This window comes from Pseudonaja textilis, chromosome 5 (genome assembly GCF_049901715.1).
Source record: "Pseudonaja textilis isolate UNSWEBS1 chromosome 5, rPseTex1.2, whole genome shotgun sequence".
Classification (NCBI taxonomy): domain Eukaryota; kingdom Metazoa; phylum Chordata; class Lepidosauria; order Squamata; family Elapidae; genus Pseudonaja; species Pseudonaja textilis.
In genome coordinates this window covers 11185273-11473630 of record NC_141994.1, presented here as the reverse complement: position 1 = coordinate 11473630, position 288358 = coordinate 11185273, and positions in this window count along the sequence as shown.

Genomic DNA, 288358 nt, shown 5'->3' with positions numbered 1-288358 from the left:
CCTTGGAATTAATAGCTCAGGCCTCAGTTTTTGAACGTATAGAAAGTTAAGGATTTCTCTTAAAATGAGGGTGAATCTCTTAAAACTACAGGTGCAGTTTTAAGAGGCAATTTCACTATCGTAGTAATACTCCAAGATGAAATCTGTTTTTAAAAATAGAGAGGTAAAACATTTTTAAACCAGATATACTTAGTAGTAGAATTAAAATAAGGATAACATTTACTTATCTTACTCAGACAATATCCGAGAATAATTTATATTTTATTCTGGAATTAGAACTTGTTAGACAAATGCATTTAAACGGGATAATACAAATTAAGATGAAACTTTGAATGATTAATGAAATGATATGAATAGATTGAACTGTAAATATGTTGAATATAAGCATATGATCAAGGAAGATAGAGATTGATTGACTGATTATAAAATAATTTATGAGAATATAAAGAAGAAAATTTGGTAATAGATAATGATGTGATGTTAGAAAGCTGTATCAGTTGTATTGTTCTCACAAAGATGTATATAAACAATTTAAAAATAAAAAACCCTTTTTTAAAAAAATAGACAAATGCACCTTGCTTTACCATATTTTCAGTTCATGATGAAGAGAGTCACTTTCCTCTAGTTAACTTTTCTGCCATTATAATGGTATGAGAAAGCTCCTCCTCCATCCTTCCCCATCCTTCTTTCTTTTTTTACTTACCATTGCAAGGTTATTGGTTTAATGGCATTATAAGGGCCAGACAGAGGCATAAGAATATACAATTTCTCTTAGGCGTCTGAAATTAAGATGATAACCAAGTGACTTTGCAAACCATGTCAAGATGCCTATTATATAGAATGCCACCAGATTGAATGAGAGAAACTGGGTAATTAGAAATTATCTGTATCAAGGTCATTTTGGAAGTTCTCTATTCAGTTTAGGTATTAATAACAGGAGTAAAAATCAACAATTGAAGGAAGGAGGAAATCACAATGTTTGACTCCATATTTGTTCATTATTTCAGGCTCCAAAACTAACTGCCTGGAGGAATTCACCCATCACTAAACTCAACTGTCAAAAACAATGTGATGTTTCTTCGCAAAGCACTTCAGAATAACCAGGCAGCATGTTTATTCAGAAGTAAGCCTTAGCGACTCAATTTGGACTCATTCCCAGGTAAAGCTGCACTAGGCTGCAACTGAAATTGTGTTTACATTAGTTGTTTTGAATTTAAAATCCACTGCTTTTCTGTTCACTGCAAGAATTATCAGCCTTAGGAAATACCAAACATGAATAGCAACTGAAAGCACGCTAAATACAAAACAAAAGTAATTCGGTAGAATCAGACAAACTACTTTACATATCTTGGCCCTTCATCACTGACTTTAAGAGGCAATTTCACTATCGTAGTAATACTCCAAGATGAAATCTGTTTTTAAAAATAGAGAGGTAAAACATTTTTAAACTAGATATACTTAGTAGTAGAATTAAAATAAGGATAACATTTACTTATCTTACTCAGACAATATCCGAGAATAATTTATATTTTATTCTGGAATTAGAACTTGTTAGACAAATGCATTTAAAGGGGATAATACAAATTAAGATGAAACTTTGAATGATTAATGAAATGATATGAATAGATTGAACTGTAAATATGTTGAATATAAGCATATGATCAAGGAAGATAGAGATTGATTGACTGATTATAAAATAATTTATGAGAATATAAAGAAGAAAATTTGGTAATAGATAATGATGTGATGTTAGAAAGCTGTATCAGTTGCATTGTTCTCACAAAGATGTATATAAACAATTTAAAAATAAAAAAACCCTTTTTTAAAAAAATAGACAAATGCACCTTGAATGTGTTTCTTTGCCATATTTTCAGTTTATGATGAAGAGAGTCACTTTCCTCTAGTTAACTTATCTGCCATTATAATGGTATGAGAAAGCTCCTCTTCCATCCGTCCCCATCCTTCTTTCTTTTTTTACTTACCATTTCAAGGTTATTGGTTTAATGGCATTATAAGGGCCAGACAGAGGCATAAGAATATACAATTTCTCTTAGGCGTCTGAAATTAAGATGATAACCAAGTGACTTTGCAAACCATGTCAAGATGCCTATTATATAGAATGCCACCAGATTGGATGAGAGAAACTGAGTAATTAGAAATTATCTGTATCAAGGTCATTTTGGAAGTTCTCTATTCAGTTTAGGTATTAATAACAGGAGTAAAAATCAACAATTGAAGGAAGGAGGAAATCATAATGTTTGACTCCATATTTGTTCATTATTTCAGGCTCCAAAACTAACTGCCTGGAGGAATTCACCCATCACTAAACTCAACTGTCAAAAACAATGTGATGTTTCTTCGCAAAGCACTTCAGAATAACCAGGCAGCATGTTTATTCAGAAGTAAGCCTTAGCGACTCAATTTGGACTCATTCCCAGGTAAAGCTGCACTAGGCTGCAACTGAAATTGTGTTTACATTAGTTGTTTTGAATTTAAAATCCACTGCTTTTCTGTTCACTGCAAGAATTATCAGCCTTAGGAAATACCAAACATGAATAGCAACTGAAAGCACGCTAAATACAAAACAAAAGTAATTCGGTAGAATCAGACAAACTACTTTACATATCTTGGCCCTTCATCACTGACTAGACAGGGAACTGAATTTCAGGCACATCTGAGGGGGCAGAAAAATGTATAATTTGCAAAAAGAATGGGAGGAAAAAAGCCTGAATATGGAAAGAGATGGGAAATGAAAAAGAATTCAGGGTAAAGGTGGCTAAATGATGGCAAAAGTATACATTCCTATTAGAGTTCATAAGCAAGTTGAATAAAACTCTTTTACTAAATCTTCTACTAAATCTTTTACTAAATCTTATTTAATTTTCACTATCTTTGCTTATACATCAGGAAGAATAATATAAAAATTAACAGCGTTTTGTATCCATTCCCAAATGCAGCTGTTCCATTACAAAAAATATTAAACTTGGCTTATTTAACTGAAAGAGCAAGGGTATGAAAGAAACTGCCTGAAGTATAGATTAAATTAAAGGCTACAACAAGGAGAGAAATCTTGAAGTCTGATACATATTTAGAAGCCCTTGGTATTCTCTGAGCTTGCTTGTTTTTTGCAGACGTTTCATTACCCTAACTAGGTAACATCATCAGTTCTAGTAAGGAGTGCTATCAGTTTATATTCTGGTGTCTTGCCTGTCTGTGTGGATGGGGACAGTCTTTGAGATGTTTTGGTTGGGCTGCTTACTGCTGGCTCTTTGGCAGTTTCTTGACTGGGGTATTGCTTACTTGATTGTTGGTCTGAAGTTGACCTTAGAGTTAAACTATACTGACCTGAATGCTGATTACTGGTGGAGAAGTGTTGGAGTCTTTGCCTTCTCTTTTGGGCCGCTTAATTATCTCCTTTGCATATAGGATGTTATTGATGGCTATGTGTCTAATGATGGCTGATTTGTCAAAGTGCCAGGCTTCTGGGAATTCCCTGGCATTTTTGGATTTGGCCTGGTCTAGGATTGTCACATTTTCCCAGTTGAAACTATGGTTAAATCTGTTTACATGTTGTAAAATTAAAGAATTTTCATCAGGTCTTCTGACTGCCATTGAGTGTTCATGAATGCATTCTGCCAGTCTTCTGCCTGTTTGTCACCCTAGATGACCAAATATAAACTGACAGCAAACAGGACTCCTTACTAGCACTGATAAGTTAGGGCAATGAAACATCAGCAAGAAAATCAGCGAGCTCTGAGAGCACCAAGGACCCCTCATTACAGCTATAAGTATTCTCCTTTATTGAGACTTAGAAGTAGCAAAGGAAGAAAATCTCCACAGTGGCACTCAAAGAAAGAAAGTCAGATGAGTAACCAAATTTGATGACATAGTCCAATCATGAAATAACTCTGCATTATTCTGTGAAATCCAATAATGATCCACAAAAGCTCACATACTTGAAGGTTTGCACTTCCTGTGCAATATTGCCTCCAGCAAAACGAGACAGGATCTGAATATGTTAAAATAAAACACACTAGCATTAGTTACAACTTCCTCTACCATCACCAAAGAGTTAGCTTTATAAAATGCACATTTGGAATGTGAAATCACTGTTCTCCACCAGCTATCCAAAGAGTATGCTGGTATAGCAATGATAGACAAAAATAAATTATTTTACACATTTAATACATATTAAGCACAATTAAGAATAAAACTTGTCTTTGGCTTTTTTCTTTCCCTATTGTCTGTTACTGCTACTTCTTGTGCCTTTAGTTCCTTAGCAGTGAAAGCTGGCATTTTCTTCTTTAGTCCATTGGGTAGAATAGAAGAAATTATAGTGCGGGGGTAATATTCGAATTTCTACTATAATCATGAGCAAGAGAGTTAATGTACCATAGGGATGACCTGCCAGGCATGTTCTTTGCTATCTGTTGAACCATGACATAACTAAATCTAGGAACATGTTTTGCTGTTCCAGCCCAGGAACTGCAACTGGAGAGCTGGGAAGAAGAATTACTATTGTGCTATATAGAACAAGAAGGCCAACCCTCTGGAATTTTATCACATTAATCAACCTACAGATTCATACTGCCTACCAGTTGTACATGAAGATATTACAGTTTCCATTTCCTTCTGCATGTAAAGAAGATTGTGTACCTCAGCTGTGAAATAACATTTGAGTAGACCTCATAATTAAATATGGGTCTCCTAAATACAATGAACAATCTAAATTCAACCTAAAAACAATGAATAAGCTGGCTGTGTATGAACCAAAATCCCCTCTTTATAATCCTGAAGTCTTTGATGACTACTGTTGATGATTATCATCCTCCTACTTAAAATGATCTATGCTCTGTCCTTCCTAGTGCACACATAAGCACAAGCACTTACAGTCATAGCACAAGGGAGAGCAGAAACACACATTATGCAGAAGCTTGTTATAGTCAAGATTGCTAATGGGGGGTGGGAGGGTTGTTGGAAAGAATACTATGCTTTGTTGTTCCTGTCTAGTTTAGATTTGCTTTCGGGGGGAGGGGAGTTGTCACCAAAGAAAATGAATGGATACAATCTTCTATGGAAGGGTGTGTGGTTTGTAGCATGTTAGGTAATATTGTGGATCAAGAAACTGTAGTTCTTGAGACAGTCCATCTGCCAAAGAGAAAACCACGTTGAACCGCGTTGGTTATTTTCTTTGGAATTACAAATTGGACTAAAAAAAAAGAAAAAAAACCCCTGAAAGATAAATAAAAAGCAGAACTGAAGGACATTGTTGAAATGAGCCGCTGAACTGTGCAGTCAATAAACTGTTGAGACCAACTTTTGAACCACAAACTTAGTATTTTTTAATGCAGCCGCATTTCACCAAGTGCGGCATCAAGAGACCATAGCTGCACTTAGTAGATAATCTCAACAAACCATCTTAATAAATAAATGGGGCTCTGTTTAATGGTGGGATTCAAAAATTTTTACTACCAGTTCTGTAGGTGTAGCTTGGTGGGCATTGTGTGACTTGGTGGACATGGCTTGGTGGGTGTGGCAGGGGAAGGTTACTGCAAAATCCCCATTCCCTCCCCATCCCACTAACCTGTTTTCCAGCTCCATTCTCCTGCGCAGGGCAACAAAGTAGACCTAGCCAATCAGCTGGGGCTCAGGAGGCAGAGAAGAGATGGGGGTGGGGCCAATCAGAGGTGGTATTTGCCGGTTCTCCGAACTATTCAAAATTTCTGCTACTGGTTCTCCAGAACTGGTCAGAACCTGATGAATACCACCTCTGAAAAGGGCTCTGTTTAACAAGACAGCAAGGCATATTTGTGTTTATACATCAATCCGTTGGTTATAGAATTATCCTACACCAGCAGGATTAGACTGAAAGAGTAAAGGAAAAATGCATATATGAACTAACACTATGTACAGTGCATTCAGGAAGCATCCAGAGTCCCTTCACTTTTGTCAATTTTATCCTTCACCCTGATTCTACAGTTGTTACAATTAATTTTTTTCTCATTAATCTACACTCAGTGTAGATGACAAAATGGAAACAGAAATTTAGAAATGTCTTTAAATTTATTTAAAAAAAAAACACCCCAAAATATCGTATTATTATAAGTCACATTGACAAAAGTGAAGGGGGTACGGATACTTTTTGAATCCACTCTATGTATGAAGCTCTGGAAATTAATAAACTATTAAATTAACTAATAGAGATATTAATATTTCAGAAAGCCAATTACATGGTATAACAAGTCACTTTATTTAACATGAGGGTCCTCCATAAAATGGCATTCCCACATTAGAACATATAATAATAGAGTTGGAAGGGACCTTGGAGGTCTAGTCCAGCCTCCTGCTCAAGCAGGAGAACCTATACCATTTCAGACAATTCCAGGTTGCTTCTCTCTTTGATCAGTTTCCATCCATTGTTTCTTGTCCTGCCCTCCAGTGCTTTGGAGAATAATTTGAACCCCTCTTCTTTGTGGCAGCCCTTCAAATAATTGGAATACTGCTATCTTGTCACCTAATTCTTCTTTTTTCAAAACGTCTTATCTTTTCCTACAAATAAAAGATGATTAATCCCAAATTGGCTGTGTGCTTCCCAGCAGAAATAAAGCAGGTGCTCCGTAAAAGTCTCCTTCTAACATTATCCAACTCCTCCACAGGCAATGTGACCTCTCTTGAGAGAATATTTTCCCTTTTCCATCCATCACTAGCACAACAGGTTTTTCAAACGGCAGAAGGTAGCAAGAGATTACTTCTGTTTTTTTGTTTGTTTGTTTTTGCTTTGTGCCCTTTCCAACTCTTTCCCCAGGACAAGTGCCAAGTTGTAAATGACACATGGCATTTGGGGGCAGGCTGGCTGCAAGGGGAGGCCAGCAAAATTACAGTATAAGGCAATAGGTTTAGGTGGCAAAGTTGCATTGCGTAGCAGGTCTGCTAGTTTTGGAACTTGAAATTCTGCTCAGCTAGGCCTCCCTGTAAAATCCAGTCAAAACAAACATTTCTGCCCCACCCACCCCCTCACCCACCCCCAAAAAATCCAGCCAGTTGAGCTTTTACAGATATGATGAGCACATGTCTGGATGAAAGCAAATGTCTGCTCACTGTAATAAGGAAGAGTAAATGCTTTTTAGCACTCAAATTAATGGGCATGTTGAGCATTGCCTCTGCTTGTCTTTTTGCCAAAGCTGGCAGGAATTTTTACTGCCCCATTTACAATATACAGTAAGGGAAATGGAGAAGATTTTATAGGCACCTAACTTAAGAATCTTGGAGCTCTGTTTCCGGTCCTTATCTTTGTTTTGATCACTTAGCAGACTATTACAGTAATGCTGGACAAAGTAGGGCAGGAAGCCGTGTTTTGCAGGGTGCTTTCATTCTCTGAGAATGTCATGTGGCGTAAAACTGAACCCAAACTTTTTTATTAAAAGTTCTCTTTAATAGTAAAATATAATGTAAATTTCAAGTGTTTCAATCACATTCGTTCTATTTGCATATTACAACCAAACTTTTTAGCCCATTCTATGATACATGCTTTTGCTTGTCCTATTTCTGTCTCAAATTTCAACAAAAGTTTGTGAATTGTAGCAATTACATGCTTGTCACTTGTAGCCAATTCTATTTCAAACTTAATCTTTACATTGTTCAAAACCATAAAATCTTCCATCTGCTTTGAACCTTTCTGATCACTGTACATAAGCAAACCACTGGCAAGAATGCCCTTCTGTTATCAGATCTTCTCTTGATTGTACTTTACTTTCCCCTTGAAAGAATTCTAGTGTGTCATGGTAAGTTAACCATTTATGTTTACTTATAATTTCTCTTCTATAAATTGATTCTTGTGCTGAAAGGCACAAAAGTGTTTTCGGTCAAAACCTAGATTCCATGTCCTTCACAGGCAGCTCAGTGCCAGCCATGTTCCCCTTCATGTTGGCTCAAGCGAGAGAGAGAAATGAGAAAATGATGGAGGGAGAGAAAGAGAGAGACGAAAGAGAGAAATGAGAGAGAGAAAGAGCGAGAAGGGGGAGAGGGACATAGAAATGAGAGAGAGCTGGAGGGAGAGAATGAGAGGGAGGGAAATAAATGAGAGAGAAGGGGGAAAGAAAGGAAGAAAGAGAGAAAAGAGAGCAAAAAGAGAGAAAAATATAAATGAGAGGGAGGGAGGGAGGAGTAGGGGGAGAGAGGGGGAGAGAGGGAGAGAGAGAGATTTCCCACAGAAAACACCAGGAGCAACAAAACCCTGGGTAGGCATGGCTGGGAGGGGTCATGTGGGTAGGAGAGGCATTGAGTTGGCCACGCCTACCCAGTCACACCCACCCAGGCAGTCATTAGGGCAGAGAGCCCCTTGATAAAAAATTTGAAACCCACACCTGGCACTTTTGGAAAGCCAAGAGCATGGAGGCAGATCTCACCTGTATCAAGTGCAAAGTATCAAGGCCACACGTCAAGTTGCAGTCACGAAGGTTTATTTCTCAAGGTTGTGCACAAAAATCTGGACAACTAAGGTACAATGCTAAATTGGTGGGAAATAAGGGCAAACAGAATTCAAGAGGGACTGGACTTATAACATTTGTGGGAATGTAATGACTCTGGTTTGATAAGTTGCTTAATTCTGCCCCCTGGCTCTGCCTGGTCTTCTCTTATGCCTCAAAGAGTGGCATACATATTCCTCCTCGTGTGGAACAGGTGGCATGAATGTAAGTATCTCGGGACCATCATTACAAATGACCTGACCTGGAGTTGCTTTAATTAAGAAGGCACAACAATCTGCTTGTATTTACTAAGGATTCTAGGAAACAACAACTGGCTGAGAGTCTACTGACTACCTTCTATCGGAGTTCAATTGAGAGTATATTATCCTACTGTCTCTGTGTATGGTTCCTCGAGCTGCACAGTGGCAGAGAAAAAGGCAATTCAGAGGGTGATTGAAGATGGGCCCAAAACATCATTGGCTGCCTCACTCCCCTCTTGGAAGAACTAGTATAGGGAATAGATGTAAGAGGAAGATATTTAATATATTGAATGACTCTCTCATCCGGGACACTTCTTTGAACTATTACCATCGAGAAGGAGATTCAGGGCTTAAGAACAAGGACGAACTAGATTTAAGAACAGTTTTTATCCAAGTGCAGTTTTGAGTTTGAATGTAGGGTCATAAGATTTTTGTGGAATTTAATGGCTGAGAGTAATGGGGTATTTACATTTTTAAATTGTATAGAGATTATTGTATGGTCTGTTGTGTTTAATTTTATTTTTCTTTCAATGGTGTTGTCCAGTTTTACTTGTGGAAGAGCACCTCATTTCGTTGCACCCGCTTGCAAGTGTAATGACAAATAAATTCTTATGTCTTATGTCTATGTCAAAGGGTATGATATTCCAAAGGGTGGGAATTCTTTCTTCTTTTCTTTCCTTCTTCTTTTCTTTCTTTACTTTATATCAGTTCTTGTTAGTTTATATCTTTTTTAAAAAAAAACTTTAATAAAATACAAATAAATATATATATAAAATAAAACTGAATACAAGCGATTAAGAATGGCTTTATTGACTTTTCCATTTATTTGGGAGTCCTCCTTAATCCCTGGGGCAAATGCTGATTTTTCTGAGCTGTGCCCAAAGGATCCAATTCAGGGGTGGGTTGCTGGGGGTTCACAGGGTCTCAGGAGAGCTCCTAGCTAAGATTCTGTGCAGTTCGGAGAACCTACAAATCCCATTCCTGGCTGGCTCTGCCCTGCCTTGTCCTCCCAGGAGTCTGTTTTGGATGCAGGTAAGTGCAGGGGGTGCATGGAGGCTCATGGAGGGTGAAAAATGGGCCTCCTGGAAGTTTGGGAAGATTAGAAATGGACCAGTTTCCGGCTTCCAGAGAGCCTCCAGAGCCCGGGGAGGTTGTTTTCACCTTCCCGTGGCTCAAGGAAAGCCTCTGGAGTTCGGGGAGGGCAAAAATGCCCCCCCCCCAACATGGCGCAGGAGGCTGACTAGGCCATGCCCACCATGGCCACACCCACTCAGCAACCGGGCAGACAACCCGTTGATAAAAATTTTGAAGCCCACCTCTGATCCAATTCCCACTTTTCCCATACCCTGATGTGTTGTAATGATGAGGCAGTCAAGTTGTTTGATCATGATCAACTGAATCATGATGATCTTTATTGGAATCTAGTCTTGCATTTATACACATTTTTAGTTATACATTGGAGGCAACATTGGTTAACTTTGGTTACTGCTTAACTTTCGTTACTGTTTAGCATAGTAATTAACACAATTAATTATCTCTAGTTAAAGTCTAACATATGTTTACTTCTTCTCTCTAATCCTCCTTTAGATTAGTGACTTTGTTTGCCTGAGTTGTATTTGCTTGGAAACATTGTTTATCTGAGGTTTGCCATCCGAGATTGGAACATTCCTGCAATTACAACTCTACACTGATGCAAGAGATGGTTAGATTGGTACAATATATAAAGAACTCTTCCAGGATATGTGACAGCAACTTGTACATCATCTTAAGGTATGTGGCTAGTTTAGGAGCAGGGCATGGAGTATAATCTTTGCTTCCACTTCCTATGTCAGCCTCTAACTAATAGGAGTTCTGATCTTATACCATATAATTTTTTAGCATCAGGAAAAAATAAAGGATATTCCCATCTTGAGGGTTATCACTCTGTCCCATAGACCTCCGTAAATTATAGCTACCTAAGAGCTGCAGCATGCAATTTGACTATATCTGATCTGCCTTTCTTACCGAGACTTTTGTCCTACACCATACAAATCTATGACAATTCCCTTGCCCACCCTACTTTAAATTCTGTCTTGTAATATTTAGCATGTTTCAAATCCAGTGTTTCTCAAAGGTGGAACAGCATATTATATAGCACTGATTCCTGCTGTCATGTCCTTTCATGTGTGAAGATGCAATGGCAAATGTTTTTCAGCTGGTGTTTTTCTCCCAGCTAATCCTTAAATCTGCTTGGCTGTTCTTCCTTCTAATGTAACTTTCCCCCAACACACAGAGAAAACCATAAACGAAAATCAATTTTGACTCATTTTAACCTGTGGAATGCACAGTTAATTGTCTCAGGGATCCTCTTTCAATCCACCTATGATCAGTGAAGAGTTCAAAGATGCCAGACGCCCAGCTAAGGACCCGAGGATCCTGAATCAATCTCAAGATGCTGCTTTGTAATGGTTTGTTTTGACGGAGAGGCTGGTCACATGGCAGTCTGTGGAACTAGGTCAGTGAAAGCTTCTCAAGGGGAAGGAAATCTGCTGGCTTAAATCTCTCTTTTCTTTGCCGGCCTTCCTTCTGTCTATCTTGTAATTACCTTCAAAATGTAAAGCACGCAAAAGCGAATGGGCAAAGAAAGAGGAGGAGATCTAAATCCCACCCCAGATAGTTTTACAGCTCAAGAATAAAAAGAGAGAGTCAGCACAATGCTGGGCATGGCAAGTCACAGAATAGAGATGCTGCCAATGAGCAGATTGGAAGGGATAAAAATAAATGATTTTGCTTCCAGCCTCTCTTCCTAGCTGACTATTAGCTGAGCCAATTGCCCTTCAAATGCTGGCAGATTTTGCAAAAAGTGATCTGAGCTGCTTTCAGCTCCTTGGCTTGATTTGAGAATTCTTTTGAGGGCTGCCCTCCTAAAGATAATAGAAAGGCGACATCACAATAACTATGTCTGATTTATTTCTCATTCAAAAATTAATACATTTTTTTTACACAATTAAGATTATGATTTGCTAATTGTGTCTAGAATAATCTTCCCAGTTGCAACCTGGGGACATCTCAAAAGGTAGCATCCAAAGTTTGGAAATTAAGACTATACATCTCTATCCTAGGGGAAAGTAACCTATAATGGAGATGTCAATTTCCCAAAGATCACACACTTGACTCTTGGCTGTACAAAAACCAACTAACCCAGGTGGTTCTATTCTGAGAACATCCAAGCTTATCTTACACTCGTTTAAACAGCAACTCACTGAATCATTCCTGGTTGTGGGACATTATTTGGGAAGATTAAGGTTTTATCCCTCCCTTCTCCCATTATGTAGAATAGGAAGAACTGAATAACCTAATGGATTGGGGTTTTTTAAAATCAAAACACACCACAATTTTCAGCTATCTTAAACACTTACGAGGGATGAAGCCCTGCAAATTCATAGATGTCGATCCACGAATTATTATATTGTCCTTCACTGCAGCCATAACATTTTTGATAATTCTCCAAGTTGAGAGGAAGCTTTGCAACAAGCAAAGTCATTACACATTATGACATCTGGTACATTTCAAAGAAATCAGTACAGAGATTTTCAGTTTCTGGTCTTGCTGACAGCTATCACTTAGTCCAGTCTTCTTTATTGTGATTTGTGGAGAGATAAAGGAAGGAAGATTATATATATAGGATATATATAGAAGATGAGGATGACCAAAAAAACAAATCAGATGTCTCTTCTGAAAAGAAAGTGCCATAATGCTCAAAATGCAACCAAATAAAGAAGTTTGGCAACAATGCCATGTGACTGCAGAAACACACAAACCTGCACACAAACTTTTCTCACTGTTGCACACAAACCAAATGACCTTGCCTTTCATTCAAAATGGTTGCTCTTGGACCGCCCCCCCTTTTGGGGGGAGTGGGAGCGGTGTTCTTTTCTGCATGTTGCTAAGATCCAAAGTGAAGCTCCCTAGAGAATTAAGGCTCACAAGCAGGGCCATTCAGACTTTTTCATTCTTCTTGAGTATGTTAAAAAGATCTATAGTGTAGAAACTGTTAGCACCCACCCTTCTCCTAGAAGAATGAAATATTATAGAAAATATTTAAAAAGGAAGGTTATTACACCTCCCCGGATGAGAAAAGGAGGCACATGGTCTTGGAAAGCAGCTCCCACCTTTGTTAATAGCCCCAGAAAGACTGGGACATCCTATCTACAAAACAAAAGGCTGGGCCAGTGTATCTACAACCCAAAAGACCTTCACCTTCAGGACATAATAGGATTAGCTCTCTACCCATCTCACCACATGGCACCTGGGAAGATTACATCACCCAGCAAGACTCAACCAAGCCTGGGACTCAAGGCAACCTACAAAGTTATCTTGGCACGGCCCCATGGGAATCTGACAACCAATCAGAATACATTCCTTTCACAGGAACAGGAAGCAAGTTCAAAGCCCAAGAGAGGGTATAAATATATCTCACTCTCCACTCCATGTGGTCAGTTACCCAGGACTTCAAACCATGTGGTCCTGTCCAATATTAAATCATCTTTCCAAACAGCTTCCATTTTTCCAGTGTCTTTATCCCCACTTGGAACTGAACCCAGATGGACATTTCTTCCAGCAATACTAAGCAGCTCCATAATGCAAGAGGTTGAGGATTTTTGCACAGCCCTACTTATCACCATGGCTTTACCAAGGTCTTGGATAGTTTCAGAAGATGTTAATGGAAGAAAGGAAGAAAATGTGAGTATGATATGGGGTAGAAACGGTCTTATTTTAAATTTTGTTTAAAATTAGTTTAGTTTATTGATTAGACCAAAGGCACACAAAGGTCCAAACACACATTATTAATAAAATCCCATAAAAACCATTTAAAATGAAATTGGAGTAAAATAAATAATTTAATATATAGATAAGTAAAATAAGATAAAATTATATTTCAGCATCACCCCTACAATCTACCCCAATCAATCCCATATATGCCGATCTCAGCCAAACCATTTAACTCAAGTACTGAGCCATATTAAATGTTGTTTCCAAATTCTGGTTGTACATAAGGTTTCGATACGGGGTTCCCAATGGGTTATTTGTTTAATATATGAACCAAGGTACCTGTCTCTCAGCCTCTTATACAAACAACATCAAATAGTGTGTGAGCCAAGTTTTTTACCTCTGCTGCTCCGCAAATGCAGTTATGCCCATTATATGGTATAGAGTGGAATCAACTGTTCGACTCTCTCTCCCTTAAATATCTCCCTAAGATGTTTTGGCAATTGTAACTTTAAATAACTGTCTCTGCGTGCCCCATTTTCAGCCTCCATGTGTCTCGTTTTTGGTCCATTTCAGGCGGCAGGGATTGCTGCCACCACCTATTGCCACCAATCCACTAGTGGCGGTGATCCCCACCCCCTGGAACAGGCTGAAAATGGGACACACAGAGGCCAAAAATGTGGCAGTGGGTGGTGGCAATGGGTGGGCATGGCAGCGATGGACGATTGGCAGCGGCAATCTCCACAGCCTAGAAGAACTGATCAGTGGTATTTCAGGAGGCCGATCCAACCACCAATCAGCTGCTTGTGCTAAATTAGGGAATTCTCTTTGCATCCTTCAGGATGCAAATTGCCAGCTGTATGCAAGGAATATAAATCCTTCCATTCTCCACTATCCTGTCAGAGCTGAAGAAGCTTCTTGGATGAGAAGTGAAACATCTTCAAAAGAAAAAACAAGAAAGTCCAGTTACTTCCTGAAAAAAAAAAAAAAGCACCTTTGGGACAACCATGACCTGGATGACTGATAATCTCTACAGACTTTTACCCAAACAGGAGTTTTAATTCCTGCTTTCCACTGAATTTCCAAATCTGAGACACAATCTGTAACGTGGAAAGTACTTCTCAGAATTTTAGTTTGAACTCTGCTTACAGGAGCCATGTTGCTTTAGGGTCTAGTTGAGCCTCGTATAACATATAACAATTGGTTGGAGCTGTGATGTGCAAACAATTAATTGCAGTTTCAAGTAAAATAATAAGCTAAGGCTTATCTTTGTGTATTTTGGTACGTGTAAATTAGTGAGTATTTCAGTTTCCATAAAAAACTATCTCTAAATATTTAAAGTGCTTGATTACTCAATGGTGTGTCCACATAATTTCCAGATTTACTATTTCAGATGTCTGGTTGAAATAAAGATCTTGGTCTTGGCAGAGTTTATTATTAGTACTTTTTAATTGCATTACAAAGTGAATGATCCCAATATTCTTTTGCAACCAAGAGATCAAGGGCACATTTAAAGCATCTTCAGCATATAGAAACATACTAACAGGTCTATGGGCTTGTGTGAGAAGACAGAAGGCAGAAATATTTAAAGACAACACAAGTCAATTTAGAAAATACTTCAATACACCTGGAGCCAATACACATACCTGTCTAACTCCCCTCCTTATTGGTATTTCTTTTCTGATGTCTCCTTGGTTACTACGCCTGACCTTCAATCTTGAATCCTCATGACTTTTAATAAGCAAAAGCAGCAGACATTTAGCGTTTAAGTTTATACCACAGTTTAGATCTAGGCACTGTGTCAAAAAGAAATCTAAAATCAATAAAAGCTGCATAAAGGGTGAACCAGCTGAGTGGGTATAATTTTCTACTAAATGCTGTAACATCGTAGCGTGGTCTAGCATTGATCATCCTATCTTAACCCTGGCCTATTCATCAAAATGTCTTCAGATTCAATCCAGTAAAGAAATTTGGCTTCTAAGGATTTAGAGGACATTTTGCTATTTTGACTTAATAAGGATGAGGTTAGCAGGATCCTCTATCTATCTATCTATCTATCTATCTATCTATCTATCTATCTATCTATCTATCTATCTATCCGGTGGTGGGATTCAAATTTTTTTACTACTGGTCCAGTGGGTGTGGCTTGGTGGGTGTGGCTTGGTGGGCGTGGCAGGGGTAAAATCTCCAGTCATAGGTGGTGTTTTCTGGTTCTCCGAACTACTCAAAATTTCTGCTACTGGTTCTCCAACCTGGTCAGAACCTGCTGAATACCACCTCTGCATCTATCTATCATCTATCTATCTATCTATCTATCTATCTATCTATCTATCTATCTATCTATCTATCTATCTATCTATCTATCTATCTATCTATCTTAGAACTGCCTATCCCCTCACAAATGGACCCTGAGAGTTGTACAGATAAAATATTAAAAGAAGTAAAACTGAATGTAAAAAAATAAAATAGAGGCAAGAGCAATGAAATTCAACATTATTAAATGTAACTAAAAGGTGGAGGAAGGGCCTTCAGGGTGAAATCTCAAGGCTGCATGCTCCTTTGTGAGCACCAAGAAAGATGGCAGAGACAAGTATTTTAAATATATTATTGTTTCCTTCTTTGTATATTGGCATTACTGTATAACAGTTAAGCTTCAGCTAAAAATCTTGGCAGTTCAATCTATTGCTGTAAAAAGTGAAGACAAACACTGAGCATGGCCTCTTCCAGCTCTTATTTATTATTCCATAAATTATAAACTATGGACCAGAAGCTTTCTGATATCTTTAATTTCTAAGCTGCCCATCCCACAAGTGACTCTGGGTGTCATGTTATAAAACAAAAGCATTTCTATATGAAAGTGGTACCAATAACAAACATTAAAACATTAAAAACCATAAAAGCAGTTCAAGCAAATTAATAGGCAAAGGGATGTTAATAATAATGGAGCTAAATTAGTTTAGCATATTCTTGCCTTTTAATATGAAAAGATGTATTGGAGAAGTAAAATCTCTTCTTCAAGGTAGAATCTCAGCTTTAGGTCAGGAAATGTTTTGGTAATGATATCATGGAATAGTATATATATATATATATATATATATATATATATATATATACACACACACATATAGATATACATATACATATATGTATATATGTGTGTGTGTGTGTGTATATGTATATATATATATATATATATATATATATATATATATATATATATATATATATTTGTTTTCTGAGGTTCTCAGGGTATTTGTATGTGGATCTTTGGTTGTTGGTTTTCTCCCGCGTAAGATTCAAGTATCTAGGCAACGCTTTCGATGAAGTCTCACTCATCATCTTCAGGCTTCTGTCTCCGGCTCTGTGCTTCTCTGAGTAATGGAGATTGCAGCTGCTTCCTCCTTACTCTGAGAAGCACAGAGCCAGAGACAGAAGCCTGAAGATGATGAATGAGATTCATCGAAACGTTGCTCTCTAGATACTGAATCTTACGCTGGAGAAAACTCCGAACAACCAAAGATCCATATATATATATATATATATATATATATATATATATATATATATATATATATATATATATATATATGTGTTTTCTGAGGTTCTCATGGGTATTTATATGTGGATCTTTGGTTGTTCGGGTTTCTCCCGCGTAAGATTCAAGTATCTAGGCAACGTTTCGATGAAGTCTCATTCATCATCTTCAGGCTTCTGTCTCCGGCTCTGTGCTTTTCAGAGTAATGTGAGATTGCAGCTGCTTCCTCCTTTAACTGCCAGTGGGGGTGGGACTTGATTGGGTGGGGGCTTGGCTGTGTTCTGATTGGGTGGGGGTGTGTTCTCATTGGTAGGGGTTTGGTTGTGTTCTGATTGGTTGGGGGTTAGCCGTGTTCTGATTGGTTGGAGGCGTGTTCTGTTCAGGTGGGGCTTGGCTGTGCTCCGGTTAGTCTTAGTTGCTGGGGATTTGAGCTGGTGAGTTGTGATCTTGCTGTTTGGCTTCTAGTTCGTGGTCCTGTTGCATCTTCATAGTGGGTGTCGGTTTGCTTCATGTATGGCTCGGAGGGGTTTGAAGTGGGTAGTGATGCAGCTGTAGTGCAGCTTCTGGTCCATGGTCGTGTCTCATCTTCTGAGTGGGTGAGAGTCTGTTTTCTACATGGAAGTGTGGTGGTGGCATCTTGTGTGGCTCTCATGGGTGTGGGTCTGGTGTCCTTCTTCATGTTAGGTACTGTCTGTTCATGAGGGCGGGTTTCCAAATGGCTGGAAGGCGGAAGTGTCATCTCGTTTGTTCATGCTGTGTGGCGTTTTCTATCTCTATGGCTTCTCTGATTATTCTGCTGTTGAAGTGTTCGGTTTTGGCGATAGTTCTGGTGTTTTTAAAATCAATTTCATGTCCTGTGGCTTTGAGGTGTTGGACCAGGGAAGAGGTCGTTTCTTCTTTTTTGATTGAGTTCTTATGTTCTTCAATGCGTGCATTTATTCTTCTGTTAGTTTGTCCAATGTATGTGGTAGGGCAGGCAGTGCAGGGAATTTCGTATACTCCTTGGTTTTCTAATTCGATTTTGTCTTTGGGGTTTCTTAGGATGGTGGATATTTTTCTGTTTGTGCAGAATGCTGTTTTGATGTTGTGTTTTTGGAGGATCTTGCTGATTTTGTCTGTAGTGCCTTTTATATATGGGAGGAGGGCTTTGCCGTTTTCTTGTTCTCTGTCTTGGATTTTGGTTGGGGTTTCTTTTTGGATTAGGTGGGTAATCTTCTTTCTTTGGAATCCATTGGCTGTAAGTACGTTGGTGAGAGTGTGTAGTTCGGTTTTTTGGTGTTGTTCATCGGCTAAGCATTTTGTTCTGGAGATGAGTGTCTTGGCTACGGAATTGATCTGTGCTGGGTGGTGGTGTGAGAGTGCATGTAGATAGCGGTTAGTGTGTGTTTTCTTCTGGTAGATGGTGTGTCCTAGGGAGCCATTGGATCTTTTGTATACCAAGACATCTAGGAAGGAAGTTGGTTGTTGGCTTCTGTTTCCATGGTGAATTGTATTTTGGGGTGTAGGCTGTTGAGGTGTGTGAGGAAGTTGTTCAGTTTTTCTTTCCCATGTGGCCAGATTATGAAGGTGTCATCTACGTATCTGAGCCAGAGTTTGGGTTTGTGGTCGTATTTTCTAGAGCTTGTGTTTCAAAGTGTTCCATGTAGAGGTTAGCGATGACAGGTGAGAGGGTGATCCCATGGGTGCTCCTTCTATTTGTTTGTATTTTTGTCCATTGTAGGTGAAGTATGTATTGATAGGCAGTGGTTGGTTAGATCTAGGATGTGCTTGGGGGTTGTATTTGTTTTGGATGGCTGTCAAGGCTTCTTTTATTGGCACTTGGGTGAAGAGGGATATGACATCGAAGCTTACTAGTAGGTCGCTAGGTTGTAAGTTTTGTTTCTTTATGATCTCGATGAACTGGAATGAGTTTCTTACGTGTGAGTTGATGGATTCTGCATAAGGTTGTAGTTGTTTGGCGAGAAATTTGGCTAGGTTTTGTAGAGGTGAGCCTATGGAGCTGACTATTGGTCTGAGTGGGGTTCCTTCTTTGTGTATTTTGGGAGACCATAAAGCTTGGGGCATCTGGATGATTTTTCTCTGGGTATGATTCGTTGCTGGATTTCTTCACTGATGGGGAGGCTTTTATTTTGGATTTGGTAGTTTTTTCTAGGTAGGTGGTGGGGTCTGTCTTTAGGGGTTTGTATGTGGGGTCTTGGAGTAGGTTGGTTAGCTTGGTTTGGTAGTCAGATGTGTTCATAACCACTGTCGCATTGCCCTTGTCTGCTGGTAGGATTATTATGCTGGTGTCTTCTTTCAGGTTAAGTAGTGCAGTTTGTTCTTCTTTGGATAAGTTGCTTTTGGGTGGTTTGCTAGTGCAGAGGATGTTGGTGATTTCGAGTCTGATTTTGTTAGCATCATCAGGGTTGGTTTTGGTCAGGCTGGTTTCAACTCCACATATGATGGTTTCTGTGGGGATGTGTTTGGGAGCGACAGCAAAGTTGAATCCTTTTGAAAGGACCTTGGTTTCAGCTTCAGTGAGGATCTTGTCTGAGATGTTGTGCAATGTTTGTTTCATGTGTGGCTGTGGGGGGGGGGAGTTGGTTTCTGGCATTGTTGTAGTTTCCTGAGTTTGTTGGTGTGAGTATCTGTCTTGAGGGTGGTCTGTGTTTCGGCTCTCCAGACAGCAAGTTGTTTGGATTTGTCCCAAAGTAGAGGGTGAATCTTGTTGCTGAGTCTGAGGTGGAGTGTGAGGAGATCTTTGTTGATTTGGTCTAGGAGAAACCTTTTCGTGTGAAGTTCATTTCTAATTAGGGCCAGTTCTGTTCTTTTAAGGATGCGTTTGGTGGCTGCTGTGTTGGTGTGGAATTTCAATTGGAAGCTTGTGGGAATTAAATTTTGATCTCGGCAGTTGCATAGGAATGCAAGGTCACATAAAATGGAGGCTCTTTGGACTCAAGTTTTTCATAAGTCCTGGTCAGATGGTGGGTTTCCTCCCGTAGAGGTGCAATATTTGTTTTCTGAGGTTCTCGCGGGTATTTATATGTGGATCTTTGGTTGTTCGGGTTTTCTCCCGCGTAAGATTCAAGTATCTAGGCAACGTTTCGATGAAGTCTCATTCATCATCTTCAGGCTTCTGTCTCCGGCTCTGTGCTTTTCAGAGTAATGTGAGATTGCAGCTGCTTCCTCCTTTAACTGCCAGTGGGGGTGGGACTTGATTGGGTGGGGGCTTGGCTGTGTTCTGATTGGGTGGGGTGTGTTCTCATTGGTAGGGGTTTGGTTGTGTTCTGATTGGTTGGGGGTTAGCCGTGTTCTGATTGGTTGGAGGCGTGTTCTGTTCAGGTGGGGCTTGGCTGTGCTCCGGTTAGTCTTAGTTGCTGGGGATTTGAGCTGGTGAGTTGTGATCTTGCTGTTTGGCTTCTAGTTCGTGGTCCTGTTGCATCTTCATAGTGGGTGTCGGTTTGCTTCATGTATGGCTCGGAGGGGTTTGAACAACCAAAGATCCACATATAAATACCCGCGAGAACCTCAGAAAACAAATATTGCACCTCTACGGGGAGGAAACCCACCATCTGACCAGGACTTATGAAAAACTTGAAGTCCAAAGAGCCTCCATTTTATGTGACCTTGCATTCCTATGCAACTGCCGAGATCAAAATTTAATTCCCACAAGCTTCCAATTGAAATTCCACACCAACACAGCAGCCACCAAACGCATCCTTAAAAGAACAGAACTGGCCCTAATTAGAAATGAACTTCACACGAAAAGGTTTCTCCTAGACCAAATCAACAAAGATCTCCTCACACTCCACCTCAGACTCAGCAACAAGATTCACCCTCTACTTTGGGACAAATCCAAACAACTTGCTGTCTGGAGAGCCAAACACAGACCACCCTCAAGACAGATACTCACACCAACAAACTCAGGAAACTACAACAATGCCAGAAACCAACTCCCCTCCCCACAGCCACACATGAAACAAACATTGCACAACATCTCAGACAAGATCCTCACTGAAGCTGAAACCAAGGTCCTTTCAAAAGGATTCAACTTTGCTGTCGCTCCCAAACACATCCCCACAGAAACCATCATATGTGGAGTTGAAACCAGCCTGACCAAAACCAACCCTGATGATGCTAACAAAATCAGACTCAAAATCACCAACATCCTCTGCACTAGCAAACCACCCAAAAGCAACTTATCCAAAGAAGAACAAACTGCACTACTTAACCTGAAAGAAGACACCAGCATAATAATCCTACCAGCAGACAAGGGCAATGCGACAGTGGTTATGAACACATCTGACTACCAAACCAAGCTAACCAACCTACTCCAAGACCCCACATACAAACCCTAAAGACAGACCCCACCACCTACCTAGAAAAACTACCAAATCCAAAATAAAAGCCTCCCCATCAGTGAAGAAATCCAGCAACGAATCATACCCAGAGAAAAATCATCCAGATGCCCCAAGCTTTATGGTCTCCCCAAAATACACAAAGAAGGAACCCCACTCAGACCAATAGTCAGCTCCATAGGCTCACCTCTACAAAACCTAGCCAAATTTCTCGCCAAACAACTACAACCTTATGCAGAATCCATCAACTCACACGTAAGAAACTCATTCCAGTTCATCGAGATCATAAAGAAACAAAACTTACAACCTAGCGACCTACTAGTAAGCTTCATGTCATATCCCTCTTCACCCAAGTGCCAATAAAAGAAGCCTTGACAGCCATCCAAAACAAATACAACCCCCCAAGCACATCCTAGATCTAACCAACCACTGCCTATCCAATACATACTTCACCTACAATGGACAAAAATACAAACAAATAGAAGGAGCACCCATGGGATCACCCTCTCACCTGTCATCGCTAACCTCTACATGGAACACTTTGAAACACAAGCTCTAGAAAAATACGACCACAAACCCAAACTCTGGCTCAGATACGTAGATGACACCTTCATAATCTGGCCACATGGGAAAGAAAAACTGAACAACTTCCTCACACACCTCAACAGCCTACACCCCAAAATACAATTCACCATGGAAACAGAAGCCAACAACCAACTTCCCTTCCTAGATGTCTTGGTATACAAAAGATCCAATGGCTCCTAGGACACACCATCTACCAGAAGAAAACACACACTAACCGCTATCTACATGCACTCTCACACCACCACCCAGCACAGATCAATTCCGTAGCCAAGACACTCATCTCCAGAACAAAATGCTTAGCCGATGAACAACACCAAAAAACCGAACTACACACTCTCACCAACGTACTTACAGCCAATGGATTCCAAAGAAAGAAGATTACCCACCTAATCCAAAAAGAAACCCCAACCAAAATCCAAGACAGAGAACAAGAAAACGGCAAAGCCCTCCTCCCATATATAAAAGGCACTACAGACAAAATCAGCAAGATCCTCCAAAAACACAACATCAAAACAGCATTCTGCACAAACAGAAAAATATCCACCATCCTAAGAAACCCCAAAGACAAAATCGAATTAGAAAACCAAGGAGTATACGAAATTCCCTGCACTGCCTGCCCTACCACATACATTGGACAAACTAACAGAAGAATAAATGCACGCATTGAAGAACATAAGAACTCAATCAAAAAGAAGAAACGACCTCTTCCTGGTCCAACACCTCAAAGCCACAGGACATGAAATTGATTTTAAAAACACCAGAACTATCGCCAAAACCGAACACTTCAACAGCAGAATAATCAGAGAAGCCATAGAGATAGAAAAACGCCCACACAGCATGAACAAACGAGATGACACTTCCCGCCTTCCAGCCATTTGGAAACCCGCCCTCATGAACAGACGAGTACCTAACATGAAGAAGGACACCAGACCCACACCCATGAGAGCCACACAAGATGCCACCACCACACTTCCATGTAGAAAACAGACTCTCACCCACTCAGAAGATGAGACACGACCATGGACCAGAAGCTGCACTACAGCTGCATCACTACCCACTTCAAACCCCTCCGAGCCATACATGAAGCAAACCGACACCCACTATGAAGATGCAACAGGACCACGAACTAGAAGCCAAACAGCAAGATCACAACTCACCAGCTCAAATCCCCAGCAACTAAGACTAACCGGAGCACAGCCAAGCCCCCACCTGAACAGAACACGCCTCCAACCAATCAGAACACGGCTAACCCCCAACCAATCAGAACACAACCAAACCCCTACCAATGAGAACACACCCCACCCAATCAGAACACAGCCAAGCCCCCACCCAATCAAGTCCCACCCCACTGGCAGTTAAAAGGAGGAAGCAGCTGCAATCTCACATTACTCTGAAAAGCACAGAGCCGGAGACAGAAGCCTGAAGATGATGAATGAGACTTCATCGAAACGTTGCCTAGATACTTCGAATCTTACGCGGGAGAAAACCGAACAACCAAAGATCCACATATATATATATATATATATATATATATATATATATATATATATATATACACATATACATATATATATATATATATATATATATATATACACACATACATATACATACATACATACATACATACATACATACATACATACATATATATAAAATGCACTTTAGAATACTCTGCGTGATATGATCTATTTAAATGTGGAGGGTATAGAGTCCGAAAACATTTCTTTTCACTGCCATTACACTCACCTCCACTGAAGACTGGCACCATGAGGAAGATCAGAACAAATGCAAATTGCTGGAATCAAATATATTTCATGCCCCCACTGACTGACCTTCACCTCAGAATAACAATGCAGACTATATCATTGATAGGTGTTCTTATTCCTTCAGTCCCATTAATGTTTTGGGAATGACCCACTATATATTTTGTATGATGTGATTGCCACTCTTGAAAACGAATTTACTGCGCTCTACCTTGGCTAAGAATCAAATCATGCCAAGGTGATTCAGATGCACGAGATTCAAAACAACAGTTTAACCTGACTTTCCTGAAAAGCTCAGAAGTAATTTAGGGCAGACTTGACTCTTGAGAGGACAAGACTGGCTCTTAGCTAGCTACTTATAATATCAGGTGTAAGAAATAAGGAAACTAATTGTATATACCGTACTATCTGTAGTTGCTGGAGTAACTTTTATATGTGAGCTACTAAGTGAAGGTAATAAAATGAATAATGAAATACATACTTCCTTAAATGAAGGGCTAGTAACATGGGTACTCTGTGACCATGAAAGAGTGCAGGTATTCCTTCACACGTGTTAATGTTTTGACCAGGGATTCAAGAACCATTTGTATCTTCATACCATTGGAGTTAAGAACAAATTGTTCTTAGCTTCATGAACATTCTATATCAATATGAAGGTTCTGTTCCTACCCAATTGGCCAGGAGGGAAAAGAATTCCAGAATTTAGCATTGTATGGCCTAATGACATTTATGTGTTAGAAGTTGGCAGTGTCGTTTGTTTTCCTCCAGGCTTTTTAAAAATTACGTAAAACAGCTAGAAGAGATCATCTAGGGATTAGAAGTACAATTAGTCTCCACTATTGCACCTGAATATGATGTTAGGGACAGCTGTCATAGCTACTTCCTCCTACCTCTCTCTTTTAGTCTCTTGTTACACTTAGGTGAATTAATGGTGATATTGAAGTGATAATAGCTAAAGAAGTGGAAAATAAGTTGCAAGTCCTCCCTAACAAATTAGAGGTTAAATGCAGCCCTTTGGCGTAGACCAGGCAAGGAAATCAAAATTAAAAATACTAATACAAGTTTTATGATAGAATTACAGTAACAGAATCTTACAAATTTGAAAGTGCCTCCTCCCTATCTCTTTTACATTCAAGAGAGTTAGGGAGGATCTACTTTGATATGTTTTTTTCAAATTACTTTTCTGCTTTGGATTCAGATTTCTCTTATCTGTTATCTTGACTACTGGCTCTTCCTCTGGTTTCTCAAGGTTACACCACATCAGGAGTGTCAAACTTGCGTCATCACATGATGTATTGTGACTTTTTTTCTCCTTTGCTAAACCGGCCATGGGCGTGGCCAGTGCATGACACATCCATCCCGTGAGCCATGAGTTTGACACCCCTGCATCACATGAACAGGTGGGCATACTTATTATACCTACTTAGAGAAGTGACATTGGAGAGTGAAGCTAACAGCCAGAGTAGCCCCACACAGAGATAGGTGGCAAATAAATTTAACATAAATAAATAAACTCTTTCTAAAGAATTATACTGCTTGTGAGCTCTATGTACTTAGAGCTCAAAGCATTGTTAGAGACCCCACATATCCACTTCACAGTCTCTTTCTGTTTCTCCCCTCTGGGGGGAGGTTTCCAAGTATTTCTACCAGGATTACCAGATTCTGTAACAACTTTGTTCCCCATGCCCTCCATTTGGTAAACTCACAAGATTCATTTTTCTCACCATGTACGTGTATACATCCAAACTAGACTGTTGTTTCTCTGTGTCATATAATATATGTGGGTATATGCATAATTTGTATTATTTGTTTGTTTGTTTGTTTATTTATTTATGTATTTAGTTAGTTAGTCATGTTTATGTAATGTACATTGGAGGTGGAGATCCTTTGAGAGCAGCGTGCAATGAAATTTCATTTTAATGTATGGCACTTAGTGTACATTCAAAGTGACAATAAAGTTATTCTAAGGTCTAAACCAGCCTACTTCATCAACATTTATAGATTTTCTAGTAACCAAAAGTTACTTTTTTAAAAAAATTCAAAAGTGTTGCCCTCCTCTCTATCACATATTGGGTAGAAAGGTATAAAAATAAAAAGCTGAACGTTAAGGCCACTGAAGTTATGCCTGAATACAATTAGAAACAGAACAAAGACCCAAACATCAGAAATCTAAATTTGCTTCCCTTCAGTGAAATGTTGAACATAAGCCTCATTCATGGCAGAAGTTTTATTCCTGAGTTTGGCACATCCAAGTTTGCTGAGTGGGACTACCTTTCCAAATGAACAACACTTATAGAAACCATGTGTTCCTGCATCCCAGTTGTTTGGTGGTGAACTTAATAATGCTGTGGCTTGTTTATATCCGAGAGCAGGGTTTGCTGTTCTTTGTCAAATGCAAAGACTTATTTAACAATAAAAGTACACAAAATGTTCAACTAAGAGTATAATGCTTTTCAAATGCCCATTTTAAGTTATATTTAGATACATTTATGAAAAAATGTATTGTGCTTATTCAATCATAATTTAAAAACTTTTGGAGAACGATATAGAAATTGGATGAAATGGAATTACACTCGAGTATGTTTCCCGCTAACATAGGATGGAAGTAGGCTAATTCAGGCAACTCCAACTGGAACATCTTGGATATGAATCATACAACCATTCAGAATTCTTTAACCGCATGCACTAAATGCTGGAGAACCAATGTGGTAGGTTAGACGGAGCCCATTTATACTTTTATCATACCGAATAAGCATTTGCACTGAGTTATGTGACTGCGTATGTCATCGAACAATTCCCCCGTCCCCCCATTCTTCTTCCCCATGTGGCTCTTTGATCATGAGGGTTGATCTTTATTATTTTGATGCACAGCTCAACTCGATAACGACCACCACTATTTCAGAATTTACTGCAATAAGGAGCTATTCATCAAAATTGTGGAGAACCGGCCAAGGACAGCCTGTGGAAAAAATCATTGCAACTGTGAGGTATTCAGACAGTTTGGGTGGTGAAGAGAACTACATCGTATTTTTCTCACTATAGTTGCCAAAAGAACAGGAAGGATGGCTTTTTATCCATCTGTCTGAAGCTCTCTTTCTAAAGGTTTATGAGTTGATAGATATCCTTTTTGAGGACTTGATTGTAATTCATTGCATTTTAACATACGTTGTATTTTAACAATGATGTATCTTCGTTGATATAGTTTAAGTTCTTATTATGTGATTTGCTAATTTAACATTGATAATAAATCTAATATTTATTTTAAACTACTTTTAAACTACCAGAGAAACATAGCATATAGACAGACTAAATAAAATAAATGCTAATAGAGATGTGGCCTTGTGGCTCCATTACCTTTCCTGAAATGAATTCTGAACCAGTAAGAATTTAATAATTAGATATAACATTATATATAATATATAATCGTATATTATTGTTAATACAATGTAATTAATATAACATATAATATAACATAAAAACAATATAACATAATATATATTTGAGCTAATTGATGAGATAAAATGTGGTCCTGCAGAATAGTGACAAATTATTTTGCAGGTATTTGTGACACAATGATGTCATATGCAATAATGTCATGATATTATTGCCAGAACTTGCATATTTGTTTGGGACAAGTACATTTGTATGATGTCATTGTACACATATTGTCATTTGAACCTCTGGTTATTTTCCAAGGTCTAGATAGCTTCCACTCTGAAGAAGAATGGTGAAGGTTTGACTTTTCACTCAAGCCTTTGGTGAGAGTGAGACCCCATCTGGCGTGCCACACTTGCCATCTTTTTAGTCTATTTATTTATTTTATTATAATTTCTTCATTTGATTACTACCCAGAATCATTGGGATTTCCCCTGCATGTAAGTTTAATAAATTATGGTTCATTACACAGTCAGTCAGATATTCACAATGAATTTGGCATTTATATCCAGATGTTAGTGTTAAAGCTGCTGCTGCTGCTGCTGCTGCTATTATTATTATTATTATTATTATTATTATTATTATTATTATTAATCGCACACTCAGCCAGATGTTCAAACTGGGTTTGGCATTTTTGTCTACCGATTGAGTCTTTACCAAGGACCTGGGATAGGAAAATCTGGATGTCTGACCGTGTTATAGATATTGTCGCAGGGTGGAAACTGTTCCAAGTAAAGCTGCCTTCTGCAATTGACTGAAAGCAAATTTGTCAATGCCAATGGTGTTCAAGTGATGATGATGATGATGATGATTATAGCATGTTTTAGATACTTCTGACTAAATAATACCATTAGGAAGAAGAATCTAATAGGAAACTAATTTTATTTTTATTTCCTAAAAAAATAGTTTATATTGCTATAAACAACGTTGCATTATTCCATTCATTTTTTGACATTTATTTTTGAAAGAAATAATTCACAACTCTAGGTATATCTATAGATAATGTAGATATAATATCTATATTATATAAACCAGTATTTAGATATATAATCCCATAATTAGCAACTTTTTAAGAATGTTTCATCACTTTAAATAAAAATATTATTTCCATCTTTGTTTTCTAAACAAAATCCAGTCAATAATTTCCTGGATCTCCTAAACTGTTTCCAAAACTACTTGATAAAGACTAGGTAACTTTTCTCTGGGATTACTTTTGGATTGAACTGAAATACAGAAAAATATTTTTAGTGTTTATTAATCTTCAATATATTGCTAAGAAATGTTCTTTTGAAGGTACTGTAATATACAATTTAAACATTACACACAATGAGCACTTCAATTCACCCTTTAACAGTTGATTCATTAACTGTTTTTTTTATTACAGCTAATAATTTCTCTGGTACTGTTAGAAAGAAACACAATGTTAATTATTAATGCTAGAGGCTGCATTATTGTTTATAATTTGTTCATATTTATATAATGTTAATGCCAAATAAAAACAGGTCACTGAATGTTGCCACAGACATTTGGATCTGTCTTCATTTATTTGCTTTAGAAAGAAATCTGGAAATGAATAAACAAAACAAAACAAAAAGACAATGATGATTACAGACTTTATCATGAGAATATTCATATTGTCCAGTTTAGCGCCCTGGATAAAGAAATGATATTCAATTATAGTTCTCCATTCCCACATGATTTGTAGCACAATCCATGAATTACAGTACAGTTACAAAATAAGCAAAACCAAAACAAAGAACAAAACTGAACATGTCTAGAATTACTGGACAGTCCAATCAGATTGGGGCAAAAAGGAAAACTGGAAGGTAGGACCACAAATATATTAGTTTCGTATATTAGTTTCTGGCTGGATTTAATGTACCCAAAAGAGGAGCATAGAAATTTTCCACTAAAAAACACAGGTTGTTATGGAACATAAGTAAAGGTACTGTAATTCACTTGGAAAAACACTTTTAACTTTCTTCTACATTGGCATCTTTCAAAGGAAAATAAGGTGAAGCATTGGACTCCAAGTACTTTCCAGGGCAGAGTGAAAGTGAACAAGTATTCTTGAGCAGGTGCCATTCCATAAATCCTTTGACTCAAGAAAGGTCAGCACCATGGAGAAAGATGTTGGGAACAAATTATCTTTGACAGCTTCTTTTGGATGAGTCACATGCTATTGGATCCAGTAGTATGGGTTGGAATGTGATCTTCACAGTTCTTTAAGGTCAGTAGATATAGAACGAAAGCAACTTCTGATAGGCTGTATCATGGCTTGTTGTCCCTTCTATTTTTTGGAATTTAAACAGTTGGGGTTTTTTTGCTATTTAAATTAATTCCTTTTCCCAACATGAGTTCTTCCACATAACCTCCAGCATGCTCTACAGCATGGCCAATACATCTGGATGACAAAGGCCATTTGACTGAATCCAGATCTCAATCATTTTTGTTTTGTACAAATGGGCCATTTGATTTATTTTAAAGAAAATGAGGTATTCACATATTCATCTTGCAGTCTATTTCCAAATTCTATTATTCCAAAATCTTATAACCTAATTAGAAATGATATTTATATATCTTGAATTCATAAACAGAGAATGTTCTTAGCTTCTGTTTTTGAAAATGCCACTGTTTTCTTTGAAAGTGGCTTTTGAAAAGAAGCTTATGTCCATTTTTTAACATTTGGGGTAAAGTGTCACCACATTGATGTACCAGTTTTTGAATATGCATTGATAAATGTGAGAGGATAAAGCCATCTTCTTGACCAAAAATACATACACTAGCAAGTATTTCTAATCATGATCTGATACTACAGGATTTCAATTAAATGAAAATTTAATAAACTTACTGCTATCTGTAAACAAAATAGTTCTTGAAAAACAAGTATCAGGAGAACCTCAGAATATTTAATTAGGCAAATTGGTTGGAATCAATGCAAGGAGAGAATATCAAGAAATGAAGAGTCATGGCAGAATGAGAAATATAAGTCTTCAAGCTGTTTCATTCACACATTATTCAACTCCTGAGCAATGCAACACAGTACAAATAAGTAGAAAACTTATTTGTGTTATTGTATTATGCTCAAAGGTACTCACAAGGTTTTATATTTATATTAGGAAAAGTTAACCTTATGCAAGTGAGCAGTCCATATAATATGGTATGGTGGAACCTGGAAGATTAGTTTCCACTTGACTTTCAACCATCCAATTGACTTTCATCTTATCAAAGAATCACTATTATTATTCATTCTTCAGTCAACAAATGGCCCAGGCACTTTTCTGTATTCTTTTGTCCTGTTTTACCCAACTGTTAATTTCAACTAATTTTCCCTCCATATCTCATTCTGATTTAATGCACGTTCTTCCTCAAATTCATTTCTGGATCTTCCATCACCAAGTTAATTCATTATCTTCATCTTTCATACTATTTATAATATTTCTCTATCTACTGCCTATCATGGCTTTGGTCAGTCAAGGAGTGCATGTAATATATTCAAGAGTACTCACAATGTTTTTAGTAAAGTAGAGAATAGATTAGTTTCAGTTATGCCCAGTCACAAGAAGCATTTCCTGATAATGGGAAAGACAGCTTGAGAGATTATGCCAAAAGACAAGTTGAGTTCAGTTTTACTGCTAAACACAGTCTTGCTTTTTTAAGCCAGCATGCATGCTGCTGTCCACCAGCCACTAAATAGGACGAACGTCCTGTATGCTGGTAAAAACCCAGGAGGCACATTTGAATAACATTTAGAAATAACATTCATATTACAATTATCATAAACAAGGCAAATACACAAATACATTAGTATGTTCACTGATATTATGTTCACCATTTTTTCATTGTCAGATGTGATTAGCAGAAGAGTAGCTTCTCAGAAGAGTCTAGAAAGGTGAGATAATCTGAAATTAATTAACTAGACATTTCTAGCTGTGCCATCTGTTTATGCTGTGTGAGATGCTGACCTGAGAGTTGACATTATCCTCTGGCATTATCCATGACGCAAAACCCACCATCACATATTGAAGGTCTTTGTTGTATACCCATTTATCATTGGAATCTAGTTGATTTTCAGGGCAGTGGGTTATGACCTGGATATGTCACTGAGGAGAAAAGTGGGAGAAGGAAATTGCTGAAAGACAATTAATTAGGGAAAGGAGTTTCCAATACATGCTCTAGGAAGTTGCTCAAAATACTACTGTAGAAACGTAACAAGTTTAGATGAATGTAACCTTCTGGAAATGCTGTCCAAGTTATTTGAGGGTAGAACTGCTACCTATATGGCAGTGTCCAGTAATACTGAGGAATTTCTGCTTGATCTGATAGCTACAGCTTCATAGTTTGGGATCTTTATATCTTAAGGAATGCCTCCTCCTCCATTTGTTACTCCAGAGGTGGTATTCAGCATTTAGGTTCTGATCAGTTCTGGAGAGACAGTAGCGGAAATTATGAGTAGTTCAGAGAACCAGCAAATACCACCTCTGACTGGAGATTTTAGAGTATCATTCCCTTGCCACACCCACCAAGCCACACCCACAGAACCATTAGTAAAAAAAATTAAATCCCACCACTGTGTTACTTGTATCATAAGGTGACCACCTTTGAAGGAGTTGCTTTAGGTTCACACTCATGATGAGTTCTAGTGAGTCTCTATTTAGGAGTTTGTTGGTTTGAAGTAACTCTTTCCTTTCAGTATTCTCTGGTATGCTTGGCCTCACCTCCCAACAGAGTCAGGCAAAGTCATTGTATTCCCCCAGGCCTTTGAATTATACATTAATGCTTATTGACATTTTCAATGTTTTCTTTTTATTTTCTAGTCCTGCTTTAATGTTTTTGATTTTGTTCTGTGGTCTGCCTTACATTTTTATAAAGTGCCCTTGTGTATGTTTGAATTAATTATTTGATCCATTTGTTTTTAATTATAATAAAGCTCTTTGAAGTTTCTTTGAATGAGGTGTGATATAAAAATGCAAGGAAGAAGCAAGCAAGTAAGCTACTTACCTGACACGTCCTAATATTATTGTCCTCAGCAATAATACCTTAGCATTTCATTATATTAAAACTCCTAAAGTTCTTTGGGGAAAGATACAAAGATGAAACTGGTGCCATACCATTTTAAAATGGCTAAAGCAATGTTGTGTCATTGCTCACTGTGATAGTCAACATTCACGTCACTCATTAGTAACAATGCCCCTTACATTTTATTGTACATTTTTGTGGGCAAGTCCAACACCTTTGAATTGCTGGTGGAAAACATCACATCTAATGTTAATGTTTAATGGGCAGTGTGGATTTTCCAGATTCCACCTCTCTCCCTGTCTCACACACAAACAGCCCAAAATTTCCCATAGCGTCTTTAATATTTTGTTGCTTGGTGGCATTGTGGGAAATTTAACTCGAGTTGCTGATCAGTATCATTGCTTGAAATGCCAGAAGGTTCATTGAGAAAGTCTGTTTCCTATCTGAATATCGAACGAGAAATACTAATGCTTTGCCAAAATCCATTTACAATTTCTCAGAAGCTTTATCTACCCTGCAAAAAACATTTCTGTTTTTTTCTACCTTATTTTCAGGGAGCTTAAGAATTTCTTTCAGATTTGCTTGTGGTGCTTTTGTTGGATGCATCATCCGTGTTCACCGAATTGTTCTTTATGGAGACGGGATCACTTTTGCACCACTAGCCATCTCTATTCTGCCATCTTATGTACATAAATGGGTTAAGGGTAGAATAAGCAAACAGCACTCTTTTTAGGATTGCCCACAGTAATTATTCAGATAATTGTTTCCAATGGCTCTAGAAAGTTCTGTCTTTTTGATACATAGCCAGATAATTATATATCTGAAAGTAAATTATTGCCTTTTGTTCATGGTTTCTTCTGTCCATTTTTTGCCTGCATTTTTCCCTGTTTTGCCAATTAATGTTTGCTGATTTTTAAATAAAAAAACATCAAGCTATATTTGTTACTAGCCAAACTGTAGTGGAGACCATGATTGTCTAATCTGTATACAGGGTTTGTACAGATATATGGCTGGTTCAAATTTAACTGGAAATTACCCACAACTAACTTCCCACCAGCAGAAAGGGAATGTTTATTTGTCTGTTCAAGATGGTGGAGAGTGTGAATGATGACTTTCGGTCACTCCAAAGCCTTCCTGTTGGCCATACTTCCCAACTGAAAAGCTCCACAGAAGAAGTTCACAATTTAATGGAAAATGTTTTTTGACTGCAAAATGTTTTCTGTTGCAGAAAACGACAGGATAAATCATGACCAGGGAGTGAGAGAAAGCCAAAAGATAACACTGAATTTGCCAGATCACTCTGGAGAGTAGGAAATAATGTTAAGACAACTTCTGCTGAACTTTCACCCTCCCAAATCATACTGTATAATCATATGATTATATAACCATATAGCAGATCTTAGATGGCCCAATTTACCAGCTAATATGGATTTGGCTCATGGACAGGACTACCATGATACGCTATGAAACAAACATTTATAAAATTCTCTCTCTCTTTTTTTTTCCTTTCACAATGGGGTATACCTAGAAATGAAATTTGGACATCTGGGTGATGTTAGTTGTATTCTATGGGCATAAAGCAGCTACACACAAAATTGCAATTGAATTACAATACTGACTGATGCTTTTACTCTTTCCCATAAAGCAGAAGTAATGAGTAGATTTGCACCCTTCTTGAGCTCTTTGTTTACAACCTCTTTTAAGAAATATAAATTATATGGTATATCACTAAGACCTTTGCCGAGCTTAGATTGGGTGCCCTAAGATGGCACCCCATTGATTTTTGGGGGGAAGAGCTTATCTGGATTATCTTTATTTTTCCAGATCTGTCAAAGGAAAGCATTTAGGAAACTTAATGTAGAATATTTAAGCAAAATTTTAAGGTGCTTCAATTCAGGTTTTATTAAAGTGGATTTATAAAGCCATGTTGAAGCTACTCAAATTATTAATTCATCAGGAAACAGCAGGGGAAAGTATGCCATGAATTCTATGTCACAAAAGTCTACTATGGGGAGATTTTGGGACTTTTCCAATATAATCTATGGTAAAACATAGGAGAATTGGCCTTGTAAATCACCCAGGGAAGCAGATACCGCCTTTGATCCATGAAAGGTGATGAATATGGTAATAAAGATTGAAGGAATTAATCCAATCTGGTTCACTTAGTTTTGCTCCATGATGCAGAAACAGTGCCTGCATATAGAACCTACAGAACTGATGGTTGAATGTGACTTCAAAACTGTCCTCTACCACCTGAAGATAGCAAGCTAGTTTAGGACATATGGGACTGTCAGCCCTACCAAATATACAAGAAATACAACCAGATGAGATCATTCTATTTTATTGTAAACCTTGCAAGTCTGAAAGTACAGTTCCCCCACAGTCACTTTTATAGCCCTAGGGATGGTCTCGTTTGAGTCTTTTGTCGACCCACTATACAGCCGTGGACTCTGCTGCCTTTTATCTGGCCCTTCCTGGGCAGCATCTTTTGACCCAGTATCTCAAGAGTTTGCATTCATATAGTTTCTTCCTGGGCAAGAAAAAAACACGGTTGGAGGTCTGGAGATTAATGATTTTTACCTGAGGCAATTGATCCCTACATTTTAAATGGCCATAGAGCTGTTCTCATTCATATGATTCATTTGAGCCTCTGATATAATTAGTGTTAAGCAAGATCCTTTCTTATATGGAAATCCTACATGCCAATAGTCTACCTTTTATGTCTACTGAAATAAAAAAGGAGAGTAATAGCAACAATGGACAGACTGAGGACTAAGGGCCTAGTCACCTTGCTGAAGCTAAATTGATTCCAGTTTGAAAATCACTGCTGAAGCTAAGCTGATTCCAGTTTGAAAATCACTGAGAATTTCACATTCTCATATGAGACACAACTCCATTCCACTGAATGAAACAAGGCTATAAAATAATATATACACCAAGCAAATAATGTTTTTTGTTGCTTATAGTCTGTTAGCATAATTTTCTCATTAGGGTCTCAAGGCAAAATTTAGTTCAAAGCTTGTAAAAAATATATATTTAGTTCTTGAGGAAATGAACAAAAAAAAAAGGTAAATTCTGTCAGTGGATAAGAAAAAGAGCTAAAGTAGAATAAATTTGTGTATGTGCATGTGTCAGTGTGGGTATAGGTGTGGGTGAGAGAGAGAGGGAGAAAGAGAGAAAAGTGAACACAATCCTTTGTGTTTCCTTGGGATAAAGTGGTGAGAGGACATTCTCTTGTTTTGCTTCCTAACCATTTGGTGAGATCACACAGTGTGTCAAAGTTTTATTACAGTTCCCTGATTTTCATTGTTTGGACACAGTTATTTGAATGATGAATCTCCAGCTTAAACAGAACAAATGTCAACACAACCTTTTATAACCGGATCTCTTACACATTGACAAGCCAATGCAGAGTTCATTTTTTGGCTGCCATTGGAAACGAAGGCCCAGTATCCCCACCGGAAAGCCTGGGAAGCAAAATGATGTTGACTTTTCTCAAGAGATTTTACTGAAGTTGTGACCTAGTGAGCACACATTTTATGTGCCATTCACTGAGATAAAGCAAGCTCTCTTTTCTGTTATGTCTGGAGGTAAACTGCAATGTGCTATCTTCTCTAGTAGACTGTTATCAAAGGTCCCAGTATTCAACAGCCATCCCAACATTGCCTTAGGCAATTGGAGAATAAACAATTGAAATCTGTGGGATGGGACGGCCTATCAGAGGGAGGGTATTTTCTTTTAAAGCATAGCATATTTCTCAAACTTAATAGACAATGAACGAATGGTTCAGTTTTCCCAGTGTGAAAATGCTTTTCAGGCAAATCTCACATTCTGGACACCTCTTAGTGGCTCCTTGTTCTTAGCTGCACTTTATATTGTGCTGAGATTTCCAGTTTTCCAGTCTAGAGACAAGAGTGTCATCATCCAGCACTAAATAACATATTTTTGCATGAGGAAGAGGAGTGAGAGGGAAGTGGTTGCGCTATTGTGGTTCACCTTCTGTTTAAAAATAATAAAACCACATTTTAAGGAACTAATCATGGATGAGTTATCTCTTATTTCCCAAAGTCCAATCAATCAAAAGGTCCTTGTGTAATGATGTCATTATACAAATGATGTAAATTAACACCGAGGATGTACTCGCAGGATGAGGCTATGATGGTACGATACCAATCACAATACAGTTTGTTCATTTGATCTATGTACTCTGTCAGATGTCACAAATAAGAAGAGACCAAGGCTCAAGACTACAGCATAGGCCCTGAAAATCTTGGAAATAACTCCAGAACTTCCCAACAAATCTTGAAAGCATTTCCAGAGCCACAATATCCAAATGATAATTTTAATGAAACAAACAAGAAAATTAATAAGAATGAAACTGTTGCATTAATGGCACTGAATTTGATTTTAATTACATGTAAGAGTTAAATAGATTAAAACAAATGTAGCTTTGTCCTGAGCTTGCTTGCTTTTTGTCATGTCTTCCCCAGCATACATTGTCTTAAAGTTACATACTTCTACATGTAGTCCTTGACTTACGACCACAATTGAGCCCAAAATTTTTGTTGCTAAGTGAAACATTTGTTAAATTTCCCCCAGTGGTAGTATTCTATCAGTTCAGCTGAACCAGTAGCTCCAAGGATCATCTGTGAGCAAATCAGTTCGCTCCGACAATCAGCTGTTGGGTCCTCCCACCTGCCCCGGCTCTATACTGACCTTTATTTCCTGGTTTTGAAGCTCAGCTGCTTCTCATGGCGCAATGGATTGCTGTGCGTCAGTTGTTAAAGACACGGGGAGAGTGCAGGATTGCAGGAGAAGATCAGTATCAAACGCTCTGAGCCCACCAAGCCACGCCCACAGAACCAGTGGTAAAAAAAAGTTGAATCCCACCACTGGCTTTGCCAGTTCTCAATTTTTGATACATCTAAATATGAAATAAAATGTTAAGATAATGTGAAAAAAATCAGCCTTAACTCATCTTGAGATAGATGGAGATATAATTTCCATCTAGTTCCATTCATATAATTTCAGCCTTAACTCACCTTGAGATAGATGGGGATATGTGATGACCCAGGGTGAGATACAAAATAAACACAGTCACAAAAACAGGTGAAGCCCCTTTTATTCCTTCACTTTGCTTCAAAGCTCCAAATATCCTTGACCGGAGACAAAAAAACTCCCCCACAAGCAGTTATGAAAAGGAGGCAATGCCATTTAAACTAAAAATGCCTATAAATTATAAAGAGTAAAAACGAAACAAACCACACATGTCCGAAACAAATCACTTCTCCAAAGCACTGCAACAACAATGGAAGCCCATTCAGAGATTGGCTCAAGGTGGCTTCAATAAGAAGGCTGTGCATTGCATAGGTGGGGCACACCTGTTAGTACCTGGAGAAAAAGGCAAAGATTCTTTTGTGGGGAGGGTGGGAAAAGGAGCTGAGATCTCCTGGAGTGCACCATATTGCAACACCTCCAACTCACAGACTTCTACTGTCTCCCCCACCCCCGGGCATCCCCCACTCTCTTTACCTGTGACTCTATCCACTTCATGACTTGTAAAATCACTCAGCAACCACAGCCATGAGTGGTGGGATTAGGGTAGTTAAGCAAATCAGTCATAGGATCTTTCACTTAAGTCCACTTCCCCCAACAACCATGTTCCCAGCCCTAACTGTGATCATAAGTCGAGAACTACCTGTATAATGTTTCATTGTTTTATTACATCGTCTTAGCTTCTGTTAATGTATAATTGAGATTTACTTTGCTACATTTATGACTATGCATTTATGACTTTATTGCTTAAATATTTCTCAAGCATATTATGATCTATATTTTCTGCAGCTTTATTGCTCCAAACCTGCTGCATTTATATCAACCTATTCTGCTTTTTTTTCCCTCCTTCATATTATTCTCCTAGCATTTAAGGCTGTTCTATTCCCCACTGAAAAAAATTAGTCAGTCCCATTTGGCATTTTTCCTGCCTGAAGCAACAAGGTGAGAGTTTTCACTGACCTTCGCAGTTCCTAGAAGTTCTCTCCCTTTCTTTCATCAAGGCACTGTGGAGCCTTGACATATTCTCCTGTCCTACTTGGCTTTGCCACCCTACTATAAGAGTGGCCAAACTGTAGGTTTTTCCTAATTTTCTTCTTTGCCAGGAGTTACAAGGACAGAAGTTGGTGTGGAGCAGAGGTGTCAAACTCAAGGCCCGGGGACCAAATCCATGGGGCTGCCCTGGAAACAGGAAAGGATTGTCCTGCGGTGCTTCTGCCAGTGAAAACAGAGTTCAGGAAGTCCGCATGCAGCTCCCCTGAGCTCTGTTTTCACTGGCAGAGGGTTGCAGAGGCTGTCGCAGCTGAAAATAGAGCTCGGGAGCTCGTTTTTGTTGGCAGAGTGCTTGGGCCATCATAGGTGCCCCTGACATGAGTGCTGTTGAGCTGGCCATGCCCACCCTGGCCACACCCACCCTGGCCCCTCGAGTTCAAATACAACCCTGATGCAGCCCTCAGTGTAATTGAGTTTGACATCCTGGTGTGAAGAAAGCAGCATGCTGGTTGCCAACCATCTTCTGTTGGGCTCATAGGAGGAGGAGGAAGCACAATACAGAATTGCTGAAAAGGGTGAGGCTCACAGTTAAGTCGCAGGGCCTTCAAAAATCTGCTGGGACAATTTGGTTAGCAATTTCATTTTCTGCCTAATTAGAACACCAGAATGGGTGAAGGTTCAGAGGAAGTATTTTGAAGTATTTAAACCACAGTATGGTTTAAATGAAAAAAATAATCAACCCACCATTTGCTTTCTTGACCCTTGCTTATCTTGATTTCTAATCAAGGGAACTAAGCAAGTGAACCTAAATGGTTCCTAACACTTCGTTAAGATTGGACCAGGAGCCCATAAAATAAAGAATGCTGACAATTAAAGAAGTTTCATCAGATTCAAAATTCTACATCAGTTTTCAAATGCCATTTTTAGAGAACAGTTGCTGAAGAGAATGATGACAAGTCCAAATGTAAGTGCCATTGGCTGAAACAAATTTTTCAATCTAGTCTGAAAGTCAAGCTTGGCACTTGTAGCCTCAGTTACCCTGGATGATATAACCACTGAGTCCGCTGTATGAGCTTTGAAACAATGCATGGTTAAATATTTGCATTTGCCCACCTTTGAAGAAAACACTGTACTCCGTAAAAAAAGGAAAATGTATTTCCAATTAAAGTAAATACTGAAAGAACAATGTTTATTTCCTGGCACCCTTTATTCATAAATGCATTACTAATGCAGCCACCCGTTCATCTCGAATTGAATCTTCTCTAATGCTACAGAATCGGGGCATCAGCATCTCCTACTTTCTAAGAACCCTAATCGATTTCCTGCTCTTTGTGTATATGGGGTGGAGATTGGAGGCACATTCTTTCCATTTAGAATAAGTCATAATACCTAGAAAAATGTGTGTTTTCCTAACCAAGTTAATTCACAGATCAGGACTTGAAAGAATACTTGATGTAGTTAGATCTAGCAACCAGCCTGAAACATTTCGAAATCTGTTGTGGGGAGAAACTTTGGTTTATTTGAAACCAATAGTAGAGCCCAATGGCATGTACAGGAAAATCAAAATTTCCAATATGAAGGGCTTGTCTTGGCAACTGAAGTCCCACCTCTTTTGTAAATGTATTGGAAATACATAAACATACAAAGGGACTTCCATTACAAAGACACATCTACCATCTTGAAGGTTCTGACTGTGGACAAATGCGGTAGATATTTGTAATATCTGCCTCTTGTGAATAAAAAAGAAGACAAATGGAAAGGTTGGCTCTCAACCACTTGCGGCTTACTACTGTTTTGATAAAACATCTTAGTAAGATGAATGTGTACTGTGTATGTGCTTGAAGTTGCAATCAGTTTTTTAACAGAATTCAGTTTAGATGGAGAGACTCCGTTGAAAAAGAGATACATATGAATATAGTACACAAGAAACCACATTCTTCCTCTAGGTCAGGGGTCAGCAACCCATGGCTCTGGAGCCACATGTGGCTCTTTCATCCCTCTGCTGTGGCTCCCTGTTGTCAATCAGCTCCACAATTGATAGGGCTTTCAGTTAGGACAGGTAGAGGAAAAAGGATGCCATGGTAGGAAGAGATTCTAATGGTGGGGAAATTGGACTTCCAGTTGGCTCCAGAATTGAATGGGGGGCTTCCAGTTAGGACGTTTGTGGCTCTTTGAGTGATTAAAGTTGCTGACTCCTGTTCTAGGTGACCACTCTGAAGACATGCAATTGGAAGGTTAGGTGTCAAAGAGAAACTGTACTTACATGAGTTTAGGCTATCTGTCCAGCTGGCTCAATATTATCTGCTCTGGTTAGAATCATAGGACTCAAAGGGACCTTGAAAGTCTTCTAGTCTAATTCCTGGCCAAGGCAGGAGACCTTGTTGCATCCTATAGACAAATGGTTGTCCAATTTTTTCTTGAAGAATTCCAGCAATGGTGCACCTAAAATTCCTGGAGTCAAGGTGTTCCATTTATTAATTGTTGCCACTATCAGGAAATTTCTTAGTTCCCGATTAGACCTCCCTTTAATAAGCTTCCATCCATTATTTCCTGTCCTAAACTCAAGCGCTTTGCAAAATAATCCTGTCCTCCCTGTGATAGCCCTACAAGTACCAAAAGGCAGCTATCATGTCACCTGACTCCTTGTGTTCAATAGGCATAACCATTCATCATACAGTGTAGCCTCTACACACTTTATCATCTTTGTGGTTTTTTTTTCTCTGCGTTCTTTCTATGGACTCAGTGTCTTTTTTATCCTACCAATCAGAACTGGATGCAGTATTCCAAGTGTGGACTTTCTAGTACTTTACAGAGCGGTACTATCACTTCTCATGATCTTGATGGTTTCTCGCTGTGTGTTGATGCAGTCTAGGACTGCATTGGCCTTTTTCGGCACTCTTAATTCATAGTTAAGAGATGGTCTGCTAAGACACCACGATCCATCTCACAGTTACTGATGCTGAATCAGGTATCGTGTTTCTCCAACAATATGCCCCCCCCATAGGAAGACCCAGCATGTTTTCAAGGCATAAAATGAAATTAAGCCCCTCTCCCCAAATTTAGGCCTAATTTAAAACATGCGAAATTGGGGGGGAAGGTGGGGAAAAACTTGCCATTAGGAGTGCCCTGCGGGCAGCTGTGCCTCACCATCAGCTGCTCCTAACAGCCAATCATGGTGGAGCACAGAGGGCTCCCTTACCCCTTCCTTACCTGGGTCAACAGGCGGGCGGTGTCGGCGTGGATGTCCGGCAGCGTTTCAAACACTTCTCAGGCCTCCATAGCTTCCACAGTTCCTACCGGTGCTGGTGTCTCTCTCGCCAGTGCCGTCTCCAACAACAGCATCTGAGTCACTCCCACTTTTCCCCCATCCTCGTAACAACAGGAAACAAAACATTTTGAGGTACCTGGGAGCACCGTGTGCTGCATTTTGGTTTAATCCCAAGCGGCTGGGTGGGCGTGAGAAGAGCTGAGCGAGCGTCTCTGCTGTTGCTACCCTTGGTGCTCCAGCCTCGGGCTCTGCAAGTTTGCAAAAGTCCTGGTGCACAGCCCGTTCCTGCATTCCAAGCGCCCAGGCTGAGCCGCAGCTGTCCCTCTCTCGCCAGCGCCATCTCCAACAATAGCAGCAGCAGCGGCGGGAACCGTGGAAGTATTTCAGCTGCTTCTCAGGTGGGGGAGCTGCCTTTGTAACTTCCATGGTTCCCGCCGCTGCTGCCGCTGTTATTGGAGACAGAGCTGGCGAGAGAGGGACAGCTGCAGCTCAACCTGGGCACTTGGAATGCAGGAATGGGCTGCGCACCGGGACTTTTGCAAACTTGCAGAGCCCGAGGCTGGAGCACCGAGGGTAGCAGCAGCAGAGACGCTCGCTCGGCTCTTCTCATGCCCACCCAGCTGCTCGGGATTAAACCAAAATGCAGCATGTGGTGCACTCAGGTACCTCAAAATCTTTTTTTTTTCCTGTTGTTACGGGGACAGGGGAAAAGCAGGAGCGACTCAGATGCTGTTGTTGGAGACAGTGCTGGTGCGCGCGGGGGAGGGGGAGAAATTAATTCACCCCAGAAAAGACGTCCTAGCCATTTTTTCGGGACTCAAAAAAAAAATAAGACCCGGCTTTATTATATGAGAAACACGGTATCACCTATTCTGTACCTATGCATATTTTTCCTAAGTGCAGGACTTTGCTTTCCTCATCACTGAACTTCATTTTGTTGGACAGGGATCAATGCTCAAATGTGAGTCCTGAGCCCATTTTCTAAAGGGTTGGCAATTCTTCCCATTTTTGTTTCATCCAAAAATTTGATGAGTTCCCCTTCTATCGCTTCATCTATATCATTTATGAAGATGTTTACATAAATCTCCCCTTGATGAAAATATTATGCTACAATGTGTTTTACTTACTTATGCACTATTATGGGTAAACTTGGTCAATACGTCCGGTTGTAGGACATCGGAAATTCAAGATGCAACTTGTCATCAGTTATATTTGCTGAGATGCCTTCAAAGGTTAACTTTGTCTCTTTCTTGGGGACCTCTCCCTTCAGTGTCACTGAAGTATCTAAAGGGACAATTTTAAGAAAAAGAAGAAAACTTTTTCAGACTAGCCAAGAAAAGCAAAATGGAAACGCTAGGTAACAGTTAAAACAACAGTGTCTTTTTTCCTGATGCTTGAAAATGCTTGAAGCTCTGAAAAACTGTACACCATCTAGCTATGTTTTATATCAAATGCTCAGATGCAATGTATGAATCCTCAGATTGTTTTTTGTTTAAAATATGGCAGCCTATGAGTAAATTATCAGAAGTTGCCTTAAAGTGACTCAGGCTTTTGTTCTATTGATCTCAGGTCTTCTTCATATTTACTCGGAGCAGATAATTATCATCTGTGTCATGGATTTAGAGAGAATCTGCAGATTTTATATTTGAGATGCATTCCCTTGGACTTCAAATGCTGCATACAACCTCTCTCAGTCAGATTGCAGTGCTAATAAAGATTCATGAAACTTCACTAACGGCTTCCTAATGAACTCCTTTAAAAGAAAGCTTTAGGGAGCTTTTAGTTTACAGCTGCAATGAATACAAGTGGATATTGAACTGGGATGGGGGAGAATTGCAGCTACATTTATATAGAAGAATTAAAAGGCAATATATTTCCTCTCTTTCACAAGTTCCACAATTGCTTACTTTACTTCCCATTTTCCTCCTCCTCCCCCTTCCTGCCCCTCCTCCCCCTTCCTCCTCCTCCTCCAAGAAAATTTTTATTAGAAGATTGTGACTTATGAACACTTAAGAAACATCACATCAGCAGATCAACACTGCTGATAACTTTCTCTTTCAAACACGTTACAGAAGACATGCTTAACTGAATGCATTCTGCCAGTTTGTTCCAAGACCACTTATATTATGGCACTGATTGCTTTCCATCCTGCTTTTCCATAAAGAAGGAAGGAAGGAAGGAAGGAAGGAAGGAAGGAAGGAAGGAAGGAAGGAAGGAAGGAAGGAAGGAAGGAAAAAAACTGGACATGCTCTTATTTGTTAATGGTCACTGTTCAGTGGTCTTGATCACATGAGGACCAGGTGACAGGAAATCATGACTAGAAGCAGAGTCTCTTTGAGCTGCTTGTAAGCATGACAGATAGTTTATCCTAAGGGTTTAATGTAGACAGCATACTTATTTATTAATGTTTTATTGCAATAGTGTATATGCAGCTGCATTCCAAAGACTCCAGGCATTGGAACAACACTTCATTATTTTATGCTTCAACACCAACTTGGTGGCACATTAAAAAATAAATAAACATTGTTTTAACCCACTTCTTTATTTTGAAAAGAAGCACCTCAAAATAACTCTAAATGACTTCTGAAAGAGGCTTAAAAGGCCATTTAAATACAAGGTTTAAACTTTGCAGGAAAAAAAAATGTCCAAGACATCAAATCAAATCCCCAAAGAGAACCACTTAGAAAACCTGCTGAATAAACCCTATAGAATCCATTAGAATGGAGCCATGTAGTAAAGAGGTTCACAGTGGGGAGACTTCAATGGGGATAAGCATGGGAAGGAGAAATCTGCCAATGCAGACTGATGAGATTAACTTTAAAATATTAATAACAGTACTTAGCAACAGTTCATTACTATCTGAAAGAAGTAAATTGCAGTTAGTCTTTTCTCAGGCTTCTTATGTTGAAATTAGGTATCTGTTTCTCCCACTCCTGCAACAACTTAATGGAAACTCCATTTGTGTTCTTTACGTTTAATGTTTGTTGTCAGTTGTCAGTTGAAATGTTCAGCATTCCTGTCCTGAGAAACTTGAGTTCCCAAAGTTTGTTTCTCTCTACCTGAAATCAGATGAAATGTGGGATGCCATCATAATCAGTGGTGAGATTTAATTTTTTTTTACTACCGGTTCTGTGGGCAGGGCTTGATGGGTGTGGCAAGGGAAGGATAGATACTGTAAAATCTCCAGTCAGAGGTGGGATTTGTTGGTTCTCTGAACTAAATTTCCACTACCGGTTCTCTAGAACTGGTCAGAACCTGCTGAATACCACCTCTGGTCATAATGTAGAATTGTGAAATGTTTACTTCTAAAATACAGCAATTCTATAAAATGCAATCAAAAATAGGAATAAATATTTCATCATTATTTACACTAAAGCATGATCAGCCTGTAATATTTAGGGTAAACTTTGTCCATAACGTTGGTTTCCATTGGTCTGTTACCAAACACTTCCATGGTTCATTCATTTTTACTTCTCAATCTTTAAATATTCTTTTAAGAGGAAAAATGCATTCATTTAGATTTATACCTCGCCTTTCACTAGAAGATCGAGACATCATATAAAATAGTCCCTCCTCCTACTTTTCCCACAATAACAATCCAATGGGGTACATTGGACTGAGAGAGAAATTGATTGACCCAAAATCATCAATGAGATTCTGTGAATGTGGGTCTTCCCAGTCTTAGTTCAACACTTTAATCACTATACCTCACTGAAGTTTTTCATTTATTTCAGTGTATTTAAAATTGTTTAATTGTTCCCCAAATCATAGCATTTAAAGAAAAAAAATGACATCTGTAAAAATATGAATATGTAAAATGTAACAGTATTGACAAATAGTTCCTCTTTTCCTTCACCTCTAAGTTTTCAACATACAGAGAAATAAATAGAATCAGATGGAATTAAAAAGCTGGGCTGCCTATCCACTCTTTGTCAGACATGAAAATGGTGGTAAATGGAATTTCCGTGACTCTGGAAGGAAAACAGATGGGCAGAATCTGCAACAATTGCTGGTTGTGGTTTAAGCTTTCAATGTAAAGTGACTGTTGGTTGCGTGACTTCCTTACTGTCTGCAACCTGTGTTCCTAATGCACCTGAGCAGGTCCATTTGCAGCTTGTGACTTCAACTCTCCAGAGCTTCTGAGATCTTGACTCTAAAATTTGGCAGCAAACTAGCAGTTGAGAGTTGCCTTAAGGTTTTGGTTTTGTAAGAACTCAAGGCCTTTACAATCACTTAAATAAGAGTTTGTTAGCTTTATTATTTTGCTCTCTTCCCAATCTTGCTGAAAGATATAGAATCATCTATCTATTTATACATATAAATGTGTGTGTGTGTGTGTGTGTGTTCCAGCATAACTCTGGAATGCTTCACTCAGTTTCAACCAAACTTGGTACACAGATGACTTACCCTCTGGAAACAAATACTGTGGGGGTTAAGACACTCCTAATACCCTTCAGGGTGTATGCGTTTGAGCCTAAAAAAATGGCTTCTACTGTACAGTAAAGTGGATTTGCCATGGTAATGGCTTCATAGTACTTCACAAGGGTGCTCCCTCTCAGCCCTCCAAGGAAACATTAGGTGATTGATCAAGTGCAATCAAAAAAATGAAGCACCAGCATAGACAAGAAACTCCTGATGAGAGGAATAGAAGACTTGTGACACTGCAAGAGAGACAAATTACAGATAGATATGTGTTTTATAACTTTGTATTAGGAATAGTTCCTTTAAAAGCATTGTTTTATGAAGGACAGGCCACAAACTGCAATTCGGTCAGCTACTGTGGCGAATAGGCAGGCCCAGGGACATTCTTAACAAGAGGCAGGAATGCCATTATGGCACAGAAAGATACCTTAGTTCTTTCTTCATGGAGGCAGCAAATTTGAGTCCTTTTTAAAACAAAGAGAGAACTTAGAGGCTGGGGAAGAACCACCAGAGTTCTGTTGTTCTGCTTAACATTCTCAAAATTTACTAGGGAAATGGGGAGTCCATAAATAACTGAGACAGGGAGAGAATAACTGTATTGGAAAACTGCTACTTCTGGAAAGATAGGTATAAAGATTGAGATAGCAAAGGTGCATTAAATGTAATTGCAGGGTTATTAAGATAAGATAAAGTCTTTATCTGCTTTAATTTCTCTGTACAAGCCACAGAGGAAAGTATGTAGTCACAAGGCTATACTGCTGTAGGATCTTGCATTCTGAAATAATACATTGAATTCCACACCAGTCAGCATAAGAACAAAAGATTTTGCCTCAATTTGTACCTTTTCACCCCCACCTTAGAAGAATTATTTTCTTCTTTTGATTTGAGTTGTCATTGGATTTCCTGTCCAGCTGCTGAGACTTATCAAGGCAATTTTGCATGATTTTGTTTAAAAGGAAGGTTTCTGTCTTACTATCTAAAGTTTTAAAAAGGTTATTACAGCTTATGCAAAGACCTGCAAATAGAAACAGAACACTTGGGGCAAAAAAAAAGGCAAAGGAATTACCAATAGTAATAGGTAATCTCAAAACAACAGGAGCACCACTTGACTAGCATTGGCATTGACAAAATCGCCACTAGTCAATTGCAAAATGTCGATTAATTGTAACTGCTTCCATCCTGGAACAATACTTTTAACACCATCAAACATCAACATCTGCCTATCCGAGCTCCTTGAGAAGGACCTGATAGGTAGATTAAAATGCCAAATTCAATCAAAACATTTGGCTGGCTGTGCTAGCAAGTATAATAATACAGATATAAAGCCTAATTTCTAATGGGTTCCATATTCCCATTTCTCATAGTATTGAGTCTTCACTGAAAAAAGAAAGAAAAGGAAAGGAAAGGAAAGGAAAGGAAAGGAACTAAAGCAGCTGGTGTTTCACAAAGGAAAACCTGGGGAAAATTACTGACTTGCTGACAAAGAGAGGCTAATTCCATTTACTTAACCATATAAAACTGTGTCACGGTGAAATTAGCCTTATCAAGACTGTATCAAGGGGGCAGGGAAGGCCTCATTTAGTGTCCCAATGAAGTGGTGGCTTTCTATTTTTCTAATCAGAACGTTCTGGAACTGATACTATCAAAAGCCTGAAAACCAAATATGGCTATTTGTACAAACACATTTTTCCAAGACCCCAGAGAACTATGGTTTACCTTGGAACATGCTTCTTGTGATGAAGAGACCAGATGTGCATGCATTTTAAAAGAATAGTACAGCCATGCACATCTCTGACATTATAATACTACTGGTGTTTCTATTATTGCACTGCTATTTGTAAATCTCTTAAACCTTTCTTCTGGAACACATAGATCAACCTTTACTTATTCTTCTATGCAATACCCTGCAGAATAGAAGACTATTATTTGTATTGGTAGAATCACTAGATCTGGATTACAAAAATCCAGCTAATTACCCAATGGCAGCAAAAAGTCAGGATTTTCTCTTCTCAGGATAATCTTGTAGTCATCTTGAATTTTGTAGCACATATCTGTAGAGTCCTTGGTGCTCTCGGAGCTTGCTTGTTTTCCTGAAGATGTTCCATTATCCAAACTAGGTAACATTGTCATTGCTAATGATGACAATGATGTTAGCACACTAGCACTGACGATATTACCTAGTTTGGGTAATGAAATGTCTGCAAGAAAGCAAGCAAGGTCAGAGAGCACCAAGGACCCCTCCTTTCAACCCTACAAATATTCTCCTGTATTCGTACATATCTGGTAGATATGCATACAGTGTTACCATGATAGCACATATCTTCCTGTGGATACCAATGGCTGTTATGTCTATTAAATAAATAGAAATAAAATAAAATAAGCCAAAGCTATTTCTAATTGCTTTATTATCATTGGAGAAAATAGTCAAGAGTCAGCAGATGATTGAATCTAGTATGTTGGATAGTACCCAGAAAATTCTCCAGAAACTCATCATCGGAAAAGATGAGCTGAAGGGTTTTTTTTCTCCCTATGCAGGATATTAAATGCAGTTTAATTTAATTCTGAGTCAGGGTTTTGTTTTGTTTTTTTCCTATCATCACCTTTGGCAAACAAGTTAAGTACAGGTGATGGCCATAAAAATACCTTCAGTAGAATCATCGTGGCATCGTGCATCCTGTGGGCTTCCCTACTCAACTTGTCACTATGCACAAAAAAGGTTCTATCACATTTGATGGCCTTGATGGTGTCATCAAGACCCACTGGGTATACAGGTAGAATCAAAAGTCTTTGAATTTCCATTATTCATTTGGTCATCTCTACAGCTTGCATTTTGCAAGAACAAAGACACTCTAATGTGTCTTTAGGTACCAAATATGGTACCAAACTTTTGCCTACTTACATCAACCCTGAAACATGGGTGATCTTTTGGGGACACCGGACACTGAGCATACTCCAAACTTATTTTATGAAAACTTATAGAGATTTGCAGTTTGATGTCTGGATTGGCTCACTGAAGATAAAATTCAGGCTTCTGTTCCAAGGGTTCAAATATATATTTAGGATTCAATGACACAATACGATTGATTGATGCAAGTCTATTAAAAGCAATGAAGGAGAAGCTGATATGCAGAAGATGCAAAAGGACAGAAGGAAAATACTGGGGTCACGGGGTGGAAGAGTTTAATTTACAAATAAAAGAATAGCAGAATTGGAAGGGACCTTGGAGGCCTTCTAGACCAACCCCCCTGCTCAAAGAGACTCTACACCATTTTAAACACGTGGCTGTCCAGCATAGCAGCACACAACTAATATCAGATTAAAAACAGGAATTAAAATTGTGAGCAATCAAAAAATCTAAATGTTTATACTCCTGGAACAGCTAAAGTCTATTCTTTCCAGTTCTTAAATAAAGATTAACAGCCTTCACTTTGTGTGGCCATGAGCTTGTTATTGTAATTGTGCTCATCCAATCAAAAATTCCCTCTCAAAAAGTTATGTGTTTTATCAACTTATTGTGATTCCAGATACTACTTGTTTCAAAATCCATTTAAGGTATTTAAAAAAGAACACATCACTTTCATTTTGAAATAATGTATCAGAGGTGGTATTCAGCAGGTTCTGACCAGTTCTGGAGAACTGGTCGTGGAAATTTTGAGTAGTTCAAAGAACCAGCAAATACCACCTCTGACTGGCCCTGCCCCAAATATTCTCTGCCTCCCGAGTCCCAGCTGATCGGATGGGTCTTCTTTTGTTGCCCTGCACAGGAGAATGGAGCTGGAAAGCAGGTTAGTGGGGTAGGGAGAGAATGGGGATTTTGCAGTATCCTTCCCCTGCCATGCCCATCAAGCCACGCCCACCAAGCTACGTGATGCCCACTAAGCCACACCCACAGAACCGGTAGTAAAAAAATTTGAATCCCACCACTGGAATGTATGGTATTAGTGTCAGTTCCTATCTATGATTATAATCAAATTATGAAATATCAAGCACACATACAAAAGGGGTAGAGTTATGTCTCAATGGCACAATACATGATTTCTCATCTGCCATCTATGATGCTCCCAACTTCCAGTAGAAAGGTTATGTGTTATAAAGATATCTCTGCACATAAATATTCATACTAGAAATTGGTGCTTTGTGTTACAAAATGCTGACTTTGTACTTTATGATATTTGATCTGTCCCCATTGTAGTTTGGATCTAATTAATTAGTTCTGATCTAGTACATATAAAATCAAGCGTATCCACAAGGAGCCAAAAGATGGCAGCCATAACTTATAATCAATGCCATGCCTCCCTTTTCTTATGTGGGTTACAGAGCCATGGCAGCTATATTGACTTTTTTGACCTGCATGGACCCCTCTTACTGCAATAATTTATTGGTGGGGGGAAACACCCTCAGCACAATGGGGTTTATTTCAGTACAGAAAAGTTTAGAGCTGTCCTCTAAAATAATGTATTGTTATCCTCTGCTCTTAGGGAAAAGCTTTGCTAAAAATAATACATGTATTTCTGACTAGATAGTTATAAGATCCTTTCAAATCAGGAGGAAAAATCCAAACATCTCTAATCATAGATTCTTAAAATGGGGGTGAGAAAAATTCAAGGCAGCAACTAGGACCACACAATTTTAAGGCATGCCCCTTTTTTCTGTGTGTCACACATCCAACTCACAAATAAAAAGGAATGGAGCTGTTAATGTGGTTGTGGCTGCCACTGCTTTTCTTGACAACCCCTCCCCCATGGTCCCATCTTTCATTTTGGGGTGGAGAAATGGATTTAAGAAAAATATAGGAATAACACTGAAATTCATACAGTAGAACGAAGCAGGAATGTTTGCAGAGTAGGTCCAAAAAGATGATTGTGATGGTCCAGTTGAAGTTCTGCCTATTTTGTATGCATTGGTGGTGCTTAAATTGTACCACAGTGGTTGCCATCTTGACTTTTTGTGCCACATCCTGCAGACATCTCTGGAAATGAAGCAGAAAACTCAAAAGGGAGGTGGGAGGTAAAAATGGGTGTAATGGAAAATAAATGAATGTTTAAACCAGGCTTGTCCAACCCGCGGCCCACGGGCTGCATACGGCCCAGGTCGCCTCATAATGCGGCCCAGTGCCCACCCCAACCTTCGTGCCAGAGCCAGCGAGGAGGAGGAGGAGAGGCAGGCGCGAGGCGAGCGCCAGGCCAAGCAGCAAGAGAAAAGGCGGGCGCCGTCAGAGCGCCACCTCCTGCTATTGCCACCGCCGCCACCGCCTCCGCTTCTGCCGCTGCTGCTGCTGCCCCCGCTGCTGCCGCTTCTGCCCCTGCCGCCGCCGCTTCTGCCCCCGCTGCTGCCGCTGCTTCTGCCCCCGCCGCCACTTCTGCCCCCACTGCCACCACTTCTGCCCCCGCCTCCCCCGCCACTTCTGCCCCCGCCGCTGCTTCTGCCCCCGCCGCTGCTTCTGCCCCCGCCGCCGCTTCTTCCTCCGCCACCGCTGACGCTTCTGCCGCCGCTTCTGCCCCCGCCGCTTCTGCCCCCGCCGCCGCCGCTTCTTCCCCACCACCGCTGCTGCTTCTGCCCCCGCCGTCGCTGCCCCGCGGCAGGGGCAGAAGCGGCGTGGCGAGGAAGAAGCGGCAGCGGCGGGGTGGCAGTGGGGGCAGAAGCAGCAGTGGTGGTGGGGGAAGCGGTGGCGGGGCAGAAGCGGCGGCGCGGGAAGAAGCAGCAGCAGTGGCGGGGAAGAAGCGGCGGCAGCGGGGCAGAAGCGGCGTGGGGGAAGAAGCGGTGGCGGGGGCAGAAGCAGCAGCGGTGGCGGGGAAGAAGCGGCGGTGGGGCCAGCAGCGGCAGGGGCAGAAGCAGCAGTGGTGGCGGGGGAAGGCTTCTGCCCCCGCTGCTGCTGCTGCTTCTGCCTTCCAGTCCTGCCTCATCCAGCCGGGCCATTTGCAGGAGGAGAGGTAGACGTGAGGCGGGCGAGCTTTCTCCCCGCCCCCCGGAAAATTTGGCCGGAAAATAAACTGATAAAAAAACTGTGATAAAAAAAACGTGATAAAAAATAAATAATTTTTAATAAATAATTAATAATAAATAATAAAAACATCTCACTAACTTCATTTCCAAATAAATTTAATATGTTAACTATGTTTTCTATGGTTTTTGAGGATGATCAGGTATCGTTACTGTTATTTTATTTTATGTGTTGCCCAAACCAAATTTTCATCTTCTAATGTGGCCCAGGGAAGGTGAAAGGTTGGACACCCCTGGTTTAAACCATTTGTAGAATCTGTTTTATGCAAACTTGATCAGAATGAAAACCAAGCCCAACTTAATTGTAAAGAGGCTGTATTCAAACCAGCATGAAAGGGTTGGAGCTTCATAATTATTCTGACTTTAGGCTCAGTGGCAAATGAGACCAAGGACTATTGAGATAGATGTTATTTTCTTTCCCTTAAAAAAAAAAAAAACTCAGCTCATTTCCTGTACTGCTTGCTTGAGTTTAGGAAAATGACAGACGGCTCTGTCTCAAACTCCTTTCATTAGATCTTCATGTGAAAATAATGGAGTGTTGTAAAGAATGGGCATGTTTACATTCTGCCCAGCAATTCTTCTGTGTGATACAAAAAAGATGAACAAAATACTGCTCCTACCAGGCTAGAGAAGAGCTTTGCTCTATGTGTGTATGGATGTATACACACACACACACACACACACACACACACACAGAGAACATGTTCCATAACAAGCAGGTGTGAAGGGGACAATGACATCACATATAGCACATAGCATCAATGGTATGATGTCAACGTAGCTTCCATCAGATGCCACACATCTTAAGTCGTGCTATAGTAGTTAAGGCACCAGACAAGACACCTGGAGGAGATAACGTTTTCTAGTCTCTCCTGGGTACAAAGCCAGCTGTGTGATTTTGGGCTAGTCCCTCTCTCTCAATCCTGAGAAGAAAGAAGAGAAGGACTGTTATGTCCTTAAGACTGACCAAAGTTCCCAACCAGGTCCGTTCCTATTGCGGGGGCGTTTGCAGCTCCCATTGGCTGGCTCCCTTCGACAGCCGGCTATAAAAGCCAGCTGCAAGGTTGAGCCAGCTGCTGTTCGCTGAGCATGTCTGCTTGTTAGCCTGCAGACGCGACAGCCCTTTATTCCGTTGAATAAAGCCATTCCTTGTTAATGCTCTGGTCTAGCCTCTCATTTCTCGATCTATAACACTGGCGACGAAGGTGGGATCGGCTAACCAGAAGCATTCAATCGAGCTGAAAGTCACAATCAGCAACTGAACCGCAGCCGCGAAGCAGAGTGCTCGGTCAGTTCGCTAGTTAGCCAAGTGAAAGTGAAGCGTCTGTAGTCGCTCGCACAGGAAGCTACAGAGAGAGTGAAGTCAGGCGCTGAAGCTACAGCCGCCCTGCTCAGAAAAGAGCGCGAAATTCAAACTGCTGTCGTTTGAATTCGAAAACTTAAGCAAAGCTCGGCGCTGTGTCCACAGCCGCCAACGCGCCCAGAGAGCGCGAAATTTGAATCTCTGTCAGTTGCATCTGCCAACGCTCTCCGGGAGCACGAGATTCAAAAAAATTGCTGATAGTCACGGCGTTACAGCAATAGCCTCTAACACTCACAAGCACAGAGCTGAAGTCATTGAGCCAGGTGAGTCGCTGCAGCCACAGCCGCCTGCGCTCACGTTAGCGCTTATTGGGCCACGTATACCCAGAGAGAGAGAGCAGTCTACCCAAGACTGAGGCGCCATTATGAACACTAACCCAGCATTCCCGCCTTTTAAGCTGGATGAAGAGAAGTGGGACTCTTACAGAAACCGCTTCAATCACTATATTGATGCCATCGGTCTGGCCGATGCAGCGGAACACCGGATAAAGTCATATTTCCTCAGCTACTGTGGGGCCGCAGTCTTCGATACCGCAACAGCCCTTTTTGCTCCACGAGAAATCAAGAACGTTCCATGGCCAGAGCTGCTGGAAACACTTTCTAATCATTACTCCCCTAAACCATCTCGGATCGCGAGGCGTTTTGCTTTTCGAATGAGGAAACAAGCCGAGGGAGAGTCCATCAATCAATACATGGCCGCCCTGAGGACAGCAGCGCTCCACTGTGAGTTCAAAAATTACCTAGATGACATGTTGCTTGACCAACTCGTCTGCGGGGTCAAGGATCTAAGGCTCCAGAGGCGTTTGCTGGCCAGAAAAGACCTCAGCCTCTCCCAAGCCATTGAGGAAGCCTTAGCAGCAGAGCTAGCATCCCAGTCAGCCGCTGAGATCCAGGGCACGATACCCAAAACCGGTGCCACCACTGTTCACTCCGAGGAGGTGGTGAGTGAGGACGACCCTACTGAACACTCGGAAGTTCATCGTCTCAAGCCATCGAGGCAGCCACAGGTAGGGGCCAGGCAGGATAACAGCAACGCTCCAAAACACATTCTGTTGTGCCTATCCTGCGGAGGTTCCCACTCCCGGACAACTTGCAGGTTCCGGAACGCTACCTGCAACAACTGCCACAAGAAAGGCCATATCGCCAGGGCCTGCCAAGCAACACACAGCGCTCCACAAAGGTCATCTTTTTATTCTCCTTCTAGGCCCCAAAGGCAAGTAGAAAGCTGTTACACTTGCTATCACGCTAATCACACTTTTCATACCACTAATAAGATCACACTTTCTATCCATTTAGAAGGTAAACCTTGCCGCATGGAAGTGGACACGGGGTCAGCGCTCTCAATCATCTCGTGGGGCACGCTCAAGAAAATCCAACCCAGCCTATCGAAGAAACAACTTCAAAAGTGCCATCTCACCTTGAGGGATTACCAAGGGAAGAACATCCCAGTACTCGGCAAAGGCAAGTTCCTCGTTAAATTCAAAACCTTCAAAGGCCATTTGCCTTTAGTGGTTGTTGACGGTACCCTCCCTAGTCTTTTGGGGTTGGATTGGTTCCCCTATCTTGGCCTTAGTATAATGGGTATCCATGCTGTCTCAGCTTCTGATATCGACTCCCTATTTTCTGACTACTCTGATGTATTTAGCAGTGAATTAGGCTGTTACAATGGCACACCCATTTCTTTCTCTGTAGACCCCCAAGCAGTTCCCGTCCGTTTAAAGCCACGTAGAGTCCCTTTTGCTATCGCCCTAAGCTGGACGCGGAGCTAGACAAATTACTCAAGCAAGGGGTAATTGAGCCCACGGATTTTGCTAAATGGGAGACTCCTATTGTTACGCCTCTCAAAAAAGATGGCAGTCTGAGAATTTGCTCAGACTATAAGACCACAATTAACCGCTACCTACAGGTTAGCGCTTACCCAGTCCCGGTCATTCAGCACCTTCTACACACATTTGAGCCTGGCACCATTTTCGCCAAATTGGACATGTCACAAGCATATCAGCAGTTCCCTGTTGACAGTCAAACAGCCGATCTACAAACTATCGTGACTCACAGGGGGGGCATTCAGGTGCAAGCATCTCCAATTTGGCGTTAGTGTCGCCCCAGGTATCTTCCAGTCACTAATGGAACGAATTCTTCAGGGCCTCCCTGGCGTGGTACCTTATTTTGATGACATATTGGTCTCAGCCAGGGACAGACCCCAACTATTCCAAAGAGTCAGGGCGGTATTAGACAGGTTCAGACAGCATGTCCTCAAACTAAAAAGGGAGAAGTGCGCCATCGCCACTAAGCAGGTGGACTTTCTGGGGTATAGAATTGACACCTCTGGCATCCACCCACTGGAATCGAAAGTCAAAACTATTCACGAGGCTCCCACTCCGTCTACAAAATCAGAGCTACAAGCCTTCTTGGGTTTATTAAATTTCTACGCGTCATTCCTACCCCACAAAGCCACAGTAGCTGAACCTTTGCACAGACTCCTAGACAATAAGGCACCATGGCACTGGGGACCAAAAGAAGATTATGCTTTTAAAGCTGTCAAATCTCTACTTACCTCAGACGCAGTCTTAATACAATTTGACCAACGCCTTCCTTTAGTCTTGGCCGCAGATGCATCCCCTTTTGGGATAGGAGCTGTTTTAAGCCACAGATTGCCCAGCGGCTCCGAGGCACCAATCGCTTTCTTTTCCAGAACCTTTTCATCTACCGAGCGTAATTACAGTCAAATTGATAAGGAGGCCCTAGCCGCAGTTGCTGTGGTAAAAAAATTTCACGAATTCCTTTTTGGTCACAATTTCGAACTAGTCACAGATCATAAACCACTTCTGGGACTTTTATCTGGGGACAAACAAACCCCTCAAGTATTGTCACCCAGGATGACGAGATGGACCTTGTTCCTGGCGGCATACTCCTACAAACTCGTCCACCGTCCGGGAAAAAATCTGAGCCATGCCGATGCCCTCAGCCGCTGCCCTCTGCCTGCACCCATCGAGGACCCCGCACCGGTCCATGCCATCTTTGACGTTACCGAACCCAATCTACCTGTTACCGCTAGCGACATTGCCTCCCACTCCAAGAAGGACAGAACAATCGCCCAGGTCCTGGACTGGGTAAGGAGGGGGTGGCCAGTCACTAACTTTACAACCGAATTCACTCCCTTTAAGACTCGCCAACAGGAGCTTTCTAGTTTACAGGGTTGCCTACTGTGGGGGACCAGAGTCGTCATTCCAACCACACTGCGAACGGCCGTCCTAAGAGCACTGCACGAGGGCCACCCGGGCATCGTCCGGATGAAAGCGTTGGCTCGTAGTTACGTCTGGTGGCCCGGCATGGACGACGAGATCGTCAAGTGGGTAAGCTCTTGTCGCCCCTGTCAGGAATCCAGACCATCACCGCCAATCACCACACCCACTAAGTGGGAAAGCGCCAACGCACCTTGGTCACGGCTACATATCGACTTGGCCAGACCAACGCACGGCAAGACTTTCTTGGTGGTTGTGGATTCGTATTCAAAATGGATTGATGTGGCCCTCCTACCCATGACCACCACCCAGGCGGTTGCCAAAGCCCTGACCCGTCTGTTCGTGACACACGGCCTACCAGATACCCTGGTGTCAGACAATGGCCCACAATTTGCATCGGCAGAGTTCAGCAGGTTCGTCACCAACCTGGGTATCAGGCACATCCTCACGGCCCCCTTTCACCCTGCCAGCAACGGGTTAGCGGAGAGAGCCGTTAGATCAGCGAAAGAGGCGTTGGCCAGGTTCAACCAGGAAGACTGGCACTCGAGACTCTCCCGTTTCCTTCTAAGCCAACACACGACTCCCTGTATGGTCACAAACAAATCACCAGCAGAACTCCTAATGGGTAGACGCCTCAGAACTGTGTTAGACAAGCTACACCCCCACTACTGCCCTGATACCCCTCTAAATTCTGACAGTTTGGTCAGGGATTTTGTGTTGCAGGACCTAGTGTTCACTAGGAACTACGCCGGAGATCCTTTGTGGGTACCAGGGAAGATCATCGCCGTCACAGGTCCGAGATCTTATCAGGTCCAATTGGAAGATGGACGCATTTGGCGCAGACACCTGGACCAGATAAGGCGGCGACGGAGCATCCACACCAACGCAGATCCAAGGACCCTGGTGAATCTCCAATCACCTCTCCAGAGTCCAATCGGCGATCATCAGAGAAACCTGTCACCACCACCTGAACTGAGGGAGCAAGCAACAGGCCAAGCCTGCACACCTGACTTTCCTTCTTTGCCGACCAACGAGGCCTCCGGGTTGGGGGACAGAGACTTTGAGGCGATCCAACCCGGTGGCAGCGACCTCGCGCTGGAGCCCGTCCGGTTTCCAGAACCTGACTGCACTACAACTCCAGCCAGTCCAGGTTCCCCGAACTCTGTGCCACACAGTGACTCACCGGGGCCACGGCGCTCTGGGTGCCAACACAGACCGCCAGCATATCTAAAAGACTATACATGTTCGCATCTGGGGGGAAGGGGTGTTATGTCCTTAAGACTGACCAAAGTTCCCAACCAGGTCCGTTCCTATTGCGGGGGCGTTTGCAGCTCCCATTGGCTGGCTCCCTTCGACAGCCGGCTATAAAAGCCGGCTGCAAGGTTGAGCCAGCTGCTGTTCGCTGAGCATGTCTGCTTGTTAGCCTGCAGACGCGACAGCCCTTTATTCTGTTGAATAAAGCCATTCCTTGTTAATGCTCTGGTCTAGCCTCTCATTTCTCGATCTATAACAAGGACCACTTCCTAAAATCTTACCAAGAAACTTTCAGTTGTCAAGACCTGATTCAAAGGGACAAAATATTATTAGTATAAAGCCAAGGAGCATAAACTGGAGGGTAAATATAGGAAGAATACATTTAAAAATTTAGTGCTAATGACAAAAATACAACATGGTGAATTATATATTTCATTATACGCTTCACTTTTAACTGTCAGAGAATGATAATGTTTAATCATACTGCTACGGCATGTACAATATTCCGAAAGACTTTATTAAAACCCTCAATATGCCATTTTTACTACCTTCTTCACTAACAACCTTTCAGTCTCTTTCTCTCTCTCTCTCAAATTCAATGTATCGCATGTATAATGATTGTAGAATAATGATTGTCTCTTTTGAACAGAACAAAGTCCCAATGCCAGCATATTTCTAGGAATTATATTAAACGAATGTTCATTTAAATGCAAATGGTTCATGTTTCTCTTGCTACTTTGCGAAATTGAATTCAATGGCAAATGATAATATTATTTCTTTCTGGCAAGGCAACCAATCTTGCTTTGAATCCCTCTGTCCATTATAGTCTTCCTAAATTGATTTCTCAAAATGGTTCCTTGCTAAGGGTACCAAAGGAAAAGTGAAAATAAGCTGCCAAAATATATTATGCTTGGACAGTATAGAAATAATATAAAATCATTTTTAAACATTGGACAAATCTTGGGAGAGCAGCCTATAGATTTTTCAGGGAGCAGCTCATGATATTTCAATCATTTAAATTTTTTATCAGGTAAAAGGTGAAAGATTTATATGATCTGAAGAGAAACCAGGTTTAGAAATCCATAAAAGGGAAAGACTGGAAACCTGGCTTAGAACTAAATCAGACAATGAATCAGGGTTCAATCAGGAATTTTTCCCTGTCAGCTGCTCCTTACAAGTTCCTATCTTTGTTTTCCTCTTTTCTTTTTGAAATGTGTCTTTCAGATTGTAAACTGGAGGTTTACAACAGAAATGTTTTCTACTGAACTAATGTAAGCTTCTGTGAGATCCTTGCCAACTAGAAAATGGTGTCAAAATCCATACAAATAAAGATGTTGATGTAATTTATCATTTTAAACTGGGTTCAATTATGCAAGAATTTGGAGTAGAATTTTAGCAGCATTTTAGCAGTATTTTTCAGCCTCAATAACTATTAAGATAGTGGACTTCAACTTCCAGACCTCTCCAACCAGCCTCACCCATAGTCCCCAATGGGTTTTGAATTTTTAGAATTAATTCTTAGGCAAATCAGAATAGAAGAACATAACTATATCTACTGGAAAAATTGCTTCTTTAGAAAGTTCAGTTCTTTAAATAATTTATTTGGAAAGATGTTATTTAAGGTAACCTCTCAACAGAATGGTTTACATCAAATATCTGCTGCATTTAAATTTTGCACATTGTAATTTTGTCTTGGAAGGTATTACATGATGAAATATATAATGTTCCAATGAAACTGAAGTCCTAAATTTTGATAACACTTCCAATTGTAGATGAGAAACGATATACATAATACTATTGTTCTTATAATAATAATACCCTAGATTCTCCCTAATTTGTTATTCTGTTCAATTTGTATGTCAAGAGATTACCTCCTCTGATCTTCTAAGTGAACAAAACTAATTTCTTCATCTTATCTTGATACTACAGTTTCCTATTTACGGCTGCCAACTTCTTTGAGCCAGCGGGCACAGTGTTTTTGTGCCTTAAGCAGCTTGTAAAAGGAAATGAACTGTAGGTAGTCAAATTATGTTGCAGGAATGAATGGAAAACCTATAGTACATTCAGTACATATTAGGAAATGGGCCTCCTTTCATACAGAGAGAACTGTTAATGTTTTGTGATCACTAGACTTATTTACTATGTATATCTATTCCTTTCTGTATTTTTGCTAACTTTGAAGTTTTATAGTTCAATCATGCAAAGAGCAAGTAAGAATTAGCCATAATGTAGAATTAATTTAAGAGAGTAGCCCACTTTTCAGTGAGCTTTACATTGGTGAAATAAAATAAATATAAGACAAACATGAACAATTACAATTAAAAACAGTGACAGTGTAATGCTAAGGGTGATATGAGGTAAGAAAATGTGAGTGCCCTAAATAACATTCATGAAATACACTGCTTGCACAGAATATTTAAATGTCTCCAATTTAAGACATTGGGGATCTCCAGATTAAGAAAGGAGTTCCACAATTTCCATGCTTTTCTTCATGAGGTCTTTACCTTTTATTCTGCTTATATCTGTTCTGGGGAATAGATCATAACCAGATTGTACAGGTAATCCTCAAATTACAAGTGTAATTGATCTTAGCTATTAAGGTTGTAAGTCATGATGATTGAAAAGCAAGTCATTACATGACCAATCCAATTTTTACAACATCTTTTTTTTTTTTGCAGTGGTCATCAACTGATTGGTGTGACAGTAAAGCAAAATACATTCATTAAGTGAACCCATTGTTTGCTCTACCCTGGGTTTCTGGAAAAAGCCACAGTAACATTATTGCAGGGCACTGCAAATGGATGTAAATGCTGTCATTTGCTGAGTTCCCAAAGGCACTGGCTATTCAAAGTGGGAATGACATTGAAACTTCGAAACTAGGTCCTAAGCAGAGGTGGTATTCAGCAGGTTCTGACCAGTTCTGGAGAACCGGTAGCGGAAATTTTGAGTAGTTTGGAGAACCGGAAAATGCCACCTCTGACTGGAGATTTTACAGTATCCTTCCCCTGCCACGCCCACCAAGCCACGCCCAGAGAACCGGTAGTAAAAAACAATTGAATCCACTACTAGTCATAACTAATGTTTTGGATGTGCCATTGTAACTTGAACCATCACTAAGCAACTGGTCATAAGTCAAGGACCACATATAATACAAAAGAAAGATGTCAGGCAAACTTTTCAATATCACACCCTTTAGATAAATCAAGCTTACATTTTCTGAAATTCCCAACAACTCTAGAAGGAACTAATTTTGCAAAAACTGAACTACCAAGTTCTATCATGGGTATCAGATCTATTTCTGAAATATGGTACAAGTATTTACTACCTATACCCATTTACATATTATTTTTCTTATAGAATTTTCAACATTATACCATAAAAATACAGGGTGTATTGAATCTTTAGCACACCTTTACTTTTCCCACAAAATGGAAAGCAGCTCAGGAGAAAAAAAAAACAAAACCCCAGAATTGGTTGTAAATGTAGAAGGGATTATGAACCCACAATTTAATTTTTTAATTTTTTAAAACCGGGCACCTCTATCTCTGTTACTAGGGCAGACCTCACTAAGCATTACATTTCAATAAACACTTTTGTTGGTGTTCTAATCCTGATGGGGATAAAATATTCTAAGAGAAACCTTAATGTGCAGGTAATGGGAAGAATGACATGTACTCCACAGTTCAATAAACAGATTTACTTAACCTTAGTCAGAGCAGTCTTTCAAGCAATGCACACATAATAGGTTTTCTTGCTGCTTTCCATTCTTCTCGTGTGTGTGTGTGTGTGAGAGAGAGAGAGAGAGAGAGAGAGAGAAAGAGAGAGAGAGAGAGAGAGAGAGCGCTCTGTAGAAAACAGGTTGATGAGTTGTGTTAATAATGACATTTCACCTACACAGGGAGGATCAAATGAAATATTTAACACACGTATTAGTTTCTCTTTGCTCAGGGATTGAGAACAGAAAATAGGGTGGGTTTTTTTCCCCCTCCATCCCATCCCATATACTTCTTTGCTCTAAAAACTATATGGATTAAAATGTCAAAAGAACGTTCACATGCATAGGTTTTGAGACATTATCACCGAATAACTAGAACACCACCTTGACATTTGTATAGAAAAGAAAAAGACTGTCCTTTTTTTCTACTTTGTGGCATGCTTCCTTTCCAGAATAGCTCAGTTCAGCCAGCAGCATTGCTCTCCTGCTTTAAGAGGAATACATTTCTGTGACTGTGGATATAAAGCCGCATGCAAAAATGAAGTATTTTTAGACCGCGTTGAAACACTTTGGGTCCATTTAAAAATAACTCTTCAGTACTGTGGGTGTGTTTTCCTTCTTTGCTGCAAATTATTCCATCATTATGCTGTGTTATTAAAAAGTACTCTCACAACTGGAAAAGGGTAGAAAGGCTTGTGGCAGCAAAAGACATCACAGTATGCTCTGTTCCACTCGGGATTCAGGAAACGTACCCTACAAACTGAATTATAATTAAGTTGTCAGTCAATAATGTTTAACACTGAGAATCCCTCATTCATTAAGTTTACAGCCAACCCTCAAATTATGTTTTCATGCAGGCAGGGACCATCTATCAGCATGGACCTTTTGCAAATGTACAACTGGTTCCACTTAAAAAACAAATCTTACTCTATGTGTGTGTGTATGTGTGTGTGTGTATGTGTACATATGTATGTATGTATGTACAGTATGTATGGTACTCAGCCATTCAGTCTTTATGTGTGTCTTGTCTGCCAGGCATTTGGTTCTGGCGATTAGCATTTTGGCCACGGAGTTTATCTGTGCTGGGTGGTGGTGGGATTGGGCGTTTAGGTAGCAGTTGGTGTGTGTTTTCTTCTGGTATATGGTGTGTCCTAGTGTGCCATCTGTTTTTTTTTTTTTTTTTTGTAGATTAGTACATCTAGGAATGGTAGTTGTTTGTTTGCTTCCGTTTCCATGGTGAACTTGATTTTGGGGTGTGTGTTGTTTAGGTGTGTTAGGAAATTGTTTAGGTTTTCTTTTTCATGGGGCCAAATCACAAATGTGTCATCGATGTATCTTAACCATAGTTTGGGTTTGTGGGTGGCATTAGCTAGGGCTCGGGATTCGAATTCTTCCATGAACAGGTTTGCAATGACGGGTGACAGTGATGATCCCATAGGGGCTCCTTCAATTTGCTTGTATCTTTGTCCTTTGTATATGAAATATGTGTTGGTTAAGCAGTGTTCTGTTAGTTCCACGAGGTGTTTAGCTGGTTGGTATTTATTTTTGATGATTTCAAGAGTTTCTTTTATTGGGACTTGAGTGAATAGTGAAACCATGTCAAAACTTACAAGCAGATCTTCTTTTTCCACATGTAGATCTTTGATCATTTCCAAGAAGTGTTATGAGTTTTGTACATGTGAAGCTGCTGTTTCAGCATGGGGCTGTAGCTGTTTTGCTAAGTGTTTAGCTAGGTTTTGTAGTAATGCTCCTCTGGAGCTGACTATGGGTCTGAGAGGTATGCCTTCTTTGTGTATTTTTAGGAGGCTGTATAGTTTGGGGCATCTAGAAGAAAACACTAATCGCCAGACAAGACACACATAAAGACTGAACTATGCACCTTGACTAAAGTACTGACAGCCAATGGCTTCCACAAAAGCAAAATCACTGGCTTGATCCACAAAAACACACTGAGACATAATGGAGACCTAGAAGATGAACAGACCTATGGAACAGCTGTCCTGCCCTACATAAGAGGCATACAGACAAAATCAGTAAGATACTACACAGGCATCACATCAAGACTGCCTTCAAAACAGGCAGAAAAATAGCAGCCATCCTTAGAAACCCCAAAGATAAAATTGATCTGGAAAATCAAGTCATATACGAAGTCCCCTGTGCATCATGCCCAGCCACATACATTGGACAGACCAATAGAAGAATAAGTACCCACCTGGATGAACACAAAAATGCAGTAAAAAAGCTGGAACACACTTCCTCACTAGTCCAACACAGGAAAGCCACAGGTCATAGCATCAACTTCAATGGCACCAAAACCCTAGCCACTATAGAAAACCCCAGCCACAAAATTATCAGAGAAGCCATAGAGATTGAAAAAAGACCTGAAAGCATGAATAGAAGAGATGATTCCACCAGACTGTCAATTATTTGGAAGCCTGCACTCACAAACAAAAAAATCTCCACACCACAAGCCAGGCAAACACCTGGGCACAAACAGATCCCCTCTGATACCTCCAGCTCAAACACGCCCCAACCAGGCACCCAGATGAAACCTAGGTTCCTAATAAATGATAGCCGTCCATTTACTCAGAGCCAAGCTGCACTAAAAGCGTCCAATACAGGAAACACAATGTTGCCAGCCAATCAAGACAAAAAAAAGCTACAAAACAGACAGAAGATATTAGAAACACCAATCAAGCAATACACAGCAAACTCCAAGACCAATAAGCACAGACCAAGACTCCCAACCAATCAGGATGAAGAAAAAACCATTCTGGCACAGCAGTAGGCTAGCCCCAAATTTAAAACTGAAACAACTATAAAAGTCTGACTCACAGACGAACACAATACAGAAGCCTGATTATGGCAGATTCTGCCAAAACGTTGCTACAACTTTAAAAGCACAACTATAATGACTTGGGAAAATACCTGAACAAAGCTGAATACCATACATGTAAGTACCTGCGAAAACTTAAGAAAACACACACACACACAACACACACACACACACACACACACATATAATATATATATATATATATATATATATAATATATATATATATATATATATATGTTATGACTCCCCTCCAAAATTCAAATGAACAAAACAGAAAGCAGCCGTTTCACAATTAAATTAAACAGAAAGAAGTTTTACAAGATAACAGCTGGCAGAAATCTCAATCCACAGCATAAATCTTTACTCTGTCTGGCAAACCAGTCCTGGCAATAAATCTCAAGTCTCAGAGCTTCTTGCTGTAATGTCCTCACTCAATAAGTCACTTTGTTCCTGGCAAATTCTTCCAGCCCAGCTGTGTCCCTTTATACTCATTGAGGCAACGTGCTAATTTACTGACTCGCCCTCCTCCTTCGTTCCAGCTGATTTTGCCTTCTCAACCGTCTTCTGTTCCTTACATTTAACCACAAATTTTCCAAGTTCCTGCAGGGAACGTTTCCCCTGATTAATGTCCCGTAACCGTCTGTCCACAGTTTGTATCTTAATTGGGTTCTCAAACATCACTCTCATTTGTTGGAGAAAACCCTGGAAATTGTTCAACAACGGGCTATCTTGAACTAACAAGGGAGTAGCCCAATTAGCAGCCTGCCCAGTTAATAAACTGATCATAAATCCTACTTTAGACCGGTCGGTTGGGAAGTCTTCAGGCCTCAGAGAGATAAACAATTGGCATTGACCCATAAATGCCAGGAACCTGTCCATTTGCCCAGAAAATTTCTCCAGCATGGATACCGGGCTTTTCCTCACAGGAGGGGCAGGGGGAACAGCAGCAGGGCTTGATAAGCTGGAAACATAATTCAGCAATTGTGTTACCTGATTCTGAAGCGTCACATTGCTTTGCAGTAGCTGGTTAATTTGTTGTTGTTGCTGCTCTACCAAACGCTGCAGTTGATTTGAATCCATCTTGCTTTAAAGATGGTTTGTTTGGGGCCAGGAACAATAATGTTATGACTCCCCTTCAAAATTCAAACAAACAAAACAGAAAGCAGCCGTTTCACAATTAAATCAAACAGAAAGAAGTCTTACAAGATAATGACTGGCAGAAATCTCAATCCACAGCATAAATCTTTACTCTGTCTGGCAAACCAGTCCTGGCAATAAATCTCAAGTCTCAGAGCTTCTTGCTGTAATGTCCTCACTCAATAAGTCACTTTGTTCCTGGCAAATTCTACCAGCCCAGCTGTGTCCTTTTATACTCATTGAGGCAACGTGCTAATTTACTGACTCACCCTCCTCCTTCGTTCCAGCTGATTTTGCCTTCTCAACCGTCTTCTGTTCCTTACATTTAACCACAAATTTTACAAGTTCTCATCTCCACTAGAAGACTCTCTCAAAACTTCCCTGTCAGCCATTCCGGGCTGTTGATCAGATAAGGAACCAGAGGAGGTCAAAGGTCCTGACAATTCTAATACATCAGGTCTGTCTTCCTTTGTCACGTCCATCTCCTCATCCTGGTTACCAGTCCAATCACTGAGCCATGCTGGCTCATATTTTTCTGCCATGTCCTCCTCACTTGAACTCATATCAGTCACAGGAGCTGAATCCAAGCCCGGAGCCACAACACACACACACATATATATATATATATAGTTATTCGAGTTTTCTCCCATGTAAAATTGGAAGTATCTAGGTGACATTTCGATGAAGTCTCATTCATCTTCTTCAGACTTGTGTCTTCGGTTTTGTGCTTCTCGGAGCACAATCTCTGAGAAGCACAAAGCTGAAGACACAAGCCTGAAGATGATGAATGAGACTTCATCGAAATGTCGCCTAGATACTTCCAATTTTACACAGGAGAAAACCCAAATAACCAAAGATCCACATACAAATACCCGCGAAAACCTCAGAAAACTATATATATATATACACACACACACACACACACACACACACACACACACACACACACACAATGTAGTCATTCTTATGTCAGTAAATACACGAGGACTTTTATACCCATGCCGTTTCATCATTTGCTATTAACCTGATCAATCCACATTTTATTTTTATGTATCTATCTCTCTTCTCTTCCATTTTTCTCTTTCTCTCTCTAATCCATCCAATTTATATGGCTTTCCATCTATCCAAAGAAACTCTGAGTTCCAAACAATAAAAACAAAAAATGACATTCCATAGATGCCAAGATGAAGCCCTGATAAGATCTCAGTTCCCATTTGTCACATATATCCATACCAGACCTCCAGTGAGTAACAAGCCAGCTTTCAACACCTAGAGAAAAAATAGATATTCAATTAAAAAAAAGTCAATAGAGTTAGAGCCATCTGTAGCTCAAGAGGGAGACTGTTCCATAGGACAGATGTTACATCAGATAAGTTGATGCTACTTCCCCGAGGCAACTGGAGCATGGTCACTGTGATCAAACTGGTGGGATGGGCAGAAAGCATCAGGGAGAGCCCGTCCCATAGGTAACCTGATCCATGGCATTTAGGGCTTTAAAGGTGCAAAATAGCACCTTGAGTTGCACTCAGAAATTTATTCGGTCCAGTTCACTTAGCAGCTTTTAGATAGCTTTTAGGGCAAAAATGTAGAGATCCTGGGCACAGACCCTGAAACTATGATGACCAGGCCTTGAGGCAGAATCCAAAGGTGTGGAACTAAACACAGAGACCATTTTCCCTACTCTCCTGCCATATAGTAGCAAGAAACCTTGGATATCTTTTAACCAGGGGTGGGCTGCTGGGGGGTTCGCAGGGAGAACCCCTAGCTAAGATTCTGTGCAGTTTGGAGAACCCCCAAATCCCACTCCGGCTAGCCTCGTCCACTCTGCCCCTACCATAAGTCCCCAAGTGGCCCATTTTGGATGCAGGTAAGCGCAGGGTACGCATGGAGTCTTGGGGAGGGTGAAAAACGGGCCTCCCAGAAGTTTGGGAAGGCTGGAAATGGCCTTGTTTCCAGCTTCCAGAGAGCCTTTGGAACCCGGGGATGCCGTTTTTGCCCTCCCAAAGGCTTGAGGAAAGCCTCCGGAGTCTGGGGAGGGCAAAAGCCCCCTCCAGTGTGATGCAGGAGGCCAACTAGGCCATGCCCACCATGGCCACGCCCACCCAGCAACCGGGCAAAGCACCCATTGCTAAAATTGTTGAAGCCCATCCCTGCTTCTAATCCAATTTCCTGTCTGAGACAGGAGTCCTTATACCATCCCAGGCAAATGGCTGTCCAATTTTTTGGGTGGTGGTGGTAGTGGTGGAGAGATTCTTAGTCTTAGACAAGGTTTCAGGCATATAATAGCCTATTGTTATCACCACCCATGGAGACCAAACAGGATTCTACAAGAGGACTTCAAAATAATATGCTTCCCCAAATGAAATAGTAGGTTTGTGAGAATGTAACCATTTTAACTGTTATACTTAACAGATGGAACAATATGCTGCTATATGGCTCTCTTTTATGGTAATTGCCATCATTACTGTGTAGTACAAATATGTTAGTTGCTAATGACTATTTGCATTTAATTCAATATTAGGATAATAATTTGGGGATTTAAAAAAAAATATTGCAGAACAAATTATCCAGCAATAATATCTCATCTGTGGATTATTAAAACATTTTCCTTGGCATAGAATTTTGACTCCTTGGATTTGGGGACATAATTCACATAAGTTTGGCAGTGCAAGGATAAAAGCATCTATGAGAAGAATTGCCTGTTCTTTATCTAGAACAAGGGAAACTCTGTTGATCCAGGTTAAACTGTTTATCCATTAAATCCAGATTTATCTGCCATGAGTTGCAGCAGCAAAAAATATATTTTGTATCACAGACTAACTAATTATTTTAAATAGGAATTACTATGAACCAGAGACACTTTTGCAATGGCAAAGAGAAAGTTGCTACTGAATTATGGTCTTTTGTTATATTTATTTATTTATTTGTTTGTTTGTTTGTTTATTTATTTGGTTAAGCAATTATTAGATAATAGGTATAAATATAAACATGGTTATGAATACATGAAATGTATATGAATAAGAAAAAAAGAAGCAAAAAGGAAACAAAAAAAAAGAAACAATAGGACAGGGATGGTAGGCATGTTGGTGCACTTATGCATGCCCCCTACAGACCCTTTAGGAAAGTGGTGAGGTCAATAGTAGACAGTCTGGATGATTAATAACTGATAAATATATAAGCATATGTTAGTTCGACAATGTGAAGACTGATATAAATTGTGAGTAAATGACTACAAAAGGATAACACAAAAGATATGTAACCAACTGACACACTGTATATACATAAAATGGAAGATGGTTTTATGTTTTTATGTTTTGTATGTATATGTTTGTTTTTAAAAATAAAAAATAAAATTAAAAAAAAATAGTAGACATTCTGAGGTTAAAAATTTTGGGGTTTGGCAAAGAAACCACAGAGTCAGGTAGAGTATTCCAGACATTGACCATTCTGTGGTTGAAGTCGTATTTCCTGCAATCAAGTTTGGTGTGATTTACCTTGAGTTTTTATCTATTGTGTGCTCTTGTATTGTTGTGGTTGAAGCTGAAGTATTCATTGACAGGTAGGACATTGCAATGTATGATTTGATATACTATACTTAGATCGGATTGAAGGCGATGTAGTGCTATATTTTCTAGGTCTAGAATTTTGAGTCTGGTGGCATAAGGTATTCTGCAACTAGTAGAGGAGTGGAGAACTCTTCTTGTGAAATATTTCTGGACGTTCTCAACTGTGTTAATATCAGATATGTAATGTGGGTTCCAAACTGATGAGCTGTATTCGAGTATTGGTCTAGCAAATGTTTTGTAAGGTCTAGTTATTAGTGTAATATTACGAGAGAAAAAGCTACGTAGGATTAGGTTAACAACTATTAAAACATTTTGGCTATGTAGTTACAGTGGGATCTAGCACTTTAGATCATTAGAGTTAAGTACTCCAAGGTCCTTGACAAAGTTAGGGTCATCAACAAGTCCTTGACTATTCATCTTGTATTTTATTTTCTGATTTTTTTATTTTTATTTTGCCAATATGTAGGACAGAGCATTTGTTTGTTGAGATTTGAAGTTGCCATTTGTTTGACCATTCTAACAGATAGTCGAGGTATTTTTGAAGGGTAGAAGTATTGTGAGTGGTGTTGAATAGCTTTACATAATCAGTGAAAAGAACGCAGTTGCTCTTAATATGATCACAGAGGTCATTTATGTAGAATATCAAGAGAGTTGGTCCTAGAACACTGCCTTGGGGGACACCACTGTTGACAGGTACAGGATTTGATAGGGGGCTCCCTATTTTGACCATTTGTTGCCCGTTTGACATGAATGCTTCTATCCAGTTATACAGGTGTCCAGAGATACCATAAGATTTTAGTTTTAGGAGTAGTTTGTAATGTACCACGAAATCGAAGGCTTTACAGAAGTCTATATAAATAGCGTCTATTGTTTTGCCCTGATCAATTTGTCTAGTCATATGTTGGCAGATTACAGGATAATTTTTTTCTGAAACCAAATTGTTTTTTAGAGAGTAGGTTGTTTGTCTCTAAGTGGAGGATAATGGATTGGTTAATAATTGATTCCATGACTTTACAGGTGATGCAGCATAAAGAGATTGATCTTTAATTTTCAACTAGGCTGGAGTCTCCCTTTTTGAAGATGGGAATGACCATGGCTAATGACCATAGGTTTGGCAAGGAACTGGTCCTGAAAGATTTTTCAAAGATTATGCTTAGAGGTTCAGCTATGGCAGTGGATAGCTTTTATAAGAAGTAGGCACATATTCCGTCTGGTCCAATAGATAGAGATGGTTTTAGATTGCGTCATGCTTTTTCAACATTGTCTTCTGTAAAATCGATATGTATTAGATCATTGTAGTTGTCTGTGGTTCGACTAGGAAATACTGGGCATGATCCATTGCTGTTTACAATTACTGAGCCAAATAATGTGTTAAAGAGGTTGGCTTTAATGGTGTCATCATTGCAGTCTTTACTATTAGGTCCTTTTAGGGGTGGGATGGAGTTTGTCTTTTAGTTTGTTGCTTATAAAATTGTAGAAACTGTGGGTGGAATTGGTGTGTAAAAGGTTTTCCTCTTGTTTAATGTGATAATTGGTGCATTCAGTCTTTATCTGGTGGCATAAATTTTTGTATTGGCTTTTAAAGTTGGCAAAGTTACGTTATACTACATTTGATATATAATAATATATTAATGAAATTTGAGGAGACAGAGGATTATTTTACTTTGAATGTTTCTTCTCAATGTTTTCCTGCTAGGCCACCCAACTATAAAAGTTGCCATGTAGCATGGCCTGCAGAATTTCCATAATGAATTTATACTGGACGATAGTTATGGAAAAATCCATAAAAATGTTAGCAATTCTTCTTATTCAGAGTGATCTTGACATTTTGGATTAATAAAATAGATTTTATAATGAAGTAAAAGCTCACATCTAATGATGTTTATATACTTGATAACATGCTCTAATAATTATAACTGAATTTATATTGAGATGTTAGTGGAAATATACTGAAATACATCAAAATGACCCTTCATCAGAATCCTGTTGGCATTCCCTACTGATAAATTCTTCAATTTTTGATTCTTGAGACTCAAAAACTCAATTTAGGTTTATTTTCATAAATACAATGAAACTGCGTTTTTTATTTTTTAAGTTCCAGTTCCTTGGCTATGTAAATCTGTAAGCTGGCTTGAGTCGCCATGGGCAAATAAGCAGCAATATAAATTCAATAAATACGTAAATAAAGATGCTGATATTATTATTACAATGCTATTTGTAATATATGAAATTTTATAATGTATGGACCAAAGATATAAATATGCCAAAACTTAATTTCAGTTAAGTAATATTTAATGATACCTATATTATTATATTGTGAATCAGGCATAACATTCTCCAAATGCATTGATAATTTTTTTTTCAAGTTTAAAGCATTGTATTACAGCATGAAAATATTTATTTTCAAGCATCATCTTTTAATAACCTTTTTTTTTTAATTAAAATGTTTAGCCGGGGTCTTTGAGTTTTGTTTTTGCCACAAGAAGTGTTATTTACCTTCCTGAGAGAGAAATGTTCAAATGAGAAGGAGGGAAATCTTTCCCCGCTGAAAATGAATATTTTGGAATAAAAAAATGAAGTATTTTTCTTTAGCATCTCTTAGAGATCTAAAATCCAAAGTTATTATTTTGGGAACATAAGTTCTCCTCAGAACTTCCTCACAAGTTCATGCTTGGTAGATTGAATTTAAAAGCATGGCGGATTGGTAAATTTAACATTGTGGTGGAATACCTGAAATAAGATTTTCATGTACAAACAGTGATCATTTACATAGGTTATGAATATCTATTGATTGAAACTAATGCTTAAAATTTAAACTTCTTATTGTTCAATAAAGGAGCACAGGGCGCTTTTTTATGAGGAGCTTTCCTCATAATACCTCCATTCACTTATGCATCCCATGAATAAACTAGTAGGGTTGGGCAGAAGATTTCCTAAACTTTCAGAATTGCTCTCCAGAAAGCAGGGCTATCAATGCCTTGTTTCCAATCTAATACTGAAAGGAATAGACTGCTGTCCACTCCAATGCATTACTGGTGTATTTCAAGAGTAGTCAGGCAAAGAAGAGAAGAGGAACAAAGCCATCAGTCTTCGCCAAAGTGAACAAGAGCTGCGCTAAGAAGAGAACAAATCCTTCTTATAACACAAGAGACAGAAATGCGGGCCATTCTTGTGAGTACTGTTTGTCCTCAGGATATAAATCATAATCATCATATGTAGAAAAGTGTTCCTGATGCAGAGTTTCTAGAGATCATTCGGGGAGAGCCCAGGGAGCTGCTATTGATGCGATGTAACCAATGAGTTGAAAAGAAAATAGCCTCAACTTTTTGTTTGCAATCTCTTGGTTGGAAAAACAAAACTTCGGATAGAAATAATGGGGAAATTATTCCCCATTATGTCCCCACTCCTAAAATGTTCCCTTCCTTAAGAGTGCACTTGCTTTGGAACACAGGAAGGAAATAGCAGAGGCTGGGTGTTTTTGAGGACTTCGGGGATTTTATGATTTTATGGCTAACAAAAAAAAAAAAAAAAGCTTATCTTGACTTTTCTGACCCTTGCCCTGCAGACGGCCCATTTCAATTTCAGTCACTTTGAAATTCAGTGCTTAAGTCAAACAAAGACGTATCTAGAAGCTGTAAACAAGGAAAGTGGAAAATGCCTAAGGCTGCTTCATTTTCTGGCAGAATGGGATGAAAATAGTTGAGCTTTCAAAGAACTTTAGCCTGCCAAGCTTCTGTTAGTTATCATCAAGGATTCATTTCTGAAATATCCTGATATGGTGTGTTTTTTTTCCGTGCAGCTATGGAAGCAATATAGAAGAAAGCCAGTTTGGTTAAGACTATAAACCAGGAGACCAGGAATTCTAGTTCTGCTATAACTGGGGCATCACATGCTGGCAATGCCCACCCCAGTTTAGCGAAGGGGGGGAAGTTACGATACATCATGTGATGACGTGCCACTGTGGGTTTTACACCCCTGTGCTATAGAAATAAGGCCAGCTGGGTAACTTTGAACCAGTCATGCTCTCTCTCTCTCTCTCTCTCCCTCTCTCTCTCTCTCTCTCTCCTTGAAAAGGAGGGACTAATAAACACTCCTGAAATCTTGCTAAGAAAACTGCAGGTACTAAGCAGTTGCTAGGGATTGAAGATATAGACAGACAGACAGACGGATACACACACAGAGAGAGAGAAAAGTGATAAGAGAATAATGAAAGATTAAAACTTGAAAAAAACAACTGTAGTATGATTAGAATTATATAACTTGTCAAACATAAATATGATGATGATTATTGTATCTGTATTAAATAAGTTGTAAAATGTGATTAGAAGGGAGATAGTTCTTAAACATATTAGTGGCAAAATTAAAAATTAGAAGCGGGGTAAATAATGAAAGATTATAACTCAATATGAATTGGTGAATTATTATTGGAATCACATAAATCTGTTAAACACAACAAATATGATTAATAATATTCTATCTGTAGCAAAAGGGGGATATTTAGAATGTGGAGATTGACACAAAAATAAGATATTGAAGTGATGAATAATCAAAGAATATATGTGTATTAATATGAAAATTTATAAGATTGTCAACTGTATTGAATATGAAGAATATTGCCATATTTGTTTTAAAATGTAAGGGACTCTGGTACCAAACTGGCCACACAATGATATGTTTGTAAATAAGAAAAAAAAATACAAAAGAAAAAAAGAAAAATAATGCAGAAAGTACCCTACTCCAATTTTAAAATTTTTAAATCTCAAAAAACTACAGTTAAAAAAACAACCTCTCTCATTTTTACTTGTTTGGCTACCTTTATCAGTATTTGTTTGTGCCAGCAGTGCTTGTATATCTGGATGCAAGTTAGCCTTCCCTGGAACCTACTATGCTGAATTAAGTGACAATAACCTTGGAAATGAATGTATCGCTCAAATCTATCCTGGTTATCAAATCTACTCTTAATTAATTAAGTAGATCTTAAATTTATTAACTATACCCTTGACAAGAAACTTAATAAATCTAATACAGTGCCAGGGGTGCTTTACAATATCTAAGAGATGATTAAACCAAATATAGCTCTTGAAAATCGTAATGGGGAGGGATGGAAACTATAACCCATTACATCTGGAAGATGTAGGTTTAAGGTGGCTACACACTATTAATTATGTGTCTGTTGCATGGATTTCAATCCAACTACGCGAGAGTAAGTGATCTGAGGCATTATAGACTTTGTGTATACTTTAAAACATTAAAAGGAGCAACTGATCTTTATGTTTTTGTTCATTGTTTGGAAAGGGGAGGAAAAGCATAGCTTTACAATACCATGTCGTACATAGAAGAATTATTTTTCTTTTTAACTTCCAGGCCCTTTAGAAAATGTCATGGTGTTCTTGGTTAGCATTAAAGAAAAGGATCAAAGTGTGAAATTCAGGTCTTGATGTTCTCTTTCTTAGTCTGTTCTTTCTGTTTTCACAATGCTGAACAGAACTCAATTTACCAAGCAAGCGACAAGAGTACTCATTTGTCATTACATTACATTCTTCTCTCAAACCATGGGTAATATACTCCAAGGAGCAATGAAAAAGTTAAAAAAAAAAAAGTTCAGAAAAGGGGTTTCAAATATGAACATTACTTTAAGGAACATTTTTCTGTATATATGTGCAGTAGGGAAAGAGAAGACAATCGATTCATATTTTGATATGAGTTAACCCTAACCTTGTCTTCCAAAGGAATATGGATTAAAAAGCCGTCCTATTGTGCATTTTCTCAGACTTTACAGTGTAGTTTGCAACTCCCGTTTCCATGAAAGTAGGCATATTAGAAAATATATTCCCCCCCCACACACACACACACACAAAAATGCAATGGATAAAAGTGAATATTGGTAACAATGCATCTAAAATGAGGAAACGGCTTGTAAATATTTGTACATTTAAATAATGTGTACAAAATCCAAAAACCAATATCAAATAGGATGGGAAGAGTCAAATAGAGTCCAATGGAACTTGATAAAGGCACTCATGAGTGATACACATGCACAGGAAAATCACAGTGCTTTCCAGAGCAAATAGTGCTTCTACCTATGCAGACGATAAGATTTATGATTAAGCCCTTATTATTTGCCCTGGATGATAATAGATATTCTTAGTTTCTTTGGGGAGATCACTGGCAGAATATAATTCAAATAATACAGATGTCGATATACAGATGTATACTCCAAACATTTGAAAATTGGATTGGAATGGAGAAGTCGACTTAATTTCACCAAGGTAAACCTTTTGTGAGACAGATGATACTAATTAGAGGAGCTATGGGGAAGGGAGTGCCTTCTTTGTGGAAAGGAGCTGATTTCCTTTACTCCGCTCTCCTTTTCCTCCAATGAGTTGAAGGTTATATTGCCAGCTGACCAAAGCAAACAGGAGACAGAGATTGTAAGCGGTGGCTAGCTTGGGGAATGGGCAGAAGGCTCCTATTCAACATTCTATGAACTTCAGGTGTGATCTTTCCTGCATTGAATTAAAACTCCAGGGTATCTAGGCCTGCCTGATAAATTGACTTAGGATTTATTTACCTACCCATGAAATACACAGTTTAATGAATGTTACGTTGAACGGGTTATGTTACTCTCTAACCAACATGGCCTTTCAGAATAGTGAGGGGTATGAGTAGGGCAAAGGAGTAAAAGCATGGGAGGATGTTATGCGAATATTTACATTCTGGAACTTGCATCAGAAATTGAGATACAAATACATCATGGCAGCCATTATGTGGGATGTCACTGTGCCTGATGCCATTGCAATGGCTACATGTGCTGCTTCTTGTCAGTGTTATTTCCTGTGGGCTCTCTATATTGACTTATACATATACATAAAGTCATGATAACCACAAGACAACTGACAAAGAAATCTATTATATTATGCTAAAGAATTCCTAGCTACCATGAAGTCATTGAAGCTGCTATCCTATATAAATCAAATGTTATACTGCCATAAAAATAGTTTGCGGACCACTGGGGTGGAAATACATAATGGTCATAAGATTTTGTACAGAAAGGGGATTTGAGATCCAATTTAAGCACTATTACCATAATGCAATAGTAGGTAATTTTTTTTGGATGGTCATGAGTATTGACGATGTAATTTTCCCCATTGTATTTGATTAAGTGAAACTGATGCTGTAATTCTATGAGTAAAAGACAGTTGTCTGTTCCTCCGATGTAATTAACACTAGCTAGAAAGGAATTTCCCCTTCTCTAATTAAACTCCTAGACTCTACATGAGAAACTTCAAATGAGAATACTAAAGGTAATGAAATGGGAGGAGGAAAAAACCCTTTAGTGTGGCAATTTGTAGAAGAGCTGTAATATAACTGTTTCTAAATGCACAAGGCTATCAATGTCTTCCAGCAGTTAATCTGGATCATAGACACTAATGTTAGAAAGCACCCTAGATATTTAAACTCTCGCATACAGAACATGTTTTGTTAATGTCTGCCTACTGAGAAAGCAAAACACAGCAAGAATTTATTTCTTAGGGTCCAAAGACTCAGATAAGTAGATTTATTATACTAAAACTATGAATCCATTATGATAAAATTCGAATGACTACTGTTTCTCTTGCCCTCCTACCCAGAGGACTCTGATGCTTTTTTCTCCTGTTTCTTCTTATGGCACAAGCTAAGGAAGGACCTATCATTTATCAGTCTTCTGTTCATTCTGTAATAACAGATAACCAGAGTTGGAAAGGACCTTATAGGTCATCTAGTCCAACCCCCCACCCAAGCAAGAGACCCTACACCATTTCTGACAAATGGCAGTCCAATGTCTTCTTTAAAATCTCAAGTGATGTCATTCCCACAACTTCCAAAGGCAAGCTGTTCCATTGGTTGATTGTTCTCACTATCAGAAAGTTTCTCCTTATTTCCAGGTTAAATCTCTCCTTGTTCAGTTTCCATCCATTATTCCTTGTATGACCTACAGGTGCTTTAGAAAATAGCTTGACCCCTTCCTCCCTGTGGCAGCCCCTCAAATATTGGAAGACCGCTGTAATGTCTCCCCTGGTCCTTCTCTTTACTAGACTAGCCATGCCTAGTCCCTGTAACCATTCTTCTATGTTTTAGTCTCCAGTCCCCTAATCATCCTGGTTGCTCTTCTCTGCACTTTTTCTGGAGTCTCAACTTCTTTTTATAATGTGGTGACCAAGACTGGATGCAGTAATCTAGGTGTGGTCTTACTAAGGCTTTATAGAGTGGTATTAATACATCACTTGATCTCAATTGTATCCCTCTGTTAATACAACTTAGGGTTGCATTAGCTTTTTTGGCTGCTGCTGCACACTGCTGGCTCATATTTCGCTGGTTGTCCACTAAGACTCCTAGATCCCTCTCACTGCTATCGAGCCTGATTTCACCCAGTCTACATGTGTACTTTTGTTTTTTCTTGCCTAAGTGTAGGATTTTACTTTTCTACATTGAATTTCATTTTGTTAGATATGACACAGTGTTCTAGTCTGTCAAGATCCATGTGGATCTTGAGCCTATCTTCTTGGGTGTTAGCTACTCCTGCCAACTTAGTATCATCTGCAAATTTGGTAAGTTCCCCTTCTATTCCCTCATCTAAGTCGTTAATGAAGATACTGAAGAGTACTGGGCCTAAGACAGAACCTTGTGACACCCCACTGCTTACTTCCCTCCATATAGACTTTGACTGACTAAGGACTATTTGTTAAGTATGGTTTGTCAGCCAGTTGCGAGTTCATCTAGTGGTGGTGCTATCTATTCCACTTTTTTTCTAGCTTATTAAGAAGTAGGTTGTGGTCTACTTTATCGAATGCCTTGCTGAAATCTAAATATATTATGTCCACAGTATTTCGCTGGTCTACTAATTTAGTCACTTTGTTGAAGAATGAAATGAGATTGGTTTGGCATGATCTGTTTTTAACAAACCCATGCTGACTGTTAGTTACTACTTTCCTTGTTTCTAGATGTTGGCAGATCTGTTTTTTTTTATTTTTTCCAGTATCTTCCTGGTTATTGATGTTAGGCTGATTGGTCTGTAGTTTCCTGAGTCTGTTTTTTTCCTTTTGTGAAGATGGGAACCACATCAGCTCTTTTCCAGTTCTCTGGTAGTTCCCTGGTGCTCCAGGATTTTTGAAAGATATGGTGCAGTGGTTCTGATATGACCTCTGCCAGCTTCTTTAAAACTCGGGATGCAATCCATCAGGCCCAGGGATTTGTGTTCATCAAGATCAGACAGGTGTTCTCTTACTATTTTTTTTTTTTTGCTTATTTTAACTTTTATTTCTGGTCTGTTTTTTACAGTTATGTTTTTGGTGGATTGAGCTATAGTTTCTTTTTGCGTGAAGACCGATGCAAAGAATGAGTTAAGCATTCTGCTTTCTCTCTGTTCCTCGTTAATTCCTTGCTGTCTTCTCTCTTTAGTGAACCAACTGTTTCCTTGATTTTTTTTCTTGTTGCTTATATGTTGGAAGAAATTTTTTATTATTATTATCTTTGACTTTTGTCGCAAGTCTTAGTTTGTTCAGAGCCTTTACTTTCCTGACTTTGTCTATGTAGATTCTGGCTATCTGCGGATATTCTGCCTTAGTTGTATGTCCTTCTTTCCATTTTTTGTACTTGTCCTTTTTTTCTTTCAATTTGCCAGAGAGATCTTTGTGCAGCCATGCTGGTTTCTTCTTGGATTTCTTGTTTTTCTTTCTCAGTGGTATTGTGTTGGTCTGGGGCTTCTATGATCATACTTTTCAGAGTTTACCAAGATTCTTGAGTTGTTTTCCCTTTAGGATTTTTATTTTATTTTTATTTATTTATTTATTTTGTCAATTGCTTACAAGATAATAGGTATAAGTAAAATAATAGTTATGAATACATGGATACATATAAGAAAAACAAAGGAAAAAGAAACAATAGGAAAGGGACAGTAGGCACGTTGGTGCGCTTATGCATGCCCCCTTGAGACCTCGTAGGAAAGGGGTGAGGTCAATAGTAGACAGTCTAAGGTTAAAGATTTTGGGGTTTGGGGAAGAAACTACAGAGTCAGGTAGAGTATTCCAGACATTGACCACTCTATTGCTGAAGTCGTATTTCCTGCAATCAAGTTTGGTGCGATTAACCCTTGAGTTTGTATCTATTGTTTGCTCTTGTGTTGTTATGGCTGAAGCTGAAGTATTCAGGTAGGACATTGCAATGTATGATTTTATATACTATACTTAGATCAGACAGAAGGTGGCGTAGTTCTAGGTTTTCTAGGTCTAGAATTTCGAATCTGGTGGCACAAGGTATTCTGCAACTAGTAGAGGAGTGGAGAACTCTTCTTGTGAAATATTTCTGGACTTTCTCAACTGTGTTATTATCAGATACGTAATGTGGGTTCCAGACTGATGAGCTGTATTCGAGTATTGGTCTAGCAAATGTTTTGTATGCTCTAGTTATTTGTGTGATATTAACAGAGAAAAAGCTACGTAGGATTAGGTTAACAACTCTTAATGCCTTTTTGGCTACGTAGTTACAGTGGGCTCTAGCACTTATATCATTAGAGATGAGTAGTCCAAGATCCTTGACAGAGTTGGAATCATCAACAAGGTCTTGACTATTCAGCCTGTATTTTATTTTCTGATTTATTTTTTTGCCAATATGTAGGACAGAGCATTTGTTTGTTGAGATTTGAAATTGCCATTTGTTTGACCATTCTGATATATAGTCGAGGTCTTTTTGAAGGGAAGCAGTATTGTCAGTGGTGTTGAATAGCTTTACATCATCAGCAAAGAGAACGCAGTTGCTCTTAATATGATTACAGAGGTCATTTATGTAGAGTATCAAGAGAGTTGGTCCTAGAACACTGCCTTGGGGGACAGCACTGTTGACAGGTATAGAATTTGATAGGGCACTCCCTATTTTGACCATTTGTTGTCTGTTTGACAGGAATGCTTCTATCCAGTTATGCAGGTGTCCAGAGATACCATAAGATTTTAGTTTTAGGAGTAGTTTGTCATGTACCACTGAATCAAAGGCTTTACAGAAGTCTATGTAGATTGTGTCTATTGTTTTGCCCAAATCAATTTATGTAGTCCATATGTTTTTGCAGTGTAAGAGTTGCAGATTACATGATAGTTTTTTCCTGAAACCAAATTGTTTATTAGAGAGTAGGTTGTTTGTTTCTAAGTGGACGATGATGGATTGGTTAATAATTGATTCCATGACTTTACAGGTGACACAGCATAAAGAGATTGCTCTGTAATTTTCAACTAGGCTGGGGTCTCCCTTTTTGAAAATGGGGATGACCGTGGCTTGTTACCATAGGTTAGGCAAGGAGCTGGTCCTGAAAGATTTTTCAGAGATTATGCTTAGAGGTTCGGCTATGGCAGTGGGTAGCTTTTTTTAAGAAATAGGGACATATTCTGTCCGGTCGAATAGATAGAGATGGCTTTAGATTGCGTAGTGACTTTTCAACATTGTAAAATCGATATGTATTAGATCATTGTAGTTGTCTGTGGTTCAACTAGGAAATACTGGGCATGGTCCATTGCTGTTTACAAATAGTGAGCCAAAGAATGTGTTAAAGAGGTTGGCTTTAATGGTGTCATCATTGCAGTCTTTACCATTAGGTCCTTTCAGGAGTGGGATGGATCTTGAGTCTTTTAGCTTGTTGTTTACAAAATTGTAGAAAACGTGGGTGGAATTGGTGCATAGAAGGTTTTTTTCTTGTTTAATGTGATAATTGATGCATTCAGTCTTTATCTAGTGGCATAAATTTTTGTATCGGCTTTTGGAGTTGGCAACGTGACCAGATTTGTTTTTCTGCTGAAACTATTTCTTTTTGGATTGAAGCTTCCTTATTGTTATGGGTAATTTGTTTTTTTCTGGTTTTGAGAGTTGTTATTCGTACATATAGTTTGATGACTCTTTTGACTTCAAGTAAAAATATGTTGTAATGGTCTTCTACAATCTACAGTATTGCATCCGGTGAATAGAAATTGCCAATCAAGGGATGAGAGTTCATTGTTTCTAAGATCATAGTTGCCTTTTTTGAAGTTATAATTGGGGATTCCATCGATGTGATGATTTTTGTGTGGACGTATGTTGAGACAAAAGTCAATCGTGTTGTGGTTACTATTGGAAAAGGGTTCTTTAATTTGTATTCCATAAACTGAATTCAAACTACTGCAGAAGATGAGATTGAGGCAGTTATTAAGTCTAGTGTTGTTGGTTACTAGTTGTTCTAGTCCCAGATTTGTTACTACATTGTAGAGGGTTTCATGTGTGGGTTCAGTTGTACATTCATTAAGGGTCCAGTGAATATGAGGTAGCTTGAAGTCACCAAGAAAGATAAAAGCGTGTGGGCAGGATGCTACCCACATAAATAGTGTATATATTTTGTTTGCATGTTCAGTGTCATAATCAGGCTATGTAACATAGTCAGAACCAAAATGTGATATTTAAGGACAGTTCACAGGAATAGCAAGCTCTTGGGTAACTTGGATATTTTTTAGATGTAGGGGCTTTTTATAGAAGATAGCAACACCATCTCCTCTGCGGATTTCATGATCTGATTGGTAAACATGATAGTCTATTACTGTGGTAATGGAGTCAGGGAGAGATGCGTTGAGCCATGTTTCACAGACAAATATAATGTCGAATTTAGCCATATTTAGTAAGAGGAGAAATTCAGGTATTTTATTTACAAGGCTTCTTGCATTGAGTAGCTTGCATTTAAGGCCAGTTGTGGTTGGAATAGAGGTAGTTAGGGGCATGCGTGCCTAGTTTTGAGTGATGTTGGATTGGATGGGGTGGGGTTGGATGCGGAGTTGTGGAATTTTCATCCTAAATTTTTCCCAAGTTCTCTCTGAGTTTATTAAAATCAGCTCTTTTAAAAACTTCTCCTCCTTGGTTGATTGAAAAAGTAAAATGTACTCCCCTGAAGAGGAATCTGTGAATGAGAATCATTCCAATATTCTCCTTTCCAAAACAGTCAAAGATAATGGGAAGATTTCCATCTTCCTCAAGGAAAAGACTGCAGAGGAGATTCCAGTGCCACAATTTCCTAGTCAGACATGCTGTCCAAACCAAAACTCAACCCCCACCCAGGATTCAGCACAGGATAGGAGGTGGGAGAATTTTTTCCATGATCTGAATGCCCCTGCCTTTAGAAGCTGAAGAGATGAGAGGTAGTTCAGGAAATTGACCAGCTAAGAGGAGGATTGAACTTGGGTAACTATTGACAGTGGAAATAGCAAAGATAATAATTTCAGTTGCTTCCCAAGATCTCTTAATGTCTGGGAATCCCTTCTAGTCAATCAAGTAATCTAATATTTCTTTTTGCATTTTGAATCCAAGATATATTTTCACTTTGAAGTTTTCCATCTCTCAATTTAGGAATGGCAGAGAAGGCATAAAAGGACCAGAAAGAAATGATGGAAAAGTGTATCTACTGTCTTGTTATAAAACCATGGAAACAAGAGGGTTGTTCTAAACTCCTCTTCCATCCAATAGTTGAAGAACAGAACGCTAAAAAGTGCAACATATTTCAAGGCTAAAACATCTATGCCACAAAATGTCTGATTTCAGCTTCACCAAAGTGTTCCTTGGTGGATGTACGGTACCCTTGAAGCAACTTACTCCAAGTGCTAAACTTAGCCAGGGCTGTTATCTAAACTAAGCAACGGTGGTTTCCAACAATGGAATACAATGAAAACACCAATCCCAAAGTATAAATAGTACAAGCCAAAAACTGAAAATGATGTAATGTAATTTAAATGAATTCTGCACAGATAATAGGGTATCCTATATTTAATAAATTTCCATTCTGTATAAATAAGTTGAGTCTGTCATTTGCACCTCTATAACTGTCTGGCTTGGCGCTGCAACCAAACAAGACAGACGCAGACTTCAATGGATAATTAGAACTGCAGAAAAAACAATTGCTACTAATCTGCCTTCCACTGAGGACCTGTATACTGGAGGAGTCAAAAAGGGGCTGTGAAAATACTTACAGACATCTCACATCCTGGACATAAACAGTTTCAATGTCTACCCTCAAAACGAGTCTATAGGGCATGGCACACCAGAACAACTAGACACAAGCGCAGTTTTTCCCCCATGCCATCACTCTGCTAAACAACTAATTCCCACAACATTGTCAAACTATCTAAAAAGGCAGTATTACCATCATGATTCTCATCTTCCCTATTGCCTTTCTCTGTATCTTCTTATGTCTATAACTTTGTTGCTTATCACTATTGTTGTACATACATTGAGAGCTTACGCACCAGAACAAATTCCTTGTGTGTCTAATCACACTTGGCCAATAAAGAATTCTAGAATTCTATTCTATTCTATTCTATTCTATTCTATTCTATTCTATTCTATTCTATTCTATTCCAGATAAAATATGCCTATACTTTTATGCAAATGCCATGATTTACATCATCACAATGTTCATGGAGTGACATCATCACACATGGGTTATCATTTACTTCCTCTGCACCCTCCCAGTTGCTAATGATATGATCCAAGGCTTTGGTTCTAGTATTAGTAGCTACTGTCCATGGTCTTTATATCAATATATGTGAAAAAAATATATGAAAAAGGTGCTATGTTCATGCCCTATTGCTAAGCATCCCACTCAGACAAAAGAATTACCCACATGTTAAGTTGAATCAGCAATGTATTCTGTTTTTTCATTTTTTATTGTATTCATGTTAAAATACAAACTCCAAAAAAAGAAAAAAATACAAAAACAAAACTGAACAAGACATAAGAAAAACATGCATAAAACACATACACGTAAATTTTCTCCCTAGTTGTATACTGATAAATAAGTTTAAGAAATAATAGCTTCCCCAACCACTTTGACCTTGCATCAATTTACTATTTATCATAAATCACTACAATCATTATCTCTGATCCACCCAGGATAAAATATTCTCCATCGCTTTCTTAACAATAAAGCTTTTCCTTAAAAATTTCAACTGGGATCTTCCCCAACAGTTGGATCTCATTCCCAGAGCCATAAATCTCTGTTTGTAGATATCTTTGCAGCATTTGTTGTTCAACAAATCCTCCTACAAATTGAAACACAGTGTCTCTTGACAATTGCTTTATGACTGGATATTCTAAGTCCATTCCCCACCCTCCATCAATCTTCTTTAAAAAAAGTCTAGTTCATCACTCATCAATTCTGTCATCTCTAAATTTTTAGAATCTATGCCCTTTTCAGCCTTCTCCAACAAAATTGCAGTTTTCAAACCAGATTCTTTCTTATTCAAATCTGCCAGCAACAAATTAGATTCCAATCCATCCAATTGTAAGTCTGGTTTAGCTACTATTACTTCTATCTAAGGTTATCTTGGGCTTGATTTAAAACCATTATTATTTTATCAATATTATCTAAGTTTTCTATTTGAGCTATAAGTTGAAAAGCATTTTCCCAAGGGGATTTATCCTTAAATTGATGACTTGTTTGCATTTTTAATATAGCCTGAAATTCTCCTGTAGTTGAGCTTTCATGACCAAGTCATCCCAAAGACAGGGGAAGTAGATGTATCATAATAGAATAATGACAGAGGATATTGAGATCATATTTCCCATAATTAAAAAATGAATAGAAAAAAATTAGGGAGATTCCCATCAGAAAAATTTAAAAATAAGACCAGAGCTTTTAAAAATTAATAAAATACAAAATCTTTGTAGTGAAAAACCCAATATAAACCAGATGACTTTCTCTACCTAGCAAATTGTCATTAACTTCCATATAGGAAAAGCAAAAGTGATTCACTATTCCAAAAACAAAAAAGTAAAAAGATGCAAAAGAAAAATCACATTAAAATCCAGCAAAGGATTAGAATCAATCAGCATTCAACCAGTTGATTAAAAGAAAGAAAGAAACTTCAAAATGTGCAGTTAAAATCAAGGCACGCCTAAAACAAATGAACAGTTGAAAGGAAAAGATGGAGATCCAACTCTCCCTCCAATATGTTTCAATATTTGAGAGGCTGCCACAGAGAGGAGGGGGCGGTCAAGCTGTTTTCCAAAGCACTTGAAGGCCAGACAAGGAATAATGGTTGGAAACTGAACAGGGAGATAGTCAACCTGGAAACAAGGAGAAGTTTCTGACAGTGAGAACAATCAACCAATGGAACAGAAGTTGCCTTCAGAAGTTGTGGAAGCTTCATCACCAGAAGCTTTCAAGAAGAGACTGGACTACCATCTGTCAGAAATTATGTAGGGGATGGACTAGATAACCTACAAGGTCCCTTCCAACTCTGTTAATCTGATTAGACACCACCCCTACCAAGAATTGCAACTGATTTCTCTTCCTAAGTAGATGCACAGCTGTTTGAGGGTTGTCTTGGGTCTATTTTTAGTTGCTCTTATTTGAATCTAGAGAGTGTGCCGCCAAAAGAATCAGCTTTGGTAGCAAAATCAGCTGTCTGTCTGGGGGGGCTGGGGGGGGGATCAGACTACTGCTCAGCAAGCCATTTTTGGAGGATTTACTCTGGATCAACTGTTTTATTCAGGAATAGCACAAAGGAAGAGAGAGAGAGAGAGAGCTACAGAATGGAAACATGCTAAATTCCTGCAGACCTCCATGGTTTATTATTAGAAAAGGTTAACATAGCTATTTAGATATTGCTATTGATCCTTGCAATTCTGCATCTCATCCAAATGGCAAAGGTTACATGATTTTGAACAAAGTGTGTGTGCCATTTATCATCTCCTACCCTGTGTTTTTCCCTCTTTTTGTCATGCTGCTTCTTTTCAATTAAATGTCTGCAGCTGGAAGCATTTTCCATGCCTCAATAGATCAGCCACAATGGTACAGTCATTTTTCAGGGATGGATTTTCACCTGTACCCCCTCTTAGTTGTATAATAGTTTGACCCAATTAGTGCTCCATACAAACATGCTAATTGGGAATGCCTACAGACACAAAGACAGAGAAAGAGAATTTATACAGCTGTTTGGATGCAACCCTAAGTCGTTTATGTTTATACCAACACACACACACACACAATTGTACCAGGATATATTTTTTTAACTGGATGATGTCCTTTTTAAATGTGCTTTGCTGTTATATAGTTTGCTAACCAATCCTAAAGCTGGCCCTTTCCTTTCTTAGCCAAAATAGTTACTTGACATTCTAGGACATTGACATCTAGGTAATATGCTATGTTTTTTTATTTATTATTTATTGAAGGCCTTCCTTTCTTTTGGCCTATACACATCACATTAGCACAGCCTGTCATTTGTACTCCCGAAGAAGGATGGTTCTAGTTATTAAATAGAGTTTGGAGGTAGAAAAGATCTCACAGTCTGATCTGGTAACTTTATGGTCATGGTGCCCTGAGAAATTGTGTTCTCCAATATTACAAACATTTCCCTTTGAAGGTTCAGAGCCACAGTGACACATATTCTCCAACTTGTTCAGCACACAGTGCTTCTGATAAATTCAAACTGTCATTACTGCTCAAAAGAAAAGGCACCCTAAGAATAAAGTAAGTTATGTGTGGTGCTGACGCATACGCCCCACTGTGTGTGAAAGGAATTGGGAAGTTTCACTTGAGTTTCACTTTGTTAACTCTATAAATGCCATATAATAGCTGTGTAGCATCGTGAGCAAATTTTCTTCTGTGTCTTACTTCACTCTAGAGCCGTGATGGAGAACCTATGGCAAGCATGCCACAGGTGGCACGCAGAGCCATTTGTGCCAGCACGCAAGCCGCAGGTAAAATTACCTCACTGCAAATGTGCGTACCTCCCAGCTGATTTTTGGCCTGTTTGAGGCCTTTTTCAGCCTCCCAGAGGCTTGAGGAAAGCCTCTGCAGCCTGAAAAATAGGCCCGTTTCATCACTTCCTATATTTCTGGAAATAACGGAAGTGATGAAACGGGCCTACTTTTTGGGCTGCAGAGGCTGCAGAGGCTTTCATGAAGCCTCTGGGAGGCTGAAAAAGGCCTCAAACAGGCCGAAAATCAGCTGGGAGCCGCAGTGCATTACCTTCTGGGTGCTGGCACGTGAGCATGCGAGTGCACAATTTTTGGCATAGGAGCCCCAAAAGGTTAGCCACCACTGCTCTAGAGCCTATGTACGGAAGGAGTGGAAGAAAACCAGCAAATAAATTAACAGTGGTTTGAGACTTCTCCTTTTGTGGGGAGTTATTTTAAATTATTTTAAATGGACAACTAGAGGTATCAGCAAAGATCTCTGAGGTTGGGAAAGCAGCCCTCCCCACCACCCAAAAGTGTTTTGTATATCTTTCTTCATGGAAGAGGATTAATTTGCTTGGTGGTAGCTGTTATATCTGGGAGGATGGTTCAAGAACGGAGGCAAGACTCAGATAGTAACTAAAGCTCTTTTTTTGTGACTTCAGATCTGATCAACTAACCCCAGCCACAGCAGCCCCTTATATAGGGCTGGCTGTGGTTAGGCAGCCAATGAAGGCGATTTGAGTTTGCTGCTCTTGGCAGGGCCAATTGCGGCAGCCCGTTTACTGGCCAATCGCATCAGTCTATGGCGACCAATCACGATCGGCTTTCAGCGGGCCAATCAGATTTGCAGGCTACAAGCCTGCTAGTCCGGAACAGTAGCAGATATTTTACTGAAGTGTGCTCCACATTCTAATGTTTTGTTGTATGCCTTTTTTACTTGATCTTTTCAGTTTTTGACATGTCCATGAAGTTTTCTTGGAAAGATTTTGGAACTGGCCTCATTTCTTTCTTCGTAGACAGAGTGGCTGGCTCAAGGTCGCTCAGTTGGTTTTGTGCCTAAGATTGGACTAGAACTCATGGCCCCCAGTTTCTAGCCCGATGCTTCAACTACTACATCAAACTGACTCTGCTTATTTCCTTGTTGAATTAAAATTGGAACCTTTACTTGAAGGAAATGCTTATTTCTTATGCAATGTTTACAGTATTAGGAAAATTATCCCGAATTACTTCTGCAATAATGGTGGCAAGTTTGGGTAAAGTGTAAATGAAATGCTTATGCCCTTGTGCTATTGTCATAGAATTAAATGGGGTTAACATCTAGTTATTTAAAAATAAACACAAGCAAATCATTAGGAAGAGTTGCTATACCTGATGCTAAATGCCCATTTTAAACCAATATAGAACTCTTTATTTTAGATTCCCAAGGAGTTAAATATTCTAAAAACAGTGAGCTAGCTTGGTAAGGAAACAAATAGGCCAAGATTTCTAAAGCAAGAGAATAATTAAAGTCTAAATGGGTTAACTTTTCTATTAATATTATCAGATAAATATCATATACAAATTTGGGGGAGGGGAATGATTGAAATCCAAGAATTTGGAATTTGATCATTATGTTACTTGTTTTATGTGATATTTCCGAATGATTAATTTATTTCCTGTAATTAGAATAATAAAAATAATTTTATGTTTGCCATCTGGCTGCTACTGCATGTCAACTGTCATATATTATCAAATATGGATAAAATTCCCAGAGGTTGGACTCAGGAGATATTCAGGAAAGTGAACACATTATATGTTGTTGATTTTATTCTGATTTAGTTTAGCCTAGTTTAATTAATCCACTTTAGAAAAAAATCAGGTCATTTCGGTGAGTTTTACCTTAAAGAGGTTTTTTTTTTGAAAAAGGCTCTAAAGTCACACTTTTAATTGTCCCTTTTTTTCCTTAGCAATAAGAACTCATGGTATGATTACAACTCCATAGCATTTACTTGAACATGATATTTGAAGTGAAGTAATAGTAAAAGTAAATTTTTACTATTATATTGTATTAATATACTGTATTACTAATGGGCCTTTTGTTAATTTTCAGGATTTAGTGAAAAACAGTGCAGAATGCCACCGAGCAGAAATCGAGATAGATAGATAGATAGATAGATAGATAGATAGATAGATAGATAGATAGATATTGATAGATATGAGAGAGAGATTATAAAATGCTCAATTCACTTGTGATATTCTGATATCCTGCAATAAGAGATTCTTAACAGTAATCTTCTTTTGTTTGTGTTTTCTGTAAAGATACTACTCCATTCTAAAGCATTCATTATTTAGGGATCTTAACCCAAGTTGATACTGGTAGTGGCAGAAATGAGAAAACGTAGTTTGCAGAAGTTATAACTTTGGGATAGAATGTAATGCAAAACTAGCTAGTGGCTGTTTCCTTCCAGTGACACAAAACCTAAGGAAATATTAGCCCCATTGGATGACTGCTTTTGCCAACCTATTGGGCATATACATGCTCATGTAGCTGACTTTTCTAGATTTCTTGCCCTTTGTAAAAACCCATTGTTGGTTACTCATGCATAGATATCTATTTCTGTATGTCCTTGGAATTTACTACCATCAAGAAATTCAGTGACCCAAGGAAAGGAAATAGAGAAAGGAAAGGATAAGCTGAAACCGAATCCAGACAAGATGGAAATAGTCTTGAAAAGAAGAATGTTGACACTAGGACTGACATGAAACCTGTTCTGGATGTGGATGCATTTATACAGAAAAATGAGAGTATGGCTTGACTTCTATTTCTCATTGGATCTGCAAGTGTCTTCAGTGACAAGTAATATGTCAGCAATATTGGATTGATTGATTGATTCCAAAGCTGCCGATCTCAACAAGTGATTCAGAGTGGCATATATCAAAAGACCTAAAACAATTACTCTGGCATGTGAACAATTCTTCCAGAGTTAGCTATAGCAAGAGTTAGCCATGTCTTGGTTATATCCCAAAATAACTACTGCAATGTGCTTTACAAGGGGCTATCATAGAAAAGTGCCCAGGAATTGCAGCTGGGGAAAAATATAACAGCCAGCCTGTTGACTGGTACAAGATACATGATCCCTGTATTGAAAGTATTTCATTCATTGAAGGTTTCTAATTTTTCCCTTTTGGAAAAATATTGTGAAGGAGGTATTCAGGCAGCAATTGCAAAGGACTTCAAAGGGAAAGGATTATCTAGGTCCTGGGGTTTCAGACTGGGTTATAATACAGAAAAACTCTGGGCACATTTGTCAGTGACCCTTGGCAGAACCCATCAGCCCCTCAAGATAGTCTAGACCAAGGGTGTCAAACTTGTTTCATTGAGGGCCGCATCAAGGTTGTGTTTGACTTTGGGGAGAGCACGGAGTAGGCATGGCCAAAGTAGGCATGGCTAGCTCGACATCACTCATGTCTGGGGCATCTCTAGTGGCCAAGTGCTAAAGCAGTCCCTCACTCGCTCTCATTATAATCTCCTTCCTTCCTTCCTCCTTCCCAAATCTTATTACTCCTGTTATTGTAAGGTTCCAGTTGCACATCAAAAAGCAATTCTTCCTCCCTTGCCTTTACTTTCCAGAGAACTAGGGTGAGTTCCTTCTCAGATGCTTTCTTCATTCCTGTCCCTGCTGTGGGCTGAGACACCTCTTATCTGAATATTGCCGACGCTATCAATCTTCTTCTCGTCTCCCAAGGTTGATTCTCAGATCCCTCTTCAGAACCAGGAGTGGAGTGGGGCATCCATTCTTATATTCCTTTATCTCTCAGCAGCTTTCTGTAATTCCAGCCATGGTATTCTTATGGGCTACATATTTGTTGTAGTTGTTGTTATAGTTATTTTAGTCTCAGCTACCTGTTTTTACAAGTTTAAATTGTTTTTCCTACTGTAATGAATTTTGTATGCTACCAGGAGTCTTCCTGTGTAAGCAGCCATATTAAACTGAATAAATTAAAGTAATGCATTTTTATTAAAACTCTACCTACCGTTCTATCTACAATAGTTTTGATACAATTTAACATTTAAAATTAAAATGTATTCTAACACTTTCATTCATTTGCAAAAGTTAACCTAATTCCAAAATACTGGCAGAGCAAAGGCCAAGGACATCTTTAGGGAATATACTGCATAGTTTGTGAGTCATATAAAAGGTCCTTGCCGATGTGTACCAGATGCTTGAATCTCTGGCAGTAGGGATATCTTATCCTGACCTGAGTAGCTTAGCAAGTTTATAGCAGAAGAGATGGTTCAACAGGTGGACCACAGATGCATCAATTTTATATGTATGGTTTATACTCCACAACTATCTTGTACGTTGGAATAAATGGAGAGAATGAATTTCATAAATAAATTTCAGGATTTGGCAAAGTGTACAAAAATCTTTGATTTAAAAACACAATGGTAAAGGGCGGAGGATTTTTTTTCTGATTTCTAGATAGAAAAGGAATAACTCAATGAATAACTCTTTGAATAACTTAATGTTGGCATGGACACTTATACTTTCAAAGTCTAGGCAGGAATAGCTACACTATTGTTCAAGCTATTATACTTGTTATGTCCTGAGAACTCTAGGAGTTCTCACTCAGGTCCACTCACTTTGTGTGGGCGTTCTTCCCCCTTTCCTCATTGGTTGGTTCTCCCCAGCAGCCAGCTATAAAAGCAGGCTGCGGGGTCCAACCAGTTGCTGATTGCTGCGAGCCAGTTCCAGGCGTGGCAAGCACGGTCAGCCCTTTATTGTTATAATAAAGTATTGTTGCACTCATGCTCTGGTTCAGCCTCTCATTGCTCAAACTTAACACTGGCGACGAGGATGGGATGGCTACCAGAAGCACCATGCAACCGCTGAGTCACTAGCCGCCGATCCGCAGCCCAGAGAGAGCGATCGGCCGGCGATAAGAGAAACGCTGATCCGCAGCCAGAGAGAGCGGTCAGCAAACAAAAGAGCAAACAAAAAGAGCAAACGCTGATCCGCTGACAGAGAAAGCGGCCAGCAAGCGATAAGAAGCAAACGCTGATCCGCAGCCAGAGAGAGCGGTCAGAATCGAAGTTAGAAGCGTCTGTAGCCGCTTGTTAGCCCAGCTACAGGGAAAGTGAAGCGCTGCGTAGCCGCAGCCGCTCAGTATCAGCGCGAAATTCAAACGGTTGTCATTTGAATTTCAAACCTAAAAGGTACAACACAGCGCTGTAGCCAGTCACTGACGCCCACACAGGCGCGAATCCAACGCCATCAACGGCTAACAGCCAAACTTGGTTAACCCAGAGAGAAAGAGAGGATTGCAAACAGCCTCTCCTGAGCTGAAATCACTTGCCCACCACGGGCACTAAAACATTGTCTGCTGCCCCAGAGAGATTTTTTCCACAGGTTGTTCAACCGGTCCCAGCACCATGAGTTCCAATCCAGTCTTCCCAGTGCTCAAACCAGACGAGGAGAAGTGGGAATCGATAAGAACCGCTTTAATCATTATATCGATGCAGTTGGCCTGGCGGATGCGGAGAGCATCGGAAAAATCGTATTTCCTAATCTACTGTGAAGCCACCGTCTACGATACTGCCGCGCGCCGTGGCTCCTCGTGAGTTGAAAAACGCCCGTGGTCTGAGTTACTTGAAATTCTCACTAACCACTATTCCCCCAGGCCCTCACAGATTGCCAGGAGATTCACCTTCCGTATGAGGAAGCAATCGAGCAAGGAGACCATCAATCAATATATGGCCGCTCTCAGAACAGCAGCACTGCATTGTGGGTTTGGAACCTACCTGGAGGACATGCTCCTCGATCAATTAGTCTGCGGGGTCAAGGACCTCCACCTGCAAAGGCGCCTTCTTGCAAAAAAGACCTCAACCTCGCACAAGCAGTCGAGGAGGCCTTGGCAGCTGAGCTGGCAACAAACTCAGCCACCAAAATCCAGGGCCCAAGTGCCAAGCTGACATCACTTCCAGTCCACTCCGAGGAGGTGGTAGCAGAGGAAACCATCAGTGATGAAAATGAAGTCCACCGCCTATTCAACGACAGACGGCCGCAGGTAGGAGCCAAACAAGAAAACATAGGTCCACCCAAGCACATCACCCTGTGCCTAGCCTGTGGGGGATCTCATCAGAGGGCCACCTGCAAGTTTAAAGGAGCCACCTGCAATAACTGCCATAAAAGGGACACATCGCGAGAGTCTGCCAAGCCCCCAAAGCGCAGCACAAAGGCACCCTCCTCGCACTCTGGACCACAGAGGCAAGTATTGAACTGTCGCACGCACCACCTTGCCAAGCACACTTGCCACACTGTTAGTAAAATTTCTCTCTCCGCTTCCCTAGAAGGTAAACCGTGCCGCATGGAGGTTGACACAGGGTCAGCGCTCTCAATTATCTCGTGGAACACCCTTAAGAGGCTCCAACCAAGCCTATCTACTACCCGGCTTCAGAGATGCCAGTTCGGTCTGAAGGACTACCAGGGAAGACCATTCCTGTAATCGGCAGAGGCAAGTTTCTTGTCAGTTTTAAAGCTTTTAAAGGTCACCTACCTCTAGTGGTAGTTAACGGCAATCTACCCACCTTATTGGGGCTCGATTGGTTTCCCCATCTCGGCCTAGGGCTAACAGGAGTCCATGCTGTCTCAACCTCAGACACTGACTCCTTATTCGCTGATTACTCAGATGTATTCAGCGAAGAGCTGGGGTGTTATAACGGTACCCCATCTCATTCTCAGTTGACCCCCAAGCAGTCCCAATCAGGCTAAAACCGCGTAGGGTCCCATTTGCTATTCGGCCAAAACTAGATGCGGAATTGGATAAACTATTAAAACAAGGGGTCATTGAGCCAACAGATTTCGCCAAGTGGGAGACGCCCATTGTCACACCCTCAAAAAGACGGTAGCCTGAGAATTTGCTCGGACTACAAGACGACAATCAATAAATTTCTACAAGTTAGCGCTTATCCTGTGCCGTCATCCAGCACTTATTACACACATTCGAACCAGGTAGCATTTTTGCTAAATTGGACATGTCTCAAGCATATCAGCAGTTCCCTGTAGATAACCAAACAGCGGAACTCCAGACAATTGTCACTCACTGGGGTGCCTTCCATGCAAGCGCTCCAATTTGGCGTAAGTGTTGCCCCTGGTATTTTTCAATCCCTCATGGAGCGGATTTTGCAGGGCCTCCCTGGTGTAGTACCCTACTTGACGACATCTTAGTCTCGGCCAGGGACAGACCCCAACTCTTCCAAAGAGTTCGAGCTGTGTTAGAGAGGTTCAGACAGCATGGCCTCAAATTGAAAAAAGAAAAATGTGCCATTGCCACTAGACAGGTGGACTTTCTGGGTTATAAAATTGACGCCTCTGGCATTCACTCCCTGGAGTCCAAGGTTAAGGCAATCCACGAGGCACCCACTCCAACCTCCAAAACTGAACTACAGGCGTTCTTGGGGCTATTGAACTTTACGCATCCTTTTTGCCCCATAAAGCATCAGTAGCTGAACCCCTACACAGATTACTGATAAAAAGTCACCATGGCACTGGGGGCACAAAGAAGACCATGCCTTTCACGCCGTCAAATCACTACTCACGTCAGAGGCGGTACTTATTCAATTCGACCCTAACCTCCCTTTAGTACTGGCAGCAGACGCTCCCCTTTTGGAATTGGGGCGGTACTAAGTCACAGGCTTCCCAATGGCGCCGAGGCTCCCATCGCCTTTTTCTCAAGGACGCTCTCTGCTACGGAGCGCAATTACAGCCAGATCGATAAGGAAGCCCTAGCAGTTGTTGCAGCCGTGAAAAATTTCACGAATTCCTTTTTGGCCATTTTTTCGAGCTGGTCACGGACCACAAACCCCTCCTGGGCCTACTAGCCGGGACAAGCAGACCCCTCAAGTCCTCTCCCCTAGGATGACAAGGTGGACTCTCTTCCTAGCAGCCTACTCCTACAGACTTATACACCGCCCGGGTAAAACACTGTCCCACGCTGACGCACTCAGTCGCTGCCCCTTGCCTGCCCCGGCTGAAGACCCTGCTCCTGTCCACGCTATTTTCGAGATCACCCAGTTGGACCTACCCATCACTGCCCTGGACATTGCTGCTAAAACCAAGGCAGACCAAACACTGGCCCAGGTGCTCGACTGGGTGAGGAGGGGGTGGCCGGGTGGCAATGTTGATAACAAATTCACACCTTTAAGACTCGCATGCAGGAGTTGTCAAGTCTGCAGGGCTGTCTACTATGGGGGCACTCGAGTGGTCATCCCGGCCTCACTGCGCACCCGAGTTCTGGAAGCATTGCATGAGGGACACCCTGGCATCGTGAGAATGAAGGCGTTAGCACGCAGCTACGTGTGGTGGCCGGGTCTAGACGAGGACATTGTCAATTGGGTAAGTTCCTGCAGCATTTGCCAGGAATCCTGTCCTGCTCCCCCATTGCCACCCCTACTAGATGGGAAAGCGCCAGCGCCCTTGGTCCAGAATTCACATCGACCTGGCCGGCCCTCTGCATGGGAAGATGTTCCTAGTGGTCGTGGACGCCTATTCTAAATGGATTGACGTAGCACAGCTATCCACGACCACCACACTAGCAATCACCAACGTGTTAACACGCCTGTTCGTAACGCACGGGCTACCCGACTCCATTGTCTCCGATAATGGCCCACAGTTCGCATCGACTGAGTTCAGCCGTTTCGCTGCCAACCTGGGTATCCGCCACATTTTCACAGCCCCATTTCATCCTGCCAGTAACGGATTGGCTGAAAGGGCCGTCAGGACCACTAAAGAAGCCCTGGCAAGGTTCAACAAGGATGACTGGCACCACAAACTCTCGCGGTTCCTGATGAGCCAGCACTCAACTCCTTGTTCAGTCACCAATAAGTCCCCAGCTGAGCTCCTGATGGGCAGGCGTCTGAGGACTGTATTGGACAGACTACACCCACAGTACTGCCCTGACTCTCCCCTCGCTTCCACATTGGGGGTTAGACATTTTATCTTACAGGAGCCAGTTTTCGCGAGGAACTTCGCTGGAGACCCCCTGTGGATCCCGGGCGAGATCGTAGCCATCACCGGGCCGCGGTCGTGTCGGGTCAGACTGGAGGATGGCCGCGTCTGGAGAAGGCACATAGACCAACTGCGTGAGACGCCTCAGCACCATCGCCAGCAGGGACCCAGAGGCACAAGACGAGGGAGGCTTCATCCTCAGCCTCACATCCACATCACACCCGGCGATCAGTTCACACCTACAGCCGGTTCCGAAAGCCCGAACACAGACAGCGGCGGCCAGACAGCTTGACCAGCCCGATCCAGTCTACAGGAGCACACCCCCAGTGATCAACCCTACGAGCCCCGGCAGGCCCAAACCGAGGGGCACACTGGTGACACTTTGCCGACTCTGCCTTCCCAGGCAGACCCGGACGGACAGACGATGTTCCAGAGCTACGCCGTTCCCGGGCGCCAACATAAACCTTCTGCCTACCTCAAAGACTATGCATGTTCGCATCTGGGGGAAGGGGTGTTATGTCCTGAGAACTCTAGGAGTTCTCACTCAGGTCCACTCACTTTGTGTGGGCGTTCTTCCCCTTTCTCATTGGTTGGTTCTCCCAGCAGCCAGCTATAAAAGCAGGCTGCGGGGTCCAACCAGTTGCTGATTGCTGCGAGCCAGTTCCAGGCGTGGCAAGCACGGTCAGCCCTTTATTGTTATAATAAAGTATTGTTGCACTCATGCTCTGGTTCAGCCTCTCATTGCTCAAACTTAACAATACTCATCTGATTTATGCCTGATTTATGCCTGATCAGGAATCTTAACTATGCAGAAGCCAACGCTTACGGACAGATGCAAATATTATTGTTCAAGGAACAAATCATGTGGGACAGAACCTAAAATATAACACCAGCCCAGCTCTTAGAAATTTCAAGGAATTCTTTTTGATGCTAGGACTAACTTGGAAACAGAATCAAGTAAATTTTGCAAAAATGTAAGAAAAATAACAGTAATCTTGATGAATTAGATTCTGGCATCTTATTACTGTAATTTTTTAAAATTATTCCTTATTCCTTTCTTTACAAATAACTGATGATGATGATGATGATGATGATGATGGTGATTGTCATCATAGCCTTGGTGGTGCAGTGGTTAGAGTGCAGTACTGCAAGCTACTTCTGCTGCAGCCAGTTGCCTACAATTTGGCAAATCAGATCTCACCAGGCTCATGGTTGACTCATCCTTCCGTCCTTCCGAGGTGGGTAAAATGAGGATCCAAATTGTTGTGGGGCAATATGCTGACTCTGTAAATCGCTTAGAGATGGCTGTAAAGCACTATAAAGTGGTATATAACTGCTAAGTGCTATTGCTATTGCATGAGTTAGTCAATCAAGGGCAAACTGTGGTTTCTTAAATGGCATTTTCGTAATGGATTTGAGTCTTTTGTGGCCCACTAAAATAAGAATATTCTGATAGGTACAATAAAGAAGCATTTAGGGACATGCGCCAAAGGCATTTGAACAAGCTGTGAGAACAGTTTATAGAAGTTCATTTGAGTGCAGAAGCTGAAACAGACCATTCGATACCATAAGCTCGGCATTAAAAGCTCAATGCTCTTATTTCCCCAGTGATTAGATTAAAAGCAGTCTACTGTGGTGATCATGGGCACGTGATCACAACAAAGGACTTACATTACTCCCAAGGGTAGCCCAAGATGAGTAAGCAGTTCCAAACGTCACAGAAGCCTGCATTCCAGTAAAATCCAGCAATTTTTTACAACCTCCAAATGACTCGTGCCTCAGCAAAATACATTTTTACCACTGACTCCACAGCTCACCAACTTTTTAAATAATGAATTCTAACTGTTACATAACTCAAAATAACAAGCACAAAATAAGGCAACAGTTTACCACGTGAGCATACTACATTATATCGCCATGTTCCTAAGGTCCACAATTTTTTTATTCCTACTTGTTAGAAGACTGGCTTATTTTTGTGCATCCATTTTGATGCCCAAATTGTATTTAATTGTAATATTTTACAGTTGCCCAATAACCAATATATTGGTTGTATGCCTCATAAAATTATGGGTAATATAAAGTATTAATAAAACAAAGACACTAGGAGAAGTTATTTGAAAAGAAAAATGGTTAGCAGTTTATACAAGCCGCAATAAAAATATTTACAAGTGCAAAATTTTAAAAACAGATCATAAAATCTTAGAATGAACCAAAATCTGATTGGAACTTAAGTTCAAAGGCAAAAAGAAAGGCAAATCTTTTAGAAAATATAAATGCTGTAATTTGGGGGATAGATAAACTTAAAGGATCCTTTTTGAGGATTTAGGATTAGGAAAGCTGTACACCAAAGTGCCGATATAGAAGTTGTATTGAACCAATAAAGCTGCAATATAAATATTTTAAACAAAACATTTTAAAAACTATTTTAAAAAAATAAATTTTGCCCTTTGACCATTTTTGGTTTTGTTGGAGGTGTGTGATTTGTAGCCATTGTTCATTGGCAAGGTTAACCCCTGGCAGGAATGTCATAATCCATAATATTGCTTCAACAACTATTCTTTTTAATAAAAAAAGTCTGATAAATGTTTATGATGTCACTGTTGCTATAAGAGTCAATTTGGCATAGAGAATAAGGTATCAACTAATGTCTATGTTCATTTAAAGTCTACATTCAGATTAATGTTTATGTATTGAGGAATAATAATTTTTTTCTGAGTAATATTCACTTTGGACTCAATAAGTGGAGACTAAATCTTGATTTTATTTTATTGGATTTTTAAAACCTTACCTTTATTATTATTTTTAAATGATAGTTCAAGGAGGCAAATATATCCAATACTCCTTTAATGGCCAAAAATCACACAGCCAGCTTTCATGCCTAAGGTGAGACTTGAACTCATATTCTCCCAGGTTCCAATCTGGTATTGATACTAAAAAGTTACTATGGATCTCTTTGTTAAAATTAGTGTTTTAATGCAGTGGTCCCCAACCACCGGGCCCCGGACCGGTACCGGTCCATGGGTCATTTTGTACCGGGCCGCCTATTTTGCTTGGATGCCACCATCTTGTTTTGATGGCGCTTGAGAAAGTGCTTCCAGGTGAGCTTGTCAGTCGTCGGTTGGAAAGCGGTGTTTGTGTGCTGAAGGAATCCTTGCACCTTAGTTTCGTCAAGGGGGGGGGGGCGGCTTCGAACGAAGAGCTGTCCTGAAGATGGTGGAGTCTCACGTTACTCAGGAGGAGATTAAGAAAGAGCCCAAAAAGCCCATTGACTGCGAGAAGGTACAAAGGAGGAGTTGAAGGTGGTGGGGAGAAGCAGGGGATGGCTGGCTGGCCGGTCGCTCGGCTCACCTTGCCTTGGTCGTGCGTGCTGATGCCGGTATCAGTCCGTGGATCATTTTGTACCAGGCCATGGTACAAAAAAGGTTGGCGGCCACTGTTTTAATGTATATAGTATTTTTATATGGTATAATCCCAGTATTTTTTCATTGGTATGCTCTAACATATGCACATACATGTACACACACATATCTCCATGCAAAATACATTGATGTAGCTTGTTCCTAAACTGTCAGCACTATGAAGCTCAGTGAAGTGAGGGGGGAAATGTGAGGAGACTGAAAAGGAATAGCTAAGAGCAAATCCTGTTACATATTTTAAAGTTTCCTAGCTAGGCATCGGACAAGACATTAAGTGAAACACTTCTTGGAAAAGGAATTTCAGGTAAGTGCTAGAGGAAGGTGATATTAACATGCACATGGTCTGGAAAGGAAGCACATGACACTCTTGCTATGGATAACTTAATCAGATGAAATGCTCTTCTATTCAGCTACTCAGCTACGGTACAGCTTTTGTTGATGTTCTGCTTTTTTTTTCTTCACCTAAATATTTTGACTTCAGTGAATCCTTCCTAACTGATTATGTGGGTTTTGCTTTTGGTCTCTGTCTTTCCCCAAATAGCAAGAAGGCAGTAAGTGAGAGAGGCCAGTATAAATGCAGTAAATAGTCAGGAATTTGGTGCACATACAGCATAAACAAATGGTTTAGAAATTGAGCCTTGAAGAATAAGTCAGTTTTTACAGTGATTGTCAAAAATTGGCATCTATCATCTATCATCTATCTATCTATCTATCTATCTATCTATCTATCTATCTATCTATCTATCCTTCCATCCATCCATCCATCCATATCCATCCATTTATCCATATCGACTCATCCATGCGTCCTCTCTGTTTCACAAAGATAAAAATGTTCATATCTTTTTTATATAGCCATTCAGCAGGGAACAAAATGCTATTTTATGAAATACCGTTGATGCTAACAGACACAGTTCTTTCTCATTAAATGACTGTTCCTCTTAGTGCTAGCAATGCCTTTTTCTTTTATTGATAGATTGTAATTATATCCCACTCAAGCCAACCCTCAGGTCAATGGAATGGGTAGCAATAGTTTAAGAAATCAATGGCAATTGAATAGGCTTTGAAGTAGTTCTTGGATCAGGAATGGTAGTTTTCCCTTTAAAGGTACTGCATGGCTCTAAAGCTTTCAGATAAGGACGAAATTGTAGCTGTGTTATTTTTTTTTTATAAAAAATAATTCTTGTTAAAGATTTTCAAGCTGTAAGTTTTGAATCGAGGAAGAATAACGAAAAATAATAAGAAAGTTTAAAAACCAGAAAAGACAGGAGGGGAGAAGAGGGGAGGGAAAGGAAGAGAAAATTGGGGGAGGACAGGACAAGGGAGGACAGGACAGGGCAGGAGAGAGGAGAGGATTGGGGAGGGGAGAAAAGGAAAGGAAAGGAAAGGAAAGGAAAGGAAAGAAAAGAAAAGAAAAGAAAAGAAAAGAAAAGAAAAGAAAAGAAAAGAAAAGAAAAGAAAAGAAAAAAAAAAGGAAAGGAAAGGCTCTGAAGAAGTGACGTCTGATCCTGAGAGCAGTTAAAGGTACATTTATATTTTATCCACTCTGAGATTGCATAGGGTAAGTCCTAAATTATTCAAGGACATAGTTGGACCATGTAGGCCTCCATATCACATGCTTCAGATTTTCTATATAAGGAGATTTGGAAAAAAAAAAAAAAGGATTTAATTTGATCAAACATTTCCACAATCTACTTTTGGAGAGCAACACAAATTACGTTTCCACAACACAATTTCTTGGTAAAATCTTAATCTTCAGTGGGCAATGGGAATGCTATTCCTATTTTCAATGAGAATTCCATTTATTTTGATCCCTATTAGATTACTATCCTTTGCTATGAAGTGAAACTTAAAAAAAAAAAAAACTGCTCCGTACTAGCAGGCTTGAAGACCTGCATTCCTATTGGTCTGGAAGAGCCGGGCCGTGATTGGATGATATAAGCATTCCTGATTGGTTCGTATGGGGTTTGCTGCGATTGGGTAAAACCAAGCACGACAAGCCCAAAACGCTGTCATAGGCTGCCTAGCCGCAGCCAGCTCTATAAAAAGGGCTGCCGCAGCTAGGCTTGTTTGTCTCAGAATCTGCCTCCTTAATAAAGAGCTGTTGTTCACCACTTGAGCCTCGTCTCTCAATGGGACCCGCCAGCCATATCTAACACTGGCGCCGAAGGTGGGATTCTGAGACAACAAGGTTGATTAGCACGTGGCAAACAGTGCTAAGATGACCTACGAAATGGCCAGCAGCGCCGCGCCGCCCACACCATTCAACCCAGCCAGCAAGGACTGGGAGTCCTACATTGATCGCTTCCAAATGTTTTTGGAATCCAATAACTTAAAAGACGCTACCGGCAGCAAGAAGCGAGCAGTCTTCTTAACGCATTGCGGGTCCGCTGTTTTTAAAATGGCCAAGGCACTAGCGAAGCCCGCAAACGTCAAGACAATGGATTGGGACACCCTAGCTCCCATCTTCCGGAACCACTACACTCCAGCTGTGCCAATGCTCATCCGAAGGCACGATTTCTATCAGCGAGACCAGCGCAAGGTTGAGAGCGTCGGTGAGTTCGTAGCCGACCTGAGGGACCTAGAGGGTCTGTGCGGATTCGCTAACCTGGACAAGGCCATGCGTGACCGGGTCATCCTAGGCCTGAAAGACCCAATGCTTCAAAGCAGGTTAATGGCCAAAGGGTACATCTCCCTCACCAATGCCATAGCAGAAGCCACCACAGCCGAAGCCACCCATAAATCAGCGGCGCGAATGCAGTGTTCAAACGGAACTGACTGCCATTCAACCAGCGAGACGACCACCACAACAGAAAAACTCGCAGCCTCCACCCACCATGGCGACATTGAATCCCCTTCTGACAGCAAAGAGGAAGAAATTCACAGACTTCAGTCAGATCATGAACGGCAAGACCGGCACGGTCGTAAGTCGAGGTACCAATGTGCCGGCTTCAGAGGAAATCATCCGCGTTCCGAATGCAAGTTCCTGGACGCTGTTTGCTGGTTTTGCGAGAAACGAGGGCATATCACCAAGGTATGCCACAACAAAAGAAATTTCAGCCCCCGGCGTCGAGGATACAGCCCGAGAAGACTAGATGGCACCCCCACCAAAAACCGGAACTGCCCGACTGACAACAGATGGAGCCGGATAGCCGAACTAAGAAGTTCATAGATGCACCAAGAAGGGAAGAAACGCACCAAACAGTTATCATTGGCCGCGCTTCATCAATAGACGCATGGAAGATACGTGTTGAGGTCGCCATCGAAAACCAACCCTGCACCATGGAAGTAGACTCTGGCTCCTACCTCTCTATGGTATCTTGGCGGACCATAAAACACCTGATACCCACCATACACTGCAAAGAACTAAACGACCAGAAACTGATTTTAAGGGACTATCAAGGGAATCGCATCCCAGTCGCTGGTACAGGACACTTCAAGATTTCTTTTAAAAACCATACCAGCATCCTACCACTCACAATCGTTGATAAGGACCGCCCCAGCCACTCGGCTTGCAATGGTTCGCACCCCTGGGGATTGAGATGGCAGGAATCAACCACGCAGATGACGAAGACTGGGAAGCAACGCTCGTACGAGACTTCCAAGCAGTCTTTGATGACACCTTAGGCAAGTACAAGGGGTCCCCAATCTCCTTTAATATTAGCCCTGACATCGCTCCCATCCACCTCAAACCACGCTGAATGCCATTTGCACTCAAGCCGAAAATAGATGAGCAATTAAATAAGCTCATAGCGCAAGGCGTATTAGAACCTATCGACCATGCCCGATGGGAAACATCAATTGTCACCCCCATCAAACCAGATGGCTCCCTGAGAATTTGTGGAGACTACAACGCCACCCTCAACCATGCCTTGCAGCAGAGTGCCTACCCCATGCCGGTAGTCCAGCATCTGCTACACTCACTGGGGGGGTGGCAGAATCTTTGCAAAGCTCAACCTGGCACAAGCCTATCAACAACTGCCGGTTGATGCAGAAACCGCTGAGGCTCAAACTATCGTGACACATCGAGGGGCATTTAAATGTAACCAACTCCAATTTGGAGTCAGCGTCGCACAGGGGGTTTTCCAGAGCCTAATGGAAAGACTGCTGCATGGAATTAAAGGAGTCATGCCCTATTTCAATGACATTTTAGTAGCAGCCCCCAATAAGAAACAATTGGAAAAACGACTCAGGGCAGTCCTTCAAAAATTTAAAGACTCCAGCCTCAAAGTAAAAAAAGAGAAGTGCCAATTATTTACCGAACGGGTTGAATTCCTCGGATACCTCCTTGACAAACAGGGAATTCACCCTACCAACAAAAAACTAAAAGCCATCAAAGAAGCCCCCAGACTGAAAAACAAAACGGACCTCCAAGCTTTCCTTGGACTCATTAATTTCTATAATATTTTCCTACCCCAGAAAACAACTGTTGCGGATCCTTTGCACAGACTCCTCGATAAAAAGGCTTCCTGGATTTGGGGACGCTTTTCAACAAATAAAAAACCTCTTGACTTCAGATGCAGTCCTCATTCAATACAACAAAACCCTACCACTGACTGTTACATGCGATGCATCACCTTTTGGTGTTGGCACAATCTTAAACCACACTTTGCCAAATGAAACAGAGGCTCCCGTTGCATTTTTTTCCAGAACACTGTCCAAGCTGGAGAGGAACTACAGCCAGCTGGACAAAGAAGTCCTCGCCATCATCTCAGCAGTAAAAAGATTCCACGAATACATTTATGGTAGGACATTTTCGATTATTACAAACCATAAACCCCTGCTTGGCATTTTGGCAGGTAACAAACCCACTCCACCCATCCTTTTACCTAGAATGACAAGATGGTCTGAATTTCTTGCCACTTATAATTACCAATTAATACATCGCCCAGGCAAGACTATCTCGCACGCCGATGCTTTAAGCCGCTCCCCCTTACCAGGCGTGCAAGATGACCCAGCACCCACATTATCAATTTTGCAAATAGAAACGTTATCCATGCCACCATTGACCGCGCAAGACATTGCCCACGAAACAAGGAAGGACAAACGCTTGGCGCGAGTTCTCAGTTGGGTGGAGAGGGGCTGGCCTAACAGCGAGCAAAACGAACTCTTTAAGACATTTAAAAACCGACAAACTGAACTCTTCTCACAAAGGGGTTGCGTTTTGTGGGGAGACCGGGTGGTAATACCAGAAACATTACAGAAAAAAGTTTTAGAATTGCTACACGAGGGGCACCGAGGTATTGTACGTATGAAAGCCCTGGCCAGGAGCTACGCTTGGTGGCCAGGCATGGACAAACAAATTGAAACCTGGGTCGCCGCTTGTAACAGATGCCAAGAGACTCGCTCAGCTCCCCTAAAAGCCCCACCTTTAGAATGGGAGACACGCAGAGGCCCTTGGTCGCGCATCCATATTGACTTCGCAGGGCCAACCAAGGGACATACCTTCTTAATAACTGTTGATGCCTATTCGAATTGGCTCAAAGTGAGCAAAATGAAATCTACCACCACGGAAGCTTTCATCAAGAAATTAAATAAACTCTTCTCCACGCATGGTCTGCCAGAGGTGATAGTATCTGACAATGGACCCCAGTTTACCGCATTGGCTTTTGAGCAATACTTGGCAGATCGCAGCATCCGACACGCATTGATATCACCAGCTCACCCGGCGGTGAATGGCAGAGCTGAATGCTTGGTTCAATTTACAACTCTTCAAAAAATGGAGCATGGCAACATCCACGAGAAAGTCACCAAAATGCTCCTATTACAGCACATCACACCAAACAGCACTACAAACAAAAGCCCAGCAGAATTGCTGATGGGCAGAAGACTCCGGTCACCTCTGGATCACCTGCACCCTGCTAACACCCCTGAGAAACCCCTCGGTTCCAGCAGCAAGCACCGTGCCTTCAAAATAGGGGACACTGTCTTTGCCAAAAACTTTACAGGGGACCCACTATGGCTCCCTGCAAAAATCACCCAAATCACGGGCCCTCGCTCCTACCGCCTCGAAACCACTGATGGTAGGTGTTGGAAACGGCATATTGACCAGCTTAGGTCCAGGCTTGCCACCCTTCCCCTCACAGACTCTAACCAAGAAATCAGAGGGGTGGGGACCTTAAACTCTGAAAAAGAACAGACATCTGCGCAAGCAGAACACCCCCCCACACACACACATTAAATAAAGACCAAACATTAAACCAACAATGCTTACCAGCCAGCAGAGAACCGTGGCAGACGGGTACTTCGCCTGGAAGCAGCAGCCGGACAAGCTCTACCAGCCCAGAGACCCCAGGCAGGAGCAGCAGAGCGAACGACTCAACCAACCCGGAGTCACCAGGCGGGAGTCGCAGCTATAGGCCCGGCTCACCCTTCCAGGCAGTTCCATCGAGAAGCTTGAGAGCGATGCGGAGCCCATCCAAACCTGACGATGACCAGAGACATTATGAACCACGCTAGTCAAGTAGGCAGGTACGAAGGCCCACCTACTTGCGTGACTACGTTACCCCGCCCCTTGGACGGAACCAAGAGGGGAGGGGTGTTCCGTACTAGCAGGCTTGAAGACCTGCATTCCTATTGGTCCGGAAGAGCCAGGCCGTGATTGGACGGTATAGGCATTCCTGATTGGTTCGTATGGGGTTTGCCGCGATTGGGTAAAACCAAGCGCGGCAAGCCCAAAACGCTGTCATAGGCTGCCTAGCTGCAGCCAGCTCTATAAAAAGGGCTGCCGCACCTAGGCTTGTTTGTCTCAGAATCTGCCTCCTTAATAAAGAGCTGTTGTTCACCACTTGAGCCTCGTCTCTCAATGGGACCCGCCGGCCATATCTAACAAAAAGGTTATCATAAATGTTCTACTACATAGGTTAACATGGGCATACAGTACATTAATCTGAGATAGTATTTCAGACAATATTGAGAGAGAGAGAGAGAGATGACCAGGATTGTCAAATAATAAAAGCACGTTGTGCATACACTCTCCCCTTTTGTAAGTATATTGCGATGTTGAACCCAGGCATGAAGGGGGCAGAACTGGAGTTATAACAAGCTGCTCAAATTACTGGGAGGGGGTGGAAATGATGAAACAGAACTGATAGACTCATTAACACACAACAAAAAATCATCACAGTAGAAAAGTAGCTCAGGAAAAAAAAAAAAGCAATATAAACACATTCTGCTAGTTTTCACAGCAAGGATATTCTGTATGTAAAGGAGCTGTTATAACCCTGACGCTTATACGCAAGATTCACTGCCATACAACTTGCAATAGATGGCAAAGTAAAAGCAAAGCAAAGTGCCGTGAGAAGCTGAGCCTGTCACTGCAAAGAAAGCAATCACAGTAAGGGCGGGTTCATAGGAGAATAAAACACGGCAGGCATATCAGACAGCTGCAGTTGAGTCAACAGAATCTGGCAAACAACACGTTGAAAATAGAAAAGGAAAATACACCTAGTAGTCATATTTACATTGGGAGATGAGTAAGTCTAAGTGATTCCTGACCTCCAAAAATGATTGCTGGCCTGTACTAGCAGGCTATCCCATCCAGCCCATGAGAGAACACAATGGGATACCCTTGTCATTTGCAATACGGTGGGGTTCATTGAACAAGACATTGAGTTGTGTACCTGTGTGTTAGTGCTTGACTACATCCAAACCAGAGAAGACTCTAGATTGAATTTATCTGTAGCTTGATGCTCTACAGCCATTCATTATGAAAAGAACCAAAGAGCCTTAAAAAGCTGCAAAGATGCTCCTATTTGGGCTGCCATGGCAACAAGTCTTTGTATTAAAGCATAGAGTCATGTGGTTTGGTTTCCTAAGGCTAATTAATTTTACTAATTATTGTGTGATACCACGCACTGTATGCTTTGGTGACCTAGTGAAGTCAGCAGTGGAGAATTCCTTGTTATTCTCCTACAGTTTTCTAATCCTACTGTGTAGTAATATTAAAATCATTATTAGCAATTCATGAAGCATGTAAAAGCAAATACTGTTGATTAAGATGCAGGAAATAGAATCCAAAATACCTTAATTCACACATTTAAATCTTTATTGAATTTTCTACTGGTTATCATTAATATAAAAAGGTTATAAAAAAAACACCTTAAAAGAGTGTAGCTTTTTGTGGGCCAGATACATGAAAGATTTCTGAAAAACCAGGAGCAACATCCATACAGATACATGCATAAGTGGATATGAAATCCTAACACAGAAAAATTAATCCATAATTATCCCATCCCTATAACAATATCTGAATTAAAACTGAAAATTAGAAGTATTGTATTATGCTGCATCCCAAGATAGTAAATATAGAAAGAGATATGGATATAGATCACGTTACTCGTGCTGCAGAGATTATTTTGAATTTATTGTGGGCTTAATTAACAAGAACAACCAATAAATAAAGAACAATTTATTATGTATCAAAAACACATTTTGGTGGCAAAACTAACTGCAGTAAATAAATAAGATGTTTTCCATAAGACAAAGACACAGGGGAAGGAGGAAAGGGGATTTGAAAAAAAAAAAAAAACTGTTGTGACAAATTATCAGCCAAAACACAGATGGCCTTTGCTATGGTGACTGCAGAAAATGAAAAATTAATGATATCTCAGTGGTCTGTTAGAAGAAATTGCTTACACAACAGGATAGAATTTGAGTAAGTGTGTGCTTATAATGTTAAATACAATGAAATTCACGTAAGTAGTAGTTGACTATAAATATATAGAGGCCATTTTCACATGTGTAGAAGGGATTTAACTTAATGCAACATTTAGGGGTAAAGCTGAATTATACAATAACATGTGTAGTTGCAATTAAGTAAAGTTGCCATATGTTAAATTGTTCTGTTTGGTTATGTAACCAATATTTTACAAGAGAATGTTATTCTTGAACCTAGAAATCCACATCTTTAAGTTCTTTACTCATTTCCTATTGTGGCTAAATATAGAGGAATGCAGGAGAGATACAGTAGTTGCTATTGCTTATTAGCTAAATGACTATCAGGCTGCTGAATATCTACACTACCTGCTCCTACTCTCAGTTACCTGAGCAAAATAAGCAATGTCTGAAGAAGTTTTTTACTGTCTATGGAAAATAACTTTCTATTTTATGAGCCATGGTGGTGGAGTGGTTAGAGTGCAGTACTGCAAAGCTACTTCTGCTGACTGCCGGCTGTCTGCAATTTGGCAGTTCAAATCTCACCAGGTTCAAGGTTGACTCAGCCTTCTATCCTTCCAAGGTGGGTAAAATGAGGGCCCAAATTGTTGGGGGCAGTAGGTCAACTCTGTAAACTGCTTAGAGAGGGCTATAAAGCAGCGTGAAGTGGTACATAAGTCTAAGTGCTATTGCTATTTTTAAAAAGGCAACCATATGATAAATCTGGTTGTGCCCTGGAAAAAAGTGGCCATGTTTATTAAGTTATTTTTATGCCATGCAAGAAAATATCTATGTTTATTTAAAGTTTAATTTAGCTAATAGATAATGGCTCACTGACATGCCATAAAGATAAGTCATCATTTGTTTGCATAAAACTTTATTAATAGAAGCCATGTCTTCCAGATTTTTGAAATAAGCATAGTTCATGTCCTGATAAGACACTTTTCCATTACAATTTAATTGAAAACTCTTTCAGACAGAAGTCCCCAAACTTAGCAACTTCAAGATTTGTGGACTTCAACTCTCAGAATTCTGGGAGTTGAACTCCACAAGTCTTAAAGTTGCCATGTTTGGAGACCTCTGTTTTAAGACAATGTTTTCCATATCTTTTCTATTTCTCTTTATGCCATCAAAATGCCATCTAAGCCAGTTTAACCTTGTGTTTAAGGCTCCACACTAAAAACTGGGAGACCAAAAGTTTTACTGAAAGCAGCTGAGCACTTTGGGCCACTCTCTTTCAGCCCTAGGAAGGAGACAATGGCAAAGCACTTCCAAAATTTGACCAAGAAAAATACAGACCCTTGTCCAGACTGCTGCTAGGAGTCAACACTGAGTTAAGCGACCCTCATCCCTCCGCCAAAAAAAAAGAGGGGGGAAAGCTATGCATTCCACTGGTGCAAAATAGTGAGTCTATTACTACTATACTACTATGATATGTGATAGAATTGCTTGGGTTCAAATGATGGGCACAATTAGAGAGGTATGTTATTATAACTTGATGACTCCTTGGCTAGTAATAGCTCCTACACCACAAACATATGAAATTTCTACATTTAATGCCATATTGAAAGAAAAACAAAGGATGTTCCCTCTAGTCAATTATTAAATATACTGAGGTTGTGTTTGTACAAGTGATATCTGTTTTTAATTTGTCTATATAATTAATTCATTTGCACTGAGAACAAAGAAAACTGGTCATGCTAACCAGTGGTAAATGTAGCAGTTGTATCAATAAATGCTTAAGAACCAGCTCTTTCAGGTTCATTGCTGTGCAGTAGCAGATGATCAGCACACTGGGGGTTGGGGCCGAACTGTTCTCAACTGACTCACAAACATTTAACAACAGACTCTCACGTAGCAGTACAAACTGGCTCCAACATATTATTGAGCTACAGAAGAGCAGTGCAATATAAATAAAGTTTACTGCCTATACTACAGAATAAAATGACCTATCTTTCTTATTCTTTGTAAAGAAGCTTGGTGGAATTATTGAAAAACAATTCAGCTTCTATCATTAATTAGATCTGGCATTTGCTTTTTACAAAAGTTGAAGGAACAGCTTCTATGATAGTTGCCTTCCTAAAGAACAAAGGGTTGAAAGGATATTAATGTTGCTCTTAAGCATTCATTTGCCCCAGTCAGCCTAAAAGGTAGTATTTTCTATAAATCATAATCCCAATCTCTTCCCTAAAAAAAGTATAGAGTTTGGAATTCAAATTTTCCATTAGATTTAAACAGAGATATTGCTATTTCTGGAACTGGCTACTACAATTTGTGTTTCCATTCAGAATTGTCTATCTATAATAAAGTGTTACTGACCTAAATTTACAAATCATATAGCAGTAATCCAATCCATATTTTCTTTTCCAACGGAATTTACTTCTGAGTAAATGAATGAACAATTGTACTGCAAAGATGTCATAAGCAGCAATCTTTCACTCTGTCACTAACCTGCGCATTCCATTAATAAAATTTACTGAATACGCATTACTATGGTTTTACTCTTTAGGCTAAAGTTCTAAAATCACTTGTATTTTCTATGTTCTGATGGAATTAATGAGTAATCATGCTTGGACTGATCTTTTAACTGATTTGAAGTTGAAGTCACTGGTTTTAAAATTCTTTTTGTTTTATTTTGCTAGTATATTTTTGTTAGGAAACCATTTAGCAACTACTACCTCTCAATAATTTCAGTTCAGGCTTCCATGTACGGAAGGGCACAGTTTAGGTTTAAAATTCCTGAAGACAATTTGTTTATAATAGGTACTTAGGTGCCACCTGCTGTTCAGGTCAAACTTTTGAAAGGTGGGACAGATAACCTAGTCAAAAGACATATTAGCCATTTATCATCAAAACATACATTTAGCAGTTAAGGTTGTATTAGTGCTACTACTGACAAATTATTCCCCACAGTGTTCTAGCTTTGCTGCTAACCACTGTTAGATAACTGCCATCTATGTTTTATCAGATTATAGATTGCTGTAATTGTATTGCTTTAAAAAGTGTCAGTAACAGAAAATCTTTACTCATGTTGTAGTTTCCAGTTTCAAACTGAGAACCCTATACAAGTGCATCTATTTTCCATTCTGAAAGTTGTCCGAATTTTTTTAAAAAGCAAATTACCTCTAAAATCTCTGTACAGAATGTAACAGAATATCTCAAAGTTACCATTTCAAACATCCTCGGTGTTTGACATTGATGTACATTCCCATTTATTTAAAAATGCATTTAAAAATGTTTGAAATTCATTATATGTTTCAAATCATGTTGGTTCTTCTGACCATACAACAAAACTCAAGCTTGGCAACTTGACAAATAAGTTAAAATAAGAAAGGCAAAATACAACAGCCCTAAGGAAATAAAGAATAGTAGATGAATGATGTTAAAAAGTTAAAGTTGAAAATCAGTATTAATTGGTTGTAGTAAAATAGAAATTACTCTTCGTTTGCAATCCACAGTGTTTCTTTTATATGATGTGGATGTTCTAGGATTTTAACATAAGAATTAAAGAATTTTTGAAGACTTTAGATTTTTAAAATTTCTTGAAAGTAATGATAGGTCATTTGGGTGGGTTGAGTGGTACAGAGCTAGTCGCAGGGAGGGATCAAAAAGTTAAGATGGTGGATGTATCATTTGACAGATTTGTAAAACTGTTTTGTGTGTTTTGTGTGTGTCCCACATAAGAAGGAATGTGGCTGTCATCGCCTAGTTGTAGACTTACCCTGAAAATGTGTGTCTGTGTCATTTCTGAATAAAGATATCATATAGTTTATTGTCCCTGTGTATAAAAAAATTGGAGTTGACTGTCTACAGCAGGGGTCAGGGAACTTTTTTACCTCTTACCCCCCAAAAAATTTATAAACGCAGACGTTACCCCTCCCGGCCTCTCCTCCCCTCCCCGGCCACCTCAGGCTGCTGACACATAATTTGGAGGTCGAGGCGGGAGGAGGTGCCCTCCCCCCGCGGCTGGGAAGAAGGCGGGATAGCTCGCTCCAGGGAATGAAATGTCACCAGGCTTCCCGAGGGCTTCTGGGAATTTTCTCGGGCCAAGGCGGCAGTTGCAGGTGCCTCTTCGCTTCCTGTGTGCCTGGCAGTGATGAGAGGCTTCGGGGAGGGAGCCGGGCTGGCTGGCTAGTTGGCAGGCAGGCAGGGCCTGGGGGCGAGGAAGCGGGAAGGGAGGATGATATTTGGGAGCCACGGTGACACAAACTGCGCAGCGTGCGGTCATCGCAGCGCGGGGAAAGCGTCCCTTTTCCCAAAATGCTCTGCCCTATGCCAGAAGCTCGCCTTCCCCTAAAAAGCGGCGGCGCGGCTCTTGCAGAATCTAGCCTGGAGTCATTTCCGACCCAGGAAACAAGGGTGGGGTGGAGGGGATAAATTTGCCTCAAGGGTGTTTTAATAACTGCTGCTATGCCGATAGTTCCGCCATTGGCCAGCGCAACCTCCTCATTACCCCCAGATTTTCACTTTACCCCATTTGGGGTAATTTACCCCTGTTCCCTGACCACTGGTCTACAGGCATCCCACTGTGGCTCTATATCTCATATTATGAATGGGGATATAAAAGCTATATTTTTTTACTGTAATTGTTTTTATTCCTTTACACTGTGATGTAGCAGAAATGTTTCCAAAGTTACTCTAATATATTCAGATGACAAATTTCCTCTTTCAGCAATACTTCATTTCAAGTATGATGCAGGATCTTAAATATTCAGAATTTACAATGCAGAGAGGCTAGGATTGAAGCTGAACTTGGTACAGAGGCAAGATAATCACATCCAGAACTACTGAAAGACAAAATGGGAGGTTTGAAACTTAATCTGAACAAACCCTCATCAGGTTAACTGAAATTACTCCATAATAGTTATCTCGTAATAGTAACAGTAGAAATATTCAAAATGATGTGGTTGAGATTGATATATGTGGACTGATTGGGGTAGATTGTAGGGGTGACACCGAAATACAATTTTATCTTATTTTATTTATCTATATATTAAATTATTGTATTTTATTCCAATTTCACTTTAAATTGTATTTTATTCTAATTTCATTTTAAATTGTATTTTATCCAATTCAATTTTAAATGGCTTTTAATCAGATTTTAGTATTAATTTGTGTCTGGAACTCTGCACTTTGATATGGCCCAAGGGTTAATCAATAATGGAAAATGAATATGCTTGACTTTATTGCAAGAAACAATCAACACGTTGCCCAGATGATTCTTAGCTAGATTGTCTGCAGGATGTGTGGTTATCACTCTGTCAAAAGTTGAGATGGCAGCTGCAATGCATGTAAAAATGGGGCAAACCTTTTACTGGATGAATGCCTTCTTGTCTTTTTCACCTTTACACGTGGATTCCCCTATTCTGGCTCTTCTCTGAAATGAAACATATCGGTAGTCCTCACCTACCAACTGTTAATGACAGTTCGAAGTTACAACTGGTTCTTAAACTTGCAATCATCACAGCATTGATGATTATGTGATTGCCAGTTGTGACCTTCACAGACAACTGCTGACAAGCAAATGCAGTAGGCACAGTCCAGTCATGGTCATATGACAGCATGTTTAACAACTGCAGATAATTCACTTAACCAAAGATTTGCCAGTCCAGATTGCAGTCAGTAAGTGACGATTACCCCTGCCACAGAGAGGAGGGGGTCAAGCTATTTTCCAAAGCACCCAAAGGCCAGACAAGGAATAATGGATGGAAACTGATCAAGGAGAGATTCAACCTAGAAATAAGGAGAAATTTTCTGACAGTGAGACCATCAGCCAATGGAACAGCTTGCCCTCAGAAGTTGTCGGAGCGCCATCACTTGAAGCTTTCAAGAAGAGATTGAATTGCCATTTGTCAGAAATGGTATAGGGCAGCGGTTGCCAACTGGTGGACTGGGGACCACTGGTGGCCCATGAGAAAATTTTGGTGGTCCATAGTCCAAAGGAGTTATGTTCCCCCCCAAAGCAATCAATCCAGGCTGTGTGGGAACACAAGGCTGTGCCTCCCTCGTGGCCCACCCATTTACTGGCCCCCACCCTTTGGCTGAGTGCAAATCTTACTTTGAGTAGAACCACACAAGCTGAAACTGGAAGGTAAGACCAACGGCAGGGGAGGGAAAACCGCCCCGGGATGGCTTGCTGACATTGGTGGGAAAGCCACCATCAGTCAAAATTCATATTAGTGGTCCACGGGATTTAAAATTGTGAATTTGGTGGTCCCTGAGATCCAAAAGGTTGGCGATTCCTAGTGTAGGGTCTCCTGCTTGGGCAGGGAGTTAGACTCAGGGGTGGGATTCTACCAGTTTGCACCTATTCACTAGAACCGCTTGTTAACATTCTAAGCAGTTCAGAGAACCGGTTGTTAGAAGAAATTACTGGCCTAATCCTTTAAGGAAGGCAGGAAGGAAACATTCTGGTGTTGCTTACAGAAACTGCCTCTCCGTTAACCCTTATTACATTCTTGGCAGGACTAGACTTCCTGTCTCTGGAACTTCTTTAGATTTTTTTTCCCCTCCTTTGCTGGTACTTTGCTTGGGTGGAGTGACCATTCAAAGTTACAATGGCACTGAAAAAAGTGACTTATGACCATTTTTCATACTTACAACTGTTGCAGCATCCCCACAGTCATGAGAGGCCAGGGGAGGAGATGCGTGCCTCAGTGTGAGTGACATTGAGTTGGCCACGCCCAGCCAATAACACGACCACCAAGCCACGCCCACCCAGTCACATGACCACCAAGCCACGCCCACCAACTAAGCCACACCCACAGAACCGTTTGTTAAAAAATTTGAATCCCTCCCCTGGTTAGACTAGATGACCTACAAGATCATCTAGTTCTGTTCATCTGTTAAATTTGCTAAATCTATATTTTAATGTAATTACAGGTAATTCTCGACTTACAACCACAGTTGAGCCCAAAATTTATGCTTCTAAGTTACTCCATTTTACGACCTTTCTTGCCACCGTTAAGTGAATCACTGGAGTTCTTCAGTTAGTAACATAGTTGTTTTTCTTTCCCATTGACTTTTCTTGTCAGAAAGCTGCAAAAGGTGATTACATGACCTCAGGACACTGCAACCGTCATAAGTATGAGTCAGTTGCCATAAATATGAGTCAGTTGAATTTAGATTAGGTGACTAAGAGGATGCTGCAATGGTCATAAGTGTGAAAAATGGTCATAAGTCACTTTTTTCCGTTGTAACTTTCAACAGTCACTAAACAAACTGCTGTAAGTCGAGGACTGCCTGTACTGTGTTTTAATATATGCACAGTTGGAAAGAGAACAGTGATGCCTACTAGAAATAATTTGCAGATATAATTGTATCAAATAAATTTCAATAATAAATATTAATGGCCATTATATGACAAATTAAATATATTTGTATTCACTTATTTAAACCATCAAAGTTAATCCTATTAGATTTATAGAGTAGGAAGGCATTAAATCAACTGCAGATATTTTGCCACCTACAGTATTCCTTTAAACCTCATTTTATTCATTTTATTTATTTATTTAAGATTTATTAGCTGCCTCCTTGCTGGCTGTTATCAGTTTAACAAAAGCAGCTTAACTAGTGTGTGTCTATCAATTAAAACGTAAGTAGAAATTAATAGAAATTAAAAACAGCAGTCAATTAAGCTTTACAGATTAAAATATGCATTGTATGTCACCCCACAGCACAGAAAATTAAAATTCCTGATACAGATATCTGACGGATGTCTTAAATAACTATTCCTCTTGTATAATAGTGTACACTGATTTGTAGAATATCCACGTCCCTTTTCTGTTACTTCCCTATTGTACCCAAGCTCTTAAGAGCCACCCTAGAACCACCCTCTTGTTTCCTATCTGATTAGAGATGCAATACTTTCCACAGGGATCAAAATACAGCACTTTAGCTAGTAATGTTGTTGTTAATACATTAATCTGTTAATACAGATTTTTTTTTAAAAAGAGCTTTCATTGACTGATTCTTTTAAAGGAAAGGCCAATGTTCATAATAGTCTTTCAAAAGCAATGATATTTTTTTAGCATTTTCTGGGCTTGAAAAATAAAATAAAATAAAATAGTTTGGTGCATTTTGCTAAGCAACGGAAAGAAAGCCGATTCACTAAGAATACGAAAATGTTATAGCTAACGATAAAGGGCCTGGAGAACTAACACAGAGAGAAACAAACACACACATACACAATATGTCTTATTTGGATAGCGAAAAATCTGTTCCAGTGTGTTGAACTTCACAGAAATGAAAATGAATCATACTTTCCCCAGCAGCTTCAAATCATGCTCTCACATTCTTTCTTCCTCCTTGGGTGGGATAATTTTTTTTGTTTTCTGGGCTAAATTCTCACCACTGGGCTTGTGAGAGAGAAAATGCAGATGATCATACATGAAGATTAGGAGATACGGCCTTCCATGACTAACCCTGTTGTACCACCCAAGAGAGGAAGTGAAGAATTGTGAATGAATACAACAACCTTAATTCTTTGTCTAGAGACTGCTGTTCCTCTTTATAATATCTCCAGAGCAGAGGTGGTATTCAGCAGGTTCTGACCAGTTCTGGAGAACCGGTAGCGGAAAGTTTGAGTAGTTCGAAGAACCGGCAAATACCACCTCTGATTGGCCCCACCCCATCTATTCTCTGCCTCCCGAGTCCCAGCTGATCGGCTGGGTCTTCTTTTATTTCCCTGCACAGGAAAACAGAGCTGGAAAGCAGGTTAGTGGGGTAGGGAGAGAATAGTATTTTGCAGAAACCTTCCCCCAGGAGTGGTATGGGAATGGAGATTTTGCAGTATCCTTCCCCTGTCACGCCCACCAAGCCTCGCCCACCAAGCCACACCATGCCCACCAAGCCATGTCCACAGAACCGGTAGTAAGACGTTTTGAATCCCATCACTGTTCCAGAGGGTGAGGAGAATAGAAGAGGTAAAAGAAGATTGCCCTTCCCTTACTTCGTTATATCCCTCTCGTCTAAAGGTTGAATTCAAAAAAAGATGGGAGTTTTGAGTGGCCATGTTCAGTGGTCCAATTTCTGTCCTAGAGTGAAGGTAATCAGATTTCAATCAGTGATGGGATTCAATTTTTTTTTACTACCGGTTCTGTTGGTGTGGCTTGGTTGGTGTGGCACGGGAAGGATACTGTAAAATCTCCAGTCAGAGGGGGGAATTTGCCGGTTCTCCAAACTACTCAAAATTTCCACTACCAGTTCTCCAGAACTGGTCAGAACCTGCTGAACACCACCTCTGAAGGATACTGTAAAATCTCCATTCCTTCCCCAGTCCTGGGGGAAGGTTACCACCGGTTCTCCGAACTACTCAAAATTTCCACTACCGATTCTCCAGAACTGGTCAGAACCTGCTGAACACCACCTCTGATTTCAACATTATCAAATACATAAATATAATTCCTTGCCAAGATACAGGATTATATACAGGATCGAGAAAATGTAAGATTCCCCATGAACAGTTGACAACAAAAATATAAACAAGAATTTCTCAGTTGGAGTCTATTTCAGATTTGGCAGTGAGATACTGTTATTCAGGATATGTTGAGGAAAACAATAATAAATGTTAAATGTTCGTTGATTTCCAGCACACCCTTCTTTGAACCCATATCTATTGTTGATGCTTATAATTTCTTGTAAAAAAACAAATAGACAAGATGTTGCTTTCTGATGCAAGATATCCAAATTATGCAGTGGAAATATATCAAAGGTATCACGACTATATCAAAGGTGTCAATACTTCAGACATTATATTTAGGAAAATATTTTGGTAGCTATCTATTAATATAGTCACCAGAAAAAAAAAACCAAGTGAATGAATAATACAAATGCCTTTCAGCCTTGCTTGAAAGGATTGTTCTTTCCTTACAGAAAAGCCCTTTTTTTCACAAGCTACCATTTTATAGGTCTATTGTTGTGTGTGTTTTATATATACGGAGTAATGTCATTTTTATATCCTTTTGCCAGGAACTGAGACGAACTCCTTTCCTTCCTTACTTTGGCAGGCTGTCAGGCAATCTCTGATCACTAACTGAAGCTTAATCGCCCCCTTGCAGAAATTAATGCAAAGAGTAGGGACAGCACTGAAGGGTTTCATGTATTGATATTAAATATCTCTAGGCCTCGTTGAAATGCAGCTTTGCTCTGTGACACTTTTGGCCAACTTGCCCAAATATATCCTGATTTTTATGCAATTGTTCCAAATGCAGACTTATTTTTAGGAACTTTCCAGCTAAAAATAACAGATAACTGAGAATTTTATTTGCTGTTGTTAAGTCGTGCAATCACACTGCAATATAGTTTGGAAATAATAAAGGACACGAATGGCATCACTGAAGAAGATTAACGTATAACAGACATCACTAATGTTGGGGGCACCGATGGTGGCCCAGGTTCTCTGCCAACGAAAATGAGCTCCTGAGCTCTGTTTTCAGGTGCAACTGCCTCCTACAACCCTCTGCCAGTGGAAATAGAGCTTGGAGGGGCACATCTCTAAAGGTTTGTTTTTGCTAGCAGAGGCACCGCGGGTCTGTCTTTCACCGTTTCCAGGGAGGCCCCGTGGGCCAGATCTAAGCCCTGTTGGCTGCTCTAATTTATCCCACAACTGACTTGGATGGTATAGGTTTGTCTAGAGATAAAGAAATCCTAGGAGAAGTTGGTTTTCAGTACTGAAGTTACCTTTAAAAAATGAATTCCTCTTGTTATTAACTATTACTTACAATTTTAAGTTGTGTTGGCATGCTTCTGATCAAACTCCTTCCTGTTGCTGGTGATAGGACACAATTAGGGATTCCTTTTAATCAAAAGGTTTTGGAGAAATCAATAAAATCTACCAGTAATATTTGACAACAATGCTAGTGGTTTATTATTCAGTTTTCCTAAAGCACACACATTGCATCTGCTCAGTGGTGGGATTCAACTTTTTTTACTACCGGTTTTGTGGACATGGCTTGGTGGGCACATGCGCAGAGCACCTTCTCCTGTGATCCTGCACTTTCCCTGTGACATGACGCAATCCGCTGTGTCGTGCGAAGAAGCTGAGCTTCAAAAGCAGGAAATAAAGGTCAGTATAGTGCCGGGGCAGGTGGGAGGACCCAGCAGCTGATCGTCAGAGCGATCCAGTTTGCTCACAGGTGATCTTTGGAGCTGGTGGATCAGATGAATGAGCCGAACCGGTAGAATAACACCATTGGTTCTACTTCTATTATTAGCTGCTAAATTTGGTCTCACAAAAATAAGAATATCTAAATGTCTACAAATATTGGAAATAAGCAGATGTAAAAAATGGGGGAATCAGAAACCCAATTTATCTTTTTTTATTTTTCCTTTTCCTTTCTGTTTTCTTTCTTTCTCTCTCTCCCTCTTTATTTATTTATTTATTTATTTTAATTCTTGATAAATTTGTTCCATTTATCTATTTTTTCTTTATTCACATGTAAAATGATATATATCTAAATCAATCTATCTATCTATCTATCTATCTATCTATCTATCTATCTATCTATCAATCTATCTACACGTGCATGCTCATATGCATCCGCACACTCACAAGAGCATATATATGAAGTAACAATACATTGGAGACCTTAATATTAAATAATTGGTATAAGATCAAAACCTCTCTAGTGCAACAAAATTCTTTGATATGAGATATAGTGATTCTTTTTCAGTATTATATATAACTTTGGGTGAAAAAAAAACCCAAGTAATTTTATACTTGTAATATTGACATCCTAACTTGTAATTAATATTGACAAAATGATTCTTCCCTCTTCTCTATTCTTAATAGTTTAAAGCTATCTAAATAACCAAATATTAATAATCTTTAATTGTATGATATAAACCACACTACTGGATTGAAACAATATAATTTAATAAATTTAATGAATAAATTATAAAATAAATATCATGTATCAAGTTTTATAACATAATAAAAAAGGTTTAAAAAATGTCTGTATTCTTGTTGTTAGCTGCTAAGTTTGATTTAATAAAGCATTATATAACCAAACAAACAAAAAAGTAATGTTGTATTTTGGGACATAGTGGTACTTAAAAGTATGGGGAATTTCTCTGGTTGAAAAATTAAATTGTGCTTCTAGTTTGTCCTTGTAGTCTGTGCTATCAGGATATGCAGGAAGGATGATGAGTTGTTGTTTTCTTTTTTCCTGGTGAGTTGGATTTCTTTGAAGATGGTGTTGACAGTTTGTGAGTGTTCTCTAATTGCTCATATTTTTATTAGGGTGAAGGTATCATCTACATATCTGATCCATAATTGGGGCTATGTTTGCTAGAATGCTATCACTTTCAGATGTTCCATTACAACCTCCACTATGAGTCCTGGAAGCATTGATCCCATAAGTGTATCTTTGCTTTGTTGATAGCTTTGTTTAATTAAAAGTACGTGGTTGGCATAGGCTGATAAGATCCATGGAAACACAAGTGTACCAAAAAACCATCCACACTAATCAAGTGCTCCACTGCCAAAGTAATAATCCAACCTCCCATAAGAGAAGCTGTGTAAGAATGCTATTTAGATGAGCACAAACACACTGCAGCAACCCTGAACATCAGAAAAGGGAAACAGGTTATCTTTCTTCCAGCAAAATAGATATCTGCACAACTTTATCAAAAAGTGCCTGACCACTCGAACTTCCGGTTTGTCAGCTTTGGTGACAGCAGGGATTCACTTTTCTCCGTGATCCCTGCTGTGCTAGCTGCCTTGGTGCCTCCGATCCTGACAGATTTGGAGGCTAAGGCTGCCCTGTTGGGGCAGCTGAAGAAAGGGGGGATCCGGACAGGGATTGAGAGGTATCGCAAACCCCCACCCCAGCCGGCATTAACCCCCTTCTCTCAAGATGGTGGAGTGGCGGTCTTAATGTCCGCCATAAAGAAGCCGGCAACTGGATAAAGAATGTGCAGGAGGAAGAAGAAGGAGTTTTAAAACGAAAGTTTTTTCTTGGTCGAACTGGGACCTTAAGGACATATTCAACACCTGGGAAAGTATTGGCTTTTTTCTGGATGCTACAATGTTCCCGATTGATGTTTTCAGCGGCGAAGAAAAGTGATGAAAAGGGAAAGTTACTCTCCCTCCCTTATGGAATTAACAAATGGACAAGGGAAACCTGCCTTTTAATAGAAGGTAAAACCTAAATTCCTTTGTTATAAGTGGGAAGGGAGAGGCTTGGAAAAAAAAAATTACTCTAAGACTTTGCTGGAGGAGATGCCTTGAAGATAAAGAGAATAGAAATTAATTCTAAAAAAGATTTAAAGCACAGACTGGACGTTTTTTCTTTCCCTAATTTGACTTCACCCCTAGAAGAGAAATTGTAGAAAGAAGAAGTTTGTACTCTGCCTGGACTGTTTGATGATTGCGGGATTTTGGGACTTTTGGGAACTGTTTTAAGTTTGGAAATAACTGATTGGTTTAATAATAATAAGAGGATACAGAAAAAGAAGAAGAAACAGTTTAAAATGGCTCTATCTCTTGATGAACTAAAAAAACAATATTTAAAAATAAGGAAAGAAGGCAAAGATGTTATGGGAGAAACCCTTTGTTTCCTAGATATGGCGCTTGTCATGTGTCAGCAAATTAAACAACAGCTGGAAGAAGCCGAGGAAGAAGAAGCCATTTTTAATGAACTAAACGGTGTGACTAAGAAAGAAAGGAGAAAGAGAGGAGCGAAAAGGAAGGACTTAAGAAATAAAAAAAAAATTATGAAAGAGAAAAAGAAGATGCAAAAACAACAGAATGCTAGAAAGCAAAAGGAAAGAGGAATGCAACAGAAAGGGAAACCAAGAAGGCAGAGGTTTGGAGAGGAGGGGGTAAAAAGTTTAGGTGGGCTAAGAAGGAAAGGGAAAAAGGGGGAAAAAGTTACAAAGGTATAAAAAAAAAGATGGAGAAAAGAAATTTTTTTTTTAGGGATAATGGGTAATGTATAGGGTTTTTTTTCTTAAAAAAAGGGGGATTCTGCAAAGTACACATGAGTATTGTAATAGTGGTATTTGTATTATAAGTAGATAATCAGAACTTTTTAAGATCTAATAAAAGTCTAAAATATTAAGGTATAACTTTAAAAGGTTTAATAATGAATGATTTTAAGTTTTAATAAAATACTAAAGGGAATGTTTAAAATATTAGTTTAAATATAGAGTTTAATGGATTAATATGTTGACTGTTATGGATTTATTATTGTAGTATTGGTTTCTGAAATAGTAGAATGTACTAAGCAGAATCTGATTGGGATTTAGGTGTTATTTTAAATTTTAATTTAGGGGAATGATAGAAAGGCATCATACTCTGATTAGTGATTCCAGGGGAAACTATTTTTTTTTTATATTGGAAATGAGACAGATGTAAATGGAGAAATGGACAAAAGATATAAAAATATTTTTCTTTAAAGCAAGGTTAAATATATAAAACAGAATTAAGATGAGGCAAAAGTGGAGAGGAGTTATATAATAGATATAGGATGGTAAACAAGATAGGTAATGGTATATAAGAAGAGCATGAATTCAATTGAAGTCCATACAAAAAGAGGTAATTTGGGGCCAAGTTACTTTCTAAAAGAAAGTTTTATGTTTTTATGTTTATGTCTTATGTGTGTGTGTTCAATTAAGAATTAAATAATAAAATCTCGGAGGAAGACTAGATGAGAACAATTATAAACAAGCCAGAGGAAAATATAAATGTGATGATTGAATAGCAGATAAATTAGAAAGGAAATATGATTGAATAATGATTAAAGAGAAACAATGTGGAATTTGGTAAAGGGAATTTACGTGTTTATATGGAAATGGGATAAATTATAAGTATGTGATATAAAGCAATGTGTTACCTGCCTTGTAAAGATTTACAGTGGAAAGAGGTTTTATGTTTTTAATGTTTAATGATGTTTTGTTTTGTTTGTTTGTTTGTAAAATCAATAAAACTTGTTTTTTTTTTTTAAAAAAGTGCCTGACCACTCAACACAATATAGCCCAATCAACATGAGCCATAAAAAGGATGACACTGCCACACACCAAAAGCTTCTCAGAAACCATCAACAATTACAACCACATGAAATCAGTAATATTGCACATCCTAACTGATATATTAACTATGGGTGACAAAAATGATTAACAATTAATAATCTTTTGTTGTATGATAAACCACACTACAAATTTAATGGTAATTTTAATGAATAGTATAAAATAATATCATGTATCAGGATTTTATAACACACATTATATAACCACAAAGCAAAAAGCAATAGCAATGTTGTATTTTGGGACATAGTGGTACTTAAAAGTATGGGGAATTTCTCTGGTTGAAAAATTAAATTGTGCTTCTAGTTTGTCCTCGTAGTCTGTGCTATCAGGATATGCAGGAAGGATGATGAGTTGTTGTTTTCTTTTTTCCTGGTGAGTTGGATTTCTTTGAAGATGGTGTTGACAGTTTGTGAGTGTTCTCTAATTGCTCATATTCTTATTAGGGTGAAGGTATCATCTACATATCTGATCCATAATTGGGGTTATGTTTGCTAGAATGCTATCACTTTCAGATGTTCCATTACAACCTCCACTATGAGTCCTGGAAGCATTGATCCCATAAGTGTACCTTTGCTTTGTTGATAGCTTTGCTGAATTAAAAGTACGTGGTTGGCATAGGCTGATAAGATCCATGGAAACACAAGTGTACCAAAAAACCATCCACACTAATCAAGTGCTCCACTGCCAAAGTAATAACCCAACCTCCCATAAGAGAAGCTGTGTAAGAATGCTATTTAGATGAGCACAAGCACACTGCAGCAACCCTGAACATCAGCAAAGGGAAACAGGTTATCTTTCTTCCAGCAAAATAGATATCTACACAACTTTATCAAAAAGTGCCTGACCACTCAACACAATATAGCCCAATCAACATGAGCCATAAAAAGGATGACACTGCCACACATCAAAAGCTTCTCAGAAACCATCAACAATTACAACCACATGAAATCAGCATGGCACACAACTGAATTAATATCTCGAAAACATTCTAAATAAATCAAAAGATCTAGTAGCCCCAGAAGAAGAAAAAATGGAGTCATCTACAACATACACTATAAAGACTTGCAACTGCCACAGTGTAGGACCAAAGGCAGAAGACTAGCAGAATACATTAACGAATACAAACTATTAGTCAGAAATCATGATAAAACTCCTTAATTTCATAACGTGGACAGACTTAACCATAGTTTCAGTTGAAAAATGTGACTATCCTATAGACCAAACCAAGTTCATAAATACTAGAGGATTCCTGGAAGCCTGGCACTCTGACAAATTGTCCATCAATAGAGACATAGACATAAACAACATCTACATATGGTGCAAAAGAGACAATCAGCAAGCCAAAAAGGGAACAGAAAGACCAAAACACCCCCCCCCCACCATCAACCAATACCCAGCCAATCAGAGATTAACACCAAGATTAGAATCAGATCAACAATCAAGAAGTTAGCAATACTGTTTTGTTTTGTATTGTGTTACAATAAACAGCCCAACCAAAGAACCTCCATGACTACTCCCATCAACACTAAAAAGGCAAGCCACTGGAATATAAATTGAGAGAATATAGCAGTGTGAAGTGTGATGCTAGGTAGTATATAACAAACAGTTAAAAACAAATATAAATAACTATTACAAACAATTGAACACAAATAAGACCAGAAGAAACACAGTTCAACCAACTCACAAACTCCCTGTTCTTGGACACCAAGATTATTGGGGGAAAAACAGGGGTGGGATTCTACCAGTTCAGGCCAGTTCTATAGAACCTGTTGTTACGATTCTGTGCCGTTCGGAGAACCGGAAAATCATGCCACTGGCTGGCCACTCCCCTCCCCTCCTGTCGGATGTCTTGCTTTCTAGCTAATCTCAATTGTTATTGTACTGCTTTGCCTTCACCCAGGAGGCTTCCCTGAGGCCCAGTCAGGGGTGGTATTCAGGGGGTTGGGGAGAAGTGGCCTGAGAGCAGAGCTGAACCTTCCTTAGGACTGAAGCTTCTATTTTTCCAGGGCAGACTCAGGCAGCAGATTGCAGAAAGGTAGATCTGGGAGTGAAGCTGTGATTCTGCAAGCAACTCAATCTGCTTTGCCTGATTTTGGGTAAAAGTTGCTCTTTTTAAAAAAATTTTTTTAAAAAAATCAATATTTACATCAATATTTACAATATTTACGTACAAGCCACACCCAGCCAGTCACGTGACTACTAAGCCACCCCCAGTCAGCAAGCCACACCCACCCAGTCACATGACCACCAAGTCATGCTCACAAATTAGGCCATGCCCACAGAACCAGTGGTCAAGAAATTTGAATCCCACCCCTGGGGAAAAACATGTTTTAAGGTAGGAATAGTGCTAACTTATCTGGGGGAAATGATGTTCTAGAGAGTGAAAGCCAAGGCAGAAGAGGTTTGTCTCCTGGGTCCCATCAGATGGAACTCTTTAACAGACCCAAAAATAAAAAAATTCCCCAAACTGTATAGTCTATAGATGAAATAATAAAGAGCACATAACAGATTGTTTCTGATGTGTTTTTCTTTAACTGTAAACATATCTTAGCTACAGTGATGTAGTTTTTCACAGATTAATTTAATTTGAACAACTAAATGTTTTTAAAAGAAATATTAAAAGTGGGTGTTTAAAATTTTTGTAATTTCCCCTTTAAAAAAACAACTCATTATTTCCCAAAGTGCTTTTCCTATACGCTCTAGATTAGGCCACTGTTGTGCTTCAGCAATGAAACAAATCCTTCATTATTATTTAATTTGTTCTTGAATGTTGCTAAGTAAACTGTACAGTCGCCTTGCTGTTCTGAATCCTTTCAGGGAAATTGATCTTGAAAAGAATGCCATGAAATTTCCATACTAATTTTTCATTATGACAGACCAACACCTGAGCATTGTTTTTTTTTCCTCTTCATGTAGGTCTTGTGAATTAATAAAGTGAAGGAGGATTGCAAAATTCATAGCATATTGGTACAAAATTAGCTTTCCAAAACATGGCATCAAGAACTGATTATGATTTTGATCAGTGTGATTTGAGCTATAACTTTGCCTGTATTTAATAAAAATCCTGTGACTGAATCAGAATGTAACATATTCTTTAACTGGAAAGGAAATAGCTATCAGAGTTTGAAGAACATCTTAAAGTTGAATTGTCTATGGAATTATAGTGCAAGGTCACCAGATTTACTGCTAGATGTACAATGCCTACTTGCTTCCATTTGTAAATAAATCCTTCAACACTGCTTTTCATCTTTTCAGAATCCAAGAAGTCTTGAGTGCTTACTAATTGCTACTGAGAAAAAAAAACATAAGAGTTTAAAGTTGTCCAGTTGGCAATTTTCCAACATTTGAAAAAAAAATCAAAACAACATTCTTATATTTCCTACCTCCCCCCCCCCTCCCCATTATCCATATCTAAATGATATTTGCTGATCTTCTTAGGAATAGATTACTATGCTCCATTTAGCTCTTTTGCTCAGTGGTAAATGTCCATTACTAAGATAACAGCATTCATTTATTCATTGACATAATTAGGAAATAGTGAACATTGAAGCTGGACATAAATATTCACCATCTTTAGATCAGAAAGTTATTCCCTCAAGTGAGATTATCTTAATTTTTACTTTCTTTGGCTGATGCTTTCATAATAAAACTCCCCACATGTACACAATGTTACTCATTAATTGGAGTAACCTAAACACATTCATTTCCCAGTCCATCTTATTGAATAGCCTTTCCCCCCAAATAGGCAGCCAAGTGTCTGAATATCCAGTTATTAACATCAACATATACGGTTGTAGAGTTTTGACATAAGGGATGGGTGGAAAAAGCAGTACATTTCAGGTTGTTAACCAGGGATTAAAAGAAATACAATCAATACAATTCAATACCAGCAAACCAACATCAGCAATCAGTATAGGATACAGAGAGAGATACACAGACATGCAGGAACTGTAAATAAAAGATTCCAACATTATAGCTGTTTAAACATTCTCTGGAATTCTTTCTCATCAGTGTTTCTCATCCTTGAGAACTTTAAACTCTGTGAACTGAAACTCCCAGAATTCCCCAGCTAATATTAGACTGGGGAATTCTGGAAGTTGAAGTCCATACATCTTAAAGTTCCCAAGACACTGTTTTACTGTATGCAATGAAAATATAAAATCTAAAATTCCGGGGACAGAGGAATGCATGAAAATGATATGGGGAAAAGATTTAGTGCTAGAGATTTTCAGAATTAATGTTTACAGCAGCATTCAGCCAATATAGCGCCCTTATATAACTTTTTAATGTAAATTTATCTATGATCAATTAATTGGTATTGGAATCAATTTGTTCCCTCAGCAAGGGAATAAATAGCAAGGACTTTTTTTTCCTGTTCATATCATTGCTGCCATTTATCTAAATATAATGTGTATGCTTTTCTTTCCCCATGAGACTTAACTTGCACAAGTATTGCTATTTTTAATCCTTTCTGAATAGAATGCCCACAGATGGATGTTTATACAAAAGGGTAATAATAAATAGTTATATTCAGTTCTTCTGATCAAAGCCAGGGATCAAGAATAGTGCAATAGGCATGAATTAAATGCCATCTTTGGTCTCTTATAAATAAATCTTTCTTAGAGAACATTTAGTTGTACTGGGAACTGTAGCTCTTTATCTAGCTACACACTGGAAACTAAGTGTGGTACAAACAGCTGGAGAAGACCCCCACACCTCCCTTACGCCTTCCACTCCACAAATTCTCCTAATTTTGGAGAAACTCATCTCCCTCTTCATGTTTTTAGACTCCTTGTTAGTCAATTCAGATGGTATTTTTGCTCCACTGAATCCTATTAAATATATAATAATTGTGGGTATTCATGGGTGGTCCATTCCTTAGACACTTCATAAACTGTATTAATTTAGGATATGATCAAGTTTCAAGACTCCTTAAGCATGCAGTATCTCCATACTGAACAAAATGGAGAAATCTTTTAATATTCCTAAAACGTTGCTGTGAATACCATGTCTAACATTTCAGTGTAATATTCAAGGCAACGTTGACCTTCCTTTCCATTTTTCAACTATATATGTATAATCTTATCCAATATTTTACATTTATAAGACTAGACGATAGAAAAATCCTTTTGTTTCCCCAGTTGCTGAAAAGCTAGGAAATGGGTATCTTATTTTTTTTCTTCATCCAGCTTTAAAGGGATCAGTGAACTGTGGGATGTCAGGAATCATTGGTGCCAGTAAGTATTGTAACATCACATCAGTAAGTTCTGCAATGATTTCTGTGGTACACCAAAACAAACATTCAAAAATGCCTGCAAGAAAAGGTCAGAAGTTTGGAGAATGGGAAATAAATTATTAGCTGTCAAAAGAGAGTAGTTTTTATTTATTTCGTTTATGTTAAAACTAAGATTACTGCCTGATCCTGGGGCTGTGCCAGGAAATTGACGTATGGATGGATAGCAGGTAAGGTTGGAAGTTAAATCATGGAAGCCTGGATTTACATCACAATTCGACTGACCCTGAACTGTTCAATTCTCATAAGTATGGTATGGTTGGTAAAACCAAAGGAGCTGGGAAAAGGTTATGCTGAGATAGAAGACTTCCAAATTTGTGTATTGTTTAATGGTGCAGTCATTCCACTGAATTAACTGCCATTGTAAAATACCTCCTGTTTTTTCACATGGTCGCTTTTGTTTTGTTTGCTAGTTAACAGGACAATATGACTACAGCATTAGGGCCTACTACATTAGACAAAAGAATGTTTATTTCTAACTTCCTCACAATCCTCAACAGAAAACAGTTTTATTCATTTCATATCTCATTTATGGTGATTTTTGTACAGTGCAGATATTTACTACTGTATGGAGTGCTCAAGGGTGGTAGATATAGCATGTTAAGTTCCACATCTGTATACATGATTTGCCCATGGTGTGATTTTCCAACTTAAGGAAGGAAGGAAGGAAGGAAGGAAGGAAGGAAGGAAGGAAAGGATTTATACAAAATGTTGTATAAATCCAGTATATAGTTTTAATAGATTTTTAATGTTTTTCTAATTAATAATGATGTGGTTTTAAGCATTTGTTCATGGTTTTAACCTTTGTTGTACACTACAATGCTTTTAATGAGAGGGGTGACTATATAAACTAGATAAATAAATACTCTCGATTGATGTCCTACTAAGTCCATGAAGGAGACAGGTGTTTGTATTTCTGCCATCTGAGGAGGAATATGGTGGTATCTGAACTAGTTCTGCATTTATTTCAAAAGCAATTTCATTAATGTTGATGAGGATATGCATGATTAATATGAATCAATGAGGCATCCTTACATCTAATGGGTATGATCTAACTCTGTCTAATTCCTCAGAGTTAAGGCGGTGTTACAAAGTTTACCAGTTATTTTCAGTAATAATCATACTGATTATTTTATAATCAGTATGATTATTACTTTTGTTCAATTAACAATCTCAGATTCCAGAAACATTACTATAAATGCATGGCCCCTTCATTAAATCTGATGTAGCAACTATCTGTCATAAAAGAGCATTCCCAGTAATAAACTAACAGTGTCATTCTAGTGAAATCACAGTCTTCTTGTGGAATCACTCTAGCCCATTATAAAATGAGAGGTTAATGTCTCCCTTTTTAAAGCTGTTGGTGTCTAGATAAGCTTCCATTTGTTTCAGTTACAAAAAATGTAAAAATGAATCTAACCTTGAGTACCTCAGTTCTGCCCAGAATAATAATTGGGACTGGATATATTCATGACCCAACAAATATAGTTCCGTCATAACTAATACTGCTCTCAACCTTGAAGTTGGCCGAACTGTGGCCATTTTCTTTTGGTAGTTTTCTCTAAGGAGGTTTCTATTCTCACTGCTTTAGGGCTGACACAGCCTAGAGAGAAGGGGGTCAGGGAGGGGGGATGTAGAGATAGCTGGACCATGTGACTGGAGACTCTGGGGGAAGTGACAAAATTTTACTTTTAATTGGGTGTAAAACTGGTGGGAACTTAGAGCTGGTTTTCACCAGGAACATGCCAATTTGATATGTCCCAGTAAAATGTTCTTTCAGGAAATTGCCTGCCTCAGAGTTCCTATTGAATGAGATGTATTACTTGGAACCTTGAAAAACTGCATGAAATACATGATGAACACTTACGTAACCAAGTATTCCAAATTAAATTATTCTAAGTGTGTGTAAGGATAGACCAGGGCTGTCAAACTCGTGGCTCGTGGGCCGGATGCGTCACACACTGGCCACACCCATGCCTGGTTTAGCAAAGGGGAAAGAAGTCCTGATACGTCACATGATGATGTGCATTTGACAACCCTGGGATAGACAGACAGACAGACAAGTATCATAAAGGATGCCAAATGAAGGACTCAAATCAAAAGCATTTGACAAACTATAATTTGTGACCAAAATGATCTGTATAAAGGTGAAACAGTCCATTTACTTTTTGTCATCTCTGTCTTTCTCCCCACATTATACACTTCTCTGGAGAGTTAGGTGCTCAAAATATGACAATCTGTGCAATGTTTGGATTGATTTTCTCTAAGATCCATATTGTTCCCTTTCTTTGGCTATTTATGATATTTTCAGGAGCCTTCTCCAACATCAAATAGAATAGAATAGAATAGAATAGAATAGAATAGAATAGAATAGAATAGAATAGAATAGAATTCTTTATTGGCCAAGTGTGATTGGACACACAAGTAATCTGTCTTTGGTGCAAATGCTCTCAGCACATAAAAGAAAAGATACATTTGTCAAGAGTCAAGAATCATAAGGTATAACACTTAATGACAGTCATAGGATACAATAAGCAATCAAATCATACTAGAAAACAGTCAATATAAATCGTAAGGATACAAGCGACAAAGTTATAACCATACAGTCACAAGTGGGAGTGGATAGGTGATAAGGAATGATGAGAAGATTAATAGTAATAGTTGTGCAGACTTTGTAAATAGACAGTGTTGAGGGAATTATTGTTTAGCAGAGTGATGGCTTTTGGGGAAAAAAACTGTTCTAGTTATTCTGGTGTGCAGTGCTCTATAGTGTCGTTTTGAGGGAAGGAGTTGAAACACTTTATGTCCGGGATGTGAGGGGTCTGTAAATATTTTCACAGCCCTCTTTTTGACTTGTGCAGTATACAGGTCCTTGATTGAAGGCAGGTAGGTAGTAATTGTTTTTTCTGCAGTCCTAATTATTCTCTGAAATCTGTATCTGTCCTGCTGGGTTGCAGAACCAAACCAGACAGTTATAGAGGTGTAGATGACAGACTCAATAATTCCTCTGTAGAACTGGATCAGCAGCTCCTTGGGCAGTTTGAGCTTTCTGAGTTGACGCATAAAGAACATTCTTTGTTGTGCTTTTTTGATGATGTTTTTGATGTTAGGTATCCATTTTAGGTCATGTGACACAATAGAAATGTGAAGGTCTCTACTGTTGATACTGTGTTGTCTAGTATTGTAAGAGGTGGTAGTATGGGAGGGTTTTTTCTAAAGTCTACCACCATTTCTACGATTTTGAGTGTATTCAGTTCCAGATGTTGTGGTTACACCATGAGATACACCACAAAATATATGCATGATAACCATACAGTAATTATCTATGTAGTTCTTCATATTTTTGCATGGTATTTTTTAATTATCTCATTCTCTTCTGTTTATAAATCAATTCTAGAAATTTGAAATACAAATTTGTTCTTTTTGGAAGACAAGGCAAAGTAAGAAGAACAAAACCTGCAAATTATTGCAGAATATTAATTTTGGGGGAACTATTATCTGTTTGATGAAATAAACTGATTGGCTTAGTAAAGCTGGTCTAGTTCTTTTTTATTGTTAACTGCAGAAATATTTAAAGAAATCCAACCTGCCCCCAAAGCAACTGACTAAGGGAATAATGCAGTTTGAATTTTTGTAAGTAGAAAGAAATTACAGTGAATCATAAACATTTGTAGGTGATGACTTGTTGGAATATAAATGTCTTTGTTAATCTAAAACATATTATGGAGGATGAACTGAAAAAAGCTAAAAGGGGCTAAATAAACAAACACTTTTATAGAGGAACTTCTTTACCTTGATTGGAGTGGCTTACTTGTCCAATTTCTGCAATTCATTATTTTTGGGGGGGAAACAGACATTACAGTAGTCTTTTAACTAAACTGTAATGGGGGAGAAGAGAATGGAAGGCAGGGGACTGATGTACAATAGCAGAAAAAAACAATTGCAGCATTGCCACATTGGCTTCAAAAGATGTAAAATGGTAATAGCTTGTGGTGGGGAAAGAATATGGAATTAATCAGGCTTCCTCCTTTCAACATTTTTTCAAAGATCTAAAGGGAAAAGTTGACATAACTCCCTAATTTAAAAAAACACACAAGGTTTCCCCCAATCCAGATACACCTCACCTACCTCTGAAGAAATGTAAATGTGAAAGTTCCACTTCAGATGTTACTGTATAAGGAAGGTAAAAAAAACCTCAAGTATGAGTGAGTTAAAAGTGTGAGTGATGTGTGCTTCCTCTTCCTCCTATAGTATGTAAGTCATTGTAAATAAAGAAGCAGTAAATCTCTAGCAAAAATAGTCAGTCTGCCTCTCCAAAGGTTTGGGCTTCTAAACTAACAATAACTCTTGCTAACAATTAATTTGCTGCCGTTTAGACTCTTGAAACTCAGCTAAAAAAAATAGCCTAGCAGGTTAAATAAAAAGAGATGGTGATATATTTAGAAGGGCAAGAGTTAACACTATAATTGTTAACTCTTCCTCTTCTAAATAAAGCTTTTCCATTTGAACTTTATCCTATTTTGTCTTGCCAGTAAGTGATTTGAAGCTACATAAATATACACCAGCAACTTCAAGGAACTATTTTTAAACCTTTGGAGACAGGAACAATTATTTGGTTTTGTTTTGGAGGGTTTTTTTTTTCCTCTTCCTGAACCATTTTCATGTACAACAACAATGCAATCAGTTTCCGGGATGACTTATTTCATGCTGAGGAAAACATCAGGCTCCAGCAGTCATTCCTGTCAAACTGAAAAACAGGAAAAGGGATTCACATTCTTGATATACTAACAATTTATTTTAATTCACAGGCATGCCCCAATGACCTGCTCATTTAGAAAAATCAGTTTGGGTCAGAGAGCTGCACGTTTAATAATCACATTAAGGTGCTGAAAGCAACTCTGTTGAGAGTCAGTCTGGCTCTGTCTTCCTCAACGTAGTGTCCTTCATAAGCATAAAACTACAATTCCCATCATACCTAGAGCAGGCTACACCTTTGAACTGAGTTGCAAGAAGTAAGCCCATTAGTACATTAGGGAAAATATGCTTAGGCTTGCACTGCATTTGTATAATCAATTAAAACTCAGACTTATAGAAGCTTTCATAAAATCAAAGATGGAGGTTCCTGCTTGAAAGAAATAAAGAGAGGGACTGAGGGAGAAATTAAGAATCTTGAAGCTGCTTACCTAACCGCAAACTACAACCAGGGTTTCAGCGGTTATGAAAACTGAAAACTGTGGTGCCACGCCTTCATCTCAAGCATGCACAATGCAAGTAGATAAATAGGTACCATCTCAGTGGGAAGGTAACAGTGTTCCATGCGTCTCAGCAGATAGTCATGCTGGCCACATGATCATGGAAATGTTTTTAGACATCGCTGCTTCCCCAGCTAAGAAAGAGAGATGAGCACTGCCCCCTAAAGTCAGATACAACTGAACAGGGAAAAATCTTTTTACCTATCTGTAGAAAGAACAATGTCCTGATAGCAAAGCAACTCTCCAATATACTATCAGCTTGCAATTTTTTGCCAAGCACAAAGCAAACGTGGGAAAAAGTTTGCCTAGCTCTAGTTCTAATTCTAGTTCTGCCTGGAATGAGGACTGGGATATTTTGCTGTGACTCAGATGACAAGTCTTCCCCCATCCCCATTTTCTTATTGGTCAATGGACAGAGTTCCAGTTGTCTCTTAATGTTCCCAGCATGTGTTCAGCATTTCAGCAAGGAAGAAGATTGCACATCCCGCTACAAACCACTTTAGAGGTATTAGGGCAAGACGATGGGAGATGCCCTTTCTCTTCAGTACATTATGTGTAAGATTACCTTCAAAAGCTGCTTTCTTTGGAAGTAAATCCCATTCAATTCAAGGAGCTGCCTTATATTGAAACTGCCATTATGCTGATATAATGTCATATTGTCTAGACTGACTGGCAATGGTCCTCTAGATTTCCAGACAGCAGTTTTTCCTAGCTCAAGCCGGAAATGCCATGGATGGAACCTACGTACTTTTCTACTGAGATATAATCCTTTTCTGTGTGCGGAAAAAACCAAGCAAGAATTATTTCTGATTAAAAAGGCAGAGGATCAAGCTGTAATTCTATGTCATTTGTGGGAATGAGTTCTACTTTGTTCTACACACACATGCATATAAATACATCGGTTTAATTCATTTTTACAAAGTAGCATTGGAGTTGAAGATAAGGAAGTAAACAACTTATCTCTAGCTTTCCAAAAGTGAAAAATGTTTTAGTTATATAGGACCTTTTATAGTTATATTTTCTGGGCACCTCATTCCTATGATTGCTGTGATTTTACTTAGAGTGAGTTTTATTGATAATTAATCTGATTGATACTTTTATACTGAGTTTTATTGGATTCCATGATTTTTATTGTATGGAAGTTTGATACATCACCCAGTCCAAAGATGGAGACAGTACATGGATATTTATTTTTTTAATTTATTTCCTAATATTTGTAAAATGCCCTAATTACATACATTGGCATGGTACACAACAAGGAAACCATCATCAAGGACAACAAATCAAAAGCAGTATTTATTACACTAAAGCTGCACAGACAACTATAAGTGACAATATAATAACTGACCATCACTTACAATTAGAGGCACTAATTAGTCCATTTCAGAGAAAGAGAAATCTTTAGGTTTTTGGTGATCCTTTCATCCATTGTGGCTGCTTGTACCTGGGGACATCATGGTTAGACCCTAAGCCTCAATTTGGTGCTGATGAGGTCTGTCTGCAATAAGATCACTTCCATCCAAAATCTGTGGTGGTTGAATACATAGACCTAGTGTATATCACTGATCTCTATGAGAGGTTTACTCAGTTGGGGGTTAGGTTCTACATTAACCCGGAGGCTTGGAATTACTGGTATAGTTGGATTCGGTAAATACATTACTGTAGGAGATAAATTAAGATAGTTTTGTGGAGGAATTCTTTATTTTATCAAGCAACTTGAATAGAAATTAAATAGGCATTTAAACATTATTGGATAGATAAAATAAGGAGAAATAAAATAAAAGATGGAGAAATATGGTCAAGTCAGTGTGAACTTTTATTGGTTCAAAGTGTGGAAAAAATAGACATGGTAGCAAAATTGACCCAGAGAAAATAGAGACAGAATATAAAACCAGCATAAGCAACATTTCTTCTTCTTCTTCTTCTTCTTCTTCTTCTTCTTCTTCTTCTTCTTCTTCTTCTTCTTCTTCTTCTTCTTCTTCTTCTTCTTCTTCTTCTTCTTCTTCTTCTTCTTCTTCTTCCTCCTCCTCCTCCTCCTCCTCCTCCTCCTCCTCCTCTTCCTCTTCCCCTCCTCTTCCTCCTCCTTTTATTTCACCAATTCCAACAAAATTTTCACTCAAAATTAAAGCTATCCTATTTTGCTAGAACTATCAGCCTTGTGAGATAGTCCAGACAAGGCCCATGCACAAATTAACTAATTTGATTTTATTGCATGGTAATATTAACAGAATCTTGCATGTCTGAAGGTACATCTTTCCGCTGTCACCTTACAGTTGAAGAAACCATCTCCCTTCTGAGATACTTGCCACATCTACATTCCTGCTGTGGGCATTGCTTGCCTCTAATCTTACTGTTGCCTTGGCTGTGGTTTTTCCTTCTATCTGACAAGATCATTCCCACTTACCATTACAAGAAAATTCAGTCTAACTAATACAATAGAGAGTTTGAGAAGCTATGAAAAGAGATTAAGAAACATTTTGAAAAGCAAAGCAGAAAGTGTCAAGGAAGAAAAGATCATTGGCTTTCAAAACCAGCCCTGTGACAAAATAGGCAAAGAAAATAGGCCGAGAAATATGGAGGATAAAAGATCTGACAACAGAAAGAATGGATGGTAAGTGAATTCAGACTTTCAATATCATGCAGAAAAGAAAAAGAATGAAAAGAAATAGAGGAAAAATAAGAAGAAAAATAAGAGATGTTTATAAAATCACAGATATCATGTGAGTAAATAAGAGAAATCATTGAAAAAAGTCTAATAGTAACAAGTTAAAGTTTAAAAAGGCTAAAATAAGTTAAATGAAGATCAAAAGATATATAAACAGAATTGCAGAAAGAGAGCTATTATGGTAGCAATAGTATTTATAAATCACTAATCTTCATAAAAATAGTCATCTACAATTAGTTGAATCTATAATAAATTATCTTTAATTTAGGATTGGGTCAAAATCTTCTTCCACTAGACTCATGTCTCTCAACCTCAACAAGTTTAAAAAATATGAACTTCTATTCTCAGAATTCTGTGGCCAGCATGCTGGCTAAGGAATTCTGGGAATTGAAATCAAAACTTCTAAAAATGCTGTGAATGAAAAATGCAACCCTAGACAAATCTGGACTAGACAATAAAAAGGGAACAACTTCATTATGTTTCAAACATGGGAAAATATGAGCAGAGTTGTGCTCTTAATCTCCAACAATATCAGTTGAACTTAAAGGTCCATTACTATATGTTATCCCAAAATTCAAAATGTTGAAATTTGGAACTACATTTTTACCCAATGATGCTGTATTCCCTAGTAGCCATATCCCTAGTAACTTTTAATATGGAATTGTGAAACATAGTTGAGAAAGCTTCAGAATGAAGTCCCAATGGTGCTTTTTCAGGAGGAAACTGGACTTTCTTGTTTTTCACTTCTCATCCAAGAAACTTCATCAGCTCTGACTGGATGGTGGGAATGGAACTGAAGTCAGAACTGAAGAAGCTTCTTGGATGAGAAGTGAAATGTCTTTCAAGATAAACAAGAAAGTCCATTTGCCTCCTAAAAAAGCATATTTGGGAAAACCATGACCTGGATGACTGAGATCTTTCTAGAGCTTTAGGCATTTAGGCCTTAAAGAATATGAAACAATGGATTGTTCTCATTGATACAGATGAAATATAAATATGCAATGGTCTTGATTATTGGCATTCAGTAATATAGGAGCCATTCATTGAAATGGAATGTAATAATTAGTCATAATAAAACTACTACAATAAAAGCAATTTCTTCTGCAAATCATAGTAAAATCCCCAAACAGGATGGTTGGGTTATCAGAAGATGGTTTGTCCTACCATGAAGTTGGGACTTATAATCCCAAAATCCGATTCAATGATTCATAATGAAGAGTGTCGATTTTTAACTTCCTTGAGCCAGAATTAATTTCAGTGAGAATATTTTATTATCCATTGTGCTATACAATATGTGAGGATTATGAACTGAGTGTTACATAGAACTACACCCTCATGAGACATAGACAAAGATAATCCATCCAAATATGAGTATTATAGCAATGCAAACTTGATCTCATCAGGAAATTACATCCTAAATGTTATCAATGAGCCTGTCAGAGCGATTTCTGTAAAAAGATGGTATTGTTATCCCAGTAATTCACATCTTGGAGAATATAGAATATATATTTGGCACATCTGCCAAATATAGCCACAGAATTTGATCTGTTGCCTCCTTTTTCTCACCTGTTTAGTAATAGAAATTGTTCATTGAAAAATGAAATGATTGGAAGTCTCTAAGATATCATAGACACCAACGATATAAATGTTGGCTTGAGGTGGTAGTGTGCCAAGCAGAGGTGGTATTCAGCAGGTTCTGACCAGTTCTAAAGAACCAGTAGTGGGAATTTTGAGTAGTTTGGAGAACCGGTAAATACCACCTCTGACTGGTCCCGCCCCCATCTATTCTCTGCCTCCCAAGTCCCAGCTGATTGGCTGGGTCTTCTTTGGTTGCCCTGCACAAGAGAATGGAGCTGGAAAGCAGATTAGTGGGGTGGGGAGGGAATGGAGATTTTACAATATCCTTCCCCTGCTACGCCCATAAAGCCACACCCGTAAAGCCATACCATGTCCACAAAGCCAGGCCCACAGAACCGGTAGTAAAAAAAATTGAATCCCACCACTGGTGCCAAGTAAATAGATTGCTCTTTGTTAGCATGTGTATAATTTAAATAAATTGTTCATTTGCATTTATGTCTTTGTGCTTTTTTTATTCCATCCTGTCATGTTTGATTCTCAGAGACAAGTCTCTGCAGTTTTCTTGACAAGGTTTTTCAGAAATGGTTTTGCCATTGCCTCCTTCGCAGTGCTAGGAGAGAGTGACTGGCTCAAGGTCTTCATGCTTATAGAGTAAATTAAATATGATACCACCACATTGTGAACTTTGATACTCTGTTCTACTTACAGAATGTCTCCTTGTAGTACTGAGCATAATTGGAGCATGTTGATGTCATATCATATATTATACTGTCAGTGCTGAAACAAGAAAGAAAAAGAAGAGATGTCATACTTCCACTTTCTGTAGCAACCCTATTTTTATGCTTCATTTGGTTAATCATGTCATGATTTGACATGATTAAATTCAACTTTCTCCCTGAATGAAAGTCAGAACAGAATGAACACACCCGCTCCTTACAGTCCACAAAAATAACAATCCTCAATAACAATCCTCAACAATTATTTGCACACCTCTTTGAAAACTCACATCTTATATCAACATTCCAAAGTACAAGAAAATATCTACTGTGAAGAAAAAAACGTGATACATATTCAAAAATGATGCCAGAAGCAACCATTAATATATCACTATTAAGGAAAAAATACACAGTTAAATGTTTATAGCTAAGTTTGGTCTTCAGTAACTTCCACAAGGACATTGTTGAGAATGCTAGCTAATTTCTAAAAGGAACTGTTTCAGAGCATTGGTGCCAAAAATGGAAAAACACTTTCTCATCTCAGGCTCCTACATCTTGTGAAATTAGATGTAGAAGCCTTTTCTTGGCTGTTCTCCCAGGTATGAGGATCAGGAAACTCTAAATTATGGACAGACATATCTAATGAATAAATAAATGCAGGAACAGTTCTTCTCAAAAGGGCCTACTAGGGTGATCAGATCATATTAAAGGTAATACTTGAGAAAGTTTTCTGTGGGATGTAATGAACTATTGCTCTATTTTTTCCCCATTGCAAAACCTTTACCTTAGTATCATCTAATTTCTTCTTGACTATCTGCTTTCTTAGGAACAATTCATAACATAGTTTGGTTTGTTGCAAAAAAATAATAATCATACCTATGTTGTTGTTATATTGCTGAGAAAGCTTAGGGCTCATTAAAGTTTATTCCACGCAGGAATTTTCTGTGTTCTCCAGTAAATATTTATTGATTTTTTAAAAACTTGGTATTAACCTGGTACAATCATGTGGAATCTTTTTGGTTCAGAATAAATCAGCAATGAGAGAGGGGGTGGGGGGGAGAGATTTTAAATGTTGGCATAAATTTCAGCCAGCCAGTATGTGTGCTTAGCAATTGCACACCCAGAACATCTGGCAGGGATTTGTGTGATGTGCAAAATGCAGCTTCATGATTTAAAGATCAGAGGAACTGAGGAAGAAAAACTGCAGGCGCCTGTGCCACTGCATTCTCCTCCTGTTTGAGCTGTCTCCTCAGGTCAGCATTGCAGCTGCCGTGAGGCTGCAAATTTGAAACCAGTGGGAAGGAGACACGTGCTTTGGAAGTGCTGCAGCCACCAATAAACAGAATAAAGCAGCCAAATAAAAGAAGGCATTTTTTTTTCCCCTTGGAGGGGTGTGTTTGGTCTAGAGGAAAAAAACGGGTGGAGAAAAAGCAGGGGTAAAGCAGGGAAAAGGGCAAGTATACAAAGACGGCAGGGAAAGTTGCAAGTACTCTACAGTGGGGGTGTCAAACTGGATTCCGTTGTGTTTGACCTCGGGAGTCGGAGGTGGGAATGGGAGTCACTTGTGTCGGGGGCATCTGTGGAAGCCTGAGCGCTCTGCCAGCAGGCTCCCGAGCTCTGTTTTCATCTGCAACAATCTCCTCCAAGTTTCTGCCACTGAAAATGGTGCTTGGGAAGGCTGTGTGTGGCCGTCTAAGCTCCGTTTTCGGCTGTGAGGTCCTCCTGCGACCCTCTGTCAGTGAAAATGAAGCTCGGTTGGACTACACATGGCCCTCCCGAGCTCCATTTTTGCTGGCAGAGGCACCACGGGCCGGTCCTTCACTGTTTCCAGGGTGGCCCTCACGGGCCAGAACTAAGCAACCGGTGTGCCAGATCTGGCCCAAGGGCCTTGAGTTTGAATCCCTTTTCTACGTGCTAGATGGTAACAGAGAAGGAAAAAAAAGAGCATAAAAGAGAGGAATTAAGGCAGGATGGTGTTTGGATGAAGAAAACATTACGAATGAAGGCAGATATACTCATATTGGAGCCCAATATTCTTCAGGGAATTTCTCTATAGAACCCAAAACACATATTCCAGTAGAGAAATTCCCTGAAGATGGGCTTGAATATGAGTCTGAAAGCTCAGAAGAGTAAATCTCTGTTCCCATTGGCTTAAATTTGAAGAAAACATTGTTATATAACAATACTAGCTCGATACCCATGTTTCACTACAAAACTATGTGGTCAGGCTTAGTTTTGGGGGAGGAAAATAAGGGGAAAAAATTCTGCCTCTGTCTACCAGCATCCATCGGTATTCATCTGGCTAGCCTCCTGTCAGTGTGTGAGAGAGTTTGAGGACTGTTTGGAAACTTTGCTATGTGAGCAAGAAGGAGACAGCAAGGAGCCTGGGTGTGGCTTAGCTCAACTGTTCTGTACTAAAGCTGTTTGGTGCTGTGAAACTGAAACTTCTCTCTGTTTGTGTTTTGCATTTGGAACAGATTTCTTTTCAGGTGGGGAGGGGGAGTAGAACTCTTTAACTTCAGAGTGTCTTAATAATAATATACAAAATACAAATACTCTGATGGTCATTTCAAAAAATTCTTTCTTAGTGAGCATCTAGAAGCCAAGAAGAACATATGTGCCAAATTTTAAGTTTGTAGACTTTACGGTTCTGGAGATATATGCGAAACACACAGAGAGAGAGATTACTATTAATATAGAATATAGTATTGTTATAGTTGAATAGGATAGAATGGAGAGGCAATAGAAAAACCTATTTGCAGATTTGTGAATTTCATATTTCACTTTTATATCTTGTTTAGTTTTTCAAAATAAAATATCTCAATCCTTATAGGGAGATATAAAAAATAAAATACCTGTCCAGAGTCCAGTGCCTTTGTAGCTCTTGTGAGTCAATCTATTTGGGTATAGTTTTTTTTAAAAAATACAACACGTGACATTCCAAGTCCTATTGGAAAATACTTTTTTAGTACAAAGTTTTATTTGGAAATAAGTTTCTTTGAATCTAAATTTATTTTCCCAAAAGAGGAAAACATCTAGAGATGCTTGGGAAACTGAAAAAAATGATATTATAAAAGCACAGTCTAATACAATACTATACAGAAAGGAAAACATGAGATCTCAGATGAAAACAGCATGGTTGCATAAAGAACTCTGACGAACTGAAGGAGCAAAAGGACAAGTATTAAAAAATAGAGCATATAACTAGAACAGAATACCAGCAAATAGCATGAATCTGCAAGGATGGAGTCAGGAAAGCTAAGGCTCAAAATGAGCTAAGACTTTCAACAAATGCCAAAAATAACAAAATCCAGTTGTGAGAACAGTAATGTTCTACACTTAGGCTAGAAAACCTAATACACTGGTACAGAATAGGTGGTCATAATGGACAATCATTTAAGAATGAACCGGCAATGTGCTGCAGCTGCCAAAAAGAAGCCAATGCAGTCTTAGGCTGCATCAAAAGTATCAGGTTCACATGAAGCGATTAGTGAAATTGTATACTGAACTGGTGAGGCCACACTTGAAATACTGCATCCGGTTCTGTCACCACAATACAAAAAAAAATGTTGGGACCCTAAAAAGTATACATGGAATTTCACTAAAGATTGAGCCAAGCTGGAGCTGTAAAGGAATTTCCTGACAGTGAGAACTGTTACTGAAATGGTTTACCTTTAGAACAGAGGTGGGCTGCTGGGGGATCGCAGCGGCTAATATTCTTGCACGTTTCAGAGAACCCCCAAATCCCACTCCTGTCTGGCCCTGGTCACCCCACCCCACTCCTCCCAGAAGTCTCCACGTGGCCCATTTTGGATGCAGGAAAGTGCAGGGTGCACACAGAGGCTCAGGGAGGGTGAAAAACGGGCCTCCCGGAAATTTGGGAAGGCTGGAAATGGGCCTGTTTCCGGCTTCCAGGGAGCCTCCGGAGCCTGGTGAGGCTGTTTTCACCCTCCCTCCCCCACCACGGTGCAGGAGGCCGACTAGGCCGAACCCACCCAGCAACCAGGCAGAGAACCCATTGCTAAAATTTTTGAATTTAAACCACCCCTGGTTTAGAATCCAGAGGTTTTCAACAAGAGACTGTCCAGAATCATATAAATTTCCTGCTTGAGCAGGGGTTGGACTGAAAGACCTCCAAGGTCACCTGCAACCTTTATGTTCTATATTCTATAGATTTCCAGTGATACGGCCTTGCTAGACAACATTCTTCAGGGAGGAAACCCTTTGAAAAAGATTGCAAGCTCAGAAGTCATCCTAAGTGAGGGCAGAGCAGAAGTGTCCGCCCCTTGTTCTTACAATAATAAAAACTTCTATTCTTTTTATAAGGGTTTCCCCAACCAAAGGAGGAAATAAAAAGTTCTCCCTTCATTCCTTCCTTGCTCATTAAATTCTGTACTCAGAACGCGAGAGTTTAGAATGACTTCATGACGTTGGGTATTGTGATCTACCTTTTCTTAATTGGGAAGAGCCAATATGGGTCTCTCCTCTAAAATAATTTAAATAATGCAGCCATACGATTTTCCAGATAGTCTGGGAAAGTGATGGATAATTTCAAAACCCCAGGAAATAACAATTGCCATCTGTAGTGCTAAATGTGGAAATACATTTACAGACATTACTGGGAGACAGCAATCTAGTAGAAAACATTCCAACTCTTTGCTCCCCTCTGGTGGTGATGGGAATATTTGCAGCCCCAATCTGTTAGTTTTAATAATCATTATTCCATTCATTCTAACTTTGCTTTCTTTATTAAATTCAGCTGCAGTTACCTTTATATGAGGGACTTTCTCTCTCTCTGGCTTCTCATAACTACGTTATTGCGGGATGTTTTGTTATTGCTAAATAGAGAACAGAGTCTTTGATAAAACTGGAAAGGGCAGCAAATTTTCTCCTTCAAGGAATTTGGAATAATAATGTTCCATTATTATAATAATATGCTCTCTTTCAAAATAGAACATTCCCCCAATTCTTCTGATAATTAAGCTGCTCAGAACCTTCTTTGAATTGATCAGCATTTAAATTGCAGGCACCAATCAATCAATTCATCAATTGATCCACTGATCCATTCATCTCTCATGGTCAAATGTAAGCACATAATTAATATGTATATGTTCAGCATTATGTAAATATAGTTTGAGATATAACATAGCTTTTTCCATAAGCTAGGGTAGGCATAATATATTAACCACAAAAGAAAAAAGAAGAATCCAGGGCACAATTCATTTTCCCTATGCCATGCAATCAAATCAGCAATGCTGATTTAGCATAATCAACACTGATAAAATCAGAGCTTTGGCAAATTTTCAAAATAATGGAATGCTTGGATTAATTGGAAATCACTGAAAATATTACTCTGGATTGTTTGTTTGTCATGACACAAGCAAATATAACTTAGCACTTTTCTCTAGTATCCCAGCCCATAAACAGCATTAAAAACTCAAATGTTATGATAAATAATTCTTTTTAAAAAATATTTTTATTAATTTTTTTTTTACAACAACATTCTTGGCATCTATACAAGATTTTGATTTAAATATCATAATACATTATATTGCATTTATCTACTATTAAATAATATCTTTAGCTATAATTACTATTCTTATATCTTCATATAGTTTACAAAATTTTATTTTATTTTCTTAAGGGTTGTTTCAATTAACATTTTTGTCTCACTTCTTGGTTCTGCTTGTTAGCCATTTATACCAATTGTTCCAAATTTTAAAGAATTCAGAGTCGTCTTTTTCTTTCAATTTCATTGTTAGCATATTCATCTCAGCACTTTCTTTTACTTTGTGTACTATTAGTTCTTCATTAGGGGTATTTGGTGTTTTCCATACTGGTGCAAAGGCTATTCTGGCAGCTGTTATAATATGTAACACTAGGTATTTTACTTCTTTCAGTAGTCTTTCTTTAATGATTCCTAATAGGAAGGATTCCGGTCTGAGCTCAATCTGATAGCCAGTGATCTCTTTTAACCAATTTTTAATTTGAATCCAATATGTCCTGGCCTCGGGGCACATCCACCACATGTGATAAAATGTCCCATCAACTTTTTTGCACTTCCAACATTTAGGACTCATATTGGAGTAGATTTTTGCCAATCTTGTTGGGGCTAAATACCATCCATAAAACATTTTATATATGTTTTCTTTATAATTTACATTCCATATTTTTTCCCATTCTTCTAATTCTATAGTGTATCCAAAATTCTGTGCCCATGCAATCATTGTACTTTTGACTATTTCCTCTTCCATTTTAAAATCTAATAAATATTTATATATTTTAGTTATAAGTTTTTGTTCTGGTCCCATTAATATTTTATCTAGTTGGTTCTGCCCTTTGTCAAATCCAAAATCTTTTGAGTCTTTTTTATATTTATTTTGAATTTGCAAATATGGCCATCAATCGATTATAATTCAATTTTCTTTCAGTTCTTGGTTTGATTTTAATTTCCCTTGACTACCTAATAATTCTTCATAGCTTACCATTTTCCATAGGTCTAATCTATTTGGATGTATTATGGCTTCCATGGTTGACAGCCATCATGGGATTTCTGTATTGTGTTTACCTTTGATTTTTTTCCCCAAATTGTAATCAATGAATCTCTTATTAGGTGTTGATTGAAATAGGTATGTATATTACTTTTATTTTCCCACAAAAATGCATGCCAACCTATCAAGAGGTCATGTCCTTCTAAAGTTAAGATTCTCTTGTCTCCTAATTTATTCCCATCCTTAATCCAACCCAACATTGCTGCCTAGTAATAAAGCTCCCATTCTGGTAGTCCGAGACCGCCTCTGCTCCTATTATCTTGTAATAGTTTCATTTTAATACGTGGCCACTTGCCCAACCAGACAAACTTGGATGTCATTTTATTTAGTTCTATAAAAAAGATTTCCCTAATTTAATTGGAATCATTTGGAATAGATTTATTAGTTTTGGTAAGGTATTCATTTTTAACGTTGCTATTCTTCCTAATATAGACAGTTTCAATTTGCCCCCTAATTCCAAATCTTTTCTGATTTGCTTAATCAGTTTGACATAATTGTCCTCTTTTAATGATGAACAGCTGGGTGATATCCAAATTCCCAGGTATTTCGCCTTTTTTACTATTTGCAGTCCTATTGTATTTTCTAATTCTACTTTCTGTTTCGTTGTACAGTTTTTGACTATCATCTCAGTTTTATTTTTATTTATTTTAAATCCTGCTGCTTCCCCAAATTTTTCTATTTGTTGCAACAATACTGGTCCCGAATTCATTGGATCTTCCACTATAAATACCAGATCATCAGCAAATCCCTGAACTTTATGTTCCTCATTTCTAATCTTAATTCCATAAATCTCTGGGTTTTGTCTGGTTGCAGCTAGCAACACTTCTAAAGACAAGATAAATAACCGAGGCAATAATGGACACCCTTGTCTCACTTCTTTTGCAATTTCAAAATCTTCAGTATAATCTCCATTTAAAATACACTTGCTTTTTGATTTGAGTATATTTGTTGTAGTGTTTTTTCTATATTAGTGCCAAAATTCAGCTTTTTAATTTGATATAGCATGAATTTCCAATTAAGATTGTCGAATGCTTTTTGTGCATCTAAAAAAATTAAAGCTGCCTGTTTTTCTGAGTGAGCTTCATAGTATTCAATCAAATTTAGTACTATCCTAAAATAGTTTTTATTTGGCAGGAAACCATTCTGATTTGTGTGTATAAGTTCACTCAAAATTGGTTTCATTCTTTCTGCTAATATTGTCATAAATATCTTATAATCCATATTTAGCAACGAGAATGGCCTATAATTGGCAATTAATTGTTGATCAGTGCCATCTTTTGCAATTTTCCTTTGTTATTTGTGAATTTAACATCCATCTCCTTTTCCTTTTACTATGTCCTTTCCCTGTAATTTTAACCAGGCTATGGTCAGCCCATATATTAGGCATTATCTCTACTTCACTAATGTCTTTCTCGATTGCCCCATTAACCCATACCATATCGATTCTGGGCCATGATTTTTGTGGACTAGAATAAAACATGTATTTCTTCTCATTTGGGTTCCTCTTCCTCCATGGATCTATAATATTCTTTGCTTTTAACAGAAGTAAAATTTATACTGGAGGAGGAGATTGGGATGGCAAATCTTGACCAGTGGAGGCTTTAACAATAAAACTCAATATATAACAGAATGATGGAAGGCACCTTGGAGGACTTCTAGTCCAAACCCCTCAGGCAGGAAACTCTGTATCACAGGTGTCAAGCTCATGGTGCCTTGTTGCCATCACAATGTTTTTCCCATTTGTGGAGCTGGGGTGGCCTGCGGGTGACTCATCCAGCACACAGGCTACCAATTTGACACCCCCTGCTCTATATCATTTCAGACAAATGGTTGTCCAATCTCTTCTTTAAAATCTCCAGTGTTGGAACGTCCACAACTGCTGGAGGCCACTCATTCCACTGATTAATTGTTTTATCAAGAAATTTCTCCTTGGTTCTAGGTTACTCCTCTCACTGATTAGTTTCCATCCATTGCTGCTTGTCCTGCCTCAGGTGCTTTGGAGAATAGCTTGATTCCCTCTTCTCTGTGGCAACCCCTGAGATATTGAAACACTGCTATCATGTCTCCCCTAACCTTTCTTTTCATTAAACTAGACATATCCAATTCCTATAACCATTCTTTATATATTTTGTATTGTTGGCAACTACCTCAGGAGGCTATACAAAACAATGGGTGTACTGCATTTCATCAACCCAGAGTAAAATGTCCACTTTGTAACTGATTTTAATGGAAACCATTTCTACTACAGACACGTGTTTCTTTGTGTCACATGACTGCTGTTGAAATCATGCATTTGGCAAAACAGCCTGCAAAATGAAGGTTGTCCTTTAAAATTCAAGAGAGAAAACCAAACCTTTTTTAGCTGTATATTTCTTGCAATTAAAAAAAAGCTTAGTGTAATCCTAAAATCAGGAAATTAAACAGAAAAACTCTAGGTGTCTTTGAAATGTGTAAAAAATTAATTCAGTTCTCATTTCACTGTGAAATTAGCCTATTCACAATTCCCCATATGCAACAATATATTGAAATTTACACTTTTCTGTAATTCACTAATGAGAATGGAAAAATGCATATATTTAGAAACATGTGAAAACAGAAAATGCATATTTTAGAGGAAAGCACTTAGAAATCCTAATTATATGGTGTGTAGAGAAAATTAGTTGAAAAAACATGTTTTAGAAGCCAAATTTACAAAGGAAAATATTTATACATTTATATAGAAAATTAAAAAGCTTCTCAATCCTGGGGTAGCTTATAGAAACACAATCAGATAAATACAATGATAAACAACATAAAAATATAACAATATATATATATATATATATATATATATATATATATATATATATATATATATATATATATATATATTAAAATCTACATTTTGAACAGTATGTTTGAAGCTGTTTGTGTTTCATAAGAAAAGCCTATCCCACCTCAAAAATAATTTGTCATGTCACACAAATACTTGGTAAGTTCAGAATATCCTAAGAATGACTTAAGACATGAGATGACATGTAGAGTAGTGACAATGAGTGCAAGTTGGGCCATTGTATGATGCGTTAAACATATTGAATTAAATTCAAAGGTAGCTTAAGCAAGGGCTTCACCACTGTTTCCTTTTAGGTGGAAAGGAATGCTTTTAAAAATGTGTGTCTTTGGCATGCCTTCTACGCTAAATCGGATAAGAATCTGATAAAAAGTATTTATTAGGCAGAGTCCTGATAGAGTTAAATCAAACTAACTGAATTGGTTTATTCAATAATCATAATGCTGAATAACTAAACAACTTAACGTTATTGAAAAGTTCCATTGTTGACTCTATATAGGTATAACCAGGGATAAAATCCATTCATTTCTTCTCCTTTTTGAACATCACACAATATCATTCACGTCTGATCATGCTATGTCAGTTTTAATCCTAGACCTACACTAGTCACTCAAGCCTATTTCCATGCCTCATTGCCTATAGCTTATGGAATACCACTGACATAAGACAGAGAGTGCTTAGCTACTGCTGTAGAGTGCAGAGAGTGCTTACTCTACATTTCAACCAGCTCTCTGATGAGATCAGTAACCAGTTTGAGCCACCTGGATATTACAGTAACTGATCCACTGGCCTGCAGAGTCTTCCTAGGTTAATTCAGTCCATCTTTTGTAAACAAGACCGTGCTTGTGACAGCCAGCTTTCTCTGAGTGATAATCTGTTTCTGGAAAGAGCATAATTTCTGGAATCCTAGTTAGCTGATCCCTCCAGAAAAATAACAACTCTGGGGTAAATTCCAAAACAATTTAGGTGAAACGATTAAGCAATTTGGGTGAAAGCCACAAAGTCATGAGATCTTGAACTATATCTGTAAAGTTCCCTTGGTGGTTGTAAAAGAAGGTAGAACTGGCTTGGGAAAGGTACAGTCAAGTCATTAAAGCAGAAAGGAAGGTGCAACTGTTAATGACAAATTGAAGAAACAATTACATAGCCCAGAGATTGATGCAAATACCTATGAGAACAAAACTCAACATGACCTTGATTTTATTTAGTATAATTGGTGACAAGGAGACAGAAGGACGGGCTTTCAAGCTTCCATTATTCCATATTCCCTGGAATTCTGTAGTGTCTGTTTCTTGCCTAGCCTACCTCAAAGACCTGACATTAATCTTGAAATGCTTTCAATCATATACCATGTAGCTTAAGGGAAGAAAAATAATAATAATTAAAAATGATGGTCGGTTGGCAACTTTCTATTTAGAAAGAAAGTGTTCTAATCATTTTGATGTTACAGCAGGGGTGTCAAACTGGCGGTATCATGCACAGGCCACGCCCACCCCAGCTCTGCAAAGGGTAAAAAACCTCATGATATGTCACAGCAACGTGACATCCAAATTTGACACCCATGTAATTATAGCATTAATGGTGATCATAGCTCTAAAAGTCATTAGACACTAACAGGGTACTAAGAAATGAATTTTTATTTTAAAGCTGATAATTGTGCATGAATGTTGTGTTTGTATTTGGAGGCTTTAACTTTGTGTATATCAATTAAAGTAACTTTTTAGGTAAAAGAGAAAGAGCTGTTTAAGGTGTTGGAATATTTAGATGTAGGGAGATTGATTTTCTAGACATGTATCAGACAAAAATGGCTGTTGGGTGACTTTGGGTCATTGATTCTCATTCTAGTTTGACAAACTTAAAATATCTATTTACTGCCCCATACTAGACAGGTTTAGTAAATTATAAGCCATAACCTTAAATGAAGAGACCCATATCTAATAATTATATAATATACTGTACAAAACATATAAAAGTATATCTGTCCAGAAAGATTCCTTCTATAATAAGTAAAGTGATGGACAATTATTTTCATGGAATATAAAGTTAGGAAGATTTGGAAATACATAATGGGAAGGCAAGGTAGCCTGCTATCCAGATTGAATGTGTTATTAACATGTCTCAGCTGTCAGGGTGTTCTTAAATTGTCTTACAGTCAGTTAGAATACAAATGGGACAGTAGCAGCTTAAGGGGACACTATAGATATGCAGAAACAGGAGTAAAAAAATTAAGCCAAAAATGCAAGAAAACAAATTGAAGTTATATGCTAACAACACTGTACTTACAGTTACTCAAACAAAGCACTTCAAAAGAGTTAATAGTGTGTATATAGTTCATGGCTTTGTCTCAGGTTATTGGGAGAAATAAAGAAAAATAATAGGTCCTGATATGTAATTTGGTGGAAAAAAATATCTACACTTAATAAAAAAAAGTTTAATTAACTTTACTGTAAAAAGGTTAAATATTTAAGAGTCTATATGACAAGAATATGTTTTTATTTTAAAGTAATTATTGAGCTAGAAAAGTAGATATTTCTGGTTAGGAAAAAAGTAAATTGTCACAAGATATTTAAAGGAGACCAGAGTCTCAGCTTTGAGTCCATCTATGGTAGCTTCCATTTTTATTACATCATAATTAAATCATAATTCTTTATGTATTATCAGTTGTGTTCTATATTGATAAATTGAAGCATAAAATATTAACATGTTGGTATGCATGTGGAGTGAATGGAAACATGTTGGTCAGTTAGTTTAGTTTAGTTAGATAGCTGTCTAATTTATACAGCTACTTATCTCAGATCACATGCCTCTCTGGGCACCTTACAGCAAGTTAAAAGTCAATAAAACCTTCATATCCTTAAACATATTGAAAACATTAATTTTTGGTAGGAATTCTCCATTTCAGAGCAACAAAGGAACCAGATTTAAAAAGTAGTCTCTCTGGACATAGGCAAGGATAATTCAGAGGTATGGAACAGGAACACCCCTGGCTATCCCAAAAATAGTTAGACAGCTAGTAATAGGAGCTTGTGGCTTTATTATATGCAGTAGTCTAATGGAATAAAAATTAGGATATGCATCAGGGGTATAATGTATATAATATATGCAAGGAAGAATGAATGGGAGCTTAGTGTGTCAGAGGAGAACTGCTGAGAAGGTTTTACAACGGAGTCTAATTGGAGGTGTTAATGCTATTCTTTGTTAATTTAAAAGTCAAATTCGGATGTTTAACACCACTTTGCATGAATCTGCATATTTAACTCAGAGATGTTATGTTTGAGTTAACAATTTGTGAACTCCAGGGAGAGAGATAAGAACATGAAGAAAAGTGTTTATATGCAGCTTTGCTAGTTTTTATTCATATTTCAAGAAAAGCTTCAGGATGAGACAAGGGGGATCTTTAAACAGTTGTGTGTACAGCCTTTGTTTTTATTTATTATTTTGCCCATGAATAACTATGATTCCCCTCCCATATGGTTGCAATAATAGCCAAAGCAGGCAGTTGCTGAATAATATTGAATTCTTCCATTTCTACCCATTGTTGTCTTTGTAACCAAGTCGTGGCTGCATATTTTTCACGGATGTCCAACATCCTGAATTCTCTTTTGTTTGTCTCTGACTCACGCCTATAGGAAAGGCACACACATGTTTTTGGTGTGTTTTCATTCTTTCAGCTCCATTTATTGGCATTTTCCTACTGAAAAAATAAAATAACAGGAAAGAAGTTTCCGCTTTTTACCAATAACAGCTGCAGCAGATGACTGGAAAAAAAAAAGTCCCCCCAAATAAGATCTGAGCTATAGTCCAGTCAGGTGATCTCATAATAATATTTTTTTAAAAAAAACAAAACAGGAAACTTCCAGATTTGTATGTTTGTTCTACAGACTTGTTTTCCCTCAGTGGCTCTAGTGGATTGACAGGAAGTAGGGGACAGATCCAACATTGTCTACAACTATTGTTTTTCTTTTAGAGAGCATGAGAGTTTGTTTTCACTATGCTGTTTTGCAGAAAAAATGCTTAGGAACTGGTTCATATTGCAGAGCTTTAAAATAATCTGCTATCTGTCCCCCCCCCCCAGGAAGAACGCCTTTACTCACTCTCATCCCTACTTTCAATAATTTAGCGTGTAAATAGACATAAGCACCAGTGTTGGGATTCAATTTTTTTTTACAACCGGTTCTGTGGGAATGACTTGGTGAGCATGGCTGAGTAGGTCTGGCAGGGGAAGGATACTGCAAAATCTCCATTTCTTCCCCCCTCCTGGGGAAAGGTTACTGCAAAATCCATTCCCTCCCCATCCCACTAACCTGCTTTCCAGATCCGTTCTCCTGTGTAGGGCAACCAAAGAAGACCCAGCCATCAGCTGAAGCTCAGGAGGCAGAGAATAGATAGGGGTGGGGCCAGTCAGAGGTGGTATTTGCCGGTTCTCCGAAGTACTCAAAATTTCCACTACAGGTTCTCCAGAACTGGTCAGAACCTGCTGAATACCACCTCTGATAAGCACCCATACTTAAATACGCACAAACATATCCGAGGTGGTGTGAGGTAAGGCTTTGAGAAAGAGGATAATGAAAAAAATGAAATATTTTACGTCTGTATTTCTAGAAAACAGCCATAAATTATTCATAATTATATGAAACCATTAAAAACACATCTAGGCTATTCAGGATGATGATCGAGTAAACCAAATATCTCATCGGTGTTCAAGAAACACAAACTGAGTCTCTATCTAAGTCTGCCAGTTTCTATTTTCATAATAAACGTCCTTTTTAATTTAATCAAGTGGGAATTAAAGTTGTGACAAACCATTTTCAGGGCTTCACAAAATACTTCCAAGGTTTTTTTTTTCCCTACTGATTTGTTTAGGAGAATTGTTCCTCAAACTTTCAGATGTATGGACTTCAAGTCCCCAAATTTCCTGGCCGGTACCCTGGGAGTTAAAGTCCACATATCTTAATAGTTGCCAAGGTTGAGAAATAATAACCTGGGATATTTGACGCTTATCAGCATGAATCTTGAGTTCTCAGGAAACCTCAGAATTCATTTAAGTGCAAAAATAAGGATCAGGTATTTGTTGAGTTCAGAAATGGAAAGTTTGATCCACATTATAAAGCAATGAGGAATCCAAAGATTTTTATAAATACGGAAATGGTCTGCACTGAAGTAAAATACCTCTGGTTGTACCTATGGAGTACAGTTTCCATTCACAATCGTAACTGTATCTGGGTTTTGATACTGTGAAATATAGAGTGAAGTAAATTCTCAGACAGACATGGTGGAAATCGGGTAGTTAGGATGAATCAGTTTTTATTTGTTTGCTCCAAGGACCTTGCTTTATCATGTATGCTGATTCATACTGAGCATGAAGAACTAGATGGTTTAACATGGGTTAGGTTTACATTAGCAATAGCAATAACACTTTAGACTTATATACCTCTTTATAGTGCTTTTCAGCCCTCTCTAAATGGTTTACAGAGTCAGCCTGTTGCCCCCAACAATCTGGGTCCTCATTTTACCCATCTCGGAAGGATAGAAGGCTGAGTCAACCTTCAGCCTGAGGAGAATTGAACTGCCGAACTGCTCGGCAGTTCAATGATTGTTTCGCAGTCAGCATGATTAGCCTGCAATACTGCATTTTAACCACTGTGCCACCCACAGCTCATTAGCCCTCTTTATGTGTCTCTCTTCCAATATGAAAAATTGAACCAAAGAAAGGAAACTGTGAATTCCAATGCCACCTTAGTCATGAAAGCCACCTCTTTGACTTGGGCCAGTCTCAGCCCAATTTACCCCATAAAGTTGTTATTTTGGGGAGAAGAGGAAGGAGTATTCTGTGTGCTTGCCACCTTATTTATAAAAATAATAAAGGTGGGTTATTAATTAATTAATTAAAAGGAGACAACCCAACGTCACCTCCACTCCTCCCTCTTTTCTTTTTCTATGATATAATAATTTGTAGTTGTGGAGTTGTTGTGCACTGTATCGCTATTACAGGAGGTGCGGTTATATAACAGAACCCTTGCTTCAGGCCAGATGCCTCTCAGATCATGAACAGATGCAGTACGGAGAAAGACACAACCAAGAAAGAACCCGCAAATGTTCTTAGCCCTTACATTTTTACACAGAGAATACCTGAAAGGATCTCTAATAATAGCATAAAACAAAGGCCGTGTAACATTCTAGGCAGGCTTTTGTATTAGGATAGCCACGGATTGAATAATGTTTTCACCTCTCTGCAAAGCAAACGGAATGGTTTTCCTCTCACTGTAACACCAAAAAAAAAGTGGTACATTAAAGGAAGGAGTGGCCAAACTAGAACCAAAGGGTCCTCAGCTAATGTTAAAGTATCCGGAATTAATTTCAGAAAGTTCTGTATACCCATTGAAGCAACTTGATGAGACCTCCCCTGTCTTTTCCCTGGCATCTTGTCTCTTGGGAGGAGAATTTTTTTAAAAAAATGTAATTTTTATAAGAGAAAATGAAGGGGCCTGTCCGCATTTGAATTTGAAACAATCCACCTCTTGCTTTACCTCTACATACACTGTCTCTTCTCTGTTGAGGAATGCTATCTCTGAAATAAATGAAAATGCAATTTAGTCTGGGAAAAAAATTGCTCATGCTACTTTCAGCAGCTTCTACACAGCCTCTTGTCAGTTTTAAATCGGCCGATCAAGCCATCTCATGTAATATATTTTTATCCCTCCTTATGAACAGCCCCTGCTCTTTGAAAAGGCCTAAGCTGAGGAAGAGACAGTGGTGTGACAGTTACAAATGGCATTTCCTTTCCCTGGCAGTGCTACTTGAAAAGAAAGTGGAATTAATGAGAGTCTAGAAAAATTGAGACACCAGAGTGCAATGTTATAAGAAGCCAAGCTGTTCTGATTCAAGCATGTGTTGCTTGCATTCTTCAGCTTGCTTTCTCTGACTCTAGACTTATTTAATTAAGCTAAACAATGCAAGCGGCAATGAAGTTTTGTTATCGGCCTTCACCACAGGAAGCCATTCAGATTGCTTTTAAAATAAGAGTCTTCTCAGTCCACCAGATACTCAATAATGAAATTATTCTGAGAGGCACTACCCTAAGAAAAGAAAGAAGACATTTCTTCATGGAGAAATAGGTAATATATATTTCTAATGCTTGTGTAATTGTTCACTTGTTTTGCTAAATCCATTTCCTATGCAGCTTTAATCATGCTACCTATAATTTCTTAAATTTTGTTTGGCAGAGTCTTCGCTCTCAAAGCAATTCTCTCAGAATAGCCCTCCTTAGGAAAAGAAAAATGCGCCCTGCCAAAACTAAGTTCTGAAAAAAGGAAAGCCACATTTTCCACACTAAAATATGTTATATATAGCGGCAATATTAATAATCAGCATGACACTCCTCCAGCGAGGCAAATTTGGACAGCTAAGCATATCAAATAGAATAGAATAGAATGGAATGGAATGGAATGGAATGGAATAGAATAGAATAGAATAACAGAGTTAGAAGGGACCATGGAGGTCTTCTAATCTAACCCCCTACTTAGGCAGGAAATCCTAAACCTCTTCAGACAAATGGTTATCCAATCTCTTCTTTAAAAGTTCCAGCGTTGGAGCATTTACAACTTCTGGAGGCAAGTTGTCCCACTGATTAATTATTCTGTCAGGAAATTTCTCCTTAGTTCTAAGTTGCTTCTCTCCTTGATTAGTTTCCACCCATTGCTTCTTGTCCTGCCCTCAGGTGCTTTGGAGAATTGCTTGACTCTCCCTTCTTTGTGGCAGCCCCTGAGATATTGGAACACTGCTATCATGTCATTCCTGGTCCTTCTTTTCATCAGACTAGACATACCCAGTTCCAGCAACCATTCTTTGTATGTTTTAGTCTCCATTTAGTCTGCTCTATATAATGAAATAGGATATTATGATATTAAGAGTAAAATGAGCAGGTTGCACTGATTTTTGTTTTCTTAAGTTTTCGCAGGTATTTATATGTATGGTATTCAGCTTTGTTCGGGTATTTCCCCACCTCATTATAGTTGTGCTTTTAAAGTTGTAGCAACATTTTGTCAGAATCTCATCTGCCATCATCAATACAGAATAACACAATACAGAAGCCTGATGATGGCAGATGAGATTCTGCCAAAACGTTGCTACAACTTTAAAAGCACAACTATAATGATGTGGGAAAATACCCGAACAAAGCTGAATACCATATATACATACATACATACATACATACATACATACATATTTGTTTTCTTAAGTTTTCGTGGGTATTTATATGTATGGTATTCAGCTTTGTTCAGGTATTTTCCCACATCATTATAGTTGTGCTTTTAAAGTTGTAGCAACGTTTCGGCAGAATCAAAACACATTGAGACATAGAAGATAGAAGATGAACAGACCTATGGAACAGCTGTCCTGCCCTACATAAGAGGTACTACAGACAAAATCAGTAAGATACTACACAGGCATCACATCAAGACTGCCTTCAAAGCATACAGAAAAATAGCAGCCATCCTTAGAAACCCCAAAGATAAAATTTACCTGGAAAACCAAGGCATATACGAAGTCCCCTGTGCATCATGCCCGGCCACATACATTGGAAAGATCAACAGAAGAATAAGTACCCACCTAGATGAACACAAAAATGCAGTAAAAAAGCTGGAACACACTTCCTCACTAGTCCAACACATGAAAGCCACAGGTCATATCATCTACTTCAATGGCACCAAAACCCTAGCCACTATAGAAAAGCCCAGCCACAGAATTATCAGAAAAGCCATAGAGCTGAAAGACCTGAAGACCCAAAAGACCTGAAAACATGAATAGAAGAGATGATTCCACCAGACTGTCAATCATTTGGAAGCCTGCACTCACAAACAAAAAAAATCTCCACACCATTAGCCAGGCAAACACCTGGGCACAAACAGATCCCCCCTGATACCTCCAGCTCAAACACACCCCAACCAGGCACCCAGATGAAACCTAGCTTCCTAACAAATGATAGCCGTCCATTTACCCGGAGCCAAGCTGCACTAAAGGCCTCCAATACAGGAACACAATGTTGCCAGCTAATCAAGACAACAACAACAAAAGCTACAAAACAGTCAGAAGATTTTAGAAACACCAATCAAGCAGAACACATCAAACTCCAAGACCAGTAAACACAGACCAAGACTCCCAACCAATCAGGATGAAGAAAAAAACATTCTGGCACAGCAGTAGGCTAGCACCAAATTTAAAACAGAAACCGCTGTGAAAGCCTGACTCACAGAAGAACACAATACAGAAGCCTGATGATGGCAGATGAGATTCTGCCGAAACGTTGCTACAACTTTAAAAGCACAACTACAATGACGTGGGAATATATATATATATTCACGTTTTATTTGTTGAATATTGTATTTAAGTACAAAAAAATTTTTTTCACCTACAACAATTCTATGGCATAGGTTGGGCTGAGAGAAAGAATAGCTTAAAGTCACCCAGTGAGCTTCCATGATTGATAGTGAAGTAGAATCTGGTTCTCTTTACTCCTACTACAATGCTACTTCACTCCCCAATTACATCTGCCTGACTCATCAGATCCAACAGAAAAGGCATGTTATGGTTTCAGTGTTTAGGGAGTTACATTTGGTAGATCCTAAACCAGGGGTCCCAAACTTGGCAACTTTAAGAGTTGTGGACTTCAACTCCCAGAATTTTCCAGTCAGCTGGTTGAAGAAGAGTTATGGAGTTGAAGTCCACAACTCTTAAAGTTGCCAAGTTTGGAGACCTCTGTCCTAGGCAGTGGTCTTTTCCTGTTGTGATGCCCCCTTGACTTCCCCTTGAAATGTGGCTGGGTCCATCCCTATTGACATTCTGGAAGACTCTCAAAACCTGGTTCTGCTATCAGGCGCAGGGATCCCAAAGGACTGGTGAGATAATAAGGAAGCTATTGTTGCCATCCTCTTTTCTCGTAATATTTGTTCTTTTTTACCCTCGTGTTTTTTGGTTTTTAAAAGTATTTAAACCATAAAAATGATTATTGTTCTGTATATCTTAATGGGGTTATTTAACCCAGAATCAGTAGTTTGTGAGATAGTAGCCTCATAAATTTGATAAAAAGTAAGTGTGTAAGTATGTAAGTAAGTAAACTCCTTAACCAGTTTCCCCACCACCACCAGAATGCAGAATTGTAGTTTAAAACTAAATCCTATTCCTACTTAGGTGTGGGGTGAATAATCCCCTGAGCAGAGCAGAGCTTTTTCCTGAGTAGAGAGGCAGCATACAACATTGTCTAGCAATTCCATATATTTCTTTGGGAATAGACTCAATAAAAACATCCAAGTAAATATGCATGTCTGGAAGCATAGCTACTCCTAAGGCAGACCACTATGGAAACTGATGTGAACATTTCAATTGGTTGTCTGCATTGAGTGTAAGTAATATTTTGGAGAATATCATCTCCCCCATGCATACTGAATGGAGGCATTAGAAAATGGCATTTTGTGATCACTCTAGTGGATATATACACAAAAGTATGCCTGATTGTATCTAGCAATTCGCTGAGATACACCTGTTAAAAATGAAGTTTTTCTTCCTCTTTCAAAAAGAAAGCCACATAAAGTTTTATTTCTCCCCTATGAAGGCAATATTTTGCGAGCACTTCAGAGTATGCTACTTTCCGTATAATGTAGGGTATATATACATGTTAAGGAACCAAATGATGTACTGTAAATGAAAGACTGGATACAAACATTTTTAATGGCTCCATTAATGACACAATGAGAAATGACTGAAAACATTTTTCATTGACTAGATACCAAGACAGCCTCCTCTACTAAAAGAAAGATAATAGCATTTGATTTTTTAAAAAATTAAAAAGTCATTTCCCATCAAAAAGCAGCTCTTTTCACAAATCTTCACCATAGTGGATAATTGATCCAGAGAATCAAAGATATTTGTCCCTTAGCAATGATTCACAGGCCTATTCTGTAATGGAAGATTGAGTCAAAGCCATCAAATTAAAAAACGTCATGTATGGTGCACAGAAAGCAGGATAATTTTCAAGTTTGGGGAAAGCTGAATTTCCCGAGCACCTACATGGAATTAACATTGCAAACTAATATTGAAGTATTATTAAATTGTTTACACTTTTTATACAAAGCTTCTTGTAATATGTCTAAATATAAACAAATTTTCCAGATCAAAATAAAAATCCACATTTATCTGCCAGTTCTTACCTTGCACTCATCTCCTTGCCAAACAGCCTGGATGTCAAGTTTCCGGCAATCGCCCTAATTAAATCATAAGCCTCAAGCCAAGCTTCAAAAACTTGACACTGGAAGGAAAGTGGCCCAGGCTTCTCAAAAGAGAAGGTATGCATGCACTACGAGAATAGCCATGCGGCACCAAACAGATCTCATCCTCTATGGATCACCTTCCTGTACCACCAACAGTTTGGGTGACAAAGCACATCATATTAGACCTTCTTTGAATCAGATGCTGATTGCTGTTATCTTAAGGGGAAAATGTTGCTATAATAGAAGAAGAGCTAAGGACTGTTTAGGGCTGCATCAGATATATACTGGAGATCACGAGGTCTCTACCATCTTAGGTGCATATGGAGAAAAAATTGTCCCTTAGTGAAGCAAACTCACATCAAGAAATAAGGAATCGCCACAGACATTACTCCACTAATCATTGCCGGGGTAGTGACATTCATCTCTATGTCAAGGTCACTGAGTCATTTCTACAGTAATGTGGCCATCATAACATCACGGAGCACTGTTACCTTCCCATCAAACTGGTACCTATTTATCTACTTTCATTTGCATGCTTTCGAACTACTAGGTTGTCAGGAGCTGGGGTGAAGACAGGAGCTTACTCCATTGCATGGCGCTTAGGTCTCGAACCTGGGCTGCTGGCTTTCCAACTAACAAGTCCAGCATCTTAGCTACTGAGCCACCCAAGAAATTGAGAAGCAGAAAATATGTAGTATAGAGTGCACTAAAGTGGCAGTCTCTCAAACATTAACTGTGATTTTGTTTAGCATTTTTTTAAGAAAAGACTGAATATCCTTGAAAGACAATTTAACACCTGCTTAAGATAGTATCCCCATTTTTTTAACATAATGAAAAGAAATTATTGACTTTTCTGTTGTAATTATGTATAGGATCTCTTGCTTCTTCCAAGATAACTTGAAATAAGCTGTCTCCCAAGGCAGTTCCTGAAGCTTGAATGTTTTAAATGTGTATTGAGCTTGGTAGATTTTGCTCTTAAGGAATAGATAATACATAGATGGGAAATTATTCAGTGTTTCAGGTTGACACAAGATGGAAAAGTCTTCGATATCTCAGCGCACCAGATTTGAGATCCAACACAGCCAAGATACAGAGAACTTGTTAGTGCCATTGCTCTTGATGCTACATCAAAGAGAAGCAAATTCATTCTATCTGCAGCAATAGCTAAATTTGTTCAATAAATATCTAGTGAAATGACTTTATAGAAAAGGAATAATCTTTGTATTTCTTCCTTTGCAGTCAATATCCCTTGTACTTTCAAGTTCCTGAAAGCAGGATACTTGTTCTGTATTATACTATTTCCAGGACATGCTCGTTTTATAAATGTTATCCTGAATATGTGCTGTTGTGTCGTCTTGACAGAGTAAGGTATAAGGCTACCAGTTGTAATTCCACGAAAGAAGATATGTTGACATCACAAACCCTGGGAGAAATTTGAGATGTTTATTAATATAACTGCTGTCACGAATACAAAGGCCGCCTTCTATTTACTCACAAAGGATAGTTTGTTTTACAGTTTCTGGCAGAGAAAATAGAACATTTGTTTGTAGGAAAAATAATGTACACCTATGTATGGAAAAATCCTGCTTGGAGATATTCTACAGTTTTGACCATTTCTATCATCATATAGCGGACAAAAATATATGGCAGATTGTTTCCAACTGCAGTATCTGTTTCAGAAGAGTCCAGGAGATCTTTTCCTTAATAAAGTCTTTTTAATTTTGTTTGTCTATAATTGCATTTCATTAAAATAACAAAATATTTTAAATTAAATGCCTCTTGATCTAAGTCTAGGAATATAGCGTTATTATTATTATTATTATTTTATAAAAAGAATTATTTTAACAACAAGACAACATAAACATACCACAAAAAACATAAAAATATCCTCCTTCTTCATGAATTTACATACAGTGCATCGATTGGTTTACCACTTTTTTTTTGTGCATCCATTTCCTAGTCATTAATATAATTATATTACATAATAGCTCATATTATCAATCAATAATTGTATAGCCTAATATCATCACTAAAAAAATCATTTATCTATAATTTTGTTAATTCATATTTTAACGAGATAACTATAGTTTACTTAATTTATTTTGCAATAAATCATAAGATCATACCAAATCTATCTTGATAATGTTTTATAAAGATAATATCAAGAAAAAAAATTTTATGCTAAATCTGAATATTCTATTATTATGTTTTATTATCTAACCATTGATAAAAAAGATCCCAAACTTCATAAAATTGTTTATCTTCTTGTTCTCTGATTTCAAATGTCAATTTACTCATTTCAGCACAATCCAATATTTTCTTAATAATTTCTTCTTCTGATGGAGTTTTCTCACTCTTCCAGTTCTTAGCGTTATTATTATTAACTCACCCTAAACTGAAAAACATTTCAAGTGTAACTTTTGCAGTTTATGACATTGTCACAACAGCAGTAAAATAAATTATGGACAGTCTCATTTATTTTAACTCTTTCATCATGTCTAATAGCCATTCCACTTAGCACTTATTTTAACTTCTATAAAATCTGAAAAACAATGCATATCAATGAATATGCACTTCAGTAAGAGGTATCAAGTAATGAGCAACAGTCCTCAGAAACAAAATAAAAAGATAGTATATAATTATATTTATGCCAAGATTGCAGTTGAGATGCTTTTTTTAACCAGTTTTGTGCATCATTGATAAGAAAATGAACACACAGATTTTAATCCTTTGGAGGGTTTGTTTGTTTTTTTGAGAGAGACAGAAATAAAAAGAGAGATCATATATGAGTATGATCTCCACAAATAGCAAGACTGAGTTTGAGGAAATCAACATTTTGAAAATGTTGCACTTCTTTTGAAAACGTTTCTTTGGTCTAATTTAGTATCTGAATATCACGAGAAGAGATCATGATTCTTTATATTATATAATATGCAGGAAATATTCATGATTGTATTTTTTTCAGCAGAATTGGAAACATTTATAGACAGCCTAGAATGCTGTAATATTATCAGTCTTTTTAAATTTTACTGAAACCAGCCTACAATGTTCTGATCTAGGTCTTGTTCAAGTGACACATTCCCACATACAGTATATTTCAGGGTACAACAGCAATGAACAGCTAGACAAAGAACAGGGTCCAACATGGTTGTCTGAAGCTAACAGCTATAGATATGTGTGAATGCTTCCACATTAGCTGGATTCCTAATAATATTCTTTAACATTTTAATTAATGTTTAGGGAGAAATGTTTGATAAAACTGAAAAGTTGTGTTGTACAACAAGACAACAAGAAGTTGAGTCAATGATGACTTCCCAAATCTAATGAATGCTGAGCACAAACACATCTAAAAGCACAATTTAATTAGAATTGCTTAGCTATTGGAAGTGGATAGTTAGGAAGTAAATACTATGCAGCATACAGAAGAGTTTAGAACAAATAGAGAAGCAGAATTGCCCCTTCTTTTTCCACTGTTGCATTTCTCCAAAACTCCAAAGATACAGATAATCATTTGCACATAAATCTTTCCTGTCCAGTCACTGAAAGAAAGGTGAGTGGATGGAACAATATACAGTATATTTATAGAAAGCTTCTTTTCTAGAGCTCTGAAAAACATTCAAGAGATGTTTCATAAAGTGCAAATGCAGCCATGTCTTCCTGGAAGGTATGGCTATTTTGAAGGCTTTTTCAGGCGGGTATGGAGTGTACATGCACACAAAGTCAAGCACAGTGAATATATATGACACTCCAGAGGACAACTTGTGAATCAGCCATATTAAGCTGCCAAGAGATGTGCCTACTGTAATACTTTAAGAAGATGCATTTGCTCATATTAATGTGCCGTATGAAATATTTCCAAATGCTTTGCACAGTTTTAATACTTTCCTTGGATGAATAATATTAATGATGTGATGATTTCCAAGTAATAATAGGATGGGTTTTTTCTTTCTTTTATATTTTCATATCTTTCTTCCTCTAAGTCCAAATAGGACAGCACTGTGCACAAACAAATACCATATCTATGAAATAGTGATAGGAGAAAAATGGAATATATTAAACAATTTGAGGTAATGACAACAAAATGATTTTGGAAGCACTCTGGAACGAAAGCCAGAAAACCAAACTCATTGATCATATCCTAATCCAAAGTTTACATTATTTTATGGCATGGATTTTTATTAATTTCATTGATGAGGTTTTGATACTGTTATTAATACACTGAGAACTAGATATTAATATGAATAAATGCACATTCATATTTAGTGTAGATTTGAGTAGGTTTCATGTGGATATAGCCATACTTTGTGTGCACATATGTTATTTAAAAAAGCACCCTACACAAAATGTCTGGTCTTTGAAATAAGAGGAGACTTCCATGAATTTTAAATCCTTTTACAGCTTGGTGAGATTATGACTGTTCACTGTGATTTGCTCTGCCCACATCTATATACACCTCTCTGAAAAAAATAATCATGGGAGCTGTAAATAAGAAAAAAAACAAAACAAAGAAAGAACTTTTGAAAATGACCTGTTTAAAATTTCATAAAGCACTCTTAGCAGGGTGGGGAAAAATAAAACCTATTTGTTTGACCCCTCCTTAGAAGCTGAAGTTCATTTAACACTTGGTGTTAATATATGTTGCCAGACTTAATAACATTTATACTGGAGTGATGCAAGCGCCCTTAATTTGCAAATTAAGGAGAGATTTTTCCACAGAATTTTTCAATGACCTATATAAGAACATAAGAGTACAACTGGATCAGACTGGCTATCTGTAAAATCCAACATTTATTGGATATCATGGCCAATCAGATATGGAACATACCTCACAAACTTTTTCTACTTGCTGCTCCTTGTTATTTAAGGTATATTGCTTGTGATTCCACATATATTAAATACTAAATATTAAGAAGTCTCATGGATATTTGAAACCCAGATCATTCATTTTTCCTCTTTAAAGGTATCTAAATTGCTAGCAGCATAATGCAGAGAATTCAGAGGTGGTCTTCAGCAGGTTCAGTTCTGGAGACCCGGTAGTGGAAATTTTGAGTAGTTTGGAGAACCGGCAAATACCACCTCTGACTGGAGATTTTACACTATCCTTCCCCTGCCACGCCTACCAAGCCACCCACAGAACCGGTAGTAAAAAAATTGAATCCCACCACTGAGAGAATTGCTAGTCATATGATGCAGAGAATTCCAAAGTTTAATTATAAGCTATGTACAAAAAGCACTTCTTAAAAATTGATGCCAAATCTTGGAGAGTCAGCAACCAGGAGGCTGTAATCTAATCCTTCCTTAGGCATGAAAACCAGCTGGGTGACTTTGGGTCAGTCACTCTCTCTCAATGTGTGATTTTGTGTGTATGTGTGTATTTCAGTGTGAAATGCAATGGGCTTGTCTGAAACTTCAGCAAAGATGGTTGTATGAAAATGTCATCCATTGTATCCAAGGTCTAATCAAGCAAGACTTCACCGTATTACAGAATGCAAATACAGTACAAAAGTATATTTTGAATGTTCACACACGTTTTTTCTTCTTCAAAAAAGTAGCTAATAACCAAGTAACCATTATCTCTTCAGCTTCCAGTTTGTTGTGTTTGGGAGATGCGACACTGCCTATTGTCTCAGAGACAATGCACCAGATCTTTAAATCTGTGACAATTAAGAGGCATTTTCAAGAACTTTTATATAAACTTGGGGGGAGGGGGAGTTTCCTATTTCCAATTTTAACCTGGATTATTAAATGCTGGTATATGGAGAAGAAGTTCAGGACCATTTTTGGCTGATTTTTCCATGATGGAAGCAGATGTTCTTTGCTTTGCCCATTCTGGTAAAACAAAAAACAAATATTTATTTATTAATTAAATTTTTAATCCTGCTCATCTGATTACCAAATTTGTTTTGATAGCAATTATTAGTCAATAACTAATCTCTCTGGGGGCAAGTAATATGAAGGGTAGTTGATAATTCATCTTATCCTTTTCAGTCTGTATTCTGGTTCTGATGTGTTCATGGGATGGAATTTTGATCTGAGAGAGTGACAGTCAGTTTAACTGACCTTTCAGTGGTATCTGAGGCCAGTGGGTACGATATATTTCTTGAATAGTTCCATGGATTAAATTGGTAGTACTATCTTGCAATGATTCTGCTCCTATATGTATCCCAGTGATATGACTAAAAACTCCTTGAGTCAGAAGGATCTCTATACGATCTAGACCAGGATTAGGCCTAATTTGAACCTGGATTACAGACCACCAGGATATTTTTTCTAAAAATATACCCCTCTTTCTTTGCTTTGCTATAGTAAATTCCCATAGAGACTGTAAAAATAACAATATGCATCTATCTGTCTGTCTCTATTTATCACCATGATTTTCTCACTTCAACACTAAATTGATTTTAAACAATCATTCAGATAAAAATTTCTTACAGCTTAAGGGGTTTTTTTGTTTGTTTGTTTTTAAAGTCTACAATTCCTATTCTATTATGGCTTGGAAATTAAGAAAGAAAAAGCATATTGTTTAACAATCCTGAAGCCGTACTGTTTCGGAATGTAGATGCAGAATTATATAATTTAGTGGTTTCGTTATCTTATAAATTTGATGGTTGTGATAATTAGCCTGTTGAAGGATAATAGCAATAGCACATAGACTTATATACTACTTCATAATGCTTTACAGCTCTTTTTAAGTGGCTTACAGAGTCAGCATATTGCCCCTAACAATCTGGGTCCTCATTTTACTGACCTCAGAAGGATGAAAGGCTGAGTCAACCTTGAGCATAGTAAGATTCGTTCTGCCAAATTGCAGGCAGCTGGCAATCAGTAGCCTGCAGTACTGCACTCTAACCACTGCACCACCATGGCTCATATATAAAGAGATATTAAAGTTGGTATCATGTAACTTTCTCTTTCATATGTTAGTTTTCTTGCGCAGGTAGAGAACCTAGTTTCAACCCTCATCGGACCCTGAAATTCCAATGGTGGTCATATGCACAGTCACTATTTGTTAATCCAAACTACCTTGCAAGTTTGCTTCTATAAGCATAACATCAGGGGAGAGTCTCAGCTAAGACTAAAAATAATTAAACGTATTGATTTTTTTTTAAGTAAAAAAAAGTTCTGATTCCAGGAGATTATGTAATATGAGGATCCAGGGCTTCAGAAAGCTATGCCATATGCTTTCACCCATTACTTGCTGTGACAGAACAATTAAACTCATGCCTGGGCAAATAAACCAGTTGTGTCTTTTCTTCAACTAACCACCTTGAAGCAATGTTATACAACCCATGTGGGTAGATGACCGTGAAGCCAAATTCAGGGACATATGTGAAGCTCAAGCTTTCCTGTGCAAGAATTTGCATTTCACTTTTCACATCACAGCTCATCTGATGGGCACTTTAGTGGTATCAACAGCTGCAGATGGCAAATAAGGCCACAAGTCTACTTGGGGACAAGGGACAATTGCCATAAAGGAACTCAGAAAGGCAAATGGCTGGGTAAATGATCTCTCTTCCCTTTTCTAAATGTTGTCTGCTAGCAAGAAGACCTGCAAAAAGGAAGCCCTCTTTGTAATGAAACAAAGGATGCATGGAATTAGAAAGTGATAACATGTTTTATTGCAGGTAAATCAGGGCACAGCTTAAGCACAGAGGCGTAAATATCTATTCGGTGCTGTGAAAAGGTGATCAATGGACATTCCATGCATTTAAGCCATGCTATTAGGTAGAAATGAACTTTACTTTTTAAAACCAGAGTAAGCAGTTTGCAAGTGAAACAAAAAAAAAAACAGTAAAAGGTGGGAAAGTAAGCAAAGTGTAAAAGAGCTTAGGATAGGTATTACTTAGAAATTTCACTCCATGTATCTTTTTCCCTTTTCCTAGTGCCTTGATAGTGAACCTGTGGCACGCAGACCGATTTGTGCTGGCATGCAAGCTGCAGGCAAACATACCTCACTTGGGCATGCGTGCTCCTCACAACTGATTTTTCAGCTTCCCAAAGGAGGCTTCTGCAGGCTTTGCAGGCCGAAAACTAGCCCCATTTTGTCACTTCCTGTTTTTCTGAAAATGCCAGAAGTGACAAAACGGGGCTAGTTTTTGGCCTGCAAAGCCTGCAGAAGCCTTCCTCAAGCCTTTGGGAGCCTGAAAAAGGCCTCAAACCAGCCGAAAATCAACTGTGAGGCACAGTGCAGGTAAGGGGGCAGCGGAGGGCTGGGTATTGCGCACGCATGTATAGGGCACATGGGGGGGGGCGTGCATTACCTTCTGGGTGCTGGCACACAAGTGCAAGCATGCAAGTGTGCACACAATTTTTGGCACAGGAACCCAAAAAGATTAGCCACCACTGTCCTACTGTATCCCTAATTTTATTCTCTTTAATTTAATTTGCTTTTGTACATATTATTCCTTGATGTGTGAATTCTGTGTATGTTTATCTTAAAGTACAGGTAGTCCTCGACTTATAACCCAGAACAATTGAGCCCAGAATTTCTACTGCTAAGTGAGAAATGTGTTGAGTAAGTTTTGCCACATGTTATGGCTTTTCTTGCCCCATTTTTGTTTTGTGTGACTTCTACCCCTCTTACTTTTCTTGAAATCCTCTTGAAAATTAGATAAATACACAATGAATCTAATTCCCTTGGAAAATATAAATAACACTGTTAGGATATGTGCAGAGTAACCCTTGTATAAAAAGGATATGCACACGGAAAACGGTTTATGAGAACAGTTATGAAGAAATATACAGCCACACAGAGTTGAACAAGTTGTATTAATGTTTAATTGAAGAAATAGGACAGTCCAATAAACAGTCCATGTCATACATGTTTTTAACAGTCCAGAAATATCCAGTTATAAAGTCTTCTTACCGGTTTCAAGGTTTTAAATCTATATCAATAGACAACTCAACAGTTTTCTTGAGCATTTTGAAATTTATATGACCCATATGTCTATGGAGTAGATGAATACATTCATCATGAGGCTTCTTATTCTCATAAACTGAGTTAACATTACTTGATGGATCATCATTTATAATAAACAAACAATTTTCCAATCTTGCAGTAATACTTTTACCTTGTTTGTCTATTAAACATGGATCTCCTTTAAATGTTACTACAAATCCTGCTGTTTCCATTTCTCTTACAGATAGCCAATTAAACTTCAGTCCAGGTACATATAATATTGGTAAACTTTCATTTATACATGAACAATATGCAGTACCTTCTCCATATGCTTTCATTTTCCATCCATTAGCTAATGATATATACTGGTCACTCTCATGTTAACAAATCTCTCTTTACTTTTAGTTATACACTGCGATGCTCCACTATCAACTACCCATATATCATGGTTTACATTTGTAGTTATATTTGAACTAACATTTTTATGAGCTTTCTGTATATTATTCTGTTTCTTACCCTTTTTACAATATCTGGCTATATGACCTTTAGCCCCACAAGAAAAACATTTCCTAACAATATAGGCAGTTGAAGACAGTTTTTCTTCCTGTGGCTGTCTTTCTCTCAGTTGAATTGTATCTTGCCTTCTTCTTGACACTTCTAACAGTCTTCCAGTTATGCCAGTCAATGTAAGTTCATCTCTGTTTAAAACTTCCAGTTAAGACACATAATCATCATAAGTTTCATCCAAAGAAGAAAAAATAATGTAAACCTGTTGCAACTCAGAAAAAATCAGTTCTATTTTTTGTAGCTCCTGAAAAGTCCTTTTCATAAACTCTAAATGAGCTAACATATCACCATCTTTTATAAGACGAGCTCAAAACAGTTTACGGTTTAAGGTATATGTGTGCACCCACACTATCTCGAACATAAATCTTCTTCAGAATGTCCCAACATCTAGCAGCAGATTCTTGACCACGAATATGGACTAGCTGTGGATCACTCAATGTCAGTCCAATTATATGAAGAGCCTTTTCATTATCCCAGTTAAATTCAGCTATTTTCTGTTTATCTTCATCATTTGATGGATCCAATGTTGTTACATCCAGTGGATTATTCACTACAGTCCATAATCCTTCTTTATGCAGAAGTAGGCTGCACTTCATAGACCAGGAAACATAGTTTGTTCCATCCAACCAGGTTATCAGGGATAGACTGGTTGACTGTTCTTATGCCATTGTAACAACAAACCACAATTAGCTATCTGAATATGAAACTGTATATTCACACTGGTTCTCAATATCTCTCTGGGCCCATAACCAATGTTAGGATATGTGCAGAGTAATCCTTGTACAAAAAGGATATGCACACAGAAAATGGTTTATGAGAACAGTTATGAAGAAATATACACAGAGTTGAACAAGTTGTATTAATGTTTACTTGAAGAAATAGCACAATCCAATAAACAGTCCATGTCATACATGTTTTTAACAGTCCAGAAATATCCAGTTATAAAGTCTTCTTACTGGTTTCACATCTTTTACAGCAGAAAAATATCAAACCAGAATACAACAAATAATCTTCGATATCAACAGAATATCAAAATAAAGAGGGTTAGTCAGTATCGGTCTGTAGTCAGTCAGTATCAGGATAAAGAGAGGTCATCAGTGGAAAAGAGAAAGAGAATTAAACCATGATCTATAGCTCCCTTTTATGGCAACTTGTAGCATAATTAACCAACCAGAACACAGCTTCATACAGTACAGTATTTTTCCTTAATGCTACAAACATATATATTTGTAGTTTATATATTGTCAACCCAACTATGTTATTTACATGTACATAACAAACACAATACGAAGGTTTTGTCATTCATAACCTGTAAGTCACAGAGCTTGGTTGTAGTTTCAAAATGATAAGCAAATTTTATCTGACTTGCTCCCTTTCCTTAATTGGCTTGGTGAATGCCGTGAGGCTATAAAAACAGAAAGGGCTTCTTTTTTTTATAGTGATGCTGCATTCACACGGACTCAAAAGCCAACCACCAGATCAAGCTGGCTTGAGAAGGGATGGCAGAGAAGCAGGATGTCCTCAGGGGATGTTTACCCCTCCTCCTCCAGCTTACCAAAATTCCAGCAGAAATAGGGCAAAAAAACTTAAAGGAAAAAATTTGCTGCTAAAAATGACAACAATTGTCTTGTGAGTGCCTTTATATATCCTTTTTTCCCCCCAATAAACCAAGGAAGAAGCAATCTATATCAGCTCCTTTAATAACCAGACCAACAGCTTAGCTTGCATTTCCTACAATACGACCTTTTAACTTAGGCTTCACTCAGAGGTGGTATTCAGCAGGTTCTGACCAGTTCTGGAGCACCGGTAGCAGAAATTTTGAGTAGTTCGGAATACCACCTCTGACTGGCCCTGTCCGCATCTATTCTCTGCCTCCAGAGTCCCAGCTTGATTGCTGAGTCTTCTTTTGTTGCCCTGTATGGGAGAAAGGAGCTGGAAAGCAGGTTAGTGGGGTGGGGATGGAATGGGATTTTGCAGTAACCTTCCTCTGCCATACCCACAAGCCATGGCCACCAAGCCATGCCACACCCACCAAGCCACACCCACAGAACCAGTAGTAAATGTTTTTGAATCCCATCACTGATTTCAATTCATTTATTAGAGGATTGGCACTGCAAAAGGATTTATCATTCCTCCCTCTTCTTTCAAGGCAGCCCAGGTTTACGGAGACTACAGCACTGGCTACTTTCAACAAATCACAAAAGAAACATTGCATCACTTGGACCCCAGGTCCTTTTCTCGCTAATGTTGTTACATCACAGCACAGGTACAAAAACCAAAAACCTAACATCCTGACAATATAATGCTGCTTTTGTAAAAAACTATGTAGTTTTACACACACACACATACACAATGCAGAGACTGTCACACTCTATATCAGATATCTCTTGTGAGTTTTTCCGTCTCTGCCCTTGAAATATTTACAGCAAGAGCTGATTAAGGGCAGTGTTACACTTGTCAGATGACTAGTCTGTTATATTTTGGCAAAAGTTTAAAGAATTGCTGATTATTATTATTATTACTGCTTCTTGGGTGGACCCTAACAGAACTTGACCTTTAGCATGACATTTAACTCCATGATAACATTGGCCACGGAAGGTATCGCAGGAGGAGGAGGAGGAGGTGAGGTGATTGGCAGTTACCCTGCACATAACACTGCACAATGCCGGATTGCCAAGAGGAAGAATTGTTGGAAAGCTCAAGCAGATTGTGATAAAAGCAGCTTGCAACTGAAATGCGAGGCTCTGGCTTGGCAAATGCTGTCCAATGCTGAAATCCAGGCAGGGTGGGTGCCAAGAAGTGTCCCCAGTTTCTGTAAGTAGCCCTGATGAATGCCATTCGTCTTCTCATTCATTCCTAGGTTAATCTTGATGAAATTGCAGGCATTGGTTGAGAACAAAAGCAACAGAAATATTCAGCAAGCAACATTTTTGCTGATTTGTATTTCCTTATTTAAGCAAGAAGGGAAGGATAGGGTACAGGCTGTTTATGTACAGTATATACACTCATGCATGCACCCCCAGAGAGACATACTCTTCTTACTGTTCTGATACTAAATATGAAAGATCTAAATGAACTGTCCTTCCACGGCTCAAGTTGTCATGTCCTACTGGTATTGTTAAAGCCAATTATTGCAGTTTTTTTTTACGGAAATTATTGGCAAAGTGGTGCCTATCATTATCCTGAAGAACGTCCTCATTCCTTTTCTTCCATCTTAGCCCAAGAAATAGATGGGGGGAAAAAAACGAGGAAAATATATTCTTTCTCTTTGACAGCTCATTAAGCCTCTATTATTCTGTCTGGCGACTCTTGGTTCTCTCTTCCTTTCTGTTTTTCAGATTTTTCTTCATCTAAAATAAACTGCAGCAGCTTCCATCACGTGACACACAATGAAATGCGGTAACAGTTTTGTTTTCCAAACTAAGAATTCTTTCTGTATGTCCTATCCAGGGATGGGCTGCTGGGGGTTTGAAGGGGTTTGGGAGATAGGATTCTGTGCATTTCGGAGAGCCTCCAATCCCACTCCTGGCTGCCTATCCTGCCCCTCCCTTCCCAGGAGTCCCCAGGTGGCCTGTTTTGGATGCAGGTAAGCGCAGGGAACCCACGGAGGCTTGGGGAGGGCAAAAAACGGGCTTCCTGGAACTCTGGGAAGGCCGGAAATGGGCCCGTTTCTGGCTTCCGGAAATGGGCCCATTTCTGGCCCATTTCTGGAGCCCAGGGAGGCTGTTTTCACCCTCCTGGAGGCTCAAAGAAAGCCTCCAGAGCCCAGGGAGGGCAAAATACCCTCCCAGCAAGGTGCAGGAGGCCAACTAGGTCATGTTCACCATGGCCACGCACAATCAGCAACTGGGCAGAGAACCCTTGCTAAAATTGTTGAAGCCAAGCCCTGGTTCTATCTTATGTCCTATCTTTTCTACATGGATTCAACTTCTCACACAACCTTATACGCTACATAGTTCAAAAGTGCACTCTCGTTTTTAATAATCTTAGTTTTTAACCCCTTCAATTCCTAGAACTTGATTTCTTTCCATTTTTATTCTTTGTTTCTTCTCAGAAAACTTTAGCAAGTCTCTTTTGCAAATCCAACATATGTAAAAAAAAAAAAGCTATCCAATCACTTTTCTGGTTTGTTATTTGTAAGTTCATTTTAATTCTTAAGACATTAAGTGGTTTTATTTGTATATTGAATATAGCATACTTTTCCACGTTTCTCTTGTAGCTTGTCATGTTTAAATCCAAATTCAGATTGGTCTCATCCAATAGAGCTTTTGTGATGACCCAGGGTGGGATACAAAACAAACACAGTCACAGAAAACAGGTGAAGCCCCTTTTATTCCTTCACTTTGTTTCCAAGCTCTGAATATTCTTGATGGACACACTCCCATACACTCCCTTACAAGAAGAAGGAAAAAAGCTACACAAACCAGGCAAGATAAGGGCTGGAGGACATCCACAGATAACACACACTGGGAAGGACGCCACACTCAGAGAGGAACCATAAACTAGAGATATTTCCATGCTTTGTTTCCAGCATTTGCCCATACGCAAGTCCATCCTCTTATTCAGTCATCACAGCTGCAGCCCATGAAGAGAATCAAGGCCCTCTCATCCTGAGTAGACCATATCACTCCCTTAATCTCTCCTCCCTGCGTGCCCTAGGATGGATAGGGGATGGGCCTGGGTCCTCCTCTGACTCCTCCGACTGCTCAGCCGGCCTCTGCCCTTCCCCAGCCTCCTCCACAACCTCTGGAGCCACACTTCCACTCCCTGTCAGCTGTTCCTCCTCTCCCTCAGAGTCCGTCTCCACAAGGGGCATGGCAACTTTTCCTCTTCTATAATATTATTTATGCATTTATGATGACATCCTTAAACTAACTTCTGAATTCATTATTCACAAATACAGATAGACCTCGACTTACAACAGTCCATTTAATGACTGATCAAAGTTACAACAGCACTAAGAAAAAGTGACTTATGACCGTTTTTCACACTTACAACCATTGCAGCATTCCCATCATCACATGATCAAAATTCAGATACTTGGCAACCGACTTTAAAATGGTTGTAGTGTCCTGGGGTCATGGGATCACGTTTTGCAATCTTCTGACAAGCAACTTAATTCACTTAATAACTTTGTTACTAGCTTAACAACTGCAGTGATTCACTTAACAATTGTGGCAAGAAAGGTCATAAATTGTGACAAAATTCATTTAACACACATCTCACTTAGCAACAGAAATTTTGGACTTAATTGTGGTCATTAGTTGAAAACTACCTGTCTTCTTCAAAATACCCAATATGGTACCTTGCTCCATTCTGTGTGAATGAGTTTTCCTTTAACTGTGATTTTTAGTTTCTTCCGGTTCTATCTGCTGTCCCACATTCAAATCTCATCCTATCATTCCCGCCACGACTCAAGGGATTAAACTTACCACAATTTCCCATGGGAAGGATTATTTTAATTAATCTCAAAGTCTCATTTCAAATCCATCTGGACTCTTAAACTGTTTTTAACTTCCAAAATCAACATCCTAAACACTCTTTGGTGCTTATTCCTATAGTTTTTCCCTTCCCCAAGTCCTTAAAGTCCTTCTTAAAACTTATTTCACTAAGGAGGAAACTTACCCAGTGAATGAACTAAAAATGCCATTTTGAAGGTGCTTAATATTTGAAAAGCAGAAAAAAAAAGAGTAATGTCAAAAGTGATTAAGAAATGAGGCTCAGTTGAACTTTCTGACCACATATGCTATGTTATAACTGCCTACTCAGATATAATCCCATCTATTCAACTTATAAACTGACTAAAAAACTTTACTTCCTATAGTCTATACATGAGGATCAGCTATTTGGATACATGAAGGCAACCTCACAATCTCTCTTTCTCTGGACAAGTTTCACCAACCACAACCAAGAACCTGCCAATCTCCACCATTAACTCCATCCCCAATCCTTCATGGCCATCTAGTTTGCTAGGTGTTTATGCCCAGTGTTATCCACATATGCTGGGTAGCTATATAAAGGTAAAGGTTCCCCTCGTACACACGTGCTAGTTGTTTCCACTCTAGGGGGTAGTGCTCGTCATCTTTACAAAGCCGAAGAGCCAACGCTGTCCCAAGACATCTCCATGGTCATGTGGCCAGCATGACTAAACACCAAAGGCACAGGGAACACTGTTACCTTCCCACCAAAGTGGTCCCTATTTTTCTACTTGCATTTTTACATGCTTTTGAACTGCTAGGTTGGCAGAAACTGGGACAAGTAACGGAAGCTCACTCCATCACGCAGCACTAGTGGAGATTTTTAAAAACAGGCTGGGGAACATCTGACTGGGATGATATAAATCTTCTGCCTTGAGCAGAGGTTGACTAGAGGACCTCTGAGTTCTTTCCAACCCAATGATTCTATGAATCTTTGATATTCAATCCTGGCATAACTGGCTCCATGGGATCATTCTAGTCAGTATGGGGTTCAATTTTTTTTTAGTACTGGTTCTGTGGGCGTGGCTTGGTGGGTGTGTCAGGGGAAGGATACTATAAAATCTCTATTCCCACCCCACCCCACTAACCTTCTTTCCAGCTCCGTTCTCCTGTGCAGGGCAACAAAAGAAGACCCAACCAATCAGCTGGGACTCAGGAGGCAGAAATAGATAGGGGCGAGGCCAGTCAGAGGTGATATTTGCTGGTTCTCTGAACTACTCAAAAATTACGCTACTGTTTCTCCAGAACTGGTCAGAACCTACTGAATATCACCTCTGGTTCTAGTTCATCCCATAAAATGAATTAACCCTTCCTGTAGTATAGTGCTAATGTAGGCTAGAATTCCATCCAAGTTATCATGGAAAAAGGGATAGATCCAAATGGATCCAAATGGATCCAAATGGAGTAGAGGGGGCAGAGTGATCCTCCCTAAAGATAAATTGGCAGCTATACATTTTGGGTTGCAAATAGTTGCAATGGTCTTTTTAGAAAGGGTTGTCCAAATTACCAAACAGTTACATATCTTCAAATATTTTAATTCTTGCATGAGTAGCAGGTTGCTGTGAATCCCCAAAGTCCAGCTTAGAAGGGTTTATTGGGTTAAAGCAATATATATATTCTATTACTAAGTCCAATAATGTCTGCTACAGAAGCATTCAGAATAACTGCTTTTCCAATACAGCCCAATATCCAACAAAAAAAGAATAAAGGCAAGATGATATAGATTAGGATGGGATTTTAATGCATCAAATCCCCCTCCTCTTTTTTTTTTTTTAACTATTCTTCCCATACCAGTCTATATCATCTTGCTTTTACTCTTTCTTTTATTGAGTATTGGCCTGTATTCTTTTTTAATGAAGTCTTGTAAAGCCCATCAAGAAAAGGTAGAGAAGAATTATCAGATAATATCAATACCCTTGGGATCAGAACTAATTGTGAGTAAAATGCAGAATTCCTAACTATATGTTTGCCAAGGCCAGTGTATGGAGAAGAATTTTTGATCACAAAAATTCCCTAAGTGGAGATTATTAATTGTTTTCTTCTTAGGTTCCAAGAAAAATAAAATGAGGAAAGAAAAGTTGGGTTTAGGAGGATTTCCAGGTAAAAAAAGCTGATAAATGAAGTGTTGCATAAATCATTATCTACCACCATCCTTGTCTTACAAATATCCTTTACCCAGCATTTAAGTATCTGAGCAAAAGCAGAAAGTTTAACCATTACAACTCATAGCCTCTCCAACAATCAAATTTCTAATCATTGCTTTCAGCCATCTGTAATAAATCAGAATGATATTAAAATAATTACAGGAATGGGACATGTGGTTGCCCTTGACATTTTATTTTATCATCATATTTGCTTAATTGTTATAGTGTTCTCTTTTTTTCCCCATAATCCAGGGTAAGCAATAACTAATGCATAACTCATTTAAAAAAAAAAAAGATCTTCGGGCAGCCATTAAAAATATTAAAAAAAAGTGTGCCTGCTTACAGAAAGTTGCCTTTTCATCATGAGCTTAAGAGTATTTCCTATGATTATTTAAACTTGAGCAGGCAGGAGAGTCTGCATTTTCTATACACAGTAGATCATTGTATGTAGAGATTTATTTTATTGCATTTTTGCATTTATATTTATCCTTTTGTATCACAATCTAATGAGGTTAGTTGGGCAACAGAAAGAATGGCTCAAAATTATCATATTCTGTGGTGAAGAGGAGATTTAACCTGGGTTTCCCCAGTTCCCGCACTTGGCCAATAAACGATTCTATTCTATTCTATTCTATTCTATTCTATTCTATTCTATTCTATTCTATTCTATTCTATTCCAATTCCACTTCCACTTCCACTTCCACTCCCATTCCCACTCCTCTATTCTATTCTATTCTATTCTATTCTATTCTATTCTATTCTATTCTAATCTATTCCATTCCATTCCACTTCCACTATTCTATTCTATTCTATTCCTCTCTTCTCTTCTCTCTTCACTTCTCTTCTCTCTTCTATCCTATCCTGCATTCTATTCTATTCTATTCTATTCTATTCTATTCTATTCCTTTCTTCTCTTCTCTTCTCTTCTCTTCTCTTCTCTTCTCTTCTCTTCTCTTCTCTTCTCTTCTCTTCTCTTCTCATTTCTCTCTTCACTTCTCTTCTCTCTTCTACCCTATCCTGCATTCTATTCTATTCTATTCTATTCTATTCTATTCTATTCTATTCTATTCTATTCTATTCTATTCCCATTCCACTTCCACTTCCACTTCCACTTCCACTTCCACTTCTACTCCTCTATTCTATTCTATTCTATTCTATTCTATTCTATTCGTGGAGTTTTCGCTTATTTTCCTGAACTATGATGTACAAAAACGTTCAGGATAGTAGCATATTTTAGAAACAAGGTTAGATGATGCCCTTCCCTTATGAATCTTGATGCCATAATTCATGCAATATTTACGAACCTTTGGGGAGCCCTTTCCCTTTTTCAAGGGTCTAAACTCAGCCTTATCAATGGTACATTGTCTAGACAGTAAGAAAAAAAAATGCTCACAAGGTTTTCTGTTTCTAAGGACAATCTCAATCTCTGAGCAAAGCAAATTAAAGAGTGAGAAAAAAAAAGCAGAAGGATTCAAGACAGCCTCATTCTGTCACTTCACAATGTAAAATACACATCACGATTTAAAAAGATGGTCGAGGACAAGGAGGAAAAAATAAATAAATAAATGCAGGCATCAAGTCTTCAACAGTAATTCTCATAATGACTGGCTCTAATGGGAACATTTTCGAGAAAAGAAGCCAAATCATACAGCAAGCATTTAAGGAATCAGGTTTGATTGTGCTTATTTTTCAATTCTCATTCTGCATCTTGATGGAGTAGCTGCTATTAGCTAATATTTTAGAGAAAAGAGCCCAAACAAGCAAGCTTGTAGCAAATAACAGGTGGCATTCCAGCTGTTGGTGAATTGTAATTTCCAGAACCCTTAGGAAACATGACCAAAGATAAAGGATTCTGAGAGTTATAGTTCAATACTTGTCTACTCTGAGCTAAATTTTAGAAAATCTGATAGATTTATCAAACTTCTGAGCTCTCCTTCAACTACAGATATATGGAATTCTCAGATTGTAAAAAAAAATACAATGCCTTTAGCTCTTTTCTTCCTTCTTCCAACAGATAAGACATGAGTAAGCAAACAGAACTGTTTTAAAAACAGCTCCTGTTGAGGAGTTGTGTATTCTGATACCACTGCTGATAATGAAAATAATCTCAACCCTCTGGTCACGCATTTATTGCTCACTGAAGCATGACTATTTTTTTCCTTTGTGATCACAGGATGCTGGTGGCAATTTCAAGTGCAAGTAGGCAAAACTGACACACAAGGACACATTCTGAGCTGATTTACAAAGCTGTAGGAAACAAGAAAAAAAATATGCTGCCCCTGATTCAAAGCAATAGAGCCATCTTTACCCCAAGGAACCTCTTTAAAAATAAAAACCTATCCTACTTTCTCCTGGATTCTGCTCTCTTCAAACTTCATTAACTGTAGGAGGAAAGAAAGCACATTTACAAAGAAGGATGCCTTTTATGTGGAGATATCCTTTTCTTTTCTTTTTGAGACCTAAAACAGAAGGAAAGCCAAAATGAAATCTGATAAATTAACATAGCTCTGGCATTGGAACTTCATTTGCCAGCACTGAGCCCAGCTGAGGTTGTTTTTGTTAAACGATGCTTCCTTTAATCTTTTTCAATAGCACATCCCACACTACCATATGGGCAGTAGTAGCATTCAGCCGGTTCACACCGGTTTGAGTGAACTGGTTGTTAAATCACACACACACACACACCCATCATAGGGGATCCTGGGTGCTGCACTGCATTGCAATGGAGAAATGGGCAACGGAGCAGCCGTTATGAGGGAAGGAGAAGGTCGCTTTCTGTCTTTCTTCTCCTGCTGCTCCTTCTCCTTCCCTCATGCTGGCCTCTCCATAGCCCATTTCTCCGTTGCACTGCAGTGCTCAGGTTCCACTTTAATAGCGGGGGCGGGGGGTAATTTAACAACCGATTCACCCAGGGTCAGGTTGGCCATCACAGGAGGCTTGTCTCACATGTGCGGCGGAGCTGGAGGACAGGGATGGGCCACACCTTCCATGACAGCCAATCTAACCCTGGGCAAACCCACGAAGTGGGTTTGTGAATCCCAACACTGCATATGGGTGACATTAGCCTTAGGGAGACAGAAACAGACTCAGAAGACAAAAATATCAAATCATTCAAAACATGTTTTTTAAAAAATTAACCTGTTTATATTAATAATCAGTTAGAAATTTAATGTTAATTGTGAAATCCCTTATTCCTGAGCTGATGTGAGGAAACTGAATGTACAATTTTCACAACTAACTTCAGTGGGTGGTTTGGAATGAGAGAAGAACCCTGTTCTCAGTGTTCAGTCAGATCTGTACGATATGGACGCACTATCCTTTCATTGCTTCATATCCACCCAAATACTTATATTCATCTTTGAATATTACATTCCAAGATGGTGATGAAACAGGAAACATGTTCAGGATGAGTCTGGAAATTGTGCTTTGCAGTGAAACTGCATCTATGATGGGATCTCTATTGACATGACACTCTTTATAGAATTAGAGAATCAATCTTCTTAATAAATAGAAAGTTCAAGAGATTTTAATTGGATTAGGATCTTAATAAGAAGGTTAAAAAAAGTTTTAAGTTTTGCTGTTCTCCATACTATATTTTGGTACAGTACTCCTAATTCAGATTTAGACTCCCACTGGACAAACCAAGACTGCCAAGGAATTGTCTACCAGGGATGCAAATAGGGGAGTCATTCAGTTACTGGCAGAGTGCAACTTGACATGGTTTTGAAAAATGTGAACCCCAAACATTTCCAATGTCATTAAAAAGCAATGTCATCAGTGCAAGGAGATATGTAATATCCATTGCATGTGGAAGAACACGTGTAATAACACGTGTAATATCAGTGCAAGAACACACGTAATACTTCTTGATCTTTTTGAGTGCATTAGGCTTAGATTCAGCCTTAACCAGTCTGTTTCAAGGAACAGTGATGAAAACATAGTGTCTTTATGAAAAGTGTGTACATAACTCTTTGTGTGTCTGTATCATTTAATTTTGTTTATAACATGATCAAATATATGCTTACTGCAGGTTCTCATCTTCTAGAAACAAGACTTTTAGCTGTCACTGGCAAATTGCAAAATATGCTTCAGTCCCTTTATGTGAATAAAAGATAACATGAATTCTAATTTAAAATAGCAAATCCTCTCTTTCCAAGTTTCTATATTATGCAACCAATGTATTTTCCAAGATTTGAAAAATCCAGTGCAGGTAAAACTGTTTAAGATTCACGAATTCTTTTTACTCTTTTAAAATCAGGAATAATTGATAAAATCTATTACATAAAAATTTCTAACATAGTATTTCATCTAAGAATATATAATATTTCTTAATGTCACCTTGGATTAACAATGGATAAAAAGGAATATTCTGCCACAAAATGTAAGAGTCACTCGATGCTAAATAATTGAAAACAGCTGCAATCCCATCCCTAAGAATTATTTGATGGGATAAGTTGTTCAAAAGTAGAACATGATGTTTCAGAAAGTAGTAGAATCTCCTTTGTTAGGAGTTTTGAACAATGATTGGGTAGACATTTCTCAGGGATGTTAAAACAGATGTAACACAAATGGGGCACATATTGTAACAGGGGTGTTAACCAAGGATTGTACTACATTAGCCTTTTCAAATACCTTTCACTTCTTTGATTTTATGAAAATTTCATGGTCTCGGCACATCCAAGTTCAAACCCCATCCATACATGAAAATTGTTGAATGATTGTGGGCTGTCATTATCACTCAGCCTAACAACCTCACTGCTCACAAAGATAAAATAGTGCAATATAGCATAATATACAATGCAGTACAAGCTATAATATTCACAACGGAAGCAGAATTATTCAGAAGATATACCTGAATACCAGAATTTATTGTTTTTAAAAACAATAAATATACCCCAAAATATTTAACTAGAGAATGGACACGTCTTATCTGTCTTTCATCCAATTTCTTTCTTTCTTTCTGTTTCTTCCTTCCTTCCTTCCTCCCTTCCTTCCTCTCTCTCCCTTCCTTCCTCCCTCCCTCCCTCCCTCCCCACATCTCTCTTTCCAGAACCGAACAGAACAAAACAACAGAGTTAGAAGGGATCTTAGAGTTCTTCTAGTCCAACTCCCTGCTTAGGCAGGAAACCCTACACCACTTCAGACAAATGGTTATTGAACTTCTTTTAAAAACTTCCAGTGTTGCAGCATTCACAACTTCTGGAGGCAAGTTGTTCCACTGATTAATTGTTCTGTCAGGAAAGTCCTCCTTAGTTCTAAGTTGCTTCTCTCCTTGATTAGTTTCCCCCCATTGCTTCTTGTCCTGCCCTCAGGTGCTTTGGAGAATAGCTTCCCTCTTCTTTGTGGCAGCCCCTGAGATATTGGAATGTGCTGTCATGCCACCTCTAGTCCTTCTTTTCATTAAATTTAGACATACCCAATTCCTGCAACCATCTTTCATATGTGTTCACTTCCAGCCTCCTAATCATCTTTGCTGCTCTTCTCTGCACTCTTTCTAGAGTCTCAACAACTTTTTTATATCATTGTGACCAAAACTGGATGCAGTATTCCAAGTGTGGCCTTACCAAGGCATTATAAAGTGGTTTTAACACTTAATGTGATCTTGATTCTACATTTGTTAATACCGCCTAGAACTGTATTGGGTTTTTTGGCAGCTGTAGCACACTGCTGGATCATATTTAAGTGATTGTCCACTAGAATGCCAAGGACCCTTTCACAATTACTAAGTACCACCTATACTATATCTGTGCATTTGGTTTTTCTTGCCTAAATGTAGGACCTTACTTTTTTCACCACTGAATTTCATTTTGTTAGATAGCACCCAATGAAAATAAATTGCAGATTTTGATAAGTTATTTGAAAGTACATGAATGGAGTGGGAGAGGTCTTATAGTTCAAGCTCAAGAACAAACATCAAAGCTGTAAAAATCTGCTTCAAATGAAATATAATTCCTTTTTTTTCTTATGAACTTACATATATTTTTTTATGATTTAATATAGAGAAAAGGGAAGAAAAATTAAAGTGGCAAATAACATACATAGAGATTTTTAAAAATCAACATATATTTCATATAGAGAAACTCAGCCCAGTTAATAGTCAATTAACCAAATAAAATTATATTGATCAACTCCTTCTGTTGTATTGATACAGAATGAGTTTAAAAACAAAAACTGAACACATATTATAGAACCAAGATAGTAACCAATTTCAGTGTTTTTCCAGCACACACACACACACACACACACACACACACACGTGCATGTACAGTGTGTATGTAATGTACATACTGTATAACAAGTCAGTTCTTCATACTGTAATACATTCCAGATTTTTGCTATATAGTTCAAAAGTGCAGTCACATTTTAAAACATTATTGAACTTTCTAATATCCTATTAACAAGCTTCACTATTGAGCCAAAACAGAGCATTGTAACTGTACAATACTTATCCACACACTAAATTTAATTATCTTAACCCTTATTCCAACCCCTACTTCACTCTAATACCAATAAGCTTATTAACTATAATTCTAACCCAGCAATTCTTGTTAAGACAAAATTTGTACCTAGATAGTAAAATCAAGGACCTAAATTGATTTGCTTTCTTATCCCTCCCTCCTTCCTCAGTAAAGTATAGGATCAGTTTGTTAAAATATTAGAACTTTGATAACTCTTGTATATCAAAGCTGCTATGGTGCCAAAAAATATGCCTAATGTTTTCATTGTAAGCATATGATCAATTTTTTATGAACAATTATTTGAACTGGATGCTTAAATTGTGCACACAGCTAAGCCATATCTCAATTTTTTCCTAGTTATTTGAACAGAGTAGGAAGGACAATCTGGAATGTATCTTACAAGGAACTGGTTTTGCATACACAGGCAAAGTATATGGGTTTCTGGGACCAAACTATATTTCAATCCAACTCTAAGCAGAAGGTAAGCAGTGAGTTTAAGATTACAGTTAATATCTCTTCACTAATAAAGCATTTACAGCTGTGTTAACTATGTATCATATTTACTAATATTAGTAAGGGACAGTGAAACTAAAAAAACCTTCACTGTCTATGTTCAAAAGGCATATCAAGCACTTTCTCTTGTCTCTTTTCTTATTTTTCTTACAACTGTATTTCAATCTTTTTAAAGCAACAAGAGCCAATTATTCTACTGTCAAACAATGCATCCTGAATAGAGTAAGAGAGAATAGAATAAGAGAGAATAGAATAAGATAATTCTTCATATTCTCCATATGAAATTCATACAATTCATATGGAAGAGTAACCATATTATTCATTTCTTAGTTTGTGATATCAACGGATGAGAATGAACAGTCTTCATATGTGAAAATTTAGCAGAAAACTCGACAATACTTAAATTCTGTGGGCATCATTGTGAATCATTGGGGGATTTTTTAATATTTTTGGCAATAATACAGTTGTTTTCAAGATGAATTAATATATCATTACTATTACTTTGATATTCCTCATTTTGAACAACTACCATGACCAATTACATTGAGAACCAGTTCATATAACATCTTTGGGAGCATAAAGTATTTCATATGAGGTTCGTTTGGTTTGTTACTTTCTTTCTAACAAAGAACAAAAACCTCTTTCATTTCTCTTAAGCGGAACAACGACAAGGGCCTAAGAAAATAAGAGCATCCTTGTACATCCTCTCCCTGAAACATCTTCCTCCTGAAAACCAAGTAAGAGATTGTAATAGCTTCCTCAAAAACACATGATTTTTGTCTTCACTCTCACTTTCTTCTAGTCTAGGCATTTCAAAATGACTGCAATTTACATCCAACTCACATGATCTCCCTGACTGTATGATGCTTCTCTTTAAATTCTACATTTGCTTCCTATCTGGGACTCTGCTATTATTTCTACTTCTATTATCTTGATTGGGGATTAAGAACTTCAATTCTCCTAGGACCAAATTGATCTCTGATTGGATGAACGTAAGCAAAAATTTGATCTTACTCAGGAGAAACTACAGCAGCAGCAACAGCAGCAGCAACAAAATACAATACGTACAAAGTAGCTGTAAAGACTCTTTTAAAATGCTAGAATTGGGATCTTTGCAAAGAGGTATCCACTCTTGTTTTCTGTCTATTAAATTTTATATTGCAAGCTCCTGGACAGAAACATTTTTTTCCTCTAAAACATTCCCCAGGCCACTTTCCTGTACACTAATACAATTATATACAATCATCATCATCATCATCATTTTAATATGAAGAAGAAGAAATTTAGTCCTTTCTTTAAAGAACCCTGTTGATTAAAGCTACCATTTTAAAAAGCCTTCACATACCATCCCACTGCCATTTCCCATCTTCATCTATTCTCCTACATCTTGTGATACTACCTATATTAGTGTCCCTCACGTTATCTTTCAATGGGGGCTGAGTACCTATAAATATCATTGTTGGTGAGAAAGGGATATGAGAGCACTTCAAAGGCATCTGGTAGGATACAGTGAGAAAAAGGATGTTGGACTAATTTGGTTCTCAACTTGATTCTCCCATTGCTATTTTTATTATTCTTATCTGCATGACTCAGCTCCAAAGCAATCTTACAGAGCTTACTTCATCTTTCAAATTTGTAGTGCTTTTCCAGAGAAAGTGTTTTATATGTCTATGTAGATACAAGCTTGAAGATCATTTGATCAAATCTCTGAATCAAGTTGACAGAACCCAACAGATGATTCAAATTCTCCAATCCAGGATCACTTTTAATCAGTTCAGAAAATCCAAGGATGTCAGAAGCATCAGATAAAATCAAACTGACAATCCAAACTGAATTGATGGTTTGGAGCCAATTCTTACTTCTGTGGCACTTTGATTATGATCTAATGAATAAGGGAAACTAATATTACATGGCGTATGATAAGGAAGGAACATAATGCTGAAGGCAATTGGTCTATCTTTTTATTAGTATTATCTTTCTATTAGTATTTTAGTCTTTGCTCATTTTTCTTATCTCCAATACATGAAAGAACTGGAAGTAACAAATAGATGTCGTACTCCAGTAACTTTCTAATCCCTGAGAAATAAATGTTCATTTCTGATCATGACAAATAATTACCCCTGCTCTCCAATGGTTAAGTTGCTGAACAATACCTGACTGAATTCCTTTTCATGCATTTAAATAGATCTTGATGCAGATATAATGTGTGCGTATTCTCAGTGTTTAGTCATCAAAACCCTTATGGTGAGCATAGAGATGCTTCTCAAAATGTCATTGCAATGTAAACCAGTGTGATATATCATAAGAGAATTTTTCATCTCTTGCATCTGTGCTTTCAGTTCATGGAGATAAATAGGATTTCCATAATCTAATATAGCTACTCTTCTTGGGATGGTTACATTAGCTAAGCTATGTTAAGCCTATAAAATCTGACAAGAGACAGAAAACAAAAGGTTTTGTATGCTGTGTAATCATGCAATTCTAATGGAGTATGGTCTTTATAATTTGATCGCTAAAAAGCCACTTTCTGCTAGATATCATAGTCTTCAATCATAACTGACTTCCTATTGCCAGTGAATCATACTGTTGCCAGTTGAACTCATTTTCATGAAAGCATGTTCCTCCTTTAAGACCTGTACCCCCAATATTTTAATGTATAATTTAATATTGCAACATATAATGATATAGTGATGGCTGTTCAGATGAAAACACAACAGTAATGATATAGCAATAAAATAGGCCTTTACGGAAAAGTAACTTTCTAAAACAAAAATAAAGATACGTAAAGAAACCCAACATGGAATGTATCAGTGTGATTTGGTAAAACAGATTCCAATGCAACAAAGGGCAGTTAACAATGAATAATATCCATCTTACTTTATTTAAAAAGTCATAGGATAAAAACATAGCGCATAGAATAGTAAAAATGGAAGGGGGCACAGCAATCTGCTCTGTTCAGGAATCTAATCAACCAATGGCAATTAGCCTCTCCCTGAATACACCCAGGAAAGGGGAACCCAACACCATTCTGGATAATTGCTTTTAATGCTGAATGATTCTTCCAATGGCTTTTTCAACCCATATCAATCAGAGACAGGGCACAGAAGCATCCGCAGGGCAGCTGTAAGGTATATTCTAACTATCTGGTGGATAAAAGTTGTCAGACCTATGCCAAATTGGATTCTGGCTGGGTAAAGATCCTGGGGTCCAATTTCAAGGTATAATCTGGAATGAACTTTAACTGGTGGGGATGTGAACAGGTCTCTGTTTTAGTTCAGCCACTCATTTTTGGGACAAAGTATCTCCTGGGTTGTGAAGCCTGCCAGAAAAGTGACCTGTGATTGGGCCCATGCTATGGCTAGCCTTCTGTAAAATAAGGGGGTGTTGCCTCCAGCCTTGAACAAGATAATAATTCACCCTTCCTCAAGAGGCCATCTTGAGAACCAATGATTTTATATAACTAACATTCCATTCTTGCAATGGTGTTGGAACTGTAGCTACTGAGACTTAAAGGAAGCAGATTATCTAGATCTATTTCAGTCAAATTGCAGACCAGTATGAAGACAACCATGTTCATGCTTGCAAATGATCTGTGGTGGAGCTGGAATGGAGATGTTACATCCATCAATTTGGTTCTTGGCCACAGTGATCTTCTGGACCAGTTCCAGGGTTGACAATTGGTTCTCATCTTTCCTTCAGGATCAATTTTAAATGGTTTAGTTGGGAGGGGAGAGTCACTAAGCCCCCTCCTTTGTTTCAGGGCTTGATGTTGTCTTCTCTCCTATTCAACATCTGCATGAAAACAGTGTATAAAGTTATCCATTGGAGTTCAATATCCTCAGAATGCTGATAATGATCAAAACTGGACAAGTAAGGTTTTGTTCTGTCCCAATACCTGGAGACTATTAACAGGCATGATTGAGAAACATATATCTCCCCTCCTGTAGACTGTGGTTATTAGGGCCACGTATGTCTGGGATATTCTATTTTTAACTGTGTATGGGGTTGCATTTCTCGGTTCAAGAATGGTGCACAACCATGCATATTGTGGAACTAGAAAGATAAACAGTAATAACTATGAAAAGAAAACTGAAACCACCTATCTTACACATCAGGAACCTCATATTGGCCATTTTTAGATTAGTGCTTTAAAGACTGGACCAAATCACTAGAAAAATGTCCAATAAGGAGCAATTCTATGCTGAGAAATCATCACAAAGACCTTTTCCTGTATCTCAGGTAATCTACACCACTCTTACAAGCCGAACTTGAATGTGGGGAGACAATCTCTTTTCTATTATATTTGTATCAACTTACATTAACTGTATCAAATACAGGGGTGAACCAAGGGTGGGCTTCAAAAACTTTAGCAATGGGTTCTCTGACTGGTTGCTGGGTGGGTGTGGCCATGATGGGTGTGGCCTAGTCAGCTCCTGCACCATGGTGGGAGGGTGAGTTTTTGCCCTCCCCAGGCTCCGGAGGCTCTCTGGAAGCTGGAAACGGGCCCATTTCTGGCCTTCCTGAACTTCTGAGAGTCCCATTTTTTGCCCTCCTTGAGCGTCCACACACACCCTGCACCCAAAGTAAGCCACGTGGGGATTCCTGGGAGAGGAGGGACAGGGTGGGTGGGGCCAGCCAGGAGTGGGATTTGGGGGTTCTCAAAACTGCAGAATCTTAGCTAGAGGATCTCCTGAACCTCTGCGAACCCCCAGCAGCCCACCCCTGGTGTGAACACAGAGCTATTGTCCATTAAAAGTGCTGTGTAAAGTATACTTAGTATACCACTGATTCTTACAAGAATATCTAACACTATGTCTGTAGGAACTCCTGTAGATAAGTTTCCCTAAGAGCCCCCACTATTAAGCATACTTTCCTCACTGTCTCCAATGTGTGTTATGAAAGGTCTTTTTGTTTTTGAAGGATTTTCAATATAAGATTGATGATGGTATAAATGTTATGACAGGACTTACAATAATAGTTACAACATAGGCTACAAGTATACGGTTGAGTGAGAGAGTGGGAGAAAAAGGAGTGAGTCTACTTTACTGAAGTACCTTTCAAAAGTCCTTGACATTATTTTGCAGATGAATTCAGAGAAATTGAAAAGCTTCCTAACTCTGCTCAATTCCTATAAAAAGAACTCTTCTTTTCCTTCTTTGGACTCTAAAAAAGACTCTTGGTTTCATTTTAAAGCACCAAATATTACATTTTGAACAAAAGGAGACCATAAAGCAAGACTAAAATATTGATCTCATGCTCTGCAAATTGTCTTGGTGTTGGAATTGTTCTTCTTTCATTCCTATTGACACATGGTGTAAGCAAGGATAGGGAAGCATTTTATTTTGAAGGTAATTGTCTTTCTTGTTTCAAAATATGATAAAGCATCTTCAAATAAAGAAAAAGTAGACCTAAAAATAATTATTTAAAGAAAATACCAAGAGGAAGAACAGCAGCATCAATCTTCTTTCATTTTTTAACTTGTTTTTACATTGAAAGTTTGTTCTTTTGGTGGAAGGGAGCTTCCAACAGTCATCATTACGCAAAAGGCACTTGTCTGCTACTTCAGTGGAATGGCCTGATTGCAATTTGTTCCATTATATTCCATTTTTAAGGATAAATTGGAATATATTAAATGGAGGCTTTATTGGAGTTAAATGGAGGCTCCATTTAAATGCAGTTGAATATAAAATGTAAAGAACAACTCCTAGAAATAAAGAGAAAGGTTTTGGGTAGTTCCATTATTCTTAGACCTTGTGGAACATCATTCCTTTAAAGTCATTGACAGTGATGAATATTTCATTAGGCAAGTAGAGAGCTGAGAACTAGGAAGATGTTTTTAAGGGATAATTAGGCTATCATGGTCTGTATTATCTACAGAAGGTTTCACTATCACTGAACCTTCCTGGGTTGAGAAACTCAATAAATAAGTAGAAGAGATGTGATAGGTTGATGGAAGGGGGAAAGAGAGAGAGAGAGAAACAAAAAGTGTCTAGCCAATTTTCTGTTTGGACTTGGTATGAAGTGTGAATCCAGCCATTTGGCCTGTAAATCATGATTTGTTCTTAGAATTGCATATGTACCAAAAGCAATGGCTTTTCCAACAGACAAGCATGGTTTATTGCAATCTAACAGTAACTGTAAACAGAGTTGGAAGGGACTTTGAAGGTCATCTAGTCCAACCCCCCCTGCTTGAGCAGGAGATCCTATACCATTCTGGAGAAATGGTTGTCCAATCTCTTCTTAAAAACCTCCAGTGATGGAGCAGCCACGACTTCTGGAGGCAAGCCGATCTTTATTGTTGCTCTGGCAAGGAAGCATAACTCTAGGCAGGATCTCCTATTTCAGACTTTCTCGAAGATGCTCCTCTCAGCAAGGGATTCTTTTTATTTTCTTATATTACCTACTGCTGAAAGAAGCTGTGGGCAGCTGAACTGAGCAATTCACACATCATTTAATTCCTCCCTTATGTCCTCCCTAAATACTGGAGAGAAATTAAAATGGTAGTCAGTGCAGCAGATCAGCATTGATTCATGGTTCCTAATTTCCAATGTTGGTGCTGTAAGACTACCAAGATCCCAAAACCAGAAAGGTACTTTTGTTCAAGTCCTATACTTCACACCCACAAACCATGCTATTAAAAATAAAGTTTTCAAACAAAAGTGCATGAAATATGATGTTTGCTTTTTGATTATTTCCTTTACTGTTCCCTTCTCTGCACCAAGACATTTTGCTTGTGTTATATATCATCCATTAATATTGCTGCTTCTCTGTCTGGTTCTCCTTATCTCAATGAATTTTTAATGAACAATTGGAGAAAGGAATAAATTATCAGCATTCTACCAAAACCGCCACCAGCTGACAGTTTCTAATTGAACATAATGATTTTATTAGTGTATTTGACTAGACTTTAATCAGACTTGTTATTGATAAAATAATTTCCTGTGATTGTTTTGCTTTTCTTTTAATATTCTGTGTCTCTGAAAATGGATAACAAATTTAAAAAAAATTAAACTAACCTAGGATGAGCTGTTCAGGTGCTTATTCTTGTCACTTCCAAATGCAATACACCAATTTGTCTCAACAGAGAGATAGGAATAGAAATCTCATTCTGGCTAAAATAATGAAAAGATGTTTAATAAACATGTAGCAACTTATTGCAATGAGAATCTTCAGAAAATTGTTCTCAAACTCCCTTCAAAGGAGTGTGTTTTAGTTTTTTTTAAAGCATGCATCTATGTACTTAAAGAAGACACACAATTCCCCCCAAAATGTGAAAATCAAGTTTGCTGGATCAGATTGAGTATCTGTGCGTGAGAATTGGTAAAATTCTTGTCTTAACTATATGAATTAATGCAGCAGTCTTCCAATCTGACAGGAAAAAAATTAATTGTTAATGTTAAATTTCCCATACATCCTTCTTTTATTCATTTTTGAATATAGAGGTATTTTAAACACAATTTCCCTAGTGTGGTAGCTCTTTTAAAATTTAACAATATCTGTACATAACTTTCAGAAGCATTTTTCCCCAAACTGGTTGTAGCTTATTTTTGATCAGCAAAAATGTAATTTATGCCAGACTTCACGTCATTCTGAAGTCCATTGGGAACTGAATAACCACATCAAAGTTTCGGTGGAAACTGGCCTGCAATTCTTTTCTATCCTTTGTCAAAGATAATCTATTCTAGCACATTGTCTGCTACAAAGGCCCACCAAATACTTTAATCAGGCATAGAAAGAGTTTCATTTCAGATATTAAGCCAATAAGTAGAGAAGGAAAAATCAGAGTTGGTAGGAACAGTGATGCAAGAAGAAGTAACTGTCAACATTCTCATTGTACCAAATGAACAGAGCTTTCATCTCTATCGTACATAAATCCTCATGTGAATACTGTATGAGTTTCTATTGTATATATTATAGTTTAAAGTCACAATATAATTCTTTTTTTGCATTTATTTGAGATGTAAGGGTGTGAAAATGTCTTGTATTTATTCTTTTGAGTCAATGATGGGGCACTGGTTAAAGACTTGAAGTGGCACCAGGAAGTACCAAGTTCTCTCCATCCTAAGCCACAGAAACTTGCTGGATGTCTTTGGGCCAGTTGCTATCTCTTAGCTCAACCTACTTCTTGGTTTATTGATGTGTATTAAAACAAGAAATGGAATCATAGATATGCTTAGTTTTGCTGGCCAAATTATTCTTTGGATTATCCAGACCTGGCACCATACTTCTTAATTACAGCACTACTGTCACTTTTTATCTTTATTAAAAAGTTATTAATTTTAAGTTCACTTTATTAAATTCAAGGGATATGAAGGTGGAGTTGAGGTAGAAACAGACTTAGGGACTTAGACTTAGAATAACTTTATTATCACTTCGAATGTACACTATTTGGCATACATTAAAATGAAATTTGGTTGCATATAGCTCTCAAACAATCTCTACCTCCAATTAGGATGACCCAGGGCACGGCATAAAAGCTACACAACCAGAGAACAGGTCTAATTCCCCTTTACTGCTCCAACTGTGCCCCCAAACGTTTCCAGATGCACTACAAGTCCTGGAGCAAAGGTCTCACATCCACCTTCAGAAGACTCTGGCTGTGAGTAGTCTAGTAAGCAAGGTTAGCCACAAAGCAACCAGGATGATAAGCCAGGTTAGCCCAAACATTAACCAGGACTGGTAGTCCAATAAGCCAGGTTACCCAATCAGTAACCAGAGCAGGAAGTTCAGCGAAGCTGCAAATTGGCAAGCCCCACAAAAGAGAGCACAGAAATCTCCAGGTGTTGGCAAGTGCACATGAAGCTCCACAGATTCAACGCTTGTTCCTGACAAATGCCCCTCCCACCAGCACCTCCTTACATCTCAGTCCCCAGGTGGGCCTTGTGGAAGGGGCCAGGGTACTCTCCTCCCTGGTAGCCGGTTCAATCTCCGTTGATCTCGCCGTCTCTCTTCCCTCCTTGCTATCCGATCAGGAGGGGGTAGTCCTTGCTCATCTTCTGATCTTCTCATCTTCTGCAGGCCTTACTCATTCAGAAAAGCTCTGGATGGATTCTGCCTTCCCACAGTTTCAACCACAGTTTCAGTAGAGAAACTGTATTAACATCAATAAACACTTATAAATTAATCACATGTATACATCTTTTAAAAGAAACAATCAAAAGCCTGAGAAAGAAACAAATGGCTGGGAACACACCCCTTCAACAACCTTCCTTACAAAGATGATCAAGGAATAGCACTAGATAACAGTTATGAAAGAAACATTACCTGATTTATCCATCAAGGAGACAGTTAAGTCTCCACCAAAACTGGCATGGCAAGCCACAATATATCAACAGCCTATAATCAACTTTCTCCCTCACACTGATTATCAAGCATTATCAAGCTTAATAATGAAAAGATCTACAAGAAAACAATGACTGGAATTTCTTGTGCCATTAGTACAATCTGTGAAGGTAGAATCTGAATGACTCAAGTAATATGTCTACAAGAGATAAGATGGAAGTTGAAAGTTGAAAAATACAAGCTTTAAACCTAGTAGAAGGATTATCAACATCTACTTTGTGTGTTTTAGTATTAGTGACTGTAGAGATATTTTCTTGACTAAAAGCTCTTGTTATTTTCTTTCACTCACATATGCATATAGTACTTTTATGGACAATGCTACATTTTCACACAGGAGATTCACAGGAGCTTCAGTGGAAAAGGTAATGGGAATGAATACTTATGGGATACAACTACTACAAGGGGTATCAGAAGTGGTGGACATGATTTATCCCCAAATTTCATTCTTGCAGTTCTCTGAAAAAAATTTTCAATTTACTGATGTTCTTGCACCAAATTTTATGAGATAGCAAGTGAGAAATTCTAAAAGTTGATGATCATTGGAGACATAATATAATGTATGTTTATCACTGGATAATATCATGGTCCACATGAAATAAAGAATGGGATCCAAGTCTGGTTAAGTAGAATTTACATACTGGACAGCAAACAAACGAAGCAAGCACGCTAAAAGTATTCTACAATCATAGAAAAATATCACTTAAATTTGAAAATAATTTCAAGAAACTCTATAAACATTAGAAACAAGTGTGGATATTTTCCCTGTAAATGTTAACCTTTGAGAAAATGATGAGAAAGTGAGAAAGGAGCTACTGAAAAGCAGGCATTATGAGGTTCTTTCTATAATTATAATGGCTCCTTTGCCTGTCTGTCGCTTGAATTACCAAGTTCTCATGTGTGGTTTGTGTGATATTGAAAACCACAAGTGAGCAGTTCTTGGAACTGTTCTAAAACAAAGCAGTATGTTTTTTCTACAAATGTTGTAAATATTTTCCTATGAGTAGTGTACGTCTTAATTACACAGTACTCAAAAGACCAGAATGGCTGAGAAGGTCTATTCAGAAATATCATAAAGAATCTTAAAACATGCATATATAAAAATTGCTCTAATTGCTATAACAGCTGCACACTTTCTGCAACATACATTTCAGTTTCTTTCTACTTCAGTTTATTGAAGCCACTTCCATATGTTTTGATTTTTTTTAAGAATCTGAGAAGCATTTTGGAGTATCTTTCAATAAATGAAGGAATGAAAACAGAAGATGTTTTGTCTAATCTAAAGATTCTTCCTCTTTCAATATCACAGATAATGGGATATAGCAATTTGAATTCTTGACTGTTAGAAAAATCTAGTTCAAATCCAAATTTACTGATTTCTAATCAAGAAAATTATTGCCCACAATCCATCAGTTGACTCTACCTTTGGAAGGCTCTTTTGAACTTCAACACATGTCAACCTAAGAGTTTTGAATATAAAACAATAAATGATAATTCATAATATTAAAAGCCAACAGTTTCAATTATATAACCTTCATTCTTTCTTTGCTTCTACTTCCAGACTAGAGAGCAATAGATACTATTTCTCAGGGTGTCATACTAGAAGGTAAAAGACCTCCCATTCCCTCCCAAGAGGTAGAGTTATACTCTATGTAGAACTTCACACCTGGTATTAATTACTATCCATTCATTTTCACTTAAAAAACATTTTTTGAAAATACTGATAAGGTATAAATGTTCAAAAACTTTTATTACATGGGCAGAGTGTTAAAATGAGCTAGATGGCAGATGGAGTATTATGGCTGAAGCTCACAGCTAAAATAAAAAAAATAGAGATTGAAGGCAAGGGAAAATAACAGGAGAAGGGACATATAACTAAACATAATTGATACTAAAACCATGCATATATATAATAATATATAGGGTTCAGACATGATGAAACTAAAGATTGATTTAAGGAGTGAAAGATATGAAAATGTGTAGAGAAGATATAGCGTTGAGTATGCTATAGGTAATCCTCATTTAGTGACTGCCCCATTTATCAACCATTTGAAATTATGATGGTGCTGAAAAAGTCAACCTTACATGTGACCACCATGTGGACACCTCTGAGAAGTAGATGGACAGGCCAATGAAGAAGCCAGCAGGAGTTGTAAGCCTGTCACAGTCACATGATGTCCTGCTTAATGACTGGGACAGATGATTCTGTCCCAGTTGTAGTTGTTAGCCAACAGCTACCTGTAGATCCAACAATGCTTCATTTTCTTTCCCCTTATGCCCTGCCTTTAATTTCTTTTGGTTGCTACTTCTTACCTATTTCCTGCACTTGACAAACTGTTCCTTAACTTGAAGAGAATTGCAAGTTGGATATCTATGTGTGCATGAATTTTAATAGCTTCTCATTTAATGTATCAAAACTCAGTTTCTCTTTTTTTCAAAAAAGGTACTAGAAATGAGATTTTTTTAAAATGGAGGAAAAAAAAGAGACCCCCCAAAAAGAGATTTGTCCATGCAGGCAGGATGCTTATTCTCTCAAGGAGAAAGTCCAGTTGCCTCTTGAAAAAAGAGTATCTTTGGAACAACCATGACATGGATGACTGAGAATCTCCATAGACGATGGGTCTTCAAACTTGACAGCTTTAAAACTTGTGGACTTCAAACTCCCAGAATTCCTCCTCCAGTCATGATAGTTCAGAAATTCTGGCAGTTGAAGTACACAAGTCTTAAAGCTGTCAAGTTTGAAGACCCTTGCCAAAGACATTTCAAGGAGAAAGTTTGAACACTTACTGCTTGTAGCTTTGACATAAGATTACAACAGAAAGTTTGAATTCCCCCCACCCCCCAACTCCTAATTTACAATACTTCTGCAGCAGGTTCCTCTCCACATTAGAGTCAGCTGAATTCAGGAAGTGGCTATGGCTGAGGTTGATGTTTGGTTTGGCTTGGGGGACAGCATGCCACATCTGCATGCTTCTTTATGAATGAGATAAATGAAAACATGGAGATTCATAGCCTATAACTGTGAAAGGAAATCAAAGTATGTCTGCTTGATACTAGATGAAAGTTGTCCCTCCCCAAAAAGTGAGTGTTATACAAGAGATTGCTGCCTATCCCATTTCTCTTCTAGAACAACATAACCTGCTTGAGTTTTTAAAATAAATGTCACAGCATCTGTAGCTCCAAAGCAAGATAAAAACCTTTATTTCAATAAATTTCAAATGTAAATTATATTTCCACTTTCCATCAAAAAGCCCTAAAATTAACAGTAATGTGCAGACAGTTGCTTATACTAGAACAGGACTAGCCAGACAGATTTACATGGTTTGAATGACATCTTTTGAGCATCCCACATAAAAGATGTAATTAGTTTTCTCCAGCCAAGTTTTCAAACTGTTGTAATTCTGGGTTGATGAAGTTGATCAACATAGTTGCATACACGTGCATGCATGCACATGCACAAATTCACTCTGCTCTGATCAGAAATGTAAATTTTTCACAGGATACAAATGGTATTTTATTTATTTTTTTCTTGCATGTAAAGAACAGCAATCCAATGCATCTTTCAAAGTTCAGACTGAGTTCAAGGATGTTTATTCCTTAATAACTGTGCTTTGTTCATTTACAGGCATATCTTAAACACTGCCCTTCACATTTGTTTTCCAACAACTCACTCCTGTGTTTCATATTTCAAGGCTTAATCTCGCTCTCTCTTACCTTTTTTGCTACACAACAAACTTCCTGTAATTATTACTTTTTTACATGGCATCTTGGTAATGCAGTGAATGGTTTTCTGATTATACAAATGAGATATGGCTTATAACTGTTTCAATAACCAAACAAAGGCCTGTCTCAGTTAAGCTCCCCAGACGTTGAGCAGAGAGGGCTGGCTCCACCACAGCCTATTCTTTTCTCTCAAGAAAGCTTTATATAATTCAGAACTTCTTAGGAAACATAGTTATGAGATCCTTAGGCAAGAATAATCTCCCTCAAATTTAAGATGACACCAGGGGTGGAATTCTCCCAGTGTAACAACCCGTCCGCTAATCGCGCACACAGGCATGTACAGCTATTGCAATTAGTTACCTTCAACGTTACTTCAGGGAAGTAACAGAGGTGGCTAGGCCGGCCCACATGATCATTGGATTGAACCAGTTCAGAGCCAGCTGATCATTGTAGCTAGGGGTTCACCCGAACCGGTCCAAACCAAGAGAATCCCACATTTTCACTTTCATGGTGCATGTAAAAGACTCATTGAGTTTTCCTATTGAATACACCATTCCTTTTCCATTGGTTGCTGAATATTCTGTGTTAGCCTACTGGTGTTAGTATTCACATATAATTTAGTTTCAGTGGACGAAAGGAATGGAGAGATGCTATATGTTATATGACTTCTTCAAGTATTAGATCTCAACAAGGAATTTTATTATGTGTGTATGATGGCGCTATTCCTAGTGTCTTCTGACCTTACAAAAGTCAAGGCTCCTATCATCTATATTGTTAAGAAAAAAAAGCGGCTAAAGAAATACACTGTTTTGAAAAAAAGAGAGAGGGAAATATTGCAAGAAGACAGAATTCTGTTACTGGCCTATGCAAGAACTTCTTTTTAACATTTCTGACATTTCTCGAGATTCCTAGACTCAAACCAAATAACTCAATGGGACATAGATCAGAGGCAAGATATGCCAAAATATGTCCCAGGGTCAGTTCCTAACATTTTCAGTTAAAAGATTTCTTAAGAAAGTAAAAAGGACACACACCATATAATATTTTTAAGCACTGTGACTATGTTTCTTTTTATCTTCAATCCAAAGTGTTGCCTGGCCTATTGAAGGTACTAGAATATAAACCCATCTAGGCCAATAATCTGAAAATGAAACTCTAATTTCCTGGTCAGATGAAGATGTTAAAAGAATGTTAAGAGATAGTCTTGGCCAAAGTTGCTTCTTCATCAGCTCATAGCTAAGTAAATTATAGGAACCGATGGAGGACAAATTCCATATATCAAAGGCGAGGGAGTGATCCTTATCCACATCATCTGGAGTTTTTCTCAATTAGATTGATACCCTTGTAAGTATCATCTATTCTGTATTTCACCGCCCTGGTTTAACCCAAATATTGTGTAAGCTAATTTAAGTTCTTATAGAAATAGTATCAATGTACCATGAAATCTGCTGCACTGTATTTTTGGGGAGAAATCCCACCCTGGGTATATACTGAAGAATGCAATGAAGTCAATGTTCTGCCACCTGGAGATATGATATCTCCCCACCACCACCATCTTTTCATGATACCCCACACATTGTGCTTATATCTTTAGAGAAGAATATCATTCCTACATCTAATAAATGTTGCAGTATGTGCTCAAACGCTAACATAGCAGTTGCAAAAATCAAAACAAAAGAGGAGTTCATTTCAACAGTTGCAATTCATAGTTCACAGCTTTGTTAGTTGGGAAAGATGCTGCCAAACTTCTCCTTTTTGGGGGGCATTTATAGACTAATAGTTTCTGCAACATAAAGGTTTACAGAAGGGGTGTCAAAGTCAAGGCCTGCAGCCCAGATCCAGCCTGCAGGGTACTTAGATCTGGCTCACAGGGGTGACCTGAAATGACTCACTGAAACAGCCCACAGTGACTATGACAGTGAAAAGGGAGCTGGGCTCCATTTTCACTGGCAGAGGGTTGCAGGAAGCCATCACAGCTGAAAATTGAACTTGGAAGCCCATTTCCACTTGCAGACCACTTGGGCCACCACAGGTGCCCCCGACATGTGAGGTCAAGCTGTGTACACCTACTCTGGCCATACCCACTCTGATCCCCAAAGTCAAACACAAACCTGATGCGGACCTCAATGAAATTGAGTTTGACACCCTTGGTCTACAGCCAAGTTGGGGAACCTATGGTACGCATGCCAGAAGTGAGACGCAGAGCCACTTCTGCTGGCACATGAGAGGTCACCCGGAAGAGCCCCACTGTGCATGCCGCTGCCTGACAGCTGATTGTCAGGTATCTGGCGTGCATGCATGGGGGGTGGGGGCACGGGAGATGTGTGCACATGCACAGAGATGTGTGGTATGTGTGGGAGTTGCATGTGCATGCATAGAGATGTATGGCATGGGGGGATCTCATGCTCATGCACAGGGGGCATGGGGGTCAGCATGCATTGCCTTCTGGGTGCTGGCACGTGAGTGTGCATAAGTGAGTGCACAAGCAATTTTTAGCATGGGAAAAAGTTAGCCACCACTGGTCTACAGCATAGGAATGGGAAACTGAAATGTTCAAGAATGGCGCAGGAAAAGTGGGGCTTAGTAAACAACATTTTGAGAAAGGAGAGCAAAGGCATATCAGCCAAAGATTGCAGGCCAGAATAAGTCCCCATGTGGAAGGCCCCCAATTAGCCATCTATGTTACATATTCAAATCAAGCCAGTTGAATAAAGGCTTCGCATTCAAGGCGGGAAAAACAGTTCATTCTTATTGGTTGAGCCATCTGACAGTTCCCTATAAAAGAGAGAGCTGTCAGACAAACTGTTGCTGGGTTTTGCTTGTTGCAAATAAAGAGTTATAGTCGAAGATCTCTCTCTGTCCCTTCTATCAACCCACTGTTCAACAATCTAACCTTGCAATTTTTCATAAATTGAAAGCAGTTCTAATAGCCTTGTTCATTCCTCAACATTCTATTAATAAAACACAGAGACAGACTTTTTCCTTTACTATTTTTCAATTGGCAAGCAATCACTATGGATGCTTGGGCCTATTTGAAGTATTCCATGATAGAATAATTATTTGTACTCAGAATCCTCCATAGCATCATTTCCTTCCCTTCCGCTCAAGCTTTTCTTCTGGTTTTAACCCTGAATTCAGAATCAGAGAAATGTAAATATAAAACCCAGTTTCCAACATTTATATCACATTCTAATGTGATCAAAAATAGAACCTGGGATCACACTATAAAAATATTTGTCCTCTTTTTCATGACTGAATTGTATGAGCCAAAATAAACAACAACAGCAAGAAAAGAACCAAAGGACCTAGGTCTGAGAAGATAAATCAACATCTGGAGATCATCACTAAGATCATCAGGACAAGGGACAGAATGTAGAATTTCAGTCAACTATGATCAGAAGGACATGTTTAAATATGTATATTTATTTAGCTTCATTAGAGTTTTTCTCCCTGATATTCATGAACTTGTTATCTAAATTATATACACAAGATGGAAGTGAGGAAAGAATGCTGAATTCAGAAAGTTTGATACACAACACTAAAATTACATTTTTATATTTATATGTGAATTGCAACAACACAAAAGTAATCCAAAACAATTACGTTTTAAAACAAGGATGAATAAAGTGCGGCCTTGCAAGGGGACAGAGGCCCACACAGCCACTAAACCTCCATCTTGGAATTTTTCCCCTTTTGAAATTTTAAAATGTTATTTTCATAATTTTAAAACATTCTGCTCTGAAATTCTGATTTTAATGTTAAGTTTTATTGATTATATTGTACACCTCCCAGAGCCCCTCTATGAGAGAGATGGGCAGTTAAAAAAATATAAAATATAAATAAGTAAGTAGGTAAATAAATAAATAAATAACATGCACATTTTATGACAGAATAGTAGGAAAAACAAACTCAGTAATATATATTTAATGGCAATGGAGACTGAAGGTACATTCTTACTGGCATTTAAAAATACAGAAAGGCAGAATGATACAGAATTAAAAATTATCCCCGAAAGTGTATTTTTAACATCAACAAGCAATGCCTATAATTTTATTTTGAAACTTCTTCTGTAACCTCTCATTAATTGCTAATTTGCTCTTTCGGCAAAGTTTGGAAAATAAAGCCAGGCTAGAAGCATTATTGCTTCATGCCAAGTACAAATTAATGGTTGCAATTACCAAGCTACAGTAGATTTCCATGCAGATAGCAATTAGGTGGGCAGGTCATAAGTTAAACACTGTATCAGATTTACATAATATAAGGGCATATAATATAAAGAAGTCCATTATAGTCTAGCTCTTTGATCTTCTTTATCAGCACAATTATCAGGATATCTCTGCACATTGGGACAAGAGGAGCAACAGAGGGATAAAACTCATAGCAAGATTCAAAGCTATTTGATTCCAATATTTGAATAGCTTTGGGATTTAACTCCCTTCAATTACTCCACAAATCAGCATGTTAGGGCATTTTGTGCAATTACTCTTCCATAATTTGGCACTAAAATATGTTCTTCAATTTCCCCCAAAGATTCCTTCCCCTGCAAAAGAGACCTGTTTTTCTGCATCATTTCCAGAAGCTATCAATGTTATTGGTGTTTTCTGTTCCATGTCATCATCTCACAGCTCCACTACCTTCGATATAGTCTATGATCAAAAGTAAACCAAAGTCTGTCTTGACAGCAGAGGTCTCTTTTGCAGGGAAGGGAATCTTGGGGGGTGGGGGGGTGGAATTGAAGAACACATTTTAGTGCCAAATTATAAAAGAGTAATTGCACACAATTATTGCTACCCTTTGGTTTTTACTATTTTTCCATAGACTGAAATGCATTTCCAAGGTTTTGAATTGGATGATACAGGACTGAAAACAAAATGATGATCAGGATCTGACAGCTTCTTCAAACTGATGGAATTTCATGCTGCCATGTTGCAAATTCCACCTCTTCTGCATACAGGGCATACAGATGGAAGTAGCCAGGGGTGGGATTCTACTGGTTTGGACCAGTTCACGTGAACTGGATGTTAAATTTGTACCTGGTTCACAGAACTGGTAGTTGAATCAATTCAGTCTGGTCCTGCCCACTCTGCTCCTCCTCTCCCAGGAGTCTCCATGCAGCCCGTTTTGGACGCAGGTAAGTGCAGGGTATGCATGGAGGCTCTGGGACGGCAAAAAATGGGCCTGCCAGAAGTCCGGAAACGGGCTTGTTTCCAGCTTCTGGAGAGCCTCCGGAGCCCGGGGGAGGCTATTTTCGCCCTCCCAGAGTCTTGAAAGGAAGCCTCCGGACCCTGGGGAAAGTTAAAAATGGCCTCCTGGAAGTTCCGGTAGGCCATGCCCATCTTGACCATGCCACACACATCCCCAGGCAGTGAACCAGTTGCTGGGATTTTTGAATCCCACCCCTGGCAGCAGCAGGTGTATATGTTGGTTGACAACACCGGCTGTCACCCTTAAAACTCTACATGGTTTGGGGCCAGGTTATTTGAAGGACAAGGACAATCTTTTCTCAGTTACCTGTATATAACCCATCACAGCAGGCAGGCAGAGTATGTTATGGGCATCCCTCATTACGGAGGTCTATCAAGAAGAAAGGCCTTCTACGTGATAGTTTCATCATCAATGCAGAGAGATAACGTTGCCCTTGCCTTTGATACTTTTTTGAAAAGATCTGAAGACAAGGTTTGCAATGGGTTTGGTGATCCCAGGGTGATATAGACCACCTCAAGCAGTTTATCTTGAACATTTTCTTTATTCAGATTATTATACTAATTTTAAATATCATATTTTCTCTTTTTAATGTAAGATGTTCTGGGCTAACTAAATGAATAAATATCACTTATCTAATTGCTATTGCCAGAGGATTGAGGGTTTATTGGGTTTTAAATGCATGGTTTTAATTCTGTAAGCCACCCATTTTCTGAATAAATAAATAGTAAATGTATGTGTGATATTTTGATGCCTGTAGAAAAAACGTTGGGGAGTTTTACAATGGTATGATGCTGCTTTCTTCATTTGTTCACTGTAGAAATTTTCCCAGGATAATTTCTGATAGGAAATAAAGATTCAGACTCTTATATAGTTAAGAGTTAGACTGCAAAAGTTTAAAGCAAAATACTGTTTCATATTTCTTGGCAAACTCTAACATTTTTAAAACTCAATTATACTACCACTATAGTAGAAATGCATAGCTTAAAGCTCCCTGATTATATCTGACACTCTCCCTCCACCAAATCTTTGACATCCAGGAAACAACAAAAAGTTATGATCATATTGTAATATTTAAAGGGGCAAAGGGAGAAAATGGTTCCAAATGAGTGATTATTAACTCATGTGAACAAGGCACCTCCCTGCTTAAAAGAAATTCAAAGTTGCATAGACCTCCCCATGGGGAAAATCCAATTGCTTTAATGAAAAGTAGAAGGGCCTTGCTGAATAGTCTGAAGCGTTGCTTCAGAATCATTCTCAAAGCAAACATTGCTTCAAAATGTTTTAGCAATGAACAAAGCATTTCTCTTGAGATCATTAAAGCAGCCCCGTCTTTTGCTGGGCTCATGAATTTGTTGGGAAACTGTCCCTAAAGAGCTGGGCTTGTATGCATACTCTTTTTACTGATGCTCCCTGTGGATGTGTTGTTTACATATAGGCAACTGGGGACAGAATTAGAAGAAATTCTAAAAGCCTCACAAAGCACAATGGTGTGTGCGAATGAGTTGGGAGTCCAGGCTACCTAACGAATGGTCAGATAAGAGGGAGCATAGACCACAGCTGCTTAGCGGGCAGAGTAATATTGAAGTCAGCCTTATCAGGGGGCTCAGACAGTAAAAAAAACAGCTGATTCTACTTTATTATAAAGCTACATTAACAGAATCTTGCAAATCTTAAAATATAATTCTCCCACTGTAACATTTAATGAACCTTTACCCCTAAGCCTTTACCCCTAAACCTTTTGCTCTTATGCAGCTGTAGTTTATCCTCCTTTTATCTGACTGTTCCCAAGGCATTATCTCTTAGCCTCCCAAAATCATTCCCACACACAATTACACATAGGTAGTGGCTGCTTTGAAGAAAAAAAAAAAAACTTCAGATAAGCATTTCATTCATGTTAAAATCAGTTGCAAAACATCTTTTCAATGCTTTTCACAACCCTACAATTATATACCTGACCAGAGAATAATTGCATTATATACGATTTTAATTACATGCAAATATAAATGAAATCAAAGTAAAATTGTGCTGCATTCTGGCTCCCAGCATACCACTTAAAAGCTGTGTGTGGCCCCTGGCCTGGAAAAAAATAACACACTCTTGCCCCAGACACTAGAGGGAAAAAAAGTAACATTATATTCCACCCAATTGAAATTCCTGTTAGTGATTGGAATTCATGAAATATGGCATTGTTCCCTAGTGAAAGAACCACCAAGACTTTTCATCTTTCATTCATGAACAATCAGCATTTTTCTCTCCTTATGAAAAGTCTCTCCATAATCCATATCTGCTTTAAAGTAGAGAAATTTTGGAAGAGAAAGCTTTTCTTTATTTGCTCATCAGTGGTTAGTACCTCTGGATTGATAAGAATTTCCGACTGTACCACAAAAGGAGTTTCAGTAAAGTTTTCTTTATATTTACCTATTGTCATTATCAAATCATCAGGGAACAGCACCATGCAAAGGTCTCATCCTCACAAATGAATGTTCAAGCTGAGATTAAGAAAATTTCTCTCCTCAAAATTTACAGCCTAGCCAAAATAATATGAAGTCTGCCATCAGTAGTGTTAGTCTAACACAGTGGATGAATGACTACAGACGAAACGAGTAAAGATCCTGACTATTTCCCACATGACAGAATGTTTGAGACTCAGTTCACTAAATATCTCCAATGTTTTGGGAGATGTTTTTACCGTTGGAGAAAATCCCAGAAACATCAGCACCCTAGGGCTGCCATATTCATCATGTGTCCATGAACTTGGTTAGATAAGAATGAAAATTAAGTTTTTCTGATAAGGTACACTTTACTGAAAATGTGGCCTCTAAGCAATACAGTTATTTGCCTGACTAAGCAGGTTCAATTTTTTTAATTATCTCTCCAATAAATGAGCAGATCCATATGCAGCTATTTTCAAATACCACGTATGTTGATCCATTCCCCTCAAGCCACATTTTATTCGCAGATTTATCTAAATGATTAATAGGCTGCTTATCTAAGGAACCATTTGCTTCTCCTCCACTGTAGAGGAGTGTTCTCCACTTATCCAGTTAAATTTGGGGTCAAAAGTACATCTTTCTAAACTAAAAGTACATCTTACTAAACTAAAATTATATTGTACATTTGCTGCAGAGCAGGCTTAATGCTTTGATGATGAACTCATGGATAAACAAACATTCCCCTCTTTGCCTGATCCTAGTTGGCTGCATAGTCCCCGAAATCACAATTAGTCCTTCCATTCCAACACAATATATGCATGAATGCAATACCTCATAATACCCATCAAAATGGAGTAACATGTAGCTTTATCACCAATGGCCCATGCAAGAGTCAAATTCCAAGTTCTTGTAACTACGAAGTCTTTAACCTCCATTCTGTTAGTACATCTTCTGCTATTATACAACTTTCCTTCCCCACCACCACCACCACCCCCGCTTCACACATACAACTCCACTGCTCCCTCTTTATTTCAACTCTTTCAAAACTCACTCTTTCAAGACCTTGAAGCACCTCTTTCAACCGTCTTTCTTTCACAGCATGTGATAATAAAGCCTTGTAAGTCATTCTATAAGCTTACTGGAATCACAGGGAAAAAAAGTACATTCTCCAGGCTTAAAGCAACTATGATAGTTGCCTTTCTGCAGATCGATCCCACAAGGGTCATGCAGAGAGAAAAATCAAAGCACAAGGTAAAGTGAAACATTATATTTCAATTTATGAAGAAAAGGAGATAGCAGGCGCTTGTGTGAGAGTTCAAAGGAGCAGGATCGTCTGAGTTCAAAAGGATCCAAACTATTTGTTGCATCTGAATGCTGATTCAATAAATAGATACATTTAACTAAGAGCCATAGATAGAAGTAGTGTCTTGCCTCAAGGAGGTAAGATAAAGAAGAAACTCCAAACACCTCTAAATAAGAAGTAAAAGGGTGTTAAACATCCCTTTGGCACTCAGAGAACAGGGGTTGCCTGTTCTTTTGACATCTTTTCTTAAAGGCTAGGGTGTGAGAATGAAAGATAAGCAAAACAAATTACAAGTAGGACATTTGTTTGGACATTTTCCAATAGTCTTAAAAATTTATGTTTCTTCTAGCACCATAATAGATTATCTTATCTTTTCCTGCAACTGTTCGTTATTCAGACCCTTGTTAAATTAGTACTGCCTGGATCTACATGGAGCACTGATGGGAAAGTTCTCCAGATCTTATTGAAATCTTCATTCTTTTTAGCTATTTTAAATGTTTCAGAATTTTCACTGCAGTTTTCACTATTTTCAGTTCTAAAATCTGGTAGCTAATATGATTATTAAAGTGCCTACTGACATAATCCTGCTACTACAAAAAAGGAAGCTAATGTGAAAGTCACGTGTGTCACCTATGTTTGCTTGCCTATCTAATTCTAAGAAAAGACTCAGATCTTTTACTATAAAGTTCATAATAAAGACTGTAGAAACATATTTATGTTAATAAAACATTCACACAAACTTATTATAATGCATGGGTGGATATTCTGATTATTTAAGGGTCTGCATGATGCCTCACATGGATTAACAAAAATTTTAAGATGAATTCAGGTAAGCCAAAGTACGTTAATTTGAGTCTCATATGCGAGTTTGTCTGAATGATAAACTGACTCATCTAAGGAAATATGTTCCTGTTATTCTGTATCCCATTGCCGTTCTGTGAATTACCTTTTTGGTAAAATTGTGCCAGATCTCTTGTCTTCCCTATGACTTGAAATTTAAACTATAAGATTCCTGATACAGATCTATCTTATTTGCTTTTGAACCTCACCTAAAATGGTGTATAGTAATTGTACTGGCAGCTGAAACCGTAGGAACAGAAAAAATTACTGTTACTCATGGACATTTGCCAGCACAGAGACTGCATAGGAGGCTAATGTAATGATTTCAATATGCAAATGATACAGTTTGGCTATTTGTATCAGACATTATAGCATCAAATATGGCCACACCTTTTGATTGATGATATGTTGTCATTTTTTATATCCCAGGCACCAGTGTTATCTGCTATTGTAAATAGCTGGCTATCGGTTGGATAAAATTATTCCATCTATGTTTTGTTTAATAATAATGCATTCTTTTTCAGGGCTGTTGACAAATACAAATTCTCAATGAGTGCTAAAGACTCCGTAGCGTTAAGGCTCCTGAGTATTTTGAACAAAATATCTTTCCTTATAGATGTATCACACTGTTTCTGTGACACCACAGCTCAGAAGAGATGCAAAAAAAGAAGAGTTTATATTTGGCTGGAAAGTCAGAAATCAGTCAAACCTGACTGCAGGGCCAGTCTACTTAATGAAAAAGAAATTAGTTGATGCTACAAACAGAAGAACAGATAATCCCAATGGTGCACCAAGGAAGAGGAGAGGGCAGATCTCAGGAAGTGATTCATTCAAGGAGCATGACAAACCATGAATCACTACTCATCTTTGCATGTACCATATAAGCAAGCTAAATGTCGCTGTTATGGGGTCAGCCATTTTCAAACCAGAAGCCAGTGAAAGTGGCATGATCAATCTGTTGAGCATGACAGAATTAAATTGATTTAACCTCTATTCTTTTAGTAAAGCCCAGGAAACCTATCCTGGGAAAGCTATTTAAGATCAGCTAGACATTACTTTTGACAACCACTCACAGGCAAATAGCTGACTGTCATCTGTTTCATCCATTTATCTTGGAAAAAATAATGTATGAATGGATTTCAGAATAAGCCTGAATTCTTTCTTTGCCTCTGTTTCTTCCCTTACTTAAAAGCAAATCTGAGTTTTTAACTACCCAAAAACTATTTCTTTTTTCTTTTTGCATTATTGACATTATTGCAAAATGTTGTGCATTGGGATACCCTAGGAAACAATTGAAGTTTAGGTTAGTTTGAAATGGAACTGTGAAGTAATTGCCATTTCTAAGTGTAATTCCCTTCCTTTCCCTTCCATTCAAGGCCAGCCAAACTATTTTAGTATCAAGACAAAAAAATCTTGCATGTCCCTCTCCTTCCATGGCAATTATAGTCTAACTTTATTGCCCTTTCTCTGCATTCCAAATCAGCTTTCTGTAATGGCCCTCTTACTCTGATAACATGGTCAGCCACTTTTGGCCAATATATATATGTATATATATATTAAGAACATAGTGTGTATTTTAAGAATGTACCAAGCAGAATTCAATTGGAAGTTATGTATTATATTGAATGCTATAATCTTAAAGGTATACATTGAAGCTTAAATAAGAGTTGGAATGGATAAAATTAAAAGATATAAAGGTGTCATACTCCAATTGGTAACTACATGGAAAAATTTGTTTAATAAGAAAAGATAAAATTGAAACAGGACAGACAAAAGTATAAATATATAATGATTTGAATTGAGATGAGATAATTAAAATAAAGTTGAGAAAATTAAAAGAGGGGAAAAACTATGTAGAATATATAAAACAGTAATAAGATATGGAATAGAATATAAAAATGAGCATGAAATTGACTTTGGTGTCTGTATGAAGAAGTGATAACCTGGGACCATGCTATTTTCAAAAAAGATGTTTTATTTGTATTTTGTTTTTGTGAAAACCCAATAAAATAAAATAAAAAAACCAGATTTTTGTTTGTGCATTGGTTTCTTTGACTAAAAAAAACAACTAGAGATAGGCCTTGACCTATGATGGGAAATGGGATAGAAATTCCCATTGCTAAGTGATGCAGTTGAATGTGAGTGTGAAGTGATGTGATTGTATCGCTTAGTGATGGAAAAGCAAGCAACCCCCAATGCCACTATTAACCAAATTCCAGGACCTATCTACCATTTTGGCCTTGGACCAGAGGTAGTATTCAACAGGTTCTGACCAGTTCTGAAGAACCCATAGCAGAAATTTTGAGTAGTTCGGAGAACCAGCAAATGCCACCTCAGACTGGCCCTGCCCCCATCTATTCTCCACCTCCCAAGTCCCAGATGATTGGCTGGTTCTTCTTTTGTTGCCCTGCACAGGAGAATGGAGCTGGAAAGCAGGTTGGTGGGGTGGGGAGGGAATGGGATTTTGCAATATCCTTCCCCTGCCATGCCCACCAAGCCACACCCAAAGAACCATTAGTAAAAAAAAAAAAAAAATGAATCCCACCACTGGCTTGGACCCACTCAGCCCCAAGCTTCAAAAAGGTAAGTGATTACCTCCAATTACTCCCATCTGCCCATTTCCCCCCATCTCTGCCTTTTGGACTGCCCTGTGGGGCAGGAAGCAACCCCAGAACTGCACAATTCTGAGGCTACTTGCCCTGCTGCTCCTCAGACTTCTTGGCATTCAAAGGCTTGGCATTCAAAGGTTGCAAGAAGTCCTGAGCTGCATTGCAGCACAAAGCCATAGTTACCCTTAGAAGACCCAGCTACCCCAGCAGTACAAGCAAAGCCACAATGCCCCAGGAAGTTCAAGCTCTAGCATTGGGAAGATGGTGTGGTGTAACAATGAGAAAACTGCTACGCACAGCCTTGGAAAGACAGCCTTGTGAGGCTAGCAGCTGCCTCTTGAACGGTTGGACCAGATAGGTCTGGTCAGCAGTGGGAGCAAGAAAAGGGGGAGGAGGTCAGCTAGGAAGGCAGGGGTCATGGAATGCAGAGGAGCAAAAACGAACAGATGAGGTATAGATGGGCAGGCAAGAGGTCATATTTTGGGGCGGGCTGTGAAGGATCTGCATTTTGGTCATGAGACCCTGTGGGCATTGCAATGACCGTAACTTTGAAGACTTTTGCTGAAATAATGGTTGTAATTTGAAGATTACCATCACTACCAATTCTGCAAGGCATGCTAGTAATAATATCACAATATTACGTATATATTGGTTGGATAGAGAAACAACTGGTTGGATAGAGAAACAACTTTTTTTTTCAGGGAAAAGGACTGTCAGATGAGGCTCTATTCAAAATCCAAGAAAGAAAACCTTCGACTCCATTGTTTTAGAGAAAAGGACTTTTACTGAAAGTTGACATGGTAGCATTAGAAGAATACAAGAACTGAAGCAATAGGTGCGAAAATCGCATATAGAAAGTCACCCCAGGCTCCACCCCCAATAGTTCAAACTAGCCATCCAATATGAGATGTGTATAATGTCATGTGAGGCATCTTCAGGTGGTGCTTCAGACATCTGGTATGCCAAGATGGTTGACCTTGGCTTAGGCAGATAAGGAGTTACCTTCTGCGCAGTAAGTGTGCATAGTCAAGAAAGATCTCAAGTTTTACATTTCATCAACTCAAACCTCCAGCACTCTTCCCCCCACAAAGTCCAATTATTCTTCCCTCTCTCCCATTTCTATGGCAGCCAGAAAGATAAGCAGAATAAGGATTCTTGAAGGCTGACAAGGGCACTGAAAAGAGATTGAAATCACCTACTGAGGTAAGGAAGCAATTTTATCTAGAGCTCAAGGATACCCAACCTTGTCAACTTTAAAACTAGTGAATTTCAATTTGCAAAATTCACTGGCCAGCCACGTTTTCCCAGGGTCTCTGCAGAAAACAGCAGAGACCCTGGGAAAATCCCCCCAAAAAGTCTGCAGGAAAATTCCCCACCCTGTTTTCCTACCGATCAATCATTCTTTATTTGGGATAATAGGATACCATCTCCAGCTCCGTTCTCAGCGGGAGAAAGAGAGAGAGACTTTTGGCTTCGTGCAAGGAAAGCAGCAGAAGCCTTTCTTTCTTTCCCCCAAACTCTGCCAGAAATTAATCTTTGTGAGACTTGTTGTGCCAGCACAGCGTCTTGGAGCTGAATACCTTGCAGGATCCCAAAGGCTCATTTCTGGTGGAGTTGGGGGAGAGAAAGAAAGACTTTTGCTGCTTTCCTTGCATGCAGCCAAAAGCAGAAGAAGAAAGAAGCAGAAAGAAGCAGCCTGGTGGCCAAGCCAGGTGCATGGGGTGAGTGGGGCAAGTTCCCCACCTTTCTCCTTTCCTTCCCTCCCTTCACTACCTCATGTTGTTCACAATGCAAGCAACGCAAGCCTGGTCTTCCCGTGGGCCATGTGGGTTGTGCAGCCTTGTGTTCCCACACAGTCTGGATTAATTGCTTTGGGGGTGACATTTCTCTGAGGACCACCAAAATTTTCTCACGGACCACCAGTGATCCCCAGCCCACTGATTGGTGACCACTGGTCTAGTCTCTTTTTGAAAGCCTCCAGTGATGGATCACTCACAGCTTCTGTAGGCAAGCCATTCTATTGGGTGATTGCTCTCAGTATCATCTCTCATCTCACAGATGTTGCAGATTTTTGAAATGTGCAGAGCCGGTAACCCAGCAGTATCAACAGTAATCTTTCCCTAATAGTATTCTAAGGAGACAAAAAAAAAAAAATCAGATCTTCAGTCTGGGTTGCCTATGCTTAATTCCAAATATGGTGAGCTTTTACTATCTTCCTGAAACCTTCCAAAACATATAAAACACGGTCTGCAGTTTAACATCTGCCATTTTAATGATATCATTCAGTATTACAAAGTGGGATGAAGATCAGCTCCATTATTTAACCCCGAAGAACAAAGGCGTCTTCCGCATTCTCCGCAGCACAATTCCAAAGGCATATGTTGCTCGCCTTAACAGCTCTCCAATAAAGTGTTCAAGCTATAGAAAGCTTTAGTTTAATCCAATTGAAGTCCGCAACGTAATGCATTTATGATTCTGTAATGCATGGTAAATTCTCTTGCTGCTTTTAAATCTTACACATATGCTCTATTAATCCCATCTGTTCCTCATAGATGTAGTTTGGCTCCAGCAGAATTATCTTTGAGAAGAATGTAAATTCCGTAACACAGCTGCAAGCACAACACTGCATTGTCAGACAGGTTGACAAATGTTCATATTTTATGGGGGCAATTTCTGCTTTGCAAGATTTACCTTTACTCTTTCCTTTCCTTTCCTTTACCCACCTCTCCCCCCCACCCTCATCTATCTATCTCAAGAGTCCACACATATTATACACCCATATAACAAATACACATACAAAGCAGAACCTAAAGGTTTTCCCTAGTATTCCCATCTGTCATTTCTTTGGTGTGTGTGTGTGTGTGTGTGTGTGTGTTTTCTAAACATGAAACCAATTCATCAAAGGAGCTGGACTAAGGAAATGTGATTAGGCACAAACATCCCTTTCACATTGTTTAATTACCACATCCAAGACGCAGCCATGGCTACCATGATGAAGAACAGGTGAAGATTTCTAGCCTCCTGTGGCTCTCTCACTCTCCTTCAGCCTAGCCTAGCCTAGCCTAGCCCAGCCTAGAATAGAATAGAATAGAATAGAATAGAATAGAATAGAATAGAATAGAATAGAATTGGAAGGGACCTTGGAGGTCTTCTAGTCTAACCCCCTGCTAAGCAGGAAACCCTACACCTGTTGAGGCAAATGATTATCCAATCTCTTCTTAAAAGCTTCCAGCGTTGGAGCATTCACAACTACTGGAGGCAAATTGTTCCACTGATTAATTGTTCTAACTGTCAGGAAATTTCTCCTTGGTTCTAAGTTGCTTTTGAGGATGAACAGTATGAAATATAATCCAGAGGAGGAATGCCCCTCCTTTGATTCAGTCTTGATTCCTAACAACTGCTGTACAGGTCAGTGGTGGGATTCAATTTTTTTTACTATCGGTTCTGTGGGCGTGGCTTGATGGGCGTGGCAGGGGAAGGATACTGTAAAGTCTCCAGTCAGAGGTGGTATTTGCTGGTTCTCCGAACTATTCAAAATTTCCACAACCAGTTCTCCAGAGCTGGTCAGAGACCTGCTGAATACCACCTTTGGTACAGGTCCATGCAATTTTCTTGGCAAGAATTCAGAAATGCTTTGCATTGCCTGCTTCTTAGGGCTGAGAGAAAGGAATCGGCCCAAGGTCATCCCACCCACCGACTCCATGCCTAAAACAGGTCCAGAATTCTCAGTTTCTAGCCTGGTACCTTGACCAAACTGGCTCTCCAAAGTATCATAGACTTGGAAGAATCACAATGACAACAGAAATATTTAATCCCTTATTTATCAATATGATTACAAATCTAATCAGAATCATTTTGTATATTCAAATGGTTTCAATTTGGTTTTAGTTGGTATAATTTGGCTAGTTCAGCAAACAATGTTTGATTTAACCTGGTGTATTGGTTTATTGGTTTAATAGTTTATTGGTCTGGGAAAACTTTGAATCAACAAACACAAGACTTCTAATTTCATATCTTGATTTTGAGGAGTTTAAATACTGCTTTTTGTGTTCAAATACACTATTAGGATAAAAGGTGGTTTAAAGAATAAAATAATAAAATGAATTAGTGGTTGTTTTTCTATTAGCATTAATCAAACCTGAACCAGAGTCTAGTATTCTACACTTTTACCAAGGTTTCCTTATGAATTTATTACATAGTTTTCACCTTAAGAAGAAATATTTAGCAACCAAAAAGGAGGACCACATCTATGGTGAAGATTTACCCTGGCACTTCGATATCTAGCCTCTTTGCATAGCAGAGGATCACATTCCTATTTGTTCTCCTGATCTACTTAATCTCAATATTTATTCTCAGACTATGTCACATTGTTTCTGAAAGGCCCTGTGGCTTTTTTGCACTGCTGAGTTTTTGTATTCATAACAATATGTGGGAATGATCCTGGGAGACAAAAAAAGAAAAAGAAAAAGCCGCCAACTAGGCGAAGGTCCGATAAGAAGCAACAGAGCTTCACAGAAAGAATTGGCGAAGGGGTGGTGAGAAATATCTCAAAAGGGATTCTTCCTATTTCAATAATTGTAAAAAGAAGATGACAGATGTAGTTTCAGACATGAAATTTTGTCAAGGTAACCTGAGAATAAAGAGAGATCTGGTGCTCCTGGGTGTGCTTCTAGGTTACCTTGCAAGGCTGACAATATCCCACTCTAGCAACATCATAACAAGCAGCATCCATAAAAGACACGATGATGCAGTGGTTAGAATGCAGTATTGCAGGCTAACCCTGCTGACTGCCAGCAGTTCGATCCTGACCAGCTGAAGGTTGACTCAGCCTTCCATCCTTCTGAGGTCGGTAAAATGATGACCTAGATTGTTGGGGGCAATCTGTTGGCTCTGTAAACCACTTAGATAGTGCTGTAAAGCAGGGATCCCCAACCACTGGGCCATGGATCGGTACCGGTCCATGGAACATTTCCTACCAGGCCGCTGGTTTGCTGGGCGCTGCCATCTTGTTTGACAAGAAAGTGCTTCCGGGTGAGCTTTTCCAGTTGGAGAGCAGCGTTTGGGTCCTGAAGGAATCCTCGTGCCTTAGTTTCATCGGGGGGGGGGGGGCTTCGAACGAAACTAAGGCACAAGGATTCTTTCAGCATCCAAGGCAAGGTGAGCCGAGTGACCGTCCCGAAGCCGTCCCGAAGCAAAGCCCATCAACAAAGGTAAGAAGCGGGGGACGGCTGGCTGGCCAGTCGCTCGGCACGCCTTGCCTTGTCATGCGTGCTGATGCCGGTACCGGGCCATGGATCATTTTGTGATTCCGGTACTGGGCCGTGGCACAAAAAAGGTTGGGGGCCACTGCTGTAAAGGACTATGAAGTGATACATACTGTAAGTCTAAGTGTTCTTGCTACAGAGGGTGTCAAAATCTGCAAGAAATGGGGGTACCATGTTGTATTTCAAACCATGCCTTTTTTTTTATACATCAATATGTTACACACACATACTATACAAAAGGGATGGGGCTTGGATCCCAACATTTGACTCAGCACCTTGCAGATTTTAACCATCACTATTCACCACCATGAATCAGAATGCCCCTTTTCTGATGGAAATGAATTTTCAGAGTGTTGAATCAGTTTGGCAATGTTTGTTTTTAATATCTCAGGAAAGAAGGCAAGAAATTTCAGAGTAGAAATCAGTAAAGTGTTTATTTGTTTTACTATGCAAAAATGCAACTGTGGAGAACCTCATCACATCTTTCAACTTGCATTCCTAGTTAGCTTGCATTTCTAGTCAGCCATGGTAGTCTACAACATGTGGTTGCATAATAAAGATACATGACAAAATGCATTAAACCTTTTACACACTTTCAATTTCTCCTGAGCTGTGATTAAATTTATGGCATTAGAACTCATTAGAAGTATAATGGATTAAACACTTGTATCCATTAACATGCACTCACTGAACAAGAATTGCATTTGGAAACAATATTGATGCACCAATGCCTCAGAAATGAAAGGTTTAGCTGAAAATTTCAGAAAATGGACCAGTTAGTAATTTTGGGGTTCTTACATAGAATTACATAGCATCAAAGGGCTGGAAGGGACCTTGGAGGTCTTCTAGTCCAACTCTCTGCCCAAAGGCGGAGACCTTATACCACCCTGGACAAATGGTTGTCTTTTCTTGAAAACCTCCATTGATGGAGTACCTACAACTCCAGGAGGCAAGCTGATTAACTGATTAACTGTTCTCATAATCGGGAAATTTCTTCTTAGTTCCAGGTTGGATCTCTCTTTAATGATCTTCCACCCATTGCTTATTGTCATCTTGTCAATCCCCTCTTATCTGTGACAGTCCTTCAAGTACTAGCTATCATGACACCCCTAATCCTTTTCTTCAATATGCTAGACATACCTAGTCTCCTACTGTTTGCTCTTCAACTACTATACTTCCAGGTAAGTTCTGGTTTATTCATATTTGTAACCAGTTTATCTAGCAGCTACATCCACCAATTGGCATAATAGTTCTGCATATTTGTCGAAGCCTTATGTTTACCAAGAATCTTTTACAAGAGTCTTCAAACTTGGCAAGTTTAAGACTTGTGGACTTCAGCTCCCTGAATTCCTGAGCTAACATGACTGGGGGAGGAATTCTGGGAGTTGAAGTCCACAAGTCTTAAAGCTGTCAAGTTTGAAGACCCCTGACCTAGGATCTTATTAAAGGCCCATGAAGCAACCTGAGTACCATCTGTCTCCAGATGTATCTCCCCAACCTATTATAATTAGTTTAGCAGACATGCCTCAAGTCCCATTGCTGAAGTGCTATGCATAACAGCATCCCACCACCCAAGTCTTCACAGTCTGTCTTACTCTTAACAAAAATTCCACATATGTGCATTGAGCGATTGATCTTGCACTGGTATTGGAACTGTATTCATTTTTGTTCACTGTATATCCTTTCCCGAATTAAATATTTTTAATTATTATTATTTGGTTTCTTATTGCTCTTTCTACCATTGTTTTGTTTTAATAATGTTAAAGAGATGCTTGCATAATTGAGCAACTGCTAAAGTGAGTGACTGAGTGAAAGAATAAATGAATTCTTCTGATGCCTAGTTTAAAGCAACTGAACAAGTTTAGAAATAAAAAGGGATCTCTATAGTTTACTCTTTGTATTAAGTAGCTAAATGTAGCCACACTCCCAGATGGGAGTTTGATGGCCCATTTGGATTGCTGAATGAGTAACTTGTGAAATGGCTTTAAGGCAATCAGAGTGCAGCTCAGTTCTTAGGCATGTCAAATAGGGAATTTTTATATGTCCCTGTTGATCAGTGAATTTTTCTTTACCAGGCATTCAGCATCTGGACTGAGCCCCAATCACTTGTATAAAATGATAGCACTGGGAGGAAAAAAAAATAATAATGTTACTTTAGACCACTTTGAAAAATGTTTATTAATAAAATGGATAAGCAAGAGTTATCCAGTTCCTGAATTAGAGAAGAGAAAAGACAGCTGCTTCCTTCTGAGATGCTTTCTGATGAATCCAGTATCGCCTTGATGTTGATATATTTTCTGCTACAGAGTGTGGGTGAGAGAGTGTGGTTGGGCATTTAGACCTGTAAATATATTAATATGTAATGAAGAACAACAGTAAAGAGGTTGAAAGACACCAATCTCTATTTTGTGAACCTGGATTTATTGAGGTCTAAAGTACACATTACTTTAAGTTTATGATATGAAGAGGATTCTTTCACAGCAAAAAAGGCTTTTGGAAGCATTCCTGTGGCATATCATAAACTTACTTGTCTCCTGGACTGTGGCCTTAACATCATGGGTCTCCCTCTCTCCATTGTATATTCCCCACCGAAATTGAGAAGGGGAGGAGATTCAAATCATAAAAAGTAACCATTAATCCATAGGCTAAGTCATGCTGCCTATGATCTCAGAGTTGAGGAATCATCCATCAGGAGGAGGCAACAGTATTTGCAGCATCTTCTGGATAAGGATAATGTGTATTCTGGCCCACAGTCAACTAGTAACCATTGACAAGGGAAGGGAATGATGGGCTAATCATGACATCTGTCTCGGCAGAGCCAAGTCTAGTTTCTCACAACCTCTGTGCCTTTCATGTATGGCTTTGTCTGATATAGAAGAAGTACCTGCCATACGAGCTTTCACATTCTTTGACAAGTAGTTTCAGATGGTCTTTTGTGACTCATCAGCTATTAAATAAGCTACAGGACTCAAAGCCCTGGAAATGGCTTACAGCTGCAGTCTGATCCAAGTGCTGCCTCTGTCTTGTATCAAAGTGAAGGCCCCCAGGAACATTTGCAAGGATTGTTGCAAAAAAGACCGTCTGGGTTTTTACACTTGTGTATCATATGTATTTAGTTATCATAAAATGAGAATATTCCAGATGCAATATTGGCCTTAAAAAAAGAAACTTTAACATTTCATAGAAATTATAATTCTTTAGCATTAAAGGTATTATAAACAGCTGAAAGAGAATTACATAAAAAAAGCTAATGTTCAGAGTATATAGTACTTGAGGATTGATGGAATAAGATTTAGAAAGACAAATTCAAAATTCACTTGGAAATTGTTATGACTTGGTCATAGATAAAACTATAAATGTATGGACAGCACAAAAACATTATCATATGATATATGGTAATATATATTGTGACATATGAATAAATTCATATATCACAAGACAAAAAAATAAAATTAGGATTAAAAAGAACTGATACTTTTTAAAAAAGATTTGGAGATAATTCCAAATGTACCCCTGATATAATTGACTCATGGGTCAAATGGCTTCAATTAATATCAGTGAGATAATAGTTCATTTAAAAGGGGAAAAATGAAGCCAAAAAAGGAAAGTACACATATCAAGAGACTCACATGTTAAAAAGTAATATGAACTTAATAGAATACAGTTATCTTGGTTAAAAAAATGCAGACTGCCCACATGCTTTTATCTTTCTTGGTGACTTCAATATACCTCATATTAAGTGGACCCTTAATGAATGTACAACTGAACCCACACATGCAACCTTCTACAATGCAGTAACAAATCTCGGACGAGAAAAACTAGTAACCAACAACACTAGACTTAACAACTGCCTTGATCTCATCTTCTGCAATAGTTTGAATTCAATTTATGGAATACAAATTAAAGAACTCTTTTCCAACAGTGACCACAACATGACTGACTTTTGTCTCAACATACATCCACACAAAAATCATCACAAAGATGGAATCCTCAATTATAACTTCAAAAAAGGCAACTATGATCTTATAAACAACGATCTCTCTTCCCTTGATTGGCAATTTCTATTCACTGGATGCAATACTGTAGAAGACCATTACAACATATTTTTACTTGAAGTCAAAAGAGTCATCAAACTATATGTACCAATAACAACTCCCAAAACCAGAAAAAAACAGATTAGCCATAACAATAAGGAAGCTTCAATCCAAAAAGAAATCACTTTGGCGGAAAAACAAATCTGGTATGTTGCCAACTTCAAAAGCCGATACAAAAATTTATGCCACCAGATAAAGACTGAATGCACCAATTATCACATTAAACAAGGAAAAAAACCTTCTATGCACCAATTCCACCCGTGCTTTCTACAATTTTGTAAACAATAAACTAAAAGACTCAAGGTCCATCCCACCCCTGAAAGGACCTAATGGTAAAGACTGCAACGACGACACCATCATAAAGCCAACCTCTTTAACCCACCCTTTGGCTCAGTATTTGTAAACAGCAGTGGATCATGCCCAGTATTTCCTAGAACCACAGACAACTACAATGATCTAATACATATCGATTTTACAGAAGATAATGTTGAAAAAGCACTACGCAATCTAAAACCATCTCTATCTATTGGACCAGACAGAATATGTGCCTACTTCTTAAAAAAGCTATCCACTGGCATAGCCAAACCTCTAAGCATAATCTTTGAAAAATCTTTCAGGACCAGCTCCTTGCCAAAACTATGGTCACAAGCCACGGTCATCCCATCTTCAAAAAGGGAGACCCCAGCCTAGTTGAAAATTAAAGATCAATCTCTTTAAGCTGCGTCACCTATAAAGTCATGCAATCAATTATTAACCAATCAATCATCCTCCACTTAGAAACAAACAACCTACTCTCTAATAAACAATTTGGTTTCAGGAAAAAATTATCATGTAATCTGCAACTCTTACACTGCAAAAACAAATGGACTACACAACTCAATCAGGGCAAAACAATAGATGCAATCTACATAGACTTCTGTAAAGCCTTTGATTCAGTGGTACACAACAAACTACTCCTAAAACTAAAATCTTACAGTATCTCTGGACACTTGCATAACTGGATAGAAGCATTCCTGTCAAACAGACAACAAATGGTCAAAATTAGGGACCGTCCTATCAAATTCTGTACCTGTCAACAGTGGTGTCCCCCAAGGCAATGTTCTAGGACCAACTCTTTAAATACACTACATAAATGACTTCTGTCATCATATTAAGAGCAACTGCATTCTCTTTGCTGATGATGTAAAGCTATTCAACACCACAGACAATACTGCTACCCTTCAGAAAGACCTTGACTATGTATCAGAATGGTCAAACCAATGGCAACTTCAAATCTCAACAAATAAATGCTCTGTCCTACATATTGGCCAAAAAAATCAGAAAATAAAACACAAGTTGAATAGTCAAGACCTTGTTGATGATCCAAACTCTGTCAAGGATCTTGGAGTACTCATCCCTAATGATCTAAGTGCTAGAGCCCACTGTAAATACATAGCCAAAAAGGCATTAAGAGTTGTTAACCTAATCTTACATAGCTTTTTCTCTGGTAATATTACACTAATAACTAGAGCATACAAAACATTTGCTAGACCAATACTTGAATACAGCTCATCAGTCTGGAACCCACATTACATATCTGATATTAACACAGTTGAGAAAGTCCAGAAATATTTCACAAGAAGAGTTCTCCACTCCTCTACTCATTGTAGAATACCTTATGCCACCAGACTTGAAATTCTAGACCTAGAAAACCTAGAACTATGCTGCCTTCGGTCCGATCTAAGTATAGTACATAAAATTATATATTGCAATGTCCTACCTGTCAATAAACACTTCAGCTTCAACCATAACAACACAAGAGCAAACAATAGATACAAGCTCAAGGTTAACCGCACCAAAACTTGATTGCAGGAAATACAACTTCAGCAACAGAGTGGTCAATGTCTGGAATACTCTACCTGACTCTGTGGTTTCCGCCCCCCCCAAACCCCAAAAACCTTAACCTTAGACTGTCTACTATTGACCTCACCCCTTTCCTAAGAGGTCTGTAGGGGGTGTGCATAAGCGCACCAACGTGCCTACCATCCCTGTCCTATTGTTTCTTTTATTTTTCTTATATGTATCCATTTCATGTATTCATAACTATGTTTATACTTATACCTATTATCTTGTAAGAAATAAATAAATAAATAAATAAATAAATGTGAAAAATTTACTGTGGAATTTGAAAATAAGAAATTCAAGATGGACAAGTATTTGTAGTATTATCATGCCAGGCTGGATTTGGGGAAATAACAGTTGCTTCCATTTATGCTCTAAATAATGCCAAACTCAACTTCTAATTTTTTCCAATTTCTTTTTGAAATTGCAGAAGGAGATATGTTGGTTCTTGGAGATCTTAATGGTGACTTTTTCCCTTTTTATATTGACAATTCTGCTCTTTCAAAAGGAAGTCTGGCAAACCTACCCCTCAAATGTCTTAAATTATTAACATTTCTTTTTGTTTCATGAAAATACTAATATCCTGCAGAATATTAATAATCATGTTATATTTTAGTTTGTAAAACTTACTTGAGGACAGCTCTGCAGTAGATTTCTTATTCAGTGTTAACTAATCTCATAAACATAAAATGTGTAGCTTCTATTTACACAGAGCATAACCAAATAATTATATGATTAAACAGTTCAGGAATTTCCAGACTGAAAAACTGAGGACCTAAAAATCTTGTATTATTTCAAGAGAACATCAAATTGAAGTAATTAAGGAATTTTTCCCCCAAATCAATTTAACCTGGATTTTCTTTCTCAACCAGACAGGCTCTATCAAAGCATTCATGAATAGATTGTTCATCTCTCCAACCTCATCTAGAAAGGAAACATGCAGAAACAGAAGGACATTCTAGTGAATGAACTGAAGCAATTAGAATTAAGACACAAGCACAGTATAGTTTGGGACTTAGTACAAAAACTTAAAAAGTATTGCAATCAATTAGCTTTAATAGAAGTAATAAAATTTATAAAGTATAGTGTTGTTAAGCAAAACTACGTTGAAAAAAAATAAGTCAGGTAAACTCTTATTATGCATATCCTTCCTTATTCTTATTGGCATTAGAGACAATGGTTAAGAAGATATATCAAGAAAAGAAAATTTCAGAAATTAAATTAGCAGTTCAAGGGCATAAACTAAAATTATATGTGTCCTTCATTACTCAGCCAGAATTAATAATGGAATGCATATAGAAGTCAATTCAGTATCAATATATCAGATTAACAACGATAAAAGACAAATGTTGACATGGAATTTAACTGAGGAAGAAAAGCAACATTTGAACCAAATGATAAGGTCTAATATTACTGCTAAAAAGGCCAAATATTTAGTTAAAATTTTACTTGACAAAGAATAACATGTTGAAACATAATAGGCTCATACTTTTTGTGGGGGGAAGGCAGATATCTTAACATAAAGAAAAATTAACATTGTCTAGGTTTTGAAAAACTGCGGCCATTTAAATGAACATTCTAGCAAGGCTTAATTTTCGATTCCAAGTAATTCCTGATAGGCATACGTACCATATTTCAAACAGTATGCCACTCTATTTGACTAAACTGGATTACAGACTGGATCATATCACTTTACGTTCGGAATACCTCTGTTGAGAGAGAAGGATTTTCAGATGGCTTGCACAATTATTTTTGGACTGACACAGAACAGCTTAGAAGAGACCATGTAATAATAAGCACGGTATTAAAAGTCTGTGATAAGCACAGGAAAGGAATCGGGTTTATCACTTCTCTCCTTGTTATTAAATATTTGTTGTCATGAAGAAGAAAGTACAAAGAGATTTGCTCGGCTCAGAGATAAAACATATTGACTGAGAAATGTAATCATTAACAAGACAAAGATGACATATTTTGAGATTTTCTGTTTGAATGGCCCAACTAACCTAACCAGGTTTGGAACCTTGAAATAACCGATACGGTTTTTTAAAAATTGGAAAACAGGGGAGGGGTACTTAAAAGACTTTAATTGGGAGCTGCCCAGACACAAGATGAGTGGCTATATAAATGTATTAAATAAATTAATATGTATTTGAAAGCCTTATATATAACAAAATTGGGAATGTTTGCTGAGATTTAGTTATAAACTGTTGGTGAAATATGACCGAGGGGCTGAAAATGTAGTAATTCATATACAGCAATGGGGATTTCAATGGAAGGAAACTATTAAATTCACACTGTTGTATGTTTATTGCTGTATAGATTGCTAAAATATATAGTTTATTTTCTAAAAATTGTTGGAAACATATCATGTTGGGTTGTTTTTCTTTTATATTTTGTGGCAATGCTGTATAGATCAGCAATTTTACAAAATAATTTATAATAGAGTTGCACAAATTATAAAACTGACTTTTTTTCTTTCTTTTTTGTAACTGAATATTACTACAGGTTATATTCCCAACAACTAGTTTTATACAAGATAACTATTCTAAAGAATAGTTATGCTTCTTGCAAAGTACATACAGTTCCTTCTGTAGAAAACTTGCTAAGTTGTGGAACTACATCTTGATGTCCAAAGTATGTTAATATGGCATTTCAAACATATACAAAATTTAATTTATCTTGGAAAGAAATTTTAGATTATCATTCTACACAGGGGTGGGATTCAAATTTTTAACAACCGGTTCTGTGGGCGTGGCTTAGTTGGTGGGCATGGCTTGATGATCATGTGACTAGCTGGATGTGGTCAACTCAACATCACTCACATCAAGGCACCATCTCCTCGCCTGGCCTCTCATGACTGTGGGGATGCTGCAACAGTTGTAAGTGTGAAAAACAGTCATAAGTCACTTTTTCCCATGCCATTGCAACTTTGAATGGTCACTCCACACAAGCAAAGTACCAGCAAAGGAGGGAAAAAACCTCTAGAAAAGTTTCAGAGACAGGACGTCTATCCTGCCAAAATGTAATAAGAGTTAATGAAGAGGCAGTTTCTGTAAGCAACACCAGAATGTTTCCTTCCTGCCTTCCTTACAGGATTAGGCCAGTAATTTCTTCTAACAACTGGTCCTCTGAACTGCTTAGAATGTTAACAACCGGTTCTAGTGAATAGGTGCAAACCTGTAGAATCCCACCCCTGATTTTACACATGGATTTGGTTTTTTTTAACATGAAAGTCTTGATATTTAACTTTCAGTAATCTGATAAGCAAAGGGAGATCTTTCATTGCTGTTGTAGAAATTACTGCAATTTCTTTGTAAAAACTTGGATTTTAACAATGAACCATTTAAAAAAACAGTTATATAAAACTAATTACATATTGAAACTTTATCTATCTACCTATCTACCAAATTTATTTTTCCATCCATGTTGCAGATCAGTTCTATAATGCAGTGGTCGCCAACCAGTGGGCCAGGGACCACTGCTGGTCCACGAGAAAATTTTGGTGGTTCTCAGACAAATGTCACCCCTAAAGCACTCCCCAAAGAAATTAATCCAGGCTGCGCGGGAACACAAGGCTGCGCTACCCACATGGCCTGCGGGAACACAAGACTTGCATCTCTTGCATTGTGAACAACATGAGGTAGTGAGGGGAGGGGGGGAAGGTGGATGAGTTTACCCCACTCGCCACACGCGCCTTGCCTGGCCACCAGGTTTTTTCTTTACACTTCTTTCTTCTTCTGCTTTTGGCTGCACACAAGGAAAGCAGCAACAGTCTTTCTTACTCTCCCCCAACTCCACCAGAAACGAGTCTTTGGGACACTACAAGGCATCCTGCTCCAAGAGGCTGCGCCGGTGCAACAAGTCTCACAAGGACTCATTTCTCGCAGAGTTTGGGGGAGAGAAAGAAAGACTTCTGCTTCTTCTGCTGCTTTCCTTGCATGAAGCCAAAAGTCTCTCTCTCTCTCTCTCTCTCTCGCTCTCCCCTTGAGAATGGAGTTGGAAATGGTATCCTGTGATCCCAAATAAAGAATGATTGATTGGTAGGAAAATGGAGCGGGGAATTATCCTGCAGACTTTTGGGGGGATTTTTCCAGGATCTCTACTGCTTTCTGCAGAGACCCTGGGAAAACATCAGCAAGCCACCATCAGTCAAAATTCATATTAGTGGTCCGCAGGATTTAAAATTATGAGTTTGGTGGTTCCTGAGATCCAAAAAGTTGGTGACCCCTGCTATAATGCTTATAAATTCTCTGTATTCTATTATGTTCTATTTTTTCCTAGTTCTTTTCTTCCTTTCATTTCTCAAAAATGTTTAATAAAAATACGATGGACAAAATAATAAAATAACCTTATTTTATTGAGAAACCTCTTGGATTGAAAGTCTGTTCTGACATTTGTAAAGTGATTGGAGGTAATTTTCATTTATCCAGATCAGAACAAACACACACAACTTTCGATTCACCTAGCCTCCCCCCACACACACCCCAAAAAGCTTAATGTTTATGAATTAAACTGGTAAACATTAGAAACAGTTAACTGGCAAAGTGCATTAAAAACTAGTTAAAAGCAGGAAAGAGAACCATGAACAAAAGACAATAAATGAAAGGACAAACACTCTGCCATATTGATAGCAGTTTATGAAAATGACACAAAACTTTAGAGTGCTTTATTGGGAGTTATTAGCATGGACATGTCAAAAGACTGGTCTTTGTTTATTTCAGATTTAACACTGCATCATAGCACTAGAACAGGTGAAAAGAAGCAGGTAATCCCTCATCTATTTTGAACAATGAAAGAAACAAAATGATGGATGGGAAGGAGTTATCCAACACCAGACATGTGATTTGTACACTTTTATCACCTTCAGATTTATTCATCACAGGAGATAAGAACCAGGAATTCAACAGCAGCTATAGATTGTAGTAGCTCAGGTTTAGAACCCATATAAGCCTCAGGCTCTGGAATCTCCAGTTAAACGTTCAGGTAATCCTTGTCAATGCAAGATACTGCTGTGAAAATATATAGCCAAACACTACAAAAATGAGAGTCGGCACTGGAAATACCAAAGGACTAATAAGCTAACTGGTTGAAGACATCATAAGTCTCTGTGTTCAGGGTAATCCTCCCTGGTATTTTGCAGAGAAAACAATCAAATTGTAGCTGAACAAAATTTCTACTTGTAAGGATGCTACTAGCCATTGTAGGAAATGTTATAACGGAAGACTGTTATAGACAGTTTGGAAGTAGGCGAGTCAAAAACTAATTCTGTAAAGAGTAGTTTCTTATTTTACCGAATGATGATGTACTTGATAAAGATGGCTACTTTTTTTCAGACAAAACTACAATTATGTTAATGTAATGGGCAACAAAACCACGTCTCTGTCACACAGAGATAGAAAACAAAATCAGGATTGAATCTGGACTGATGTGAGTGGAAGTGAGTGCAATTTAAGGTCTCCTTTCTCATTTAAAATATTGTGCATAATCCATTTTGTTAGATCTGGAGGACGGTTCAAGAACGGAGGCAAGACTCAGATAGCAACAACAGCTCTTTATTTGTGACTTTAGATCTGAGCAACTAACCCCAGCCGCAGCAGCCCCTTATATAGGGCTGGCTGCGGCTAGGCAGCCAATGAAGGCAATTTGAGTTTGCCGCTCTTGGCAGGGCCAATCGCGGCAGCCCGTTTACTGGCCAATCGCATCAGTCTGTGGCGACCAATAACGATCGGCTTTCAGCGGGCCAATCAGATTTGCAGGCTACGAGCCTGCTAGTCTGGAACACCCCTCCCCTCTCGGTTCCGTTTAAGGGGTGGAGTAATATAGTCTTGCAGGTAGGCAGGTCTTCGCACCTGTCTACCTGACTTACGCAATTCCAATTGTCCCTGTTCAAATCCGGGTTCAGATTGACTGCTTGCTGGATCAAACAGGAACGGTGAACCGGTGCCATGGTCAGGGCTCTCCTCTGGTGCCTCCGGGGTGATAGAGTCCTCAGCCTCGCAGTTACTGCCATGGCTCCGGGGGCTCGCTGAACCTGCCTGGTTGCTGCTTCTTGGCGAAGCGTTTGACTGTCCAGGCTCAGCTGCAGCTGGTGAGTGTTGCCAACCATGGTGCGGTGATCTCAGTGTTAGTTCAGAATAAAGAGGTGTTGGTTCTAATTCTGAGTTCACTGCTTCCCCTCCCCCCCTAGTGTCAAAGTTAGGGTCGGGGTTGGAAGATGTGGTTAGTCTGGAGCGCAGCTGTTCAATATGGCGTTTCCATGCTCTGCCATCAGTGGTGAGTAGACGGTAGGAGCGGGGACCCGTAACTTGAGTTACTTGGGCAGGAATCCAAAGGGGATCTCCAGAAATTTTTTTTGTGAAAACAAGGTCTCCTACCTTGAAAACACGGTGCTTGCTGCTGGAACCCAGGGGCTTTTCAGGGGTGTAGGCAGGGTGCAAACGATCTAGAGGCGATCTGAGTTTCCTGGTCATCAGGAGTTCAGCTGGGCTCTTGTTGGTTGTGCTGTTTGGTGTGATGTGTTGCAGGAGCAGCATTCTAGTGACTTTGTCGTGGATGTTACCTTGATCCATTTTCTGCAGGGTTTTTTTCATAAACTGAACCATTCGTTCAGCCTGGCCATTCGCCGCAGGATGAGCCAGCGATGTGAGTGCGTGTCGGATGCCCCGTTCCGCTAAATACTGTTCAAAGGCTAAGGCAGTAAATTGGGGCCCATTGTCAGAGACCAGGACATCTGGTAACCCGTGTGTGGCAAAGAGTCTGTTCAGTTTTTTAATGACTGCCTCAGTAGTGGTTGCTTTCATTTTATTGACCTCAAGCCAGTTTGAGTAGGCATCTATAGTTATTAAGAAGGTGTGGCCTCTCGTAGGTCCCGCAAAGTCAAAATGAATGCGAGACCAAGGTCCCCTGGGTGTTTCCCCTTCTGCTGGTGGGGCTTTAGTTGGAGCTGAGTGGTTTTCCTGGCATTTGCTACAAGAGGCGACCCAGGTTTCGATTTGTTTGTCCATACCTGGCCACCAGGCGTAACTTCTTGCCAGCGCTTTCATATGCATGATGCCTGGGTGTCCATCGTGTAGCATTTGCAAGACCCTTTTTTGTAACTTAGTTGGTACAACAACTCGGTCTCCCCACAAGATGCACCCTCTTTGTGAAAAAAGTTCTGTTTGTCTGTTTTTAAACGGCTTAAACATTTCCTTAGTGTCGTAATCTGGCCATCCCCTCTCCACCCAGCCAAGAACTCATGCCAAACAAGAGTCTCTTTTGGTTTCAAAGGCGATGTCTTGGGCCGTTAGTGGAGGCGATGGCATTGTCTCTATTTGAAGTACTGAGAGTGTGGAAGCTGGGTCTTCCTGTGGCTTGGGTAGTGGTGAGCAGCTCAAGGCATCTGCGTGGGAAATAGATTTCCCAAGGCGATACTTTAATTGATAGTCGTAGGCAGCGAGAAATTCTGACCATCACGTCATTCTGGGGGAGAGAATGTGTGGAGTAGGTTTGTCGCCCGCCAGAATCCCAAGTAGTGGCTTATGATCCGTTATAATAGAAAATGGTCTCCCATAAACATATTCATTGCAGAGACAATAGCAAGGGCTTCCTTATCTAATTGGCTATAGTTTCTTTCTGTTTTTGATCGAGTTCGTGAAAAAAATGCAATTGGTGCTTCTGAGCCATTTGGTAGGACGTGGCTCAGGATGGCCCCTACCCCAAATGGTGAGGCATCACACGTGACAGTCAAAGGTAGTGTCTCGTTATACTGAATTAGTACTGTCTTTGAGGTAAGGAGGTCTTTTACTTGCTGGAAGGCATGTTCCTCCCGACGTCCCCAAATCCAGGATGCCCTTTTATCGAGTAGTCTATGAAGGGGCTCAGCAACAGTCGCCTTCTGGGGTAGGAAGATGTTATAAAAGTTAATAAGTCCCAGGAAGGCTTGGAGGTCGGTTTTGTTTTTGGGTCTTGGGGCGTTTTTGATAGCTGCCAATTTTTTTTTCTGTGGGGTGGATTCCTTGCTTGTCAAGGAGGTAGCCAAGAAACTCCACCCTTTCTGTGCAAAGCTGGCACTTGTCCTTCTTAACCTTGAGGCCAGCGTCTTTGAACCTTTGTAGGACTGTTCTGAGGCATTTTTCTAATTGGTTTTTTGTGGGTGCTGCTATTAATACGTCATCAAAATAGGGCACGACCCCTTTTATCCCTTGTAATAGTCTCTCCATCAGGCTTTGAAAGATGCCTGGGGCTACGCTTACACCAAACTGGAGCCTGTTGCATTTGAATGCACCACGATGTGTGACTATAGTTTGGGCTTCTGCAGTCTCGGGATCAACTGGCAGCTGTTGATACGCTTGGGCCAGATCTAATTTTGCAAGTATTTTGCCACCCCCAAGTGAATGCAGGAGAAGTTGAACAACTGGTACTGGGTAGGCGCTCTGCTGAAGCGCGTGATTGAGGGTGGCCTTGTAGTCACCGCAGATTCTTATGGACCCGTCAGGCTTTATGTGGGTGACAATTGGTGTCTCCCATCGGGCGTGGTCAATAGGTTCTAACACGCCTTGCACAATTAATTTGTCCAGTTGCTCGTCAATTTTGGATTTGAGAGCAAAGGGAACTCGGCGTGGCTTTAGGCGAATGGGTGCAATGTCGGGGCGAAGATTAAATGAAATAGGGGACCCCTTGTACTTGCCTAGGCTTTCGTTGAACACTTCTTGGAAGTTGTGGACGAGAGCCGCCTCCCAGTCATTGTCTTCAGTATGATGGATGCCAGCCATTCCGATTCCTAATGGCACGAACCACTGAAGGCCCAATAGACTTGGCCAGTCTCGGTCTACGATGGTGAGTGGTAGAATTGCCTTATGTCCCTTGAACGAGACCTGCACATGGTGGGTACCTGCGACTGGAATCCACATCCGGCTCATTGGTAGTTGGATTTACGACCCCGCTGGTCCCATTGCTCACGTTCTGTCTGGAGCCTGTGGACTTCTTCTTCCTCTCTGTCTGGGGATGACTCGACATCTTCATGGTGGGTGGTCGATGTGTACTTGTCTGAAGGTTTCCCAGCATCGTTGGTGGGTTGGCAGTTGGTCCCGCTGGTTCGACGCATTCGTGCTGCCAATTTATGAATGGCTTCAGCTGCTGTGGCGTCTGCTATGGCATCTGCAAGCGAGATGTCTCCCTTGGCCATGATCTTGCTCTGGACGGTCAGGTCTCTGAGGCCACGGACTCTCATGGCTTCTTCGAGGTTAGCGAAGCCACACAAACCACCCAGGTTCCTCAGGTCTGCCACAAAATCCCCAACCTTCTCACCTTCACGTTGGTCCCTCTGGTAGAACTCATGTCTGCGAATGAGAGTTGGCACGGCTGGGGCATAATGGTTGTGCAGGATGGGAGCAAGGGTGTCCCAATCCATGGTTTTAACCTCAGCTGGCTTTGCTAAGGCTTTAGCCATCTTAAAAATGGCTGGCCCACAATGGGTTAGAAAAACAGCTCGTTTCTTGCTGGGCGTGGCATCTTTGAGGTTGTTGGACTCCAGGAACATTTGAAATCTGTCCATATATGAGTCCCAGTCTTCGCTAGCTGGATCGAATGGTGCGGGTGGTATAGCGCTGTTGGCCATGTCGCCGTCATTGCTCTCTCTCAGCCACGTGCTCCTTCAGCTAGCTCAATTCAATAGATTTCGTTGCCTCCTCATCCCATCCTCGTCGCCAGTGTTAGATCTGGGAGGACGGAGAAGAACGGAGGCAAGACTCAGATAGCAACAACAGCTCTTTATTTGTCACTTCAGATCTGAGCAACTAACCCCAGCCACAGCAGTCCCTTATATAGGGCTGACTGCGGCTAGGCAGCCAATGAAGGCGATTTGAGTTTGCTGCTCTTGGCAGGGCCAATCGCGGCAGCCCGTTTACTGGCCAATCGCATCAGTCTACGGCGACCAATCACGATCGGTTATCAGCAGGCCAATCAGATTTGCAGGCTACGAGCCTGCTACACATCCTGAACACATTTGATAGAAAATAATGGAAGAACTGAGCATGGGTATAAAGGTTTGAGAATAAGCTAAGAGAAAAGATATCTGTCATGGCCCTGACTCAAAGTTTGTGTAGCAAGATCCTTCCTGTAGTCACTTCTCATTAAGTTTAACCAGTTTTTTTCCCATATAATTGATGTTTATGATGATTCATATTAGAGCCAATCAGTGATACCCCTTGTGGAAAAAGGCAAAGCATTTATGAGTATTGCTTATTCTTGTCCTATTTGGTATATGTTTACTGAAAAAAGGCAAGTGAAGATGGCACAAGAAGTCCTCTCTAGTGGGATTTTAATTTTTTCTATTGCTCTACGATCTCCAGCACTGCTGCTTTATATTTAAATTCTGTATGAATTCATGTTAACATTAGTTATTTCTCCTTTCTTTGTGTGTGTAGGATTCACCAAGATGAAGGGAGGACTGTGATAAATAGCATGGCTCTCCACAGCAAATGAAGCACTCATCTATATGTGTTGCCCCATTATGATGCAAGCTCTTTCCCTAATGATTTGTGTGTGATATGAGGCGATTACAAAAAAGGCAATGTTTGCATTGCAAAGCTGTACTACTTATTTGGTCATTAATCCTTCCCTCTTTCTTTCCTGTGCATCCCTGATCACACAGCCTCAAATTCAGAAGTGGTATTCATCCAGTTCTGACAGGTTCTGGAGAACTGGTAGTGGAAATTTTGGGTAGTTTGGAGAATTGGCAAATACCATCTCTGGTTGGCCCCACCCCCATCAATTCACTGCCTCCCGAGTCCCAGCTGATATAGTATCCTTCCCCTAGAGTGGGGTGGGAATGCAGATTTTGCTGTATCCTTCCTCTGCCACATCCACCAAGCCACACCCACCAAACCACACCATGCCCACCAAGCCACATCCACAGAACCAGTAGTAAAAAAAAATTGAATACCCTGAATACCCAGAATGATGTTTGACAGAGGCTGGACAAGCCCTGTTGTAAAAGAAACAGGTACTAAGTCCAGAACTTTTTGGAGATGGGAGCTGTGCATATCTTGGGTGATTCCAAAAGATTTCTTTGTGCTTCTTCTAGTGTTGCTAATTCTAACTTTGTAAGAATTTAAAATGTACCAGGGATTCTAGCTGTTTACAATTATTTCTGTTTTTTTAACAAATTAAAAAAGCAACTGTCCACCATCAGTTTTCTTCCTAGTTTCTTTGAGAATCAAACTAAGGTTGGTTACAACAGTTATAATTCCCAGAGAAACTTTAGCAGCTGAGAATGATAACGATTATGTTGATGATATTGCCAGTTATTCAAAATATTCCTTTATTCAGTGAAGGTGTGGTGCTTATAATAAACTACAGTGTCAACTGATTTCATTATCATTGATGAAAAAACCCAGATGATATCAAAATTAAAAAATGCATATAAATATATATTTTGTACATGGATTTGAGCAAAATTCAGTGATATATGCATTAAAAAGTAAATCAATGGAAGGCAATTCATTGAATAGCTAGACAGTGTTCCCATTCAAAGATATTTTATCAAATAGCATAGTATACCAATTATGATAAAAACTAATCTGAAGAGATTAGGCAGCATAGTAACATCACATCACAAATTGTCAGACTGCTCTGATGGTTAATGGACTGAGTCTAAAATCTGAATCTAAGCTTTCAAGAATCCTATGATTAAACAAAAACTCTCAGCAAGAAAATAAAAGATTTCCTATTAACCACAGCTGCACAAAGGGGATTGTTCACATTTTTGACATCAGTACACACTTAATAAAAGGAAACCCACTGCAAATATTGATTTCATTTTTATATGAAACAATTGTCTGTAAAAGGCGTATAATACTTTTTACAATACCCTCAGGGTTTTTTTTTCCTTTGCCTTGAAAGAAGAGAGTTTTGTTTCAATATGTGAGTAAAATGCACAACCACAATGCAATAAGCAATCTGAAATTGCTGGTGCTGGAAGACTGCATATCCCCCTATTGATTAGTATCTGAAAGCAGACTTATAAATTGCCCTATGGGCAGGAATACAAATTGTACTTTAGCTTACACAAGCACATCTCAGTGCATCTAAATCAGGTCTTGAATTATATTATCTATCTACTTATGCAGGATCCATTATGCTCTGCATTCTGACAAAGGGATAGCTGAACTTCCAATGTTAGAATCCTTAGGTTACTTAGCACCTTACCAAATATAAAATTGCATTTTAATTCCTAGACACAAAAATCAAGGTTGCCTACAAATTTAGAGGAGGAAAGATAGGTAATCTGCTACCCTTAAATTTGGGCTACAAATCCCATTACCAAAAGTAAGGTAGGTGTCAGTCTGCGCTCCATTCAAAATCCAAGAAAGAAACACTCAGACTCCAGTGGTTAGAGCAAAGTTTTTTCTTTTACTGAATTTCAAAGTGGAAGCTACAGGAAAGATTCCGAATCTAAAGAATTTGGCGCGCAGATCACATATACAAAGGGATGGAATTGTTCCCATCCCCCAAAGTCCAAAAGACTCTTCCAATTAAAAGTTCTGAATATGATCATGTGGGCATCTTCAGGTGGTGATGAGGCCTCTGTCCGTTGACCTTGACATATTTTGATACAACTCCGCAGCTGCGCAAAAGGAAAGAAAGCTAGGCAAGGAAATAGAAACTTAAGAACAGGAATTTATACTCCCCCTCCCCCTTCTCATCTACAGCACAGGAATGTAACACCTCCAGCTTTCTTCCCCTCCAATTCCGCCCCTCCCCCGTTACTAATGACAGCTGAAAGAGAGCAGTGGGCATAGCAGTAGAAAAGATGTAGAAGAGATCTTGAGGCTGACAGTAGGCAACCATAGGTAGTATAAACACTCTAGTCTAAAACATGTAGAAAACACTAGGTTGGATTCTGAGTTTGCCTTCCAGGAATGATCATTCCGTATAATTATCCCAAAATTTTAATTGATAGCCTTTAGAATGCAAGTGAAAGTTTCCAAACATAGTATCTCCAAGAGTGCAAAAAGACACCATCCTTATTAATAGTCAATACTAGAGAGGAATTTACAGATCCAACATGATATGAGCATGGGGAACAATCAGAGGACTGGAAAAAAAAGCTGATGCAGTTCCCATCTTCAAAAAAGGGGGAAAAAATAGGATCCAGGAAATTACACACCAATCAGCCTGAGATAATACCTGAGAAGATCCCAGAAAAGATAATCAAGCAACAAATCTTCAAACACCTAGAAGCAAGTAAAGTTATAACCAGAAGCCAACATGGGTTTGTCAAAGACAGGTCATTGCCAAACAAATCTTATTTCATTCTTTGACAAAGTAACTAAATTAATTGACCAGTGAAATGCAGTGGGCATAGTATACTTGGATTTCAGTAAGGCATTTGAGAGAGTAGACCACAACCTACAGTATTTCTAAGTAATTTTTTTTTTAAGTGGGATAGACAGCATCACCACCACATGGATTTGTAACTGGCTGACAAAATGCACTCAGTTATAGGTCTTACTGGAATTACAACTACATGGAGGGAAGTAAGTAGTAGGGTACCCTAAGTTTCTGTCTTTGCCCAGTACTCTTTAATATCTTCATAAACAATTTGGATTATGGAACTCATCACATTTGTTGGTAGGGAAAAGTCAACACTCCCAGAAGATAAACTCAAGATCTAGACTCAATAGACTCAAACACTGTGCACCATCTAACCAAATTAACAAAATAATCAACACTTGGGAAGTTAGACTCAAGATACAGACTTGTCAGACTTGAAGACTGGGCCCTATCCAACAAAATGCAATTCAGTGATGAGAAAAGTAAGGTTTTATTTAAACCACACTTAAGCAAGAACCAAATATATAGAACAGATTAGTTGGAACCCCGCTCAATAGCAGTAACTTTAAGAGGGATCTTGGAGTCCTAATGGACAATTACTTAAATATGAGCCAGCAGTGTGCAGCATCAGCCATAAAAATCAATGCAATCCTAGACTGCATTAAAGAGGGATAGAATCAAGATCATGTATAGCAGTGGTTCCCAAACTTTTTCAGTCCACTGCCCCCTTGGTGCTACAAGCTCATCCTTAGTGCCCCCCACCCAGGAGTAGGATTCAAATTTCTGTGGGCGTGGCCTAATTTGAGGGTTTGGCTTGATGGTCATGTGACTGGGTAGGTGTGGCTTGCTGGTCATATGACTGGGTGGGCATGGCTTGCTGGTCATATGACTGGGTGGGCATGGCTTGCTGGTCACGTGACCAGCTGGCGTGGCTTGCTGGCTGGGCATGGCTTGCTGGTCACATGACCGGGTAGGTGTGGTTTGGTAGTCACGTGACTGGGTGGGAGTGGCCAGGTGACTGGCAAACAAGTGGTCCTCACTTAATGGCTGGTTGTTTAACAAGTGTTCTAATTTATGACTGGCCTCCCAAAGATACTTGACCTGTTTTTGGAGTTTTGACAGCCATGCATACACATACACACACATTCCTTTCTAACCCTGCTGGAGCAGGTCATTGGACTAGAATCGGCAAAGCATCTCTGATTAGATTCTAGTAGTGAATAAAATCTAATCAGAGATGCTTTGCTGATTCTTGTGGATTTGTTTTATTTGTACCTCTTTATTTTATGTTGCTGAATTGCATTGACATGTGTGTCCCTTCTTGTGCACAGCCCAGAAGCTTTTGTGATTCTTTGCAGCAAAAATTACTGACTTCTGGCTTTGCTCTACTTTTCAAACATGCTGCCACTGCTGTGTTCTCGGTGCCAGCCCCGCAGGTCCACCCCATTGAGCCCACTGCACTGGAGAGACCTGCCCAAGCAAGTCAAGTCAATGGGGTGAGCCTGAGAGAGGGAGAGGGAGAGAAAGAGAGAGAAAGAGAGAGAGAGAGAGAGAGAGAAGGAAGAAAAGAAAGAGAAAAGGGAAAGAAAGAAAAGGGACAAAGAAAGAGGAGGGGATGGAAGGAAGGGAAAGAAAGAAAAAGAAATAAAGAAGGAGGGAGGGAGGGAGAAAGATAATGAGATAGCTATTCTAGTCCAATCACCTGCTCCAGCAGGGTTAGAAGTGAGTGAGTGTGTGTGTGTGTGTGTGTGTGTGTGTTCTCCTTGTAATTTACCAGTACATTTTGGTTTTGCCTGCTTCAGAATTGGCATTGTAATACATTGGGGAAAAGTAATTTTTAGGGTGGCTGGAGAGGGGAAGGCCGGGAGGGTGCTGCATGCTCCCTTGTTCTCCTCTGGGGAAGGGGGCCCTAATACCGGACCACCCACCCCTTTCACTGCGCACCTTGGGAGGGTTTTGCTTTTGGGCCTTCTGGCGCACCTCCGCTGCTTCCACCGGAGAGGGCAGCCTGCAAGCTAAAGCGGCCCCTTTCCACCATCTCCCACGCTCTTCCCCCCAGGCTTGGCAGGCTCACTGCATGTGGGTTCCGCATTCGAGGCACCGGCTACAAAGCGATGAAACAGTCAATGGGCTACGTGGCCGGCAATCAGTGAGCCTGCAGGGCCGGCACCTTGAACGCCCCCTTGCCTCCTCTTAGCTCCCCCCTGCCAGCCCCCTTGCCACTTAGCACCCCTCTAAGGCATCCCACTGCCCCCCAGGGGGACAGTACCGCCCACTTTGGGAACCACTGACGTATAGTATTTGTGCCACTTAATAATGCCTTGTAAAACCACATTTGGAATACTGCATCCCAGTTTGGTCACTGCAATATAAAAAAAGATGTTGAGACTATGGAAAGAGTGCAGAGAAGAGCAACAAAGGCAAGAGTGGTTAGAATGTAGTACTGCAGGCTACTTCTGCTGACTGTCAGCTGCCTGCAATTTTGGCAGTTCGAATCTCACCAGACTCAAAGTCATCCTTACATCCTTCCAAGGTCAGTAAAATGAGGACCCAGATGATTAGGCGCAATATGCTGAGGCTGTAAAACGGCTTAGAGAGGTCTGTGAAGTATTGTGAAGTGGTATATAAGTCTAAATCTATTGCTATTGCTATGGCGGTGGGTTGGGGGCTGGAGGCTAAAATCTATGAAGAACAGTTGCAGGAACAGTTGCCGTGAAAATAAGGACCAGGCATGGCATGATAGCGGTATTCCAGTATTTGAGGGGCTGCCACAAAGAAAAGAGGGTCCGGTCCGCCTTTTTTTTTCCAGAACAAGAAGCAATGAAAGGAAACTAATCCAGGAGAAAACCAACCTAAAACTAAAGAGAAATTTCCTAACATTGAGAACAATTAACCAGTAGAATGTCTTGGATTCAAAAGTTGTGGGTGTTCCATCACTGGGGAGTTTTAAGAAGAGATTGGACAGCCACCTGTCTGAAATGGTATAGGGTCTCCTGCTTGAGCAAGGGGTTGGACTAGAAGACCTTCAAGGTCCCTTTCAACACTTTTTCTGTTCTGTTCTCTAGCTTTTGGGGGAAAAAATTGTTCTTAACCAGTAAAGCCATTTCCAACCCAAAATCAGTTAAGGTCCAGAATATTTCAGACAGGAATCTCTGGTTGCTCAGTTGACTGCATGCTTCTATATTCACAATGCACTATATTAATACCATGTCTCTCTCCCTCTCCTTCAGTTCCTTCCTCCCGCCGAGAATTCAAAAATCTACATGTATCTGGATTTCTTAATACTGATATTGGCTAGGTGGTTCAACCCCTATTAATGGGTCAGGCATGAACTTTCAGAAGCAGGATAATGTTACCAATTGCACACAATCTTGCTTTCATATCAAACCACTGCAAAGCATTACGCATAATTATTCCAGAATTTCAGCTGATATCATTTAGAATGCAGTCTGGTTATTATCTAGCAATGCACCTTTGTAAATTATTATAATAGCATCCTTTCAGTATTTTTGTACAAGTCACCCAGCCTTCCATAAGGAAACCATTGCTACATTTTAACATTTTACAATATTATAACTCTACTTCAGCATATTTAACAGTTACAATATTATAACTCTGCTTCAGCATTTTGTGACATTCTCACAGCATTTGTTACTTTAATTTCATCATTTTTTTCCAATGGACCCCAACATTTATGGCATTTGTTTCAATTTCACTCTTCAATGTATTACTGTCATTTCCACACAAATCTCTAAAATATTATTTCTGACATTCTCACGTTTACATTTCTTCTTAAATTGTTTCATTTCATTTATTCTTAACAAGCCTTCCTGACACACTTTCAAACAATTTTTATTTTTCATCAAAATTAGTTGCCATTTTCTCTGCTTCCTAAATCTTTATAGTCCCTTGCTCTTTCTGACTACTGTCTTACAACTAGGTATATATTTTCTCACAAGGATAACTTTTGCGTAACCTACATTGTTTTGCAGCAATCTTTTGCATGCATTTTTCTTCAACTATCACCTCTTTCACATAATCACACATTTCTGTGGCACTCTGTAATAAAATTATTGTCACTCTGTTCCAGGCAGCCTTCTCATCCTTTTTCCATTTGTTCTATTGAGAGGACAGACTTATACTTAAATTTTATATTTGAATTAAATGAACCTTTTTTTTCTAAGCAGGTGCTTGGCAAACAGTCATTATTCTCACTCACCATTATATCTCTGAATAGCCTAATCAATGTTTCTGTACTCTCTCATCTTGTTGCTACACATCCATTAGGGTCACCTAAAAGAATATTTTTGTCCCCTAAATTGTATTCACTCAGAGTATAGCACAATTTTCCCTTAAATTCATCCCTGATTCTTCCATTATCACCTTTCACTGGTAAGTAACAGCCAATAATCACCAACCTACAAATTCCCACTTAGATATACTCAAAATTATGCAGTTGACACCAATTCATAGTCTCAGGCATAGATTTTAGTCCTTTTATTCAGAATTAACCCATATCTTTATTTCCCAGCATGTATTCATTCAAGTCCGCTCTACAAAATTGCAGAATATTTGTTCATATCTGTTATCTTTCTTATTTCTCCTTGTTTTCTTACTTATTTCTACTTGTTTTACTGCCACAAAATATATTTCCTCCCACCTTTCCCTCTCCCTTAGTTAATTTATGGACTTTGCTATTTAGCTTCATATATTCTAAATTATAATCTTGAGCATACCAGAGTTGTCATCACTTGGTTAATGGAGAGTATCACATAGTGCTTTTAGTAATAAAAAAAAAAAAGTGAAGTTGTAGACCAAGAGCTTATATAACTACAAATCTGCAATCTTTTCAACTGGGAAGGTTGAAGACAAATATAAAATTTTCTAATACAAATGTGATGTTTTCATGGAGAGGGAACATACCACTCCATTTTTCAGAGATGGCAGTACCATTCTGTCACATATACTGAGAAGCAACATAGTACAGTGGTTAAGGTATTGGACTAGGAGTAGAGAATATGCCACCTTGATCACCTGAACAAAAATTAGGATATAAATCTAATACATAAATAAATAATACTATAAGACAGTAACTTGTTCTGTTGTGGAGCGGCAGAATAACCTGAGGCAAACACGGAGCGAACTTCAGCTTTTACTTTATTGTAGCAATAAAGGGTTGCCGCGGCTGCCGCGCTAACAAGGTAGCCAGCCAGCAGACAACAGCTGATGCCGTTTGACAGCTCCCTTTTATAGCCGGCTGTCAAACGGCATCAGCCAATAGGAACGGTCCGTGTTAGCACTGGAAACATGGACCAGAATGAAGACTGCAGCTCAGTCTTTTCCGAACGCCACATGTTCCATCATAATTTTAGTTTAGTCTTATTTTGATATGTGCTAAATACCAGTTTTGGACCACAACAATAAAGATTTCATTTGATTTGAGATAGTAACTTGCCTTGGATATGCTTGTCATGGCAGAATTGACACATGAAAATAATTATAATTAAGGGTTAGTCAGTAAAATAATTTCACTATAGGTGCCGCTGGGATTAAATCTAGATTTTTTTTCATAGCCAACAGATTCATCCAGCTGGAGTGCAGTTTGGCTACATAGACATTTGAAGTGTCCAATCTCTCAAGTCATCTGGAATTTTGCAGGCCAGGCCCAACAGAAAAAAAGTGCGTGCATAAATAGAGAAAACAGAAAATTGCAGGTGAAAGAGAAAAAATATGCTGCTTTGTTAGCCACGTATAAAGAGAGAAATACATTCAGGGGTGGGAATCTACCGGTTCGCACCTATTCGGTAGAACCAGTTGTTAGCATTCTGAGCAGTTCGGAGAACCGGTTGTTAGAAGAAATTACTGGCCTAATCCTGTAAGGAAGGCAGGAAGGAAACATTCTGGTGTTGCTTACAGAAACTGCCTCTCTGTTATAACCCTTATTACATTCTTGGCAGGACTAAACTTCCTGTCTCTGGAACTTCTCTGGAGGTTTTTTCCCCTCCTTTGCTGGTACTTTGCTTGTGTGGAGTGACCATTCAAAGTTACAGTGGCACTGAAAAAAGTGACTTATGACCATTTTTCATACTTACGACTGTTGCAGCATCCCCACAGTCATGAGAGGCCAGGCAAGAAGATGCTTGCCTCGATGTGAGTGATATTGAGTTGGCTACACCCAGCCATTAACATGACCACCAAACCACGTCCACCCAGTCACATGACCACCAAGCCACACCCACAGAACCAGTTGTCAAAAATTTTGAATCCCACCCCTGAGTAAATTGTAACACTTTATGCAGAGTTCCTGCAGCTTCATTGCATTCTGCCCCTTTGATTTATTCAAATGGGTTGGTTTTGTCACTTATATGTCATTATATAGCTACCTGTACATAATGGCAGCATTTGCTTGGTAACATAACTCTCTGCCTATCATCACTGTAGCATCACTGGAATTTGAGAAGAAGGAAGGAAGGAAGGAAGGAAGGAAGGAAGGAAGGAAGGAAGGAAGGAAGGAAGGAAGGAAGGAAGGAAGGAATTATTTTGCTGTCATTTTTATTTTTTTGTACAGCTGAAATGAAGACAGCTACTAAAATAATGTTGTAGAAATTTACAAAAAAAGAAAGCAAGTAGCATTTCTGAATAAAAACATTTTCTCCCTTATTAAAGAAAAATGTTTTATCATCATTTAGTTTTGTTTCCAATATATTCCTCCTAGTTTCACTTCTTAATCTGTAGTTTCTGAATTCTCTATCAGTATTCTATTGTCAATACATTGTTTTAACATTTCCTTTTGCAGGAATCCATCTCTAGCGTTAATCTAGAGTTGCATGGAAAGATCCAAACATGTTTTGCATTGGGCTTCCCTATTCTTAAACTGACTTTGACAAGAATCGACAAGATACAGAATTAAAACTGAAAGTTTTTTTTTTTTTTACAGAACTGTAAGTATATATTGTGGACTCTAAGAACTACCTAGAAGTTTGCTTGGGCTTTTTAATGCTGGAAATGAATTTATCATTTAACCACCAGGCAGGGATACAAACTCTCACCCATATGCACATGGCATATAAAGCAAATGAGAACTACACGAACTGTTTTCTAGTGTCTGGCAGTTTCATCTGACTAGATTGAATTCCTGGGTCATCCTGCTCCAGAATGACACTGGTACTTCTAAAGAACAAGTTGTTTTGAGAGAGCAGAGTTCTGTTTTATTTACTGATATAAAACTAAATCTGCTTTCCAATCTCAAGACGAGAATCCAAAGCAATTCAGTAAAATCCAATGTGAATAATTAATCTAATTTAATGAAGGGAATTTTGTACTTTAGCAACTTCACAACTAGAAATAGTGTTAAATGAGACTTCAGTAAAGCCTCTTTCATTAATTTATCAAAGTCCAGTCCAAATTTATATATCTGAAGTAGCTAGACTCATAACCCTGGATAAATATTCTTGCAATGTGGCCCTATGTTAATAATCCTGACTTAATTATACTTTCTTTACTTCCATGAAAATATTTAAGTTCCTTGTTATTCTATAGGTCTAGTTACATATGCAGTGCAATTTATCTTCTTCCTTAGGTAGTAAACCTGTCTAGCCTTTTAATCACTTCTTATCTCCAGAGCTGGCCTGTTGCTCCACAAGAATAAGTGTCCTATATTAGCACCACCACGATAGGTAAACAGATGAATCAGAGTTACCAGTGGCTGAATGATATGGGAAGAGTCTTTGAAAGAATGAATCCAAAGGACAGGATTAGATTCTGTTACCCAAAGCTAAAAATGTTAGGATCTCTAGTTATTTTTTTTATTTTACTGTACATTAGATCAAGTGCATCAGGATGGAGGACTGTACGTTCTTCCCCTTTCTTCTTTCTTTTATTGTTCAACTATTATTCAACTTTCTTCTTTCTTCTATTGTCTTCCCTTTGTTAGGTTGTAAAGAGTATGTAGGAGAAAGGTTATATTCCTTGTGCAAAATAGAGCATAACAAATGTTCCCAAGTAGTAGATGAGATTCCTATGAATATGTGTGCACGTGTGCACGCACACACACACACACACATGCACACACATACACACACAGAAGGAAGGAGGGAGAGAGGGAGGGAGGAAGAGAGAGAGAGAGAGAGAGAGAGAGATTTGTTACCTTTCTTCAAACAATGGTGACATCCAGTGGAATATTCCAATGAAATTTCAGCATACCATACCAATCTATAGGCTACTTAGCATTCAATTTCTGGTGTCTACAGCAGAAGTAAATCTTACTAAATTAATTCCAGCCCACTTTCAAATAACTATAAATGTTTATAGCCTTACCAATATAAGAGAGAGAATACCTGGCCCACTGTTACACTCCTAAGAAAGTTAGGCATGCCTAAATATCAAAGAAATCGATAGAATTAAATGCACAGTTAGGCACATAATTCATATTGATTTCAGATAAATGGAAGCATGAATTTCTTTGCATTGCATATTGTATATTTCATTGTACATTGAAATTAATGGTTTCCTAAGTGTTTTACCACTGTAGCCTAAAACTACCTGACCCATGCTGAATTAAAATGATATATTAGATTATTAAGGATAATTACTTGAAATATTTTCTATAAATGCTTATAGCATGGAGAAACACTTTAACTTCTCAAAATTTTGACGGGAATATATTATCCTACTGTATGAAAGATAATAATGCTCTGTCATTAATCTGGGGGTTCAATATGATAATTGTTGGTTTCCAACAATAATTCCTTCAAAAGTGCATCTCTGCTAGACTTCAATTAGAATCCCCAGATAAACAATCTATAGCAATGTTTGAAATCGAGTATCAAACTAAATTTCATTGAGGGCCGCATCAGGGTTGTGTTTGACCTTGAGGAGCAGGATGGGTGTGGCCAGGGTAGGCATGGCCAGCCAAATGTCACTTGTGTTAGAGGCACTTATGGTGGCCTGAGTGGTCTGCCAGCAAAAACAGGCTCCCAAGCTCCATTTCTGGCTGTGATGGCCTCCTGCAACCCTCTGCCAGTGAAAATGGAGGTTGCACCATTTTCACTGGCAAAAGGACCTCAGGCCAGTCCTTTACTGTTTCGAGGGAGGCCCCACGGGCCAGCAGCGTGCTGGCTGGATCCAGCTCGCAGGCCTTGAGTTTGACACCGCTGATCTATAGTATCATTGATCCAACAGGATACACAAGGCAAGAGTTTCCACTCTGGATATGTATAAATTTCTTTCCATCATGACTCATGCAATGCAAAGTGAAGAATCCCTGATGTCTACTTTCAAACAATAAGACTGCTTCAGCAACAGCTGAGTTGTTCATTGGCCATATGAGACTAATCTAATTAGCTAAACTAAGTACCTCTTTGAATTTCTAACAAATTGAGTCATTTTTCTATGTCAGGGCTTACTTTTTGGTCTTGAAAGAGATTACTGACACAGGATTTTCTCAATTATAGTTGAGGTAAATGTTTCAAAATACAGTCTATCTGCATTTTGCAAACTTTTTACTACTCTCATAAACATTGCTATAGATTTCCTATAAAGTGTGTTCTAGTATCAAAAAGGATGTTTATTTCCAAAGTGTCCAATTCAGAAAATTCTTAATGTGATGAGTGCCTGCAATAAAGCACCAATTTCAAACACTCAGGTAACCAATACTCCAATACTACAATGCTCCAAGAGCATGCAGGTGTAGCCAAAAGAAACTTTTATGATAACTAAAGAATTTTCTTGTACCATTTTCTTTCCATCTGTAAAAAGAAATGGAGGAAAGAAATCCTAAACATATGTCAGTACACTTCTTAATCTCAAAGGCTGCGAAACAGTAGGTTGGCTCCAGTGCAGTTGATTAGAGATCCTAGCTTGCATAGACAGAATGACACTGCTTGGGCAAAACTGAACTTATGAAAATGTATCAGTGCTGTCCTTATTGTTAGCAGGAAATACTGCATATGGAATTGGTGCAAGTATGACTGTTAACTACTGTAAGTCTAGTATGTCTTTAACTCAGTATCTGCCTATCTATCTATCTATCTATCTATCTATCTATCTATCTATCTATCTATCTATCTATCTACCTATCTACCTATCTATCTATCCTTCTGGTAATAAAAGGAAATTTATGAACTGGAAATTGGACGTGCAAAGAGCATGAACTGACAATTGAAATGATATGAAAAAAGTAGAAATATTGTGTGGAAGTAAAGAAAGAAAGAGTGAGAGAGTGAGTGAGAGATCCTGAGGGAGAGATTCCAATTTTGTGCAGTGATATTATTTAGTTGCTTATTTATTTCTATTCTGCCAAATTCCCATGTTTCTGTCCATTTTGTAATGTAAACAAGAGTTGAGTACTGTATGTAGGAAAAATAAAAGCATCATGGGAAGAAATCAGTGGTGAGATTCAAAATTTTTTACTACTGGTTCTGTGGGCATGGTTTATTTGGTGGGCATGGCTTGTGGCCATGTGACTGGGTGGGCATGCTTGGTGGCCATGTGACTGGGTGGGTGTGGCCAAGTCAATGTCACTCACGTCAAGGGGTGCCTTGCATGGCCCATCACCTGCCAGCCATTCTTTGTCACACCCAGCTTCAATGTATCTATAGTTCTGTAAAAATGTTGCTCACCTTTTTTTATTTTATTATCTACATACTGTAGATGCACTTTCTTTTTCTTTTTTAAAATTTTATTGTTTTTTAAGACAAACATAGACAAACAAAACATTAAAAAATCAAACCATCTTCCATATATATACATACATTGTGTCGGTTGTTTTACAAATTGTTTTGTGCTTCCACTTCGTAGTCTTCAATTACAATTACATTGTATATATTCTCATATTGTCAATCAAATATTAAGTATATTAATATCATTGTTAATCAATCATTTGACTATACTATTATTCATTCATGTTTTACGAGATAATCCATATTTTACTTTATTTGTTTTATGACAGTTCATATTATCATCTCAAATCTATCCTACAATCATTTTGTAGATATAATAAGAAAAGAATACATCTTTATATATTTATTATTTTTTAAGAATCTACATATTTCATTACCATGTTTTATTGTCTAACCATTGATAGAATAGTTCCCAAATTTTATAAAATTATTTATCATCTTGTTCTCTGATTTCAAATGTCAATCTACTCATTTCAGCACATTCCAATATTTTCTAAATGATTTCCTCCTGTAATGGTATTTTTTCATTTTTCCAGTTTTTGGCAAATACAATCCTAGCTGCTGTTAATACATTTACAATCAGATATTTCACTTCTTTACTATATATTTCAGGTAAAATTCCCAATAAAAATATCTCTGGTTTCAAGTGTATATGCTTTTTTGTCATTTTTTCCAACCATATGTGGATTTTAGTCCAATATTTTTTGGCATCTGTACAAGTCCACCACATATGGTAATATGAGCCAGGTACCTGATGACATTTCCAACATTTTTCGGATTTATTCTTGAACATTCTTGCTATTCTTGTTGAGGGAAAATGCCACCTATAAAACATCTTATACAAATTTTCTTTGTATGCTGTTGACATTGTCATTTTATAATCTTGAGACCACAATTTTTGCCATTTCTCTAGATCAATCCCATATCCAAAATTCTTCCCCCAAGCAATCATAGTTTCTTTAACTTGTTCTTCTTCTATTTAATTTCTAATAAATATCCATACAATTTTTTAATCACCTTTTCATCAGTACCTGTCAAAATCTTATCTAAATTAGTCAGTTTATCATAGAAACCTTCTGTTTTAGAATCTTTATCATACCTTGAATGTATTTGCACATATGAAAACTAATTCATCTTTATACCTTGTTCCTCTAATTTTTGCATAGATTTAAGTTCACCCTTTTCATTCAATATTTCACCATATTTAACTGTTTGTTCCTTTTTAAATATTATAGGATAGAAAAATGCTTCAATAGTCGATAGCCAGACTGGAATTTTCAAATAGTATTGCCTTTTAGTCTTCTCCCAGTTTAACCACAGAGACTCCCATATATAATGTCTTCTAAAATACCCCTGTATTTTAGTTCCTTTATACCATAAAAAAGCATGCCACCCCAACAACAGATCATGTCCTTCTAATGTCAACCATCTAGCGTTTCTTAATGTTATCCATTCCTTAACCCACATCAAATTTGTAGCTTGGTAATACAACTCCAAATTAGGCAAACCAAATCCTCCTCTTATTCTAGCATCTTGCAAAAGTTTTAATTTTATTCTCGCTTTCTTACTTTGCCATATATATTTCAACACAGTTTTATTTATATTTTCAAAATAATCTTTTCCAAGCCTAACTGGAATTGTTTGGAACAAATATAAAATTCTGGGTAATATATTCATCTTGATTGTTGATATTCTCCCTATAAATGACAGTTGTAAATTTTCGCATTTCACCAAATCTACCACTATCTGCTGCTTAAGTTTAATATAGTTATTCTCTTTTAGTGTACTACATCTTGCTGTCAAATGTATCCCCAAGTACTTGATCTTATTCGTGACCTGGATTTTCAATACATCCGCCAGTTCTTCCTTTTGTCTTGATAACTTATTCTTTGTCAAAATCTTTGTTTTGTCTTTATTTTCAAACCAGCCACCTTCCCATATACCTCTATCCTTTCTATCAATTTTGATGCTGTTTCTAATGGGTCTTCTAAAATGAAAAGCAGATCATCTGTGAATGCTTGCAACTTAAATTCTTCCTTTTTAATTTTCATCCCTTTTATATCCTTTTCTTCTCTAATATTTCTGTTTAGCACTTCCAAGGTTAACACAAACAACAAAAGTGACAGTGGGCACCCTTGTCTTATTCCTTTTCTTATATCAAAAGAATCTGTCAGTTCTCCCTCTATCATTACCTTTGCCGTTTGGTTATGATATATAGCTTTTATTGCTTGGGTATTTTTTTTTACCAAAGCCCATCTGTTCCAGCTGTAATAACATGAATCTCCAATTCACATTATTGAATGCCTTCTGTGCATCTAAAAATATTAAAGCCATTTGTTTTTCAGGGTGTGCCTCAAAGTATTCGAAAGTGTCCAAAATTACTGTCATATTGTCTTTGATTTGTCTCTTTGGCAGAAATCCATTTTGATCAGGGTGGATAAAATTATTTAGGTATTTTTTAAGTCTTTCTGCCAATATTGAAGCAAAAATTTTGTAATCTGTATTTAATAAGGGAATAGGTCTACAGTTCTTGATTTGTAATGGGTTGGCCTCCTCTTTTGGGACAAGTGTGGATGCACTTTCATAGAGCACTGAAAGGAGGAACTGGCTCACATGCTTTGCCCAAGAGTGTGATAGGGGCAACAGGCTTTTAAGGGGCTGCCACAAAGAAAGGGGGACAATGTATTTTTCAAAGAAGCAGAATGCAAACAAGAAGCAATGGATGGAAACTGAACAGAGAGAAGCAACCTAAAACTAAGGAGACACTTTCTGACAGTAAGAACAATTAACCAGTGGAACTGCCTGTCTCCAGAAGTTCTGGGTGCTCAATCACTAGAAAGTTCTGGGTTCTCAAAGACTGGAAAAGCCATTTCTCTGAAATGATATAGGTCCTCAAGGTCTTTCTGTTATTCTGTTCGTCTGACATTTTCCAAGGACCTCTACTCAAATTTATTTAATAATTTCACATATAAAATAGCCATTTGTGTAATACAACCTGCATATTGTTCAAAACAGCAATTATTATGGCTGATGTTTGATAGCAAGCCTAAAAGTCAAAGATCTCAAGAGTGCTTCTTTCTCTGTATGTGTACAAAACTTCACATACCAGGAATAGCATATTAAGCTGGATTTACGCAACTTGATGTACAAAATAAACACATGCATATTTATGCTCTGGACTAGACATTGAATGCATGTAAATCCCTGAAAAATATGTGGTAGCCCTGGGCAAAAGAAAGGCAGAAAAATCACTCTAGGTGTAGGGACAGTGTAAAATATTAACACATGATAAATAATGGAACAATTAAAAATAATGGTACAGTTTTCTCTCTCTTTCTCTCTTTTATTTCTTTTTATTTCTCTCTTTCTTTCTCTTTCTTTCTTTTTTTCCTTTTTGTTTCTTTCTTGTCTCTCTCTCTCACACACACACCATTCTCTTCCTATTTCTTTTTCTGTCTTTCATTTCTTTCTCTCCTTCTCTTTCTCTTTCTTTTTCTGTTTCTGTTTCTGTTTCTCTCTCTCTCACACACACACAGAGAGAGAGAGAGAGAGAGAGAGAGTCTGGGATGAACTGAATGATCCAGTGAGCTCCAGTTAGCAGTGGGTGGCAGGAAAAGGAAGAAAGCGGGCGGTGCACCCTCCCAAGCACCTCCTGTAGCTGCTTGTTTTCTTGTGGGCAGAGGTGGTGGCGGGGCCTTCCCAAAACGCATCCATGGAAAGCGGCAGTGGCAGGAGCACCCAACCGCCTCCAAAAGACCACTGGCGGCCGCTTGCTTTCTTGCTGGAGGACAGGGCAGGTGAATGTCCCAGCCAGGGCTACACATGCAGTGCGCAATTTTCAGCAGTCCCAGCTGGGACATCCACCTGCCCTCGCTGCGCTGTGGCCACCACGTGGTAGGGAAAGCTGGGAAAGCACTTCATGGGATGGAGCCATGCTGGCTTAGCCAGCCACCTGAGCCGGAGGATGGTAGGGAAGGCCCGGGAAAGTCCAGGGACGGTAGGGAAGGCCCGGAAAAATCTGGGAATGGTAGGGGAAGGGCTAGCATGACTCACAGGCTTACCTGTAAGCAGGAAGATCAGGGCTGCTCAGTTGGGAGGCAGGCACCATGTGGGAAGGCTAGAATGGCAAGCCACAAGGACGCAGGAGGGGAAGAGTGACCGGGCAGGGCGAATGGCAGGTGGGTGGGCAGGGTGGGTAGGGTGAGCTAGCATCTGGTGGGTGGGGCAAGTGAGTGAATGGAGACCAGGCGACCTGGTTGGGGGTGTGGCCAGCCAGATGTTGCTACCAGTTCAGTGACCCATGCCAAATTCTTACCATCAGTTCACCCGACCCAGTGGGTACTGACTGAATACCACCTCTGGAAGGAATGCTACTGCAAGGAGTGATAGGGGAAATAAATCAACATGGATTGACTTCAAAAGGAGTCACCGACTTGAAAAAAGTACATTGAATCGAGTTGGTCCTATTAAGAGAATGATCACTTGCAAAATAAAAATATGAAGGAAAAGGAGGTGAGAGGAATGGGAAGATGAGAAACACTGTTGGATTGTGCTATTGAGATCTTCACAGAGGAACAGATGAAAAACTGAAAGAACAAAAGACAATGTACTGTATGTATCAGTGTAGGAAAGTGGCAGAAGCAAAGACGATCTGCAAGGATAGAAAAAATGCAGAGCGGTATGGTGAATGCCGTTGATATAAACTAGATTTAGTTATACTTTCCTTTCTTTTTTTCTTACCTTATATCTTTAATCTCCTTTACTTGCTATTTCTTAGTGCTTTTCTGCATTTGGCATAGTGCTGCTTACCTTGAAAGAAAACAGCATGATGTATGTAAATTGAAGAACAGGTGGAGGAAACTGCACCTATTTCTGCTTGTCTAGCCAATGGGAAAGAGCTAATGTATTGTACAACAAACCCATCCTGGTATTCTCTTGGCATATGTTCTTTTGACACCAGTTGGGGTATCTGATTGGGTTCCTAAATGACTAGGTCAAGCATGTTATGCAAATACATATATTAAGTGGGAAACGTACCCATTTCCCTTTTTCTTATGAATGATGGGCTGAATGATATTTCAAGAGATATAACAAATGGACAGAATCACCAGTTCTGCATACTAATATTCAGCTTCCATTGTTTTTCACGCAGTGGTGGACGTGGCACGCCTTTAAAACAATTAAATTGGGAAACAAAAATTGTCAAATGGTTTGGTTTAAAAGATTGCTTTATAGGTTCACCTTTAATTCCACTGATATATATATCATTTTAAAATCATTTTTTCAATTGTTAAGTGTTTCCCATAACCTCACATTAATCTAAGCCCAATGCTTTTAAGAGGAGAAGTTTCCAGAGAGCTACTATATCATTAGAGTCTGACTGGCTAAATCAATCCCAAGGTTTGTATGAAAATGAGCTTTTGATCCTTTACTTTTTTTTTTTTCATCTGCCATCATCCTTATGACTTCTTGAAGACTTTCCAAAGGAGAAGCTAGCTAATGTATTCAGAACTGGATAAAACTGTTTTATATGCAATTTTTATCTGAACTGGAGTCACTCTGGAATCTAGGTAGCAGGTATCACCTGCAGTATTATATTCTCTAGTGATCTTGATGTTATTCTAGTGATAGCAGGTACAGTATGTTGAGGTAATTCCCCGTTAGGAGAATGAGCGCATACAGGGAGACGCATTTGAGAGTAGTGTTTGAATAATACACACACAGTACACAGATACACTGTACAGTAAATGTAGGTTTTTACTTCAAGAAAGGTTTAAGCAAAGTCCAAGATGAGTAATCCAAAAGTCATTCACAGGTAAATCAGTCAGTTTTTCAATCCAGGGATCCAAATATCAAAGTCCAGTGTCAAAAAACAGTTCAGTATCAGACTTACATTAAATCCAGTAATATCAGTCAATTAGAAGAAATGGAGGAACGGCAATATTTTCCAACAGAAGGAAACAGAGATACTCACTCAGACACACTCTCTTCTGAGACTAAGACTAAACAATCCAGGTTTCTGGCTCCATCTTATGGCTGTTTGAGAAACCACACCCAATTGCATGCTCTTGCATTCCCTTAAAGCATAGTACTAAAACGTTTATCCTAGTTTATATATTTCTAACCCAAATACCTGTTAGGTGACTTATATTCCTAACACAGTACACCAGACCTTTCAACTAATAACTCTGCATGATGACCTGTATGTACCTTTCAGAGCAATATTCCTGTTGGGGCATCTTACTGATACTAACTTACTGATACAGTCTTGAACTACCTGATATATCTAGAACAAACTCGACTTCATAGAGGGCCACGTCAGGGTTGTGTTTAACCTCGGGGACTGGGTGGGTAATGCCAGGGTGGGGTAGCCAGCTTGATGTCACTTGTCAGGGGCACTTGTAGTGTCCCCAGCATTCTGCCAGGGAAAACAGAGCTCAGGAGGGCCACAAGCTCCATTTTCATTGGCAAAGCACCGCAGACCGGTCCTTCGTTATTTCCAGGGTGACCCCATGGGCCAGATCTAAGCACCCTGCAGACCAAATCTGGTGTGCATGCCTTGAGTTTGACACCCCGATCTAGAGAAAATGGTAGAAATATACCTGTGTAAAGCTAACTGTTCTAACCATTTGATAAAATTCAACATCTCTCCAGTCCAAGCAAGAGGATGCAAGTTGTAGAGCCTTCCGGAAGATAAATAAATTACCTGTCAACATAACTAGCATCCTACTAAATCGTTAGGATGATACTGCTCACTGGTCTTGCTGAGATTGGCTACTTAAAAGGGACAGATTAAACCAGCATATTTTTGTGCTGCTTCACTGACTAGAAAAAAGCAGATTACACATGCTTTCTGGATATATGCTACCTCACGGAAGCATGTGCTCCATCTACCCAAAAGTTATTGATGTCAAAGCCATACGACTTGGCAAAGCAGATCACACACATCTTTTCCTTCACTGAATGGTAGTGATTTTCCTTTTCAGCATGCTTGGGCCAAACTGAATTTAACAGATCCAATACAAATTATATTCCTAATCTTTACCCGTTTTTTTCCAGCCATTGATAAAATAAATTCCATGTTTGATAGTATTCTGTAACTTCTTTCTGTTTAATCTTCATTGTAAGCCTGTCCATTTCTGCACAGTCCAATAACTTCTTAATTATCTCTTCATCTAGTGGTATGAAATTCTGGTATGGGTTGTTTGACTACTACACTATTTTGTGACGTCTTCTATGCCTCCACAAGAGCGTAATCTCTTGCTTGATTCCCACACAGCTGCAGCAGCATTCCATTAACTTTGCAATATCATTTTGGACTTGTGGATCAAGTTCAAGATCAAGTGTTTGCATTTACCAAGAAGGACAATGCACAATGATAAAGGAATGATTTCTATGTAGAGAAAGGGGGCGGACATCTAGTTTGTCCCACTGCAATGCACATGTCATAAGACCTGGCAGTGGGAGGAAAGACAGCAATAGTTTCTTGGTAGGTGGGTGTGTTGAACCCACATGAATCTGACTGTTGTTCTTTATTATTTGCATCTGACATTTCCTCTCAAGCTAACATATGTGGGGTTACTATTGTTAGTTTTTACAGTGATTCAACAAGAGACATATATGGAATAAAGGATAGTTACTTCAAACCACAGAATTAAGCTCAGAAATGGGTGTAACAAGTGACAACAAATTACTATTTGAATTATGTCATTCAGAATTCCAACATATTTTACTGCATTTCCCCTTTCTTGGTTCCTACTTTTCCCTCAGGAGCTCACTTCTTAATATGTTATTTTAGTGTCATTATGTTCCCCCATAATTCAAATGGAGTATTCCTTCTTCCTGCATTATTTTGATGCTTCCTTTGAAGTATGTGTGCTGTACCACAATTGACTTAAGGGTTCCAGGGTTTCCAGTTCCGGAACACCACTTGTATTACATAAGAATGACAAATATTCCATGAATGGCAACAATTTCAGAAACATACAGATTGTAAATGTGCCTTCTGACAGTGTGGAACGAATGGAAATAAATGGCTAGGCATTGTTTAAAGTTTTCTCGTGCATCTCATACCAGAGCACAAATTAGAGCAAGGAACAAGAAAAGACTGTTATAATTCTGCTGTTTTTCAACTACTCGGAGGTCTTTGTAGAACAGTAGAAGACAGAAAACTGATACAGAAAAGTCTTGTGTTAGTCTGGCTGACTAACTAGTCTATCTGTCTGCTAAGTGTTCATGCACTTGTGTAAGTTTCTTTAGCCAGGAGACGTGGTTCATGTCTGGGCTGCTGCTGTCCAGCTTTTCACTTTTTTGACCTGCTTTTTATTACAGAATGTTTTCCCAGCAATAGCAGTTTCAGTTTCTCCCATTCTAGTATGTCTTTTTTTTAACTTCATCTATTTCTTAACAGTTATTTTTGAAATAATATAGAATTTATACTTGCCATAGTGATAGCCAGATCTTTTACCTTCTTCTCGGTCTTAAAACCTGTTTCACTTATCAGTTCTATCTGATTGGTTTTCATATTTTTGTTAACCTCTTCAACTTCTGTTTTAATCTGAAACTTGAAACCTCCCAATGTACCAAATTCTTTTAATTTGGCATTATTGTTTTAATTCTCTAAAAAGGATCTTGCAAAATCAACCGCAAGTCAAATATGAATAGGGGTATTCCTGATTGGCTAAATTCTTCTCTTTCCATTTATCATCCCCATCTTATTATCGATTGATTGATTAAATTTAAATGCTGCCCATCTCACGGTTTGAAGCGACTCTGGATGGCTCACAATAGAATAATTTTACACAGGCAATGGAAAAACAATCCTTTTATCTAGAAACTTCTAGTGGTTGACCAACATTCTCTATTTAGTCTCTCTCCAGCCTACATCCCCAAACATGCAGCTGGGAGAATTTTTCACACACACTCCTCCATGTTGTATCTCAGTGGGCCTGATATTTTCACTGCCTGCCAGATATTCTTTTTTATTGTATTTTTATTTTATTTTATTTGTCAATCGCTTACAGGATAATAGGTATAAGTACAAACATGAGTTTGTATAGGAAATAGGTACAAATAGGTACATACAGGAAATAGGTACAAATAAATGGGGAGAATAGGACAGGGACGGGAGGCACGATGGTGCACTTATGCAGGCTTATGATCTGTTACGATCTGTTCGCTGTCTGCTTCCCTTCTATTTTCTTCTTTTTTAACTCCATGATTTCATATAGGAAATGCTGCTTTCTTTTTCCAAAGAACAGCATCTTCTGTAACTGTAATGGTAATAGTCTGGCTTGAAGTATATCAACTGAATGTTCTGCTCAAGCCAGGAATAACAAGATCAGCATCTGACAGCATTCCAACAAAGTTTCAATTCTTCCACTAGATGTGAACGAGTTCTTGAAAAAGCAACAAAAACTGACTAAAGACGTATTTGCTTTGAGGTAATTGCTGACATAATTTTGGAAATTGGGCCAAGGGGGAGGGAGAGAATTCTCTGTTTCCTTAACCTTTTTGCCTTGAAGCAGCTTCAGCAACTGGAGAAGCAACATAGTGAATAGGAAGCAGATTTAAACTTTACATGGTGACAGCAAGTCTTCCAAATGGCATTTCTGCTTCTGAACAGAAACATCCTTTAACTTCGATAATAAAGGCTAGCTTGATTCTATTTCTCTCATCCCACCCCTAGTTTTATTCCCACAATGAGCCCATTGAGGGGAAAAAGTAATATTTTTTATTTGACTTATACAACCAAACCCGTTTCCTTGGAAAGAAAGAAAGTTACAAAGGCCCTAATTGGAAGACTGTGAAAGGGATCTTGTTTGTAACTCCTATCATAATCACACAGCTTCAAATTAAATTCTTCTGATTGCTAACATGAGTAATAAGGGGATTTTTATCAGGGTTTCTTTGGTGAAGGGACTGCACAAATGCACTATACTGTTGTTCTCCATTTATGGGGAAGAGGTAATTATTGCATTCTGGCAGTCTTTGGGTTTTTTTAAAAAATGAAAATGCTTTTGTTAGACCCCCTGGTATTTTAGGAACACAAGAAATTGTTTGATATTAAATGGGACACTTGATTCTTCAACTTCGTTCCAACAATGACACTATTCCTGTTTTACATTGTATGCCCCTCTGTTGTGTGAAGGCATCCCAGCTTCAGTACACATTCCCAAAAGCCATTTGATCCTTCTACAGCAGGGGTGTCAACCCATGGGCCAGATGCTTCATGCACAGGCCATGCCCACGCTGGCTCCACAAAGGCAAAAAAACATTGTGATACATTACGTGATGTCATGTGACACAATCGAGTTTGACACCCGTGTTCTATAGGGTGGAGGCAGAGTTGGAACCCTGGATTTGGGGCCACTCTTGGCCACTTCAGACCTTCTTCATCAATGTCTTCCTGGAAAGTCAATGAATCAGGAAACCTTGATTAAATAGAGCATCGTCATGGTGGCGTCACGTGATGCATAGTGACTTTTTTCCCTTCATTAAACCAGACATGGGCATGGCCAGCTCATGACATATCTGGTCCTCAGGTTGCAAGTTTGGCAGCCCTGAAATAGACTGACTGACTTTCTTTCTTTCTTTCTTTCTTTCTTTCTTTCTTTCTTTCTTTCTTTCTTTCTTTCTTTCTTTCTTTCTTTCTTTCTTTCTTTCTGTCTTTCTTCCTTCCTTCCTTCCTTCTTTCTTTATTCATTTACTTACCTACCAACCTACTTACTTACTCACACACAGTAACTCCAGGCAATTTACAACATTAAAAAAAATCCAAAGCACAAAATCCATACAATCCTATCACCCGCCTCCCTTTTAGAAAATCATGCCCTGTTCTGATTTGTTTCCCATTCTATTGTCACAGTTTATCTGATTAATTGATTTGGGGCTGAGGTTCCAAACTTGTTTTCATGTCATTTTGATTCTATTGATGATAAGTTAATGAGCTACTAATTCTTTCGTTATGTGTTAGGTGAGGTTATGTCCTTCTCTAGCCCAATTATTATTACACCCCTCCGCTCCTCTCTCCTCCAGTTTATTTCACACTTCACTGACAACAGCTATTATCACCACTCTAGTTATTTTTTTATGGAGTGCCATACTGGTTAACAGCTTTCAGAAACATGAACTTAAATATTTGTGAAAGGATTAAAAAATAAATATAACTCTTTTTTAACATTGTCAAATTATTCACATAATTCACCCGCAGCAGTTCACTCTCTCAATAAATGTCTCCTGCACACTTCATTCATTGTTTAATGAATCCTAGTAACTTCAAGCTTTTTGAGCTAGAGAATTTTTAATGTAACAACTTGGATTAGATGCAAAAATGGACAATAATAAATGTATAACAACACAGCTGCAAAATATATAATTGCTGTACCTAGCTGTACGTTAGTAAGATTGTCACATCGTGGAGATTTTTAATTTCACTGAATTAATTAGTCTTTGAGCTGTTACGAAGAACTAAAAAAATTCAAAATGCACCCAGGTTTTGTGATACTTAATTTCCACTTCTATATTCAGGCTTTGAGTAATGCATTTTTCTCCACTGTGACCTGGTTTAGATGACAGACTGTTTGTACTACATTTTGAATAGCTGATTTTATCCCCATGGGTGGCACGTTAACACCATAACATCCCAAAATATCTAAGCAAACTCCACTCTTGGGTAGCAGTAAGTGTAATTGCCTCTCCACTGCTCTCGGTTGAACATTTTCTCTATAGTTTTATGTCATTTCCATATCAATCCGAAGGGCAATTTCATGGGGACTTAGAGAAAAGTTTTCCTTCTCATGTCCTTCAGGTTTGATCAAAATGGACAGACTGAGGGGAACATGCTTTCTCCTCTTTGATCTTTTGCTGGCTTAAAAACTTAAAAAGTTTTCCTTCCCATCTTGAATTTCTAACTAAATTTGAGGAAAAGAACATATCTGGAAAAATGGAGGACTTTGGCTCTTGTGGGTCCTCAGATTCTTTAGGTACACATTGCTTTTACTGACTGCAGACCTTCTGCAATCATAACACATCTTCATAGAGAGCCAAAGGAAGCAAAATAATGAAAGCAGCTTTGCACTATTGCAACATTTATATACCAATGAGATGATATGCAATGCTACTTTGATGATTTTGACCAAAAGAAGAAGAAGAAGGAAAAGATTAGGGTTAGATTTAGGCTCTAAGCTCTACCCCTAATCCTGTGGATGTCTCTGAAGAAGGCTTGTGAAGTTGGATCTTCCAGAGAACAAACATGTGTCTTTGATCAGAAGACTTATCTGTTTTTGACAAGTCTAGATGAAAATAAGCAATTTCAATTTAGTCAGAACCAAAAGTGTTATGCTTTTAAAAATGAAAAAAAAAACTCTTTTGTAGCTTAAAAAAAATCTATATTAGTTGGAAAGCACTGATGTTTCAATCAGTGTCATATGATTTAAATAACTTTATTGTGCAACTAAATGTAGTACAGTGCAGATTTTTGGCAGAAAAAAAATCTTCAAATGTGTTAAATCTCCATAAATGGATATCATTCTACCATAGTATAATTGTATAAAAAGTTATAAAAATATTTTTAAAAGAATCATCTTTACCTGCACATTGCTTGAGTTCTCATTAAATCAGAAACATAAAATTCAGTATTTACATTTTTGGAAAGTAATCTAAATCATTATATATTCTTAATATAAATTGAAAGGTTTTATAAAAGTGCATTTACTATCCAATGTAGAAAAGGACCGTGAGTTGAATAATTATAACAGTGAAAAATTGTAATATCATTAATTACTGACAGGGAAAGTGACAAAGATAATATGTACACCTATTTATGAAAATAGAGAAAATAATGTTGGCAATAAGTTTATTTGAATTACCAAAACCAGTAACTCCAAACAATTAGGATTTATTATAAAAGATCATAATTATGAAGACGTTTTGTTTATTTCTTATCTTTTCCATTTTAAGGCATAAGGCCAGGATTTCAGTTCTGATTTTTATTAATTTGTTTTGCAGCCAAACTAAGATCCAATTAAAAGAAACATCCAAGAAGTTAAAAAAAACTGGATTAGGCATGTTTATTTATTGAGATGTTTCTCAGAGAGGTCCTTTCAAAAACTTACCTATCATAAATATGGGTTATTCTAGTCTCATATTCTTCTAGTCTCATATAATGTAGCTTTAGCTGATATTTGATCATTTATTTTATTTATTTTATTTGTCATTTTATTTAACAAATTTATTTTACTGCTCAGATCACGACATTAAAAAAATGACAAAACCACATTTTTAGGGCCTTCTTGCTCTTTCAACAGGGTGATGATGTGCCATACAGAAGAGGCTACCACCAAGAAGGCCCCTTTTCATGGTTTCATTAGATCCCTAATTGATGGAATCCCCTGTCTTCCAATCCTAGTGGGCTGGCAAATGTAGCAGGGGAGAGCAGGTCCTTCAAGTATCAACTATTGTTGATAGCCCATACAAGGACTACTAGTGCAGTCCATACAAGAAGAGGCTGAACCAATTTCATTGTATACATGATGCACAATGACAATAAAGGCTTTGAACTTGAACTTACCCTAAAAATGCTTTCGGATCATACTTTCATTGGAGTTAATGAAATTTATAAGAGTTGTGCTGGTGCAGTGGTTAGAATGCAATACTTCAGGCTAATTCTGCTGACTGACACCAGTTCGAATCTTACCAGATTCAAGGTTGACTTAGCCTTCCATCCTTCCAAGGTCAGTCAAAGGAGGACCCAGATTGTTGGGGACAATATGCTGACTCGGTAAACTGCTTAGAGAGGGATGTAAAGCACTATGAAGCGGTATATACGTTTAAGTGCTATTGCTATATCTCAGTAGAGAAAGTAGAAAGTCCCTTGCCACCTTGTAAAATTTAAAAAGTAGGCCAGATGTATAAAATTGTTTTAAAAAATGCCTTACCTAACAACTGCAGTGTGAAAATTCCATTAGAATAAAAGAGACTTTTCAGAAGCAATTCATCACATGTTTTCATTAATTATGTCTGGTTTCACTTAAATAAATGAGGATAAACAGTAATAATAACATTTAACAATTTCAGGCTTCATGGAGAATAGTAATTAGCTAAATCATCCAGCCAGACGGTTTTCCATTATTATCAATGAAGTTGTTTAATTCTTTGTAATGCATCCAACGTCTGACCCCACCCCCCAACACACACAAAAATTATCTACTTTCACAGCCGCAGTTCTTCAGCAAAAAGTGGAGAGATAATTTCTGCACTTTCTACAATGGACCAAGAAAAAGAACATTGTGGACCAAGAGCCTATATCAAACTGAATATGGCAGTGCCTCAACTCCAGAATTTCTTTTTCTAAAAGGGTCATTTACCAGTGAGATTTAGTAATCATAACCCTTCAAAATGTTACCCTACGGTAAGATGGGCAGCCTATAATTTTGATAAATAGATTAAATAAAATAGATAAAAATGCTTCCCTGACATTGTGCCACATTTGAGACAAAGCAAATGATAAAAAAGCAGGGTTATAAATAGCTATGTCTTTCTTCTACATCTCAGCATTTTTTTTTCATAATGGCTTTTGTCTTTGGCAGAAAGAGACACAAGGATTGAAACGTTGACGTCACGATAAATAAGGAATTGTAACAGCTGTGTAATGGTTTCAGAAATACTTTTATAAAGTCTCTTTAATTTCTTTTACTTTTAGTTTTGTTCTTGTATTATTAGAATAAGCCTGCTTGACAGAGATCTTTGCCCTGTAATCTTGCACTTCATCCAGTTCTTTCATATTTGGCAGGAGAAGCGTAGGAACATAAAAAAGTGGAAAATAATTTCCACTTAATTTCCACTGTTTCTAAAACAGTGAATGAATTGATCAGTAAATATCCTTCTGTACATAAGACAAGGCATGTGTGGGGTTAGGGTAGTAATCATTGTGAACTGTGGCTTTTGGAACTCAAGTGATTCTGGAATCTCAGCTTTAGTCGCAAACTTCAATATTTCACAAAAAGGCAACAGTTTGGGATGAGTGTTTCTCTTACTAGCGTGTAAATTTACTAGATTTACTAGAATTTAGATTTTCTCAGAGAGTTTGCCTATTTTAAGCCCTAGTGGTATAGCAGTTACAGTGTAGTATGATGGGCCAACTCTGCCCATAGCCTGGAGTTCAATCCTGACATGTTGAAGGTTGACTTAGACTTCTATACTTCTGAGTTTGGCAAAATGAGGATACAAATTGTTGGGGGCAATATGCTGGAATTTGTAAACTAGAGAGTATTGTAAAGGACTATGGAGCAGCATGTAAGTCTAAATGCTATCACTATTGCTATTAAAATAGGGTAAAATACATTAAAATACTGTCCCTCCCTCTATACACTTGTTGGTATGAAATTACCTATAGAAGGAATAGATAAATGAAGTTGCATCCAATTTAACTAGCTAATTTTAAGCCATCACAATGAATCTTGTTATTAATTAAAATATTTCTTAAATAAATTTATATAAGCCATTCTTTACATTATAGATTTAGACTCGGCAATGATAATTAGCGTAGCAGTGAAATTTTATAAAATGTATATCAAAGAATTCTTACATATAGGTAGTTCCAGAGGCTGTTTATATTAGTTGTGTGTATGTGTGCATGTTTGTACTTGTACAAGTGTCATTACACAATCATTCAGCAATCTGTCCTATTTCATATGTTCTCTGATTTCACATAAGCCCCTGTAATCAACATGATTTCAACTTCAGGAATAATTTATTCTGAAATATATCTTGATTTTCTAGGTATTTCCCTTTTGAAACAGGCATACAAAAATTACTATGGCAACTTGCTGCAAATGTGCTCCAAAAAATGCAGAAAATGTCATACAAGCAAAAAAATGTTTACCAACTGGGTCTGGGAAATAGAAATTAAATCGCATATAAAAAGTAGGAATACAATTAAATGAAAGCTCCTACATCAGAAGGAGCCATTTTTGCTTGATATTTTTATGTAAATTATTGTTTTAAATGGATCCCATGTGGTCAAATCATTCAGCCAAAAAGAAAACTAAACAAATGTACTGGTGTAAGCCAAATAATACCGGAATCAGTATAAATTGTCATATCTTTTTAGGACAGAAGCAGCACTTCTGGTTTTCATTCCTTCCTTTTCCCCCCCTAATTTTGAATATACAGAAAATTAGGAAAGGAATGGAGATGCTCTCTATATAACGCTGAACACAGTATAAATAATTCTCATTCAGCAATCACTTGTTCAATGGCCATACAAAGTTGCAATGTTGCTGAATGAGGAGACCTATGACCATTTCTCATAGCGATAGGTGTCACAGCCTCTCTATGGCTACATGATCACAATTTGGGAACTTAGCAATAGCACTTAGACACTATACCGCTTTATAGTGCTTTACAGCCCTCTCTAAGTGGTTTACAGAGTTAGCATCTTGCCCCCTAAAAATCTGGGTTCATCATTTTACCCACCTCAGAAGGATGGAAGGCTGAGTCAACCTTGAGCCTGGTGAGATTTGATCTGCCAAACTGCAGCCAGCCAGAAGTCAGCAGAAGAAGCCTGCAGTCCTGCATTCTAACCACTGCGCCACTGCAGCTCATGCCAACCACTTGGCAAACAGTTCAGAAGTTATAATGATCGCAGCATTTCATGGTCATGTGATTGCCATTTGCAACCTTTACTGTCAGCTTTTGATAAGCAAAGTCAATGGGGCACCTGGCAAAAAGTTGGAAATGGTAATCATATCATTGCAGGTAGAATGCACCTAATAAAAGCAACTGAAATTGCCACAACAGCTGTTGTAAGTCAGGTCACAAGAGTGTCACATTTTCCTACCACAAAATTTAGCAACTGAGCTCCTGGTCCCAATTACCACTGTTAAGCAAGGACTATACCTGTATGTAATTTCATGCTAGCTGGTGATATAATGGTTGCATGGTGAAACTATCCTGTTTTTTGCAAGGAAATCATAAATCAAAGCATCTTGAAAAATACGAATTGAGCCAGGCAGAAATGAATTGTCAATGGAGGCTGGAAGCTAACCACCCACCACTAAATGTCTATGGAGATTCTCAGTCATCCAGGTGACAGTTGTCTCAAAGGTGCTTTTTTTTCAAGAGGCTACTGGACTTCCTGGTTTTTCTTTGAAGAAGTTTCACTTCTCATAGAACTGAAGAATGTTTCGCTTCTTGGATGAGAAGGGAAACATCTTCAAAGAAAAACCAGAAAGTCCAGTTGCCTTTAAAAAAAAAAACACCTTTGGGACACCCTGGAATTAGATTGAATGAAGTCCCAGTAATAACTGTTCTTCTCTAAAAGAAAAATAATCAGCCACAAAATCTTTAGGATTTTCCTTCTTTTCCCAGTGAAATATTGCAAATGGAATTCTGTTTAGAGACCTTTTCTTTTTCCTAGCATCTTCTAAAAAGTTACATGGTAATTCCAAGCAAAGTCCTGACCACTTCTACATTTTATCTTGGCCCTACTTTTAAATAGATCAACAGAGATCTAGAAACAACTTTAATACAGCCAAAGTCTACCCAGGAAAATGGATCAGATCTATAATGCACGCACCCAAGGATGACTTCTGTGGATTGATCTACAAATGAGGAAAGGCATATATACAACACTATAAAGAAATGGAAACAGCATGTTGATTGGCATTACATCCTCCTCCAAGTTGCTCAGTTGCACACTTGGTAGTAAACATTCCATTTAATGAATCAAGAAATTCAGGTGATAAGCAAGGAAAAAGCAGGTGTCCAATATAAATTTAATCTTCAGTTTTGGAATAGAGGAAATTAAGTAATCAATACGTTTTATAGAGATTATCTAGGTAGGTGGCAGGCATCTTTCAAAGTTTATCAAAAGAAAACCTTGAAGAAGGCCACAGCAAATAATTCTGATAACATGACAAGGAACATGATATATTATTGCAAGTAAAAAGAGTCAAACTGAACTTAGAAATAATTTTAACAGGAAAATGCAATTAATCCATTTTGGCATGCATATATATATATATATATATATATATATATATATATATATATATATATATATATATATATATATATTGCCTTTATTTATAGGCCTTTAATTATTTCTTTGTCCAGGCAAGCTGTGTTTTTTACATATTGCTGCCTTAAGGTTATAGTTGGGACAACAATGGCTTAATAGTAAAGAATGTTAACAATTTGGAAAAGTATAGAAAATATTATGTTTTCTTAATTGGAAGCTTTATCTTCAGCAAGAAAAGGCAATTTCAGTAATACTTTTCTTGGCATGTTTTATTCCTATGTGAGCATTTTGGATCAAATCCAGCAGAACCTGAGAAGTTACACTAACAATTAAATTCATTTGCTTATCTGTTTCAAAACAAGAGTAATGAGGAACTATATATCTGTAGTCATTTCCTACCAAGACAAAATAATCTAGTACAGTTCTATCCTTCTTTGAGTTTAATATTTATGAGAGTAAATAAAAATTGAATCGTACATTTCCAGATTTCACTCCATTCATAGCTAAGACTACAGAAGAGTTGTTCCATTCTTTTTACTTTCTTTCCTCTGTGATCCAAGTCAGCACAAATGTTTTCAAATCTGCCATCATGAGCAATGCAAGTCCTACATAAATTGGTTTGATATGAATAGAAAGCACATGTTTCAGACAGTGAAATAAACATATATGGGAAGTCAGAAATTATGTCAGCATGTTGTCAAAGCTAACCCATTGTTTCAGCTATTCAGACTAACTTCCTGTTCCACCAGTCCCTCTTGAGATGGTGCTGACTTTCAAAATGAATAATTTCTTTCCACAGATGTTATTATAGAGTACAGTATAAGGTTTAAGTTGAGTGGTTTGTAATTGCTTTCTTTAATCTGCACATGGATGGATTCAGTCTGCAATATGCACAATCTTTTATTTATGTTTGAAAGTTATTTCTTTAAAAAAAATGTATGCAACTCTCAAAAATGGAAAAAAAAAAAAGTACCGTCTCTTGTTAAAATTCAGCCACTGCATCAATGAATCTTATGTGTTTGTTTGTTTATGTATGTATATATCACTTTCATATTTACTTAATATGCCTGTCAGGCACCATTCCGCAATAAACCAAATGTGTTTAACTCATTTTCACTATATATTGTATACCATCAGTTGAAAATTATACTTCCAGAGGCGACAATCCTTTCAACAAAATTAATTTTGCATATCAGCAATTAATTCTGAGATGTGATGAAACATGAACACTGTATTTTATAGACTAGAAAGTATTCTGGTAATTAACTTAATGGAATCCTGAGAACTTTAATTTCAGACTCAAAGGAGAGACAGGATAGGGTACATTTTGGTATTTTGGAGGGTAAAAGAAATTAAGTAGAGATTTCCAGTTCTGTTTGGATTACACCCTTTCTATGGTGTATATCTTCTTGCTGTCTCTAGGCACAAAGGACAATTGGGTGTACAAATGTTTCAGGTGAATGGAGCATTATCAATTTGGACTCTGCAGAGCTACTACTATAAACCAGGGGTCCACCAACCCACTACTGGGATGTAAGCTGTTCAAAACTGGGTGCTCTGAATCAGCTCCCCAAACATGACAAACACTCTGACGTGAACTCAAAAGATTCCTTTATTAGGAATGCCGGGAGCCCCAGCAAAAGGTTTCTTTCACAGGCTATCAAGTCCATCTAGCTGGAAGATGAATAGTTGTGTGCCACACCTGTTCATCTTTTGCCTTTATCCCCAGAGCTAGGGTAGGGCCTTGCTAGCAGTGGTGGCTCTTTCTTCCCCAGGATTGGCCCACAGCTTTCCACTGCTCTCCTTGTCTCTGCCTTCTTCACAGCCGCATGTCAGGCACTGGACCCAGCTGTTCCACCTCCAGACCTGTGGCTGTTGACTCTCCACCTGAGGGCTGACAGATGGCCCAGGTTCGCCCCTCTGTCTCTCTCTCTCTCTCTTTCTCTCTCTGTGCCAGCTGCATTCCTTCTTCCATCTCGCAACTCCCAGGTTGCCCTGATGCTGACTTGACTCCTCCTCCTCTGATTTGGCTGCTAGAGGGGCCGGTGGCCGACAGGCCACAACACTGGGCCACCCAAAGCAATGGGCAAGTGTGTGCATATGCATCCACCTTTACACAAGCAGCAGACGAATGTATGCGTACACGGTCCATTTGCATGAACGTTAGCCATGTGTGCATGCTGTTCACACAAATGGACTCTCCCCCAATGCCATCTGCAAACATCTGAAAAGTTTGGGGAGCTCTGCTATAAAACACTGAAAGTTACTTGAATTATGTGTTCAAACACATAATTTAAGGGTTTTATGATTTAATCTAGTTTTCAGTAGCTTTTAAATGGATAGAAAGAGGCCATGCACAAGACTTAAGAGCAAAAATATTTTCGGGCAGCAACATTTGTTTTACAAATGATATATCCTGTGGTGGGATTCAATTTTTTTACTACCAGTTCTGTGGGCGTGGCTTGGTGGGCATGGCAAGGAAAGGATACTGTAAAAATTACAGTCGGTATATTTCCTGGTTCTCTGAACTACTCGAAATTTCTGCTACTGGTTCTCCAGAACTGATCAGAACCTGTTGCATACCACCTCTGGATATATCCATTGTTTACTCCACAACAGAAAATGAAGCAGTATTATTTGTATCAGTGTTTTTTATTCCTTTCTAGCATTTCCCCACAGATGTGAGATCATTTTTTAAAAATCAAGTGTTGACCCATTTGGTTGCATCAGGAATTGACCAATCAGTTTATTGTCTATGCTTGACATTGTGGGCTAAGAGAGAATGACTGGCCCCAAATCATCCAGCAAAGTTTCATGGCTAAAGGGTGACTAGAGATCAGTAGACCTCTAGCCTATTGCTTTAGTCACTAGACCACACTGTCTCCAAATAATCTGTATCAGTCATTCTTGCAAACTTCATACTCTTTATTTAACTCAATCAGCCTCTATGTAAGATGATTGAAAAGAAAAACATAAGGTTTTTTTTAATTAAATTTGCGATTTTACATTTTCATTGAGAATATGGAAGAATATATGATTTAACAAGTCTTGGAAGAACAAGACTTGTTTAATAATCAACTAGATTAACTCTGTCTAATTAATAATTTGCATATCATTGTGAGAACTGACAAATGTGTGGACAGGTATAATCCTACAGACATTCTTACTACACAGGGTAACTTTCTAAAAGACTCCCGAGTACATCTGGAAATCATGCAACAACGACAAAGCTATTAAATAACAGAAATTGAAAGGTGAGGTTGTACTGGTAAACTACCCATATAAGAAGAAGTAAAATGTTGTTTAATTTAAATATTTAAATATTTAAGTTAATGAAGACAATGATTAGGCATCAGATTTGGATGAGTCCTGAATTGGTGAAAAAAGATAATCTGAACAGATCTATTAGATACTCCAGGCAATCATTAATCTGGACAAAGCTGTGATCTGATTGCTTTGGAGAGCCATTCTTTAGCAAAACTATTTTTTCTGAACAATTGAGGAGAGAATGGGGCTTGGTGGAAAGATTAAATGTCCATCAAGTATCCTATCTGGGTATCAGGGATACATGGACTGTTGATTTTTTATTTAAAATCTAAAGCTAGTAATAGTGAGACTAAAAGTTTCTAACTTCAAAGTATCCTGGACATAAACTGTTTCAACTCCTACCTCAAAACGATGCTATAGAGCACTACACACCAGAACAACTAGACACAAGGATAGTTTTTTCCTGAATGCCATCACTCTGCTAAACAAATAATTCCCTCAATACTGTCAGACTATTTGCTGAGTCTGCATTACTTTTACTATTATTCCTCCCATCCTTCCTTTCACCCATCTCCTCCCACTTATGACTGTATGACTGTAACCTTGTTGCTTGTATCCTTACCATTTTTATTGACTGTCTCCTATTATGATTTGATTGGTTATTGTACCCTACAACTATTATTAAGTGTTGTACCTTATGATTCTTGACTCTTGACAAATGTATCTTTTCTTTTATGTACACTGAGAGCATTTGCACCAAGACAAATTCCCTGTGTGTCCAATCATACTTGGCCAATAAAGAATTCTATTCTATTCTATTCTATTCTATTCTATTCTATTCTATTCTATTCTATTCTATTCTATTCTATTCTACAATGATGCCTTGTTAGCCTTTCATAACCTAGGGGAAGTTCAATGAAAATATCAGTATATGACACTGAAAATAATCTTTTCATGGAAAAAGTATTTCGCAAAGCTCTCTTCCAGAAGAATTAATTCATTGAATCTATAATTTTGGCTCTCAGAACCGGACTAATATTTTTTTGATTATTGCCATCTGACTTTAATAAGTTTATTGCTGCCTTACAATGAAATATTACATGTACTGATAATCAAGTTTGTGTTCTGAAACTCTAATTGAGAATTTCCAATATTTGTTTTAAAAGGAAAGTATGACATAGCTTGAACCATAATACAGTCTCATTGCTTAGCAACCAACAATAGCTTAGTTGCAAAATGTTGATTTAGAAAGCCACAATTCAGGTTTAACCTGGGGCAACTGAAAGAGAGAAAGTTAGGAAAACTTTCTACAAATGTTTTGGGTTTATTATGTTGATATCCCCTGGTGTTCTCTTGAGTAGTTTAAGCAGCATATATAGCATTCTTAAGGCCCCTTCAGATCACATGCCAAAATGATGCGATGACATAATCAACTAAAGACCCTTACAAACATTATGGGAAACATCTGTTCTATGCAGATCTTCTACCATCTGGATAGCATACTTTTCTACATTCTATCATGCAACTTTCATATATAGCAAAAGCTATATATTCTAGAAATTTGCCCCTTGGATGGTAGAACCAAGCAGCATTTATGGATGCACATTCTGATTTGTTCTGCGTGAAAGCAAAACTGGGATAAAAGAATTGGATGCAACCTAATTTACCATTTAACTTTTAAAAGCTAACAAAACCTATCAAACCTAAAACCTATAATTTCCTGGAGGTGACTGAACATGACTTTCTTTCTAGATCAGGGGTCTCCAACCTTGGCAACTTTAAGACTTGTGGACTTCAACTCCCAAGGTTCCTCAAGGAATTCTGGGAGTTGAAGTCCACAAATCTTAAAGTTGCCAAGGTTGGAGACCCCTGATCTAGATGTAATTTGCCAGGAAAGGGCATGGGATAAGAAAATATATGGATGGTCCCAAATTGCCCAAGCATTACATATTATTGAATGTTAAAACCAAAAGTCACTGAGACACCAAAAGAAGCCTTATACAGTATTGGAGTCTGAACTGCTGAAACTGTAGAACCTCCTGGGAACTGGGAACATGAAAACAATTTCTTCTCCTTCTACTTGCCACAAAGCAAGGTCAGTAATGAGCCCTTACTAATATATGATCTGATTTGACCTGAGTTTTCATCTACCTCTTTTTAGGGTGTGTTTTTTTTTCTCATTTGTTTCACTGGCAGTAGCTGAGATCTCATTTTTTGTACTGGAGGAGGGAATGGACAGTAACAATTGAATCAATAGGCATTCCTATTTCCCACAGAGCAATCAAAGAGGCAACAGGGAGCACTAAATCCCCCACAGTCTTCTAAAATTATTTGAAATCTATCAGCCACTAAGGAGTGTATTACTCTAATAGATCCTTATTTTTGAGAAGTTGCTGAATGCCTAAAACTCCACAGGATTTAGTCTGACCACACAAGGGAACAAATGTAAAATCCCCGAATTTCTGATCACCAACCTCCTGAGTGAGAGAAAAACTCAGATCCAAAATATGACTAGGCCTATTGTTGAGCCAGTTGAGACAGGTCAATAGTCTTAGATATCAGACCTCTCTCTCAGACTGATGGTAATGTAAGTGTTGAATATGATACGGTTCTGTGCTTTGTGATACTCTTTTTTAGGAAACTAGAGATCTCTGAGTCAATCTCTAAGCCTCATCACTTAGAAAGCAAGTGCTTCCAAGAGATTTTGTTCTGCAGTGGCAAGTAACTTTCCATACTCTTCCTATACATACAGTATATCACTAGTACAAAACTGCAATGCTCTCTATATGCTACTAATATTTACATTATAATGGAAGGGACTATTAGTACAGTTTGCTACAACCCAGGTTCTAGCACCAAATCAATATATGTTGTTGTTTATTTTATTTTTTTAAAGGGAGGTTGCTGATCCACTTTTCAAACTTTTCCTCGAATAATTACTGAATTTCAAAACCTGGGCTAAACTATTACGCCACAAAACCAGAGAGAAATCTTTGGGGCTAATCAGAAAGACATAATGGAAAATAGTCATGAAGAAACAGGAACTCATTTAAGTTTAAATATTTAAAGATATTGAGACTCTGGAAAGAGTGGAGGAAAGAGCAACAAAAATGATTCGTGGTCTGGAATCTAAAACATGGTGAACAGTTGCAGGAACTGGGTATGTGTAATCTAACAAAATGAAGGAGCAGGGATGACATGATAGCAACCTTCCAATATTTGAAACACTGTCACAAAGAAGAGGACAAGCTATTCTCCAAAGCACCTGAGGGCAAGACAAGAAGTAATGGATAGAAATTTATCAAACAGAGATGCAACCTAGGACTGAGCAGAAATTTCCTGACAGTGAGAACAATTGATCATTGGAATGGCTTGCCTTCAGAAGTCAAACATCAACATTTTAAAGAAAAGATTGGACACCCATTTGTTTGGAATGATATTGTGTCTCTTGCTTGGACAGGAGGTTGGTCTAGAAGACCTCCCTTCCAATTCTCTTATTTTATATTTTAAAAGTTGATTAGGAAAAAAGGGAACATGTTGATCTCTACAATGTAGCCATGAATGCCATATTCTGGCCCCTGGAATACAATCGTCCAACACAGATAATGACCACATACTTAAGTATGTCATTGGTCACTTGTTGGCATTCCTAAGATTGTTAGGAATTGCAATTATTAGTGCAGTTTATTGTGTCTGACTTCTAGCTCTCAATAAGTAGAAGAGTGTATTGAGATTCATCTAAGAAATTTTGGCCCACATATCCAAGTCAAGCAACAGTTGACAATCACAAATACTGGTGTTCAATTAATAGCTTGCTTGATCTTGTTTATTTATTTATATTCTGCCATTGTTATTCTTTTTTCATAAATAACTCAAAGCAGTGAACATAGGCGATATCCTTCCTCCTCCTATTTTCCCCACAACAACAACCTGTGAGGTCCATTGGGCTGAGAGAGAGTGACTGGTCACACAGCTGGCTTTCATGCCTAAGGCAGGACTAGAACTCATAATCTCCTGGCTTCTAGACTGGTGCCTTAATCATTAGACCAAACTGGCTCTCTTTAATTTCATTTTTTTTTTTTTGTTAATGAAACCATTTAGAGAATGTTTAGCTTTCTTTTCCTAAGCAATATATTTACATAAGCGGCCCAATAAGATTCCAAGCATTTACTATATGACAAAAATGATGTTGGTCAAGGTTGAGATGGTTCACTCAATCACTCTTAGCCATAATAGCATTGATTAAAAAGATTGCTTATTATTCTTTTTTTTTACATTATCCATAAAAATATCCATAAAGTTGTACCTTAAAAATAGCTTAGTTTCTATTATGTATTCCAGCATACAACTAATGTAAATAAACTCACAAGAGATAGTTCCTAAACAGGTACAAGAATTGTAACTTTCAAACCCTGAATTTTTACTTTCTATTTCTAAGATTCTTAGAAACTAATGTACAAATTTTATCATAGTACGGCTTCTAATAAGACTGGATTTATCAGAAGTGGGAAAACCACTATTCATATTATAGCCTGTATATAAACTTGCCTATAAGCACCCCAAGATCATAATGTTGAAATTTAACATCTCATTCATTTTCCTGTTGAATGAAATCAGTCCCACAACAGACGTGTTAAATCATGTCCCCAGGTTTGAAGCAAGATACAGTAGATACTTTTTAAAAACTGTTTTGCCTTAGAGATTAATGCCCAAGCTTGCTTGTTTCTGCTTAGTTTTCTTCTTCAGTACTATGCTAATAATGAAAGTAACTAATCTCTTTCCTTTAATTAGTATTATGAAAAAATGCCCTTTACAATACACAGCACAGCCCTTCCCAAAACAACATATAGTACGAACAAGTTTAGACTCTATACCAATACCTTTCTTCCATATTCCTTGACCCTCTCCCCAAGAAAGAGGATTTCAGCCAAACTTGGTGTTGATCAGACAAATTTGGTTCATTAATTGGCTGTTCCTATAAAATTATGCTGAATTGTCTTTCACCTCTGCAGAGTAGTATATTAGTTAAAGCTTAAAACAATTCTATGAACAAGTAGCATGATAAAAAGTATATTTGAAAAAAAGTGAAAAAATTATATCTGAAATCTAACATGGCCCCATCGGAACCTGAGGATGATGAGCTGGAGCTGGGGCTAACGGAGGTTGAGGGGGTGGCTTTATTGGCTTTGGAGGAACATGGGGCAAGAATAGAACGAGGCAGCTCAGGGCTTGGGACAGCTTGCCAGCAGGGAAGAACAGAGTCAGGATGACGGGGGTGGGTGGAGGGTGGAAGAGAACCGGCAGTGGAGATGAGGACAAGGAGTGCCCCCTCCTGATCCCCAAGCATAGAGAGGGAAGAGGAGGTGGGAGCAGCAGAGGCAACCCGACGACTTGGGAGGAGAGCACCTTCCTCCTCTTCACAATGCACACCTGAGGACTGACACTTAAGAAGACACTGTAAGGAGGGGAACTTGTTGGGAACAAACGCTGAATTTGTGGGGCTTTGTATGCCGTTGCCAACAACTGGAGTTTGCTGTACTTCTTGCCTTATAATAGCCTTGTTCCTTTGCTTTGCTTTGCCTTGTTCCTTTGCTTCGCTGGACTTCTTGCCTTGAAGCCATTGTGCTAACAGCTTTTTGCTGGATTATTCACAGCCAGATGCTGCTGGAGGTGTGTGTGAGAGTGCATTTTTCCAGGACTTGCCATAAAAGTGGGAGTGTTTGGGGAAAATTTGGACAATAAAACCATCCAATTCCAAGTTCAAGAGGTTTGAAACACACAAAAAACCAATGAAACAAAACTTCAGATGCCTCACATCAATATTTAAACAGAATGGAAGGAAACACCAATCTGTTGGATTTGCTTAAAAACACCATGTAGGGCTTCCCAGGATGTTCATCTGAAACAGGTGCCTGGATGAATGGCATTATTTGACAAATAGTAGCAGTCCTTTCTGAAAGCATTATGAAAAGAGGAAATGAAAGCGTGGGCTGCCATGAATCATAAAGGAGCTTCCGGAACATGTGAATAAATAAACAAAGGGTTGATATAATGAAATCATCTCCAAATTCCTCGGAAATGACCTTCTCATACAAATCGGAAGGAGAAAGGAAAGAAGGTGCTCTTTCCTTGTTATTTGAAAAAGGACAAACAGGAAGCAGCTAAAGATGTGTTAATATACAACGATTATACCTTAATACACTGTGCTTTGCACTTATGGTTAATCCCAGCTGCGTGCACACATGCCACTTAAAAACAGAGGCTATTTTCCGAAAGGGAAAAGGTCATTTTCTTTCCTTTAGTCCAGGTCATTATTTTGAAGGGGAAACCATGGTTACCAGTAATTAGAATATGTGATTAGCTTCCAAGGCTAAGGGTTAGTTGCCATACTGAATATTTAAGTGTATGAATGCCATTCAAGGCAAGGTGTCACTCCATCTGGGGAAATTCAACATGTATTAGCCAGCAGAGCAATTTCCACTAGAATATTTTCATTAAATCATACACAGGGTCCAAGCAGCTCTTACTATTTACATCAATTATAATCTTATAATACCCTGCACTTTAAAATAGGGATAATTATTATTCTCGCTCTTTGACACAATGAGTTACTCTTTGACAAGCTAAAAGGAGAAAGCAGGAAAAGGTACATCCCTGTTATCAAATGAACTATCAAACCAAGAGTACCGTCATTACTTTCAACCTATTATACAGAATTCCTGATTAGGCCTCAAAATTCCTTATCCCTTTGTAATCCATTTCCTTATAGCCCATAGGTTTACAGATTCTGAAGGCTCATGGTTCTTAACCACAAATTATCAAAAATAAAAATATCTCACTTCAGGTCTTTTTGTAGTCACTAAGGCATTTGACTGATACCCAGAAGATTTAAGTTAAAGCATACCCTTAGTAACATACCCTTACTGGGTGAGTTTGGGTCAATCACTTTCTTGCAGTTCCATCTACCTCACAGGTTTGTTAATGTGGAGAAATATCGGAGAAGAAAATATTGTGCGCATGACTTCGAACTCTGGAATAAAAGCAAGTTATATAAATCAGGTATTTCCCTAGCCAAAATTTAAAATGCAAACAAAATAAAACAAAATGACCAATACCTAGAAACAAATTATAGTTGTAGCATTACGAAACAAAAAAGTTTTCTCTACCCCATGAGTTCATTGTACATTCCAGATCAGGAGTCCTTAGTACTAAGGGAAGAATTAAGAGCCATTAGAACAAAGAAGGAGAACGCAGAGGGTATGATTGCCACATGGAAATAGTGGCAAGTCGATAGAATGTTGGCTTCCCATGTTAGAATATTCTACTGTAAGAACTTATATCATGAAATGAGGGGCAAACTTTCAGGCTATCTTTAGATATAGTTTCAATTAAAGAGAGTATCCTAAATTATCTGTCCTCAATACTGATCATGTTGCCGTCAACACTGACTCCTTGTATATCCACACTGTGCAAATCCAACACTGAACTTCAGTGGTATTTTTAAAATGATGCACTTATTAAATCTGAAGTGGTGACAATAAGAAACAGGTGGAAGTTAATGTGTAAGCCGGGGTTAAAGAGCAAGAGAATTTCTGATAAAACCATTTTGTCGTACTGAATTGATCATTAAAATAAACATCTTAATATTAGTAATGTGGAATTCTTTCAGCTCCTCTCGAAATAATTTTGGTAACACTAACCTTTCTTTTGTCATAGGTTAAAAAAATCAGTTCTCTCCTTCTTATGGTCCATTGATATTGTTGATGGCCCATGAATACATATTATTCTTGACCAGAATTGTAATTTGCAGCTAGAGCTTCCTAGAACTTCAGGAATCCCCCTCAATTTCCAGGGAAAATTTTTGGTTTTCCAAATGGGATAATAACCATACAAAAATTGTTTATATGAAACAATCAGAATTATAGGGGCTATGACACAGAAACACACAAAATTGTTTGTGATCACTAATGATTCCCATCAGAACCTCTAGTTTGGTATCATTCAGATAAAGTTGTTTAATTATAAAGAAACATTAGCTTTTGTGCCAACAAGTAACTAGATTTGGTTACTTGATCTGCCCAACAATGGTTTTATACACTTAAACTTTCATTTTGCTTTCAGATCCATTAGCTGTTCATAATATATACACTATACGCTATATATAGTGTATATAGTGTATAACTATATACACTATATAGTTATTAGGTTAGTATCCTACTAATTCAAATTAATGTACATAAGAATTGCTTGACAGTGAGATGGTCAGTATATAAATTTGATTAATAAATAAATAATGCCTCTTCCTTCTATTTTCTCCACAACAACCATCCTGGGGGTAGATTGGGATCAGAATGACGGACCCAAAGAGACTCAACCAATGGGGTGCAATGTTAACTATCCTCCTTAAGGTGCACCTGGGCAATGTGATTTTTGTCACACCTAGTCTATACCTTCAAGATGCTAGACTTTACAAGGATCTCCCAGCAAGAAGAAGCAGCCTGAATACTTGCTGTACGAGATAAATAAATAAACTTGGCCAACATCTGTGCCTAAAGGAGGGCTAGAAAACATGGTCTCCCATTTTCTAGTCCAGCACTTTAAATGTTTGTATGTAACTGGCTCTCAGTCATAAAATGAAGGTTTCTGAATGCAGTGGAGCTTGGAACTTACTTCTTTGTGTTCATTTATAGATTTTCTTTTTTTGCTTGCCAACAGAAACCATTTATTTTGAGAACATCTGTGGCTGACCCCCAAATTGCTCTCTTGAGAAGCTGAGATTCTAGAGAACTTGTAAATCAGTTTTCTACTGACTGACAAATTCTCCAGAATTTCCATGGACTTCTTACACATTCCAATAATTCTTGCATCACTTTGCCTCCCACACTGGTTGAGCTTCAGCTTTCCCATCTCCATGCAAATCTACAGCCTCTCCATTGCCTCTCAAGGCACTATTATTTCAAAGCAAGGAAAGGATAGTACCTGATCATATAAACATCCCCTCCAGAACCACCAGCTGGGTCCCACCCTGGTTTGGAAATTATCAGGCAGGTGTAAATACCATTAAATTAAGAGGAGGAAGCCACTGCATGGATATTAATTTTGCCCTCTTCAATTGGACAGTTAGGGAAAACAAAGAGATTGGTTCAGGGTAATGACAACTACCACAAATATTCTTCACCTTGAAAAAAGACACTTTGGAGAGTTTGTATATAATCTCAGAATGGTGTAGGTATCTAGCCACTTGTCAGGGCTAGCCTAGTTCTGATCCTCAAAGTGTATGAATTTATTTATGTTAGAGTTTGCAGCAATCCAACCAGCACACAAGTAAATAATTCAGCAGGACTTGTTTATATACAATAATATATAGTATAATGCATGTATACAATACCCATGCAGCAGAAGTCAGAACCAGAATTCAGAATCCAGGAGTCATAATCAGAGAAGTAATATATTCGGAGGCTATATTGCAAGGACAAAGCAACTCTTATATACAAATCAGTCAAGCTAAGCCATGCCCAGGCTCCAAACTGTCTGGGTCACCAAATCAGAGGTGGTGTTTAGCAGGTTCTGACCAGTTCTGGAGAATCGGTAGTGGAAATTTTGAGTAGTTTGGAATACCATCTCTGACTGGTCCCTCCCCCATCTATTCTCTGCCTCCCGAGTCCTAGCTGATTGACTGGATCTTTTTTGGTTGCCCTGCACAGGAGAATGGAGCTGGAAAGCAGGTTAGTGGGGTGGGGAGAGAATAGATATTTTGCAGTAACCTTCCCCTACCATACCCACAGAAGCCACACCCACAGAACCGGTAGTAAAAAAAATAGAATCCCACCACTGCACCAAACAGCAGCTGACCTGTTACCATGTCTATTCCAATTCATGAGCTCTTATACACTGACAATTTATTTACTAGCAATAGTATGTATCATTGAGAATGTGGGGTTATTTTTAATGAAAACCTCTACAGCTTAAATATGGTTATTTATAGCACAGTCCCAAACTCATACTGTCCAAATTTGGAAAACTATTTCTATTTGCATTTCATCACTATTAGAAAAAGTGAAAGATAAATGCAGATACTGAAACACTGTTAGCTTTTAGCCTTTCGTCTTCATCCCTCATTTATTTTCCTACATATATCATTATATGTGCTGTGTTTCCTTGCATTATTTGTTCTTTAAATTCTTTAAATCTACATAGCCTTTTTTTTTATCAGAGCCAGAGGACATTTTTTGTAAAGGACAGAATAAGAAACAAAGAAAATAGATTGTTTATAAGGAGAAGAGAAATCAAAACAAAAGGGTATAGGAAAATAGAAATATTTAATGACTATATAGACAAATTGCATCCCTTGGAACACGACAGATCCTTCTCAGAATTGGCTTTATTTTTATATGAGGAAGTCAATTTAAAAAATAGCAAGTCAATTTGTACATCAAAGTTTTTGCAACATCTGTGCTCAGAACTGGACTGTTGTTTTTTTGGTAACTCTACAGGTGTGATAAAACAATGCCTATTTCAATTGAACCATGAGAATTAATTCTATCTTTTCTTTCTTTTTTTTTCTGGGTAGATTCACTGAAGAAAAAAATCTATGCTGCTAATGTAAAATAACAGTGAAGATGATTAAAAACACCTTGGCTAAGTTATCATGTCAGTACTGGATTTAGGAAGGGAAGAGGAAGAGATCTCCATAAGTGTTTATTCTGAAAAATTTATTCAGAAGATGACCTCTGTGACCTCAGAAAACCTCCAATCTGCAAAAATAGATTAAAGTTCTCATAGAAAGTACTTGGAGAGCCCTCTACAGGTCATTTCAGTTTATGAACTCCATTAAGACAGATCCCTTGCTCACTAGCCTTAGAAAGGTTTAACTCTCTTGAAGACCTTTAACTCTCTTGAAGTCAGGTGAAATAAATTATCATTTATCAGAGGTGAAATAGCAGAAATATACACAGATGCTCCCATTCCTGGGTGTGTTTATTTTATTTAGGTTGTTCCACAGCACCACCTAATTTAGACTAACAAGGGGGGAAATGTACCATGTGTCCTGACCCCTTCTTCCATGAGGGTTGCTCTTGAGATGTCCAATAAAGAGCAGGTGGCAGCTGTGAACAGGTTGATTTTGTGTAGCAGTCACATCCTTCCGTCAATCGGGGAGTCGTTTTGTTGGCCCCTCATGTCCTGGTCACCTCACAATTGGACTATTATAATGTATTCTACCGAGGGCCATCCTTGAAAGCCACCTGGAAGCAACAGTTGGTTCAAAATGCAGCAGTTTTGCATTATGCCCATGTGTTAGTGCTGCTACCCAAGCTGCATTAGTTGCCAGTTGGCTTCTTGATGCCATTCAAAATGCTGATCATCACCAATACATTCCTACATGGTGTAGGACCTGGATGTCTTTGGGATCGTCTCCAATGGTTTCTACACAATTTTCATTATGTTTAGGCAGGACATTCAAGGTCCCTTCTGTTGAAGACTTGTCATCTTGTGGGAATGAGAAAGTGTGGTTTCTTTGACAATCCACCCCACCCCCACCCCACCACCGGAACAGCGTTCCTCCAAAGATACATATGGGACTCTCCTGGGGTTCCTGAAAGCCCTTAAAAGATGATTCAGACTGAAGTTAATGTGTTTGTTGGTCCCATGTTATGTCCCAAAGGTGATTTTTTCAGGAGGTAACTGGACTTCCTTGTTTTTTGTTTTGAAGATGCTTTGCTTCTCATCCAAGAAGCTTCTTCAGTTCTGACAGGATGGTGGAGAATGGAAGGACAATTCTTCAACTCAACTTCATACCCCCACTCCTTTACCCTCAAATTAACCTCGATTGACCTCACTCCATTCCTAAGAGGTCTGTAAGGGGTGTGCATAAGCGGACAATTGTACCTACCGTCCCTGTCCTATTGTTCCCAATTATTATTAGTTCCTATTTCTTACATTTAAACTATGTTTATTCTTATTTCTATTGTATTGTAAGCTTTTGACAAAATTAATTAATTAATTAAGCTCTGGCACCATCCTGTCAGAGCTGAAGAAGCTTCTTGGGTGAGAAGTGAAACATCTTCAAAAGAAAAAAAAACAAGAAAGTCCAGCTGCCTCCTGAAAAAAAAAAAATCACCTTTGGGACAACCATGACCTGGATGACCGAGAATCTCCATAGATATCCCAGATCAATAATAATAATAATAATAACCTTTATAGTCATTGTACATATATACAACAAAATTGATCTAGCTCTACTGGTGCTATCCATAACAAAAATACAATACAATATGAATAATATAGAAAATGGTCCTTTATACAAGTAATTAGGGAGAAACCAGTCATAAGTTTCCATGTATGCATGGAGTAATTGTAGTTGTATTTAGGAGTCTTGACAGCCATCGATAAAAGCTGTTTTTAAACCTGTTTGTCCATCATGCTTCTGTGTCTTTTGCCCAATGGTAAAAATGAGAAAAAACACTGACCAGGATGTGAATCATCCCTAAGTATTTTCCTTACTCTGCTGACATGATGATATCATCCAGTGGTTGTCAGGGGGCAACCAATAGTTTCTTGTACCAAATTAAACACTCTCTGTAGTGCCTTCCTGTCCGCAGCTGTTGAACCAGCATACCATACTGTTATACAATATGTAAGGATGCTTTCTATCTTAGACCGATAGGAAGAGGTCATCAAACTATTGAACTATATTTACTTATTATACCTGTGGCTAAAAATGTGGTTTTTCAAGACCCCAAATGACCCAGCAGATCCCTTTGGGACAGACGCCTTCCATGGGAGGCACAGGTGGTGTTTTTCATTTTAAAGGATTTGAAGAGGAATTCATGGAATGAAAAAGAATAAAAAAATATACTTTGCTGATGCTGAAGGCACTCACTTTACCTTACAGAGCTACCCAAATCTTTCAAAAATTACTGTTAAACTCCTTCTCATGATTGACGTGTGATCTTTCATATGCCAGAGCATGGGCAGTGTTCAAACAGACAAAACTGATGCATCGCTGCTCTGGAAGACAAAATAAGCTATTGAGTTTGGACAAGAAGTGTCAATAATTGCTGCTACTGTTTATTGATTGGTTTATTAAAAGAAATCCGCAGCAATAGCCCTAATGGATACGTTTTTATACTGACATTGTTGGAAGCCTTCAGCTCAGTTAGACTTGATAGTCACTTGCAGCTCTATGATTATCCAATGCCGGTTCCAGGCCCTGAATCACAAAAATTGAATGCTTTGAAGTCTTATTGATTAGCTGATACAGTTAACCATGTGGGGGAAATAAGTAAATGAATTAAGCTAACAACTATCCTCTTTACTTGATAGCCCATCTCAGCTTTCAAAAGTTTAATAATATGAGATCATTATATAATATAATGTGATCTTATAAGACAGTCGATTTGGCTTAGTGGATAAGTTCCTGGACTCCGGGAGGGTAGAAAAACTGGAGTTCTAGTCTTGTTTTAGATATAAAGCCAGCTGAGTGACCTTGGGCTAGTCATACTCTTTCAATTGTAAGAAGGCAAAACACTTCTGAAAATATTATTTATAAAACCACATGAACTTGTCTGTGTAGCTGCCAGAAGTCAAGAATGACCTGAAAGCAGAGTGAGATATGACATACCATATGATATATACCACCTTGGCAGGTTTCAGACTTGTGGACTTCAACTCCCAGAATTCCTGAGCTAACATGACTGGAGGAAGAATTCTGGGAGTTGAAGTCCACAAGTCTTAAACGTATATAGCTGTTGCTGTATGATATGAATGTTTTCTTTTTAAATTAGAATAACAGAGTCAAAAGGTACCTTGAAGGTCTTCTATGCCAACTCTTTACTCAACCAGGAGACCCTCTACCATTCCAGAAAAGTGGCTCTCCAGTCTCTTCTTAAAGGCCTCCAGTGATGGAGCACCCACAACTTCTGAGGGGAAGCTGTTCCATTGATTAATTGTTCTCACTGTTGGGAAATTTCTCCTTAGGCCTAGGTTGATTCTCTCCTTGATAATTTATTATTTATTTGTTTATTTAAGTGATTCATATGACCATCCATCTCAAGACAATGACTTTTTATTCTCTCTCTCTCTCTCTCTCTCTCTGTGTGTGTGTGTGTGTGTGTGTACATATACAGAAATACAACATGTTGCATTAAAATGATAGTATAAAACATTTGTAATGGTAATATTAGAGGAAGGGAGAGATGAAGGAAAAGCATAAAGTGATATAACTAGAAGACAAAGCAGTCTAAAACCTAACCTACGTGACTATCTTGTTGCACAGTTGTTCCCCTTAGTTCCCTACCAGCCTTTGTTTTTGTGGGGCCTCTGTCTCCATCTCAGGGACAGGTTGAATGTACACAAAGGTCAAGGATGCCATTTCATAGCCTTTTCGCTGAAGTCCTATTCCAGTTTTTTTAGACTCCCTAATTGCCACTTCAAGGATAAACCACTGGATGCAACCCAGGGCCTTTTGCTATGTTCATGAATAGGGTTAACACAAAAGGCTGTGCTTCCTTTTAGCAGAGAAACAAAAACAATGTTCAAGGGGACACCTGTCTTCTGTTTGTCAGATATGAAGGGAATTCAGTAAAACATGATTAGCCAAACAACAGAGGTGCTGGATGAACTGCAGAAAGGACATTCTGAGTGCTGCATACAATACCAGTCAAAAATTAAAGGTAATGGTGCATAAGTGTATTAAGAGCAAAAACATTCTACAAAGAATAGAAACTGGATGAACAGAAAGTCTCCTTTCTGCTCATCCATTATCCATTTATTTGAAAGTAATCCCTTAAACATACAGTGGATACCTGAACAAAGAGAAAGTCAAAGATTCAGATTCAAATCAAAGTACACTGAGAGAATTCTCAAGACAGGACTTTTCAAAGTTCTTTCATTCTAGAATCACAATAGAGAGACAGTGTTTCATCACGTTAAAATGTCTGCTATCTTTATTACTTCAGGCTGTTGAGAGAAGACAGATAATGTAAAGAAACTATATTGTATAATATACATTTCCAGTCTCTGATGCATCTAACCTACTTTTGGTGGAAAGTAGCAGTAGTAACAATAATCATAATCATTGTTAATTTTTATTCAGTTCTTTGAATGAAGTATCTTACAGTTCCAGACAGGAATTCTAGGATTTTTGTGTGTTTCAATCTGAAGCATGGTACGAATTAAGGATGCCCTGGAAAAAAATACAGACTTGTCATTTATCCATTTGGTATATGTGATTTTGCAAAGATAATATTTTGTCTTATATCACAGGCAACTATACTCATCAGGTTTCAACTTTTATCTCACATACAACAGCAATATAATCTTTAGATATGAACAGAATAGTTTTGTTCTGAATATCCAATTGGAGAATCTAAATCCAAAGTCAGCAATTTTTTAATTTAATTTAACCCCTATTAACATGTGATGGCCATTCAGGAAAGAAAAACATGATGACTTAAAAAAATCCAGTGCTGTTGAAGGTGTGGTATAATTTTAAAAATATGAAGAAAAATGGAAGAGACATCTTGATTATTTCATAAAATTTAGACGAAATATTTTGGAAGCATGAAAATAAATCCATTCCCATAATCTTTCAAAAATCTGAAAATCTCTATTCTGCCATTTTTTCTGTCAGCTCCTCACAGGTCTTGGTCTCTAAAGCCTTCACTATGTTGTTTTCATTCACTTCAATTAGTTATTGTCAATTTTGAACTGAACACGGGACTCAAAATGTGTCTAAAGCCTTCAACTACTCCATTGTACCCTCCCCTGCTCAACTAGAGTAAAGTAGAACAATTACTGCCTAGGATCTAGAGATTCTAGACCCTGTTCTCCTGTAAAAGCATCACAAAATAACCACTGCCATTTCCTTTTCACAACAGCCAAGCCAGTTCTCCCTCATCCTATACTTATGTCTTTCATGTTTTCTACTCTGATACTCAGCAAGTCTTCAAATAGTAAATTGATGTTCTACTTTCTTGATTTCACTATTCACAGGATACTATGAAAATGAACTTGACTCTCTCTCTCTCTCTCTCTCTCTCTCTCTCTCTCTCTCTCTCCCTCTCTCTCTCAAACACACACACACACACACAATATAGATAAAAGGTACACCCAGATGATACAGCACACCTGAAGAGAGCATCTGGTAAAACATAGAGCTTCTCTCACTGGCCTTCCAATTTGCTGAATCACCATCCTGATCAATGTTAGCTCCTCACTCCATCTCATTTCCTGGCTTGGAAGAACTCCAAAAAGGATTTCAATAACTGGCAGCCTATTGTAAACATTGCCTGCTTTCTAAAGAGAAAATGTAGGAACACCAGCTATCACAACAAATTGCACGTACCTTGCCCTACAGCACAAGAGATGCTAAGTAGCCAATGTGCGTACTTCAGAAACTGACATTTCTAGAATGTACCCATTTAATCTGAAGCGACAGAAAATAATCTTTTGCTTTATCTTCTTGATAATTACAAGGTTATATATTTTAATTTAGCTTGATATTTAAGATTCTTCTAGGGTTGCTTTTTGAAACAAACTATCATAAAACAGGAGCCATTATATAAATCCACAAATACATCCATTAATGGTTCTGTTTTTAAAGCATTAAATTAGTAGAACTGTTGCAAAGAGAGATACTAATTGCTAGAATCCAATTAAATTAACTGATACTGAAATAGTGTAATTTATATGCTAAACTATCATAATCAATTATTATTTACAGCTAATAATGTACAACTACAAATGTATGCTCATTATGTTCAGTTCTATATTTACAGCCTTAAAAATAAGAGTTACAAATTTAAAATGAAGTTGAACAAATCACAGATAATGACACATTTAAAACAACCTTTATAATAAAGGGCAGAGGGGGAAAAGGAGAAGGAGGAGGAGGAAGAGGGCTTGCATTAAAACAATGGCACAGGCTGCCAATTAGAAGAATATTTTATGCTTTTATGAGGTCCTCTACAATTGGAGAGATCTGATACATCCCAATCCCTATATCATATAACCCTAACCATTAAGATCACAATTGACTGATATCTATGGAGATTCTCAGTCATCCAGGTCAAGGTGCTTTTTCAGAAGGCAACTGAGAGCAGTTTTTTCCTTGAGAAAGAAGAAGAAATTTCACTTCTTATCCAAGAAGCTTCATCAGTTCTGTCAGATGATGGCTACGGAGGGATTAATAATCTGGTTTTAGCATCACATTGAGAGCTCTTGAGGCCCCTTGGGGCCCCCATCATGCTACCAGAACTAATGAAGCTTCTTGAATGAGAAGTGAAATGAAATACTTTACCCTGAAGGAATGTTAGTGTTGTGGTGTGGCTTTCTTCCCCTTTCTTCTATTGCTACTGCTTCACCATTTATTTTTGTTGTGTTTTGCACAACATTTGCATCCAATTGCAAAATGGCTGTTTAGGAAGAAGTATTTCTGGTCTGCACACCTCTCTGCCCAAAATAAAAACCATGTAACACTTCTCAAATTATTTCAATTCTTATCTCTCACCACCTTTCAGTCAGAATGCCAAACAACAGCAATTGATTTCTTCATGCTTTTGGCATTCGCTTTATCTTTCTTTCCTTTTTTGTAGGGGAAAAAGAATTGTCTTCACCACATCCTAAGGAACTCATGCAGCTATTCTGTAAACCATAACTGAAGTATCAACCTATTTATATGTACACACAGCAAATGCTTTAATATAAGTTTGAAACCATGACTTATTTTTCAGCTTTACTAGATGGACCAGAACAGGAAATCAACTACACCAGGGGTGTCAAACTCGCAACCCGTGGGCCAAATGTGTCATGCGCTGGCCAGGCCCACCCTCAGTTTAGCGAAGGGGGGAAAAGTTGCGATACAATGTGTCATCGCAAGTTTGACACTCCTGAACTACACAGATACACTAAAATACTCTTATTGGGTTAGCTATAATAATAGAATCTTGCAAGTCTGATTGTGTTGTACCTCCTCTTCCTTCTTACAATTCAGTGAGTTAGGAAGGTGTCTGTCTTAATTATTTCTGAATAGTGTCTAGCTCTTCTGGACTTAAACATTTTCAAGAAGGTCCAAAAAGCTCTTTCATTAATTGTAAGAGAAAAACAATGTTATCTTCTTTTCAAGGTCCATTGGTAAGGTGTGGGGAAATCAAGTATTATGGAGTAATCAGGCAAATGAACTTCTAACTGTCCATTGGCTGGCATCTATATTACGTATTTCACACATATCCAAATACAGATTTGTCTATGTAAGTAGGACGACTACTACCTCTGGTCATACTGTAATCTTTAAACTTTCATAACCACACATGATTGTCCTTGTAGCTAATTATTAAATAAATATGGCTGCTCAGTACAACAGGGGTCCCCAACCACCAGGCCACAGACTTGTACCGGTCTGTGGAACATTTCCTACTGGACTGCCGGTTTGCTGGGCGCCGCCATCTTGTTTCGATGAGAAAGTGCTTCTGGGTGAGCTTTTCCGGTTGGAAAGCGGCGTTTGGGTCCTGAAGGAATCCTCGCACCTTAGTTTCATCGAAGGGGGGGGCTTCGAATGAAACTAAGGCACGAGGATTCTTTCAGCACCCAAGGCAAGGTGAGCCGAGCGACCGTCCCGAAGCCGTCCCGAAGCGAAGCCCATCGACAAAAGTACAAAGGAGGAGTTGAAGGTGGCAGGGAGAAGCGGGGGCTGGCTGGCTGGCTGGTCGCTTGGCTCGCCTTGCCTTGTCATGCGGGCTGATGCCGGTACTGGGCCGTGGATCATTTTGTGATGCCGGTACCAGGCCGTGGCACAAAAAAGGTTGGGGGCCACTGCAGTACAAGATAATCATACTTTTCATGAGCATATTTTCAACACATGTCAAGTACATATCTGATAAGGCTGCCTGATTTTGAACATCTTGAAATACTTTAGTCCATTTGTGCCATTTACAGCTGCAAAAATACAGTATATGTTTATGTGATAACAGTTCAATATTGCGCCTCTGTAGGGATAGAGAAAAGATAAGCTACTAATTGTCCATAGAATGCCAGCAGTTATTTGGATGTTCTACAATGGTCAACAGATACAGAATGAAAACTGATACCAATTAAAAATATCAGTCAATAAGAATTTTCAAGGAGAATACTATTTTAGGCTGAATTGTTAGGCTAGCTTCTGAAATCCTTTCAAAACTAGTTGTCTGTATCTTTTGAATCTTGTCAATGAAGTGGTCTTAACAGTAGCATTAGAAAAGATTTTTGGCTACATACATTCATATCAGAGCAGGTTAACCAAAAAAAAAAAGGATGGACAATTAGCACAGGCATTCCTGGCCAAGTGTCCAGTGCTCTCCTACTATTCTGCACTACTATTACTGTTAATCTTATCATCACTCTTTATCACCCATCCCCTCCTACTTGTGACTGTATGACTGTAACTTTGTCGCTTGTATACTTATGATTTATATTTATTGTTTCCTAGTATGATTTGATTGCTTATTGTACCCTATGACTGTTATTAAGTGTTGCACCTTATGAATCTTGACTCCTGATGAATGTATACTGAGAGTATTTACACCAAGACAAATTCCTTGTGTGTCCAATCACACTTGGCCAAGAAATATTCTATTCTATTCTATTCTATTCTATTCTATTCTATTCTATTCTATTCTATTCTATTCTACTTCCACTCCTCTATTCTATTCTATTCTATTCTATTCTATTCTATTCTATTCTATTCTATTCTATTCTACTTCCACTCCACTATTCTATTCTATTCTATTCTATTCTATTCTAGTCTAGTCTAGTCTAGTCTAGTCTAGTCTAGTCTAGTCTACTCAATATTAAGCCAAGGCAGTCTTCTGTTGCTCCCATCATTTGGATCAACGCTCTTAATATTTCTTGACTCTTTAGCCCACTGTTTCTCAATCTTGGGGACTTTGCTAATGCTGCCTTGAGAATTCTGAGGAATTTTGAGAGTTAAAGTCTACATATCCTAAATTTCCAAGGCTGAGAAACACTACTTTAGTCCATGACCAGATCTCATGGGAATTTGAAATATGTGAAGAACAGTAAGTTGACTGCCCATATTAAAGAAAGTGCCCTGAAATTCATATCACTGATTTATATTTAAAGGGATCACTTAAAGTTTGCTTACTCATTCTTTCCTCATCCATCTTATCTTTCTTATTTATTGACTAGTTGCTGCCTTTCTACAGCTGGGCTATGCGGTTGGGGATGATTTGCTATACAAGCTGTTTTCCGGTGCAGGAAAATACAGGTCAGAATGTTGTTTTCAGCAACATGATTTTACCAAAAGGGGAAAGGCAGAGCAATGTGCAATGATGTTGATGTATATGGTGGCATCAACTTCTCTGTTTATCTGCAGCCTTTGAGTTCAAGTAAATGACTTTTTATCTTTCCAGATGAGTCCTTTCCACCACCACCACCACCCCCAAGAAAACACACAGGCTCCTTTCACAAATGCCTTTGCATGTTCAGTATTTCAGGAATCCAGTAACAAACTGCTTTGATCACACATCATACTAACTCCTAAATTGGATGAGAAATGAAACCTGGATGATTGAAAATCTCTGTAAACCTTTATCACACTTCATTTAACCATCCAGGTGTATTGTGCAAACCGTTCATCTTGTGTTTTCAACACATTCTCTGTCAGGAATATCTTGACAAAGAAATGGAGGGGAAGGAAGGAAGGAAGCAGAAAGCTCATTTCCAATTTTTTTTTTATTCATTTATATGTTTTATTTAAAATATTTATATATTCACTTATATTAAATTCTAGAGAGCTCCCAATCAACAATTAAAAGCGGGTTTTTTTTGTCTTTTAATGACCCTGTAATCCCTTACAACAGAGTGGAGTTGGAGCAACTGAATGGAGCAGGGTATTTACTGGCTGAATGCCCTTCCTGTCACCAATGCAGAGTTCACAGCAGATAATTACTCATTGTGCCCAGAGAGAAAAATAACTGCTGCTACCTAGGATCGAACTCACAGCCTCCTGATCATGAGGCAACAGCTCTGCCTCTAGGCCACTGCACCACTCAATCAACAATTAAAGCAATATCAGTAATAAAATAATAAATTATTAAAACCATAAACCTGAAAAAACCTAGCAATATAGTTAAGCTTCCTTGTCAAATCCTCTCATCCATTTTACTCTAAAAAAGGACATGATAACTGTCTTCCAGTACTTGAGGGGCTGTCATAGAGGAGTGGGGATTGACTTATTCTCCAGAGCACCTGAGGCAGGACAAGAAATAACAGGTGGAAAATCATTAAATAAAGATCCAATATAGAAGTAAGGAGAAATTTTCTGACAGTGAGAACAATTAATCAATGAAATAGCTTGCTTCCCAGATTTGTTGGGTGCTCCATCATTGGAGATTTTCAAAAAAAGACTAGACAACCATTTGAGTGGGATGGTATAAGGTATAAAGTCTCCAGCCTTGAATGGAGAATTGGACTAGAAGATCTCTCCATATTTTAAATAAATAAATCAGTTTCAATTGTGGTGGAAGTAAATTGTACATTGCTTATATATTCATTCATTCTATTTATATAGCCACCTATCTCACAAATGTGATTCTGGGCAATCATACAATTAAAAACAAAAACAATAGAGACAGATAGACAAAGTGAAAATCATTGAAAACCAATTAAAACCATTTAAAACTTAATTTATAGGTGAGAACAATCCATATAATGATTATCAAAGCTACCAGCTAATAGACTCTCTATCACCACTGGATCCCCAGACATGATGACAAAGCCATGTCTGCTGAGTATTTGTTTTGTACTGTCTTTGAAGGACATATCTAAGCATTTCAAGCTTTCATGAAATAAATATTTATACTTACACCTGTTTCCCCCACTTTTTTGTGTGTGTGTATGTGTGTATGCGTGTGTGGGTGCACATAGTGTTAACTACAGCATTCCTACTTATGGTGGTTTTGCATGAAATAGCAATAGCACTTAGACTTATATAACACTTTACAGTGGTTTACAGCCCTATTTAAGTGGTTTTCAGAGTCAGCCTATTGTCCCCAATAATTTGGCTCCTCATTTTATCCTCCTCGGAAGGATGGAAGGCTGAGTCAACCTTGAGCCTGGTGAGATTTGAACTGCCAAATTTCAGGCAGCCAGCAGTCAGCAGAAGTAGCCTGCAGTACTGCACTCTAACCACTGAGCCACTGCGGCTCAATAAAGATAAAAATAAGAGCTTACAAAGTACATCTGATACTGCATTGGCCTCATGAATGATGGTGCTAAACAGGTCAGCCAAATGCACTCCTTATGATGAGTCATCAGTGATGTCTTGAATTCTTGTTTCAATTTGGGATATGCTCAATACTTCATGGGTTTCAAACTTCAGAAAACATGACTAACATTGATACTTTAAAAAAAACCCAGAATAAACTAGAATCAATCTAAATTAGCATAGTCAGACTCTGCAGGCTGGCTATTAACTGATTCATTAATTAAGATAAGTAGAATACTACCCACTGTTAAAAAGCAGGGTTTGTCTTAAGTGAACATAATTAAATAGATAAGTAAGAAATTACCCAAAGTAACATGGAAATACTTCCCTACACCTCTTCTCAGCTTGGGCAGCTGGAAACAAGAATAAGCTGGCACTTTCTGACCTCCTGAAAATTGTAATAGTTTTCTTTTAAGATGCCAAGATTTGTTAGCAGTGCTCTCAAAGACTGGTTTAGAATATACTATCCAGGATAGAGATGCTGTGATCAAAGCAGAATGTGGACATTAATCTGTGGGAATTAGGGAAGAATCAAATATAACATTAGGCATAAGGAAAGAGCAGAAAATAAAATAATGAATATAGTGTTGTTTCTTATCCCTCAAGAGTTGATGCATGTAAAAAATTTGGTTGCTCACTCATGGTAGCCACATGGCTATATCTATGCAATTAGCAGTTTGTAAGTGATTGGTGATGACCTTCTTCCAACATATTCAGAAATTTGCTGGCTCCTCAGTATATCTGGTTGTCTCTTATCTAAAATAAATCTGATCCAACTTTGCAGGAACAAGTACATCATGGTGCAAGAGTTCCTTTATTATGTTCCATAAAGTTTACTTTTTGGAATCTAGAAGGAACTGGTGATGTAAGCATGAACCGTGTAGGCTACAACTTGCTTACTCTTTTCTTTTTGTTATTTTTTTCTAACTATACTGTAAATGAAGAACAATAAAGGAAATTGCTTTGAAGTAACTCAGCATGTCTTTCTTGGTTTTGGAGGTTGACATCAATCTTACCAAAATAAACTACTTGCAAAATTGAAGATATACTCTGAAAACTCCTAGGGAAGAGCTGCCTTGATCTTCTTCCTCCCAACCAAGCTATCTAAATTT